This window comes from Spea bombifrons, chromosome 1 (genome assembly GCF_027358695.1).
Source record: "Spea bombifrons isolate aSpeBom1 chromosome 1, aSpeBom1.2.pri, whole genome shotgun sequence".
NCBI lineage: Eukaryota > Metazoa > Chordata > Amphibia > Anura > Pelobatidae > Spea > Spea bombifrons.
This window is the reverse complement of record NC_071087.1, coordinates 98,887,935-99,169,699: the sequence shown is the minus strand read 5'-3', so window position 1 is coordinate 99,169,699 and position 281,765 is coordinate 98,887,935. Positions and strand designations below refer to the sequence as shown.

The 281,765-nt window shown below is 37.7% G+C and overlaps 2 protein-coding genes across 2 annotated transcripts; one reads left to right on the top strand and one right to left on the bottom strand.

The window, feature by feature from the left end:
* Window positions 1-62,634: 62,634 nt before the first annotated feature.
* GLIS3 (GLIS family zinc finger 3) lies at window positions 62,635-197,259 on the bottom strand. The gene is made up of 11 exons (XM_053466174.1): window positions 196,990-197,259; window positions 183,771-184,233; window positions 159,413-159,614; window positions 153,479-154,595; window positions 106,737-106,898; window positions 105,344-105,454; window positions 92,765-92,906; window positions 81,126-81,294; window positions 75,886-76,052; window positions 63,497-63,679; window positions 62,635-62,898 (listed from the first exon to the last, which is right to left on the bottom strand). Exons 2-11 carry the CDS (start codon window positions 184,135-184,137, stop codon window positions 62,762-62,764), a joined length of 2,757 nt encoding a protein of 918 aa, XP_053322149.1. The 5' UTR covers window positions 184,138-184,233; window positions 196,990-197,259; the 3' UTR covers window positions 62,635-62,761.
* A 46,251-nt stretch (window positions 197,260-243,510) lies between these two features.
* SLC1A1 (solute carrier family 1 member 1) lies at window positions 243,511-267,536 on the top strand. Its single transcript, XM_053466163.1, has 12 exons — window positions 243,511-243,707; window positions 256,881-257,021; window positions 258,310-258,402; window positions 259,068-259,182; window positions 261,799-261,841; window positions 262,119-262,223; window positions 262,930-263,114; window positions 264,193-264,300; window positions 264,565-264,687; window positions 264,973-265,167; window positions 265,779-265,913; window positions 266,875-267,536. Exons 1-12 carry the CDS (start codon window positions 243,617-243,619, stop codon window positions 267,122-267,124), a joined length of 1,584 nt encoding a protein of 527 aa, XP_053322138.1. The 5' UTR covers window positions 243,511-243,616; the 3' UTR covers window positions 267,125-267,536.
* The last annotated feature ends 14,229 nt before the right edge of the window (window positions 267,537-281,765 follow it).

Sequence of the window (281,765 nt, the reverse complement as noted above, 5' to 3'; positions counted from 1 at the left end):
TAACTAAACCCCAGTGACATCATCATCCCATCAGAGTTACCCTCTAGTTACAAGATAGATCTATAAAGAGTATGCAAAGAGAATGCAAAAATGCACAGTTTTATTTGTTTTATCACATGCCTTATAAGCATACCTGGGAACTCTCCAGTTCTCCAGGTCAACATCCGAATCCTCTGGGTCGCGGAAGCATTGTCTTGACATGCCCCACTTCCTGACCATTTTCCCTTTAACCCCTTCAGTCCCCTATGGACGTACCGGTACGTCCTGCCTTTCTTGCAGCGACAGGGACACATCCCTGCCGCTACACGGGAGATCGCATCTCTGGCTTTCTGCCGCCCGATCTCATGTAACAGCTTCCGGCACGAACGCCGGAAAACTGTTAAATATTTTTAAATGCCTGATCGCGCGATCGGGCATTCCCTTCCGGATCGCATCACTGCTGACGTCACCCTGAATCACAGGCTGTTTGTACCAACAGTGTGGTGTATGAGTTGACTACTTTGTATTATACTCTGATTTAATGATATCAAAGTTTCCAAACTGATTCTTTTCTTACTGGTTTATCACAGATGAAATCCCTGCTTGAAAACAGTTGACTTAATTTACAATATTAACTCCTTACAAGTCATGGTTTTTATAAAGACCATTATCAGAACCATTTGTTTGCAATCATTGGCGATTCACCATTTTGATAGACTATTAAAAGTTTAGGAAAGTCTCAGGATCTGCCACCATGAGAGTATCCACACTGTGTTCTGGAATTGCACCGTACAATACAATAGCAGTGAGGATATGACCTTGATATAGTTTGGTATAATAATTATGTCTTATTAGAGTGAATTGGTCTTAAGAATTATTAATGACATACTCTCCAAAGACGTGGATTTTGCTTTCTTCTTTATAGAAAGAAAGCTATTCAAAGTATTCTATAATTGGTATTGTTAATGAATGACAGAAATGCTCAGTTATAATAGCATACAATGCTATCACTTGGTGATAATTTACTTGCTACGTATACCATGCAAATCGTTTTTTTAGGTGACAAAAATACATATTTCATGGTTTGTGTGTACAAATCAAAGACAGTAGTTTTTCCTGCTGTTGCAGCTTTTCTTCTTTCATAAAAATTCAACCTCACACAGCTAAACCTTTATTTGTCTTTGATATTATTATTATTATTTGCAAAAGTAATACACAGTTTTAATTGGGGGAAAAAACAAAAACAGAAAAAAAACAAGACATAACCTTAAAAATGAACTCAACGCTTTATCCAAGGGATGGATGGCATTTCATATTCATATACGGTAGAACCGTGTTTACATTTAACCAATTCCAGCTCTAGCTTTTAACTGCCATTAATCAGAGTTGTTTTTTGGCTAAATAGCATGGCTGATATGAGGGCCGCAGTACCTGGTGGAAACCCTACTGTGAAGACCATTATTACAACCATTTGTTTGTCATCATTAGCTTAGTTGGGTATTGATACTATTTGATTAATTGATTCAATCAAAATCTCCCAAAACACAACATTTTTTTAAATGATATACATTTCTAATGCAACTCATCATTCTTGCTTCTTAATTGGTCAAAGTCTCTAATGTTTTATCAACTGAAAATGTGTGTCCCAAGACTTTCTATGAGACGTTTGTCTGCCTCCTTTGAAAGATGTACAGATCTTTTTTTTAAGTGTTTACATTTAACCGATTCTCAAGGAGGCATCTAACATGTACTGCAGCCCTCAAGATGCTCAGCAGGATATTTAAAAGGTACTGCGGTCCCCGCAATTCTCAGTGAGGCCTCCAACAAATACTGCAGTACTACCTGAGAGGAAGCCATGTTTTTGTAATGGGATCATTTCTGTTGATTGCTCTAGGAATAAGAAATTTGAACCAGAATTGCTCAAAGTTTGCTTTAAAAAAATGGTTTTGTAAGTAGACTACAAAAGTTTTATATTCATGCTCTCTGATAATGACCCCCCGCTGTGTTGTCACATTTGGCTCATGTATACAAGTCAAAGGATCCCATATTGCGAGTGGACACATAGCATATTGCTACCCAGCATTTTCTAGGCTTTCTTGCTGATTTGCCATGTGCTGGGATCATGGACACTAATATTTATAGCAGCTATATCGCCATGGCAACACCAGCACTACACTACCGCATGTGTTTGGTATCATCCTTGATCAAATAGTGGGTAATAATTAAACCTGCCGATTGCAACTGACTCCCTTACACGTGGCATTATATTTATACATACACACACCATCGCTCAAAAATTTGGGGTCACTTAGCGGTTTTTATGGAAAACAGGGACATTTCTAGCAGTGCTAACATAATTGCAAAAGTGTTTTCTAATGATCATTTAGCCTTTTAAATTTAAACTCGGATCTCTAACACAATGTGTCACTGATGGTTGCTGATAAATGACCTCTGTACGCCTATGAAGATTTTCCATTAAAAGTCAGCCATTTCCAGCTACAATAGTCATTTACCACATTAACAATCTCTATACTGTATTTCAGATCAATTTCATCTCATTTCAATGGTCAAAATATGCTTTTATTTCAAAAACAAGGATATTTTGAAGTGACTGCAAATTTTTGAACGGTAGTGTATATGTAGACATAACTTAATATATAATAGGTAGTTGCATGTACATAAAGAGATCTTGAAGTGTGAACATAATACCTAGGACCATATGACATTGCTTTCAGATTTGAAACAACATGCAATTTTTTTGTATTTTTTGTATTTACCCTAGTTGCTCAATTATAAGACGAGGTTTTTTTGAAAGTTTAGTATGAAACTAAGATCCAGATCCCCGCAGGGCTGCAGGGGACCTGGATCCACCTGTTTTATGCCCCCCCCCCAAAAAAAATATATATATAGCTTATATTCAGGCTTTTTCTTTTTTTCCTAAATTAATATTCAGATTTTGGGGGGTCGTCTTATAATCAAGCAAATACGGTATTAAGAGCTACTATTATTTTGACTTCCTGACTTTACCTTCCACTACTTGCCACTCTCTAAAACTGGACGCTGAAAAAGAGTGGAAGCACATTGAATTCAATTAATGATTGCTGTTTATATAGTTTTGCATATAATTTTAGCATTTCTATATCATTATTTGGTCTATGTGCCTCTAAGGTGCACGGTCACTATTCTTGGATTCACTGGCCAAGATAATTGTGGAGATGTATCTGAGGTGTACCTGCTGCACTATTAACACATTGATCAATTTGTATTTGTTGCATTTTGGTGGAGTATTTCATTTGTTTATCTTGGCGCTTTTATCACCCGACTTTGCTGTTTTCTTATACATTTTGAGTTTGCTATTCTCAAGAAGCATCTGCTGATGTGGAACATGCCTCACAAAAAGAAATCTCAGAAGACCTACAAACAAGAATTGTTGATTTGCATAAAGCTATAAAGAGTTACAAAGTGATATTAAAGAGTTTAAATATTCATCAGTCCACAGGACATCTCAAGTTTGGCTTTATCAGCCCATGGAATATTATGTTTACTTTCTATGTTCTTGTTCTTCATGTTTGTATTGCATTTTGTTAACACTGACATTTATAAATGTTTTACATTTACATTTTACACTGAAATTCTAGGTTTTACAAGGATTAAAGAAGAAATTATTCTTAGTTACTAAAAGCAACTTAATCAGTATTGTCTTTAATACCTTAGGTCAAAGTCGTATTACATTTTATTAAGTCAATTGTATAAAATATTACTGTAGAGATTCTTAAATTTAATGAGACAGAAAATCAATTGAGTTGATTTTTAATTTCTTTTTATAAAAAAACCATTTTTAAATTATGTGCCGCTTAAAAAAATGTTTTTTCTATTGTATAAGCCAAAAGTTTGCATATCTTAATGACTTATTGTACGCTGCGTAATCGTTTCAACATGTATGGTTTACTGCATGTAATAAAATAATGAATTTGAAAATGCTGGATATTAAATTGAAATTGTGCTAAAAAATATGTTTAATTGACATTAAATATTGTCTAGGCAGTAGTGTAACTTGTTTTTTATTATGTGCATTGTTGTAATTTGTTTGCTAATTATGCTGTAAATCATCTAAAATAATGCCTTCTTTGGAGTAGCAATTTACTTAATTGAAGCTGTAAAGCTAATTGTTTAATTATTTGTGATGTACTCTATATAAACTATTGATGAGTTTATAAAATACATATATATATATATATATATATATATACACACACATATACAGTATATATAGAGACCGCCCAACTTAAAAAGCATAAAAGACATAAAATTCTAATTCCCTGGTTGCTGCCACAATAATAATAATGACCAATAATGACACAAAACAAAGCAAGGAAAAATTGTTGGGCATTCTGTCACTCTATAGGGCCATATATTGCTTAACCCGCCACTACTTCAAAGTACCCCAGGTTTGGCTAGTCCTGTTTAATTTTCCATGGCTATATTGCTTACCAAGCAACTGAATCAGTGGGACTGCTTTGCATTTTGTTCAAGCCTTCTGTGGACACCATTAATGAGGGACGCGTGTGGCAGGTGGGGCTGCTCAACCCCAAGGTTTGGTCAGAACCTCCAAATAGGCAAAGCATAAAATATACAGAACGGCGAGCACACAACCTAAAAAGCATAAAAGGCATACACATTCAGATTCTTGTGTTGCTGCTAGAATCATAATGACACAAAACAACGGATGCCTCATTATCAGTGACCAGAGAAGGCTTTAAGTTACATGAGAGACTGTTTGGGTTAAAATGCAATGCAGTGCCAATGAGTCAGCTCCTTGGTTAGAAATAAAGCCATGAAAAAGTAGATAGAACTCACCAAACTTGGAGTATTCAGACGTAGTGTTATATATGCCCATATAGTGTGACAGAATCTCCAATACTTATTATGCCTTAGATAGATGCTTTTTTGAGTGTTATTTGCTGGGTATGCACTAAATTGCTAAATATCTGCAATGATCACCTTGTTTAGTGACATATGCTGTAGTTACTGTATAAAATAAAATGTGAAGCTATAGATTTGGAGATAAGTGAAAAAGAACATTTTTGGATCATTCTGTGTAGATGTATAGCATTGGCTAAGAAGTACATCGTTAAGGTCTTTCAAATGCCACACACTGAATTGATGGAGATATGCTCTTCGGGGTTTAACAAAGAAGCAAGTTCCAAATGAAATTAGGATATTTTCCAGGCTCTGACTGTAACATTTCATGAAATATGTGCATTTTTTTGTAATCCCACCGTTATTTTTATATATATAAATCGATACTTTTAGCATTGCATTTCAAACAGGAAGGAGCCCTTCTGTGGTGGGATAGGTTTTTATAAATCTGACATTAGCCATAGAGTAATGATACAGGTTAGAGTGGCTCGAGACCCTAAAAACGCCAAAAATGTTTCCAAGTACGCTGATATAGTAGTATTAGTAAGTAAATCCATGTCTATTTAAAGCAATCTCAGCTTTGAGAGCTATAACTGTTTATGAATGTATTGATGTATGGTACGCTTGTGTGTACTATGTGTAAACATGTTGGGTCCCTTACTCTATGTAGTAACACTTAAATAGTAACTCTGTCATCCACATCAGGAACCTGCCACTGAATTAAAACATAGCATTAGTCAACAGAGCAAGAAACTGCATGTGTGATGAAAATGGTGTATCGTAACATATAATGAACGCTTTACTTACTACAAGACTGTTCATTAAGCAGCTTTTTTAAAGCTGTGAAACAAACAAACTGAAAAATCAGTAAAGAGTACATAAAACATTCATGTTACCAAAGGCACAGTGGTAGACATAACAGGCTTTTGTTGAGGATTGTACACTAAATGCTCAATTGGGATACCTGGGAACCTCATCTAGCTGGTATAAGGAACCCCATTTCTGTTATTTATAAGTGCCTAGAGGAGGCTTCCAATAGGCAAGAAAAATGGCAAGCATCTGATAGAATGCACAAGTGCACTTCATTGGTTGATGGCAGAGGAAGCCCCTGCCAGCGACCAATAAATTTGCTCGTACGGACATTTAAAATCATGGCGCCAAAGCTGCTGCGTAGTACGTACCACGTTAACCCCGAATTACAAAAAAAACCCTTCTACAGAAAAACAGCAAAAAAACGAACACGAAGAATGTACACGAATATTCGCCCAAACCGAACACAGGAACTGGCGAATATTCGTGGAATACGAAGATTTTTTCCCCAACAAAGGCAAACACGAAGAGTTGGCCGGCACCCAAGTCTAGTAATTACCTCTGATTACCCTCTGGCTGTTCCCAAATATGCCCATAGGTGCCAGTGCTTTCCACACATCTTGGTACAGAGATGTTGCCTATACCTGCAAAGGAAACTTGAGGTTCACCACAGGAAGGTTGAAATCTTACATTACAAGATTCTTAGAACCTGCCATATTGTATGCTAGTTTGTTATATTCTCTTTCAATTAATGGCAGGTTTGGTTTTGGTGACAGGTCTGCTTTAATGCTGCTATACTGTATAGTGGAGCATTGCATGTGTTGCACCATTTGCATTTCTACCTCTGGATGGAATATGATGTCACAGGAGGACATACTCATTACTTATACATTTTCCAAAGCAGCATGTCCACAAATCTTAAATATTAGTTATGATTTTAATATCAGTGATACTTTTGTTGTTTTTTTTCTATCTAACACGAAACAGCTGGTAATGCAGAGTTAAGATGTAAACACATTTAATGGATATTCTTTATTTTAGCTTTGCATTGATATTCTGTTTTCACCTTTCCCACATAAACTCAAATCACACTGATAATATCACACACCATCTGTTCGCTCTTTTAAATTCAGACACTGGTCACAGTTTAAAATATTATTAAATATTCAATATACTGTTGATTCAGTTCAGTGATTAGTGATCATTGTTACTTAATTACTTTTTCATCCTTATTGTCAATTTATAAAATAAGCAGCTTAATGTATGAAACAGTGAGGTGGGATAAACTCTCAGAGGCTTTTCATTAATAATAGTAATCATTATTGTGAAATCACTAGTTTGGTTCTAAATAAAATTTTAGAACAGTATGAAGGTCACCTATGGGACCAGATGTTACACAATGCATGAGTACATGTAATTTCCTTTAACTCCAGCAGTGATATTTAGACCTCCTGCTGAAAACCTCAAACATTTATGGACGTCATCGTTACCCTCTTATTGACCCAAAATTATCTTTATAATTAATTTCACCTCATCCCATCCGTTATTTAATTCTCCCTAATCCACTTCTCGTTTTATTTAAGCTTTCTTCATTTTGAACCATGCTCTTTTCCACTTTAGTTCACCAGGTAGATATAATTGCAATGAGGTCAAGTGTCCACTCCTTGACCCTTCCAGATTTATTTTTTGCCGAAGATCAGGACTAGCTGGTGAGTTAAGCTCAAATGTTTCATCTTTCAGATTTAAAAATAAATATATTATAAGACCCCCAAATCAGTGAGTTCCTCCTGCAAGATGACACCCTGTAATGCATATTTCTTGAAGTTTTTACATCACCAAGATAAACCATTGTTTGCTAAACCAGTCATGAGTTCATATTAGGTTTATTTCCGACCACAAAGGAACTGTAGCTTAAGAGTATGTGTTTTTGTATGTGAGGCTTATTAAGTGCGCTTGTTTTGGTTACTTTGTTCCTGATTATATTTTAAATGTATTTCTGCACATAAATACATTTTTCTAATTAGGGACTAACACAAATCTAAGGAAAATATTCACAATGATACATGGATTTTTTATAGAAACAAATCTTTTTTCCCTTTAGAATCTGCCACCTATTGAAACCTAGAGAAAAAAAAAATAGTTAATGTTCGCCGGTCATTAATAATGCAAGATGTGATATAGTCTAAATCAGTCTGATTATTCCTCCATCACAAATGCATTTAATATAATAAACACATTCTTTGTTTGGTATTAGTTGAGTGTTCCCATACAACTACAGAGGATCTTTCAGGTTTACAGTAAGGTAAAAAAAAAGATAATAAAATTGTTTAATGTAATATCAGAATATGATGCCGCTATTTTAAAAAAATGACAATAGGGAGTGTATGTCACAATAAAAACACACAATGTGTGAATTTATTATTCTTTAATATACAATTAATTTTTGGATGTTAAAAAAAAAAAATACAAAGTAAACATATAAAAATAGACTATAACTGCAGAAAAGCACCATCCGTCTCATCTGCTCTAGTCTGCCCGTTTTTCCTGATATAAAGACCATAATCAACCTTTTTTGCTTCAGGATAGTTTAATGTCTCTTGTATGCATGTCGTTTAAATCTCTTCACTGTATGAGCCTCTTCCACTTCTGCTGGAAAGTTGTTCTACTTATCTAACACCCCCTCAGTAAAGTATAACTTTCTATTATTACATCTAAGCCTCTTACAGTCTTGTTTTAGATGATGACCTCTTGAAAAAATGCATTTGAGACATAGAAGCTAATCCTATTTTAGCTTTTTTATTTGTTTAAATATTTTTCAGTTCTTTTTAATTATGTGTCATGAAGTGGCCCTTGTTAACTTAGTGTCTCACCACCTGTGTGTGCATCAGTTGGGGGTGCTTTTGTAGAGGGCAAACTTTTGTCCCTCTTTCTTTGGACAACATGAGGCCCTGGAATCATGCCAACAATTTTTTGGAGATATTACACCATAATCCGCACATCTGACATTTAAATATAGTCATAGTCTGTCTCTTCAGACCGCTTTCCCACATTAGTAATAAGGCTTGCTCATCTTTGATGCTTTCTTGAAGTGCATAAAAATAGATGTTAAAATACCCACGTTGTGCCATTATTGCATATCTATAGTTTCTCTATCTTTTTGTGTATGGGAGCTGGCATACTGTTTCATGTGCAATTTGCCTATGCTCATAACTCAAGAGAAGTCCTATTTTGCTCTTTGCTTCCTACAGTTTACATACAATTACAAACCAGGTATGTATAAATGTAATATGACAATTTATACATGAAGGTTGAGGGAGACCAGGCTAGAGAAATATCAAGAAGAAGAATCCAAGACATTGGTTTAAGGCAATTAGATTCCAATCCATTCGGTTGGGCGAGATGGGGGGCACATGCTTCGTACCCACTAGAAAGTTTGACCACAAGAATTGTGCAATTCTTACTCCTATAGATATTTAGCAGATGGCTGTTGGTTTGAAGATGGCCAGTGGTAGGGTGGCTCCAATATTATTTTTATCTAATTGGTCTGGTTTTATCATTTTGAATACATCTGTAAGAAAAAAAAACTTCCCAAATTATAAGTGAATGGCACTCTGGATACCTGACCACCTAAAGCACACACAAACCCCTATTATCACATATATCAGTTGTCATACTGCCTGCAAATAGTATGTGGAGCTGCAAGCAATTAGCTGCAGTAAATTCTCTGTTGAGTGGGCACTTCAAGAAGATGAAATGTTAAAGTGCAGAGGAAAACATGGTCTGATAAATCTTATTGTATCTCCCTCTCTTAATTAAAACTACAAAATCGACTTGTGAAACAAAACAGCTGTCAAGAAGCTTTCTGCTGGTAAAGTTTGCAACAGGGTCACTACCTTGGCGATGTTCTCCTTTGGTGTATATTTTTGTTATTCTGTTTATTTCAATATTTTTAATTCATTTGTACTGCAGTGCTGTTGCTGTATATCTTGAACAAAATACGTGTTTTGTATGAAACCTCTCCAGTAGACTCTTATCATTACATAAACTTTAACCACTAGTTTAAAGGCCATGGTGATTGGTGTCCCAATGTCCCCTTGCTATCATAAGTACCAATGCTTATGCCAATGTGTCATAACTCTGAAAAATAACTTTGTTGTCTCTAAATCCAGATTATAACCTTATAATTTTATTTATTCTTATTCATCTCATCACCAGCATCATTTACATATAGATTGGTTCCACTTTACGTATTTCCGTTACAGAATCCATCAACCTCAAACTTGCTGTTGATTCCAAAAAAAAAAGATGAAATGATTTTCAGTTGTGCCACTAAAAAGTCAAGTTTTTCTTGACTTTAAAATGTCCCACTGGATCAACAAGTTATAAGTAATCCTGTCCTTATAATCAATTATATTCCTGTATTCTCTTCTTTGCTAAAAAGTGGTCAATCCCATATTAAAAGGAATCACATTTGATAGCACAACATCTGTGGGTAGTGAATTAGCATACCTGGGAACTCTCTGGGTTTGACCCGAATATTGCAGGGTGAGCGCTGCTCCTTTTTCGCGGCAGCAGTCCTCTACTTGCTACAGTTCCCCTGTTCTCGCTACAGTTCCTCTGTCCTCGCTGCAGTTCCCCTTTATTCTTTGATTCCAGTCCTGCTTTTCTGTCTGTTGTCTGCCTGTCTGTACCTACCTACCTACCCATCATGATGCATCAAGGGGTACAGACAGAGCCCCCCTTTTTTTACATTTTGCTGGAACTGGATGGTTCTCCTGATGGTGACATCACTGCATAATCGTTTTTAAATATTAGCACATTTTTTAGCTATTTTTATTTGTTTCATTTTTTTTTCATTATTCTCTTAATATTTTACTAATCACATTGTGATTAGAAAGCTGGGTTCCATTGACTTGCATGGTTGAATGCAGTACCTGTACTCAATTATTAATCAGTCCTTGGTCTGGTCTTAGGTTCAGTATTGCAACATTACAAACTTTGTTCTTATTACTGTTGAATGCGAAACCCATATTGGAGATAACTCTTTAATAATAAAAAATGTTACCTCACTCATATTTTTTGCTAAAAATACTTGCCATATGACACAAAACATAAGCACTGCTAGGCAGTTACCATAGAAACTTGAAAAGCTTCTTACAAATTTCTGTGTTATTTTTATGTGATTAAATCTTCAGAGAAAACACGGCAATGGGTTTCTTAGGTTAGCATACTAGACAGTACGATTAATGTTTCACATGGGCGGAACAGCATCTCTCAAAAATAAAAATGGTCCCTCTGACATTTAATAGCGCAGTTTCCACTTGTAGGAAGATTGCATAAATATCCTCATTTCAGAGACCGGTACAAAATATGGATTATAAAAACATTAAAGGGAAACACCACAGTATCTTTGTTGGTGGTATAGATATGTGGTCACTAGGGTATCAGATGTTTTGTGTGCTTAGTTTGTAGGTGTTAGGTCATGCAGTGTGTTGATAACGTACCTAAAATTTTTCATGGGTGTCTTTTTTTCCTGATTCAGAAGCTATTGTGTCTTATTTCTTCAAGGTACTCCAGTGTCCTCTCCCAGCCATACTTTTAACAAACAGGGAAAAGAAAAAATGTCGGAGCGCTAAGCTAGACTCAGGCTCAAATAATACAAATGTATGATATGAGGCCTACCAAACAGGTGTAAGCATGCTGCAAAAACAGTGTATTGGCTGTACAATGTATACAAAAAACAAAATACTGTATGCGCTTCTCACCCTAATAAAGTTGGCAACAAATATATAAACATAATATAAATGAGAGGTTTTGTTTATATGAATTGGCCAAAGCATAATTAAGCTCACCCGCCATGTCATACTTTTAACAAAACAAGGAGGTGATATCCTCTTTTGACATCAGATGCCCCTTGTGTGCAGACACGTATTGCAGAAAACAAGGCATTACACGTCTTTGTGTAAGGGGCATTTGATGCCATTGGCACCGTGCCCAAGCTCCAGTACAGATAAGATGTTCCAGCGGATCATGGATAGGTGAATATGCACGTTAAAGAGAAAGGTAAGTCAAATGAATGATTTAAATGTATTTAAGGTAAAGCATTACGTATGTATTACTTACTGTACATATCTAACACTTTATTTTTTAAAGAATGGGCAGGTTGGTAGTGTGTCCCCTTTAATCTTGAGGGAGGGGTAGTAGATCTTCTGCTACTGTAAAAGCAACTAAAAACTTTAGCACTTCATATAGTACAGCATATAAAACAGTTGAAACATGATTGAGATAGGATATCTGATTTGTTACATCATTGTCAATTTGGCACCTCTCTGCGTAACTACTTACTCCTTATTTTCAGTAATAATAATTTTAATACATTTTCTGACATCATTTCTAAAGAAACAATCATTGTTCTGTTCATTTACATGTAATCCGACGTCTTAAAATTATGTAATATTCCTACTCCTGGCAGTAAGACATGAGAGCCTATTAAAAATTGAGGTCTGTGGATGGAAGGGAAATTATCCATAGTTCCTGTCTTTAAATGGTATCTTTCTCCCACATTGCATTTTATTTCTTTGGCGTTAGAGGCTATTTTTCCCTAAGCCAGACAGCATAGTCATTTTTTTCTACATAAACTAGAACTGCAGTGTTTAAAAAGTCCAAATGTCTGTGATATGAAGATGCTATAATTAGACCATCTTTATTTTCTCTGTTCGTTTATCTGAAGGATAAAGAGCATTTAAGTTGGCATCATATCCTGAAGCAAATCACGGTCACACAAGATAATTTCTCTTGGACTGTCAGTTTCCAGAGAGCAACTCTTTTTCTAAATTGGGAGGTTAGCATTTACCACCCGAGGCAAGGGAGCATTTTTAGATTTAAAGGGGTCATGATTATGATCCTTAAATAATGTACGATTATGTGTCAAAAATATATTTCCTTGCAAAAATTAGGGCTCGAGACATTTATGCGTCAAACAGGAAACAAAAAAATGTGATTCAAGAAATTGCTGTGCAGTAGAAATGGGCATAGCTAAATACAAGCCCGACCTAGTTCTACACTCACCGTTTTTAGCTATATGAATGCCCCATCCACGTATTGCCCATGGCTAACTATTCCTTATTACTTCTGGTGGTAAATGGGAAAACTCATCATGATTGCAAAAAGCGGTCTGAACTCAAACATAAGGTGTTTCACAGAATTACGGTGCACTGATTTGTACCGACAGGTGAGGGGAAAATGCGATATGATTTATATTGGAGTGCAATACAACAGGGGATAGAAATTATTGATATTATATAAACCATAAACACACTTTTACCCACAAAATAATTTATATTTGTAATGACAACTTCTTCTCCACAACCAGATATTTTAAGAAAATAAATGTCTTTTTATTAATGACAAATAAACAATGCTCAAATATAATAATTTAGACGGATAGAAATCAATATAACATTTTAACAATTACTATATAACTGGATATGTTGATGCCTTCAATGAGATCCATGAAGCTTGCGGGGTTATGACATCCATTTCTGATTTAATTATCTTACATCATTTTTGTGTCGTCTGCTTATATCAAGGTATTGATTTCTTTTCTAATTGAAGAACAAATAAATTAAAAAGGACTAAGATCAGATGAATCAGTACTCTACCCAAAACATTTTACCAACTAGACTTTCTTTTGCATGAACAGTAGTAACATGTAACAATTCTGAGGCAACAATTCTGTATGCAAACCCCTAAATATAGTGAGCTATTTTAGAAAATGGGGGGCATGTACTTTCTTTTAATTTTTAATAGGTGTTTATATCACTTCAAAGTACATTATTCCATGTCATTCTTGTAGTGTTTTCTTTTTTTGTTTAATATCTGTTTATTTCAAGATTTTTACAATTGTTGGAAAGCACAAATGCACTCTTTGGAATGAACATTACAATAAAAGGTTGTGTCCATGCTGTTGTTGCCTATACACAGTGAAACCAACCAACAATTTCAATGGGGTAGGGTTATCATCAAAATATTGGGATTTTTTTTATAATTGGGATTATATCAAAATATATGGGATTTTGAGAATAAACAGGAAAATGATCTTGTAGCATTTTCTGATACATTATAAGATTTATAAATTTCCTCAGGTGAAGTCATTAACATTAACAGCAGATTCTGGATCCTTGGACACGTTGAATGTCTGCTCGTAGATCATTGTCGACAGGCGATTTTTGTATACAGTCAATTTTAATGTTTTTGTTAATTTTAGCTCTGCTTTATTACACTACAAAATGTGCTGGAGCGTATAGATAAACATAATATAAGCATTCACAAATAATTCTTATTTTTTATTTAGATACTAATTTACGGACTATACAACCATATTAAGTATTCACTTAATGTCAGTGTTCTGCAAATACAGATACATAGAACTGCAAGCATGATGAGTTTGGGGTCATAATACCTGAGTTTCCATGGACCTTCCGAGGTAATTGTATAATTTTGTTTGGTTAGGATTCTTGCTCATTAAATTGTCTTGCTATATCTTTGGGTATATGACTATGAAGAGTCAAACATGTTTCTCTGTAATGATATCAACTGTGTATGCCAAAGAGCACGCACAACTCGCATACCGTGATAAAGATCCTTGGTGAGTGTTTTAATAGCTCAGTACATTATTCAGAACAAGGAACTTCTATCTTAAGCAATACAATATCTTTATGTACAAGCTACAAACATGGCGCTGATATCATAACGCTTATTCTGTGGTACAATAAGATTTAAAGGCCCTAGGCCAAAAAAAATGCAAAACTATTATGCCAACGGAAGTTTTCTGTATCATAATGGTCAGCGGGCAAGTTCCAGTAATACCTGGCCATTTTTCAGGAGCTCTGAATAACCAATGAGCATAAACTAGAGCACACTTTTGGCGTTTGTCCCTGTTTAATGGGAAACAAGGAAGGGTGTGTAGGTAAATATAGGTAACAAGTGAATGCATAGATCCATTTTTAGCCAACATTTTATCACATGCCCCAATGCGACTAATACTAATGATACTATTTACCTAGTTTGGTTACCTAGTAACCAAGGTGTAATTTGCTCATGATGTTACAGTATGTGGCTAGAGATAACTCATTAGATACCCCTCATTAGATCTGATAGGCCAAATAGTGTAAAGCCATCTACATTCCTTTACTTTACAACACTGCCGTATCTATTGAAAACTCTGCAAATCCACTATACTTATGCCGAGAGACGATGTAATGGACCCAGGAAAGAAGTGCTTCACCCTGAGACTCCAGGTCAAACTTGGAGATTTCCCTGGTATGATGGTATCTCACATATTTCATTATTTAGATTTATTGTCGATCTAGACACTTGTAATACATAACTTGAAATATGAATTTGAACAAAATACAGTCACTGGCTTCTAGAGTTGTGCTGGGTATCTCCCATCATTCACAGTGAACAATCATTTCACAAAGAATTATTGGTGTCCTGAAATAAAACATCTGGAATGGTAAATATTGCATACCATTGTAAAAGTATTATACTATTTTTGATAAATGTATCTGTTCTTGAATATTGAACAATTCCTGGCATACCCAATCTAGAGAGTCAACACAGGTATAGTTTTCACTACAAATAGAACAAACCCCATATGTTACAAATGTGCAGTTTAATTATATGCATATGTGTGTTTTTCTTTGGAAATCCCCACTACTGACCAGTCACTATCATCCTGCAGATCTATCGCTAAAATGTGTTTTCAAATCAGGATTCCATAATATGTTAGGAGGCATGCTTATTCATCATGAAGGACACGTTATTAGAACAAAGCTAAATTAAAGGTAAAAAAAACATACAAGTCACCGTAGCACAATGAATTAATTTTTACATTAGGCAAGGCAGGCAAAAATGTTTTTCAATTTCTGTTTAGTTAAGGCAAAAACATCAATTAGTTTTGAAGTAAGCAGAGAACATTTCTAATTATGGACAAAGAGCAGTTTTGGTGTAAATGGAATATTACCGCTAATCGCATCATTTTTACAACTTTGTATCTGAAATGTTCTTTATATATAAACCCTTGTTACCCACTAGCATGAGCTATAAAGAAATGTGTAGGTTAAAGGAAAACCATCAGAACAGTACTTAAGTGCTGCCATTGTGAACATTGTGAAGACCATAATGTATATTACTAATATGTGTACTGGTATGCCATTGCCTAAAAACACTTCTTGTATTCCATCATGGTAGTAGCATTTGACTTCTTCTCGATGGTCCTCTCTTGGACCAAACAAGGTACACCTGTCTAAAGCAGTATGGCTTTAGTGGAGGGGATATTTCTGGTCCTCGGTCGTATCAAACAAGGTGGACATCTACAAAGCAGAATGGCTTTGGTGGGGGATCAAAGGAGAGACAAAAGAGGTTCACTCTATTTTGGTGCCTGATTTTAATTTCAGTGATCCAAGCAAGACTTGAATTGTCAAAGCAACGCTTTATATATCAGACTCCATTTTATCTCCGCATATTCCGTTCTTCAGCTAGTAACTATATCTAGGTATGTGGTTTTCTCTTGTTCATAATTATCCAACATCAATGAATCCAGATGAATCCTGGGAAGCAACCCACGAAGGCAGACTTCATAAAAAAAATTTTATATAGCTAAATTTCTATAGATTCTAAATCATTCCCAGCATTCTCCCTCAACATTTAGATGATCCTCTAAGACTTATGGTAATAACAATTCCACTGTGCCAATTAAGACATATATTTTGATTCTGTGGACACGCCATTTGACCTATTATCATTTATTCCATGTGCTATGATTAAATAGGATGACCGTGTATTGAAAGTGTTTTTTTTTATTTAAAAAAATAGTCCTTCTTACATATTGAAAAAGCTGTACTGCTTAGGGCTAATAGGTAGAAGAATAAATGGTATATCGTCTAAAATCTAAATCACCGAGAAGCATTTCAATGTTGTGCATGCATGTATAGTGCAATGTAAATATATGTTACATAACTTGATATAGAAATCCAAATTGTGTATTTACATACAAAATATATTTTTGAATAAACACTGTTACACAACATGCAATTCATCATTTAAAGACCATACATATTGTTAAATAATCGGCATTAATCTGCAGTTATCTGCATCGATAACATACATAAAACAGTGGCGCATTCTAAAAGCAGTCGCTTTAATTGTCATAGAAATATGAAGCACACTGGAGTTTGATCTTTTCAGCATATTTATATTTAATAAGATCTGTTTTCTCTAAGACAAGTGTAACAATTATCGGTCCTTCTGTCTTTATGCAGTAGTATAGGCCAATGAAATATAAATTAGTAGAAATCTAAAATCTGTATAGTTTGGCTTTACATGAATTGGGAAAACTCATTTCCTTTCCAAAACCCTGAATTTAAAAAAAAATGCTTTAACTTTTAAGGTTTAACAAAAAACAGAATTTTTTTTTTCTGCTCACAAGTTTGAGACTTTTCTGTTTTCATAGATACAATTAATATTAAAACACAAGGAGCAAGATAAAATTGGTGTTATATCATAATGTGCATACAGAGTAGAGAAACATCCATCAGAATCATTAAGCCCAGTTCAATTGTCACTTTTATATTCTCTTATTGTGCAGATGGTGGCAATCCAACCTGCTGGTGGGTGGGAAATGGCTGGAGATCTGGTCCCATTGTAATGTGACATCCACTTTTGGAAGTTGCAAGGGGTGTAGGGTCATTGCCACCAGGCAGCTCAAGTGCGCCCCTCACCTTTCAGCATCTTCCCCTCCACTGAGCAAATCTCCCTGCAAAAATACTTAATTGTAATATATAATATATATATATATATATATATATATATATATATATATATATATATATATAATGAAGAAGAGACCTCACAGAGGTTCAAATGCTTATGTGATTGCATCTTTTCCTATAATGGCTGAGAAAATGCTGTAAAATATGAAGTATTAAATAATAGATATCAAATAATGTAGCTGTTTTAGAATATATATTTTTATGATAATTAACCCCTTAATGACAATTGCCGGTTCTGGCACGGCACGGAAAAACAAGTCGATTATGACAAATGACGTGCCAGAACCGGCACGTCTTTAAACGGGTGCAGAAAGCGATCTACGTTCGCTTTCTGCACCCAAACGGCGTTGCTGTAATGCCTCGACCTCGAGGCATCCAGCAACGCCACAATCGGCACCATGGACGCCCGTTTTAAAAGCGTTTAGGAGGCGATCAACGATCACCTCCTAAACTTAAATGATGTTTAAAACACCAAACACTTACCTTTGGATGGACTGTGACCACTCCGGAGAGCGGTCACAGCCGCCGGTGATCTTCGCCATCAGCAAGATGGCGGCGGCCCGGGGAAAAAAACAATAAAGGTGAAAAAGTTTGCTAGACGGTCTCCAGACCCTCTAGAGAACTCTGGCTCCACTTGCATGTTGAATACAGGTACTGCATTCAACCATGCAAGTCAAAGGAGCCCAGCTTTCTAATCACAGTGTGATTAGTAAAAAAATAAATTAAAAAATAAAATAAAATTAATAAAAATTAGAAAAAAATAGTAAAAAAAACAGTAAAATGTAAAAATAATTTCCCACTGATGTCACTATCAGGGGAACCTTCAAGTTGAAATTTTGTTTTATTTTTTTTTAAAAAAGGCAAAAAAAAAAAAAAATGTATATAAAAAATATATTTTTGTGAGCAAGTCCTAAAATTAGCACATTAACTTAAAACAATTCTCGCATGGAAAGAGTTAAAATACTGGCATATTAAATGCCCATGGGTTGTCTACTTTTAAAAAATGTATGATTTGATGGGGTAAATTGAATTGGCCGGGTTCAACAATGTCCCAAATAACACGGGGGGAAGGATGGCCACACATCTAATTTCCAATTAGAAAAATGCACACGTACCAAATGTGGCCTTTTAGTTCCCCCCACAAATGACAAACCCATGCATATGGGGTATCACTGTACTCAGGAGATGTTGCTGAACACATATTGGGGTGTTGTGTGACAGCATGTCCCAAATGTGGCCCTTTTGCCCCCAAACAGCCAGGCAAAATCATTCATGTGAGGTATCGCTGTACTCAGGAGATGTTGCTAAACACATATTGGGGTGTTTTATGATAGTGACATATACCAGAACCTGTTTATTCATACCTGAAGTAAAATGTGTGTGAAAAAACAAATGCAAAAAAAATTACTACCATAAAGTTTGACAAAGGCTGATGGAAGAATTAGTGCTTGGAAAGGGTTAAAATACTAGCATTTGGAATACCGTGGGCTGTCTAGTTTTCAAAAATATATGACTTGATGGGGTAAATTGCATTGGCCGGCTTCAAATATACCCGAAATGGCACATGGGGGGGAAGAATTACCAGATTTGGAAAAAATGGCTTTGAAATAGCAAAACGCTACCTGTACTTATTGCCCCATAATGTGTAGAAAAAAGCAAAAAAACATTAAAACATTGGGTATTTCTAAACTCAGGACAAATAGTAGAATCTATTTAGCAGGTTTTTTCATTACCTTTTATAGATGAGTAAAAGATTTTTCAACTAAAAGTTAGAAACAGTCATTTTTTTCTAAATTTTTCGCCAGATTTTATACTTTTTTTAATAGTAAATAATACGATACAATCAAAACAATGTCATCTAAAGAAAACCCTTCTTGTCCTGAAAAAAAAACAATATATAATGTGTGTGGGTTCAGTAAACGGGAAAGAAGAAAATTACAGCTAAACACGAGCAGCGCAGAAATGTTAAAACGGCCATTGTCACGAAGGGTACTAAAAGTAAAATCAGCCTTTGTCACGAAGGGGTTAAATATTTTTTGTACAATGATCCGCTGGTAACTCTACTTCAGTAAAAATGCAAAGCATTATGAACAAATTGTTCTACTGTGTTGTTACAACTAATGTGCAATGCCCACTTTATTCACAAGGGGTCATCAAAGGTCTGATTTTCACTAAATGGATTTTAAATGTAACATTTTCCCCCAAACCAGATCTTCTCTCAGTACTTCATATTCATGTATAAATGATGTGTTGGCAAACATTTTTACATTTTTCTCATTATATAACAAATGTTTTAAGCCAATATTTGCAGGCTTGTCATTTTTTTTTTTTTACATATTATCATATATTTTATATTCCTTATGGTTGCTTGTCTGTTTAAAAGTCACTTTTGTAATATAAAACTGAAATCTGTCAAACAGGTATAAGTGGGAGAAATATCAACTGAAATATTCTACAATGCTAATATCTAAATGTACATAAATGTATCTATACACATACATGAATATGCCCCTGGTTTTCTGTTTGCACACATATAACAGTGGGGACAAGGAAAACATTATTTAGTGTCTGCAAATATTGAAAATGTGAAACGTTGTACGGTAGTGGAAATGTCCAGGACAATTTTAACCGCTAGCTTTTGTTCCACGCCAAACACAATAAAGAATGACTACGGTAACATACGGGAGTTGACTGTCAAAAAGGATACATAATTAACATCTCTTTTCCACCACCATGGTTATTGGTTCATGTCTTCAGGGAGAGGTATTATTCCCAGTTCAGATTCTAGATGCTAACAGGATGCTCCTAGTATTTTTTTTTTAGTTTCTTTTTTTTATAAACAGTCCTTTTGTATATAATTGGTGGTCCATACATAATAAAGGACATGATGCCAGAAGAATCTGATGTAACTATGAGCTAATATATCAGTTATAAGATATACATTTAGAGTGCAGTTACATTAATACAGTTCTTGTGCTCCAATGTTATATTGCTGAGCCTTTCTTTGCTGCTTATGCGATAATTTACGCATTTTAATACATAGCTTGTGTTAAAACAGGTAGCTGGCAAGCCTTGGGGTGATATCACTCACTAGAGAAAAGCTCTCCAGCGTTTCACACCTTAACATATGTTTCACATGTAGGCTCCTTTCCCTGCCCCTAAGCTAAATGCCATGCAGGAGATTTTTGGGGTAAAAGCATCTCTCTACATCTAAAATTGTCACCTCCAGTCAGCTCCACTGTTGGCTCAGGGAACGCTGTACTCCCATTGATTTTCCTGTCGCTTATTAGCTTCTTCAAGCAGCCAACCACTGGCAAAAAATTTCGGTCATGAAGGAGAAAGGAAGCTCCTTCAGCAACACAGCTTTAGTTGTGTCAGGTAGCTTTATTTTTATTATTTTTTGTTTTGGAAGAATGCAAATTAAAGTACAGAGTATTTTAATATGCATTCTTCTATAGTGAGGCTGTGAGGGACACTAAGAGGGGACGGTAAGGGCGAAGAGGAAGAAGAGCTTTGTCAACTGCACCGGTGATGGGAGAAATCAAGTTTGTGCAGTGTGTGGTGTTAGAGTGTGTGTATGGTGGGAGAGTGAGTGTGAATGTATTGTGTTAGCATGGGCGTGTGTAACTTTATGGAGGTGGAATGTGCATGTGTTTTGTATATGGTGTTAGCATGTGTGTGAGCATATTGTGTTAGCATGTGTGAGTGTATGCTGTAAGCAGTTGTGTGTGTTAATGTTTGGTGTTAACACAAGTGTGTGTAAAAATATGGTGTTAGAGTGTGTGTATGTGTTTTAGGGTGTATTTACCTTTTCTGAGTTTTTGTAAAAGGATTCCAACATAATAACACATGTGGCAAATATATTGAAGGGTGATATGGAGTCAGTGGAGCTTTACTCAGTATGGTGACAGATTATGCAAAGCCTTAACCAGCATTTTTTTTCTCGTTCCCCCCTCTCCCCTTCTCTCATTGATTGAATATATTATACACAGAAATATATACATGCGCATTTTCCCACTATAACAATCTGCGTGATCCTTGAGGAGCGCTATACTCTCTAAGTTTATACTTCATATAAAAGTGAAAATAAGAAGGAGAGGAGTGTTGGCACATAGGACGAACATATTACAGGAACTTTCCACATATACATTAATATCACAGGGGACGCTCATTCACTTCTGCTTTCTGGCTTTGGCTATCTACCTTGCTTCTTACTCAAGGCCCTTCAGGTTCCAGGAGAAGAAAGAGGCTTAATGGCTCATTGCCATGTTGTTTCTTTGAGTGTTATTATCCAATCATCCCACATCTGGGTATTCCCCATTGTTGAATTATAAACATATAGTCCCTTCTCCATCTGGAGCTGGCCTATCAGCTGATGTCTGAGATGCAGCCCAGAAAAATCTAGATTACACTTCCAATTTCTTGTCATAATAATCTTAGCAGCCAACAAGCAATGGGTGGCCAAAGTGTATTGTTTTTTACTTAAGACTGGCCAATTGGGATGTAATAATACTACTTCAGGTCTTGTGGGTAATTTAATATTTTCTATTTTTTTCAAAAAAAATTTAAGGCTCATATCCCGTAAGGGTTTAGTGTTCTTACACTGCCACCAAATATGTGTGTAGCTGCCCTTCTCTGTGCTACATCTCCAACACCTGTCGTCAGTCTGTTGGTATATCTTGGTCATCCTTTACGGAATCGTATACCACTTATTTATTAATTTATACAGTTTCAATCAGAGAAAGATCTTTATTGATTTTACCAAAGGAATTGAGCCAAGCGGCTTCTTCTATTGGAAGCAATTCCTTCCATGCTTTAATAGCCGTCGATATCACCCTAGGCAGAACACTCTCTATTAATCTTAAAAATCTTGCCCAAAGTTTTTTGTTCTAATAGGCTGAAAGATAGACTCTAGCAGGTCATAGGTAACTCATCTCTTGAGAAATACTCTCTTCATCAGATAATTATTTACTCTTAAATAGTTAAAGATCTCTCAAGAGGGCAGATCGTAAGAGGTTACCAATGACTCGTGCTCCAACAAATCTCCAATAGTCATAATACCATTGGATCTCCACTTACTCAGGGACAGATTTTCTACTTCATTTTATATTATTCCAAACTTCAAAAAGTTCATAATGTTAAACTTCATTTTTTTTCTTTAGTTTAGTTGGTACAATCTGACAGAGTATGAATCTGGACTCTCTAGATTCCATATAACATTATCCAAGTCCATCTTTCCACAACTCTGCTTTAGTCTGTACCATTCCTCCCTTTGAGACTCCTCCAACTGTATCACTGAGATATGGAATATTACTCCTGCCTCATACTGGTACTTAATGTTCGGTAGTCCTAGTCCACCTCTATCCAGCCTATTTGGAATTGTTGTATAGTATTGTAGTATAGTATAGAATAGTAGGTTGAAAAAAGACTTCAATCCATCAAGTTCTACCTTTCACACATACCTAGTTCTAAAGTTGATCAAAAAGAAGGCAAAAAAAACCCTACTTGGGGCAATTACCAATTATGCCACAACAGGGGAAGAAAATTCCTTCTTGATTCCATAGAGGCAATCCGATTACTCCCTGTATCAACTTTCTAATATGACTGTCCTTTTAGCAGTTCTCCAGCTCTATAGCATCCTTCCTTAAAACTGGTGCCCAAAATTGCACTGCATATTCAAGGTGAGGCCTCACCATTGCTTTATAAAGAGGTAAAATTATATTTTCATGATGTAATACTCCTCTTTATGCATGCCAATACCTTACTGGCTTTTGCAACCACTAACTGACACTGCACTGTGTCTACAATTATATCTAAGTCCTTCTCATTTTCTGCTTTTCTCAATGCAATGCCCTTAAGAGTGTAAGTTGCATGCTTATTTCTGGTACCAAAGTGCATTACCTTACACTTATCTATATTGAATCTCATTTTGATTCTTGGCTTTTTGCCTTTCCAGACAAAGTTTTTGAAGGAGGTCTGTCCAACAAGGCCCCAGGACTGATAGGGGAAGCATACACAACATATAGGTCCACTTGGGGAGGATGTAAGATTTTAGAACATTAACCCTTCCCCACCAGGATATCTCAAGCGGACATCTTTCCTTTAAATCTTTGTTTGTTTCAACAACCAGCATAGATAAATTTAAAAAAATCATTTTTCCTATTTTGTTGCATTACAACCTGGAAGTAAAATTGATTTTTTTTGGATTTCATGTAATTTACATACACAAAGTAGTCCAAATTGGTGAGGTAAAATGAAGAAAATCATTTTTTTTAAACTGATGCGTACAAAAAGTATCATCCATTTAGATTTTCTTTTGCTGTATTGGTGTTTTTGAATAATGTAATCGATTTTTTTTAAATATCTCCAAAGAAATGCAGCAAACACAAATTATATTTTCAAAATCTAACAGCCAATGATCTTTATACAGAACTTGTTCAGGACATGGTTTTAAAGTAACTCTAGTAAACATTTTTATACGTAAGACCAAGACTGACTGCGCTGCGTATTAGTCTGCTGTTTCTCGTAAAACTCACACAGGATGTGTGTTGGCAGCTTTTATACAGAGACGAGGCTAGCAGGCACTGCCATATATATATGCTGGCACTGGGTATAGCATGGAGTCACTTTCCCCTGTTCCTGCATTCATATATCGAGAGAACTATAGCTGGTGGAAGGGATTAACACAATGAGTACCAGAAGTGTAGCAACACATTACACAGCCCTCTCTGTCACCCAGAGGGTTAAAATGTGAATGCATCAAGCCTCAAGAGTGAATAGAAATAAATTAGGAGACATTAAAAAACTCTGTCAAATTTATCAAGTAAAAACAGTAACCATGGAAATATAAAATAAATTAAAAAAATGGTATAGAGAAAATGGTATAGAGAAATGCACCAAAAAGTAAGTTACAGTTGTAATAAATAATAAAATATGACTATTGTTTGTTCATAATAAATATTCCTTTATTAAGTTCTGGCTTTGCCTGGTAAAGACTCACATTACCTGATAAGATTGATTTATTGGTAATTTGAAATCACACAGATATTGTGTTATCTTGTGGGTTTTTTTTTAGTCTAATTTGACTGGGAGACCAAGGCACTCCATTTCTAAATTGTGGTGGCAGTGTTATAATATTGTAAAAATTAAGTGTGGGTGGTAGTAAGGGGGGATTTTTTATCACTATTTGCAGTCTAGGGCAGACAGATTGTGAATTTTAACCCTTTTACCACCAGAACCAAGAGTAGGGTGCGCACTTGACAGGCATTCCCAATGATGTGTGTGGCTGGTCTTGTTGACATAACAGGGGACACCATTTCTTCATGCGGGGGGGGGGGGTTAAAACGCCACTCCCGCAACCTGGCGTTTTCCTGTGGCGACCCGGAGAAGGGATGCTTGTCCCTGAGTCTCCTTAAGGGAAAAAACCTAGACAGTTCCCAGGTATGCAAATGTAGACTTAGATAATAGTTTTTACAGTTTTTATTTTTTGCTTAATGTTTACTTTTTCAATGTGTATTGTTCCGCTTTCATGGTTGTAGTATTTCCTGAAAATACCCTGACATTGTTATGGGTGATCCAACCATTTTCACTGTAAAATATTTGCTTGAGGGCACTGAATATAAAGCAAGGAAGAAAGGAACATGAGGCCAGGGGTTAAGTTTTAACATTTGTTATGCATTGAGCAGTATGAATGTTTTGGTAACATTCGAGCTCTTGAGTGAGACAATATTCAGTAAAAGCACCAAACTATAGTCATGTATGATAGTGTGATAATGTGCATTTGCACATTTTCTGCACTCTTTTATCACATTCCCATTTCTGGTCATTGCACTGGATACAATGTCACTTACTATTATGGGTGTTCGAAATTTTATATATACACTATCATTCAAAAGTTAGGGGGTCACTTAGCAAATGTCCACTAAAATAACATGAAATGGATCAGAAATACAGTGTAGACCTTGTTACTGTTGTAAATGACTGTTGTAGCTGTTTTTTCTCTAATGGAACGGGCGTACAGAAGCCCTTTATCAGCAACCATCACTCCTGTGTTCCAATAGCACATTGTGTTACTAATCCACGCTTAAGTTTAAAAGGCTGATTGATCATTAGAAAGCACCTTTGCAATGATGTTGGCACAGGTAGACATGTTATTGTTTTCCACAAGAACAGCAAGTGACCCCAGTGTTATGAACATACATACACTTGCAATAACATGCAATAGTCCTTCATCTCGGAGCATCCACAGCTAGAGCTTTGAAGAACTATCAGTTTCAGCTTATTCTCATGAATGGAAAACATAACAACATTGTGAGTCGTTATAGGCCTGGGATGACTAACGAATGTTGGAGATGTGGGGAGTCCCCGGGCTCTCTTTTGCACATATGGTGGCACTGCCCCCGAATAGTCCCCTTTTGGTCTTCTATACACACATGCATACAATCCTTTACAGACTAGGCTATGCCCTTTACTCCTGATTTTTACCTTCTCCAGCACATTAAATTTTCCATCTCTTTGTATAAAAATCAGTTGTCCGACACTTGATAACGGCGGCAAAGGCCCTGGTACCTTGGTTTCTTCGGGTGGAACGTAAATGAGTACTGGAGGAGTTGGCTCTGTCGGCAGCTAGCGCTGTTGACAGATATCAGGGGACTTGGTATCACTGGCTTACATTCGCCTCTGGCTGTGAGGTTCGACCTTTATTGTCCGATGCGCCTGCCTGATTCACTTAGGATTGATGGATCCTGCGTTCTCCTTTGCAATACCCATCTTCCCCCTTTTTTTGATCCTCGTTCCTCTTCTGGACCCCTCCCTTCTTTCCAATAACCCTTTCTAACCCACCTTTCCTCTTGTGTGATCCGTGTCCCAACCTTGTCTTAACCTGACCAAAATGTTGTGTTGCTGAAGTGGTCCCTGCTACTGTGGATGGTGCTTTGAGTCTATTATTATATATGCTGCGAGACCACTGCTGTGTCTTTTTGATATGTCAAATTGTTTTACCCTTTTGTATCCCTTGCTGTGTGAAAAACCAATAAATGCTTGATTTACCCTTAAAAAAATTGCATGGTACAAATGAGCTTTATTTGCTCCCATCAGGGCCGGCCCTACCATACAGCAGAGTGGGGTAATTGCCCCAGGCGGCACTTTTGAAGAGGCGGCACTTTGCCACCCCAATCGCTGAGCGCCGAGTGCCGGCTTGTAATGCTGAGCACCGGAATATGACGTAATTTCCGGCGCTCAGTGGTAAAGCAGCGCGCACTGCGGCAGAGTAGGGAGACTGCTGAAAGGTAAGTGAAGTGTAGGGGGGTAGAGAAGGTAGGGAGAGGAAGGGTAGATAATGAGCGGGGGGGGGCGGCATTTCAAACTTTGCCCCAGGCGGCATTATGTCTTGGGCCGGCCCTGGCTCCCATGCTATCTTTGGAACCAATCCCACAGGTGGTCATATTTTTCAGACATGCATTGATATAATTGTAAGGTAGGGAGCGCAACAGCTGCCCAGCAAGTAAAACCCCATGATGTTTACTAGTCTGTAATTGACTGAGCATCATGAGAGTTTTATTTCCACTTCAGCTACATACCAGTTTCCCTTGTTTAATTTGTTCTTCCTTATTTTTGCTGTTACTGTGAAAAACATTATCTTTCTATTGAAATGTTTTAACCCATATTTACATTAAGCCCATGCCATCATTGATGATGCTGACTTAGACAACATATTTTCTTGTTCTGTCCATAATTTGTTATTTAACAAAATATAGCAACCTATAAGTGCTTCCAAATGGTATTTCGCGTCCTTAACCCCTTCAATCCCAGGGGTTTTTGGTACCTCAAAGCCCAGAGCAATTTTGCCATTTTTGGGGTATGTCGGTTTAGCGATGATTCTCTTTTCCTGTGAATAGTGTACCCATGTAAACTATATATTGTTTTTTCAAGGAGAGATAGAGCTTTCGTTTGATACCATAGTTGGATGATTAGCTGAAAATTTAGAATGAGAAATTTAGTAAAAACTAGCGAAGATTAGAAAAATAAACTAATTTTTTTTTACATTTTCCCTCTGAATCCTCACAAAATTAGGTAAAGTGATGGAAAATCCCCTCCAAGTTTATCAGTTCAGGTGTCCTGATTTCAGAAATACCTAATTTATATAGATTTTCTAGACTTTCCCAGCACCAGGGAGCATACTATAAGGTGTACAATTTTGTATAATTTTTATGCCTATGGCTTAACGGGTTTGGGGGTTGTGAACGGGGGCAGGAGGGTTATACTGGCTAGATGTTATGCTAGGGCAATGGGATGTAAGGTTTTTTTAAGAATTTTTTTTATTATCTTTTTTTATATATTTTTTTTAAATATTTTTTTTATTTTAATTTTTTTTAAATTTTTTGTATTTTTTATATTTTTTTTTTACACATTAATGGTTAGAGGTCCTCCTAGGGACCTCCTGAACATACCAGTGATGTCACAGTGACATCACAGCTCACATTATAATTTTTTCTTTGTATTATTTATATTATTATTTTAATGATTTATTTAATATTATTTTTTAAATGCCTAACGTTTTTTTTTTTTTCTGCTTTTCTCTTACAGGACGGGAGGGGGAGTGAGAGAGATGGTCTCTCACTCCCCTCCCCGCGATCCCCCTGCACCGATCACACTGTGATCTCTATGCAGGTCCTCACTGACCTGCATAGAGATCGTAGCGTCTCTGTGCCTCATCGGAGGGCAGGATATCCCCGCAGGGGATATCCTGTCTTCCGATGACCTTCCGGGTTACGTCAGCAGTGACGTAACCCGGAAGGGAATGCCCGATCGCGCGTTTGCAACTGCGCGATCGCGCGATCGAGCAGTTTACCGGTAACAGCTTACCGGCTTTCATGCCGGAAGCTGTTACGGGCGATCGGACAGCAGAAAGCCGGCAAAGCCGGCTTCTGCTGTCAGTGGGGAGTCCAGGCTGTCAAACGAAGGGCTGGACGTACCGGGACGTCCATAGGGGTTTCTTTGTGGGCGTTTTTTGGACGTCCCGGTACGTCTATAGGGGATTGAAGGGGTTAAAAAAGAAGAAATTTTATTTTACTAAAGCTAAACAAAGCGTGAAAACTGAAAACATTAACCAATGGGCATCCAATCTTCCCTTTTCCTTATTCATGATGTTGAAAAATCCCAGCTGCACCAACACCATTCCCTCTCCAGATAGGCTGTTTTTGTAACCCCTGTCTAAAATGAGATAAAGTTCAAATATGTTTAATTGATGGTGTTTGATATTCATGTAGTTACACTTACTGCAGGAATTATATGCATATCAGAGCTGAGAAATCTATTTACATGTCTGTAATTTATCCTTACAAATACATGAGAGAGATTCTGCAGAATGCATTTGCCCTTTTTGTCTGTCCCTTCCCAGTTACTCTCCTCCGTTACCATATGTAAAAACTAAACCCAATGATGCCAATGGGAACACTTTTCTGACACTGATTGGCTGCGTGCATGCAGTGCCAATAATTGTTGGACCATGGACGAGGCATTAAAGTACCCAAAAAATACTTCAACATGCATTATTCTTTAGTGAGGCTGTCAGGGATGGTAAACTAACCTTAAAAAGTCCAATAGATTCTTTGGGTTCCCAGTTGGCTGATTCGTATTACTGATAACAAAAATTAAGTCAGCTCTGTTTTACAAACACTAAATGAATAGCACTGAGCTACAGTACTTTAAGACAATTGTTCCTTTTCCCTTGGGATATATTTTTTACAAGACCTGCAACAACCTTAAGGTAGTCATTAAGGGATTTAAAAAGGGTATTGCTGTACTCGTAAAGAAGCTGCATCAGGAGCTCATTGGTATGGGACACCTTCGCCATATTTTCCCCTATGAAACCAAGTAGATAGGGAGCACCAACAACCTGGTTGACCTAGTGTGTTAGAAACCCTAGAGCCGAGTCCCCAATCTTCGTCTTCTGGGGCATACACTCCCCGAAAGGAGTGGGTGGGCTGAATCTTGTAGGATCTCCCTGAGAGGAGATCCACTGAAGTCCTCACGTACGAGAAAACTTTCTTAGGGGGAGTGGGGATCAGAAGGCACACACCACTGCCCTCACAAATACTGGACTGAGCCTTCGGGGCCTCAACTTCACTGTAGCTTCAGGCGACCCAATGGTGCTTAACTCACTTCCGAAACATGAATCAAAACTGAAAAGTGTCGGTGCCAAAATATGTCACTAATGGTGAAAATCAGTGTGGTTTTGCAGCAGGCCCTAGTCCCTGCCCACTTCCCAATTTCAAAATAGCGTTGGTGGGCTGTCCAGCTGACATTGCGGGGCTGCCTACTTTTCAGCCCACTGACAATCAGGGGGATCGACTACTGATGTCAGTGGGACCTCTTACCCACATTCCACAAGGGGTACTCCAGTTACCCAAAGCACTGTTGGATTAGACATTGTGATTCATCAACCTGGCTTCCAGGACTTGGAATACGCTTATGGAAAACAAATATCTTCTCGCACCTAATGAATTTAGAGGTGTAACATGAAACCTTGCCCTTGTTGTACAGAGCCTAGGATCATTTGATGTTGCTGCTAATGAATTATGTAATTATTTACCACCAGCCGTGTACAGAGATCTTATCACTGGTGTATTTATGTGCAAAATCTAGGGGATTATCAGAAATACAATAAACCGAATGTAATTCTGACATGTGGAATGACATACTCAGAGACACAAACATTCAGATCCACAATAGATACATGGAGAGGTGGACCCTCAACACAACTTGCAAGAGGCCTGCAAATATTTTGTGTTTCAGGTCTGGATGGACAACTCCAATCATTGAGTCCAAGGATAATGCAAATTGTACTCCACTACATAGAATCAGCTCTAAGGATTGCCAGATAGGATTCTAAGAACTGCAAGATATATTGTGAATATTGTTTACTGCCGTTCTGTATTAACTGGTATGACCACTTTGTACATAAAAGCATAATGCAAACCAGGCTTTGGTCGAAAGATGTGATTTTTAATAGCATTTAGGAAAGACAGCAGGGCACGGTTTAATGTTAGGCCAGCCAAAATATTTATGCTCTCATGAGACCTAATAACCCAACTGTATCTTCATGTGTTACTAGCCACTCTGGTATGCAAAAGACTGCAGCTTGGGTCATAGAAGAAAATTCATAACTTTTAACCTAGTGAGTTACAAGCTGTGGCATGAAAACGCAGCATATTTACACGAAATGTTCAATAGAAGTTTTGTGTCACACTTGGCAATGTCCTAGGTTCCCAAGAATGTCCTAGAAGGTATTATGTATGTGTACATAGTTCATTAAAGGAGCACAGAATGGATCCACTAAATGTTTAAATGTTTTAAGCTGTAGCACTCCTTGTGGCTTAAAGGAGAATACAACATTAAAAAAAAAATTACAATGGTGGCCATGTAATTACATCATAGTTATATGAGCGTGCTTTTCAAAGTATCCTGCTGTGGCTGATTGCTTGGTATATGTTGCACTGACACTAGGGCATTAGAATGTGATTTTTTTTCAAAGGCGGCCTATAAATAGTAGGTACCTCTTTAATCTCTTTGTTTAATCTCAATTTGGTCATTCTTTTTATTTTTTCATTGTTCTTATTTTACTGTAGCTATTTTTAGGATAATGAATTCACACAAATCAAACCTGTTTCCCCCTGATTTATTTACAACATAATTGTTACTATAATATGGCATTAGGATATCTGGATATTATTTAGATTGATGATCATGGTGAGACATTTTGACTCGCATTTCCTTTTCTAGTGACTTTAGATAAATGCAAACAAGTTACTGTCCCTTCTTTTGATCTTGCACATGTTTGCAATCACATAATTGAAATAGATTTTTCTTGTTTAGCTAAATCCCCCCATGCTATTTAAACATCTTTTATGTGGTATTTGTAGCTTTGGTTAGGGTATTTATATTTATGACGATAAATGTGACCTTAGTGCTGTCCACCTTTTTTAATAACATGCTCAGAATAAAATGTGTAAGGACAGGTCATCTGGCAACCCGGGCTAATACCTGGTGGGCTTGCTAGATGGAGCTGGTCACTTACCCTTACCATCATAGCAGATCAGCGTACCTGGGAGCTTCTGGGCTCCAGCTACCTGGAGCCTTCCCTTGCGGGACGCGGCCAGGACTGCACACTGATGTCAATGGGAGGTCCCGCTGACGTCAGTGGAAGTTCACATGACATCGGGGGGGCGTTCCTGATGATGTCGGGAGGCGTTCCCGATGATATCATATGGAGGGATTCTGCAAATCTTTGCATTTGCAAAAGGGGCACCACAAAAATTTAGAGGGGGCTTTCAGCCGTCATATGCATTAAAGTGTCCCTGATGATTGATTTCTCATCCATCTTTTTAAAGATACCATATTTACCTTATTGCTGTACTAATAAAGATATATGTAGGATACACATTCCTAAAAACACTATAAAAACTGTCAAAAAAATCAGTTTAGTATTTCTTTATGACTTGTAGCTATTGGTTAGAAAATGCCACTAGACATTTAACCTATCACCCCCTCCTAAATTAATGGAATTCATTGAAAAATCAAAAGAGGTGGTTTACAAAGCATTTATAATTATTTAGAGCCATTCGTCACCTCATGTTTTTATCACCCTTCAAGAAAGAAATGAAATATTTGAGTTAATATAGATTAGGAATTGGTGGAACACTGAATAGAATGTGAGGCTGTATACTGGCTTCCTTAACCCATACTACTATAGGTAAGACAGACCAGATAAAGACATGTCTGTGACTCAAATCAATAAATCAAGTTGAAGATGTTTAACCTGCTCAAGAGCCTCATAGAAAATAATATTTTAAATGTAACCTGTTTTTCCAAGGCCTTTGTAACCTCTGTTTGATTGCTTCTTCCTCTCTGAGTCCTGAGACAAAAGTGTTTTTGAAAAAGTTGAAAGTGTATTTTTACATCTTTTGTTCTACGTAATTATCTGCATTAGTAAATGAATAGAGCTACAGTTCTATGCGATCTCAATAACATATTGCCCTTCAGGTTAAACATCAAGTCCCCCTTTAGAATTTGATTTTTTTGGCATCAGTTTGTAGTGTTGAGTGTCTTTAATATTTAAACTATGCTAACTTTGCCTTTGGGTTCATTGCAGTAGGTCCAAGCCATAGCTATGCAATATATATGAACGTGTGATCAGTCAAGTTTCCTCTGCTAAAGACAAAACCACTCAGTGATCATTTTTTGTCATTATTATTTATTGTTTTATATAGCACCATCAAATTCCATAGCGCTGTACAATGGGTAGACAGGACATAACAAGTAGTATGTAACATAACAATTCGACTTACAGAGACAACAGGTGAGGAGAGCCCTGCTCAAACGAGCTTACAGTCTACAGTTGAGATATTTGAGTTTAACACTCGCTTTTTAAGTGTGAAATTAGATATATTGTAAATAAACACCCATACCTTGATAATTTCTTCTTTAAGATAATAATGACAGATAATATTGCTTTGACACATTTTACAAAATGTAAGCAACATAGCTTAGAAATTTCCATTGCTAGAAGGCTTTCCCACACCTGCAACAGGTTTAAAAGAGCAGCAACTCAAATCCTGTTGTCCGTACCTTCAGAGTCCACTCAACATTTTACAACAGAGAGTTAAACATGAGGATGATGAGTTAAGAAAGATGAATGAAGAACAGAAATTGTAAAGACACAAATTTAAGGATCCACTTAAACATCTGCTGTGATAATCAGTGCAGCGGAAATCAGGATTTCCCTATACACAATGGGAAGTCAGTCCTCTCACCTAGCTTGGTTTTCTTTTAGCAATCATAGAAAACGGTTACATTTTGATGACCGTATTGCAAGCATATAAGAGGACACATTTTATGTTTTAACTTTTGTGTTATGATGCTGTCAAACACAGATAATTACCTAGCCGTTTAGTTCATCCCACGAAGAATTTTATTGTTTCAATTATAGTACGTGACTGTATGCAAATAACTGTAAGTTTAGTCCCTGTCAATTTAAGGGAACTTGTTAATTGCAGTATCTGAGATGCAGTAAGATTCAATTGAATCTTTCAACTCAGGATAACATTTAATTAATTTCTATGAAAGTCTCTGGGGTCTGAGGTAGTGAGAGGCTCGTAAAGTGGCCCCTGAGTCACCCATTAAATCTATTAGCGAACATCCCATGATGAAGAGTTTCCTTTACTACTGTTATTAAAGTTCTTTTTTATTTATTAAATGGTAAATTCAATATGGGCTGGTTAATATATATACAAAACAAAGATACACTTAGACATAGTGATCAATCAGGCATTAGCTTACCATCTAGCCTTATGGTAGTTTATACACAGTTACTGGCAAGTAGGGTGGGATCTAAGTCATTAAAAAAGGACGCAGAAAAGTCAGGCTTGCACTGACACAGACAAGGAACTGCATTTGATTTCCAAGTCAGTTTATTCTGTTCTTAGTTTTTTTTCTGTCAATGTTTATGCACTTAAATTACATAATAACACATCCTGTCTTGACAACCAAAAGACATTCAAATTATAGAAATGTACTCAGGATCTCATGCCAAGCAGGGTGGGTTTATTTCCCGAGCAGCATTCATGAATATCCATATTCCTTTCATAGAGACCCAATAGAGATCTGCCAGTTTTTTTTTGGAAGGTAAGATAAGATACTGAACTCTGAGCTGACTGGCAGCAGCTCAATGTGTGTTTTGACAATTAAGTCTATTCAGAAAGTGCTTAGCACAAGAATAGCCAGATAAGATAACACTTTTATGATAGTTTACATTAAATCTCAGATGTGTTCATAAAATAAATGCTCCATGTTTGAATATTTTCGGCCACAACAGATTGCTTAGTATGTGTTACTGAGTCCAGACTTGGACCTAAGGGATAGTCAAAGCACCCACAGGGGCATCACTAGAGGGCTACTGGGGCTAACGCCCCAAATGTCAACTTAATAGCACTGAATGAAGACTCTGGGGCTTAAGCATACTTTAGTCGCAGAGTCTCCATTCAGGGCTATTAGCCAGCTGGGGAGATCATAGATCTACCTCTAGCCAGCACCAAACTAATGACAAGCACTGGGTTATGACATCATATCCCGGCGCTCAGCACCAGTGGCGTGCTATGGGTTCTAGCCCAGGAGACTAAGCAATGACCCTGATACACCCATCTGTCTTATGTAGATAGACTGTGGATGTAGGAAAGAAATGTATGTTTTAAGCATGTATGACATGCACAGACCCCTAGTGTCCTAAAATATAAAAGTATGTCAGTGAGTACTGTTTTTTATTTTATACTGATGGATGAAAACTATTCATGAGCTATGAAAATTAAGTTTAGTTTGAAACTGCAAAACCATATAATAGTTAAAACATATTAAAATGTATCTCAGCCACATAAATACATGGCCTTCATTATGAAATGTTTAATGCCCAAAGGGGTAAAAGAACCCCACCCCCTTCTTGAAGTCTAGTGTATAGAAGTTTGAATTTATTGAGAGGATGCCTTCCAGCAGCAGTGATATATGTTTTATTGTCAGGAAATGTAAACATCTATGGGAGTAAGACTATCCTGAATATACAGTCGGGTAAAAAAGCAAGTACACCCTCTTTGGATTCTATGGTTTTACATACCAGGACAAAATAACAATGATCTGTTCCTTAGCAGGGCTAACAATTAGGCAAAAACAACATCAGATGAATAACAACACATGACATACTACACAGTGTCAGGATTTATTCAACAAAAATAAAGCCAAAATGGAGACGCCATGTGTGAAAAACTAAGTCCACTCTCACTGCTTCCATTAAAATCAGGATGTTAAGTAGCAGACAGGTGATGCTAATCAAATGCCCTTGATCATCAGCAAGTGTGACCACCTCTATAAAAGCCAAAGTTTTAGCAGTTTGCTGGTCTGGAACATTCAGATGTGTGTTAACACACTACCAAGGAGGAAAGACATCAGCAATGATCTTACAGAAGCAAATGTTGCTGCCCATCAATCTGGGAAGGGTTATAATGCAATTTCCGAACAATTTAAAGTCCAACATTCTACAGTGAGAAAGATTATTCAAAAGTGGAAAACATTCAAGACCATCGCCAATCTTCAGAAAATTCACCTCAAGGTCAGACCCTCCAATGCTCAGAGAAATTGCAAAAACTCTAAAGGCCTCAGTGACAATTCAAGTTCATGACAGTACAATTAGACTGAAGGTGTTCTGGCGCCCTGTGCGGACTACTCCTCTGGCGCCCCCCCATCACAAAAAAAGAAAGGAATAAAAACTTGTAACAAAACTTGTAACAAAACCCCAATCACTATATACTACACCAAACATTGATGTGGTGTAGGCCTACCACTTCATTGTCTGGCTTAGTAGTAGGGATGCACCGAAACGAATTCTGGACTGAAACCGAAAGTGTAGCATTTACCTGGCCAAAACCGAATATGACCCCCCCACACCATTAAAAAATCTAACACTTTTATTTAAAGTAAGTAACACACCAAAATAGGACAAAACAATTAAATAACAATATTATATATATATATATATATATATATATATATATATATATATATATATATATATATATATATAACAGCAATCACATTCCTATCATGCCCAGGCATACCCAGATTCCAGGATGTACTCGCAGACTTGGCATGATAGGAGTATGATTGCCCTATCTACCCCTTCTCACTCTCTTCTGCCCTATCTACCCCTTCTCACTCCCTTCTCCCTATCTACCCCCTTTCCCCTGTCTCACTCCCTTCTCCCTATCTACCCCCTCCTAACTATCTACCCTTTCCCTCTTTGAAGTTCACTTACCTTTCAGGAGTCCTGCGGTGGGGGTGCAAGGCCTCTGCCTCCCAGCTCTGCCACTGTATGGAACAGTATAGAGTGATGGGAGTTATGATGTACTTTTAGAGCATAATTAGATCATGAAAAAGACATTGGAAATGGTACAGCATAACACCCATCACTCTCACACACTTACCAATCCAGACATATACTAATCCACACATATACCAATACACACATACCAATACACACATACCAATACACACACATACCAATCCACACATATACCAATTCACACATATACCAATCCACACGTATACACTAATCCACACATATATACCAATCCACACTTACCAATCCACACACATACCAATCCACACACATACAAATCCACACATATACTAATCCACACACATACCAATCCACACACATACACCAATCCACACATATACCAATCCACACATACACCAATCCACACATATACCAATCCACTCTCACTCTCACTGAATGCTGTCCTACCTTTCCTCTTTTCTCCTTACAGCTCCTTTTCCTTCTCTTCGCTCCTCTTCTTCAGTTCTTCTGTCTTCTTCCGGGTCAGAGGGCACGGACAGCGGTGGGCGCGGCTTCAGTGTTGTGCGCTGGGATATGACAACAAACCCCGGCGCACAGCAGCTGTTGCCGTGCGGATCACAAGGGAGCGGTATCGGAGGTCTTTAACAGACCTCCGGCTCCCTTGAGTGATTTTAAGCCGGGTTCAAGGGAGATCCTTGAACTGGCTTAAAATCACTCAAGGGAGCCGGAGGTCTGTTAAAGACCTCCGATACCGCTCCCTTGCGAGCCTGCTCCTCCAGCGGCGGACATTACTGTCCGTCTCTGGAGGGGTGCCGGGTGCCCCCTGATGAGCGGCATGCAGCGGTACGCTACGGTGGCGTCAGACCCCGTGGCGGCGGCGGCGGACCCAGCGGCGGCGCCCCCTGGAGCACGGCAGCACATCTTAGGTTTGCAAAGTTGCATTTAAACAAACCAGAAGACTTATGGAACAATGTGCTTTGGACAGACAAGACCAGACAAGAAGTGTTTGGCCATAATGCACAGCGACACTGTTAAGGTTAGCTATCGGATAACTGGACGCATAAAGTGTGGGTGTGCAAGGGTTAACGATACCAGCCCTTTGGTCACACCCTTAAACACACCACAAATACCACAACAGAGTGGTAATACTCTGGAACCATCAAGTTATGTTTTAAGCTGACTACAGCCTATGGACGCTTCAGTAATACCCAGTACCACACTATAAGGATCAAAAATGCATAAATCCCAATTTAAGTAAAAAATTATTCCATCTTACTCGAAATGTAGAGTTTGGTTAGAGCACAGAGACGGAAACTGGATTAATACGTAATATGACAAATGTCACAGTGTTTATGTACAAAAATTATATAAACAAAGGTTATAAAAATGTTGACAGAGTATAGGATACAGTTTGTTAAAAATAAACAAGGAGAAACACAGAAAAACCCTTATAGGTTATCTGGGGGAACCTCACTGTCCGTTTGGAGATGTTCAAAATGCATAGAAAGTTCCAGGAGAGGTCCTCTGATTTTCAGAAAAAGGCCTAACCCTTAGTATCACGCACATATCAAACTACATCTTACCATACATTTGTTAAGATTGTCAGATCCCCTTGTGTCGTCAAGATGCCCCAAACATAGCATTGAAGACCATCACCCTAAATTCCATATCATAGGGGAGCTACCACTAATGGTCACTGAGGCTGAACCTATGGGTGATGATTTGGGCTTATGTTGCAGCCACAGGACCTGGGAACCTTGCGGTCATTGAGCCTACTATGAATTCCTCTATATACCAAAGTATTTTAGAGTCAAGTGTGAGACCAACTATCCAACGGGACCTGATTTTACTGATTATTTTAAGTTATTGCTGCTAAAGATGGCTCTACAAGCTATTGAATCATAAGGTGTACTTTGTTTTTCACACATGGCTTCTCCATTTTGGCTTTATTTTTATTGAATAAATAAAGGCATTTGTGTTGTTGTTTATCTGAGGTTGTATTTACCTAATGTTTAGACCTGCTTAGGAACAGATGATTGTTATTATCTCCTAATACATAAAATATAGCATGAAACCATAGAATTCAAAGAGGGAGTTCTTTCTTTTTCACACGACTGTAAGGCAAGAACAAAGAGGAAGAAAGTTTTGAGATTTTTACAGCAGAAAAAATTGGCAGATTAGGTGAGTTAGAAGGTTTTTATATGCTGTCAAATTCCATGTTTCTATGCTTCAAGTACTGAAATTGTTATGTAGGGGACTACAGTATACCTATATTTGAATGTTAAAATACTTTACATATAAATTGTTATTTGACCAATTAGTATGCTATGTATAAAAATAAGACCATTAATTAAAATTTGCAACTAATCGTTTTTTCCTTGCAGTTTATGGGGAAAATTATGCAGTGTTCCTTTAACATCTGAAAGCCAAATCATTGCCTCAATTTTGTGGAATACAATATCTGAAAGTCATCACATCAGAACTGTAAAAGTTTGCGAACTCAGTATACATTACTGTCAAACTCCTCCTTGACACAAAACGGTATTTTGGCATGTATGAAGAATATTTTATTTTTCCTAGAAACAGACTTTTGTCTTTCAGATCAGTTTTTGTTATCAAAACGTATTCATGGCAGAAAATAGTCATGTTCCGCAGCAGTTTTAGTTGACAAGTCAAAAAGTCAACACTTAAGATCCTAAATGAAATGTAATATGAAATATCAGTTTTCTAAAAACATTATTTAATCTAATAGAAATGGTGGATTGTTGTCCTGAAAACCTAATATACGCTGACATCTGAAAGCTATTAAGAAAGCCATTTTTGACCAAGTAGACATAAGGCATTTGTAACACAACAATTCAAGGATGTAGAAAGATTATGTTAGTTGGAGAAATAACAGATACTAGGAGGTTTATTCCTGTTTGAAAGCATGATGGCATAGTGTATGTTGCAGGTAATATGTTGTACTGCTTAACAAATTGCTTAAGGCAGAAGAAAGCTTTTCCTTGTTTTACATTTTTTTTTTAAATTATATATAAAAAAAAATACTTTGCTGGCCTCAGTGTAATAGATGAGGTGAAGGGCCAAATTTAAAACAGTGCCTTTGGGACGTTTCTGCTGAAATCGCTTCAAGTGAAATCGAGGAACAGTTGATTAACCTAAGCCTTGAAAGTCAAAATTATATATTGTGTCATATCTTGTTGTGTTTAATGCTTGACAATGCATCCGGTACAAAGTCTCCTGGATAAAGTTAATTATAAAGTCTTATTAGTACCCAAATAAGTATTCAACAGCTGTAGCTTTTTCATCGTTTCATATGATATTCCTGGTAGTTGCATGACTAATTTTAAAAAGTTTCTTCAGTTGTTACTGTTCCTGACTTAGCTTGTTCTTGACCACAGATTTTCCTGCTAATTTCACTTTTCCTGACCACGTTGATATTCATGCTTACCAGGCTTTCCATATTGACCCTGAGTTTCGATCTTGATTTAGCTATTTCCAATAGATCTCCACTGTTCCTGATTTGGCTTTGTTCCTGCTCTTATGCTTGCTTGGTGGTCACAGCTTTCCAATCTCCGCTTCTGAGTTCCTGTATTATACGCTGAGCATGACAACCAGCTTCTAAACTCACGCTAGCGCGCGGCCCTGGTATCAGTATTCCGATCTCCTTGGTCCTGCACAGAGGCCCCAGAAGGTGAAGACCAACTAGACCCTTTAGACTACCCCCCAACAACTCAAATGATTCCTCTGCTTATTCCATTATATCTTTACTAATAGCACTCTAGGCAATTGTATTGAGCACAGAGAATAACTGTTCTCTGGTGATCATTTCACAAGACTTTGAACATATATTCACTATATGCCAGAATGGTGACATGTGTGCTGACATCAGAAGTCAGGACACCTTCCATTCTCTGTGATAATTATGTTGTAATCTTTGAGGACAGATCTAGTAGTATGCTACCTTTGGCCTGCAGTCTTAAGTACGTGTGCCTGTTGACTGCCAAATGCCTGATAGAGAGAGTTCTCACTCTCTGTGTATGCCAACAATTAATAAATTATCCCATACAATAGCAGCACTCATAGTACCAGTGAGAAGACCAGTTTTATTTTGTGCAGAGGCGCCAGTTAGCTTACAGTGACCCTGAACTCATGGGCTTCTAGAGAATTTAAATATTTTCTGCCATTTTATGAGTCATGTTTTCAGGGCTGAAGTGTAATGAGAATGGCACTCAATTGAAAGAGTGACAGAACAGCAAATAGGTGAGATTTAATGGAACATGCAATCCAAAAAGCATTACAGCTCTACAAATGTGACAATGACAGAGAACAAATTCTCATGTTACCCTGGCGGTTTTGGCTGACTGTTTGCTTAATCCATCTACCATTATATTCTCTGACATGTTTTTCATAAAAACGACAAATATAAAAATGAGTAATTAAAGAGAACTATAATTTAGTAGTTCATTAATGTTGTTTTGTTTAATTTAAATTCCCTGATTTTGTTTCTGTCTGCCCACGAATCCTTGCCATAACTTTGATTTTAAAACCCTATTTTTGCTATAGTGATTTTTATATCCCATTGGTATCAGAAATGTTCTTACTTTTGAATGTACTTCTTTGTATACTCCTTTCATTTAAATTTTCCTTAAAAACTATAAAGATCCCAATCCAAATAACCACTATGTTGCCATTTAAATGACATCATTTCATGTGGATATGAGTTACCTGGGACATAAGTGGTTCTAAGGAGCCATGCAACACCTTTGGTATTAAGTAGAGGGTTCTGCAACCATGGGGCTCAGGTTTTATAAAAAGATTGGGTAGTTTCACAAAGATTTATTTTATTTTTAATTTTTATGTTTTTAACTACAGCTTTGATATTTCGTTGACATAAATTTAACAGACTTCACCATTGTAGTTATTCCAGAAATATATGCTTGAGGAAATAGTAAGGTAAAAAGAGACCGAGGGAATAAGAGTGACAACAACTTGGAAGGAAGGAGAAACCAAACAGCAAGGGTAACAAATTCAACCTTCAAAGGGTGTTTCAGAGTTTCAGGATAATACCTTTTCCCCTTTGGTGTATTTACTTTTTTTACTACAATTTTCATAACCCTCTTCATTATTCTGGTTGAGATTCATGTGAGTTATAGACCACAAACGCTTATTTTCCCTTTTTTTATTATTATAGTGGGCAGAATACCAGCTCATCTGGCAGCTTAGTCTCCTGTGTGCCAGGGGAAACGTTGCCACAGGTGCAAAAGCCTTAGTGCGTACCATCACATCCTGAGGTTGTTTTTGGACAAATTCATTAGGATATGTATTATGTCCAAAAGTTATTTAGTAGTTAACATACAAAAGAGGGAAATTAATGTATTATCTAAGTGGAACAGCACCATTAATGTAGTGAAATATTGTAAAAACTTGTACTTAAATCACTACTATATTCAAATGAAACTGAAGCTACAAGGTCCCAGCAAATTATAAGGTAACACTGTAGTTTTCCACTTTGATCACAACAGATCTTTATTTAATATCCATATAGGGCTCATCTTGTAAAAAGAGGAGACACCAACAAGCTTTTAACTGCAGACCTTTTCAGGCTGTTCCTCAAAGGGACTGGGTTCAGACTGTGAGCCTGGTGGGACTCAGCTGCAAACTGGCCATACATTGTATTTCTGTGGCTAATCTAAGATGTTATTGTCATATTTTGTATCTATTACTAACAGTACTAAATAGAAAGGTTGATGACTAGTAAACACCAGTAAAAAGAAAGGTATTTTGGACATTGGGTATTCTGATTTGGATTGGGTATTCTGAGTTGCACAATTATGATAGATGATAGATAGATAGATAGATAGATAGATAGATAGATAGATAGATAGATGTTTATGATGCTGATCAAATCCATGTAAAGTAATGTTGTATGCTTGTGTCCACTTGATTTAACTGGCCTTGAAGATAAATAAATGTCACAATCTAAGTTTCATTCTTGGGATTCTTGAGAGCAATTGTACTGATTAATTGTAGCATGTCAAGGTGAGCTTACTAAACATAAATGGCTTGTGAATTGCCTGTTTCTTTATAGATGTATGCCACCTCATTGCACTGAACAGAAATGTTTCACTTGTCATTTAACTGTAGACTACAGTATGTCTCCATACTATAAATTACCGTACATTTATATACCATTTAAAAATACAATTCGCACAGGCTCACCAAAATTACCAAAAAAAAAGACTAGACGAGCGTTGCCTGGTCTGATGAGTCTCGATTCCAGCTGGGACATTCAGATGGCGGGGTCAGACTTTGGTGGAAACAGCATGAAAGCACGGATCCATCCTGCCTTGTATCAACGGTTCAGACTGGTAGTGGTGGTGTAATGGTGTAAGGGACACTAAGTACCAACTGAGCATTGTTTAAACATGACAGACTACCTGAGTATTGTTGCTGACTGAAAGATTCATCACAGTATGCCACAAAGAATGAAGGCAGTTCTGAAGGCAAAAGGGGGTCCAACCCAGTACTAGCAAGATGTACCTAATAAAGTGGCCAATGAGTGTATATATATATGTATAGTGTTAGTGTATGTTGTTGGATAGTGTGTATATGTATAAAAAATAGTGGTGTAAGCGTGTGTATGCGTATGGTGTTGTGGGTGTTACTGTATGGCATTAGCATGGGTGTGTACATCCGCATGTAATCTTACAGTGTGTGTGTGTTGGTTTACGGGGTTATCGTGCCTGTGCATGAATGTATGTTTTTACCATGTCTGTGTGTGTGTTACCCTAAGTTGTTAATGTTTGTGAACATATGATGTTAGCATGGGTGTGTCTCTTACGGTATGGTGTTATAGGGTGTGTAAGTATATGGTGTTTGTGATTATATGTGTGTTAATATTTGGTGTTAGCATGTGTGTGTGGGTGTCCGCTTATGATATGTTGTTATTGTGAGTTTCTGTGTTGGGGTATCAAGGTTGATTTCATTGTATTCCATGTTCAGCTACTCCAATGTCCAACAGTGTACTCTTTTTTTAAATTGTAATTTAATTATTTATATTCATAGATGCATATTAGTTACTACTCATTATTATTTTATTATTATTATTATTATTATTCATTGATTTATCTAGCCTCATCATATTCTGCAGCACTGTACAACGTCTAAACAGGACATAACACTTTGTGCATTGTATAACAATCTGCACAGAAACACGCCGAATCTGAAGCAAAATTGCAACACTGGGCATTTGGGTGATGTCACTTCTGGGACTGGTATGCAAATCAAATGGTAGTTTGAGCTAGTGTTTTCTTAATTACCAATTCTGCTAGCACACAACATATACGTCATTCTGTATGTTCTATTCACCACATTCAGTAAAAGGGGTGGAATAACTTACTGGTAGCTGGTTAAATGGAAGTGAAATTCACTGCTCCTACTGGTATACAGTACATAAAAGTCGTGGTTCTATTACATATATAGTGGCTTGTATCCATACAAACCATTACACATCATATTGTACTTAAACTATATTTTGTGAGTAAGACATATTAAAGATATTTTTGTAAGCAGACAGAAATTGTTTATTCAAATCTTGCATAAACTACGCATGTACATATACTTATCAAAGGTATCTGGGTCAATAATTAACCATTTGTTTTGTCCTGCGTCCTCTGTTCTTTTGTTTTCTGTTTTTTCAACAGAAACTAGAATTGGCTGTTACCGGATAATGCCACTTTTCTTAGATGCTTTAAGAATGAGGTAAGTTTGTAGGACAGAGGCCAACATTTTTCTTTCTTTGCAACCTCACACACCACAGCCAAGCAGGCAGCCCTTTAACCTTGGAAGTTTTATTGCACTCTTAAAATAAACAAAAGTGCAATGGATGCCCAACAAAGGCTTAGCCAAAGGTCTTAACACAGAGAAAGGCTTAATACATATTTTCCACTGTAATTAGTTAAGGTTGCATGCATTTTGTGTTACTTATGTTTATTTTATCAGATATAACAGAACTACAAAAAACAGATTTATCTATCTCTGTCATAGAAACAAATTAAACCTGCAGTCAATGTACCAAAATCAATAATATAAATAGGTGCAAACCTCAGCCATATAAACATGCTAGCAAAAAGGAAAGGAGAACTAAAATTATATTATGTCACAACCAGGGCCGCTGATACCTATAGGCAAGGAAGACACCGGCAGTGAAAAAGTGGTTCCTGACAAAGAGGAGGAGAGATAAAGAGAACAAACCGGAGATATAATTAGAAAGAGGATGAGAGATAAACCGAAAGAGGAAAGATAGGGGAAAAAGGGTAAGATAGAGAGAAAGATGAGGAAGAATACCGAGAAAGAGGAGAGATAGAAAGAAGAAATAAGGAGAGATAGGAAAGATCATGAGAAGGTAGATCAAAGAGAAAGAGGAAAGACAGAGAAAAGGGAGAAATGCAGAAATAAAAGGGCAGAGAGAGGAATAAAAATAAGAGGATAGATAAAGAGAAAAGGGGGAGATGGGATAGAAAGATAAGATAAATAATTAACAAATGAGGATTTAAGAGAAGGGGAGAAATTATGAGAATGGGGAGAGATAATGTGCTTTTGTTTTGAAATTGTATGTTAGGGCAAGTATGTCTAAGGTCAAACAAGTTTAATGGCTAATATGAATGTGAGTGTGTATGTATGTATGTATGTATGTATGTATGTATGTATGGGCAGGCATGTGTTTTTTGGGGGGCAGGCATTTGTAAGGGTAGAGTGTGTGTATCCATTAGTGTTACTGTTTTGGGCCTAAAGGGTATACAATGAATAAAGCTTGCACCTCAGACAGACAGAGAGGAGCCCTGACTGAGAGGAAGCCAAGACTCTGATAGGAGGCCACTGGGGTGCAATCTGGGTGCTGGGTAAGTCCTGTGTCTTTGTGTAATTAAGGTGTCGGGGCAAGTCCTGTGGATACAACCTGGGTGCTGGGAAACTCCTTTTGTTACAACCTGGGTGCTGTGCAGGTCCTATGTGTGCGATCTGGGTGCTGGGGCCAGACCTATGTTTGCGATATGGGTGCTGGGAAAGTCCTATTTGAGCAATCTTGGTGCTGGACAAGTCCAATATGTGCAATATGGGTGCCAGGGCTGGCATTTGTTGTGTGTGACCTGTGATCTATGCCTGCAATGTAGGTCCTGTTAAAATGGGGAGGGGGGGCAGTCATGTGTATGATGCACTCATGTGACTCCACCTCGAAAGGTAGTATACAAGGGGCGGCACAATGAGGTGTCTAACATGACAAAAATCCTTACACCGGTCCTGGTCATGAGATCATAGGAAGTTAAACAGAAACACTGGTGTTTCAGTCCTTACCCAGGACTTTTATCAAGCCAGATATAAGATGTAACAGAACATTACCAGACATAGCCGATAGTAGTATGTATAACAACTACAGCTGGTGGGTTTAAAAATATTGTTCAAATTAGCTTCACAGTAGTTTAGTATATGAGAAGCCAGGTCTACAAAATCTGCTGATGAAATGTGAGAATGGGTTAGCATTAAATATGGTGAATGTTTTTGGAAAGTGCAAATGAGCATGATCATGTAGTAATTATAGCGATGCAGGCATTGTGAAGATTTTCTTCACTGATGAGGTGTGTTAGAATTGACATCATAGCCACCTCATCAAGCAGTTTGATCAGACTATTATTCGAGGGTTATGTCCATACAGTATCTCACAAAAGTAAGTACACCCCTCACATATTTGTAAATATTTTGTTATATCTTTTCATGTGACAACACTGAAGAAATGACACTCTGCTATAATGTAAAGTAGTGGGTGTACAGCCTGTATAACAGTGTAAATTTGCTGTCCCCTCACAATAACCCAACACACACTCATTAATGTCTAAACCTTGGCAACAAAAGTGAGTACACCCCTAAGTGGAAATGTCCAAATTGGGCCCAAAGTGTCAACATTTTGTGGGGCCACCATTATTTTCCCAGTACTGCCTTAACTCTCTTGGGCATGGAGTTCACCATTGCTTCACAGGTTGCCACTGGAGCCCTCTTCCATGACGACATCACAGAGCTGGTGGATGTAAGAAACTTTGTGCTCCCCCACCTTCCTTTTGAGGATGCCCCACAGATGTTGAATAGGGTGTAAGTCTGGAGACATGCTTGGCCAGTCCATCACCTTTACCTTCGGCTTCTTTAGCAAGGCAGTGGTAGTCTTAGAGGTGTATTTGGGGTCGTTATCATGTTGGAATACTGCCCTACGGCCCAGTCTCCGAAGGGAGGGGATCATGCTCTGCTTCAGTATGTCACGGTACATGTTGGCATTCATGGTTCCTTCAATGAACTGTAGCTTCCCAGTGCTGGCAACACTTATACAGGCCCATACCATGACATTCCCATCACCATGCTTGACTGTAAGCAAGACACACTTGTCTTTGTACTCCTCACCTGGTTGCCACCACACACGCTTGAAACCATCTGAACCAAATAAGCTTATCTTGGTCTCATCGGACCACAGGACAGGGTTCCAGTAATCCATGCCCTTAGTCTGATTGTCTTCAGCAAACTGTTTGCGGGCTTTCTTGTGCATCATCTTTAGAAAAGCCTTCATTCTGGGACGACAGCCATGCAGACCAATTTGATGCAGTGTGTGGTGTATGGTCTGAGCACTGACAGGCTGACCCCCTACCCCTTCAACCTCTGCAGCAATGCTGGCAGCGCTCATACGTCTATTTCCCAAGGGGTAGTTCAACTTGGACTGGACCACTTGAGGTGGCAGAAATGCAGTAACTTGATGTTATGCGACAACACAGTAAATGTGAGGTGAGAGTGCATCGTATGTGCGAGATGTGTATGTGTGCCAGAGGCTGGGCCACATTAATAAGTTGGGAAAGTGGGCACATGCCCAGGGCCCACCAGCAACAGGGTGTCCACCAGAACCAGCACTTACGTGGGTCCTGGTGGGTCCATGGGACCTAGGTGGCACTTTGACAGACATGTTCTTTCAGGATATCTTTGTGGAGAAAGAGAAGCATTTCCAAATTTCTCTTTCCCCATGTATCTATCTGCACTAGTTTGGCTTTTCATTGAAATTCCGCTCTCCTCCGTTCCTCCAATATATACTTCACATGCTGCCATGTGATCTAGGGAAGCACTTACCAATAATAGACTTTACAGCACTTTACAATCTCAGACAATTATTGCAAAAGCAAGCAGGTTCTTATCCGGTATTATATGAATGTAATATTTTCCTTTTATATATCATTGATAAGCAGAGGCGTATCTACTGAAAATAGCACCTATGGCAAGCACTGAAATTGCGCCCCTGTCCAAATATCTAAAACCCATTTACTAGCCCCTTCTGCCCATATATATATAAATATTAGTCCCTGCTGACGATAGCAGGTATAGATCAACACACAAACCCAGATCAATTGAAATTCACTTGTGATCTCAGCACTGAAGGTATATATCAAATAAACGGAATCAGACATACAAATCCTTTATGTGCAGGTATACAATAATATATGAAACGTAGCATCGCAGGTATAGATCAAATAAATACATGGAAACAGCATTGCAGGTATTAATGTATGGAAACATAGCATAGCAGATATGGATCTACAGAATAACACAAAAACCCAGCTTTGCAGGTATAGATCAATTGGAATTCACATAAAAACACGGCATTAAAAGGTATATTTAAAACCCCCTAAATTACAGGCATAGATCACAGGTTGCATACCCCGAAGCCAGCCCTGGCGTCCTCACTGCCCTCATAGAACCTGACCAACACACATAAGATTTGCCATCTTTGTCCCCAAATAGCCCAGCACAAGTCAACTTTGTCCCCAAACAGTCCGGCCTGTGCCATCTTTGTCCCATATACACCTTGCCTGTGCTATCTTGGTCCCCAAGGCTCAAACCTCCTGCTAGTGCCATCTTTGCCCTTCCACAATTATACATCTATGATACACACAAACACTTTTACAGTCACTCACTAATTCACACTTTCATTCAGACAATTCATCCACATATTAACTCATGCTCTCTCTCATTCAGACAATTCATCCACACATTAACTCATGCTCTCCCTCATTCAGACAATTCATCCACATAATAACTCATGTTCTCCCTCATTCAGACAACTCATGCTCTCCCTCATTCAGACAATTCATCCACATATTAACTCATGTTCTCCCTCATTCAGACAACTCATGCTCTCCCTCATTCAGACAATTCATCCACATATTAACTCATGCTCTCCCTCATTCAGACAACTCATCCACATATTAACTCATGCTCTCTCTCATTCAGACAATTCATCCACACATTAACTCATGCTCTCCCTCATTCAGACAATTCATCCACATATTAACTCATGCTCTCCCTCATTCAGACAACTCATCCCCATATTAACTCATGCTCTCCCTCATTCAGACAACTCATGCTCTCCCTCATTCAGACAATTCATCTACACATTAACACATGCTCTCCCTCATTCAGACAACTCATCCCCATATTAACTCATGTTCTCCCTCATTCAGACAACTCATGCTCTCCCTCATTCAGACAATTCATCCACATATTAACTCATGTTCTCCCTCATTCAGACAACTCATGCTCTCCCTCATTCAGACAATTCATCCACATATTAACTCATGCTCTCTCTCATTCAGACAACTCAGGCTCTCCCTCATACAGACAACTCATCCACATATTAGCTCATGTTCTCCCTCATTCAGACAATACATTCACATATTAACTCATGCTCTCCCTCATTCAGACAATACATTCACATATTAACTCATGCTCTCCCTCATTCACTCAATGCATCCACACATTAATTCACACTCTTTACTTATATGTACCCCCTCTCATTCCCTTATCACTTTCTACCCCCTCTCCTTCCCTTATCACTTTCTACCCCCTCTCCTTCCCTTATCACTTTCTAACCCCTCTCCCTCCCTTATCACTTTCTAACCCCCTCTCCCCCTTTGTAGTTCTCTCACCTTGAGGTCCAGCGACGGGAGCACGAGGCTTCTGTCTTCCTGCACTGCTGCGGTGCCCGCTGCTTTACTGCTGAGCGCCGTGATATGACGTCATATTTCGGCGCTCAGCAGTGAAGCAGCGGGCACCAGCGAGCGGCTTTTAAACACTGTCTTTTTTTTTTTTTTGATGCGGGGGAGAACGAGGGGTGCTGAGCGGTTGCTAGGCGCCCCTCTCTCTCCTCTGCATCAGAAAAAGACAGCGTTTAGAAGCCGCTCGCTGGTGCCCGCTGCTTCACTGCTGAGCGCCGAAATATAACGTCATGAAATGCCGGCACCGGCGTTTGAAAGCCGCTCACTGGCGCCCCATTCAAATGGCGCCTATGGCACGAGCCATAGGTGCCATATCCTAGATACGCCTCTGTACACAGAGTGTACACAGTGCATTTTTGGCTGTCAGTTTACAAAGAAAAGACATCATGGAACTGAAAAGGGTTCAGCGACATGCAACAAGACTAACTAAATCAATGGAAAATGTCATCTAGTTTAGAGAAAAGACACCTATGTGGGTATATGATAACCATACATGGACAATACAAAGACCTGTCATTTACCTTTAAATTAGTCCTTGTCCTTTCCTATGGGTCTTATTCTAATCCTTGACATTACGTTGCTTCAAATCAGAATGTGTCTTAGATGAAAGGATGGGAAGGTTCTTGGGCTGATTAAGCCGTTATGTCTCATTTCTTAATGTCCCATTAAAAATAAAAATGCCTGTGGGCTTCATTAGCGTCTTCTAAACCATTGTTGCTCATTGTGTTTACAAAAAGAATGTCGCCCTGGACCTTATGAACACAAAAAGTCAGTCAGTCGGTGCTATTATTGCCATCAGAGATTTTGGCCATGTTTGGGAACATCACACAATCATGTTGGAGTCTAAAGGATAGCTAGAGGCTGTCGCATGGCAGTTGAAAAGGGCAGAAATTACCTTTAATGCAGAATCCATTGTTAAAATATAAAAGAATACCTTAGCTTCCTTTCAGTATCGCTTGGACACCAAAGACAACACTTCAAAAGACCATATGCTTGTAAGCTTTTCCTCCTTGCTATCTATTAGAAACCAGCCTGGCCTATGGAACATAGAAATGTTAACTACATTATTAATCAGGCGTTTCCACTTCATAGTAATCACTTACAGTTGTAAACTGTATTTGGCTGCAGTTCTCCCAAAGCTCTGTTTGAAACATGTTTTCCTATGTAGCAAAGAAAGAGCTTGCTATCTGTGTCATATGGAAGACAGATATGTACTATAAGTGCATCGGAGAATTGAAGCTAATTGATTAAGTAGCCATTCTCTGTGTCTTTCCTTTAATGATACAACAAAGGGTCGGAGAGTAATTTACGGTATGTTTTGAGTTTCCAAAACTATTCTTTAACTGTTGACATGACAATAAACTGGCTTTGAACTGCCAGCACCAACAAAATGATTTGTAACTTGCTATAGGAATTTAATTTAAACAATTTTTATAACATGATTCTATCCGATATGGCATTTGAAATGAAGCTAATATGGCTCTTAATTTATCTTGATTATAGCATCCGTGTCTGATAAGAGGTTGTTTCTGGATTAAAATCTTGGAGGCAGAATAATCGAGCTAGAAAAAGAAAATTAGTTTAACCCTTTCAGACACGTCTCCTGACTAGTGCCATTATTAACAAAGTAAACCTGACATGTGGTATCTTAAAACCAAAAAATGCACTTTATTCTTTTTAAATTCAAACATACTGTATATTATGTAGTGTCTGCTATCTTTTGTCTATTCCCAAAAAACTGAGACGGTAGTGTATGGGAGTTTGCAGCAGCAGGTTTGCAGCAGCTGGACTAAAACCCAACTTGCATGTTTACTACTGAAAACATTAAATAAGGGTCATCACACATCTGCTTGATTACAGCAGACTTGAAATGATGCAAGTTGAAATATAACAGCAATTCAGGAATTATTAATCCTTAAATTGTTTCCACATAGCGAATGTATGTTGGGGCAAAGGGCACAGGATGGGGTGCAAGAGGGCAGGGATAGGTGGGCTCTGTGTCTCCCATAGGTTATTTTTATTCTTTTTCGTAATGCCCCATCACACTGGACACAGAAAGGGGGTGAATAGGGAGGTGCATCTCTCGAGGGTTTATTGAATCACCTTCCAATGCACATGTGTGAGGGAGACCCCTGTGTTCAAAAGACAAATCTCGAGTCTACCTGTAGGCAATTTGCGCATTAGTGAATAGGCGAGTTGCTTTGATAATGTTAGCATGGAAAGGCATGCTATCACAGTAGAGTTACTAACCACTGACACACCAATTCCAAACATTAATGTACTTCCACAGTTACCCCTGCCAGAATGTCTCTAAAATAAACTGGCTCGTTGGACTGTGGAGATTATGCTCAAAACTGAAAACAGTATAGTTATTGGCTTTCCTTTTAAAACAAAAAACACCAATTTATGTTATCGTAAACCACGTGAGGAATTACCAAATTACCAATTTTAGGCATATAAAATTACAAGCGCCAAGGCAACAAATTGTCCTGTCCTTGGCTAACTTGCTTGCGCATCCTATGAAGCATGCAGAAACCCATACCTGCGTGGCCTGGTGCTGCTCATCAGTTTTAGACCTTTTACCCTCTAAATAGATTTCCATTTCATGAATTATGTGGTAGACCAAGGAATCCACAAATCTATTCAATGAGTCACACATACTACATAAAAATTCCATTTGGAATGAGGAGATTTGCCCCGTGGGAATGTGTCATATTACCTCACAACTACATATACATTTTCCATTTTCCTGCATGGCGAATCTACAGGAAACTAGTGAAAAGGATTATGGGACATTGATATGCGTTGCTCAGTAATATTAGAGTATTAATTATGACCCCTAGAGAGCCAAATGCTAGGTTGGTGACCTAATGAAGAGTTAACAAGGGGGATGGAGAAATTATGAAGAAAACATGTTAGCTCTATGGTAATTGATGTAAAGGAAAGTCCATGGAAATATACATTACATCATTAGGAGAGTCTGTGTTAAATTAGTAGTTTAATTATTAAGCCATGAGAAATAGAAGAATTTACTTTGTCACCATATGAGGTCATGGCTCCTGAGCTATGCAGGCAGTCGCAGTCACACAAGAGCTCGGTATTGGTCAGTTGCATGAGAGGTATGCCAGACTGTTCTAAAAGAACACAAACTTGCATTCTTTGTCACAGTTCAGTAACCTGGCCATCTCTTGTGTTAAATCATTAATGGCATACACTGGCAGGTAAATTTACTCAGCCCGCAAATCTATAAATGGCATGGGAAAGTTGCGGTACAATGATTTTCATATCTAACTAGGAAAACACTGTAAGAAGTATCAGACATATTGATAAAATCAGAACTGGTTAACTTTTGCCCTGTTAGCCACGTAATGAAAGAAAAAAAAGCTTTGTGTGTTGGTGACTTTTCTTTATTTTTTCCATTTTCTTTTCAGAACCCGCTGCAATGTAATCATAAAAGGATCACAGATTTTTTTTTGTACATTCCTTTGTGACGAACTCTTTGTATTATACTTTTCAGTTTTTTTTATCTGTCACTTATAGTTAACTTATTATATAACTTCTCCATTATGTTAGAAGCTCTAGAATTGGCAGACTAACACAAACCGATACATAAGGTAGCCTCGCTGTGCTTGCAATCTTCAATTGTGGTTATTTTCTTAGTTCAGCTTCCATCTCCTCATTTATTTTTTCCTTTCTTAACTTTCCTTCTGCCATTCATTGTAACATAGAAACATAGAATGTGTCAGCAGATAACAACCACTTGGATCATCTAGTCTGCCCAATTTCTGAATACTTTCATTAGTCCCTGGCATTATCTTATATCTAGGATCGCCTTAAACTCCTTCACTGCATTAACCTCTACCATTTCTGCTTGAAGGCTATTCCGTGCATCTACTACCATATCATTAAAATATTAATATTAATTTGAAGCTTTCCCCTCTAAATTAAAACTATGTCCTCTTGTGGTATTTTTTCTTCTTTTAAATATACTGTCGTCCTGTATTCATTCTGCATATGTTCCTTTTCTTCCCTGTCTGTCTTTATTGTTTTTCTTCCACTCCTCTTCCAATCGTCACATTTGACCTGATCATTTCCCTTTATCCCAGTCCTCCTTTATTTTGTTTGTTGTTTTTCATTCTTTGTAGCTCTGTTTTTCTCGCCCTATTTAAGTCTGGTGTTCTCTATCTCCTCTTTACTCCATGTGCTTTTAACTCATTATTCAATTAATGTGAAATGGAAAGAAAGGCATGCTAAATATCTGAGATAATATACAAAAAGAAATAGTTAAATATGCACTGACGAAGAAAACATGGAAGGGCAATAAAAAGGGTCTTGCCGCTTAAGTAAGTTTCATTCAAGTGGTTAGGCCCTAGGTGGACATAAATTGCTCAACTGAACGTTTCTAACATCCAATACTGATTTTACAATAAATACTCAGCAGGAATATTCCAAAAAACACATTGGAAAATTGGTATTTTAATAAAAAAAATGGAAAGCACATGCCTAGCCTCACGAGCCAGATGAAAAGAGAATCTGCCATGTAAAAAAGATTTATTTCAAAAAATGAAATGCAGAAATGGAAAACACAGCTTCATATTTCAAGGGTTGTTATGTAAAAATGTATTTCATTTTCATCTAGCTCTATTCACTAAATATTCAAATGTGCATGAAATACTAATCTGTAAAACCTGTGTGCAGGCAGATTCTGTCACACCTTAATGGAAGTACAGCTGTTTAGTGCATTCTGGCTAAATCTCCATCACAAATTAATACTTTTGAAATCAATAGGATAAAGATTTTAAAACGCATTGAGCTTCGGATATACTGAAACGCCTAGTATGTTTGACTATACTAAAAACCTGTCCAAAGATAAACCTTCCTTTCTGTATCAGTAATTAAAATGATAATAGTAAAAGTAATATCAAAACGTTGGTATTCAGAGATCTAGCACACAGCACCTCATTTAGTTGGATCGCTCAGTATCTGGCCTGCAACACCCTCTATATGGAAGCTGAAAATGGGATCTTTAGTGCAGATCTGTAAAATTCTTAGGTACATCAATGGGGTTTATTCACTAAGAAGTCAAGCGGTCAGTCAAGTTAATTTGACTGACCAGACTTGACCGAGATTGCCTACCCTCACATGCTAACACTTGCGAATTTCAGTATGGCACATTGTTAGTGGAGACGTAATGACTTCATGTTGAGTTACACGAAAAATACTGCACCTAGGCACCTCTAAATATAGGCTCATTCCCTATAAACCATATATAAAATAACACAGGGCTGCACACCATCAAATACAGTCAAATATCCGCAAAGATTTTAAGTGAAATACAAATGTACCGTATTTGCTTGATTATAAGACGACCCTGATTATAAGACGACCCCACAAAATCTGAATATTAATTTATGAAAAAAAGAAATATGCCTGAATATAAGACGACCCTATAGGAAAAAAGTTTTACCAGTAAATGTTAATTCATGTAAACTATGTAAACAATGTTTTTTTAATAAAAGCTATGATTGAGAAAAAATATTTTGTTTTTATTTCAATCTGCCCCCTCAGTTATGCACATCTTACCCCTGGCTTGCCACTCTACCCCAGAAATGCCTTATACCCCCTATATGCCACTGTGCCCCATGATATGCCTTTTAACCCTCTAAATGCCACTGTGCCCCATGATATGCCTTTTGACCCCCTATGTACCACTCTGCCTCCAGAATTGCCTTATACCCCTATATGCCACTCTGGCATTTAGGGGGTTAAAAGGCATATTATGGGGCAGAGTGGGATATAGGGAGGTATAAGGCATTTCAGGAGGCAGAGTGGCGTATAGAGGGTTAAAAGGCATTTCTGGAGGCAGAGTGGCATTAAGGGGGTTAAAAGGCATTTCTGGAGGCATTCTCCTCCAAACTTACCGGTACTTCTGAGTCCCGGGTGCGTAGTACGGGCAGCGTTTAGAGCTCTACACGTAGACAACTTCCGATGCAGCCGGGAGGAGGTGCAGTTAGCGGCGGGGGTTGTCTGCGTCCATCGCGCAGACCTTCCTCGGCTGTCAGAGATCATGGGGAACCCCCGCCGCTAACCGCACCTCCTCCAGGCTGCAGCGGAAGTTGTGTACGCAAATCACGTAGAGCTCTACACGCTGCCCGGACTAAGCACCGGGGACTCAGAAGTACCGGTAAGTTGGGTGGGGGGGCAGGAGGATCCAGGTCCCCTGCATCGCTGCGGGGGATCTGGATCTTAGTCTCATAGTCAGACCTAGTTCAGGTCTGATTATAAGACGCATTTGCTCTGGAAAAAACCTACTCTTATAATCGAGCAAATACAGTATTATCCAAAGTGCCTTTGTAGAGCAATAAATGGACCCATCTCTTGAGAAAGTTAGTGAGGTGCTACTGAAACATTGAGGGATCTCAACCAAATGCACTTGTTTAATACTTAAAATATTTGCGAATATTTAGGGGCTTGTATAGTGATTGGGAGACATTGTTTGAGCATTGCACTCCAGCATTTTTTTATATAGTTCATTGTAATAACTCTTACAAATAGTATTGATATTAACCTTAGTGTTTTGTTTTATTAGCACTTAATGTTAAAGAATCCTCGCAGTGTGAAATGAAACGTTTGAGTCACAATGATATGAAATGTTTCCAGTTTTATTATGTAGCATGTGCGCAAAACCTTCATTTTTTAAAAAAAATTTGCAATATAAAGAGCTTCGAAGAACAAGACAAAATAACTTACGATTATGCAAAACATACGTGTGACAAATCATAAAATTATACATATTAATAGAATATGTTAAAACATTGGATGACTTGAAATAAACAAGAAGTGTATAACAATAATAATAATAATAATAATAAAAAATCATCCAGATATACAGTATGATATACGCTGTTTAAATTTGTATGTGATTACATGTAACTATTTACAAACAATATTTATGATATAATGGAAGACTTTTCCACATTTTCCTGTCCAAAAGTGCTTTTTAAAAACTACATTACACAAGATATTCTGGTGTATGTACAGTACAACATATTTTATTTTTTTTTTTAGTTATTTGACATTTTCATTTATACACACACATATAACCCATTTTCCTCCAGGTGTCTGCTGCACAATTGTATTTCACCCTGGTTCCAAATGGCTTCATTATTTTAATATAATGTTTATTTTATTAATATCCATTAAGATACAAAAAGTGCTCAGTAAAAAATGCTATTAAGGCAACAAACAAGATAAAATTATATACACATACATATTGATTACAGTCAACTGATGTTTAAACAGCATCACACAAAACGTGCAAATGGATGTACAATATAATGTTTAGTTGTTAGCTCCTTACAGGTAAACGTCTTAGGCCAATGCGTTATGGTGTGCTAGACTATATAAGTTTCACTTCAGCGAGAGAAATGTCTCCAGTAGTAGTTATACCACACAGACTAGGTGCTCACGTTGACGGCTTAAACCTGATTTTGTTTATTGATTGATAAGTTAAAAAAGGAAACAATAACATACATTCTCCATAAAAATGTGTTTAGCAGAATAATAACCAAAACGTATTCTTCCCTTGCCATGGAACTTTGTCATGAGGTCAACAACTGTAAACTAACACAAATGATGACTTGTGAAGAGCAACTCTCAGGGTTATATGGAATTACCATCATACCTCTTTGGGGGTGTAGCTTCATTGACGGATGGTGCTAGCTTGATATAGGGGTAGGGCTAGCAGCAGTTGGCGGGTGGGAAGTAGGTGGTAGTGGGTGGTAAATACGTGGGAAGTGGGCAGAGCCAAACTCAACAAGGTTACTTATTACTGCCATAATTACCGCATGAAATATATGTATTTGGTCTTCTGCCAGCCACAGAGCCTAACAAAAACAGGGTATAACTCTTGTGAGCATGGGAGTTGTACTAAATTAAAAGCTGGTTGGTTATACTGGCTCTCAAACATGTGAGGCATAAATGCATCTGCAACACTATGTTCTAGATGTTAGGTTACAGAGCCATCAGATAATACATAGAAAACATTTTTAATTGCATTTTCATCTTGTGATGACTCCTACAGAAAAACAGGTATTTTAGAGTCCCACCTGACACACCTGACATCATTGTACTGTATTTATAAGTTAAAATATTGTATTCTTATCTTATGAATAGTACACATGCCATTGTAGCAGCACTCTTAATTACGTAAATATAATCCCTATAGATGGCATGAATGTGACAGTTTGGGTCTACCAAAAGAAGGTTTGATGCAAATAGTACTGACATTTCTGAATGGGCATTACTACCAACTGCCTTCACGTAGGGTATATTAACTTTTAGGTAAACAGCATTCGAACTGACACACATACAACCCACCGATCACACAATTGCAGAAATGGTCTGGACCACAATCTATATTGAATAAAAAATAAAATAAGGATGCTACACAGTGTTTTTCTTAGCTTATCAAAATTGGAAACAGATGGTCTGTGTTGATAGCAAAAGTATACAGATGTATATCATTTAGCTTAAACTGCTACTACAAAACAACAAAAACTACTCGGCATGCATGATATCCCTTGTGGCAGGCATAAAGGTACAAAAATGCAAAGTAGTTTAGTTGGTTAATCTTTTGTGTTCGTGAAATGTCTTATGGTCATAGAGGTGTTGCTGCCAGCATAAAGTGATGGAAGTGTCTAAGAGGTCATATCTAATAGAAAGCGATAGACACTATCCTGTCATAATTACAAAACAGTGGGGCACTCAGCATTATCTATGTTATTATATTAACATGGATGGATAATTAGCAAATTCCCAATTATTTTTGTCGGTCTCAATAATATATACTGTTGGATTCTTCCTTCTATGATACTATGTGATACTTGGTTGATGTAACTGAGAATGTGTATCCAACCCTGGGATTGTTGGGTATCTATATATAAAAAAATCACCTAATGTTACCCATTGAACATCCACCAATGAAGATGATGCAATTTAAAGTTGACCTCCCATCTGAAAATGTTTAATTCATCCGTACAGGATAACAACTGCCTTTTATAAGGTGAAATTTTATAAAGTGAAATTTGCGTAGTTTTTAAAGTAGTGGTAATAATGGGTTTGTATGTGTCGTGGGACCCATTTATGCTACAGTTATCTTGGGTTCCCACCTAACTCAACTTTCATGTTTTTTCGCATTGACTATAAACATGTTATACAGATGTTAAAAAGAAATAGCAGCCAATCAGGAAGGGGAGGTCAGATGCATGCCCATATGTATTTATCTCAAAACTGCTCAAATGCTAAAAGAAACATACAGATTTATTAGCGCTAGTGATTACTATTTGCAGGACATATTACGGTGAATGAAATAAAAGGTTATTATAGAGTCCAAGTTAGAATCCGTTTACCTTTTATTAAAAGGTATTTTTTACAATGTACATTTGAAGCACTTCTACAATCCTTAGCCTGGAAAGAACAATAACAATGTCATGTAAGATTTAACCATCTCTGATTAGGGTAACATATGTTTCACAAATAACCGCAAAACTATTTTTACGTAAGCAGATGGAAAGATAAAATTTAGTTGGATCGGGTGGGATAAATTAATTATTTCTCCTAGTCTATAGGTCATTAAAATAGTGTTACATTAAGCCTGACCAAAGGTACAGCCTATCCCATATTGGGGTACATTTTAAATGTAGTGCACGCATTATTTAGTTGTTATTCATGCTTCTTCATATTACATAGTGCTATGGAAGCTGGAAATTATTGGGGTAAAAAAATTAGCCTTCTGTTTCATTTTCCCTCTTCTTGCTTGTTTCTAACAAAGCAGGAAAGGTAGTTAAGTAAGGCCCGTAGAGCTCCTGAAATCAATGAGAGCTGAGCTACCCTTGAAACGAATTCAACTCACATGCGTGCTGGCTAAATGCTTAGATAAGTTCCCATATAAGCTTCCCACATCAATTTGTATGAGTTAAAATGCATTGACGTCCATGCAGTATGGATGACAATATGTAGTTTACATCTAAATATGGCTGGAGTGTTCATATCATTTCTTTTTGGAAACACATAGCTTCATACAGTACAATCGTACTACCTGTTTCAATACAATTCTCACGGAAGATACAGATGACATAAATAAAAAGTAATAGCCAAAAGACATAAGCTGCACTAGAAACAAGGAATCTAAGCAGGTTGTGTCATAGTTTCTAGGGCATGTCGACAGACCTGAATTTTATGAACGCTTTACATAAATGGACTTGTTTTTATTTGACTCTCTTATGCTGTCTAACCCCTAAAGCATCTACAACTCTAAAGTACAAGGTGGCTCTCTCTGGTTCCTTTTGACATAATTGATTCATTTTTAATTTCCGTATTCTATCTTATCTAAATATACCATTGAAATGCTGAGTGCAGCATAATAAAAAGTGGGTAGTGAATTTGGAATAACCGAAAAAAGATGTTTTTATGATTTGAACAAGTAGGAGAACTCATTCAAATTCGGAATACATTGAATAAATCACGTTGGAAATAACTGTTGGCCAAACAATGAAATTATAAGTGTTACCCTGATATTATGTATAATGTGGTCTTATCACTGGTGGAATCAGAGCAACCTTCTATCGGTTTCCACTGAGATAAGACCATTTTGTACAATTTTGCAGTAGGATCGCTTTTGATCATCAAGTCATATCATGAACAACAATGAGCAATGTATTTACTCTGAAGTGTGAAAAAAGGTATTTATTTCCATCTTTGTACAACAAAACAAAATGTTGCAATGTTCTCTAGCCATTCATGGCAGGGTTATATAACAGGTTTCCAGAATTTAATACTGACACTTCTGCGTTACACTGTATTATTATTATTATTATTATTATTATTACTGTAGGCCTAAATGGCAAGGAAATTACTATATTTGATTTACTTCAATTGCCGACAACACGCATTTGTGAAGAATGTCTAATTTACTATTTAGACACATCAGTCTGTGTTAACATAGGGTAGCCCCAGGCAATTTCTCTCTGACCATGTGTCCGACAGAAGGAAGTCCTTCACGTTCACAGCGGGCTTACAAACTAGAGATCAAAATAATCATTTTTTTTCCACTGAGGGATTCTTACAATTTGTTGAGTGTCTATGCTATAAAACGTATTTTTTTTATTTTAGGTCTAAATGATTTACTTTGCAAATATATTAAGAGGGACTGAGGCTTTCAAATAGGAGCTTTGTCGCTCCCCATAGCCAAAATCACATTGTTAATAAAGGTCATGTTTCAGGCTTATGACATGTTTCGTATTGTCTGCTAAAGTTACAGTTCTAAATTACTTTAGCTTCATCAGTTGGGCAGTTTTAGTGTCATTCTTTAAAACAAAATGAGCGAAGGTTATAGAAAATATATATAATATATAAGATAATCTCAAAGATTTTTTTATAATTTAAAGTACATTTTCAAAAACCCAGGGTTTTGGGAAGCCATAGATGAACAACGATTTTGGTGTCTGCACTACCAACTACCAGGGCTGGCCCTACAATGGAGCCGACTGGGGCAATTGCCCCAGGCGGCACTTTAGAAGGGGAGCGGCACTTTGCCGCCCCAAGCGTTTTTTTTTTTGAAGCGGAGGAGAGAGAGAGAGGGGCGCGAGTGGTTATCGCTTACCCGCTCGCCGCCCCTCTCTCTCTCCTCTGCGGCGAGTCTCCCTGTTCGGTCCTGGTGCCGGCTTGTAATGCTGAGTGCCGGAAGTGACGTGAATTTCCGGCGCTCAGCATTACAAGCCGGAACCGTGGCAGAGCAGGGAGACTCGCCGCAGGACTGTTTAAAGGTAAGTCCCGGGGGGAGGGGGGTTAGGGTAGATAATGGCGTCGGCGAAGTTTAAAATGTCGCCCCCCCCGGCGTCGGCGGGCGGCGGCATTTTAAACTTCGCCCCAGGCGGCGTTAAGTCTTCGGCCGGCCCTGCCTACTACCCACCAGTGACCTCTCTCTCAGGTTATGCTAAATATCCACAACCTTTATTACCCTACAATGCTATCACTCCAGCTTATCTTCTCAATCGTTATCATTGCATTAGCAGTGCTGGCCTCAACATCGTGCCTTTCAAGGAGTTCTCGGAAGCCCTGCAACTTTCTTATATAGAAACAGAGTTATTTCACAGGCATGGGGGATGTGGTACAGCTCTCAACTGTCCCTTCAAAATATAACATAAAGCAACCCTCTTTCTCTAAAAGATACTTTTTAATGGGGCAATCATTGTATCCACACAATATCATCATGCGGGCTAACAAGTGATGTGGAAAGCTGCACAAATGTAACACATGCAAAACATGACTATGACAGAGCTGGGCAAGAAGGGTAGAAGCTGAGCCGAGGCAGACACAGACCTTGACCTGGCTCACTGAAGAGGCAGACCCTGGATCATAGTCTCATAATTACACCATGTGGATGGAGGACAAGAGAATCCTCACAGTAATTACCACAAAGGAAAAGGTCTTCTACCACATGCCAGTTTGGAGATGCACGCCCCTCCCCCACAGCAATAAACAAAAGTGGATAAGAACCTGGATGCAGTTTACCATGCTACATTACTGCATGTGAAATAGTTGTAGTGTTGTGTTACCAACTGCCATTGACTACGTTTGCCTGTTTGTTTAGTCTATTAGATTCATACTTCCAAGGAATGACGCGTGTTCACAATAAATCATACAGTATGTTCGTAGATAAAACGAGGGAACCATTCACAGTAGAGTACATTAAATTCCGCTCATTCTTTCTTACTGAAGTCCAGTTGTTCTCCGGCTTGAATCCATGTGTGCATTTCACATACTCATAGCGTGAGCATGATTCTTTCCTGGATGCCATCTTCTCATATCCACACCACGGCATTAAGACGCATAACAAAATATTAAGCCATTGGATTTGAGGTGACATAGTTGTACATTATTGCCACGTTTCCTATAGTTTCACGTATGTTTTTAGACAAGATTCAGTGACTTTAAATATTTGAAAACTATGTTCGTGTAAGCACTAGAACTTCCAGTTTCTTTTATTCATTCCCTTTACATAGAATACAACTTGGAATCCAGTAGGCACAAAAATTAAATAAAAGTTAAGTTGTCTTTTTCAGTATTGTGTAGTTTCTTTTATTTCACTTGGGAACCCGACATATGTCTTGCACTGTGAAAGTGGCAAATAATGCCCAAGCTGGATTGGATCTAAAAGACAAGATTTTTATCTGTCCTCATCCTTCGGTGTAAACTGAAGAAAGTTGACTAGGGCATCGGTCCACTGCATTGATCTGAAGAAAACTTGTATCTTCAGAGCAATTCCTCTGTGAATCCCCAAACAGGCCATTGGTTCCACCTGGGAAATCGTAAACTGAAAGACAAACCAGATGATTTATTATATAAGTCAGACTGATGAGCAGCAGTTCCCCCAGTAGCAATCCAGAAGTATACAAAACATATGCACATAATATTCATATCTGCAAAGGGAGGCTGTTCCCCCGTGAGCTACAGTGTACCAGATGCTGCCAATGTTTTTAGGAGCCTAAATATTTGTTTCTGTAAATCCAAATTCTGCACGTTATGTCTCGTTTGCCCATTGTACATCGCTGTGGAATATGATGGTGCTTTATAACAAATTATAATAGCTATTTCTCTCCTAGGTCTATGCATGGTTGTAAAGGTACTTTAGATTGTACTATTTTTGCATTAGACCTTACTATCCAGTAACATTTGTAGCATATTAAGTGTTTTGGACAACTGTATTCCTGGTCTACTTACTAGGGATGCTTCACCATCCCAGCGTAATTTAATTTGCCTAGGTGGATGGCAGTGATACGAGAAGGGTAACACCACTATGGATAAAGATCAAAGTGAGACAGAGAGAGACTTGAGAGAGAGAGAGAGAGAGAGAGAGAACATGAATTTGGAGTTACATTTTGTATGCCATGGTGAAATAAAATAGTGATTACCTGTAATGCCAGAGTGAGAGTTGAAAGCTCTGTGGAACGCATCAAAGTCTGTTTTATTCCCGCAAGCCTGAACCAAACAGTCTTCAAATGGAGGCACCATATTGCAGGCACTGCTGTGATGCATGTTTCTCTGAGGATCGTTGTAATGTGGGGGGCAAAAGGTCTGCAGCTGTCCATAAAACCCTGCATAAGATATAGACAGTTATTACTAGGGGAATAATAAAACATACTCACATGCACGAGCATGGCGTGCAATGCAATCCCCGTTCCAAATATATATTTCTTTATAATGTAAATCATCACTATAATTTTCTCCAGTGGTGATCAACATTAAAAGAATCCCTGTAAGTCAGTTGTTATCAGTAAAAGAAGTATATGATCATGTTTTTAATATAATGATAGAGTATTATATTAATCTATTTTGAAATTCCCGCCTTATTCCCCCATTCCATTTTTTTTTGGAATATATGAGGGTAAGCACATAAAAGAAGGGGTTCAGTTCTGTAAACTTTCAGGCATTTTGTGCACTCACTTTTTATGGAGCTTTTTATGCCTTTTTGTGTTTTTATATTGGTTATTCAGGGGGGGGGGTTAGGGTGGAGGATGCGCCTATCCTAATCACTGATCCCTGAATGTTAGCATGGATCAGCATGCTTGGCTGCATATCTCACAGTAAATTAGCTGGCAATGATCAGATTTTATTTTTACTTTCTTATAGTTGGATATATCCATTGCTTTAATGCATTTCAGCATTAAAGCAATGGACAGACTAGATTGGCTAAATGATGCTTATCTAATGTCAAACTATATGTTTATTTCCTTATGTTTTTTGTGTCATCGAAATATCTATTAGCCCTTTATTATAAGTATTTTGCAAAATTCTGCTATTATTGCACAGAAAGAAATCAAAGCATATATGAAACAACACTCTCTTAAAACTCTTTGGCCGTACCCCATACTGTGCACCCATAATGTGTGATTAAATAGTTGGTTTAAATAATATGCTGACATACTGTACATGTCCTATACATTGCTATATATGTGAAGGCTGATGTATATTAGCCTGTAGTTGTGGGAGGGGCTATGGTTATTTAACCAACGCCTCTCCCTTCCACAGCTACGTTACAGCTCCTAATGTTGCCCTCCCTGCCCCCCCTATTCATTTCCTTCCTTTTATTTCCTCTTTTCTCCTCTATCCTTTCTTTCATTTTCTATTTACGGAGTGGCCCTCTATAGGCCTACCTGGTACGTTGGTCATGGCACACCTCAGACTGAATGGACCCTCTCTGGGTCTTTGGTTCTCCGTTCCACTAATCCTATTCGTTTGCCCCTAACACAACTTTTAGCTTGCGTCCTTGAGAGCATTCCTAACATATATAAGTTTAGTATTGCATTCTAGAAGCATCCTGACACTCAAAGGGTGAAATCAGAAAAAATAAGGCACTGTATGTTTCACAAAACATCTGTATTGGACTAAGTCAGCGTTTCAGCGAGAGCTGCCGGATGTGAGTGTTCATGATTTTGCACATGAATTCCTTAAATCTCTGTGCCAATATGTTTATCGTGGTTTCCAAAAAATATTTTATCACATTCTCAGTTTCCCCAAACTCAACTTTAAACTTGATATGTGAATTTTGATTCAACAAGAGTCTGACATGCATTAAATGCTTACAAATTTATACAGAACAGGTTGACTGAAGTAGACATGTAGACATGAGCATGAATTGGAAATGAGTATGATGAGTATGTATATTCGGCATTTTGGGTTATTACAGTATGTTGCCTTTACAATGACATTTTATTGAATACAAAAAAGATTGTTAATGCTTCAAAACCATGCAATTTAGTGAGCATATGAATGAATGGAAGAAACTGCTAACTAAAGAGGAGCCACCAACTGCCCCCTCTTCATCCACCTCCTGTGCATTGGGGGTAATAAAGAGATAGCTGGTGAGGAGCATACAGTAGTGTTAATGTGGGTTAATGATGAAGACTAAGGAAGTGGGAAAAAAACAATAAATATATCTATATCTGCATCTTTAGGTTACAATTATCAACTTACAGACAAAATGAATAAATGAGGGGTTTAGGATTTGCATGTATATGAACCTTTTGACTTGTACATTAACACAGACAGGTTTCTGAGAAACGAAACAGTTCAGTAAACTTCTCACCACATATATTAGCCTATTGTGAAGATGTCCTTCCTCATTTTTTAAGAAATTCAATTGTTATTCATTATTTAAATGTGTGAATTGCGATCTACAACAATATACCCAATCACTGTATTCTTACTAAAGATATTCAAATTCATACTCTGTTTCAAACCACCCCTCATACATTTTCTATTCGGACTCACTAACTTTCCTTTAAGGAGCAAATTAAACGTTCAAAATAACATGGATTCTTTAATTTTGGCTCCTACTTCACTTAAAAAAGAGAGAAACGTTTTTGGCTACAAATGAGTGGAAGGGATATGTGATCTTATGGAGACCTGATCCAGCATAGTCATTTCTAAAGTTGAAGCTGCGATATGTTTTTTTTTATCGAACAAGAAATGTGTCTACTTTGTTCATTCTAAATTTTGGTGGAACTTTAATAGCACATTTAGTTATACCAAAGGGAGTCCGCCATGAAATTTGCACAGATGACCTTTTCAGAAAAAAAGGAAAATCCCTGTAAGTAGTGTCCTTTTTCATAATGACATTTTTTAAAAGAGCAAAGCATCTGATAAAATAAACATTATGTCAAAAAGAATGTTACAGGGAACACATAAATAAATAAAAAGGATGGATATGGTATGTTTTATTCAGATGTAAGTAGTCATATACATATATCCTGCTTTATTTTAAAAGACCTTATCGTTTTGCTTTCAATAAACTTTCTCTTAATCGTGTTTGAGTCAGGATTTGCTAGTTAATTATCAATATTGTATTCAAATTAGTTTTTTCTGTAATCAGGATCTCATATACCATGAAATCCAAATATCTTCCTTCTGTTTTTGTGATCACAATAGTATCACATTAGGATCATTATTTTAATATGTTTAATATGTAACATGTACATATGTAGGTCACTCGCTAACATTTTAAGCATTGGATTTGGGATTTACATTTACAATAATTCATAAGTCATTCTCGTTAATTCTGGGTGCTACATTATTTTACAGGTTAGTTAATTATTTTAGTGCAATACATTTTTAGTGGTGGAGAATAAATCCCCATAAGCATAATGCATAATATTTAAGACCATAACATGTGAGTATTATTTATTATTATTATTTGTGAGCATAGTAGTTTTGGCTTCTTTGTGAAATATCATACTATGAGTTATTGGCCACAATGCAGATCACGGCCTCCTTTTTAGATTTTTCTACAAAAGAAGCATGCAGCTGCGCAATACAAGTAGTTCTAGAGTTATTTGATAGTTGTCTTTTAAGTATTACCACGTGTGGATTCCTATTAGATAGTAAGACCTTCAGCCTTTGAAGATGCACTTACAACTCTATGTTGTCCATTAAGCATGTTGAATAAAATTAAGCAAGTGAATAAGATCATTACTCATTCTCAGTACACCAAATCCAAAATGGATCATGACATCACCCTTTTCCTTCTGTCCTGCCCACTCCTTCTCAATAAGTTGAAAGTCATCATCTGTCTGCCACCTGCCACCAAATACAACCCCATGATCTGGGATACCTGCTATGTCACTGGATAGAAAACCGGGCATTGTTTGCAACCCTCTGGTCCCGAAGAAGGATAAGTTGCTTCTGTTCAGCTTTGAGCAATGTTTGGCCTGGATGCTACCCATATCAGATAATATGCTGTGGTGCTGATATTGACCAGGGAGGCCGCGGTGCATGTCAGGGTGACAGTGGAGGACCTCTCGTCTGCCAGAGTTCCACTGACAAGACCTGGTACCAGGTTTGTATCATTGGCTGGGGCAAAGGTTGTGAAAAGCCTAAGAAACCAGGAGTCTATACTGTGGTGTCCAATTACATCTACTGGATTTACAAAGTCATAGCTAAGGAAGGAAAATACCCCGGGCACATCCACCCAGCACCTGCTCCACAAGACATTCATTGTATGACAAATGAGAGCACTTCTGACTTGACACCAAAGTCTGCTATGCATCTCAAGATGTGAACACTGTTTTTTGCCCTCTTTACTCCTGTCTTGCTCACCATTTACTTTCTTGAATGAACTGTAACCATTGTACAACATTGCGTAATATGATGGTGGTTTATAAACAAACAATAATAATCCTTAAAAAATCCTTGCCATGTCATAACAAAGTTGTTTCTTTGCTCTTTACTTAACTTTATTAGAATAGTTCAATTGATGTTACTTTTCAGTTTTTAAGAATATGTTGGTTCAAGTGCTTTTTCTATGAATGTGTACAATTTTCAGACAATGACAAAAACATGTTATGGTGTGTCCATACAAGGTACGATTGAGTAACATACAAGCGCTGCTTGGTTTAATCCCCCCTCAAATGCTTTTTCTTTTATTGATTTATTAGTTGTGCACTTTGCACAATGTATCACTTCTTTAGTAGAGCATCTCACCTTGAAGCTATGTTTTGTTTTTAGTTGACGAAAAAGCAGAAATGTGTGCATTAACTTAAACAATCATTATTGTTATTTATTTTTTAAATTATTCTAAAATTACTTCTTTCCCAATAACAATTTCTAACAGCGGGAAACACTTCAATTTACACGAAAATTAAACTGCAATATTGCTCACATTAGTCTAGAATTCTCCAAGGACATCCCACCAACACATGCATGAGAATATTATTGATTAAGTCTCTTGGCCAGCACCACATAATGTACAGCGTAATAACCCACAACACATTCGTAGTGACTTTTCTGCTTACTACCTTAACTTTAATTTTCCCAGTGCATAGATCTGTCATTTAGGTCACTATAATACCAGTTGGGCATTAGAGGAACACCATGAGTAAAAACCATAATCTAAGTAGTCTAACTATTGTTTTTGTAAACCATTTACTGTCTCCAATTGTATCATACATCTTAATTGAAGTTGATTCAGGCTATGGAAAAATCATCTTGTGGGATATAGATTTACAACTGGGCAACAAGGCTACTTCTGTGAAATGCCATACCTTTATGTGGACATAAGTTTTGTAACATACATGTATGTTTTTTAAGGGTGATATTATTTTGTGCGTTTACGACGATTTATTGTGCTTAATATGTTTTTTTTGGCAACAAAGCCATCAATGGACAATGTTATGGAAGACTCTAGGCAACTATTAAATTATGGCTATTATAGCTATTATTTAAAAACATTTAAAAGTGATGTTCTACATAGATAATACACTGCACTCTCTAGAATGGCAAATTGATAAATCTTAATAGATCTGCCATTATATTTTTCCTCTGAAGGGTTAATCACATAGAAACCAACACAAAACATGTATGACTAGGGCAACAGTCTATATTATTAAACCCTTGTTTAACAGTACTAACACTGGTGTTTCTAATGATATATGTAGTCATATAAACGTTAAACTGGTGGAACGGAGCCTTTAAATAGTAAGGGATGGGAGCGTTGGGTTTGTTTCGGCAATTGTTCCTTTATTTAACAGATGACTACAGAAGAAAATAACTGAAATCATGTAAAAATAAGTTAGCTGCAGAAATCCCAGCCAGCTTTCTACATCCTAAAAATGTGAGTAGAAGCCCTGACCGAAAGGCGGTGCTTTATGAGGTTAATAGACACAGCTTCGTTATTATGATTAGTCACTGTGATGGCTGCAGCAGAATGAGCTCATAAAATTGGAATGGGCTAAACTTGCTCAATCTTACTTATTTGGAAGCCTGCAGACAAATAAAACGGAAAATAGCCATTACATTTAAAAAAATTAAAGTCTTACATAATAAAGTTTGATTGAATTATAGGGAACTACAGAACAAGCGAATGAATTGTCTGTATAAGGAAAAACCAAATATTAACATATTAATATTATAGTGTTTTCAAATCTGTTCCTTGTGTTATAACCTAAAAGGTGACTTATGTAAAAAAAAAAAATGTAAAGACATGTCCAGCAGTTATTGTATATAGGCATTATCTTCTTGTAAAAACCAATGGAATTGTCCAATCGGAACTTACATATCATTGGTTGTCATGGTTATGTTTTTAATATATATGTAACTACTATTATTGTCTGTACACAGATTTTATTCTATCTCTCCATCCCCCTCTCCACATATATATATATATATATATATATATATACATTTATATAAAGAAACAAGATGATTTCTTTACATGTTTCCTTACATAAACACTTAAAAATTCCTAAATAGTGTTTGAATTATTTCCAAGTCTCAGAGTTCCCGTCAACCTCCGTTTTCAATTACAGTAACTGTTTAAACTTCGCAAGACTTAAAACCAAAAAATAATCTTTAATTATTTTCTGCCATACGTGCTGTCAAATCATGACATTTAAAATGCAATTCACATTTTGGCAAGGATGACATTGCCAAGTTCAACAGTTTTTACAATTCTGTGAACGCAGAACATGATGAAATAACTTGCATAAATAATGATGATTGCAAAGTTCACGCTACACTGAGAACACTGGTACTTAAATTGCAATTGAAAACAATGTCACGCTTATTATTTAATTCGTATTAGTACTATTTTTAAAGAATGTTAATATACACTAGATAGTTACATTTACTTTAACATCATTGATGCAACTTACTTTTCAAGTTTTATGAAGCAATAAAGAATGAAGCCTTATTAAGACAAAAAAATAATTGCAGCACTATTTAAAGAGCTTACGATATAATCGTTTTCACTTTCTGTATATTTTTCTGTATTTTTCTAGAGCCTCTAGACAATATAAGTGAATTATACAATTTCTGCAGACTTTTACGACAGTGTGTGCATGGTTGATGACTTGGAATGTTAGTATAGACTGCCTTATCACTGGTAAAGCATACAAAACAGTCACAAATTGCTTTATGTCTGGATAAGGAAATATTTTCACAGCAGTAGTGTTTTTTGTTTTTTTTTCAAATAAACTGTGCCATTATAGTAATTAAATAAGTAATTTTGTAAAATAATGTCTGTTCATAATGTACATGCATTTGCTATCACTATTAATAAAGGCATTAGTAAAGCAGCAGCATGCTCTGGATACACAGGCGTAAAACGTTTTATTATTCAAAGTATTGTGTTAGAATGTTCGTGGTTCAAAAAAGTCACTTTTATATTTGGTACTTTGAAAGCATGTCCTTGTAATTATATTAAAGTCAACTTTTACTTTCATTGGTATTGCATCTTAATAGATCCTTTTCATCATCATTATTATTATTATTATTATTATAATATTTTATTTGCAATTTCTGATGCAGTGAAGTTTTAGATTTTAACATTTACAGAGAGTTTCTGTACATGTCATAAAACATTATAAATAATATTAATAATATTTTTTTTTCCAATATCACAATTTTCCCCCCAAACAATTTTAGTTTTCATATATTACAATGATTAGACCACTACAGTTTATGTTTGCCATGTGTTTGAGTCCTAGCTGTGTTATTTTAGCCCAATCTACTAGATTAATGGGCTTGATTAGTCGATAGACATAGAGACCTAAGTCATTGAGCCCCTAAACTTAACACTTCTGAGTAACAGTTTTGCTTAAAATAATGATTTAGGTATTTAGAAGGGTGACAATAATTTACAGCCCAAAGTAAATGATACCCCACTTGCTGGGACAGGACCAAGTTTGTAGAACTTTAATACCCAATACACTCAGAATTTTCATACAAAGAGCCAAACACAGACACTGGGCTTAAGGATAGTAGTTCTTAGACCAAAATCATGTAACGCACCGCAGTTAAATGCAATGCTTTCTTTAGCTTATAATAGCTGGTGAACTTACAATGTTTAAGATAAGTGTGTAGAACACAAAAACAGCAGTGCGTCGCGTCGTGGCATTGTTGCTGCCTAATTCCCAAATAACTACCTGAAGAACACAGAACAGAGCCAGTGCAGGGGAAAACTTGGTGTGTTTTATTTTTATTTGACTTACAGTTTCATGCTGTGTCGTAAGACTTTTTTCATGTCATTTAGTAAATCTTATAATGGAAAACTGAGCTACAATTAATACACTCACCCATTTTATATACTACCTACTAATCGGTTGATGTCAACAATATAGAATATTTTTATTCATTGGACAACAGTGTTATATGAAACGTAAAGGTATATTTCGCGAGAAACAATTACTAAAAATCATTAAATCAGTTAGAAAAATGAAAATATAATAAGTGGCAATAAAGAAAAAGCATGGGAGAAACATACCATAAAGTAAATGTGATTCTTGCTTTGTTAAGCCGAGATACTGTATTGTTAAGGAATCAGGTCAGTAAATTAGTGTATTTTGGATACTCTGTCTACATCATGTTGATGCCTGGAGCAGAATTCGGCAGAGTTGGGAGTTGAAACCTTCTGGGGCACACATATGACGGAATTCAAAGAGATAGGTGAAGTGAACCCTCCAGATCAGACTCACTCCTGATTATTACAGGGAGAAATATGTTGGCAATTACACTGCAAAAGACGTTCTGCTTTTTTTTTTTTTTTTTTTTTTTACTGCTGGCATCCATTACCTGTAAACTCCTTTAAATCATTTTATCACCTTAATTAAAAAGATAAGAACACCAAGTGAAAATGGAACTTGTAAAGAATCACAAGCTGATTTATAATTATATATATATATATATCTTACTCCTGATATATTTGCCTTCCATATGAGAACAGACCTGGTGCTTCTGTGTTGCTTAGTTTTAGGAGGCAGATAGCCCATCTTACTTCAATAAAGGAACATAAACTAGAAGTCATGCTCCTTTCTTCTATTTCTTCCCAAGTGCTTCCGTTCTATATACACTAGCAAATGGTATGAAAACTATCTATAGCTTGTAGTCTTTGTTTATCCATTAGCATTACTGTTTTGAAGGGCGAAAGTTCCAAAAGTTAAAAGAGTTGAAAAGTTAGCTTCATGAAGGCTGAGATCAGTGTATCAGTGACAGAGCCAGCATTATCTAATCACTTCCCTGCCCCAAAGTTTTTTTTTGCCCACCCTGACTAATGCTGCTTGAACTGCAATCGGCAGCTTAACAATATGGCAGACATGATGAAAGGAAAAATTATTTCAGATGGATGGAACTGTAAAATAAAGATTTTTGCAGAAAACGAAAGGTCTGTTTTAAGTATTTGAAGGTTCACTACACTCTAAAACTAAAAACCTTAGGGACCATTTATGTGCACACCTGGGAACTGCTGGGTGAGCACTGCTTCTCCGGTTCTCCGGTTCAAGACCCAGATGCTCCGGGTCGCGGTCCCACTCCCCGCCCATTTTTCCTTAAAATGGGGTGTTTCCTGCTGCCGTCAGTGGGAACTCCCCAGGTGTCAGTGGGAACACCTCCGGCGTCAGTGGGAACTCCCACCGGTGTCAGCAGGAACGCCCCCGACGTCAGCAGGACCGCCCACTGACGTCAGTGTGCAGTCCTGGCCGCGTCCCGCAAGGGAAGGCTCCGGGTAGCCAGAGCCCAGAAGTTCCCAGGTATGTTAATCAGTCTAGGTAGCTGATGCAGGCTGAATCACTTGAGGGTACTGTTCTGTCAGCAACAATGCAAGAGAGGTACTCAGGCCCAAAACACTGCCCTTAACATATTTGTGTTGTCCACCTTAATTGTTCCTATACTGTAATACATTAAACAACCATTTCCTACCAGGACACTGTGCAACAAACTACATGTACAAGTAATAATAAAAAAAATGCATATTTTTGATGCATGCAGTCCACATATTGTATTTTTTAACTTGACATACATCACAGATTCACAGTTTGATCTTTAAAATTGATTTTAATACGTTTTTCAATGAACATTGTCTAATGCAGAAATACAGGATAGCAAACCAGTGTTTTCGAAAATGCATTAGGAGGCCATATTATTATGGGTCAAATTGAGGGGAACTTTGGTATAAGCATCAACAGATTTCCCAGTAACTCCAATACACGGGAAAGGGATTTGGTCGCTGTAATAAATCTGATGCTCTTTTGTTGTGATGAAACATTGATTCACTGTTGGTATGAAAATATACCTTTCAAAGGGATTTTTTTCCTTAATAAATCGGAGATTTCCCATACACAACTCCAAAGTGAGGGATATTTATCTAGCTCTCAAGAAATATCAACACTTTTGAAATATATAATGTGGCCTGCATGGCACATGGTGATTCTTGGGCCTGATTCACATCTGCTAGTAATGAAAGCTGACATGAACACAGAGATCAGCAAACGGAGGGGAATGCAAAAGGGTTGAGGACAGAGCAAGTATTTAGGAACATCCCATTCATAACACGCGGCTCGGGATAGCACAGCCAACTCACTGCATTCATTCATCGGCTGAATTTTCATTACAATATTTTATTTATAAATATATCCTTATCAGGTGGATTACAATGTATTTTGTTATTTTACAAAAGCACACTTTGCACACGTATGAAACTGGTCATTTTTTAAAGATAAAGTATAGTGTAGATCATGTGAACAGGGCCCTTACTCCGAGGTTTCAAGTTTGCTTGTCCATTTGTATTACATGAATTGTTCATATGAAACAAATAAATGAGGATGATTATAATAGAAACATAGAATTTGGCAGCAGACAAGAACCACTCGGGCCGTCTGGTCTGCCTATTTGCCCTACTGTAAAGAGTCCAATCTTAATCAGTCCCTAGTCCCGTGTTAGATCCAGAATAGCTTTATGCCTATGCCATGCATGTTTAAATGTCATTACTGCATTAATAATAATAGTAATAATAATAATAATAATAGCAACTCCAATAGGGATGAAATGAGCCTCAAACTGTTTTCAGCTCACATGTAGCAATGCCATGGAGGAACTATGACTTGGTGTGTATACACAGCCAAAACATCTCACTTTTGTTATTAATATGTTAATTACTAGGAAATGGCTAGCGATGATGCTTGAATCCAGATATTCAGTTATTTATTAATTATATGATCCATTGTGACAAGTCTGCAACTTGCTTGCATGAAATTTATATTCCGAGGGACATGAATTAAGTGGAGACAAATGGTGTGAGGCTTTAGCAAATTGTAAACATCAATCATTTAATGGACCTGGCCCTAATTGTGTCACACTCTCACAGGAATACCACACAAAGGTATAAAAAAGTTAACTCATTCTTGAGGGTGGATGTATTTATCGTGGTGGGTGTACTGCAGTAAGCCGCAAAAGCTTATTAATAAATATGAAGGATTATTTTAAAACACATATATCTTTAGGAAAAATTTGTATATCCTTATGGACTGGGCTACTTGTCATGGAAATTAAGAGTTTTCAACTGTTTCCATGCCAAAAGTCCTGCATGCTATTATGAAAATTACACTGGTAAAGGTAAGGGTAAAGGATGAAGTATACTATAGAGGGGTGAGTGTTTTCACTCCACTGCAGGTCCCACAAATCATCCTAAGTGGGGCTATGACCTTCTCTCAAAGTTGTCAGGACAGCAGTACTACTGCTCTATGGGGAAGCCTTATGCAAACATGAACATAGGTTACTGTTACATCACAGGGGAAAACACAGCAAATGTTACAAAGTGAAGTCATGTAAGTAAAAGGAGGTAAGCCAATACAGGAGTTTGGAAAAACAGGTAAACCCACTTTTGTTTCAACTTAACTATTTGTATCCGGGACTGAGACTGGACAGTGTGGAGTATGCCACTTTTATGAATGCTCCATATTTCTAAATAGACCTTTCTGAAATCTTCGACTGGCAACCTTAAGTACACAGGCTAATACTTTCTAATGATGCACAGGTCATGCTATATTTATCATTTATTGTATATTGATAACTCCAACGCACATACATTTTGAAGGAGAGTAGCACATTCAGAAATGGTTAGCTCTGACTGATTTTCCTGTTTGAATTACGATGTCGAGGGTATAAGGCAAGGAATTACTGTAATCTACCAGATTTGAGAAATCATCAATGACGCAGACAGAATCTAGAATTATTATTTATAAATGATTATAGCTACATTGTCATCAAAATAATGCAGTGTTTGATATAGTAAGGTAGTAGTATAGTAATATCACAAACCTGAAACAAAATTATACATAAGGTCAAGAGCGACATGTTTATAAATTCTTAGTAAACCAAGGCATACTAAGGCAGTTGGAAACAGAAAACAGGTCAAACTATGACTTACCTGGCCAAAAATAGGGTATATACAGCATCACAATTCAAACACTGATTATTAATTTTACTGATGGCTAGGAAATAAATACACTGAGTTTACCCTCAGACATTACCTTACCTTGAACATGAAGGCTGTTTGGTTGAACTGAGGAGTTTGCAATTGAAGGGTATATCTTCATATAGTTCCCTCCACCTGGCTGTACCGTTGGAGGCTGTGGAGTGCGTCTCTGCATCATACCCGGTGGAGCAGTAATTCTCCTTGGACTCAAGTGATGAGGAGAAAACCTGAAATGCATCGGCAACTAAATTAAATAAGATATCTTAAAATTAAATCATAAATTATTCTGTGAGTGTAAGTGCTACAAATCCTAAGCCTACAATATCTTCGCCAAGCCCTTAAGGCAGGGTTGTAATTCTATGAAAGCAGCACAACAGGCCTTATTTTAAAAAGGTAGCTCTGAAGAACAAGGTACAGGAAGGTTTAAAAATTGAGCATTACAAATATGAAAAGTTCATCAAGAATGTCTTAAGTAAAACGAACAGGCTATGGAGTCTTTCATAACTCTCAGGGTTATTAGCCCAATGTCAGGGTCTCATGGTGAAGGGGTAAAATGTCAAGGTCACTTAGTCTGAAGATGATGCATTCATACTCTAGAGTGACCTGATGATATCTAAATGCCTAAATAGTGCTTTTACTAGCAGAATGGATGATATCACTGTTTGAATGCATGTTACTCAATTAAGTGTATCTTTAAACAATGACACCCCAAGGTTTACATGAGAACAGGTATTAGAGTCATTAAGGTAACACACTTGATGCGTCACTATGTAGAATCTGCATGATGGGCCATTAACGGGTTAATATTTAAAGAGTCTCAGAGTCAGTTCATATAGAAACAGGAGGAGGGGGCTACACAAGAGCTTGTGGTGGGGATGCTTGAAATGCTCCAGAAAAGAACCCTCACATCCCTTAGTCCCGACACTGGCAAATAAACAAAATAGGCATAAATTGGGATAATATTGTAGAAAATGCTAGGATTTCATGGAGGTTCAGATGCCAAGATAAAATGTTACAAGGTATTTCTTTTAATGAGCAGGTTGCGGATAAGTGGAGCAGCCTTTTAGCATAAGAGGTAGAAAGGAATCTACATAAGGACTACATTAGTTAGTGCTGTATACTGTAATATAGTTGGGCATTTAAGAACAATTTATTTTCTTCCAAAAATATTTTATTTGCAAACCTGGAGGCAGTGTTGCCAGTCGTGTGATATTCTGGGGAGACTTTCTCTGCTCAAACACCACACTGATCTGACTTTTTTTTTGCAAAACTAAAGAAACCCTGTCTGTCAAATTAGACCCTTTTCCCACAGACTTTCATTTGTTATAGTGTCAGTGTCTGGATGATTATGATTCAACCTGTCTGTTGTTTACCACGAGGCAGGACGATAAGGTGTCGGGGTGTTTGTTTACTAGTTTGGGCTAAGGTGACAGAGCTAGAGCACATAAGCATGGCTAAAATACCGCTATCTGGAGCTCTACATGCTCTGCGAGTGGGGAGAACTCAACTAAACAGCGCACTCCTGTCCAGAGAAATGTGAGACTCCGGGAAGAGGAGACTGACCTGGACTCCAATGTAATGCTAAAATGCAAAAAAAATATTTGGTAGGGGTTCCCCTTTATGGTAAGCCAGGCACACATAAAACATGATTTACTGCTTCACTAAAAAAGTTTCATTTAACTTTTTTTTTAATTTACAAATGATTTGTGTAAGAAAACGTTGATATTGCATGACATAAACTATGCATTAGGACTACATTCCTGTTTTAGTGATACGCAAGATTAGAATTAGCCATAGAAAGCCTCTTCAAAATTCACATAAGAGTTGATGTCTTGAAACAGACCGAAAAAAAATGGGCATATTAAATGGGCCAAAGAGTTCTTATCTCTGATCAAATTGTATACTTCTGTTATTTGTGATTTTCAGGTTTTTTTAGTCTGCCGTTCCTGGTTTATTTAACAGCTCAATAAATTAAACAAAAGCAGCAGGCAGCTGGCAGACCCAGTTCTAAAGCAGAACACAGGCCAAGTGGAACACTTAATATGAGTAAACTCAACACACTGCTTCCGGCCACTTCTTAAGTGTTTTCCAAGCCCAAATACATAAATGATTATGAATGATGGAATAGATGCAATCCAGCTACCCACAGATGATGTGCATATATGTGCAATATATATATATATATATATATATATATATATATATATATAGGGAGAGGGAGAAGCATGCTCCTCCACACCAAAAATCATCAATGAAAGAAAAGGAAAAAAAGTAAAATACTTAAAAGGTTCTTTCCTTTACATTGTAGGCCACCTTTTCATATGGCTGAGTAACGTGATATATTTTCATGATACAAACAACAGCTATTTTGTGTCTTGATTATGTTTCCATGTCTCGCTTAGCTACTAATTGAATATTTTGGATGGATCTCATACATTCCAATGCCATTTCATAGCACGAGCCTACATTTCACATTTTTTTCTATTTAATATTCCTCTCCCTCAGCACACGTATGAGTAAGTTTAAAATCACATAGGATGATAAAAACAGCTCATTGCCAGACAAACCTCTGTGAACAGACATTTGTAGACTTTATCATGATTAGTGAATCATGTTTTTGAATTCCAAGCTTACTCACATATGTGACTATGGTACTCTAAGGCCTCAGAAAAGAGAACCTGGATATGTCTCAATCCAGATTTGTCTCTGAATGAATCAGCATGTGTTTTCAGAGAACACTGAATATTTATTTTCTTCTGTGCCTGAGAAAAAAACCCCTACTATTTGATTTCACAGATCATTACATAAATGTACTTTGCTGAAAACTAGTGAATTTAGATCAAACAGTAGCGGTTTACAAATAAATATCTGAATCAGGTAGCCCAGATGTGACCAGGGCTCTCCCTTGGTTTTAAGGGTCCCAGGTTCACATATTGGATTGTCCTCCACTTCGATATGGCAGAATGCAAAAGATGTTTTGAATCTACAAGTCAAAGAATTGGAGAATTGTATACAGGTAAAATGTGTTCTTCCCTTCATTCCTGGTGTCTGGAATCTTGGTAGCAAGCCATATCAAACACAATTTTGACATTGTACATAAAAAAACCGAAGTAAAAAAAGAAAAATGCAGATGATTTGATCTAATTTAATATATCTGTGGATTACTGTTCAACAGCCACTTGAATACAGTATGCAACATGTTTTAGGAATTACACATGCATTGCATTGTATTTTGCCATGCTGACTATTATCACATGCTGATTCATAATGTGTTAAGAGGTAATGGAAGCCTCCTGTTCTCTTATCTCTGTTTGATGCTTTCACAGCAACTCTGTATAAACCCAGCATCTGGTATGAGCCCAGGCCTTTCACCAGCCCCCTATCAATAATTTAGGCATTCACTTATATATATATATATATATATATATATATATATATATATATATATATATATATACAATTTAAAGCCATTTTACCTAATGAACACAAAGTATACATGGTTCTGATAATTTGGGGTAACTTTTTAATAGACTCTAAACTTGCAAGAGCAGGGCTTTCTTCTTAAAATTAAATGTCTCAAAGAAAAAAGTTCCTGGCTTCCCAAATGCATCACAGAACTGTTTTCTACATGGTCAATCATTTTAACATTAGTCTTTGTGTAATTTCTTTTTATATGTTACCAGGAGGCTAAGCTATTTTGAAAAACACAATGAATTTGGCCATGAACCATGCCAACGTCAATAGTATGTCGCAGATGTTATTAAATCCTCTTGGTTTGGCCCTCCTGAGACTTCAGATGCTTAAGCTTCACAAGAGGGGTAGCTGTTTATGCCCCATCAAAAGATAAACGGTTCTGAACAGTTTAATATAAATCTTCTCCATCTGGCACTTCAACACCTAATGCTGAAACCAAAATGTAACATCATGAAAATGTGTATGTGATTCACTGGAAACATTTTGCATTACAGTTATATTCTCCTTACAGCCAAAGCTACTCATGGCTCCAAACTTAATGCTTTCCAGTACATTTTGGCATTGTCTCCTGCAGGCTTTTCTATCTATCTATCTATCTATCTATCTATCTATCTATCTATCTATCTATCTATCTATCTATCTATCTATCTATCTCTCTCTCTCTCTTTCGCTCTCTACCTATGTGTGTGCATGTATATATACAGAGCCGGCCTTAGGCGTTGTGGCGCCCTGTGCGGACTACTCCTCTGGTGCCCCCCCTCACTACCCCCCCCTCTCTGCCCCTTCAAACTACCCGCCCTCTTTGCCCCTTTAAACTACCCCTCCCCTCTACCCCTTCAAACTACCCCTCCCCTCTGCCCCTTCAAACTACCCCCCCTCTGCCTCTTCAAACTACCCCCCCCTCTGCCCCTTCAAACTACCCCCCCCTCTGCCCCTTCAAACTACCCCCCCTCTGCCCCTTCAAACTACCCCCCCTTCTGCCCCTTCAAACTACCCCCCCCCACTTACCTTGTTGCCGGAGTCCTGCGGTAAGAGCGGGAGGCATCCGTCTTCTCGCTCTGCCGGCATTTCATGTTGAGCGCCGGTATAGTCCGATGCTGGCACCGAGAACTTCAGGAGCAACCGCTCGGCGCCCCTGACCGGGACTTAGATTAAAGCATCGTTTTTTGTTTTTAAACTTTATTTAACATCAATGATGTTAAATAAAGTTTAAAAAAAAAGCAAAAAAAAAAAAAACGCTGCTTTAATCTAAGTCCCGGTCAGGCGCCCCTGCAACCATGGCGCCCTGTGCGGTCGCACAGGTCGCACACCCCTAAGGCCGGCCCTGTATATATATATATATATATATATATATATATATATATATATATATATATATATACACATAGATACAATAGCTAAATTGAAACAGTGTACATATGAATATCCAGCTCCACTGTGCAAAAAAATGAGGCTTGGACTATTTTTTTATTTTTTTATTAAAGAAACACTTAAAATTCTCTTACTATGTCCTATTACCAAACCAATTCTCCTAACAACATAATCCCCATCAAACTACTGGCAGTGATATGTTCTTGGCACCAGAATCTTGCCTTCCAAAGAAAGGCTTGTTACACTTCAATAAAACAAGCAAAAACTGAATGTAACAAAAAAAATAACATTCTGTCCTTGTAATTAATATAAAGACCAGATTACACAAGCACAATTTACACTCCCTTAGGATATGCGTACTTCAGTCAAAATGCGCACTATTGAGGGACTTCTGATTGAAACAATATGTACTGCATCTATTTAATGCTTTTTGAGTATACAGTCATTGGTCCTACCTTTCTGAGCCTGGTTCCATTGGTGTAATAGGAGGTAGCTGGGATGGTGGATTATGTGGACTACTCTGTATATTACTCCCTGGGGATGGATGGTTAGGTGGTAGAGCTTGCGGCACATTTCCACCAGCAGTTCCACTTCTGCTTGAGTGGGAACTGGAGAACATGTTTCCTGAAATACAGAGGTAAAGGAAATATTGTTATAAATCGTTGAAGCTATGGGTTTGGATAAAATATATTACGTTGAATTTTTACATCTATTTATTTCTTTATTATGGGCAGCATAAAAAACAGTTAAACTGCTAATGAAGAACATATTGTATACTGTAGAATTAAAATGAGAATAACAAAAGCAATGCAAGCACATTTTGCTTAATACTGTTTGTCTATGGCAAAAATAATTAAGTAATTAAATAATTAATATAACACCCAAGGAATGTGATATTCTTCTTGTATAATAAAAAAAAGCATATTTACTTGCTTTTTTTTCTAAATGTAGCGAGAAAGAATAAATCCACAAGTCAACTTTCCTTCAATATATAATTGGAAATAAATCAAGCATACTGTACATTAGTGCTAGATTAGACCATTGTTGGTCACTACTAGAAATCCAAAAATCAAGGGAGATAATCCATGTAGCACATATTTACTATAAGGAGTGTCTGTTTATAGTCACAGGTTCAGCTGTGTAGTTGCTCCCCCAAAACCTTATTTTTAGGGAGATTTTAACACTTTCATACTTTAATAATTTAATACTTCTGAATGTGTTACCCTTTGCCAATGGGCACAGATTATTAGTGGGGAAAAAGAAAAAGTACATTGAAAAGGTTTCTGTGTTGCTTTTATGGGATTGAACCTTCATATGAAAGAATAAAATGACAGATCTGCTGTAGACTGGTTGCTTGACATACTAGAGAGTACAGTTAAAGTTTTGTCTAAGCTCCAATGCCGTTATATATATATATATATATATATATATATGAGATAACTTTTCAAATTAATAGCACATCCAGGCTGAAAACACCCCATAAGTTCTACTGCATTACAAAATGTACTTAGAGGTGACACTCTCACCTCAGCCTAAGCTTCCAAATATCATGCAGCCCTGCATTAATAAGTTGGATAAGTCACCAAACTCTATGGTTTGCTAAAGCAATCTGTGACGTGGACATGAAAATCTCAGAAGATGTATGTCAGGAAGAAGGAAGGAGAATTTGATGTATTGGACATCAAATATAATGAAATTAGTATATCTGCTCTTGGACAATGAAATGTTAACAGCTATCGATTCCTGGTTTATATCGTTCTTCATGTGGGAATAATAGACTTCCACATCTGGCTTAATATGTTACTCATCCTGATGAAAATGCCTCATCCCAACTTCCTGGCACTGAAGACTGGAGACCTTCTACAGACATATGAACTACGTCAGTACCTATGGAAATAATATGGGGAACACAGTAAAATGTCCTCTTCATTTTCATTACTACGAATTACAAAAATTGGCAAATCCAAATGCACAAGTCTAATGTGGAGTAAGCATTCCCATTGATTTCAAATGGGCCACTTTCATGCCAAACTTTTCCTTGTTTTTCATTTTGGAAAAGTGCATATGACAGAGTGACATGCATTCTTCTGTAGAGGGGGTGTAAGGGACATGCAACTGTTCCTTTTACGACCAAACATTAGGATAGTGGATCCCCCAAGACACAAATACACAAAAAGAGCAGAAACTTCTGTTTCCATGCTAACCATTACAACTAGCACAGCCAAACCCCACAGGTTAGCCCACCCCTCCTATTTTCGACCTTTCATTAAAAAGGATTGCATAGCCATGTTACGAAGCCACCTTATTCATCAGTAGGGTTAAGCATTCTATACGATTATTAGACTTGCCCTTAGACCCAGTTAAGCTCCCCTACCACAGGTTAAATTACCTCTCTAATTGCTTCTTCATTGTCTTCTACTTTTAAATTGAGAATGTTACAAATTACTTCAAGCAGATGTTTCCAATTTAAGAAAAATCTTGCTGATACAAAAGTGAAGCATTTCTCTACAGATCAAACATTTTTACAATTCCCACTTTAACTGCTAACACATTGAAAACCCCTCAATTATAATAGAAAGCAGAGTGAAAACTGAAATGAGTATGCACTGATCAGTAGCCTCTTGCAGCCGCCTCTTGAACTGAGTAACAGGGGGTGACTAGGATCGTCTCATCTTCCTTTTATTATGAAAACTAGCATTCGTTTGTGAACATGTAGTGAGAGTAATGAAAAACGTTTCTGACTAAACCATAAGATGATTAATGTGCAAAATCTTTACCTAAGCCTATTTTTCCTTCCAAGCTGAGCAATAAGCTTTAACTATATCTTTAGCGTATCAAAGTGTAATGATAAAAAGAATGTTTGACCTAAAGTTCTTTCAGACTCACATGTACTGATTGTATGGTAGCTTACTATGTATATATATATACATATATATATGTGTGTGTATATATATCTATATCTATATATCTATATCTATATATATATATATATATATATATATATATATATATATATGTATATATGTGTATATAGATATAGATATATATAAATGAAAGATTTACTTGCCCCGGTGCTGATCCGGGACCACAACTAGATATCCATGAAGAAAATAGGAGTATGGGCGACACGTATAAGGTTTAACCCATTTTCAATATTAGCAGCTTAAGAGAGTTAACTTCAAGGCATTTTGTTTACCAGCAGAATAATGTCATTTACAATAGAGATGTCCTTAGGAATTCTTGGAAGAATTGCAAAATTCAGTCACATGAAGAACCTGATTCATACACTACATCAAACCAAATCTTAGAACAGAATGACTCGTGGCAAACGAATAAGGAGCTCAAAAACTCAAACATTTTAACGATGGGTTCCGTTAAATTTTTAGCTCAAGATAAAAAAAAAATCTTTAGAAAACAATCAGGTCACATTTACATGTACACAACGAGAGATTGTTAATGGAAACAAGAAGATTTTTTTTATAAAAAAAATAGAAAATGGTGATTGTTTCTGTTCTCATGGACATATAGGATATCCACTCATCAAAATGTCCACTCTGATCAGGTATAAAACAAGAATGAAACAAAGGTTGGCGTTCATTTCAATCTTGTTTTGTCCAGTATTAAAATGGTCATGCTTTGCGTTGATTATAGTTTGTAAATGTATCATACAGAAATAATTGACCTTGTATGTTATATGATTCCCATGTGCATGACACTATATAAAATGCTGAGGGGTATGTTGATTGGTAATCACATAATTTGTATGTAAGACTGCGCTTATACAGGTGCTATCAGGTCAAGCACTATTTAATAAACTGTGCTTTTACATACATGTATTTACTACCTGATACGTCCTATTGAATCAAAAATTTGGGTGCATTGATTAATTCAGCTCAGTTAAATAATGATTTATTTACTTACACTATACAGGCAAAAAAGTTTATTCCGTGGGTAAAAATAGTTGGATAAATCCTTCATAATGCATACTTAATGCAGACAGATTATGTCTCGTAAGAATTCACCTACAAGTCACGTTTTAGTGAATTGATTCTATTCCACTAAATTATTGGGCTGCATTTAATAACTAGCGACACACATATCTCTGGTAGCTGAATATGAATACATATTATTTTATGGGTTACATAAAGAGATGAGCTAAAAACACCGATATATTTAATCTTAGTCTCTGGACATACGTCTGTTTTTTATCCCAGACTACCCCATTACAGTCTACGAGAGGATGAGACAAAGACTGAGATACATTAACTGAGATAAAAGATATCTCTGGTTTTTTTACCTGATTACCCAACATACTCTATATATATCAAGTGTGTTTTTGATGTATATTTTTTATGTATAACTTGGTTGCTATTTATGTTCTAAACGTAACTCTAATTACATTAAAGCAGATTTTGATTGACTAATGCCTTCAATTGAAATAAAAATTGAAGTTTGGTTTTCCAAATCCTATATGTTACAGTTCTTTAAACTAAGTAGTTGTATGTTATGGTGTATATAAATGAAAATATTAAATTTATACCTATTATAGCCAACCATATATATGTATACTATGGGGAAAGGTTCTATAGTCAGTTGCAGTAAATTAATTTATGGAATTTATGCTAAATCTGTATTGATTACTTTTGTTAAGAACCTTAAATTTAGTTATGCGCTACTTAATATGTCCTATTTACCCATTGCACCACTCTGCAGAATATTATTATTTATTTGTTGTTTTATATAGGACCATCTTATTCTGTAGCGCTGTACAATGGGTAGACAGGACATAACAAGTAGTAGATAAAATAACAATTTAATTTACAGAAACAATAGGTGAGGAGGGCCCTACCCAAACAAGTTTATAATCTAGAGGGGTATATGATATCATATGAGGAATATGATGGCACTTTATAAGTCAATTAATATTATTATTATTATTAATAATAATAATAATAATTTATACATCTTTATCTTGTCAGACTTTTTAAAGCATTCTAAAAGATTATAAAAAACCTAGCCATAACAAATCTTTATACCCTGGGGATATCTGATACAGTTTGTTAACCTTCCCGTAGTAAAACTTCAGCTGATTTACATTGTTTATTTAAATTGATTTCTTTCCATCAAAGGCACATCTGAAAACATAGTAGAACAGTTTCTAACCCTAGTGCACTTTGCTAGGAACCCACTAACAGAAGGTATGTGAGCAGCAAAATGGAATAGTTACTGTCTGCAAGTGGACAATGCTGTGATGGCCCACCTGCTGTGATCTAATAGAGAACATGCCACTGGGACTGAGGAATGGAAGTTCATTGTCTGGACATCTCTGTGTTATTACAGGGTCACAGCTGTTTATGTACGGCTCGAAGGTGTCTTTTAGTTAGGATGCTTAGGTTGAAAGGCAGCTGAGGGGATTGATTAGACATGGCAGATGAACACATCGGAAACTCTTATTACTTTTCAGTTTGAGAGGTTTGAGAAATCTCAATTGAGATTGTGATCTTAATTAAAAAAAAAAAAAAACAAGGTCAAAGCATTACATCATACTTCTGTTCCTTGGACACAAATAAGTTCTGAAAAAGCTTATAAAATATTTTAATGAACATCTACTAAGCTAGAGTTACACAAGTGTAGTTCTGTAACAGCGAGTTGTAGGGTAGAAGAATGAATGGAAGCATGCAAAAATACTACTTTACAGAAATATAGATATGTGAAATAGCCTTACACATACGCCATCTGTACATACAGTATAATGGAGCCAATACATGCACCATAAGATTTATCAACATAATATATCCCTCTTATTCCTGGCCAACGAGCCACAAGGCTCTCCAAAGCAGACTTAAACCTTTAGCCTACCCATAGAGGCAACTGTTTGTCTGCTGCAATGTTTCTAGGGACTTGCATACATTTTCCATGTTGCTGACCAGCACGTGTTGTCCTGCAGTATGTGGGATGCACAGGAAATTTGTTGCTCAGTTAAATTATATTAAGATGATTAAAGTTACGTTTATGTTTCTATTTAAGAAGATTTCAAGGAACACTTCCAGGGCACATTTCATTCTGGGAACTGTCCAATGAAAATTGAGAAATTAGCCTGTAATATGCCTCCCAAGATTTGAAATGTCTAAAGCGGGGTATGGTTAGGGTTGTGGCTAGGGGCAGGGCTCTACTGAGACTACTGAGATTTTTTTTGGAGTTTGTGTCCTTCTAATACCTACAGTTGTGTGAAAAAGAAAGTACACCCTCTTTGAGTTTTATGGTTTTACATATCAGGGCATAATAACAATCATCTGTTCCATAGCAGGCCTAAACATTAGATAAATACAATGTCAGATGAACAACAGCACATGACATATTACACCATGTCATGGTTTATTCAACAACAATAAAGCCAAAATGGAGAAGCCATGTGTACAAAACTAAGTACACCTTATGATTCAATTGCTTGTAGAACCACCTTTAGCAGCAATAACTTGAAGTCATCATTTTCTGTATGACTTTATCAGTCTCTCACATCCCTGTGGAGGAAATTTTGTGCACTCTTCTTCACAAAGTTGCTTCAGTTCATTGAGGTTTTCGGCCATTTGTTTATGAACAGCTCTCTTAGGGTCTCGACAAAGCATTTCAATCGGGTTGAGATCTGGGCTATTGCAACATCTTGATTCTTTTAATTTTCAGCCATTCTGTTGTAGATTTGCTGGTGTGCTTGGGATCATTGTCCTGTTGCACGACCCAACTTCCGCCAAGCTTTAGCTGCCGGACAGATGGCCTCACATTTGAATCTAGAATACTTTGGTATAAAGAGGATTTCATGGTCGACTCAATGACTGCAAGGTTCCTAGGTCCTTCGGCTGCAAAACAAGCCCAAATCATTACCCCTCCACCATTGTGCTTAACAGTTGGTTAAACATCACCACTTTGGTCTCATGTCTCCAAAGAACATTGTTCCAGAAGTCTTCTGGTTTGTTTAGATGCAACTTTGCAAACCTAAGTCATGCTGCCATGTTCTTTTTAGAGAGAATAGGTTTTCTCCTGGCAACCAGTCCAAGCAAAACATACTTGTTCAGTCTTTTTCTAGTACTGTCATGAACTTTAAAATTTAGCATGCTAACTGAGGCCTGTGGAGTCCGAGATGTAACTCTTGTTGTTTTTGCAATTTCGCTGAGCATTGCACGGTCTGACCTTGGGGTGAATTTGCTGGGACGTCCACTCCTGGGAAGATTGGCAACTTGAATGTTTTTTAAATTGTTTGGAAATGGCCTTAAAACCCTTCCCAGATTGATGGACAGCAACAATTGCTTCTCTAAGATCATTGCTGATGTGTTTCCTCCTTGGCATTGTGTTAACACACACCTGGATGCTCCAAGCTGCTAAAACTTTGGCCTTTATAAAGGTGATTAATTAATCATGAGCATTTGATTAGTAGCACCTGCCGGCTACTAAGCATTATATGGAGGCAGTAAGGGTGTACTTATTTTTTCACACATGGCTTCTCCATTTTGTAAATCATGACATGGTGTTGTTCATCTGAGGTTGTAGTTACCTATTTTTTAGACCTGCTAAGGAACAGATGATTGTTATTATGTCCTGATATGTAAAACATTTAAAGAGGGTGTACTTTTTTCACAAGTATTTGTAACTGACTAAGGCTTTTAGAAGAACAATATTGTGTTTTATTTACACAATTACATTTATATAAAATAATATTCTATACATAGGAATGATGCCTACGGGGGCCAGAATGGGCCATGACTGGGATGCAGAGTAGGGCCAGGCCTGATGGCATTTTTTAGTTTGGGGTTGGAGTTTATTGGGGGTTTATTTAAGGGCAGGTGTCACTAGGCCAGGGGCCATTTTGTGTGTCACCATACCTCGTGTAGCTTGTCCTACCCTCCCTCCCTATTATTTGTGGTGTTGGTTGGGCGGTTACTTTTGTCACAGTCGGGGGTGGAAGCTTACCAGGCATCTAGGGGGTGAATGCTCTGGGGGAGAGCATTTTGGTGGCATTTCAGTGGGAGGTTCCTTGCTGGTGGTGTTCGCAGCCTCGGGTCTGGGGTTGGGCATCCGGGTTAGTCCTCCCCTGTGTTGGTGGTACCTGGATAGCCTAGTAAGCTTAGAAGTATTCTCGTTTTTTGTTATTTATTCATGTTAATTATTTATGTTATTTATTGTGTTCAGTTTGATAGTCATTGCCCTGTTAACTCACCTAGTTTTTGGTTTAGGTTACGTGGCAATGGCTAGGTTAAATAAATAAATAAATCGCCTGAGACCACTTTTTGGTGTCGTGTTAATTATTGGGTAGTTAAATTGGTTGGGTGGGCCTGGCCTGGACATCGAGGGTTTCAGAATGTTCACATCCAGCAAACATTTTTAGCACCAAGAAATGAAGGATATTGGGGAAGTAAAGCGTCATCTCTGTCTCACCAATGTAGAAGTAGGTATTTTAAAATCAAATAGTCCTTCTCCAAATCAGAAATGATGTTGGTGCTTTCATGTCCATGCATTTTACAAATGCCGGCCACAGTTAATGTATTTCATTATAATTATACTTTGTATGTTTGAAACAGTGTTATGGTACTAATAAGTTTTGCGTTTCCAGCTGAGAAGGGTTAAAGCCTCATCTTTTTTTACGGAAAATGATACCCAATTACAATTCATCAAATTTGACACTGATAACCAATGTAAAAGAGGTTTTAGCAGACATTATTTTTCCTTATAATCAATCTGGTTCTCCTTAAAATAATAAGGGTTTCCCTTGAAGTACAGAATTGTAATTTAATCTAAATACTGCAGGGTGTTTCAGCAGGCTCAGTTTGTTAAGACTTTTAAATTCTAATTTAATATGAATAATCTATTACATATGTTAAGATATCTGATTATTGAAGTCTAATTTAACCTTAATATAAATACATTTTGTATGGAATAAGATTATTAATTTTTTTTTAATTCATATTTAACCCTTTTCAAGATATTCAGCACTAATAATTATCAATGTTCTTTTGTGCAGAAATATCATCCACACAAAATTCATATACAGTGGATATAAAAAGTCTACACACCCCTGTTAAAATGCCAGGTTCTTGTGCTGGTAAAGAAGAACTTTTTCCACCTTTAATGTGACCTATAACGTGAACAATTCAATTACACACCTGCCACCATTTAAAGAGACTATGATTAATCACAAATAAAGTTCAGCTGTTCTAGTAGAATGTAAAAGGTAAGACTTTCGAAAAGTAACAAATTCACTTTAAAAGAAGTAACTCAGTGGGGATACCCTCTAGTGATTATCTGATATACTTCTGGGAGAGGCTAGCACGGCTGATGGTTTGATAATTCTGGTGAAAACGTAGTAGCTCAAGCAATTTCCAATCTATTACTGCTCAAAATATTTATTCAGGTGAATTCTTAAACTTATCGAGACAATTATTTTATTCTTAGACACTGGGTATTATTATCCTAGAGGCCTCCAACTCCTACAGGATGTCTGCTCTATTGTGACACTGTGTGACATATTCTTCGCTAAATATGTTTCTTCAGACATTGTTTTAAATCACATTTTTCTTATTTCCGAAGCAGTTAAATTCTGTTAGGCCAATGGCAAACTGATCTATATCATTAACACCATAGTACTGCTAATACTTAAGGGGTCTTCAATTATGCATTGGTTGAAAGAGCAAATTAGAAGGCTGTCAGTATGACATGCCAAACCAAACCTCAAGGGCAGATTTGTACTTTGCCTGATTTTTACTTGAAACAGGTACACAAAAAGCATCAGAGGCTGCTATATTTTCTATTCTGAAGGTCACATGGAGTGATAAGTCGAATCTTTAAATTAAGTATGGTTCACAGTATATACCTATTCATAACTTGTTATGCAATTTATTTTATTTTTATTGTAGAATACAAACTCGTTTTATTCCAAATGGTGACTGCTTTGCTACACAGCCCCCCACTAAAATGTTGCATACACGTTGCTATGCTGTAATAATCATAAAAACCTATATCCCTCCCATTTGATGGCTAATTGATGAAAAGCTTTAGCCACTCGTAAATTGTTATTGCTGACTTGTTCATAGTTTTGCTTGTTTCATAGTCTCCTTTTATGGCTATAATGCACGTATGAATTCCAGATCACTCTGGAGCAAAGATTTACTTCTGCTGGGTGATTTATAGTTTTCCTGCAGGGCAAAATTTCTTAATAAATGAAACCTTTGTCCAGGTTTGTGTCTCTGATTACAAAACAAATATGCAGCACATGGCCCCTGCTGAACGCAAGCCGTCCGCATAACATAACATAACTGAACAACTGCCCAGGAGCTGCGAAGAAAACCCCCTATTGCATATAGTCAAGAAACGGGCCCCATCTTCACCGTTCATCCATTTCCACCACACTATACATGATTCCAATTACTACACACATGGTTACAATTGGTAAAACCTGTTTTTCGTAACAAACTCCGTCAAATGTAGTTTCCCAACATATAATTGGAAACCAGCTTTAACTCCCTTTTTCATTGTTTACTCTGTATTATAAATAGGTTGTATTAATAATATTTTAATGCATTTTGTATTGATCACATTTAGAAGCTTGTGTTCCATATTAATATAAATAAGGGAAAATTACTGATTGAATCTTTATAGATGGAAGAAGTCACATAAGAAGACATGTTAAAGGGCAGCCAGGGCCGGCCGGGTGTGCAACCTGTGCGACCGCACAGGGCGCCATGGTAGCAGGGGCGCCTGCCCGGGACTTAACTTAAAACATCGTTTTTTTTTTTTTTAACTTTATTTAACATCATTCATGTTAAATAAAGTTTAAAAAAAAGCAATGCTTTAATCTAAGTCCCGGGCGCCGGGTGGTTGCTCGTGAAGTTCTCAGCAACCGCTCTGCGCTCCTTACTCTCCGTGACCCCGTCGCGGTTCCGGCATCTCATGTTGAGCGCCGGACTATTCTGGCGCTCAACACGAAATGCCGGCACCGCAGCAGAGCGAGAAGACGGATGCCTCCCGCTCTCACCGCAGGACTTCGGCAACAAGGTAAGTGGTGGGGGGGGGTAGTTTGAAGGGGCAGAGGGAGGGTGTAGTTTGAAGGGGCGGGGGGTGTAGTTTGAAGGGGCAGAGGGGGGGTGTAGGTTGAAGGGGCAGAGGGGGGTGTAGTTTGAGGGGGGGCAGTTTGAAGGGGCAGAGAGGGGGGGCGCCAGAGGAGTAGTCCGCACAGGGCGCCACAACGCCTAAGGCCGGCTCTGGGGACAGCCACCCCAATGAAAGGTTATATTGCAAAATTAAGCAATCAAATGGAAACAGTGATAATCTAGGATAAATTATATAAAACTTTCCATTTATTTTCATTGGTATCAAAATGTGTTAAATACTATAGGTATGATTACAATTGCAAGCCATTGTTCTCCTCCAATAAAAGGAGGCTAGTTGCAAGCCATTGTTCTCCTCCAGTAAAAAATTAGTAAATAGTCTGTAATACACTTGAGAAAACAAGGAGAAAAGGTAAAAGGTAAATCTGTGATTACTGGATTTTTCTACACTTTTTATAGATTTTATATATGTTCTCTTTCTGTTAATGTATTCTGGACAGGGCCAATATACTGTCTACTAGAATGTTTGGGACACTTTATTAGTGTCCCAAACATTCTAGTAGACAGTATATTGGCCCTGGACTCCCTTGGCTCCCTTGCCCTGGACTCCCTTGGCTGGACTTCATCCTGGACCTAGCTGCCATCCCTCCTGGGTATCCTGTAATTTCTTTAAATGCTTAATGGTAAATTTTGTCCCCTTTACAGATTCGGTACTGACCACCAAAATGACTGTCTGAAAGCAGGAATGGTTCACTGACTTTGAGTTGTATCTCTTGCAGGGCTATTCTGAGAGGTAGGGATCCTTAAGAAACAAGAAGAGATGAAGTAAAAGTAGGAGGGATGCACGGAACATACAGAACAAGGGAGCAGGATGAATTAAAGGATGAAAGCAAACATTTACCATTTAGATTTGGATTTTTACCTCCCCATTTCTCCAACCCACTAGAAAAATGATCTACAGACACCCTTAGTCAACAATACTTATCTGTTTGACAATTTACCTTGATATACATCATGCACAGGGCCAGGAGACCTTCCCAGGGTACTCTCTGTAGGATCCTGCGGTGAAGTTGCTGGTTGTAGAGGCTGAATAGTGAGGCAGTCACTGAGGATCTCTTGGTCAAGTTCTGTCCGTGATCGTAACTGGAAGATTGAAAAAGGGACACAAGCACCTGTTAATATGGTTATCGCTTTGTATCATCTGCATGTAAAATGTATTTGGAAATCACTTGCGAGAGATACTTTAAAAAGAAAAAAAATCGAGATGGTAATGCGAAAAGAACTGAGCATAAGTAAGGGCTAGCATGAGTTTTGGTAATTAGTGATAATTTATTTTCCACGGTAAAGATGTTTCTAAGTAGTTCTATGAAGTCCACATGTTTTCCCTTTGCGCAGCTAAAGACGTCTGCTTCCGATTACCTGCTAGGCTTTACGTTTTACTGCTATCAGCTGTAATGGGTATTCATCATGAAATTAAGTGCATGTGTACTTCCATGTTGTGAAAGATTTGCATACTTTTAAGAAGTAGGCCCTGTAGCTAGAGGAGTACCAGGCTCTTCATGTTTGATTTCAAATTAAAATGCAGTCACAGGCCTAAGTTAAAACTACGTTAAACCTTTTCAGAGGGGATAATGCCTGCAAACTGCATTTACCAGAACACTTAAATATTGCCTACCAGGAGCGTCACAGGGTGTGGCAAATGGAGCCTGAATATCAAGTGTTTCAGGGGACAAGCCTGAGTGAAGACCCAGGGGCTGTATCTCAGAAAGTTAAACTTGGTTTCAGGCATAAGTTCTAAGATTCCTTTAATAAACAGCAGTCTGTGACTGGCGTAAAATGAAAAATCCTTTTTTTTTTTTTATCATAACTGTGCCTTTAATATACATTTAATTTCCCCACCTCTCCATATTGCTTATGGGCTCTTCAGAACCTAGCAACTTCCGTGTCCCAGACACCAGAGAATGCCATCAGGAGTGAGATTGTGGTCTTGAATCCAAAAAGCAGGACAGAGGTAGAGCTCGGTGGGACAGCGGGATAGAGGGGGAAATTGGAGCTGTCCGGTGGGACAGTTGGGAGGCATGTGATCTTATTATCACACATTTAATCATAGACATTTCATAATATAGGTTATCTCATAAGGCTGTAAAGGGGACATAGACACTATGATGATGGATGTATTTTTGGCTGTGGCTGCCTGTGATTCTCCTTGCATTACTTTCTTGGCACATGGCCATAGTGTGACAGGCATAGTACTGTCCATTTAGATAAGGATATCCCGTCACCTGTTCTGAGAGTAATAAAAGTTCTGTTGTGCAGTTATTGGTTAGAAGTTCTGCTGGAACATGGAACTAAGTCACTGTCTCCAGCTCTTGTGTAGTGTACTTACGCTTCCCATGCATTGCTCCAGTGTATTTATTATGCAAGAGTATTATCCTAATTAACCAATAAACTTGTTAAGTCGGGAGTAAAAAGGGACTATTTTTCAGAGATGACATACCGGTATCTATGCAATATTTCATTCATAACATTATTGCAATCATTTGATTAGAGCAAGGGCTACTGACAAACTTGATTGACCAACCTGATTGTATGTGAAGAATTTAAATTGCATACCTCAATGTGCACATCAAAAACACGATCTGCTACCATGACAATGTTATCAAGTGGCCAGGATACCAAAACAAATTAATGTTAACCATTATCCATGCTGAAAAGTGATCATGAGGATCAGCCTGTTAATCTTCACCAAGAAACAAGAAGCCAGTACCATCATGATTGGAATGGAATCTGTTATAGGGTGATTGAGAGGAATTCAGGACCAACATGCAATTTATAAGCCAATCACTCACAAAGTTGATTTTTAAAGAGAAAATCCTTTTTTAATGTTGAAGAAAAAACATTGATAGAAGTTAATTACAGAGTGTTCTTAGGTAGAGTTATTGAAAGTGCCAAGGCCAGCTATCAACAACTATGGATGTGAATAGCTGAGGGATATCCAATTATAATACACAACAACTGAGGGTCAAATGTTCCCATTTGAATAGTTGAACAAACAGATATTGACCAAAATAACACTCCAATATATCGGTATATACTATTGTGATGTCATTATTATATGGTACACATACGCATGTTCTGGAGTGCAATAATGGTGCTGTTTCATCTACTCTTTTGAATAAACCCTACTGTGACTAGGAACGTCATTCATTCTACTGTTGACTATCCAAACCATAAAGAACTCAATTAAGCGGAACTTTGCCTCATTTAAGGTTTTGTCTAGAAATACTTAACTTATCATGTGATGCAAAAGCAGGCACCAATAGGTTGCTGCTACAGAAACTGATAAGGCTTATTTGTATGTGATAAAACTTCTAGAGAATACCTGCTAATGATTATTTACTTAATTGCTTATTACTAGAGTGTGCAAATAAGGGTTAGTGGGACAGCACCTTTAAGAGGTCTAAGAAAGATTTCAAGACTCTAGTAAACTGATGTTCCATCAACTGCAAATCTGCATACACTGGCATACAATTCTTTACCACATAAGAGGTGCTGGCAGTGGGCACTTTCAATAGCTTTCTCTACATAGAAGTAGGTATTCTCAGTGCAGTTAAGAAAATATAATTACATGAAACATTATTTCACATATCAAGTTGGTACTTTTGCTCCTGCAAAAAAAAATATTATTCTTTGATATGAAATAAAATATATGTTTTATCGGTTTAATAATGCAATATTTCCTCTCGCCCTTTACAGTTTCCTATTTTGCTCTATACCTTCCTTAACAACAACACTGGTCCTAATTCCCACTGAAGATACTCCACTGAAGATATCATGTTTGCAAAGAACATCAATTTTTTTTCATGGTTCATGTGGAAAAACTCCATCCATCTGTAATGTAATGTTATTGGCAAGTAATGCATGATAAAGTTTTGGGGTGGGGACCTGGGATTCCTATTAGCTAAATCCAGTTTAACAATTAACTGACAACAGTAAGGAGGGGATGGTTTTTATTCCCCAAAGACTTTATAATCAAAGGGGTTAATCCTGACTTTTTTGTACTTTATTTGCCGATCCCTCTGGCACTAAGGGGATTAGGTTGCACATCTGTTGCCTGGCACGCTGCATAAATCACTGAGTTTATGTTTTTAAGAGATAATTGGGAGCATCCACGCCATTAAATTGCCAATATCCTGAGGACCGTAGCCACATATTGTTCAGTACAGTACTGTGTATACATGGAGAAAGCATGTAAAATCAAGCAACGGTATTTTGCATTATACCATTGTTTTAAAATGGTTAATAGCTTTAAAATGCATCTCATGTAATGAAAATTTTGAGCCAATGATTCAAATAAATGAAGTTTGAATAATGAAGAAATGTTCTCCAGCTTTTAAGCTCAGTATTTAGTTATATTCGGTTTTAGCTTATTTTTTGGCCAGTATTTTCATCCACGATCTACTTGGCTCAATTCTGCTATTTATATAATATTACAATAATGCAGACCATGGATTTCCATCCAATGTGTAAAGAATCTTAACCCTTTCAGACCAGCTCCTCACATACTTAAACCAAACTTACAAATAAGCCATTTTAGAGAAAACAAAAAGCTGAAAATTCTTGTAAATGCTAATTCATTTAGATTCTAGCTAACAAATATACGATTATACAGCTACACATTAACCTAATAAATAAGCTATAAGTATTCTCTATTTTTGATTAATCATCTATAACAATATAGGAACACAACGTGCTAAAAGATATTTTTAAAATCCCCGCATTGAACATTGAGTAGTCGGTGGAATTTGACTGGATATGAATTGAAAAATTTAAAGTCATCAACGCTGTGAAATTATAATTCTGGAAATACTGAGATGGTATCAAAATTGTGAAATTATAAATCTGGAAATACTGATATATATATAGATATATATATATATATATATATATATATATATATATATATATATATATATATATATATATATATATATATATAGTTAGGGCTACATATGAAGAGAACACAACATAGAGGATTATACCATGGAAATACTAAAAAGAACGATTGACACAATTACATTTTGTTTCAAATACTGGCTTCAAGCTTTCCCGAGTTACACTCAGCCCGCGGGATCCATGTCTAGTACGTAAAATAACCTACAAAAGCATCACCTTGCAGCCATGTTTTTTACGACCAATATCTCGCTCTGTTTATTCTTGTAAGATTTTATTTTCATGCTGCTTACTTTCCAAGCAAGGAAAACATTACAGGTCATACTTTCCACAGCAAACTCCTTTACACGTAAACTTTTTTTTTTTTTATTTCATTTTTTTTTTTCTCTCTCTCTCTCTCTCTCTACGGCAGCTGCCTTGCAATTAATTTGCTTTACCGGTTTCCCAATTTGTAAGTAGCTTACACGGGATGTTTGTGTTTTCCCTACAGCAACCAGACAAAAAAGAAAACAGGCCTTAGCTCAAAAAAAAAGAAAAAAAACCTCAAGCTCCGTCTCTTAGCTATTGAATAGATGTCTTATGTGGCAGGCCTTCTTTCATCTTTCTAGCATAGCCTCTGAATATGGTAATGAATGAGTAATGCTAAAGCGATCTGGTACGGAACCAAGTGTGAGGCAATTATTCCTATGTTAATTAAATATATTCATAGTCTCTGGTTGTTTGGTAACAGCCAGTTTGCTTTTTTTTTTTTTCCAAAAGAGACATTTTATTGCAGGTAAGCATGAAATGTATGATTGACGTGCTTAACCCATTTGAATTATCCTAAGGCTTTCATAAATCCCCAGACCACTGAATCGTTAATAGCAGAATAACCCATTCATTGGCTAATACTGCAATACAAGGCAACATGAGATTAGCCGTATTTTCCCTGATCACATTAGCCATGGGTCAGTAGTAATCAAAAAAAATCTGGGTTTGTTTCGAAAGCCGCTTTAGTCGAATTTTTAGTGGTTCGGCTGTATACAAGATAGAATAAAATAGAGCACAATATATTTATTTTAATATTTTTTTTTATTTTTTATTTTTAATCCAATAAAATTGCTGCGCAAACAAATTTAGTTTAAAACTAGCTTGTAGTCATTGTTGTGTATTCTGAAAAGGAACTAGCATTTCTCTGCCATAGATGTGAACGGTGCAGGCAGGTATAAGCTTATGGAATAAATATAAATACACCAGTTAACTGGTTTTCAATTTGCATTTCAGATGAGAACCCGAGTAAAAGTAGCAGTAAACTCTTGCTCGGGTGTACATTAAAGAAGGAAATCAGATGTCAATTCAGCCTTTAGGAATAATCCATACTGCGGAATAGAATAACATTCCACTTTAATATATAGAATAACATGCTACAAAAAGCATTTAGAAAAAAAGTGAAGTATTTTATTAACACAGTTAATACAGTTAACACAATTTGTAAGCCAATTTCATGCTGTTTCCATACACATTATTGTTATTTTTAGGGTTGTAGAGCACCGAGATACATTTATATCCAGAAAACGAAACAGGGACACCTGGGAGATATCCTAAAAACTAACACTTATAATTAAAGTACAGTAATAAAATGACAATAAGACTTAACAGGAAAATAACCCAAACAAGACTGGTTCAGGTTAAACTAGGAACCCAAATTGTTGCACATTCCATTTGAATAAAGTGAATAAAAATATTTCAATATGAAAAATAAGAAGAAAATAAAGCGAAGAGAAAAAAAATGTGCACAGTGTAATTTCTAATGTTGATATTACATTAGAAGGTTAATACATAACCTTGCAACGAAGGGTGCCTATTAATGTCAAGTTCTATCATTTATAATCATAAACAGAGTTTAGTACATCAAACATGTAATGTATAATTTCCACAAAAAATCAGCCCATTACCAGTGTAATTTATAATCTCGAGCTAAATGCAGAACTTTCAAAGTGCTATTTAATCTCTCTCACAGAAGGGAGTATATTAATAGTATGATATATGAATGTTGAGAGACAACGCTATAAAAAGCATAACCTATAAATGTGAGCAATAGTTCCATAAAAGTGTCACTTACCCCCATGGCCAGACGTACACACTTGCGGTGTAATTTTAAACTGCACAATAGTACATGAGATTATCTCACTAATCTGATTGAAAACCCAATAAAGTATATGGCTAGCATAATAAATGATTAAAAAGGGGGGTAGATTAATGATCCTTTCTAATCATGAACACTACAATGTATATTCAAGGGTTAGCCTATATTGTGATCAATACAGTCTATTGATTATTAGTATTACTAGTAGCTATTTATATTTGTGAACGACTGGGAGAGCATTGCCATGTCTTTATAACACTTGTACCAAACGATGGAAATTAATAGATTGCAGACTAAAACTGCCAATAATATGTACCAACAAAAGATAGCATCGTAACAGTGTGATTAATATAAAAAGGCAGCATATGAATTGTACAGGGAACACTTAAATGCCACGTGACACAAGAGCAGGATCTGATAGGTGTTGCCATAGAAACTGACATTTTTAATTTTTTTTAATGAATTTGTATCTACAAACAGCAAATAGTATGTTATATACAGAAGATACTGCACAGTTGCGTGATCTCCTTTTTTCTGTTCAATAGTTAATGTTTCATGAGACCCTGACTACGGCACTAACTGCAAGCATGTCAATTTATCATTATACTAATGAGACGTAAAAGCTGAAATGGCAAAGGATAGACCTTAACTTGAAATATCTCAATTAATTACATAATTACACATGAATAATGATGCACATTACTTGAAACCTCATTATTACTCTGCTTTTTACAGTTAACTGCTTCCATTACACACTTCTTATGTTTCTGTAAAACTAGTGCATGATGTGACTAAAGAGAATTATTTCTTATTCTATGTGATTTTATACTCTAATTAGTGTTGTTTAATATTTCCTGAATGCAAATCACAGTTGGTTCCTTTTGCGGGGACATCTGCATGCTTTGGAATCGAGACAGAGATATTTTACCGATAACTTGCCTACCTTTTTAGCCCTTCATGTTCGTTAATGTAAGCCTATGCCGTATGTGGCTGCAGGGCCATCTTTAATACAGGGCAAAAGCAATAGCTGCCCAGGGCCCAGACATCCTTTCAATGACACGGGGCATCCCTATGTGTCAGGGTCTAATTAGAGGTGGAAAAACTGGAGGAAAGTTTGGTAAAACTTTGAATGATTCAACCAGTTAAACCAATCAAATACCTAAATATGTACCATCAACTACGTCTAACGAAGAAAAGTTACCTGTCCAAGTGACGTACTCCCTTCTGTACATAACACGGAGAAAATGAACAATGCTTCGTTAAACATCTACAGTAGTATGTATCATGTGCATGTTTAACGATCTTACTTACTACATGTCATTTTAAATGATAAGTGGTGCGCCAATGTTCTCAGTACCCCTCCAGCTATACGGTAATATTTAACACATTTCAAAAATTAAGCACAAAATGGACCAATTTGGTTTTACACAAATCTGTGATGCCGCCTGAGGCTTATTGGCCATGATTTATTTGGGAAGTCTCAAAAAAAAAAACCCTGTCTATTAAACCATAAGACCTACACGAGCAAATGGTTATTTAGTACTTAAGTACAAAATTATCGTAAGTAGTGTCATTTTAAGTTAACAGGGGAAGATTTTGGATGGCATGACTGTATGACGTCTTAGCAAATCGAAGTAGAGCATGTTAATGTCATTAGCTGCTAAAACATCCATGCACCCCGCTATCTGTCACAGCTATGAGTTTGATGAGTTATTTTACTATTTGTTGCTTTGGGGTGAGCACAGCCAGTTCTGCAATGGACAAAAGACAACTTGAACTGCTCAGTATTCAGAGATCTAATCATTCTGCAAAAGATATGTTCTTGTTTGGTTCTCACCTGGCTTTAGAGCGTTAGTTCATCTCCACTGGGTTTATTGGTCATTAGTATTTTAGCAGCAACCCAGGAATCTGAATCGGTATGCTTTTTAGGGTGTGCCCCCCCTTTCTATATATTATTTTTGCTTTGCATATTTGCAGGTCTCTCCAAACCTTGTATTTTAGGTGGAAAACACACTCTCATTAGACCTGGAAGGCCTTTTCTTAAATTAATAGATCTATAGAAGAAGAACATGTTGGTCAATGATCTTTGAGTGCCTTCTTACTACACAGTAAATCAAAGTCACGTGTGTCGATATAGACGAATTAATCGTGGTTATAAAAGTTACAATAAATTGGTTTGTTATTTCTTCAAAGGGACAACAATATTATTTATGAAAAATGTTTTTTTTTTGGACAGTTACTTTCCCCAGGTCTGTTCCAAATATTTGAAAGCAAATATTATAAAGCGATAGTTGGCACATTTTATGAAATGTGAGCAAGGAGGGTGTATTTGATTTGTGGCAAGGAAAAAGGGCACATATTACAGCACATTTAGATTTAAAAAATTTTGATTGCTTGTCTTCCTGTTCAGGTAATATAAAACATAACTAAAAGACAACCTAATATTCCAGTTATGTGACGACCATGCCAAAAATGGGCCGGATGAGGAGATCATAGATGTCCCTCTAACCAGCCCGCAAATGAATGCTGAGCGCTGGGATTTGACACCATATCATTTATAAATATCACTCATTGCTGGAAATAAAGAAATCAGAAGTTTGTTAATTTATAAATGTTTATATTTGTGTGTGTGTAACTATATATATATATATATATATATATATATATATGTGCAGTGTGACAGCCACCACTCCTAAAGTCGACTCCGTTGCTATCAAATCTACTGTGGGTAGAGCAATGCACCTGGACACAAAGAAACATAGAACTCAACAGTAAATAAGTGCCATGTGGCTGATTAAGTCAGTCCTCTTTTTTTATGAACGCAATAAGACCTCAAACCTTAATTGGTCCATGGCCTTGTCTTATTTTCATGATAGCGAAATGCCTATCCCATGCATGCTTATTTGCCAGACAGGCTCCACATTCTGTAACAGTTTCCCCTTCACAGTTGCCAAGCTTTTCTCATTTTCAGAGGCAAGATTCCTATTTTGTAAATACTACAACATATAAAATGTGCATTACAATTTACAAGTGCTTTCTGTGCCTATTAGCTTGTGGTGAGCGCTAGGTCCTGGGAGAGAAGAGATTCATAAGCAAACACCAACACAATGTATTAATACTTTTGATGGTATAAAAGTAGAATGTCAGAGGCTTGAAATAAGAAGTTGTACCGTCAGAGGATAGTAGGTAAGATCAGCCTCTTAGCTAATGTGCTAGAGAAAGGGAATTTAGGCATAAGACTATCCTAAATATAAGGTTTGAGGTTTTTAAAGCACAAAAATAGGCAGACAAGATGGACCAAATAGTCCTTATCTACTGTAAGATTCTTTATTTCTTTGTAATAGTGGCTTTGTTCAGTAATGGAACATGTCCATTTTCTTTTTCCTCAAATGTTCCATCTATACTCATGTGATAACATCATTGTTGTGAGTTGGTATTTAGTAATGCACAAGTCCAAGTGCTGCATTTTTAGACGTGGCTAACCACATCATATAAATTCCTCCGCAGAGTAGGATGTAACGTATATATATATATATAAAAGCTTCCAGTGTCTTTAAGGAACGCAACAAACTGTAGCTTTCTTGTAAATGATCATACCAAACCACTAAACACTTGAGATGAAGCCTATTCCTGTAATGCATACATCATGCAAAAATAATATTGTGGTTGATGTAACCGAGCTTGGACTACAGCATTCTTATTAGATCAAAGCAGAGCTCCGTCTTAGAAACCGTCTTTACAGCCCGGCTTTTTTGTTAACCCGACGTGTTTAGTACATTTACGGAGTAATTCTGTCATATAAAACAAGTCTTCTAACAAAAGATCAGAGGGTGCCAGATTTGTTATTCTTTATTAGGCTACTGGTTGCCCTCATCCTCAGAAAGTTAAATAGCGAACTATATGATTAAATTCCTCAGACACTCCTAACCATTACTAATCTTCTACTGTCAGAGTCCTTTTGAACCGGAGGGGAAGAAAATTGCAGAACGCCATGGTGCCTGATTTATTTAATTTCGAGAAATGGAAATAAAGGGATTGGAGATTGGATTTAGAAAAACTTACACCTTCCTGCGTGCTTTCATTTTATTTTTCTAGCTGCTAGAAATCCAAAGTCTTCTAATGTACTCTTATTTCTAATATCTGAACCAGATTCACTCATAATAAAGCTACAACGCCATCTGTTTTACATACAGTATGTAAGTAAATATTCCTTTTATTGGCAACTTTCTGAAGCTACAGCAAAGGCAAGTAAAACAGGAGGCTCTAAGTCGCCATTTGCATTGGAAGCGCCTGTCAGTTTCGTTGTCAGTGCTTTTTATAACACCCTGCGTCTCTGCCTTCAAGAGGCAATAACGGTCAAAGAAATCTCATTAAATGGTACTACAGAATCTTAGTCCTCTATTACCCACACATGGATTCTTTTTACATCTATACAGATAAAGTGAGTCTAAATAGCTAAACTGAATGCCAGCATATTTATGTTAAAAAGATAGATTTAGGAGATATTGTTTTTGGAAGTACCGGTTTCCAGAAGCTACTGATATTTATTATTATACGTGCAGTTGTAATGTACTAAGCTGTATCATTGGCAAAAGTATCTCAACGAAAATATATTCATCATGGGGAAATTTGTGCAAACAATCAAAAAGTTAAGGAAAATCCACAGGCTGCCCCCAAAAATGCTGTGAAGGGTCAAAATGAATCCTCACTTTATGACCTGATTCCTCTTCAAAGCAGGGCTGAATCGCAGATTAGATATCTACCAAACACCAGTATACTGCTAATAAATTTGAGGACTGCCTGTCACAAAGATATCACCTAATAGTACAAAAGCTTCATACTAGACAGGCCATTCTGACTTAAAGGGTATAGGGATGGAATCAATGTTCTAAATGTTCTGGGAAATATATATTTAATAGGGACAGTATAACATCCCAGTCAGCCTAACCTTTAATGTGCATTCTCTTAAAATGAGAAAGCACTTACTTTAAGGAGAAGCTGCAGCTACAAAGCTCCAGCTACCCTCTTCCCCCATAGGCTGACAGTTTTCGCCACTGATTGACTGGAACGGAAGACCCCAGTGAGATTGACCAAGCCCGTGCCAGAGCTGACCGGCACTACGTTTATCACATGTTTTTGCATGGAAAATAGTGGGGTTTGGGAAAGGGTCAAAATCTGCACAATCCTCCATGCATGCAAGGGGGGAGGACATTATCATATGCATTCTACACATGATTTCTGGAGAGTCCCTTTCATAAAAATAAAGAAATTTGTACAAGTTGATTGGATTTTTCCTACTTTAGCATAAATCATTCCATATCCTACAATTCAACAATACACAGTACTTATTTTCTGAGTATTCTAATACATTCCACCCCCATCAGGACCCACTGAAATATAGCAGCACAATTTACTGCAGTTTACATGGCTTTAAAATCTAGAAATATCATTTATCCACTTTTTTGGGGAACTTTTACAAAGGATTATACGTAGGACATATTAAATGAATCCATGACTAACAGGCTGTGACAGCCACAGGGTTCAATCCTTTCAACATAGCAGTTCCCTAGGGCTGGAGCTATTTATTTCAATGTGGCTTTATCACCTTGGAATTTTTATGGTTATTTTTTTTTTTTTTTTTTTTTAAGAATTCACATTTTGTTGGGTAAAACTCCCTTGTGACCTTATGCCAATTTTCAATTTAATTAAAGTCATAAATAATCTTTATTCTGTCCTAAAAGGTTTAATGTTTCTTACGTTTTTATTATTATTGCCCGGAAATATTTCAAATTCCAAAGCTTGACGTTAACTAACATTCAGGTATAAGTCCAGTAAATGAGATTATATGGAACAACATTGTGTGTTTCTGGACAGCGGGCTATATTTTAAAGATCTGATCTCTCTGCTGAAATGCTGCGGATTAGGTGAAATAGAATGGTCTTTTTATATTTTACAGAATATTGTACAATCCTAGCCTACTATAAATAAATGCAAATCACTATAAACAGTAAGATGCAGTTTTTTGAGAAGATCATTCTAGAGACGACAGTAAAATTAAATTTCTTATTTTTAATTTTTTTAATTTTTTTTTATACGTTTGTGAATTAATTTGTCTTACAAGCCACATAGTAGCGTTGCTTTATTATATTTTCCATTAAGTTAACTATGGCTGTATCAAGACCTAACACTACTATAGGGGTTATTTACAGAGATCGCAGCTAATTCTTAATTCAAGAACTTTAATTTTTGGTAAGCCTTAAAAGTGTCTCAGGCACAGTTAGGGGATCTTTTTGGCATCTTATATGGCTTTTAGTATTTACTTAGTGAATAAATCGCAGGAGATTCATAGAGATTTAAATAGATAAAAAAGGCAAAAAAATAGTTTCTGCACTGGAAAATGCATCGTTGCCAGGTTTGATATACCTTTACGCTTTTGCATGTTATTCACTTTTTAAGGTACATCTTTCATTTTTTACAAACATGAGCCTCTTAGCCAAATTACCTTTTTCCTGGCCTGTTGGTCTTTAGAGGAATGGGCTTTTACGTGCTTTCTTAACGAGCTCGGATCAGTGTACCGTTTACTGCATCCTGGAATCTGACACGCATAAGGTTTCTAGACATGAAAAAAAAAAGCCAAGGGAAAATAATCACATTGCTTGACTCGTAACTTCTTTTTCACATTTGTTATCAATGAACATTACCAGTAGTACTTACAAGGATAGGAATCGTTTGCTCAAGGAAGGATTAGCAAAATCAGATACAGCAGATTTAGTGTGCTCTAAACAAGCCGTATTCACTATCCAGAAAACATTGCTTAGGGTTAGAGAAGAATTCTGCTACAAAAGACAGAAAAAAAGCAGAAGAAAAGATTACGCTATAAAGAACTGAAGGAAGTAATCAAAATATTAGTGGAAAGAAGAACAAAAAAACATTTTAAGACATATGTTTCAGTTCTAAAATGTAACTTATTACAGATGGATCTGTACTCTAAGGTTAACATTTATTCTAACCCCCCCCCCAAATAGGCATGGCATCAGATCATAGGGAGGCTCTATGCCCCTAACTGGGCAAATTATTATTCCCCCATTCCAGCAGGGTGGGGAAAGACAGGGCACTTACCCCCCCCCCCCGTACTTAATATGGTGTCCAAGGGACCATGATTTATTTGTTTAATTCTTCTTCTTATTTGTCTTTTTAGAGTTTTTTCTTTTAATATATTAGGGATGAATTTTGTGAGTTGCATTCCCGAATTTAACTCTACTTCATCTTGCATGAACTGCAACTCACACGTTTTAAAGTTGCAAACACTCAATAGGCAAGTTTCTATTATGGTGCAATCAATAACCAAAATTAGTAATATTTTCTAAATCATTTCAATTCTAGTCTAAATTAATATCTTTAGTTAAAGTAATTATTAGACTAATTCTTTTTTCAAAGGTTCTGTTCTGTCCTTCAAAAAAAAACAACTTAATCAATCACAATTTCGAGCAGGATCACTTAATTGTCATGTGACACAATAACAAGTGTTGACAGGTTTCTGTGTTGTTTTTATATGATTAAACCTTTAGAGGGAATGATACAAAGACAGATCTGATGAAGGTTATTCGCTTAACCCTATCAGGGAGTGCATTTAATCTTCTGTCTAGCTAACGTTCCTGGGGCTGGAAATACAAGGTTTTAGGGGTATTTGTTGAACAGTTAGTTGATAGATGGGGTACTTGCTTGCAAAATCTATCGCAGGTGGGATCTGGCTCGTAAAAAGATCGAGAAAGGCCGTTGTAAACAACATGTATCATTATACAGGTGAGGTGTTAACAGAATTCTACGTGCAGTGAATTAAGAACTGGCAGCCATGCAGCAGAGCAACTTTTATTATTTTCCACGTCTTTCCTTACAGTATCCAGGTGTGTCCTTTGATGCTTGGCACGGTCACTTGAGTTACTGAAGGCTTTTTGACAGCCAGGATGTTGGCACAGGTAGGGCTTCTCTCCTGTGTGACTCCGTAAGTGAATCTTTAAATTTTCCAACCTTGAAAATGCCTTTTTGCAGCCTTCAAACTATAAAGAAATAAAAAAGATTTTACAGGGTTGGTTTCTTTTTTTTTTTTATTTTTTTTTCTTTGTAGACATCAGCTTCTTCTTGAAACGCAGTTCATCTGATACTGGAAATATTAGGCTAAGGTTTGGTAGTTAAGATTTCGTCACATGTATAAAACACATTTCCAGTTGCCTGTTTCCTTAGACACAAGTATGGAATCTTTCTGAAATTTGGCAAAACTAACAACCTGCCTCGCCAGATTTCATCAAAGAAGGGGGGGGGGCTTAAAATGTACTGGTTTTCGAGAAACGCGCTAATTAAGATTTTGCAATATCTGTAGCTAAAAATGCTATTACAAGAACGTTTGTTGTGTTATAACTCTAAATCATCTGTCCTCCACATTGGTCTCCATGGAAATGAGAAATGCTGTAAACTTTCTAAACAAACCAGAATTACTACACTAGGTGTATTATATCAATATAACATTAAACTGTCATTTGCCACCGATCATCTCAAGTAAAGAGGAGATAGAATAAAAGTGAAAGCAGGAGATGATGGTGTCTCTTAAACCTAATGAACAGATACTGTTTAAGAGAATGTGGTGATCGCTTTCATAAAAACATTCACAAGGAAATCAAAGAGGAGCATGTGCCCCATGAGGTAGAAGAGAACCAAAAGTTTACCTAACCCTGATCCATACATTTACTTCTATGAAAGTTGGAGTTGCAATGACCAGCTTCACCAGCTTTTGTAGATGAACCTTCCCCTACAAAAACCTGAAATCAATCTTGAAAGCATAACTCGTGTTATGTTAACAGGTACTTAAACTAACAACTGGATTTAAGACCATTTTCATAAACTATTTGAATGTAACTGTTTAAGAAACACATTTAAACTGCTTTCTCATTCATTCACCATTGAAGGAATTAACTCCTCTTTTCCGGTTAAATATATTTTTTTCAGTCATCTCTGAAAAAGTAAACTAGGAATTTGGGCGCCATTAATCAAAGTCTTATCAAAAAAAGTATCAGGGCTGAACTTAGTACTAGCTTTCTTAAGCAACTGTCTGGGTCACCTCAACCAGTGGGCACAGAATTGACATTGATGGAGAGCCCTAGAATGTTTTTTTTTATTATTATGCACCAGACATGCACATTATTCCTTAAGACAGGGGCTCAGTGGTGGTAGCATACAGTAATATGACATGATATAATCACTATTATCACCACCCCCACCATATGCAAGGAAGACTTGCGCATATGACAAGTAGAGAAGACTCATCTGGGGTTCCATCTGGTCTAGGACCAGCCTTAACCATTACTACTTTGTATAGATTGTTCTAAGTCTGTACATTTACTCTACAACATTCTGTAACATGTATTATGTACATACGGAAATAACGGTTTTAATCAGTGTTCGATGGAAACTATTAATTCCATTCAATTAAAATTTTAATGGGATCTGGTATTACTTTATTATACATTTCCATCAAAATAGGCTTTTCTATTGTTGTAATGCAGTTGTTAATGAGTAACCAATTACTTCTTGTGTTACTTTATCAAGCGCTCCATTATATGACTGTACACTAAACAGCAACGTTTATATTAGTCGTTACCTAGTCAAAGAAAACAGATGTATAATAAATGTGTCATGTGTAGTCTAGCGATTCGTTTCTTGTATAGCTTTCACTTATTGATTAATAGCTTTTTCACTATTTGACATAAAACATGCCTATAACATGATGTCACAGAGGAAGTGTGTTCAGTAAGCGGTAAATGTCTAACAGGGTTGTAATGGACTAATCTTAATACATTTTTGCATACTATAAGGGAGTCTTGCCAACCCCACTTTAAGACAAGATCTTACTCGTTATAATCCTTTACTTGGAATTTTTTTCTCTCTCTAAGATATCTTTTCTTGATTAAATTATAAAACCCAGGTTTTATGTCAAAGGGCCGATCAGACAACAAGCATGTTTACTAGTTAAATAACAAAATGCTTATAATGTCACTTTAGGGAATTCCACACAGAGATCACACCGAGTCTACTGATGAACATCACGATTGATAATATATGACAATGGAAAGTAATATGAAATGGCGACAATAGGTTTTGTTTCAAACTACATTTGCCAAATCAGTTGTGGCACATATGTGTAACGTTAATGGAATGCACAAATTTAACAAGACAATGTTGCTATGGAAAACACAATAACAACATTTCTGAGGCATGCATCTTAAGGGGAAATACTGAAATTTAATGGTTCAGGAAAAACAGGCTTTCCGGAACCACTATAAATTCACAAATTGTGGTTTTTATTTATTGGCTGATCCAAATTAAACCTATTAACTCAAACAATGTACTGTATATGATTTCCTGGTTTGCCTAAATTCCTGCTACTTATTATATAGTTATAGGGCAACAAAACTGCTGTTTTTGTGAAGGATTTGAATTTACTAAAAACATCAACATGTGCACACTTGCATTTATCTATTAAGGCATATATGAAAAATATAATTAGACATACATTTATTATTGCCACTTGAGAATATTTGAGTTTCATATTCATCATATGCCAAAGCAGGAAAGGATGAGCCCTTTTTTGCCAAAGACAAAAATGGCTGAAACGGTCAAGTTAAAATGAGAGTTATAGTAATAAACGTTCAGCCACATAATATTTACTGTTAGCTGATCACCAATGAATGTTTTTAGCTGTTCAATACACTGTTTTAAGATGCAACCTAAAACAAAATTTAACTCATCAATGTGATCAGGAATTCTATCTGAAGGCACAGTATTTTGGATATATGTCTACCTTATATAACACCGAATTATTGGCATGAATAAAAACACTGGTTTGTAAAACAGAAGAATGCTGATATTACATTGTCTCTCCTGCCATCAGGAGATATTCTGCATTAACGAGGTTAATGTTTTTAGATTAAATAGGATTTTTTTGAACTTTTGTTATGGAACTAGATTCAACTATGCATTGAATTAAATTCAAAAACTGTGACGTTATTAATTACTGTTACTTATTATGTATTACTGATTACAGTTACATAATTTTAAAGGCCATTAAGAAAAATGTTTTAGTTTAATGGGAAACATTGAGTCCACATATTGCACATAAAGAGGAACATATAACGAGCCTTTAGTGACAACTGAATTACTCTCACTTGGCGGCCCCGGAGGAAACACAACAGGGCACGCCATTTGCATAGTGTATTTCAATACGGTGTGGTACAGAAACTCTTAACAATATGAGAATGAGTATCTGTGAATGATTAGTATCTGTGAATGAGGGAATGAATGAGTATCTGTGAATGAGGGAATGAATGAATGTTTGTGAATGATGTTTGTGGGAGCGGGTGGGATTGGACACATATGTTGCAGGAGTGGGCGGGATTGGACACATATGTTGCGGAAGCGGTGGTAGAACACACACAATGCAGTGCCAGGGCTGCCTTATTATCTCCAGTTTGGCTCTTCCTACTAAACACAAAACATTAGGTGCACTACTGACTAGACAGCTATACCACCAGCTAAAAAAAACCCTGTGCGAGTTAAACTAAATGAATATATTATTTAGTTTTAATGTTCTTACAAATAGGACACTAATAAACAAGTGCAAAAACTAAGCATAATGCTTGATAATTGCAGAATCATAAAAGCTTTTTTTTCATGACATGCTTTTTGAAACAGATAAGATAATTAAATCTCCATAATAAAAACTGAGTTTTTATTATAATTTATTGATTTTTATAGCACCAACATACTCCATAGTGGTGAACAATGGGTAAACAGGACATGAGAAGTTGTGCATCACATAACAAATTGGGCTTAGAGAAACAAAAGGTAACGAGGGCCTTGCAAGTTGACTTTCAAAGGAGTATTTTGCAGTAATCCCTAACCAAAAAATAATCTGGACGCCTTCACGGCAATGGTGGGGTAAAAAAAAAACCTTGAAATGAAAGATATTAAATGTAGTCATTCAGCCATGACTTGTTTTCTCATAAATTGATCAAAAACTAGAACACATACACTTTCACTTAAGCATTCATTCAGTTGGATATCAAATCCATGTGGGAGCATAAAACTTGCACATTATGGATACATTGTTTGTGTTATAACAGTGTTTGGCAAAGTATCTTGTTAAGAATGCATTGTTTTGATAAAATGCATTATATATGCCATTCAAAGAACCGCAAACTTTTATAACTCATAGGTTTTAAAAAAAAATCGTGTCATGGGTTAAGAAATCTAATGAAATCAATGTGAATTCTTTTTGTGGTTCATAAATCTGGTTATTGTCACGTGAAGTGATGACTAAAATAGAATACAACGTAAATTAATAAAACTTATCGCTGGCTCTGAAACAAAACTACATTAAAAATAGAACATTGTGCATTTTTTAAACCAGTGTTCCATGTTAAATGCATATAGGGGCTCGTTTTACATGGGCACCATAGGTGCAAGTATTTTTTCGTTCTTGGTTTTCCATTCTGTTATTTAATATCTCTTATTAGCAATTTTTCCTGGCTTAGACGTCCTATATAGCTTTCTAGATCTCTAAATAGCCCTGTCCAGATCTAATTCTGGATGTGCAGGTGTTTGAATGATACGAACCAGGAATCATTTCTCTGATATTCTCTTTTTTATATTTTGTTGGGCTACTTTTCAATTTGGCTTTCTGACCATGAAGAAGGATGTGCCGTTGATTAATATGACTTGGATCATGTTAGACATTATCAGTGTCTGCTAAATAAGAGACTGCATTTCTCTAAATTCAGCCATCAAAGTGCACCATGGACTAACCCATAACATCCAAAAAAAGAATGTAATCCAAATTTTTTTATGTTTCTGCTTAATAATTACACAGATTAGTGATTTTGACAGCCAGCATGCAGTCATAGATTATTACAAAAGCATAATGTGATTGTACAGTGAAACAAAGGACAATCTGGCGTATGAATCTCCCCAGTTACTATCAAATATCTTCTTATACTCTTCTCTTGTTCGGTCATTCTGCATTATCAGCTAGAATCCATCTTTCAAATGCAAATCTTTTCAATCTACCATCAAGTAAATACACCATGCTCTAAAGACATTATGAAATCCATCAATACGAACTCTATGGGCTAATTCAATATGTCAGTGTGTCACACAAATCCCCACGAGTATTCCCTATATGAGATATCTGAGATAGTTTCTTAATCATGAATGAATCATCTGTAGCCAGATGTAAGAAGCCAACACATTCTGGAAGAATATTTTATTTTATGAGATCCTCTTAAATCAGATAAAAATAGATGAACAGACAGCAAAAGTAGATAAGAACAGGAGTGCACACAAACCCTAGACACTGTATATAAAAGGTTCATTTTATACAATCCATGCAAAGGCAAAATACTTTGTACCAAATTACACAGTATGTTTCTTATATAGTGTATTCAGTTAATTTATTTTGTTTTATAATGGGATATTGAAAGGATGGGACGTTGATTAATATGACTTATTATGTATTCATAATGTATTCAGTTAATTGATTTTGTTTTATAATGGGATATTGAATCTGCAAGCCACTTGCTTTTTACAACTTGCAACCAACTCAACTCTCATACAGTCTAGTATTTGCAAGAAGTGACTTTTCCCAAGGCAAATAAAAGTTGGGTCTAGTGAATTTGAGTTGGACTTTTACAATTTATTCCAACCTTAGTGAATAAAGCCTGGTTAGAAGCTCTTTCATGAGATGTTTGAAGTGAATTTGTATCAGTGTGATTCGCTGTAATGTTGCTTCTCTGGCCCAGACTTCCAAAAGCATTAAGAAAAACAGGGTACAGCTGGACAGCAGAGGGAGAAGCTGGAAAGCAACCATCAACAGGTCGTGGTTACTGGGCAGGGGAGTTTTTGAATCGTTAGGCAAGAGAAACAGAAACACAAGATCCACAAATTCTGTAAAACATCCGTTTTCGTAAGTATGTCACTCACTAAATGCCTCTCTCAGAACTTCATGTTTTTTCTTAATAAGATCAACAGAACATCAACAAGTTTCACTGGGAAACTCAAACTACAATACAACTACAGATGATTTTTCCATGCACATCTCCTGGTCTATAAGGGAGCACAAAAACAATCCCTATAGTGGAGTATTGTTGCAAAATACTTCTCTGCCAAGCCTGGGTTATTAGCATTTTTTTTCCCTCAAAGTGTCTATTGTTTCTTTCAAAGTCTCATAGCCCCGCCAAAGATGTGTCTATTTAAATACATGACACTGACGCTTTTGTAAACTAAAAAAACTATGGCAGTCTTCCACCCTATTCTGAATGGGGTAATTGGACAGCTAGATAGGTTCTGGTGGGTTTAACACTTTGCCTGTTTGGCTGAGCCAACCAATTATACTGTAGTTGTTATCAAAGTTGCAACCGTTTCTTTTTCCCTCCTTGGGGTCATTAAGCCTGTCAAGACAGATTTGTCTCCACAAGCACTGACCCTCATTGCTTCTGACAGCAGCACAAGGATCACACCAAACGGGGCCCTGTATTACAAGAAAGCAAGTGACTGATCCCAGCCTTCTGTGTGTTGCGACCGTATGGCTGGAAGAAATACTTTGACCCCAGCAGAGATGGGAACTTGTCCAACAACTTGGCCCAGTAAAGGTCTGCAAACCATGGTCTGAGAAAAGGAAAAAATGGTAACTATAGCCGTGTCTGTGCCTGCAAAACCCTTTAGTGGCTACATTAGTTGGATACAGTTTAAATTGCTCTGTTATAAGCATATGGGCTTTGGCCGGGAGTCTCTGAGTGATCACCTTCTTCCCTGGGTCTCCGGGTCACTTCTCTCTCTACAGTTACAGAAGCAATGTGTGACCCTGACCATTCCCCCCTCCCATATCGGGGGCAGCTAACCCTTCCCACACACCGGTATCTCTGTCTTTATGTACAACTAGTGTTGCTTCCATGCATGGCAAGACTTGACCCCCTCGAGAAGCCAATTCTGCCTAAAAAAAGAGAGCTTTATGTATCCTACCCTTAGAGTTTAGGAAATGTTCTTGAGCCAGGTATTAGGAAGCCATTTTCCCTTTTTATTTGTTATAGTTATTAAGTTTCCTCTACGGTCTTGCTTGGAAAGTTACTTTAAGTCACTGGTATACCCCAATTTATGTGAGTAAGATCCTTCTGTTTGGGTTGCAGTAACCCTTTTGATTTAATGTCTTAATACTCTCCCTTCTCTTTTGGCTTACCAGTGAACTAGTAGATACCGTAGCATTCAACTGTTTGTTATAGCATGTAGAGTCAATTCTGCAAGGATAAAAGCAAGTACCTTTCAAAGCAGAAATGAATGACAGTACAACAGTTTTCTGATGACTCCTGAACTGTTTGCTTTTGTAGCGTCCACAGTGTCTTAAAAACACTCTGCAAAATGAAATGGATTCATATGATTCTTTAATATTCTGTAGTATCCATTATCATCCATACAGTGTGGGGTTGAAGCAAAACATTCAGTTTTTTAATATTATACCGTTGGACCAAAAACTGCTTTAAGGGTTAACGGGACACTACACTGTCTCAGGGAGCCCCCTAAACAAACAATGCATATGAAAGTACTCTGTAAGTTTGTATGTGTGAAGATTTATGAACAGTAAAGAAACATTCTGGGTTATGTCGGTGCCTATTAAATTCTACATTGATTACTTGTATTCCCGTGATAAAATGTTTCAGGGTTGAGGACCAATACATTTTCATCCTTATCTGCTGATTGTGAGGCAACTCTATCATTTCATTACAATCTAATGAACTGCTGCAACTTTACTTTTCTCATCACACGCCACACCAAACTATACACCTTTTAACACCATACGCATTGCCAATTTCTGATTATAACCACTTCTCTCCACCTCATCTTATAAACAGGTATTCAAGTTTTTAACAGGGTGAAATGTGAATTTGGTTTCTGCAATTTCAAAATATGACCTTAAAAAGAAGACTTTCAACGTTTTACACATTCATAAAATAATAGCTATGAAATAAAAATAAACACGCATTTGTTATTCTTAACACATTTTTTACACAATAATGGCAACAAAAATGTTTTGATTAAAAAATATCTTTATCTTCGGCACTTGTGGATTGCCAGTAACACTCTGGCAATATAATTCATTTGCTTTTGGCAGTTATTCGCAAAAGCCTGTAAGAAAGCCAAACATCCGAACAAAGAAAATGATCTTACTAGGATGAGACCGACTGTTAAAAAAACCAAAACATTAAATCACAACATATCAGGCCTAACATTTCTGGGACACCTGATATGGCAAGACATCATCATAATTAAACTCATTGTTATAACATTAAAAAAAAAATATCTACTACTTCAGTTGTGGCTAGAAGTGAGAGTAGGTGAGGCCATCCCTTACGAAAAAATTGCTGCAGTTTTTCTGAAGTAATACTGCAGTTTTTTGGACATGAAAAAACTGCAATACTGCACTTTTACTGCACTTTTACTGCACTTTTACTGCATTTGTACTTCACTGTACTGCAGTTTTACTGCAGTTATTTTTGTAACTAAGTACAAATGCAATAAAGCTACAGTACATTGAAGTACAACTGTAGGTTTGCAATATAAAAAAAAGTGCAGTAAATGTGCAGTAAAACTGCAGTACAGTGAAGTACAAATGCAGTAAAACTGCAGAAAATGTGCAGTAATACTGCAGTAAAAGTGTCCAAAAAACTGCAGTATTACTTCAGAAAAACTGCAGTAATTTTTTCGTAAGGGATATGCATAGGCCAGGGCATATTCATGACCACCTGCCTACTTTACCTGGTGAGCCACCTGCTTGGTGGCCATGTGGAAACTCCAATGGAGTCTGTGCTCCATTTATTCTAAAGCTCCTTGGGTCGGTCATGGGAGATCAGAGGGTCTCCCCAACCTACCCTTGATCCCCACTGCCTGCAAAAGCCGGACAACGGGGCAGCTACGTGACACAGTACTCAAGAACCAGGACTGTCCCATTAAAACCAGGTCTGTTGGGATGTAGGTTTCTAGGTTGGTTTCTAATGAGAGACATAATAATTAAGGTTTATGGCTAAACTTAGTTTTAAAAAATAGAAATTGCTATTGAAATATACAAATATACATTTCTTATTAACAAAAAAATGTCATGAGACCTGAACAATACCATGTTAAGAGAGATGAAAATATTTAATATTATCCTAGTAAGGATGAGAGAAAATTCTGTGATTCACAAGATTTGTTAAAACAATGTTTTGGGGGTTTTCACGTATTCTGGTTCGCTGGACCGAATCAATGGCTCAGAGAGCCAGTGGTGGAGCTGTTACAAAGTACGAGGAAGAGATTTGGGAAAACGAAATTTAAGTAATACATTTGGCAACAAATGTAAAATCAGGTCTCAGAAAACCAAACTGTGGGCTAGTCACGTACGTAGGTCACTGGAAAAGAACAAAACAAGAGAAATCAAAAGGCTAACAGTGAGACCTAAAGTACTTTTAGTTCCCTTATATGCATTCTTTCTCCTTCTGCACAAATGGCCACAGAAATCTGGCTGCCTCCCAATTCCAACTTGTGAAGTAACAGCGTGGATGTGAATTTCAAGTTACTTTCGCTAAACCTATGCAAATATGTGACCCATGTAAAACCAAGCTTGATTTTTTTTTAAGTATCAAAACACAAAAAACAACAGGCTACACATTTTGTTCTTGTTTTTCTGAAAATATCCTGGATTTAAAGTCCTCTACTTTTAAGACTAAACACAGTTCTCTAGTTTTATGCTTCAACGTGGATCATGTACCTTTTACCCAAAACATAGGAAAAACACTGAGCTCCCTGGTTGTATGGAAGGCGTGGATTTCTTGTTACAAAAAATTAAGACTCGTATACAAAGGAAAAGACACACAAAGTAGACTTAATATCCAAAACATGGTTTAGGTTTAGCAACTTTGTAGGTTCTGGGAATAAATAAAAAAATGAAGGTGTTGTGAGCAGATGACATAATAATTGCAGGGTCCTTGCAAGTTAAATGTCACTGCTGTTTGAGATGATATATTACAGGATATCAAAGTCATCCGGAAAATATTCTCATATTCTTTCAAAATGAACAGGTCACTCCTATATATATCATATGTATATAAATATATACCATAAATTTAGCTTCACTTCATTGGGACAGAGGTTTGTGATGATGATGATAAAATGTAGGGTAGCATGTAGGCAATGACGTATCCTGGCATATGCCAACTAGGGTTAGGGCTGCAGGTCTAGGGGGGTGGCTGCCCAATGGGGAGATGATCAATGGGCTGAAATGGGCCTCAGCACAGCCTCCATAGACAGCATTAGAAGGCACTGTGTTTACCGTTAAGACATGGCACGTCTTTTTAATGAAGTGAAGACACAGACTGCGGAGGGGGCTGTTGGGTTGCTGCCTTAGATCAGGCCTAGGGCAACCCAAAAGAGAAATACATTGATGTACGCAGGCATTCTCCCATAGAGTACAATGCAAAAGTCTTGCTTCATGCTGACAAATACTTTGGCCTCTACGGCTGCATACACGGTATAGCTTTTAAAAAACGTGTTACTTGCCCGCTTGTCAGTTTTATAAAAGAAAGCGAGACAAGAAGATTGTTTCCAGTTGCCACATTTGCAGCTGACTTAATTTGACACATTACATAGAAATACAGAATTTGACAGCAGATAAGAACCATTTGGCCCATTTAATATGTCCGTTAGTTCTGCTGCGTTTACTCACACCTTAATCAGTCCTTGACCTTGTTTTAGATTAAGGATACTCATATGAATATTCCATGCATGCTTACATTCCTTCACTGTATTAGCCTCTACCACATCTGCTGGGAGGCTATTTCACTTATCTACCAGCCTCTTAGTTAAGTAAAACGTGCGTATTGGGTTATTATTGATGCAAGGCGCCATGGAGATTTATGTTCATTCCACAGAGCAGATTCCGTACCCATTAGCGTTCTCAGTAGAGCACGGTACATAGAACTGGACTCTCAGCTATTGATGTCCTGAACAGTTAATGCAGAAAGCTGCATTATATTATCTATTGTAGGATGGGATCAAGGAGATAACATTCTTTGGAAATGCAATAACAACCTTCAGGTTTTTAGAAATATAATACTGCACACTTTTCCATTAAAGTGGAGCATCCAGCTGGTTGGTATGAGGAATCCATTGCCTGATTACCTGAGATATCCAATGACATTTACGTGCTGCAGCATAGTTCTTAACGTCTACGATAAGAAGTAGGGGAACGGCATAAGACGAGATGTTACACTTTCCATAAACTGGCAAAACAGACGGGAAATTTGACAGTCAAAAACAGAAAATATATCCCCTATAGTTTAATAAACCAAATGCAACTTCCTACAATCGCAGGTACTAGGAGACTTATGCAGTTAGGGCATAGCTTTCAACGCCACTTGAAGAACAAGAATAAGTGGTCAATGATTACTATAAAGATGATTTGGTCGTAATTTTGAATCTTATTTACACATGTCATCAGGAGATCAAAGGGATTTCCCTAAGGATCTGTTAACCACTTACCATAGCTGGTAAAACTGATACATAAATAAGAAAAAAAAACAAGGTATAGGTAGTGGTTACATTTAATTTTACACATACACAAAGCATTTCTAGTAAAGAGAAACCCTTTGTCCCGCTTGTAGGTCATAACAGTAAAAATATGAGTTAAGAGGGTATACGCCATGAACATTGAATGGTCTTCAAAAAATAGATCTACAATTGGATCATAAGTCATAAGGTATGGAACAGAAATGATCGTTCCACCTTTTTTTGTTTAGGGATAAATACAGGCTTCCCTGCTAACCTTTTTCTATGTGACCTCCCTAGATATAATCTCTTATTTGGTAGGTATTTATAGACGTATGACTGAGATCCTAGGTTAAAATAACTTGTTCTGTTGATAAATGATTTGCTTGGTGGAAAGGCAGAAACAGCCGCAATTAAAATAAACGATGCCAGGAAAGTAAGCCAAAGCCTACATATGAACAGCAGTAATCTGCCGTGCACACAGTAGCATGATAGGCATGCGCTTATCTGATTGGCACTGCTTGCGCACTTTATTTGGACTATTTACATTTAGGCTTGTAACAGAAGTGCTTTCAAAGGGTTTGTCTCATGTGTCCCCTAGATTATTCTGCTTCAGTACATGAACCCATTATGTTGTAGATTTCTGAGATTGTTACAGTATTATAAAAAAAAAACCATAACACCGTTTGGCCTTCACCATAAAACTTAGTTAAATAGTATTGTTTTCTGAGTTGTGTACAATGTTAATTTTTACTGTACGCTGTTTGGACATTCAGCACTCCGTAGCACTTTAAGTTCTTAGGAGGTGATCATGGACGTATCTTTAAAAAAAATCAAGCCCCTCATTGGTTCATCTTCTGTTTTCCAATGAGTGACTCAGGACTGGACTTAAAATGGGCCATAGTAATTTAAGGCCACCGGCACACAGACTAAAGCTAGACACAAGCAGTGGCAGGGTATACTTTCACATCAGCTGCCTTTATATACCGTATTGGCTCGGATATAGGCCGCCCCCGTATATAGGCCGCACCCTAAAAGTTTGGTGCTTTTTTAAAGAAAAAGTTTTTTTTCTTTAAAAAAGCACCAAAAAAAACATGCTGCCACTGTCCTCCCTCCCCGAGATACGCTGCCGCTGTCCTCCCTCCCCGAGATACGCTGCCGCTGTCCTCCCTCCCCGAGATACGCTGCCGCTGTCCTCCCTCCCCGCGATACGCTGCCGCTGCCCTCCCTCCCCGCGATCCGCTGCCCTCCCTCCCCGCGATCCGCTGCCCTCCCTCCACGCGATCCGCTGCCCTCCCTCCACGCGATCCGCTGCCCTCCCTCCCCGAGATCCGCTGCCCTCCCTCCCCGAGATCCGCTGCCCTCCCTCCCCGAGATCCGCTGCCCTCCCTCCCCGAGATCCGCTGCCCTCCCTCCCCGAGATCCGCTGCCCTCCCTCCCCGAGATCCGCTGCCGCTGTCCTCCCTCCCCGCGATACGCTGCCGCTGTCCTCCTCTGCCCCCCCTCCTCGACTTACCGGAGCAGACTCCCGGGTGTCTTCAGGGCCGGCGAGGGACATCTACGCAATACGCGTATGCAACTTCCGGTACCGTTACCGGAAGTTGCATTTGCGTATTGCGTAAATGTCTCCCGCCGGCCCCGCAAGACACCCGGGAGTCTGCTCCGGTAAGTCGGGGGTGGGCAGAGGTAAAACGCTTAGATAACCTCCCGTGCCGGCACCCCCCCCCCCGTGGGAAGTGCTGGCAGGGGAGGCTGTCTGAGCGTATCGGGGAGAAGGATGCAGGTCCCCTGCACCGCTGCGGGGGATCTGTATCTTAACCCCGCTGCCTGCCCGGCGCCCGGGACTGCATGTCCCGGGCGTCGGGCGCTAGACCCCGAATATAGGCCGCACCCCCACTTTAAAAACTTAAAGTGGGGGAAAAAAGTGCGGCCTATATTCGAGCCAATACGGTATATACGCACTATATTATTAAGCAGCCTTGATGGTAAGTGAGAAAGAGGACGTAACAAGTAGTATATAACATAACAATTTGACTTATAGAAACAACAGGTGAGAAGGCGCTCAAACGAGCTTACACCAATAGGTTGTGAAGCATAAATACCATGGAGGTTTTCTAATGGGCCTGTGTCCATCACAATACTTTCCATAATAAATATATTGCCTGCCTAATCTTATGCTTAACTTCCATGAGAGGATGTGTCCACTACCTTTAGATTTAGCTCACTGAACTGGTTTAATTTTTATAATACAAAATGATTGGCAGCCTGTTTTAGGTGGCTTGAAACTCAATATGCTGAAATCACACATTTTTGACGTTTCAGATAAAATACCTCGCAAACTAAACTGAGGGAATCTGCCTCCTATCTAGTCCCTTGCAGCATAATTTGTGACACAATGCAGTGTACTTGCAAGGGTCTGACTTCAAGCTGCATGAAGTAATCCAGGCCCACCTGAATTGGCTGGGAACAAGCCAGTAGTCCCTTTACTAAACTGAACTCAGCTACCACCAAAATTACCTTCAAAGTCTACTTACATTGACTGAATTAGCAGTAAGCTACTATAAAAAGCAATTCACTTATTCACAGAAATTCAACTTGAGTTGAGTTAAACACCATTATTCTTGATAGTGTGACCCAACATGTCTACCAGCTTGGTTACTGATGTACTGGTTTTAAAGATTCACATTCAGTGGCATATTCTGGCCTAGAGTGTCTAAGACTAAGCCTAGGGTGACCGGTCCAGAGGTGCCATATAACATGGAACTCCCTGTTGAGCCACTGCTCAATGTACTGGTTTTAAAGATTCACATTCAGTGGCATAATCTGGCCTAGAGTGTCTAAGACTAGGCCTAGGGTGACCAGTCCAGAGGTGCCATATAACATGGAACTCCCTGTTGAGCCACTGCACAATGGGCTGGTTAAAAAGGGGAAAACACTGATGTCTCTTTCCTTGTCAGCACTGCAATATAACCACAGGGTCACGTAACACCAAGTTAGGGACCCCACTGTGCACCCTCCTGCCTCCGAGTGGGCTGATCCAAAAACTTTTCTAAAAAAAAGGGAATACGTTAAAGTCCAGAGCGCCCATAAACCTCTGCTCCCAGTAATCGGCTATTACACATTATAATGGATTCTCATTTCAGTGAATTGAATGAACTGATCAGAGGGTATTCCATAACACTTCACATTGAATTAACCTTTTTATTTTTATGTTACAATTTTAGATTCTGCAAATTTACAAGAAAACAGAAAAAAAAAATATTCCACGAATGACAATTGTTTTTTAGAATAACTGGAAAATGAGGTTACAAGTATTTTAATGATATCTGATCTTGTAGCTGCATATATTTCATCTCTTTTGCCCCAAATTAATACTAATGCAATTAGTAAAGCCAGCATTGGTACGCATAGCCCAGAATACACATTTGATCTTCCAAAAACACAAATCTCCATAATTCACAACACTTTCCAGTTTTTCCCTTAAACATTTTGCCTCATTAGTGTTGTAGTTTAGACAATACCTGACAACAATACCAGAAAATAAAATCACACATGGGGAAAAAAATGTTGATGCTAATTCCTTACGGCTCCTATAATAATACAACATGGTATATAATAAATTCCATGCAGCAAGCAGGTCACAACCATTACAGATTATGTTTTATCACTGCAGCTGTGACTATCAGATAAATCGTGCCCGCGGATGTCTTAAAGGAGAATATAACCCAAAATTCTGTCATCGGTACAATCACCAAGGTTAAAAATGGACTCGACAAACAACCCTACATAGCTTGTAATAAAATGCATACCAATACTGCACCCCACTGAATTCTTTATAAGCACAGCCGTATGTTAGCAGCACATAAAAAAGACCCTTTCCCCTTTTATTCTGTCTACAAAGCAGTATAAATAATGCTAAACATATGGTGCGATGCATAATTCAGTATCTCATGAAACAAAAACTTCAAATCGATAAAACGTCCTCATTGGAATCCATTACTGTCTGTCTTACGCTTGGTTACAAAGTTTAGAAAGACCACAAAATGTCATTGGGAAGCGTCAAGTCTTAAAAAAAAGGTTAATAGCTTCAAATAGGCTTTCCTGAACTTGGAGACATAAGGAAACCTTTTTTTTTTCAGGGGAAATAGAGAAATATTGGCTCTGATAAACACTTTGCCACTGTTGTAAGCCTGGGATTTTTAGGACACATCTGCTTCGTATTTTCTTCTCCGTTTACCTGGTTTCATGCACAGCATTTAGGGGGCCTTTTTAACGTAGCTCACAAATCAAAGGCATTTAAAGAATAGAAGAAAAAAAGAAAAAAAAGAAAAGAAAGATGAATGGGCTTACGACTCTAAACGTGAAAAGCGGGATATCAATCACTAGTTATCATTTATATGTCTCCTGAGAGAGAGAGAAAAGCGAACGTTCAAAGACATTTTATTCCAACTATGGATGTTATCAATACAACCTGTTTAGCCCAGAGGGGACTACAAAACCTTACAAAGCAATCTCTGATACTGCTTTAGAACAGCTTCTCCTATAGGATTAACAGTCTTCTCTGTGTTATAGGTCAGTAGTAATATTTCTTTTACAATACTTGGCATTTTAAACAGTTTTAGATTTTCACAATCCCAAATAAAGTTGTTGTTTTTTTAGCTATTTATTAAATGAAATGTACAGCATAGGAGGGCTTAACCTCACTTACGGTTACAAAAAATAAGAGATTGGCCAACCGGTTGAGAAAAGTGCCAGGGCCATCTCATAACTGACCGTCCGGCACTGGTTAGCAGCATGCGGTTATTGGAGCTGAACCGCAAATAAAGGATAAAAGGCTGTTTATCTTATTTATTTCTATATTTTATATCCAAATAAAAAATGGAGCCATGTTTTTGTAACATACTCCTATCATAAAACCCTTAGGATTAGAAGCCATGGCTTATATACGAAAACTCTGCCCAACCTTATAAAAGCAAATTCTAAGATGTTTATTTATAAACCCTAACATTTTACAGGGCTACAATTTTGAGGGTAACTCAAGTGAAAACACAACTCCAGTCATAGTCAGTTTACGGAAACAAACCAGGAATAATGGAGCGCATACACATAGGGAAGAAACAAAAACAAATACAATAGTGTAATATTTCGGAAAAAATTGTATTATTAAATGTGTAAGTTCCACTCACACTTCTCTTCCTTTGAAGTAAACGTCCCTCCTGTAATATGGTCCTTATTTTAGCAAATACCTTGGGACTAAACGGACTGCTTATAATTAACGCCTGTTAACACATGACCTATCATGTTTTTAAAACCAAAAGCAACTAGAATGAAAAAAAAAACTTTTGATTCCACAACAACATCATAGAACTGTGAATTAAACTCCAGGGTTATCTGGCTGCATTTCATGCTTCATTTGGACTGATCCCTGATTATTATTTCTGCTCTGGATAAAGCTATATAGAATTCGTCAGCCAGCTATTTTTTTTTTTTTTTAAGAAGAGGAGTTTCTGTAAAAACTTCTAAAAAAAAAAAAAAAAAAACAGTACAAAAGTATTGGTGAGAAAGGACAGGTAGGAAAATTTTAGGAATCGTGACAAGTGAATAGTTAACTGTCTCTCGAAACTAATTACTACTGATGTAAGTGATCTCATTTTCACTAATGTGTTAAAAAGCTTACAAATAGTAGATTATGTCACATTTAGAAGTAGGATAAGTAAGTTCTTAGGAGAATTCCAAATGTCCTCTACTTTTTCTGAAAACAAAGGACCTTTTATTCTTTTTGCACCTTGACCTCTTAGGATAAATGATCATTAGGAAAAAGTGACTAGTTAATTAAAATATTTAGTAAAATGAACATTCATATAGATTGTAAGCTTGTGACCGTCTTTGCCTAACAAATTGTTAGTGCTATCTAAATACACATAGTAACTGTATCACAAGTTTACATCCCAATGACTGTATAAACCAGCCAACTGATCATATGGTTCTGACCACTACAAGAAGCTTTATTCTATCGTGTGTACGTTTACCTGCAATACATAAAGTCATTTGGGCACCAAGGGCTTTATACAGCATTTACACCACCACTGGATTCTTTTCTTGCTTTGAACAATGTACTTCGGCATCGTGTTGCCCAAATTGCCGCCCAAGTGTTGTTCATATTTCTGAGCCATTTGGTTTTAGCACCAGGCATATTAAATAATATTGTTTGTATAAATCCTTCAGTATTTACAAAAAGTTTACAAAAAAAGTTCTACCCTTACGAAAAATTACTGCAGTTTTTTCTGAAGTAATACTGCTATTTTTTGGACATGAAAAAACTGCAATACTGCACTTTTACTGCAGTATTACTGCACATTTACTGCACTTTTTTTTTATATTGCAAACCTAGTTTTACTTCAATGTGCTGTAGCTTTATTGCATTTGTACTTCCGTACAAAAATAACTGCAGTAAAACTGCAGTACAGTGAAGTACAAATGCAGTAAAACTGCAGTAAACGTGCAGTATTGCAGTTTTTTCATGTCCAAAAAATAGCAGTATTACTTCAGAAAAACTGCAGTAATTTTTTGTAAGGGTATACTCTTGTCAGTATTCTGTATATGACTTATTTTTCTTTTACTTTATTTTTCTGATTATGAAGTGTTTATGACCTTTCTGCTAAGGTCCTTTTTAATTTTTGTTCTCCCTTGTTTGGTCTAGGAATATATAAAAAAAAAAATCAGAAATATATTATTGTCATTTTTCTGCATTAGTTAAACAACCAGACATCATTAAACAAATCATGGGAACCAATCATGGGAAAGTAGACATTTTGGAATGTAATGTTCCCTCCATTCTTTGCATTAGTCGGCGAATACAATGGTGTGGAATAAAACACTACCAGAGAATTAAACTTGGCATTCTCCACAGGCGCAGTTGGTAGCTAAGCCAGTCGCTGGTGCTTTATTGTATTCTACAACTGCAAAGCAAATGTGCTAGGAGCACTATTATGTCTCCAATAAGATAAGTGGAAACATTTGAGCTTCGGATTGCCGTGAAATGCCTTGACTTTATTCATCAAAAAAGCACTGATGATTTCAAACACATAAATCATTTTTTAGATAGCAGAATCATTAGGTACATTGTTTTCATGCCAAAAGGCTACATGTTGGGGATAACAAAATAACAATCTCATCTCTGTGTGTTGTAGTGTGAAATAATCAAATTCCACTGACGCCAATTTCCCTAACTTTACCTAAATGGAATAGAAAATAAATTGTGTAATGTTCTTGCAAGTAATTAAGGACAGAATATTGTCCCTGACAGCCCCACTATATAATAATGCGCATAAAAGTACTCTGAGTACTTTAATATGTATTCTTCAAAAGCGAAGCAGCCAATCGGTGGCCAGAAAAGTCAATGGAAGCACTTTCTGTGCATGCTCTCTGGAGTCCGAATACGCCCGCACCGTTCGCCAAGCCAGCACTGGATTGATTGTAAGTAAGTTTATCACATGTAGGGAGATTAGTTCAATTCACGGAAATAGCTGGGGGGTGGGGGAAGGGAGCAAAAGGGGATTCTTGTATTCACAAAACGGATACCATGTACATTTAAAACGAAAGTGTGACGCTTAGTATCATACTAATTAAAGTGCATATGACGGCAGTGTAGTCCCTTAAAAGAATCCACTTTCATTCCTTCAACAAGCAGTGTTGTTAGCAAGTTGCCACCAATGCCACCAAACCCATGATCTGCAGACATTGCTATAACATAAAACCCAGCTTAACCATTTACACTTAAGTAAAGGCCACCTACTACTTACACTTTAGTATAAAGTCCTGTATGAAAGACTTTTTTTACAGACATGGCAAGAGAGATTTCATTTATAAGAAATACATCCGAATAATTACAATTCCCTTGAAACCAATGACATTGTTTCATTATAGCTACAGAATTTTCAAGCAACTCAAGTGGCTCACCTCAGGGCTCTGCCATGCGGTCATATTTAATTAGTTGATGAATCATTAGTTCCATTTCTGTTCCATCACAGATCATCATTAAGTCCCCCTTTACTTAACAAAAGCACATATTATTTTTGTGGGCTCATTGCGCTGGTGTCAGTCCTTCAAAGTGTTGGAATAAGTTCCACCATCGTCTCATGACCAATGATTTTCCCAAACGGTCACCAACACAGAGTGAGTGCTTCACTTCCCAATGACTTCAGTTGCTTGGAATTCACTGGTAAAGCATAAGCTTTCATTTGGTCAACTGGGAGAGATGTGGTCATCTAATGTATGTGAAAACCCTTCGTTTGCCAATGTTTGTGTCTAAGAAAAAAACGTTGGCAGTAGATTTTAAAAATGCCAACTTACATTTCTTCATATTAATTGCATTTAAAAAAAACTTTTCCTTTGTTTTTGCCAAACCCCGACACTTTTTTGTTTTAAAATGAAAGACTATCCATAAATTGTCTTAGCAATACAAGCTACGTTGCAAATCACTTGGTCTTTAATGAAAGCTTTTAAAACTAAGCAGATGCTGCATATATTTTAAGATAAAAATATATTTTTTAATGTGTTAGTAAATCTTCTCTTTGTATATTTATGTGCAATGGTACAAATGCCACTTTTTTTAAAAAAAATGAACAAATAATTTTGACTGTAGCCAGTATATTCTGAAAGCCCAGCGTCCGTGATATTTAAAGCAATGAAATATGATAATCTTATTTTGCATTTTTTATTCTGGATCACCCAATCTTAACACTGCAATGGTAAGCATTTCCCTTTAATATTGTATTTCTTTTGTTTTTGATATACATAGAAACATTTATATTGATGGAAGCTAAAAAAGTAAGAAATAAATCACATACGTTTAATGCAAAAAGAGACAGTAGATTCACAGTGTTGCTTTATATTAAAGCCCACCTTGGCAAAAAAAGTTAAAACGCTTAGTTTGTGGTTATTAAAAGTAAGCATGAACATGGATTTTCAGAGTTTTGTTTCAGGGAATGCATTAAATTAAAGTATTCTTTGAGCTAAATGGCTTGACCTCAGCGGTAGAAAGAATGCAGGGAACGTTAATATCTCAGAGCAGCCGAATCCACAGAGATCCCTTTTTGCCTTTGAATTTCCTTAGCAATTAAGTGGTGATCTTTATACAATATTATCAATGGTTTTCCCAAAATGACCATAAACAACAAGGTTTTCACGCCTGGTATGTTCTCTACCGATAAGAATGTGCAAGACATTGATAGAATGTATTGGATATATTTCTTCATACATTAATATTAATATTCTGATAATTTATTGAATAATGTAGCGCAATCATAGACTGAATATGCATTTTGTCACACTTTTTAAAACTTACTGTCATAGTCAGAATTGTATTGGCAATGCTAAGTTCTCAATGCTTTACCTTCGTGCTTAAAAACTCTGTTAATGATCTATATGGCGATAAACCATATATGTATTTTTTGTATAAACATAAATTGAAAATTATAAGATTGGGGAAGCGGTTTTTGCCAGCGGTGAACGGGCAAACAAACCTGATGGTTCTGCCGCCATCATGTTAAGCTGTAACTTAACAACCACACTGCGTAACAACAATTACACATTGAAAACAATGGCTAATGGCCCAGTGTGTGCCAGTAAACTGAATGCTTTGTTGTTAATTGATCTGCAGACAGTTACCAAAGCCAGAAAAACAAGCACATCAACTACATGTGTTTCAACAAACTGGCCTTATCGGTTATTAAATCATATGCTGTTGGCGCTTTATAAATAAAAGATAATAAAAAGATAATAAAAGATAATAAATAATCTATTTCTTTCATTCAGTAACAGTCCCTCGACATGAAATGTGAAAAGAAACCTGCTTGCAAGAGATAAAGATGGGTAGACAGTGGGTGCAATCGCCAGGGCTCACCAGACCGCCTTCTCTGCTTGTTTGGAAGCTACAGGCGGTAGTGGCGTTGTCACTGAACAACACACACTCACGTCACACACAGTGCACATAAATGTAGCATGACCCCAGGGTGTTTTATGACGAACTGGAAATCACTGTCCCTGTGAAATGTTTATTCAATATACATTGATTCCTGGCACAACATAAACCTTTCACTTGCCAGTTAAAAATACTACATGAGTCTCAGTAACCGTATAAATCCTGATCATTGGTAAACATTTATTTGTTATACGCTGATTTATTGACACTTAAACCTCCTGTATAGTATTGAGATGTCGGCAAGCCAGCCAAGTAAGGAATCAATGCATGGGATCTACGGGACAGTTTTTTTAAGGTTTAATATTTTGAAGTGGTTTATTCAGCCCTTTTCAAGAATAGCAAAGTAATGCTGAATATCAGTCTCCCTCAGATTTTTGTATTACCCTTTTTTTAGCACTATGGTGACTTGATACTATGTTCATCCCTTTGTCTTCAAAATGGGGTTCAATGTAACTAGAGGATGCATACCCTGTTACCAGGGCTTAGAAATCCCACTCCTTGACACACAGAAATGTTAATTATGTGACTCCTGATAGTTTTACAATTGACTAAACCATTCACTAAAGTGGAAAACTTGTCGCTGAAAAGAGGCCGCGTGACTAGTTTGCGCCTCAAACTGGACGGGTCCTGTGAAGAAAATGTGAACGCTTGAAGGATAAATGGTGTAATACGATATTGCGTTTAAAGCAGGCTGACAAGCGTAGATGAAAAGTAATGACTTGATCTTGTCCCTTCAAAATGACATAGATCTTTTTGTGCAATTAAACAAGATGACGTGAAAGCCCTAAAGCACCATGTTCAGCCAACTATTACAGATTGATGGCTTTGCCCGGTTTCTACTAACAGCTAGTAAAAAGCAGAAGGGCTAAGCAAGCAACATACAGCAAAAGAAAACTGTTAAAAAGGCAAATAAGGGAAAATGTAGAATTAATGACTTGCAAGCAGAATAATTCACTTTACTGTCTGCACATCCTGCCCATTTGGGTACATAGGACTTCTGCCTTTGAGTAATGCCAGCCAAATGCATCAATACCACCTAATGTATCCGTTTGTCTTAGTCTGTCAATTCTCATCTTGTCATACCCCTTGAATATATGTATTGTATGTAAGCGCTGTGAAAATTGTTGGTGCTATATAAATAAAAGATAATAATAATAAAAATAATGTAGAATACACAAATATTTCTCAGAAGTGCCTTTTCCCAACCTAACTCTATCACATAACCTTTTCTTGTATGTAATTTCTTTTGAAATGCACATCACATATTCATTTCAACGTTTTTGTTCTAGCCCCTTTTCTTTTATATTATGTCCGAGGTCATTCTGAAGCACCTTAATCACTCTAAGATGTTCTTCAAATGTGTCATGCTCGGAGAGGTCAATACGTTGCTTTTGTGAATGTACTTTTGCGAGACGGCATGAGCACACATTCCATAGCATCTTGTACAAAGCTTTTGATTGCCCAAAGTCAGTAATCTCTATGTAAGTCAGTACCACTGACAGAGGGTAACGCAGTAATTGATACCAAACACTCTCCCTCCTTATACAAACTCTCTCGCCCCCCCCATCCCTCTCTCTCATAGGTGATTACTGGTTCTCTGGGGCACTTGTTCTACCGAGATAGAGTGGTGTTCTTCTTTGCCCACAACCCTACCTCACTCTGCCAGCTTCTTACCCTCCTTGTCTAGCTAGGTCTGTCTCAACCCATTTGTCTGACTAACCCTACCTCCCCACCTGGCTCCAGCCTACTCCTCTCCTATACGGAGAAGTAAGGGGGGGACCTCTGGGTCAGCATATCTAGCCCTTAACTAGAATTCCCAAGACTGTGTGCTGTTCTTATTATGTTAAATAATAATTCAGCTATGCCACCACGAATCTGGCACACAATCTGTCACCCACTAAAAAGTCCACACTACATGGCAACACATTATTCATATTGTAAATCACACTCAGTAAAAATACTTTTTATTGTCGAATCCCTCTGGAACCAATGTATAGGCACCAAGTACATAGCCACTGCGTAGGGATAAAGAAATGTTCAAACTGGCAGTGTACATATTTGACATTCTTAAAATAATAGTAATTTTTATTAGCCTGTTACTCTAAGCAACCTGTGCCTGAGAGGAACCAGGTCATCAACCTGAAACGACCCCTAAATAGCATCACAGCTTGGGCATTATTATTATTATTATTATTATTATTATACAACTTTATCTAAACTACGAAGTAGTACTTTTTACACATTTTTTGGTTCTAAATATTCTACACTCAATGTGTATGGAAAATAAAAATCATTTTTAAACATCATTTTGTGCTTTTACAGTAATTTTGCATTTCTTGAACTCTTTCTCATCTGATAATTTATTTTTATAACAGCTATGAGGAATGTGTTATATCACTGATTGGATAAGTAAGAACACATGTTTCTTAAACTCATTACTATCAAAAGTAATATATCAATGGATTCAAATAATTCTATCATATTGTTTAATATATATATATATATATATATATATATTTTTTTTTTTGGTCCCAACATTGTTTGTTTAATTTTTGATTCCTTACTTTCAATGAAAATCCCTATTTGAAAACAGTTATAATAGTATATATGTCATTCTGAAATCAATTTAAAAAGATGGCTTAAATGCTTTAATGAACTGCAGGCATGGGCGTAGGAACCCCTAAAAATCTGGGGGGGATAGCATTTTTACTGGTAGGGTATATTCTTGTTCAGTAAACTGGGAATTGTTCATGGCAAATTTTATATAAATGTATGTGTGGTGTGTGTGTACAATTTCCGCACAAAAAAAGTATCATGTTCAGTTTTCACAGACAAGCTCTTTTTTAAACAAACAGGTCAAAGAAAATTAACCAAAAGTTTGGCCTATATTTCAGTTATTTCACTTAGAACAACCGGTAATAATACTTTAAGTAATGCACAATTGCCAAAATTTTAACAAAAGATCCTACAGAAATACAATGATGCAATTAACCCTTTCCGCATTTGTGGTCTGGGAGCAGACAACACTTAAATACTCTTATAGAAATATTTTATTAACTGCAGGCAGAGTAAGACCCTACAACCAACGCACTGTAGTGGTTATGGTGCAAAGTAGCTGTTTTGCACACTGGGGCACAGTCATGATCCCCAAAACTGTTTCCACAAAGTTAGAAGCATAGTGTTGTCCAAAATGTCTTGGTTTATCGCCTTCAGCTCATAAAACGTTCTACTGGATGAATGGGAGAAAATTCCCACAGAAACTCACAAAAAAGACAAATCTTACAACCACAGATGGACCCCACTGGACACGGCCACAGAGACTACTATGATGTATTGAAGGAACCATCTAAGACTCCTAACACGTCATACACACAGGAACATATCCACACGCTTAAACACTTGAATAACATACACACGCATGCACACACTTACGTACACACACACAATGGGTTAAACATGTGTTACAGGGAATCATAATCTTCCCTTTAAGTACGACATGCCTGCTCATACCCACATATGCACTGCTCTTACGCATGCCTGCCCACAAAAACACACACATACGCTGCAATTGCCTGCAGATACACACTTGCCAGTACTCACACTTATGCACTACCCTTATACACGCCTGCCCAAACATACATAATCTGCTCACACACACACACGCCTCCCCATAAATATACACTGCCCTTGCACATACTTACACAGACATATACACTATAAGACAAATACACTCCTTATATACACACATATACACTGCCCATACAGACGTACACGTATACAATGCCCATACACACGTACACATATACACTGCCCATACACACATACACATATACACTGCCCATACAGATACACACATATACACTGCCCATACACACATACACATATACACTGCCCATACAGATACACACATATACACTGCCCATACACACATACACATATACACTGCCCATACACACATACACATATACACTGCCTATACACACGTACACATATACACTGCCCATACACACATACACATGTACACTGCCCATACAGACGTACACATATACACTGCCTATGCAGACATACACATATACACTGCCTATGCAGACATACACATATACACTGCCCATACAGACGTACACGTATACACAGCCCATACACACATACACATATACACTGCCCATACAGACATACACATATACACTGCCCATACAGACGTACACATATACACTGCCCATACACACGTACACATATACACTGCCCATACACACGTACACATATACACTGCCCATACACACGTACACATATACACTGCCCATACACACGTACACATATACACTGCCCATACACACGTACACATATACACTGCCCATACAGACATACACATTTACACTGCCTATACAGACGTACACATATACACTGCCCATACACACATACACATATACACTGCCCATACAGACATACACATATACACTGCCCATACAGACGTACACATATACACTGCCCATACACACGTACACATATACACTGCCCATACACACGTACACATATACACTGCCCATACACACGTACACATATACACTGCCCATACAGACATACACATATACACTGCCTATACAGACGTACACATATACACTGCCCATACAGACATACACATATACACTGCCTATACACACGTATACATATACATATACACTGCCCATACACACACATATACACTGCCCATACAGACATACACATATACACTGCCCATACACACATACACTGTCTATACAGACATACACATATACACTGCCCATACAGACATACACATATACACTGCCCATACAGACGTACACGTTGTGACAGTGTGAACCCCAGGGAGATGATTAGCATGGCATCTGGGTACAGCTGCTATGCAGATTATACATATGGGTCCCTGGGGTGGAGCAATTGGAGAGCAGGGTGGGCCAATGCTCCATTTCCCCATTTTGTGGAAACTCCATGCCGGGTTTTCCATGAGGCAAGAAGTCCACAGGATCCGGTCCGGGATTTCTATGAGGCTGACATCAGGCACAGGTGCTGGACATTAAAAACCCCTGGAGCCTGATACTCAGGGAGACTGTTGGGGGAAGAGGAAGCTCCCTGCGCTCCCAGGGCAAGGAGAGGCCCTGAACAAGATCATCCCTGAGCCAAGTGAGGCAACACCTGCCTGGACATTGTGTGTGCTGTCTGGGGGAGGTTTTCCAGAGCCTGGCGTAGCTGGGTCTGGCTGGGAGGTTGAGATAGTGGGTGATTAGGCTGGTCAGTCTGCACCAGCGTAGTTTAGTTAGAGAGGGCTCCAATTGGGAGCTAGGTTTTTGTTTTATGATTTGGTTTTGGTGTTTAAGCGGTTAAAATAAAGCGCTGTTTTATTAAACACTGGTGTTCCTGACTCTGATTGCCCTAGAGGACTGTGCTTAAGACCCTTAAAAGTGACATGTATGGCCCTCATGCTATAGGGTTTGTCACATATGGTGGAGAATGCGGGCAAAGCACTGCTATGGTCTGTGGGCAGAAAGCAGGAACCAAGTGAACAGCTGAGTGGATGCTGGTGACGAGTGCTACACTGGATCCAGGAACCCCAAGTGTTGTGCGGCCTGAAGCTACCAAGCTGCAGTGGATGTGCCAGAAGTTATTACAGCTTAACCCAGAGGATTGAGTGGAAACTCTGCAAAGACTGTTGCATGGTACGTGCCCTTGTGTATTGCTGGCTGAAATACATATGCTTATGGAGGATGATCCGGATGTGAAGTTTCTACTTGTGGGATCAAAGTATTGCATATCTGTGAAACCTGCAAAACAAAAGCATTTTGTCTCTATGGCCTGCTGGTAATTACTTGATTACATACTGCAGAGGGAGCGATTTAAAGACTCTGGGATTTGTGTATTGCACTGACTGTTGGTCTAATGCAAGATGGGAAAAGGACAGCAAAGCGGAAATAAAATGTCCTTTCCATGTTTCACTCGCCAGCCAACCTGCAGTGGATATGTGGAACCACTGAAACTGGCACAAAAGGCATATATAAACTGTGCAGGGTCCTGTGTTGAGGCTCAGGAGTTAAAGGAGGAAATTGAATCCTTAAAGTGGCTGCACCAGGGTGAAGTCTCTGATTTGAACTTGCAGCTGAAAGAAGTAACCGATAAACTAGATGCTATCAAACAGAGAGACTATGAAATTAAGAGACTGACAGCGTTAAATGTTTCCTATGACAAACAGAGTCGTGGTGAAGGTAACAATGTGGCATGGACTACCAAGCTCAGGAAAGTGGAAGCTATGCCAAGAGATGAGCTGAATCAGTATGTGATTGAGCAGTCAGAGTATGTTGGGAAACAGATCTGCAAGAACAAAAAGCTGACTGATGAGTGTATGCTAAAAGAACATGAGTTAAAAGAGGTTAAAAAACAAGCAGCACACTTACAGGAGGAATTGCACCGAACTATTGGCCAGCTTGAGGGAGAAAACCTCACTTTGCAAAATGAAATGGCTGCTTCTAGAGAAAAGCATTGTGTTGACCTGTCAACAAAACTGCAAGAGATGCAACAGTTGCAGGAACAAAAGCTGGTGGTTGAAAAACGTCTCGCGGAGGTGTCCCAGAAAGGTAAAGAGGATGCAGAGCGTGTATTCGAGCTCCTGTCTCAGAATAGCAGTGTGAATTTAACACTTGCAGTTGAGCGTCTAGAAAAAGTAAAGCTGCAGGAGACCGTAAAAACACTACAAGATGAAACCCAGGTCTTATCTAAAGCCAGTAAAGAGAACACTGAACTTCATAAGGCCAACGTAGCACTAAAAGACAAGTATTCCCAAGAAAAGGCGGAACTGGAATCTTGCAAGGAACAGCTACAAGCCACAGAAGCCCAGCTAAAGCAAATGGAGGCAGTTATGCTTCTAAAAGAGGAGGAGTTAGCATCGGCTATCAGCTCCAGAGATCAAGCTTTAAGGGAAAGAGATACGGTCCAATGTAAGCTGGAAGCAATACTGACTAACACAGAGCGGGACAAGCAAACTTTATTGAGGCAGGTTGCTGATATCCAGGCTGAGAGAGACAAAATGGCAGAGAGTCTGGAGAATGCCAAGACTTCGAATGTAAAGCTTCAACAAGTTGGGCTTGAACTGGATAAAGACAATAAATCCCTCAGGCATCAACTGGCAATATCAACCTTAGAGCTGAGAGAGGTGAAAGCAACCCTTGAGGAACAAAGGGTTACTGCAGTAGAAAAACACAGACTACTACAACTCCAGTTAGATGAACTGGGTCTACAGCTAGCTGAAGAGAGGGAGGCCAAGCTAGCTCTGCAGCAACAGATTAAGGTCCAGGAGGAAGAGGACACCGTATCTGAAACGTTAAATATTGTACAAGCAGCAGATGAGCGGCCACAGTACAATACAAGATGTCTGGAGAAAAAGACTGTGATTAAGAATGCCATTAAATGTAAGCTTTATGGGTTAAGTGAAGGAGGGTCCATGCATGGTGCTAGGAGTACTGGCCAACTAGAATATCAACATGGCAGTAAGCTACTCCAGGAAGCAGCTGGTCCCAGGTCCAGCAGAAGCCATACTTCAAAGGAGGAACCTTCTACAGGTGACAGTAAGGTCCGTCCATTACACGCATCTGGGGTAAGAGGACATAAAAATGGGCTTGGTATTAAAAGGAGTGATGATGAACAAGCTACTGGGAAACAGCTGGAAGATGGTGTGCACTTGGCTGTATCGCGTAGACCACGCAGGGTAAAACTTTTGGATGAGCAAGCTACAATGGTGTTCATTTGTACAGAGAAGAGACATGGCTGTGCAGTGTGTTTCCCATCCACTGATGGTTGCAGAAACCCAGAAGGGCAGATGGATACAAGGAGAAAGTATCCACTACCGGGCCACATTTATGGTGTGTGGAAAGGAAAGCCCCCTGACCAAATCCTAAGAGGGACGTCATCAGCAGAGCTGCTTAGTCCCATGGTCGCTCAGCCCCATGGTTCTGAGCTGGTGGGGAGGATATGTGACAGTGTGAACCCCAGGGAGATGATTAGCATGGCATCTGGGTACAGCTGCTATGCAGATTATACATATGGGTCCCTGGGGTGGAGCAATTGGAGAGCAGGGTGGGCCAATGCTCCATTTCCCCATTTTGTGGAAACTCCATGCCGGGTTTTCCATGAGGCAAGAAGTCCACAGGATCCGGTCCGGGATTTCTATGAGGCTGACATCAGGCACAGGTGCTGGACATTAAAAACCCCTGGAGCCTGATACTCAGGGAGACTGTTGGGGGAAGAGGAAGCTCCCTGCGCTCCCAGGGCAAGGAGAGGCCCTGAACAAGATCATCCCTGAGCCAAGTGAGGCAACACCTGCCTGGACATTGTGTGTGCTGTCTGGGGGAGGTTTTCCAGAGCCTGGCGTAGCTGGGTCTGGCTGGGAGGTTGAGATAGTGGGTGATTAGGCTGGTCAGTCTGCACCAGCGTAGTTTAGTTAGAGAGGGCTCCAATTGGGAGCTAGGTTTTTGTTTTATGATTTGGTTTTGGTGTTTAAGCGGTTAAAATAAAGCGCTGTTTTATTAAACACTGGTGTTCCTGACTCTGATTGCCCTAGAGGACTGTGCTTAAGACCCTTAAAAGTGACATGTATGGCCCTCATGCTATAGGGTTTGTCACAACGTATACACAGCCCATACACATATACACATATACACTGCCCATACAGACATACACATATACACTGCCCATACAGACATACACATATACACTGCCCATACAGATACACACATATACACTGCCCATACAGATACACACATATACACTGCCCATACACACACATATACACTGCCCATACAGATACACACATATACACTGCCCATATAGACATACACATATACACTGCCCATACAGACGTATGCACATACACGCACATATACACAGCTGCCCTATACACATATGCCTGCCCAAGTCCCCATACACATGCCTTATCATATGTATATACACACACAAATCTACCATCAGACCCCCCCACCTTCGTTCTCCACATCAGACCCCCTCCCACCTTCATTCTCCACATCAGACCCCCCAACCCACCTTTGTTCTCCACATCACACCCCCCCACAACCTTTGTTCTCCACATCAGACCCCCTCCCACCCACCTTCATTCTCCACATCAGACCCCCCTAACCCACCTTTGTTTTCCACATCAGACCCCCCACAACCTTCGTTTTCTACATCAGACCCCCCACAACCTTTGTTCTCCACATCAGACCCCCCAATAATCAACCACCCACCCACCTTGGTTCTTCACAAATCTTACCTTTTCTTCCTTCTTCCTCCTTTCTGCTTTCTCTTCCTTCTTCCTCCTTCCTGCTTTCTGCTTCCTCCTTCCTCCTTTCTCCTTTCTGATTTCTGTTCTAACTTTCCTTCTGTTTGCCGCTCGCAGTCTGTGCAGTGCGGCTGCGCACAGCTGTTTCTGCTGAGCGCCGGGGCTGGATATAATCGTCATATCCCGTCGCCCCGGCGCTCAGTTACAGACAGCTGGTGAGTGTGACCTTAATGCAGCTGCAGGACTGGTTGGGGAGATCACGGATTTCCCTAACCAGTCCTGCAGGCTGCAGCTGCCGATTGGGCAGCTGTGAGCACCCTCACAGCTGCACCCGAGTGCACTCACCCTGGGGGGGATTTCTATATTATCGGTCCCCCCCGCATGATTTCCTGGGGGGGATCCGTCCCCCCCGTCCCCCCCGGTTCCTACGCCCGTGACTGCAGGACAAACAATTCTCATGAGAATCTACTCTAATGGAAATAATCTAATTTATTATTATTAATATTCACAAAAGAATGCCATAAACATCTGAGTGTCAAAAAGATGTGCAATAAGTACTTCCAACTATTACATTACACTGTATAACTTCCTTAAATATAACTTTCTCATATGACCCCAGTTCAAAGAGTCTGTTGAGATGCCTACATATACTCCAAATATAGGATTTCAGTATTCATTGTGACAATATATTTGTTTGCAAATTAAAAGTCATTCACTATTCTGACTTAAAAGTGTATTTTAAAAGCAGATCTCGCCTTTAAAAAAATGCGCGCATCAATACATTTGAATAGCAGTGAACAGCAGTGACAGTTTTTGCTGATGCAAACAAATATTAGATCATTATTGTACTAAGGTGGAGATTGGCCTTACATTGTTCGGGACGTAAAATCATGCATGTTGTGGTGTTTAAAATACTTTAATAATGCATTTTCACTTTGACGCTTTCTTACACATTGAACAGAACTTTCATCATGATTGCCTAATCAGTATTTTAATATCCATAGAACTTGTTGACATAGAGATGAAAAATTAGTTAAAATGAGTAAAAATAGTAGGCTAATATATTCAAAATATCCCATAAATATCCCTGCTTTAAAGAAACTAATTATAACCATTTAAAAGAAGTGAACACATTTTGACATTTTGTAAGGATCTCTTTATGTGTGCTATTTTTTTTTTTTTTTAGGGGGATGTGACCAATCTAGAAACAATCTCAATATAAAATTGGGATATCTGGACATTAGTATGACATGTATATTGTCTATATATATAATTTAAGGATAATAATTATAATACTGGGTGATCCCATTTGCAACCCAATAGGCATCAGAAATCCAGCTATGTATAGATATATTCCAAAATGATGGGTATTTTTGCTAGTGAACGGTTACCCTACTATGCAGAAGATAGGCTTTGCCAATCACGAGGGAAGATTGCGAACTTCCAAAAGCTGAGTTAACAACCAACAACCAAAGCCAAAGTGGATAAGTTACAAAGGACACAGTTCAGATCAAACAAACGGTCAGGATGTTGTTTTAACATTTCTGAATACTTCCTTCAGCGGACGTTCATAGGTAGTAAAAAATGTAACCACTTCAGAAAGGCAAGCTTATAAAAAGGTGAATCACAAATTTCTGAATTCATAAACAGGAATGCGATGAACCAAATGAAAGTGTTATTTTTATTTTCGGTGTATACATTGGTAAATGAAAAGAGGTTTTGATATTCCAGTAAATCTATTATTACAGTTTTAATTTGTCAAGTATTTTGACAATGTTTCACTACACCCCAAGCATATTTCTTTCCATTTAAAGTGCACTCGTGATCATACATTTGACAAGGTGCTAGATAATGTTATTAAACCTATATAGGGTGAAAGCCAGTTTCCTAACAAACCCGTAAGATCCCAGCTGCGTAGCGATAAAGACTACTAAGATGGCAACCTGGCGGACTACACACACAGCATTATGACTGTGCTTGAGTTTGTTAATGTCATCAATAAAAAATCGAAAATCAAGGACGGAAAGAGCATACAACCCATAAACTGCAGGGGTTTCTAATAGACTGTTATCTGTCTATCTATCTATCTATCTATCTATCTATCTATCTATCTTTCTACTGATGTAAAAATAGGTTTACGGTTTTGACATTGTATTTGTCGTGTTGATTCTGGGTATCTTGAAATGATTTAATTCATTTTTTTGTTAATTCAACTTTATTAATTTTGAGACTATCCATAACAGCCAATGACAGCAATAGAAGGAAAAGAAAGAAGGGCCAAGCCGATTGAGTTTCTCCTTAATGATGGGTCAATCGCACCATCCAATGCATAGCTAAAGAATGCCCCAAAAGCTAACTAAACAGAATGAGATGTTTAATTGAAGATTGAAGATGTTTTATTTTTTTTATCCAGACCAACAGTGACATAAGGGCTATATTTTATTTATCCCGTTTTAATCATATAAATCTTTTTGGTATTTGAATATTATACAACAATGTATATCAGTTATGGGGCTTACGTGAGAGTGCTTCATCTGCTCTGGGTTCTGCACAAACAATATATCATCAAAATGTCATATGTTTTGTTACCTTTAAACACAGCCTTGTATAAGCTTGTGTAATCATATGTTTCAAATTGGTATCAATTGGGATAATGGTCCTCATTTTGTATTTTTTTATTCTAGGAATAGCATTTTCCTTTGAGTTGAATTGGAAATCTCCTTTTAACATGTCATTCTAAGGGTTTGCTTTAAGGTTCAGACTGACTCTGATTATAAAATAGTGTTATGATACCTTATTCTATTGATTTCTGGGAGTCAAGTAAATATATATATATATATATATATATATATATATAGATGAAGAAGACATATTACCAAATCAGTGGCCGAAATATTGTTTTATAGGTAAAAAAGATTTGTTTAATTTACTTTTGTCTTTTTTTACATTATAAAACATGATTATCAATCACAAGAACATGATTTTAGCACAATATAAAGATGTTATTATAAATACCTTATGGAAAAGCAATGATTTGGAACATATCATGCGGAACCAAGAGGGCTGCGTACAAGTACAGCTCAACAGAAAAATAAGGTGTATTACTCGAACAGAAAAACAACCATGACACTTATGTTGTACATAGGTGTAAAAGTTGGACATAATCTTGAATGTGAGCATTACACTTAAAGCAGTCAATCAATGGCAGAAAAGTACTCCCAATGGAGCATTTTTTGTGCAAGCGAGCAGGGGGTCTCATTAGCCACTCTTGAACGCTTGCACAAGCCATCGCTTGAGCTGGCTAGCAGTGAGTGTAGCATGCATGCGCTCTGGCAAGCAAATGATGTCTGCAAGCCTAGGAACTTTGGGAGGGGGTAGAAAAGGGCAAATGCATGGGGAGGGGGTTCTGCAGAATATATGCATTTCCAAGGGGATGAAAATGTAAAGAGGACCTTAAAGTGTGCATTAAAGGGTATGGTTGGAGTGTCCCTTTAATAAACTTATGAAACCAATTTGGTAAGCAAATTGCCTTCAATATTATGGAATAAAGGGACTTTCCACTTTCAGTTTCCACTGTGGGAAAACAGCTTTAGAAGTTTTCCCACCTCTATTATGCTATTGACTTGTTGCAAGGATATACACTAACTGACAAATAAATAGCACAAAAAGTGTCAGCGGGCTTGACGGACTTCTTACTAATGTCATTCTTGCAGAGTCACGGTCAGGTAACTTGGAAAAGCAGGCGAAAATCTGAGATCTTTGCGAGTAAATATGACATTATATTTTTTTTCAATAGCTGCTTTCTTTCACACATTTTATACCATAGAAGCCATGCAAACAGAGACGAGTACATTTTCTGATGACGTTAATAATTCTAGATATAACATGCAAATTGTTTTTCAAAATAAAGTCATCTTAGATTGGAGGGCAAGGAAAGTCATTTTCTGATCTAGTAAATAATTATGAGATTTTATAATTCTATAAAAGTAAAAAGGGGTTCACTGAAAAGGTCATGCTCACTTGTAATGTCTGGTGGTCTTCCGTTGTGATAACCATACCCCGTATACCACCAAATTTCCAGGTACTGACCAGGCATAACTAAGGTCCTAACATTGTCCCAAAGATATTGTGAATTATAGAAATCATTAGGTATGGAAGTGTCTGCTCTTTTTTTATGTAGATTGTAGCAGGAAATATGTATTATTGTATAGGGATGCTACAAAGTATTTAGGCTCAATACATATGAAAAATGTCCACTTCCAATCACTACTATCACATACATTTTGAAGAAAAAATGGTAATAGATCTTTAAAGTCTGTATTAACTTAATGTAACTGTTATATAAAATATGTTATGTTTAAAAAAAGGTCAAGATCAAGGGAGCTTGAAACGACCAAAGGTTTCTTCTACACTCTCTCCCTGAATAATCAAATATTTCCAACAGTAATATATATATATATCCCCTAATTATGGGCTGACACATGTCTACTAAATATTCCCTAAATCTTCTAAAATATACTATTAAAGGTACACATTATTGCATATGATGGCTGGTACTTCATGCATAACATGTTTTTTTGGGGGGTGGGGGGGTAACTTTTGTAAGCTTGTGAGCAGGGCCCTTTTTCCTATTGTATCAGTTCGTCTTAGATTGTCAATCGCAGTTTTGTCATATCCTTTGAATGTATATAAGCGCAGGGTAAATTGTTGGCGCTATAAAAATAAAAGATAATAATAACAATAAATGTGTTTCATCTATTTTTGCAGTTGGCGGAACGCATCTCATGCTCACCAATGTGAATACACGAATACTCACCTCCGCCCGAACTCCACCTGGTACGCACAACATTTCCAGGAGGGGTCTAATGAGACCCCATGTGCATGCGCATTTGTTGCTCTCTTTAATTTCAGAGGGATTGTTTTCCTACTAAAGATGAGCTGCTTCAGGCAGCCAAAACCTTCTGGAACTGTGAAAAAAGGGAGGGTGTGGTGTTTTTAGCATGGTAAGTATTTTTTCTCTCCAAGTAATACTAATGTGTGTATCTATATATATATATATATATATATATAATTCCCATATTGTTTTATGCTATCGTTGACACAGTACAAATGTTAACATGGGAATAAATAAAGTTTGAAAGACTGCAGAATGAATTCTACATTATATTACTGTTTGCATTCTCTAAATTCTGCCATTAATGGTAAAGTAGAACAAATATAAACGTCAGCAAGGGCTGAGTTGGCCCAATATAACGGATAATTCAATGGATAATGAGACTTTTAAGAAATCTCACTGATTTAACTATACATTATACAGGACCAGCCAAGCTCTTCCTGCAGCAGAAGCTCATTAGGGATGGCCGTTCATAATGTAAAGTGGAGTCAAGGAGTGGAAACCATAACTCTCCTGTCAGCTATCCCTTTTGTGAATAAACCCAATTGATATAAATAAAAGGATAGCCCAACTCTGGGCTGTTTAAAAAGTCTGTCTAACTTTATATAAAGTTTAGACCACACAAAAAAATCAAGCTTTTATTGGTCAACTCAGATTTCAGAAGTAATGCCATAAATGTCAACAAGAACTTGGTTTACCTAAAAATAGTACTTACTGTAGAGACGCTTATACATACAAGCAAGACCACAATGACAATAAAATGTGAATATATGATATAAGACTCTGTAAAAGCCATTATATTACAGACAGTGCTGTGTGCAGGCTGTTAATCAATGGCCTACTCTAACATTCCCTCTATAAAGTGCCAGTATTTATTTTAGATTACTCATGCGCCAGATTAGCATAAAAGGCATTTCTCAGAGACACTGACTAATCCAGACGTTGACTAACATATTAAACCAGCTGAAAAAGCACATGCATTCATTGATCGGTTTTCAAAGGATGCATCCCTGTGACTAACACGTGAACTGAGATAAACACACGGCATGTATTTATTTTATCCAAATACCACAACATCATAAAACAAAATTGTTAACAGAAGAGGGATATTTCACTTGAATAGTGTGTTGACAAAAGCAATGTGTTTTTGGCAGGGTGTACTACAAAAGAGCACGTTCAGTTTTGACACAAATGATTTCCAGAAAGACAGACAGAAGATTAACAGAAGCGAAGAGTGCACTATCATGATAATTATTAGGGAACCGTATAAATAATCGCTCATGCCCAGGTCGATATATAGTGGTTTATAAAGCTGCTTTATTGTGTTTTTTGCATGAGAACAAAATGATGCTCAGCTATGGCTTTTTATTCTCCCAGGGGTCTAAACACTAAAAAGCCAAATGGTCAGCTGTGTTAAGGGTTAAGTCCACTGAGCAACTTCAACTAAAGTTGCATGCCCTCACCAACACTCGTAAAGAAACAGATAGGACATGCATAGTGGGGTTCAAAAGGCAAGACCCTCTACCTACCAAAGTGGCCGGCCACCTTGTGATGTACTAAATCAGAACAATATGACATCATATCATGGAGATCTTGTTCGATACATCACAGTGTGACCATGTGGGAGCTGTGATTGAGGTCTGTCTGGCAAACATACAGGCCTCATCTGATTTCACAACAATAAGAGGTTTAGATTCAATTGAAGGACGTTTTACTTTACAGTACAATATTTCAACTGCTTTATTTGTATTTATTGTACATTTGATGTCGTAGGTGCAGTTGGTATGCATCATAACTAAAATACTTTTTACAACCCATAGGCAAGGAGGAAATTCTGATCTGTTGGATACTTGTGCCCCTGTAGAGCAAAGGCACAATATTTTGAATATTCACCTGGCACGATTGCCACATTCATGTTTCTTAAGTATATATAAATTATATTATGACACTATAACATTATTAAAATAACATTATTATTTATATGGCCCTACTGACTATATTTTATACTTAGTTTTGATAAGTTGATGCCAAAAAAATCACAATTACATTTACCACAGGAACTAACAGCAGATCCGGTTACATTCAGATTAGAAACAGAAGCATGCCAGTAGATTATTCTTAAAATAGGAGATCTCAATGTATAATAAATTAGAGAATGTCTCTAAGAAGCATTCAATCAAAATTAAATTGTTTCACAATGAACAATGTTTTAAATATCACCCCTGTTAATAAATCGTTATTCTGTAAAGTATCTGTAATTATTCCATTCACATCCTTCGTAGTGAACCTATTGGAAATGTTTGCAATTATTGCTCATTTTATATAATCTGATTTTTCTTCCCTCTATTACTGAAAATAATCCGTAAGCGCAGGGAAACTTCTATAACAATTCTCGTCTGTTCTTGTTGGTCTCTCGTGTATGAAAATAACTTTTTTTTTTTAACACAAGAGCAGTGCCTTGGCTTGACATATCTCTTCTTATTGCCAAACTCTGAAACAGAGAAAGCAAAGTAGAGCCTGTGACCTGCATTAATTCTAATGTTCCGTCAAACTCATGCCAACTGTCGACGGGAGGCTTTTCTTGGCCAAAGATGAGGTAGGACAATAGTAAAGTGCCACAGCAATGTGCCAGTCCCAGCCACCATTACATATGTAAGGACCTCAATTAGTCTCGGTACATGGATACTGTTGTTTAGCGTAAAGTCTTACATGTGAGCCAACAAGTAAGGACAGGCTTTATACAAGAGGCAAAATTACATATATATATATATATATATATATATATATATATATATATATATATATGGCCATACTTCTTAATTATTCAAATCAGGGTTTGGGCAATCCACAGATCAATAATAGAGAGAAACCAAACTGTGTGAAACTGAACAATAGTTCAACTGCTTTATTTGTATTTATTATACATATGATGTCATAGGTACAGGTGGAATGCATCATAACTAAATTAAGTTTTACAACCCATAGGTAAGCAAGGAGAAAATTCGGATCTGTTGCTTTTAAAATACTGAAAACTCTCAGGTTTTCTGCCCATTTATGTATAACATGCATGCTAAGTTTAGAATTAAAGTTGGCGAGAAGATTTTCTGCACAAGTTATTTTGTACCTATAATATGCACCCACTATGTAAGAGCCCCAAAAAGATGGAAAGCTTATTTCTGAATGTTAGGCATTGGATTTTCGAGCATATCCGGCCAATTTAACTGTAAACAACTAACCCATGTAGGAAAAAGTCATTTTAAATAGCAGAGGCCCTTTATTAAAATATTTCTTCATACAGTAATATTTTTTAGGCATTGGTCAAACATACATAGCAATAGAGCTTGTAATTATGCAACGGTTTAAAATGGATACATTCTCGGCATTACCCAAGTTAAAGTATGCATGACACAGAAGAGGAATTTCACAGCGTGTGGCTGTGCTTTTAATGTAACCAAACAATTCCTCCATAATTCATTGATGCGCATTAACCCGTTCATTACACATGAATATTTGAGTGTCAACACTTAAGTCACGCTGATATTTAATGCTTAACAAACATTAGTCATCCAATATACATATTTTATATATTATATATATTAAAAAATGGAGATGTTTCATTTACATGTTTTTTTGTTTTTTTTAAGAAATGTTTTCATTGATTTTATTCCCAGAATTGCTAATCTGTATCTTTTGAAAACCTGCTGTCATGGTAATGTCCCAGCCGTCATCCCAGGTCTGTAGATGGCTTGTTGGGGTCATTCCTGGTATAGGACTTAAACCAGGGACTTCACAAGTTCACAAGTAGACTTTTCAGTCCTACTGATTTACTTACTACAGTTACCTACCTGCTCTCCAGTATTGATGACAGAGTATTTCCACATGTAGTCAATGAATACTGATTACCTGCACCCATTACCTGTTGAAGCCTGCCTTTACCCTGTGTTCCTTGCTCAGTGAAACTGTTTTGTATCTGATTTATTGCCTGTTTACCCAACTATGAATCTGTGCTCTCTGCCCCTGAATCTGAAACATCTAACTACGCTTCTAATGGTCCTGATTTCATTCTTGCATACTGCGTAAGTGCAGGATTGTGCACATGCACATCAGCGCTACCAGTTTGAGTGACACTCTTCCTCCAAGCTCTGCCCTCAGCATCCCGAGGGGATGTGTGGGATTCTGACACCTCTTTGGACCGACCTTAAATATAATGCTTATAAAAATATCATGGATATGTGTCATTGAATTTCCGACGCAAAATCTTCCAATTTTTATATTATTATTAACTTTTATTTGTAAGGTGCCAACAATTTATGCATTGCTTCTTACAGTATATACATTCAAAGGCTATGGTGAATCATTAATTCATGCTCATAATCTAGCAAACTAGAGTATTACACTCTAAATCATCCTTAAACAACTTGTTATATTACTAAACCATGGGTTTAAAGTTTCAGTCTTGAACACCAATCCACAAATAAGTTGAACAGTTCTTTTGGATTTGAATGAAGCTGTGGACAGCGTTATCATAGGGAACTGGCTGTACAGCATTGCAGTATATGATGGCGCTGTATACAGTATATCAAAAAATAGACAATCCTGTACTTTAGCAAATTATTAACCAGAATTGTCTAATACAAGCAGTAGGGAAAGTGGTTCAAATATATTAGATATATTAAGCTCGTTTATATAATATATTATATATATATATATATATATATATATATAATAAATTAAGCTCGTTTGAGCAGGGTCCTCCTCACCTGTTGTTTCTGTAAGTCAAATTGTTAGGTTATATATTACTTGTTATGTCCTGTCTACCCATTGTACGGTGCTATGGAATATGATGGCGCTATTTAATATAAAACAACAATTAATAATAATTAAAGTCAAATCATGGTTAATCTGCAATCTCATATAATAGTTGCAGGTTCCCCAGTATTATTGATCTATATAGTGACATTATATTCTTCAGCTCTGTAGATGCGTTTAACATAAATTTTAGAAATATATTTGTCATGGTTCCAGTCAATAAGCTCACACATAAACTGTGTTTGGGACCGGACTCAAAAGCAATTGCGTGCATTATGTGTTAGCTGAACGATAGACGGCAGGGAGCCAAAGTCACTGGAGAGCATTTATAATAAAGATGGATTATTGCCGAGACCCCTCAGGGGCCTGTTCTACACAGAACATCTAATAGCAGTGGAAGAATCTGCAATGTTATTTGATTGGTTGCTTTGGTGATTGCTTCACTTTTACCGCAATAGGGATACTCCTCTACCTTTTCTATTATTTGCAAAAATCAAATGAAACCTGATCTTTATTTTCAGAAGGGAAAAGAATTCACCAGCTGTGAGCATCAAAGGAGAAAAAATAGCCTCCGAAAAGTTATAATTTCATAAACTATATTGTTAATCTATAAATTCCTATTTAGCAGGGCCACTGATAAATATGCACACACTCGCACACATATTTCTGTTTATGGTCATTATTTTTTTTACAAAAATCCAGAAAAACACATGGTGCAGACACAAAAAAAACACAATACTTCTGTCGATCTGGAAAATGTAAGCTCAATAAAAAAAAAGAAAAAAAAGAAAAGAGAGAATTTACACCAAACATGGAACAGATAAGAGATCGGGAAATTGTTGAGCTATAAAAAATAAAATGATAGAGAACAATTAAGTTGGATTAAGTGTAAAAATTGGTTCTAGTGCAAATTTGGTTTTATCACTATGGCTAACAAAGAAATGTTCTATTTCCAGCTACTACTTTTCAGACTTTGAACAAGAATCACTTTTACTGCGTAACTCCCAATATATATTGCAAATATATGAAACGGCTGAGCGCTTTAGAAAATGTTATCATAAGTTAAAGCTTTTCACGCTCCGCAGATTTAAGTTATTTCCGATGAAATAAATAACATTTTGGTTTATATTTGGCTCTGACCAAGGAAAACAAAAATACGAATGTTCTAACAGATTTCTCTGCAGGCTAACAAGTAACTAAATTAAAATAACCATCACGACACGACTGGCAGATATGTCTCTAGACTGAAGATAATAAGCTAACTAATACTGTAAAAGACATAAAGTACATAATGTACACCGTATAGTATCAAGAGTAAGTGTTTCATATCAATTCACTGCTTAGTAATTAGACAACACAGCATGTTTTGTATTCACTATTGGTTATCATAAGTGAGAGCTTTTCAGAAGGACACATTTCTTGATTTTTTTGACACAGAATGATATGTTGATGATAAAACATTTGCCTTTGCGCGCCAAATGTCTTATTCAAAGACTCACAGTATCTTTATAGGTCACTTGTTACAAAGCTAAGTCATGACTGATGCATTTGAGGCAGTCGTATCATAATCAGTTTGTTATTACACATGCTGGCATGAAGTATTGTCTGCATTCATAATTCCTATTTAATTGAACTGCGCGAGTCACCTCATGTTGCCTTGACTAATGTATTTGATAACGCATCAAAGTAATTCCATTATTAATTTCTGTGTTAGATAATTACCCTCGCCAGAGTCCACCGTGAGTACCAAAATGAAGTCAAGTAGCTTCCTCATACCACCCAACGCTCTGTTTTAGAGGAACACTCCAGCCATAATATGCACTTACGATTTTTTTTTGGTCCCTTTAAATTTTTATGGTGTTCCTTTTGGAAATTTTAACTACAGAAAAAAACTCAATTCCATTTATAAACACATTTGCTGCTGTTTTATACAAATTATTAGCTGTAGAACACCTCTACCCAGTAAGCATCACAAAAGCCATGACTCCCCAAATTTTACAGACGGCATCTACCGTTTTTTGTAATAGTATATCGATCTCTATTTGAATGACTCGTTGAATATGCTGTAACCTCTATGCTTTAAATACATTTGTCTAACCGTATGGACGGATATGGCAGCTGAGGGTTATATTGGGTTGCACTGTGCAACAACATTGACAGTCAGTGACAAATGGAACTGACACTCACTTATCACATAATGCTAGAGCGTTGCGGTACTGTTTGGTGATCCAAGAGAAGCACTTGAACTGTAAACAGGTACAACCTTACAATTCTTCATTACTGATGCAATATTTTTCCATTGGCATAAGCAAGGATGACAGGAAATATTATATAGGCATATTTTGTTGACAGTCCATAAAACCAGCCACATAATTAGCACATTATTTTTCCAGCTCACATGCTGTAAGCAGATCATAGTGGCCTAGACAATAAAAGTACCAATAGTTCTTGCCAACTCAAGTTCAATGTGTGTGATAAGGACATGCGAGAGAGTCACCATAGGTAAAGTTGATAAACACCTTAGTGTACAAAACACGGAGACACTGAATAGCTCGGTTCATACCTAAGTCTTCTGTAAACAGACGGTGAAAAACTCATTGTTACACCATGTAACCACTTTTGTTCTTAATTGCCATCGAACAAATACGTCAAACAAGTTCCAACAAGTGCGGCTGAGTCACTTGAAAAGAGCTATCAGGTCACAGGACTGAAATTTTGTCACACTGATTACCTAAAGCCACGGTAAAGAAAATCCTTACATGTTAGTGGTTGGGCCAAGCAGGCTTTTACACTGAACAATAGAAGCCTTGTCTTGTAAGAAGGTGACGATTCGTAATTAAAATCAATGATTTTTTATTGTGGTTCTGATAAGCTTGTTTGCATAGCTGCGCTCTCAGTAAAAACGGTTAGACGTTACCAGGAACACAAACCCATCATGTAGCCTCTTAGGCCTTGAACTAAGTTTGTGCTGTTGCACCATATTTATTCTTTATCATCCTTGGGGGTAATGTTGAAAGTTTAGAACACTAAATGATATATTACAAACAGAGCCAAACTATTTCATTATGTTTGAATACATTTATGGAAATGTACTCAAAGTGCCCAAACTGTCATTTTTTCCTCATGTTCCTGCCAGTACATGGCCAGAGAACGGCATCCAATGAAAAGGGAGCTGTTAAAACAATTGTTTGAATTGAGTTTACTTATTTACGAACAGATGGGGAATATTAAGGTATTACGGGCTGCAAAACAGTCCTATGAAAGGAAATTCTTCTTTTTTTAAGAAGTCTATTAACTCTTCTCTGAATTAGAAGACATTCAGTCTTTGTGGTCTAAAAAATCTCTCTCTCTCTCTCTTTCTCTCTCTTTTCATTTCTTTGAGAAGCTGAATAAAACAGGTAATTGAAAAATTTGTGTTAAAATTTAGGATCTTTTCTGCCTCTTTTTTGTCTCTCTGTTTTTTGTTTCTCCCTTCTTATAACATTCAACTTTCTTGCCTATAACCATAAGGCTTCATGGCAAATGCCTATATGGCTAAAGTATCAAATCTCTCTTTTGGAAGTGACTAAGTTATTGGTCTGCAGGGTTCATGTGAAAATGAATTAAGTAGAAAACTAAACTCAAGAGCCTTAGTCTGTCTTAACTGTTTAGAATGCTGAAATATAGGGTGAATTTCAGAGATACGGCAGCCCTCTATTTTGTAGCATTGGATACTTTATTATATGTTTACCAAGCATGTATAGTAGTACAGTTGTACTACATTATCAAACAGCCAATCAAGTAATTCAATAAAGGTTCTTAATTTTCCCATTTTTAACTCCAGCTTTTAATGTTCTAATACCATCGGAAACTATGATCAGTGCAAGGGATCATTCTAAGTCACTAGCCACACCATGGCTAACAATAAAATAATCTATTTATATGAAGCAAAGGTAGTGTTAAATAATAAACAAAACTCACTATTAACATTAATTTATGATGAGCTGGAGATATGTAACTTGATTTTAACAATGTTTCTGCAAAAGTTGTTGTGGCAGATCTATGTACCAGCAAATCTGGAAACATGGTCTACTTGTCAGTGGTGAAGATGGATGGAGGTTTGGTGAAAAAGCTCAAATAATGTCCTATCCTATCTTTTAATCACTAAATGTCACTTTGTAGAATCTATCAAACAGCATTATCATGTTCAGATGGTAACAATGTAAGGGAAAATTGTGTTGCACTGTAGAGCAATAATTTTGTTAATAAAGTTTGTTTTCATTATTTAGTTCGTTAACACTAGCAGCACCTGACTCAACTCTTCTAACCTGCCCCTGAATACTAGAAAGCAGGGTTTTGAGTTTTTCTTTTTCTTATCACCGTGACTGCTTCTTCATAGCAGAATACTTAAACTGTGACATAGTTCCAACTATGCATTTTATCTTGAAATATTTAAACTATTCTTGGAAACTTGAAAATTAGACCTATAGTACCTTAGCATTGTTTACCCTAGACCCCAATACCTCATAAAAAAGACAGAAATTGCACAACAATCTGCTACTAATTTAAATTGTTCACGCTGCTAGCACAGCAAGCTCCTTCACACACACACACATAGGTCGATATGTTCTCCTGGACATTGAAAGTAAAAACACTACCGTGGAGAAGATTGCTAAAATTGATTTTGAGGTCCACATTCAAATTTTGGCAGGTATCGTTCTCCAAGGCCACTGCAGTCACATCTGGAGAGGATTTCTGAGCTTTTCATAAGCCTGTCTTCTTGATTCTTGGGTGCCTGTCAATCATACCCATGTCTTTGTGTTTCATCCTCTCTCTGTTTTTGTCATGTGTGTTCTGAATTTGATGGACCCTCATGTCTTATGAGTTGAGATGTATTTGATGTCTAACAGATGTTTAAGCAGTATAATTTGGACTCCCAACAGACAGGGATGATATTATGTGGAACTGTATTTATTTAATCATACAAGAGCACATCAGATGAAAGAAAGCAATAGTTTTTGATATACCTATATTTTGAAGGAGAAACAACACCACCAGTAACTAGAAAATATCTGCAGAAAGGGCAGGTATTATTGAAACCAGAGAGGTATTTCCATTGTTAATCACTGAAAAATGCACTGAACCTAACCTTTATGGTGCACTAATGTAAAACTGGTCAAATCGAGTTCTTGAAGGTCTGAGACAAAATCATGAAACTGCTACTTTCTCTATGTAATGGTGTGAGCAACTTTTTCAAACATTAGATCAAAATTATATCACTTTTCAATTTTGGCTGAACAGACACAAAGCTGTTTTTTTTTCAAATGGTTATGGTTTTATACATAGGCACATACAAAAACATTATGTAAGGAATATTTAGATATTTAGTCAGCAGGACAGCTTTAGTACTGGAAAAACAAAGGAAAACTGAAAAAAAAAACACTTAGGACCGCCCAATGAAAGATGGCATATAGTCACAGTAATGCTAATGTGTGTTACAATTTCAATATTACCACTGAAGTTTACATGATGGCTTCTTACCATACCTGGGAACTCTCCAGGTTTGACCCAGGATCCCCTGGTAGGCCCCATCTTCCCCGGGTGAAAGAAGTGCCCATTTAAGCATGCCCACTCCCACCCATTTCCCTCCACCAAGTAAAGGCCACATGGGACTAGCCTCATCCCTACATGTGTGGTTAGCCACACACCTTCATAAAGCCACTTACACAGAAGAAGAACTCCAGGTAGACTATCCTGGAACGTTTCCAGCCATCCTTGTTACTTATTATACTGATTCCATAATAGGCAACTTATTTTTGCAATACTGTATGTCACCCAGCTTTGACATACATAAAGTATAAAGTCAGTTTTATTAAATGTACTAAAGCTGTTATACTTAAAAAGTGAGCCACTTTGAAACATTTTGTTATCCTGAAACTAAAACAAGTTATTTTATGTTATACTGTCGGTCTTTGAAAACATTTATGTTATTATCAAAACATAGCTAAATTCTAAAAGACGGGTTAAAAACAACAAAATGCGCAAAATTAGAGCAACTTACCGTACACTTGTTTGGCTTCTCCCCTGAGTGTACCCTCATATGAATGAGCAGTTTATAACGTGCATTAAAAGGCTTATATCTTCGGGGGCAACCAGCCCAAAAACAAGCAAAGTCCTCTCCTTTCCTCTGATCTATGTGAACTTTCTCTATGTGCCGTACAAGTTCCTCTTGCTGGTCGTACAGAGCACTGCAGTCAATCCAACGGCAACAGTGTTTTCCATTGAAATCATCAATCTCCCCCTCCTCTTCAAGCAAAGGCACCTGGCCAGAAGGTGGGAGAGAAAGTCGATGAGACTGGCTTAACATGTCATGTTGGTGAATGTGCTGATGGGCATGGTAAGGTGGTGGAGGTCCTTGATGAGAAGGAGGTGCTGGTAGAGGAAGAGGAGGCTGAGAACCAATGCCAATTGAGCCATCTGTAAAGTCATCCACCCTTTCACTTTTTAGGACACCCATTGTCTGGCCATCAGTTAGACCAACACCTTGTCGAACCACCATGTTGTTCATGGCATCTGACTGGAGGTTGTTTTGCTCTAGCTGCTGCATGCGCTGGTATTCTGCAGTCATGCTCTCAGGAATCGAAATGCTATCATTAATTGCAAGGAGGCTTCTCTGTGAGTTGGAACCAGCATAAGATGGAGGAATACAGCTTCCTCTAACACCAAGAAAGTGCCCATACACTTCAGGCTGAGGGGACATGTTGCACGGGGAGGCTCTTGATCCATTGATGTAGGCCACTAATGAGGTTGGTGAGGTACGAATCATTGTGTTAAAGTCTATTCCAATACCATCAGATAATGGAGACAAGGACAGAGCTCTTTTCTTGGAACGTGCAGAATGCGATCTTGTGGAAGAGTGTCGGGGACTAGGATATGGTGAAGAGTTGTTCTCCATACCAAATAGGTATGAGGGCAATGAATTTGTAACACTATTATTGGACATGGAAGTTCCTGGTGGAATGCTAAGGACATCTCCTGGCTCACTACTGTTCTGTGAACCATGATTAGATGGAACTATACGGTACCCATGAGACCATTCTTGCTTAACACTCATTGTTGAGTGGCTCTCCGTCAAGCTCAAAGTGGTAGAGGCAAGAGACTCCCTTGACATAAGGGACCTAGAAGGAATGTACAGAAGAAATTGGTTATGTATTCAAGAGGTTAATTTGTTAGCCACAATAAATTTACTAAAGTTAGTTCAACAAAAGTTTGTTTGCCAAATTGTATATTGTTTGAGTTCTCTTTAAATGGCCAAGTGTGAGTTTCTCATGAGTTACAATACCCATTAAATTAGAACAAATGGCAGGAAGAACATTTCTAGACAATGTGTGCTTTTGGAACTAAATTATATCAATAAATCTTGTGGTACAAATCTCCAGACTGTATAAACGGCTTAGAAAGCATTGATTCAACTCTTCCATATTAATAAAACATTCTTATTCTAGCATTCTTTTTCAGATGTGAATATGACAGCTGGGTAACACAAAATTTAGGTTTAAAACTCCTAGCTCACCAGTGTTTCATCTCTTAAAATATATGAAAGTAAAAGTGATGGACCCTTAACCACTATAAGCACTCTAAGGACAGAGCAGACTAAGCATGGGATACATTTTGATTTGAATATTAATTATGCCTAAAGTTATTTTGCATTAAGCCTGTCCTGCTAAAGTTGAGGTACATTGGATATTATTTTCAAAACTGAAATTGAGATATTTGTTAGGTTTTATGGAATAATTGTGAACTGTGAGTTCACTGAAATCTGGCAGAACCTTTTTACTCAATTTTATGGCAGTTATTATTATTGTTTTACAGTTCATGAAAATAAGTAATAAATAAGTAATTAGATATCTCCTGTCAATAGCTATACAGGTATCCTTGCTAGTATCATTCAAAAACTGCAACTTTGTACATGAAACGAGAACAGTTGCAAGAATCAGGAAGTGGTTATTGAGGGTTTTTATAATGATACTAGCTAATTAAATGACTATTATCATTAAAATGATGGTACATGTCCCCTGACCTTCATAGCATAGCCATGTGGGTGGTCGGGCTAGCCCAAGCTGAGGAAGTTCACAGTTAGATGAAGGTATGCAGTTCATCACAAAACAAATCACTATCTTGTGTCTGTGAGAAGGGCTGGGGCAGTCCGGGAGAACCGGGGTAAAATCTGGTGCATAGTTTAAATAGGGGTCTTATTAGCCAATTAAACATTACTGCTGGTGGAATCCTTCAAATGGATGCTATTGTGAGAAGACCACTTTTCAAACTTTGCACCACAATCAACGTTTACACATAACTCCCATTGTGTCTGTACGTGTCTCTGCTCATTAACATCAAACCAAGTAACAACAACTAGATATGAACTGATATGAACAACTGACCTACATTTCGTGTATTTTTCCAATGTTTCACAGAGGAAGAACCCAATAGACAGCAACTACACCAATCCTTTATTTTGCAAACAAATATAGAATACGTGTTGGATCCAAGACAAATTTAGCTGACAACTGAAACAACACAATTATGTGGGCGCAAATTGGCAATTTTCAACTTGTAAAAGTAAAAACTATTTAGAATAGGTTAAAATAGATACAAACGGAATTCATTTAATGGGTGGACAGAGAAATGTTTTGGAGGAAAAATGTGGTAATTTCTGTTCTAAAATTATTGAAATGATCTCAACATGGGTGTGCATGTGTAGAAATTGTTACTTTCTGCAAATTAATGGATAGTAACATAAACTGTGAGTATATGTGTGTGTGTGTATCTTTCTTGCTGTCTCCCGCTCGAATATAGAATGTATATGTTCCGTTCAATGGTAAAAAAAATAATCTGATATAAAGCATATGTTGGTGGGTATGCATGACTGTCTCTTTAAATTCAATTTTCCTTCTGCACTTTAACAACATGATCATAAAAAACATATACAACATTCTTAAGTAATTTATTTTTCTACAACATTGTTTTTTATCTTTGGCTAGCGGTTTTACTTATGGGCTACGGTACGTTTCAATGCACTAATGTTTTTATACCACAGTTTTCAGTCTTTCTTACATGGAATGTGACTCTCTAATCTAGCTATAACTGTTTTACATCATGGTGGATGACTAGATTGTCCATCATTTCTTGGAACTTTCTGGGTCAGTAATCTCCATACAGGAGAGTGGCACCTCTTCTGTGCACAGGTGTATCTTGGCTGGGTGCTGCCCTGGGCCTAGGCTTGGCTGGGTGGTAACCATCCATGGTATGTTCCTAGGTTTAGCCATTTGTTCCAGACACATATACATTTCACATGTCCCTAACCAGCATATGTGAAGTGCAACCCTACATTGTGTAGGACGTATAACTAACTTGCCTGTAGGTTGATACATCCCACATGCTGTACTTTACATGTGCTAGTCAGTAACCTATAGAATCTTGGACAACTGACTGTTCTATGGATAGAACACAGTTATTGACACAGCAAAGCAAAAGCAATAGCCTATCTGGACTTCAATATTTCTTAAAAATTCCAGAGATATTATATAATAATATATAATAATATGGAAATATCTTCATGTTGTGCTAGCCAAAACCTACACAGGCTTTTATTAAAGTGTATTTATCCAAACATGAGCTGTTAGGTCACTTAGCTCACAGCGTCACGTCACATCAAACTGAATAATAAATCATGGCCAGGGCCACCAGCACTTTCAAACTGGCCAGGGTTGGTCAAGATGGAGCACTTCATCTCTTGTTGAACTACGGATCATGAGTGCTAAGTACTCTGTTATTAAAAAAAGAAAGTTTCTAGCTGCTGAGCACAAGATCCCCATAGCATTATGCTTAGCGTAAGACAAACACAGACCATGCCAATATCCTACACATTTCGATAATCCCCACACCTGCTGGGTGTTATACTTTGGCCATACTCCGTATTTTCAACAATGATAAACACGATCCTAAATAATCAGCTACTAAAACAATTAAAAGGCCAAATATCATCAGCATAATATACACTTCTAATATTCTTAATATTCTTTAAGCTACAACGTGCATGCTTTCTTCTTGTTATTAAGTCTGAAAGCATTTCAAAGAGTGCATAATTACACTGATTAACTGGCTCTAATTAGCTATAAAAGGAGCGGATGGTAGAATGGGATTGCTTCCAGTTGCATATACCTTTTATTTCAGGCTGGACTTTAAAAAATACCCCACTGACCAACATGACAGATGTTATTGTAATGTATCATCATTAAAATACGTTTTTACCTTGTCAGATATCATGGTTGCCAGTGAGGCGAGAAACAAATAATCCCCGATGATCCCTGTGTAACCGTGCAGAGAGATTATTAAGAAGTAATTCGCTGTTCTATAGTGACACTGTTATAAGGTTTTTATTTTAACCTCTTTCATTGACATCAAAAGAATAATCTTTGTTTAATGCGGAGAGATCTCTATTTTCTCGTTTTATATGCAGAAATGTAAACCGAGAACATTTGTGAAAGCTGACAGATTTATGCTCTCGGTATACAATGTTAGAACAGCATGAGAAAGTGCCTGTGATTTGTATCATGGAGACAGGCTGGCATCACAATGAGTAGACATACACAGCGACCCAAAAAATTGTATGCACTTGGCATACACAGTCAAACCCAAAATAATGTGACGTGTTCAGTGGAAACTAATGTATCCCACAGAAGGAGCACAGAAAAATATTCAGTTCAAGGAGAAACTCAGTTAAAGGTGCTGAACTTTTCGTCATTAGAAACAAAATTCCTAGCACTGTTTAACGTGTTGCTCAATGGTTGAGTGACAAGGGGCAGAAGGTCATTCTGTATTTATTGGTGTATATTCAGAGGAAGGTCTTGCCACTTGTGGGGTACCTCAAGGATCTGCAGTGGGACCAATGCTTTTTAAGATTTTTATTAGCAATATTATTAAAGATCTTAATTGTAACGTATGTCTTTTTGCAGATAATACAAGGATCTACAACAGGGTAGGAACGGGACTGAAGGGTAGTACAGGACTGAAGTTTATTTCAAAGCAGGGGAAATGTTAGAACACGTGGCCAACTGCTAGAACTAGATGGGCAGAGGTTTAGATGTAATGTTAAGAATTGACAGTTGTTTAAGAAGTTGTGTCTGCAATTCTGGTAGAATATTTTTATCCAACCTGATTGTTAAAGCACGTTAATGAAAGCTCATTCTCAATATTTAGTTGCTTGTTTGAAAAACAAGGGGTACACCTTTCATAGGCTTAAATACATGTGGCTGAATTATTTTAACTGTAATAAACATAACAGGGCATTTTGTATACAAACACCATTAATACATATAAAACATTTTAGATGAAAAACAGGGCTGTAGGTATCCCATCCTCTAGTGTGCAGTTCTCTTGTAATTTAGTATAAGGGCTGGGGTAAACTTTATGTAGCAATTGGTTGAATTTTATTTTACGTTAAGCTTAAATAGGACAGCACAAGTAAGAATGGTGTATGCATGCAGTTAAGTTTAAATAAATGAAACGAACAACACTTGTCAGTTGTTCACATTTAGTAACTGATACATTACTTTTAATATGGCAACATGCAAAAAAAAATAATTACAAAATTATACTTATATATATATATTGCACTAGAAAGTAACCCTATTTTTCTTAAAAATAATATTGACATTCTAGGCTCTTCTGGTTCATGTCGAGGTAAAAGTGAAAGGGCCGCTCTATACAGCAGAAAAAAAATCAATAATGATCTAATTATAAGGTATATAGGAAAATATTGCTAAATCTGGTTTGAATATGGGTCTTGTAAATCATTTCCACCTCCCACATGTAAATTTAAAGGCAAATATATCCTTGTAATTTTGTAAATATTAAAACTTGCACACATTGTGGATTGTAGATCCATCAAACAGTTAAATCAGACTCTTGCATTGAAATATAAAATGATATAGACCTGGAATCAGATGGAGGTATAGCTAAGTGATGCAGATTCCGCTGTATACTAGGGCTGATCTGGTTGCACGCTGTCGCAGCCTGGTTAGCTGGAGGTGAGATAGGTCCCAGTCGCTGTACCATCATGGGGCTGCTGGTCACCATAAGATTGTTGCAACTGCTTTTCCCTGCAGTCTTGGATTGTGGCCCAAAACCAAGGCTCCCTGAAAATATACAGAGAAGTAACCACATTACCCAGAGAAAAATAGCCTTTGAGACGTATACATTGACTGAAGTTTTAATGCCTCGAAATTTGACAAAATGGGCTGTACATCATCATAGCGTATTGTTTTTCCTTATTAATCACTATGTTAATATAACTGACTATATTCAGTCTAATTAAATACAGTACGTTTTTAAATAGACAGTCATTGTGACATTGCAAGTATGTAATGTATGTCTAATATCATGTATGTTCATTTTCTATTCTGCAAAGGGAGTGCTGGAGTACTACAAATACATTATCCATTCTTGGTGGTAAACACTGCCAAGCCATGGTTGAACAGTCACAATGAAATTGGAGTGTATCAGCCAGACCATACACAATGGATCATACCAAAATGGGAATACTTTACAGAGGAGAAAGATGTCAGGGGCAAAAAATCATTTACAGGTAGGCTTTTTGTGTTGATTTGTCAACAAATTTGTCAGGTGATGTAAGCACTCCTGTTTTGCACCATTTAAATACTATATATATCAGCCATAACATTATGTGAAGTGGATAACACTGATAATCTTTTTATCATGGCACCTGTTTGTCCGTGGGATATATTATGTAGCAAGTGAACCTTTCATCTTCAAAGTTGATGTGTTAGAAGCAGGAAAAATGGGCAAGCATAAGGATCTGAGCGACTTTGACAAGGGCCAAATTGTGATGGCTAGATGACTGGGTCTGGGCATCTCCAAAACGGCAGCTCTTGTGGGGAGTTCCTGGTCTGCAGTGGGCAGTATGAAAAGTGGTCCAGGAAGGAAAAGCAGTGAATGCTTCAGCACACCAAGTCATTTTGGACAATGCTATGCTTCCAACTTTGTGGGAACAGTTTGGAGAAGGCCAATACTTTTGTCCATATAGTGTATATATATAAGTAATAGTTACCTGAAGCTATTTCCCTAGATTGGAGAAATCTGATTGAATATGGCTGCCTCTAATAATTGGAGGGAGTAGAAGGTAAAGATAATTTTACCAAGCTTCACTGAGGAAAAATGACTTCTAAATTAAATTCCAAAATGGTTACACTGATTGAAAAATGCAAGGAACAAGTTATAGACAGTTTCCCTGTAAAATGTAAACTAGTGGTCACCAAAAATATTTTGTAAGTGTTGCACACAGGAAATCCCACAGAATATTCTAAATCCGTGATGGGGTAAATTAAGTTATTCTGGTCTTTTTTGAAGCGATGATCAGTAGCAAATGACTAACTGGAACTTCTAATTCATAAACGGTTCCCTCAGCTATAAGTAATATTCATAAGAACAGTCACTGACATTATGTTCCATTAACCATTGTAAGTCATCAGTCTTGTATGAATCTCATATTCACACGTGAATTTGATAATCTGTGAGTCACCTTGATAGATACAGGATGACAGGAAGTTGCCATTTATGGGATTACTTCACAATTTATTTCAACAGTCTTAAAAAAATCACCCATGTTTATTATATCCACAATGTTTTGTATTATGCTGTATTAAAGAGCTAAATTATTGCATTATTAAAGCTGGGGAAACATTTACATTACTTATATTATATTTTTCTTATTTTGTGGGGTAATGTATTTTTTACCAGAAAAATGTATTTACATTTTACTTGTAATATCATCTGAGCTACAATCATCCCTACAATACCTTTATTAAATGCATATATATATATATATATAGTTCTTTCTACCATACTTTTCTATAACTTTTTCATATATAACATGAAAGTGTACTTAACTTTTCCTAAGTAGAGGTTGTTTTCCTAAGAACTTCTCAATGTTAAAACAAAAAGGAAAAACTTTCCGGTCAGCTATTAAGTTGTTTAACAGAAAAATGGAACATATTGATTACTACTAAAATAACGCAGGAAGAAATGCACACTACAAATTACTCCCCCTCTCTAAGATGACACTTTATCCTTCTATGGCAACCGTGCAGGTAACAACAAAGAGCTTTCTCCAAAACACAACAAACTTTGTAAGGGATACTTAACATACAAGGGTCATTACACTTAAGTTAATATTTTACACGCCAATCACCACTTTTCTTGTGGAAGACACACACGTAATGTTCAATAGGCCCCCAACAAGTAGATGTGAAGTATTTCTTTTACTATAAGTACAGATGACTTCCACCAGCTGCCTCACCCTATCACAATAACAAACAGTCCATTAGGACAGATTCACCACACATTCTCGGCTCAGAGCTGTAAAGCTCCTGCAAATCATTCTTAACACAATACGTTTCTTGGTCTAAAAGGTCAAGCAGTCAATTGAGTTAAGGGTTAACTTGACTGACCAGACTTGGCAGCATTCCCTTGCATGCTCAACCTGTGTATTCACTAATGTACAAGTTGCTTGTGAGTGGCTGCGAGCGCATGCAACTTTAGATTTTTTTAGGTTGCGGGTGAGGGCATGGATGCTGAATGAAATCTTGCCTGTCCTGACCTGCATTACTCAAATTTTAGAAGAAATTAAGTAACTAAATAAACTGGGCCCCCCTGAACTGCCTGCTAACCAAGGGGGTGAGCTACGAGCGCCCCTTCTTCCTTCACCGCATGTGTTATACAGGGTTATTAAAACTTCCCCTCACCCCGATGCCATTACCAGTTGGATGAGAGATTAAGTTTAACCAAACACTCTCCTCCAGTGAGATGATGGGCTTAACTCATTAAAAATATTTCATACAAATTGAATATTACACATGTTAACTGTGTTTATACTGTATATATCAGTATTTAAAACCCTCTATCCCACAAGACTGGAGATGGACAGAGAGGGAGAGATACAGGTGGTGCAGGTGGGTAAAGGTGGGCTTCATCCCTCAACAAAGGTTTCATTTTATATTAAGGCTGTAACTAAATTCCAACTTCCACAAGCAACCCATTGGTTAAACAATCTGCAAGTTTATAGTGAGTATGCGAGTGGAACTTACGCTAGTTTGCTGTTGCACATATGCAATTTTTGCCAATTTGCATGCACTTACATTTTTTGCACAGCCTTACTTTATTTCTACATGGATAGTTCCCAAAAAATATTTATTGTTACGAAAACAAATATATTTTTGAACATTGCAAGCCTCCTGTCGAGCCATCAAGTATTTAAAGCCTTTCATGTGAGTATGCCAGTCCTACTGAGTTTGATGTAGTTCTGGGTCAACACGTCTCCAGATGAGTCAAGTAGACTTTGTCAAGCTGAAGCCCTTTTTACTGTAGTCTACTGCCAACTTGACTCAAGTTGGATTTCTGTGTATAGGCAAGTTTTTATGTGTTTCATATTAACTTACTGCAAACTGGCAGGTGAGTTGACCTAACTGTGGTCAAGTTGACAGTCAAGTCCCCTTCAATGAAAAGACAAATTTCAGCCAAATTGTGTTGGCGTCAAAAAATTCACTGTCAACTGATGCTTTGTGCACTGACCTAGTTGTCATATTTCCTCTATCAGTCAATCTATGTAATTTTGGTAGTACTAGTTAAGACTAGTAAAGACTAGCAAAAAAAATAAAAACAGAAGAAAAGGAAGAACACGGTTTACTTGCAGAAGAACCTGGTTTACTAGCGTGATGCAAATGAACAGTGCACTGTTCTGCTACGTTCCACATACAGAATTAATGCATTTTGGATAAGTCCCTAAATCTGGATTCAATTATATTCTACTTTCTATGTCGGATATGAGAATATGAGTTGGGATTTGAGCACCACTGGAGTTTGTAAGACATAGCACAAAGCACTAATGTTTAAATAGATCCCCTTGGCATTGGATTGGTTTATGTCAATAAAGATGTTACAACTGTTAACCAGGTGGTTTGTTTAATAGATGATAGTTCTCTACAGCAATAATAATAATAAATAGCAACGTATTAGTAGTATAAAAGCTGTACTAATGTTTAAACTCCTAAGGCTGAAATAGTCATAAAACATTCTAGCCCATCCTTTAAACAGGACCAAGTCTAGGTTAACTAATGATGTGATCAATAACTACTTTGGTGCCTCTTCCACCTAACAAAATAGTTGACAGGCTGCTTAATGCAAGCTCATTGTATGACACTATTTATGTTGCCATTATTATACCTGGGAACTCAATGAGGTAAACAATAGAATGACTTAGTCTTAATCACTCATACAGACACTCTTAACACAAGAATGGAGAAAAGTGTTTTATTGCACAAGTAGGACCTGCCATGAACAGTCAGGTCAGTGTGGTGTTTTGGTAATTCAAAATATCACTGATATGACTGACAACAATAGTAGCCAACTGGTCTGCTAATTTACAATACTAAATACAGCACTGTATTTTATGCTCAATGAAAAATATTATTATATTCCAGGGCTCCACAAACCCTGGGCAGCAGGTCGCCATGGCGTCTAGAAACCATTTCCTGACACCCATGGTTTTGCAGGGCTGCCATCAATCCGGCACCCTATACTATCCTGGCGAGCGCAACCAGTTTTATTTTATACATATTGGGAAGGAAGTACTACACCATTGGTCTCTGACTCTATTTGTTTTTCCATCCAGACACAAAAAGAAACTAAGAAACGCCCGAACACTTCAGCACTATTGTGAGTGCAACAAACTCCATACAATTACTTATTGGTTGTGACAATCTACCCTATTATTGTTGTTTTTTTTCCCTTTTCTCTTACATGAGCGCCCCTAAGTGGAACTGTTCTAATTTTTGGGGGCTGGCTCCTTGATCCAAACCAAATCTGTAATCCCCAGTTATATTCCATCGGAATTCCTATTTCATGTAATCTGCATTCTTAAACATCTGCTTTTTTTGCTCAGAATTGTTTGTATCGTACTTCTCTTTCCTTCACAGCACATTAGAATGACTTTCACAAATGAAGACAATCAAGATCACTAGAAAGAAAAAGTGTATTGTAATGGTCCCTATCAGGTAATAAATTATTTTTAATAAATAATCTTTTCCCAGGACATTGCTTAAAAATGTCACTGACCATTAGACTTAATAATTAACCGTTTTAAACTGAAAAATACATCATGGAAATGTTTCATGTTATTCATTTCCTCATTCCATGGTATCTTCTGTTTCTATGCTCAGCCCCATATTTTTGGTTAATAGCTAAACAGCCATCATTTTCAACATGCAACAATAGACAGCTGCAGTCTTCCACAGGAATGTCATACAAAGTGTGCAAATGCAGAAACAATAGTACATAAAACAAATTTACTGTATACCATTTGCAGTATTTTTACATGATATTAATAGCTGAATAGGTAGTCAAATCCTGTGAAAAGTTCTCGAGCGGTGTCTTGGCTGTTCTATTTTATCCATGGAACTCCTGTGTTAAGTGGACAGTTAATGCCAAAGGGTGGTGCATTCACAGGCTCTAACTAACAGCTTTTAAAAATACAACAAGTAATGATCATTTGAGACATAGCTCACTGTAAAATTGCACATGCAGTGCATCTATATGACAAACTATGCTTAGCTTCATAAATTAAATTAATAAATTATGTGCATGGCCTAGTTTTGTAGGTAAGCAAATAGCACACACCAGATAGATTCACGCGTAGAATAAATATATTTATGGGTTTGGTGTAAAATACCTCTCCAACAGTCCAGGTGTTCAAATCAGGGTGTGTGGTTAAATGTGGGGCGTGTATAGATATGGAGACATGGTGTACCACCTTAAGGTAGGCATGTTGACTAAATCCCACACACGTTTTTTAGAACTATGAATCTTATATACCTCCTTAATGACCTATTTTTCAAATACAGTGCCAAATAGTGTTTTCCCTAGAGGTTCAAATTCCTGTTCTTCTTCAGCATTTTGGTCCTTTCCTTATGTTGCAAGTGAATCCTGCTGGATGATCCAAGCCTGCAGTTAGATCCAGCACCAAAGGCCACCTTGACCAACTCTAAGCAGGTCTACAACCAGTGGTGTATTCTGTCCCAGGTGAACTAAGCCACATAACAGGGTGTAGTGGGTTATCAGTCTCTCTGTAGCATCGCTGCCGAAAGGGCCTGGTTAAAAGGGATCTCCCCAACCGCCCCATAAGCACTATGGTGGGTTGTGTTGAGATGGTATAGTCCTTCATAGATTTCTTTCTCTCTGCCCCAACGTTTCCAAAAGGCGGGGGTACCAGAGTATGATGCCCAGCAGTAAGGATGGTGGTGCAGAGGGAATGTTTGGTGGCACTGCCCTGGGTTAGGCCTAGGGCAGCACTGAAGATAAATATGCCACTGACTACAACTTGACATAGAACTAAACCTGAAGGAATTATTGATATTAGAAACATCCAAAAACTACCTTTTGTTAATTTTATGTAATTGCTAATTACAGTTTTACATTATATTTCAATGTATTTGTGGTCAAACTGAAAGGAAAAAGGGAGATTGAGTAATAGGCAATGTATGTTGAAGGATATCTCGAGAGTATTGACTGCTGTGACTCTAATAATTTTTTTTTTTGCTTGCGTGCATGATGATACGGAGGCAATGAGGATTAGGCACAAAAGCACAAAGCCGAGAAATAATAGTCCCTAAATTTTAACAATCAAACTATTGCTATTCTATTCGCCTTAGACCACGCACAATTCAAATAATCTCAGAACAGTTTTTTCCTTGTTATTAAGTAATCATGTTCGCATGCTTTCTGTTGTAAACAATGCAGGCATTAATTAATGTGACTTTGTAAAACAGACGTGGAAACCTATACTTCACCGAAAAGCTTATTGAAGTGGAATGTCTGCACATAAAAGACTTTAATTCCTATCAAGTTCAAGACTTATACAAGTCTGCCAGTTAATCGTATAGCAAGGTATTCCTTGTAGCTAGGTTTCTATTGTTCGAGTGGGTAAGGAAAACCTATAGCTACTATAGTCTGTATAAAGAATGTATTAGTAAATGTATTAGAGTCATTAACTCAGAAACATCTAAAGGTAAAAATGTTCATCCTATACCAAAGCATATATTTACTACCTTCCATTATATTTAAACGGTGCTTCTAGGTAATTACTCTGTACAAATTTAATAGGACTAACATCAATTTAAAACTGTTTAGAATGTTTGTATGTAATTTGGTCTTTTTCATGTGTTTGTGCTTATTAGTGGCTCACAAATAAAGTAGTTTCATAATAATTTAAAAAAAAAACGTAGAACCGCTGTGAATCATTGCAATAGTAATACAGAACATTAATACACCCTGGAACATAAAATGCAGTGTATAATGAACAAACCTCTATGGGCTACACGTATGCATGAAATCAGCCTATATAAAAAGGAAATACAATATATAGGATCCTATATGGAACCTTAGGACCAGTATATGGAAAAATGTTTTGGTATGTCTTGTCCATATAAATGTGCACAGTTAATTAGAATGGCTTATGATTTGTTAAATATCAATAATAATAATAATTATTATTATTATATATTCTAAGACAACATTTGTCTCTTTAGATATTAATCTGGTAAACTGGAGCAGTAAGTGTCCATCTCTTGCAAACTAGGGTGAGGAGATGCCCTGGGGACGCATAAAAAGGCATCATGCAGAATGGCAATAAACATTTATAGCATGCATGCTGTATTGCAAATCATATCCACATACAGGTACTGTTCCACAATTTAAAACTTTTCTAAATGCAGTATTAAAAACATAATTCCCAGTACTTTTGAATGTATAAACCCAATAGCTACCAAGTGTCCTGGTTTTCGTTGGACAGTCCTGTTTTTGGCCAGTATCCCAGTTTTTTTCTGTAGACCTGCCTCACTATTCTGCTTGTGCAGCCAGTGGGGATCATGGATCCGTTAGGGAGATCTTGTGATCTCCCCTGGCCTGCACAGGTAGTACATTCACAACACAGAGGTAAATCAATATTTTTTATTTAAGTATGTTAAAGTAAAAGATAAATTATTTGCCCTCTATTCTATTACACGGTTTTGTGAATACATCTTTGCTTTGCAAAAAGTATTATTATAATAACTGACCTTAAGTCAGAAATGGCATCAGGAAATAGTATAAAAATCTACATTCTATGCAGAACTCATTGTTGAGAGTAAGTGTGTTTTGGTCAAAATTGGTCAATGTGATTTTAACATCTTGGTATGTTTTCTTACGCAATTATGTTTTTAAGTGGTCAATTATCAAACGGAGCATACTCATAGTCCCCTGACCAGCCCGCTGACCTGTGAAATTGAATGAGGTCTGGGCTGTCACGTAGCCTCCTAGTAATGTAGTGAGACCACCAGAATATGACGTTTGCTTATACCCACACCCTCAACTAAGTTTTCCCAGTTTGAACACCTTAATTGTGGGGGGTGGGGGTTCAGGTTTTTGGCATATTGTCACGTGTACATAAGCAGCTGAATGCATGTTATTGGGTTATTGGTCTCCTTTTGGTCATAATTCATACATTTCTTTAACTTTGATATTTACTTCTATAGGTTCTTTAACTGTACACCAGTAATCATACCTTGGAACTCTTCTACCTTGGAACGTTTCGCCTGGAGAACCTGGGAGAAGCTTTGCTTCCTCGGGTCTCCGTGTTGTCACTGAATAAACTCCAGGTTGGAGCAGCAATCTAACCTGCCCCACTCCTTGCCCATTTCCCATTTAAACAGCAAAGTTCTGCACGCACCCTGAATAGCGGGAGCCACAAAGTTCCCAGGTTTGTAGATAACACAATAGAAAAATGATAGTAGATGATAGTACAAGAGCAGAATTCTCTCCTAGAGAAGCCAGCACAAACTGCACTCTATACAGAAGATGATATCAAGAAAGTATCACATTAACAAAGACACTCTGCTATGTCAGCTCAACACAGTTTGTAGACAGCATACCTTCTATGTTATGTGTTTTATATTAGGGTTAGGATTATTACATTATGGAGAACACATTTTACAACACTCCCTGCAGCACTGACTTAGGGTCTCAGCTCATTATGTGGTTTCACATGCATATGAAGGTCAAGTCGTACCTGGGAGGTTCTCAAGTTTGGCCAGCCAGAGCTCCCTGTCTCTGTGTGGTGTAACAAGGATGGGGCTAGCCACATGATGGGTTGGCTAGCTGTGCATGGGATGGTACTGGCCCCATATAGGCTGCTAGGGAGGCAGTGTAACTAAGATGGAACCTGGGTAGGTAGTGGATGCGACCAAACCATGTTCCCTTGCCTGGAGATTGACTCAGAGCCCTGGCAAAGCAGTGCTACACAAGGTAATATTGTCTTATAGCAGAGATGATCAATGTTGGTCCAAGTGTACCCAAAGGAAGGTGTACAATTCCTCCTTACCTATAGTAAGTATCTACTTGCATCACACACAGGTTTAATGTCAACTTTTAAAATGAGTCAAGTAGATAAGAGACAGGGTTAATATTTGACCATAGACTCTTGCCTCTCATGGCACCCTCCAAAAATGTAAATTATGAACAACTTCTTGCCTTGTATAAACAACAGTAATATTTATATAGACATTAAAAAAAATCCCATGTCCCCTAAACCACAACCAAAACACAGCTGTAACACACTGATGTAATCTTTTTGAGGATTCTTCAAATTTCATCTTATTCTGTCTGCAAAAGCACTGAACCCTAGTTACAATTACAATCCAATAATGCCATGTACTTGTTGTTTCTCGCTTTTTTTGCAGAGTCACGGGGAAACTAGTCATGGGAAAACCATACAAATATTTGAAAACTGCATTGTTCATGAAGTTTTACACTTATCACAAAGAGTAAGGCATTTCTCTTTTGAGTTTTCTCTTTTCATTAGTTCAAGGCATGCTAATTAATTGGAATTTTCTAGTGTCTTTTTAGTTTCCAGGAATAAAAAAGAGCCTGCATGTGTCATCCAGAAAGTAATACAAAGCCATGGAGAATAAGCGATGGGATTAAGAGTACTACATATGAACTAGGCTCTTTAAAGGGATTTATTTTAGCTGCTGACCATAGTCCCAATCCCAGCCAAATCCAAACTATATGTCAGAGGAGAACAACTACAGTCCTCAAGGACTGCAGGCCAGACATTCTGTGTACCCTTGTGGTTTTTTAAATGAATTGTTAATTTAAAGACCTGTGCTCAAGTGTTTTCTGCTTACAGATATATCAACTGAATCCACAAATGGATTTACCTTGCTGATATTTGCATTTTCAAATAGTGGCAAAACCTATGCCTTCAATTAGGGTTAAGGTCACGCAGAAATACACACATATGCATAAAACAATTTTAAGGGTAAACAATAGTTAATTTGTCTTTCATACTTAACTTAGCCAATACGACCTACCCACATGGAACATTTTAGGGATATTTGGAGAAGAATAGGTGTAAGATAACCTGAGATGAGTAACAATTAGTAAGGAAGGCTTGAATTCCTTGTACTGTTCCTCAAACGGTTCGCTGCTAAGGCAACTTTTCAATTTCTACGTATTTTCTGTTTATGAACAATAAAAATTAATCAGGCATAAACATCTGATTGGCAAACATCCAGTCTTCAGAAAAACAGGTTAGTCAAAAAAAAAACCCCTATAACACAAGTATTTAATACTAGCAGTGTATTTCCTATAACTTGCACAAAAAGTCTCTGGCCTAATTAAGATTCTGAATTTTACTCAAGATAACTCATGTCATTATCTTGCCCACCTATGAATCATTCATTCTTTGTCTTTAGGGATAGAGCTATCACCAATACTTAATCGCAATGAAGTCACAAAGTCCTAATTTAAAATCAGGAGGAGAGACTATTATTCTCCAAAATATACTCTAGATATCTAGATGTCCGATTCATGAAGTTCACAGATTGACATTGGCGACAAGTAGGCATTCTAAATATTAGACAAAGTTGCAGAACACATCCAATTTAGTGAACTAAGTTCAGCTAGAAATACTTAAAATCACATATTTTGTCAGAAATGGCTGTCACATCCCTTGCAACACTTCCTGAAATGTTTGGTGCATAGTGACATCATGACAGGTCACATAATAATAATAATAATAATAATAATTATAACAAGTACTGACACAATCAGTCAATGCAGAATGCACACTCTGCCCACTCACTGTTTGTCCTCACAACACACTACAGCTCTAGAACTCACAAGTATGTGTATATAAACAGCAAAAGATGTATATATATATATATATATATATATATATATATAAATATATATTACATTGTGTGCACAAATTATTTTCTTCTTCTAAACTTATCAGCATAATAGATGGATATAGATGGTCCAAGAAAAAATAACATCTTTAGTCAAGATTGATACTTTTTATTTGGCCAACGCTCAAACATTTCTAGACACATATACATTTTCAAGACCCCAACGGGCCATTTTCAGATCCAAAGTGCAAAAAAATCTGCACCTATTAACACCAGTACTGATGTCAGTTAAAGTTACAGAAAACAATATAAACCCATTTATTGCTATAATATAAGTTATGCATAAAAAAACATAATTCTTGCTCTAAGTTTGAAAAGGGGTTTTATTACCATGAACATTCTATTAGTTGGTGTAATGAGATTGTTTTTTCTTCTCATCTTTTTAATTCATAATGAATGCTTCATCAGCTATTATTAGCCAGTGCTGACTTGAAATAATGAATGTGGTCATTTACTCCAAATGAACATATTTTTCAGTAAACATGATAATTACTTCCACAGAAAAATACAGTGTAATATAAGTGTGTTCATAATTTTTGTGACTGCAAAAAAAATGATAAGGCTGGAGTAATTTGAGAAGTGATGAGAAATTTCTGTTCGGTGTAACTTGAGCAGCAATACCACACTGTCCCTGTCCTTATGTCTCATATAACTTCATATTTTATACGTAAAAATCAAAGTCTTCAGTTCTTCGGTGCGCCTGAATCATAGTACATTTTGTACTGAAGGTCCGTTCGTTATGGCTAATACTCAATATGATGTCATGTTATTTCAACAAGTAGTCATGTCAAGAGTCACTCATAAAATGGGGCTTCATTCTCTGTTATGAGGGGTAAGAAAACCTCCTTACTCTTTTGGATCAAGAACTCAAAGCGAAACAAATTTAAGATGTCAATCCCAGATGAGGAGAATGGATCTTTCAGAAAAGTATTTTTAAAAGGTTTTGCTTTATGTAGCTTCAACGCTTTGAGTGCCAGCCTTTGCTGGGCATATTTTTACCCATTTGAGTGTCAGTGCTCGGCAGTACTAAGCTCAACCCTCTGGCAATGACAGGGTTGGTTCACTTTAACTGTGGTAATGTGTCTTGCACTTCATTGTGGAAACTGAGTCACATCAATTTAAGGACAACATGATTAGCATCGTAATTTGGATTAAAAAAAAAATGACTGAAATGCCAAACTAAACAGTAGGCGAGGACACCTAAAATGATCTCTGTTTTGACAGGTGAAAAAAATCTCTCAAGAGTCTTCAAATGATTCTAGAGATGCCTGCAGACATCAAGGTGTGTGTGAAGTTAATATGCAAAAACAAATGTTCATAATACAAATGAAACATTTATAACCATTTATGAATGCAGTGCTTTAAAGTAAAAATGTTATTTTCTCGCTCGATTTGATTTTTAACACAATCCTGATGCCTCCATACAATTCATACTTGAAAGTATAATGTTTGTATAAGTAGAATGCTCTGGACTAAGACACTTCTCTATTTCATGTGTCAGTATTGGTGGTTAGAGGAAAAATGCAATGGGGGTGTCTTTTTCATTCTTCAACTCCTCTACAAAAGTCCATATACTTCATGCTGCAAGAAAAAAATATGATTTAAAAAGATATATATTATTATTAATATATATATATATATATATATATATATATATATAGTGATAACTTCACCTCTTTGCAGGATCTTTTCTGCCAAGGAAAGGCAGGAAACCATAGATAAAATGAATATGCTTTTTCACACAAATAAACCAAAACAGAATTCTAGCTCAGGTAAGACAGCTAGTTCCAAACCACAAAACAACAGATACATAAAACCGAAAATATTGTTTCTTTTAGCTCACAGAACCCCTTTATTCAATGTTGCAGCTTCACAGCCCAGGTAACTTCTGAGCTCTGCTGTTTACAACCGCCATAATAAGGCCTCAGTCCTTAATTAGTTGCTGCAGGTGAGGCTATTGGGTACAGCCCCAAAAACCATGCTGGGACCAAAGTACTTTACTTCCAGCACTCCACTTCCGCCTGCCTCCACCCTTTCTTGGTGTCATCCAGAGTTTTTCAATGCCTGATTTGGATATTTTAACTTAAATACAATTTCAGCAAACTCCAGAATGAAAAATTACAGTAAATAGGCCTGTTCCGCTATAGAATAGGATAATTACTCGGGATGTAAATGTTTCTCTCTGATCATGTCTCTGGTCATTAGGACTGCGGAATGTAAAATTGCCTTCAAGAGGAAAAAAGTATGCTGGTTAAAAAATGCTATTATTGCCTTTCTGCATTATTACACACGATTATGGCAAATAAGAGGATAGCGGCACCTACAGTAACACTTCATTCTATTATGAGAATGAAATAGGGTTTTGACTCTTTAACAAAATGACAACTATTTCTTTTTTCCTTCCTCTTTCTTTTCTTATCAGTCTCTTCTATCTTACTTTTCTTTATTTTCTATCTCCCTCTTTCTTCTTTCATTCCCTCTTTCATTTCTTTCCCTTCCCATTTCTTTCTTCTTTCTTCTGTCTTTCTTTCCTCCATTTCTTTCTCTCTTTTTTCCTCTCTACTCTTTATCCCTAATTTCATCTCAGGGCAGCAGAGGTAGTGAAAAGGGGTGGGTCAGAGCAGAGGGAATGGGAGAGGGCAGAGAGGAACAGAGGGGGCATGTGATAGCAGAGGAGAGCTGGGGGGGAGAGCAGAGCACATGGCATGGGAGGAGCGTGTCAAAACACTTCTCATGAGAATACACATGCTGTGAATTCACAGAATGACAATTCCCACTGTGACAAGGCTATGCAGAGACACAGTGAGTCTATTCTCTCTCATTTCAGAATGGTTACACAACATTTCTGAAAAAGAAAACCAATTTCAAATATTCTTACGCTGAGACAATAAAACATTCTAAAATATTCCTGTTGAAAATTATGGTGGCTTATGCAGAAAAATCAACAAACACACATGGATATGCTTTGATGGCTGATAGAACATTTTCCATGCGTCATGTGTACTTTGAGTCTCAAGCCAAAATCTTACTGAAGATGCTTAGTCCTAGTGAACATGGATCATTACATAGGCTTTCCCTGTACTTTATCTTAAATTCAACACGTATAATCAGATGGTGCTTTCCAAACAATTGTGTGCGATTAAAAACAAATAACTGAAATCACAGCTTTTATGCTGGTTCACTATTTAAGAGAAGATGGTCAAGAGAATGTATTGGTTCATAAAGAAGAATAAGCAAAGAGAATCTGTAATATATCTCCACTTTATCCTCCCTGATTAATGGCAAATATAAGTGAACATATGAGACATCGTGTTCTTAGCACAACTAGAACAGAATGCCTGTTACTGTGAAATGGACTCGAATATGCATTACACAATCGGGACACCAGTGTGCTGAAGCAGTCCTCCCGGCCTTCCCATGTTTCTGTGTTAAAAAAAATCCCAGGACCCTTATTCCTATGCTTCTACTTGTTAAGCCTCAGGACTATTGATAGCCTCCTGTGACATGAGGCATTTTCCCTAATAAGTTATAATTCTTTTGGCATTGTAGAGGGAGTTATCCTGTAACATTTATGGCTAGGGGTTATCTGTTATTCTACTAAATGAAAAAACACATTAACAAAATAACAAAAAGGTAACTTGCTTGTGAACATTTTGCTGTGCTAGACTTCAGTTGGTAAGTGGGTCGCCAGCTGGTGAATACTAATATAAGGTGACAACTGGAAAATAAGGTTGACTCAAGCTCTATGTGTGAGAAGGTCCCTGCATGCAAAGTATCCCTGGGTTCTCCCTCCTCCTTAAGTAAAGCGGCATGTAGAACAATTGGACTTAGCTGAGAAATGACTGTTGGGAACAGATTCTGGGTGTTTACTCATTGACACATTTGCAACAACACATTTCAGTCAAACCTGCACGTGTATTATACATAGTAGAGCAAGCTTTTGTTGACGAGAGACAAATGGGCCTGGCTGCCCAAGTTCATATTTCTCACACACAGCTTAACCACCAAGGTAGCCGCTCCTATTTTCCTCAGGACTCTACAACAATAAGTTTCATCAGTCTGATAATGAACGAGACAATTGACAGACACAAAGTTGTGTGTACTAATCTGTCTTTACAATCTCCAGACACCTGAATTTCATTATACCGGTTTTGTACACCATCATAGAAAAGATTACGGTTCTTTTGTAATATACACAATTAGGGATTTGGATCATCTATAATAGCTGTTGATACATTTATTTGTATCATTTTATCCTCACATTGACATGACACCGGACACAAGCCAATTATTTGTTGCCTTTCTACAGTTTATGAATGCAAAGCCAGCATGCAAGCACTTGCAACTTTAATATCACTGCTTCCCTGTACAGTATTTTGATTTCAAAGTCAACTGGCTGAATAGGATATTATTACCTGCAATACCAAAAGGTCATTAGTTTGCATTTTTAATCAAAAGTGTAATAGTTTCTAAAAAAACCCCAAACTCTTAGTAATCGGGTATAAGGCCACAAAAATACCAAGCATACCAGCAGCCTCCCCCGACTTCAAGGATTTTTTACATCACGCAAATATATCTATGTGAAGGGCCACTATCAGAAATCTTGGGGCCGAGAACTAACCTCAAGTGTTTCCCTAACCTGCTGTGTTTCCCTTATGCTTCTTTTACTGCCCCACTCCAAGCTCATAATGGGCTCACCAGGCCCCAATACCCAGAAAACATCCTCCAGACCCCAGCCTCAACCTGCCACCTCTGCTCTAAAGCCACACATGGGCAGACACGGGTAGCAGGCCATGGGGGCCTACTTCCAGGCACAAGGGCCAATGAGCAATGTATCCTAATGGTGGCCCTGTATGAGTACCCACAACAATAATAACTTACTAGTCATATGATCTAGTCAGAATCTATGTGTATCTGCTTGTATTGCTACCACCATGCCCATTTGTTCATCTAACCCAAATGCAAGCCTTAATCCAATACTGTCAAGATAAGAGTAATGCATGTATTGCCTAGTCATTAAGACATTAAGGGCTCTTTTCAATAATCTCTATAAAATCAAGATCCTTGCTGTAAATGAAGACAAAATGAAGTTAAAATTATACCCATACATAAGCAATTAAACTACAGGGTACAAATACATTTATTAAATAATTTCTCAAATCCACTTGCACATTTAGCAAGAGTATTGTCAGCTGATCCCATGTCTAAAGCACTTTCTGTTCAATTACGTCAAAAAGAAAATGTCCTCTTGATGTTAGCATAGCTCACTGCCACAACAGAAGCTGGTTACAGCCAATATTGTCCAGGCTTTTGGTTGTACAGTTTTTGTGTGAAATATGGGATAAAAAAATAAAATATGTGAATAAATCAGAAGCCATGCCTATGAAAGTGACTGTGAATATGGTGTGGTCACAAATAAGTCTATGTAACACTGCATGTAATACTCTGCGCACCCCACTGAATCTCTTGGAAGTAGAAGTTGTTTCCTTTTTTGTTTTACTGGTTGCGGTCTACAATGTACAGCTGTTATTTAATGTTTAGACACAATGGCAACTGTGCATTTTCAACCACCGTTAACACCAATTAAGGTTTAGAAGCATCATTAAATTGAGCCCCTGATGTAGTTTTTCAAGATCTCTCTGAAGGGATGTGGGTAATTAGAAATAACTACCTAACTAATGGAAGTATTACTTTTACATTATACCTTTTTTTCTTCCAAACCAGTACCCCACTGGAAAACCAGTGCGCATCCCCATCTGGTCACCAAAAAATACTAGATATCCCCAAAAAATAATCAGCTAGTTTACACAGCAACAGCGAAAGCCGGGTAACATTCAACTTCATACGAGGTGCACTATACAAACCGTAAATACATATTGCACAGGCCACATCATAAAACAAAACCTTTCAAAAGGAAGGACCATAAGATGTTAAATAACCAAATAGCGTAACTTATCAAACACAAAGTGTTAAGGGGATATGTTCAGGATCCCTAATTAAAAAAGAAAGAATCCACAGCAGGTTACATAAAATAAGGATGTCGCCCACTGATGTTAATCGTTTGCATTGGGAATCTTTACTACAAGCTTGCATGTATTTATTGAGGGATTTCAAAATATGGGATCATTTTTAAGTAAAAATACGTTATTATTTTTCGATCGTTGGTGATGGTGTGTAATGGTTGATGAGACATCTTTAGCAAAGTCACATGTACTGTATGTCTATTTATTTGTGGTTTTATCTCACCAACTTTTTTTTAAAGGTTGGTTCTAAACCCAATAGCACCCAAGACAAGAATATGATCTGCCCCCTGCCCCCCCCCCCCGATTTTTTAGATTAGCTATATGTATGCAATACACCCATAGCCAGCAGGCATCCTTTAAAGAAGGAAATTGGGGGAGACACAAAGGGATTTACTTTGCCTCTAGTAAAGCAGCCTATGAGCTTCCACTGCCTGGTGACTCCATGATTCAGATGCCCCAGGCAAAACTGTCTGTGACTTTACATTAAGATGAGCCAAAGTCCAAGTGAGCTTCTGCTGCGCAAATAGCTTGGCCGGTCCTGTATAAAGCATATTATTATCAGCGAGATTTCCCAAAAGTCAACTTACTGATTGAACTTCGTATTCTGAAGGGTAAATTTGCAAAGGATATCCATTTACAATACATGGGGTTGCTTTTCACTTTTTTTTATTAGTGCTACAGTACAGTATATCATACATCTATGTATCTATCTACCAGTGACATATCTGTATATCAATGGTTAACGATAAATGAATAAGCTATGAGCTTATATTTTTAGAACATCACTGAATTGAATGGGTTAAGCAGATAATCACTTCTGACAAACGCACATTGTTTATGCTGCTTGGAACACATTTTTGAACAAACCTTATTTACCAATGCTGGTAAAAGTACAATGCATTAATTTGATCAACACCAGTGCTAATTAATGTACCTAATGTACACTTTGCACAGCCAAGACCTTAACCTAATGTAAACATTGTTTTCCACCTTTTTGGCTGCTGTGAATGAAAAAGTGTTGCTGCACTAGCTGGAGCCCAGCCAGGAATGCTTAACAAATTAATTTGTTCTTTCTTTACCAGAGCCATATGTGTAATATTAATCCTTTCAGGACTGGAGGAACGCACCGCGGCCAGCATTACAGTTGACTTTTATTTGTTCTCTGAAATTAAAGAAGTAGAATGAACCCATTCACATCTAGTTCTCGCTTGAAGTGTGAGGATCATACTCAACGATGCATTTACCTTATGTGCTTCCCTAGCCCCGACCTAAGAAGTGCCCCCAGCCGCCCTCTCCTCGTCAGAGTCTGTACTGCCTTTAAAGGTGCCCTGTGACTAAGATACGGAGGGCTCAGATATGACATCATACCTCTGCGCTGTGTGTCATACCATTATTGTGGAAAATGCTATTAATTATACCACACAAATTAGTATGTTTCAGAGCAAAGAACGCTACAATATATCTTTGTACACATACCAAGATATTAATTCTCAATCAGGGCTTCCTAAGTTCCAGTACATGCTACTCTTTGAAAGCATCATGAATACCCCATTAAGTGGTTTTAATGTGGTTTGGTGACCAAATATTGAGGCTTAACATATCTCCTTTTTTTTCCAGACTTTTCCAATAGGCTTAGTAATCATCGATGTGATCTACATCCATCAAAATCAAATTAATAATCATCATTTGATAATTAATAAATTCAATAAAAAGACATCAAACAATTCTTATTATCAGATATTTCTAAAACGAAGAGATTATCAGTCCTTATAATAAATTTGTCACTTTGCGGCCACCTGTCTTTTGCTGAATAATGATTATAGACGGCTGATAGAGATATTTAACCCTTTTCACTAACAACCACACAAGTCGTACATGGTGCCACTTAAAAGTCTCCTCTTCATGATCTAAAAACAGCTGCATTTGTAGAGGCTGCCACCATTCTCCTTGTGTGTTTAACTGGACACGGAAGACTTCAGTTAGAGAGGAACGTAACAGGTTAAAAGTGAGACGAGATGGCAAAGAACAGTCCAAAGAATGCTGCTAATCAGTCAGCTTCTCCAACTAAGAAAAAGTGAAAGTGGAATCCATGGAACAGGTAGTCTTCTACAGCTACTTGATGCCATGGCGACATAAGCAGGAACAAAAGTAAAAAAAAATGCAGAATGCAGTCAGATGATCTTTTGCGTTCACAAACTGAATAACATGCTGAAAAACATGATTGATCACTGCTAACGTGCAAGGATCAGTGATTCTGATGTCACAAGTACCACCACTCTCTTCTCCCATAAACATGTATGTACAACCACATACATTGGACACATTTTCTAATGTACTAGTACTACAAACTTTAATTTGGAATTTATAGGGAAATAATGGAGTATAAATATGTTTTTTGGGAGAGTTATATTTTTACCTTAAACTAGGTATCTATTAATACTTCTCCTGAAAAGGTTAAAGTTCTCTCTAGGTAAAGTGTAAGCTGTTTAAAAGATTTTCCCCTATATGTAACTATAGCAAAACTAGAAAAATGGTCTCTGCCTCCCTGTCCTGGAAAAGTGTCCTGGCCGAAGGGTTAGGTGATTACACAGAACACAGCCTTGCAAAAGTATTACGCTATTATAACACATTTATAAGGTCAAATGGCTTAAAACTGAAAACATCTATCTGCTAGCAATAGACGCAGTACACAAAACATGCTCACTAGTGGCCCACACATTCCACTGTTCTGGAGAGGCCAAGGGTTTTGATTAAAATTTTTATTTAGAAACATTTGATTCGAAAATCTTGGTCAGAGCTTGAAAATATGTGTGATTTTGTTACGCTGTCACTAGGCCTCTAATCACCTGTTGCTTGTGACATGAATCAATAGTGATAAATCATCTACCAAGATGCTGGAGACGTCAAATCGAGGCATCAAGAAACCAAGAAAACAGTACATGTATCACATATAACTTTGTCAGGCTACTCTTTTACAGCTAATCGCTAGCCGTTGAGCACATCTTAGATAGCTTTTTTAAATTATAATCTAGTTTTCATTATATCGATGCGCGGCCCTGTCCACTGCTTGGAAAATATTTGTAAATATACATGTTTCATAGTACCCAAAAAAGAGACATGTTTGTTGGGGTGCGGTTAGAGGAAGGACAAGGGAATAGCCAGTGTCAGGTCTTTACATAATATAAAACTTTCCTGCACCATGCAATCTGTTGAAGCTGAATGCTTGTATATGACATCATATCCAGCGCTCCACTTCAGTAGATTGTGGATTGTTATTGTGCAAAATCCTTTGATGAAGATGGTGCCCAAAAATATATATCGTGCACGAAATGGGATATCAATCTGTTATTTTTCATGAAATCACCCTCTTAGCAGGGATAAATTTCTAGGTATGCATCGGTGATTTTATTATTTAACGAATGCAGTTGTTGCTATTTTGTTTACAATGTTTATGTGTAAATGGCAACCATATACACTAACATTTAAAAGTTTGGGGTCACTTAGAAATGTCCTTGTTTTTGCAAGAAAAGCTAAATTTGACCATTAAAATGAAATGAAATGAATCAGAAATACAGTGTAGACATTGTTAATGTTGTAAATGACTATTGTAGCTGGAAACGGATGATTTTTAATTTAATATCTCTATAGATGTACAGAGGTCATTTATCAGCAACCATCACTCCCGTGTTCCAATGACACATTATATTACTAATCCAAGTTTAAGTTTAATAGGATAATTGATCATTAGAAAACCATTTTGCAATTATGTTAGCACTACTAGAAATGTCCTTGTTTTCCATAAAAACAGCTAACTGAGCCCAAACTTTTGAACGATAGTGTACATCCACATAATACATTTAAATAGATAATCCAGCCAGCTGAGTACCCCCATTAAACTGACATCTCTGTGCTGTTCAGCTATCCAGACCAGTGGAATTATGTAAATCGATAAGTACAGTCCAATTTACTCATAAAATATATATAAAATAATGTCAAAGTCTTCAGATAGGTTTCAGTTAGTATTGCCCTTTAAAAGTTACTGAAGAATCTTCATTTATTTAACAAGTAGAACAAACCTTTACTAGCCAGTTAATAATTGGTACAAATGCCTTGTGGTCATAGAAGCAGAGTTTCCTCATGCTTCAGCAAATGAGGTATCTGGATCACTATGGAAACCAGGCTTTGTTGACAACGAAGGGCCTTTGTCCCCCCGCATAACAGATCAATGATGTCAGGTGTCAAATTATACCTTACGATGCCTGTCACCAAATGCTACAATATGAAAAGAAACACAATTCCATAAAAGTAGAAAACTAGAAATACTCGAAAATACCACATTTGTAGGAATTTATTTACTTTGTTTCAAAAATATAATAAAATGTTAATTACTCCAATCCCTGTGGAAATATTTAGACTTCTTGCATCGCATTTAAATTAATCAAGACTAGGTGAAATTAGGAAACCTAGCATTTAAAGTGTTGTCATTCAAGTAGTAATTTTTCGATAGGCTGGTATTTGGTAGCAATATATTTGTTCGTATTTTTCTACCAATATGATGACAGAAAAATCATAGTAAAAAAAAAAAACAATCACTTTGACCAGAATGTAAAAGTGTTCTTTGTATCTTTAAACATGTTCCTGTTCATAACATGAAAATTATTACTAATCCATTTACTGTTCCTTTAGGGCTTTCTGGAGCGGTATAATATTAAAGCAATATTTTCTTTTCCACGCCTTAAATCCTTCTTTGTAGACCATGAGTTCTCCAAAAAAAAAATTACAGTACAGCAAAAATGTTAGTGTAAAAGAAAAAATACATTCTATTCCAAAACAAGTCACCTAGAAACTGTACCTGTTCCAACAAAAGAAGCGCAAAGAACATTACAAAATATTACAAATTCTGTCAAGGTGTGGAAATGTTCTCATATATTGTACGATACAATGCTGCCACACAACACTTAAAATTGAATATAATGACATTTGATAGCCAAAAGTCTCAGTAAAACAAAGCATGGGTAGAATTTGGTAGAGAGACTTTCAAAAGTCGTGCAAAATCCCCTACTGAACATTATGGTGATTGGTACAACAAATTCCTACCGATTGTAGTAGCCTCAGACTTCACAACAAACATTCTGATGTCCAAGCTGCTACAATAATACCATTGTACTAGGTTTATTTCCCAAAATCAGGAGGGTCCGGTTCACTTTGATGACTGTTTAAGCAATACACACACTGTTGGTGTTCAGTTTTGGGACGGCTGGAATTCCCCATGGCAGCTCATTGTACACATGTGTCACAGTGACATCTCCTTAGTTAGAATTCCACTTGGACAACGTGCCTCCCAGGATACTCTATACTCATGTGTACCGTCATAGAATGTCAAATACTTACACTTAGCTCAGGAATAGTAATCTGGTAAATAATCTAGCGAGTAGGTCATTTTTCCACTCATCATTACCTTACGCACTATTGCAACTGGACAAATCGGGACACTTTACAAAGACAAAGTGTATGAAATATTGATAACTATGTAAGTAACATAGTATGGCATTTAGTGGATTTCTTTTACACAACAACATTTATAAACACGTTTTCTGTTACTTCTGTACACTTTATTGTGACTTTTATGGCTGTAGAACATTGTTTTTGTTATACACTCATACCTTGAGATTCTGAGTACCGAGAAAAGAGGGATATCAAGTCAATAAAGAATATGGGTACCAAAAAGGGACAGTAGGTAGTTTGTTTTATTCAAACTGAACAACATTTTCTCTTCTTAAACATTTGCCCCTCAACTTTAGCTTTTAACGCAAGTATTGCAAAAATCTGAGCTAATGCATATAAAGGCATCCAGTTATCTTGTTTTCTCTACTAACCTCTTAATAAATGTACCTTTTAATCTTCCATATGTAAGTATGACAAAGAAAAAGAACCTATGTGTTCCTTCTATCATAACACGTGAATTAGTTCCATTTGACATTGAAACATCTGCCCTAATCAAAGCATAATTTCAAAACAGCAATTTATTGGGTTAAATGTTCTGTAAAGTGCCAGGTCTCAACTTTACCAGCTTTACCCCTAAAAGAAGTAAAGCTATTCTCAATGAGACAGACGGAATAACATAACATGTACTGTATTTTTCCATTTCTGTCAAATGTGCTTTCGCTTACCACGACCTTGAAGTAAGATAATGGCAAACACCTGGAGGTAATTAGGAAAGCGTAATACATTCGGAATACTCCTAATTACATTTGTGTCACATACATATAATTTAGGGTTTTCTTTAGTAGAATTATCAATGTTTCATCTCCTGGAAATACTTCTGCTTAATTAAGAGTCTATTATGTAACGATAATCTAAAGTGGAAAGTATCGTAAGTCATTACAGAAAAAGTGCTTTGGGGACCCCGTTTTAAATGTAAATAGCTAAACAAATCTCTGTTTTGCAGAGATCTCAAAAATCTCTACTGAAGAAACTACTGTATATTTTGAAGTCTCTTTTTTTTAGGTAATCCAGAACTGAATCAGCCAGTCCAAAAACTAGATATTTCATAAATAAAATATGTTTTTACTTAAGTCAGTAGATAATAAATAAATGCTATTTCACTGATCCTCTGGGAAGAGTAAGAGAAGGATACTGTTTTAATTTAATGTGCAACCGGCCAGTGGCCGTACATTTCATGATAACATCCTCACACAGATCAAAAAAGGGTTTCAAATACATCAGATACAAGTGTTACCTTAATGACTGTTAGATTAGGTTCAAATGAGTTATGTCTACAAATTTTATTTCCAAATTGCTAGAAAATGTGGTAATAAAAAGATAACCCCCATATCAGCAAGTTGGATTCCTCATGGCATAGTAGAATTTGAAATTAGTTGGACATTAAAGAATAGACATTTGTTGTCTGATGAGCAGATAACATTAAGTTATCTATTGTTCAGTTTAGTTGCCACCTCTTTCAAGCACTAACCTTTCAAACAGCTTGCAGGAAAAGAAGGTCCAAATTCATGCTGCTTTGGTTTACACAATGATGATGGTTGCTGAGTTGGGGGCTGTGGAACTTGAAATAAAGGTTTCCCATTTGTAATGACTTGCCTTCTGGGGCTTAATGCTGGTAAGTGAATGGTGTTCTCATTGCTCTGAGGAGCTACACCACCTGCGATGGACATCTTAAGGAAAAAGTTTCCATTAGCTGGACTTGGGGTGGCGCTATTAGAGGATGGACATGGAGTTCCTGCATGTACTCTAATAGGAGGAATCTGTTGGCCACTTATCATTCCAGGTCCTTGCGGAGTGCCAGCTGCCCTGTGGTTCATGTTGCAAGTTCTTCCATTCATTGTTCTAGAAGTAATGATTCACTATTGAGATCTGATCAGCAAGCTCACAATTTCCAAATCAGTCTGCTGATGTCACTGGGTTGTCCATATCCAATTCTAGACAAAAGTAGAAATGTAAAAAAAAGATGATCATTATATCACAAAATATTACCCCCTCCAAATGATTAACACATTTTGTTTAAAAAAGTTATGTGGGAGCTCATTGTTAGCCAATGTATAGACTCTAATAAACCATATGTGTGCTTAGTGCATTGTGGGATATGCACAGGAGCCTACAAAAAAGTATTTTTATCTGTGTTAGTTGACAGTGCCTAAAAGAGTTTGTCTTTGTCAGCTTCCAGTCTGCCAGAATGAAATAACTTCTCTAAATACCAAATCAGTTATTATGTATCATCTTGAAAGATGTTTTTGGTTCTTGCACAAATATTGTGCACCTATGGCCTTACAGGACCAAGTCACACTCATATAGAAGATTGCCAGAGGTGGAGGAATATATACATAAGAGCTTTCATTAAGAAAAGGAATTATAAAATTCTGGAACATGTGCATGTTTTACATGTCTTAGCAACAAGGCCTTGACCTTCTCTTGTCCTGTGTTCTATGTTTGTTCTTCAAAACATAACCAACCTCATCCAGGGCCAGTGAGAGGGCCAGCAATATCTCATTAGTTTCCTGATCTGAGGTTCTCTCTCTCTCTTCTCCTGACTCTCAACCTATACAAGCCTGCATGAGTCGATCAATAACAACAGGGCAGATATTTGTTAACTGGAAATAATAATTATGCAGATCTTTAGTAAAGAAAGCTTAGATACCTATCCTATCACCCAGAGAACATAACAAGTGGAAAAGGGTAACAAAAGACAGAAACACAGACCAAAACTGTACTCATAAGATCCACCTGACATTCTTCACATCTCAAAAAGGGTATTTAATACCAAAAATCACTCTTCCCCTTTTAGTGTTTAAACTAATTACCATTTGTTATCTTTTGCCAGACGGTTGGTTAATCAATACCTAAGTACATGGATTTCAACTGCTTATAATGTGTAGCTTGATTCAAATTCGTTCAATCTGTTCAAATCTTTTCAAGGAGTGGGATTTCAACAATATTCTCAAAAACTTCATTCTAAACACTATGTTGTGTTCACTTTTACATCATTCTACACTTGTTACATTCAAGAAGTTTTGCTATTTGTCAGCAAACATTTTCAGGTGTCTTAACATGAAAGCACTTTTTCAAGAGTCCCCTGCAGACTGAAGAGCAAACAACTAATCTTTCCCTCCCATGTCTTAAAGTGCTTATTTCTTCATTCAGTCAAATACATCTCACTTCTTCTACAATATTAAATAGCATATAATAATTTTTAAAGAATCAGTCTGTTCCGTTTTACAATTTTCCCTGGCCTAGTGTATATTTACGTATGATAGAGCCTTAGCCTGTTAATGCTGAACCTTGCCACTAGGAGAGAATACACGAAGAGCATTTCGAGGCCTTTACATCTTTGGACACCAGGAAAAAGACCCAGCAATTCCGCCAAGAAAAGGAAACGTATAATGTAATAGCTGAAAAGAAAATCTACACTGATCCCAAGAAGAACAAAAAGTGCACGACGGCACTTTGTTGCCATTGTTTATGGCAAATCCTAGTAGGACAAAAAATGATCTTACTGTTATGCTTTCTTCTGAGTCAGGAAATCATTATTTTGGTAAAGTTATAGAATTTCTTTCGCAATAAAAAAAGCCGAAGCTTTTGGGCCAAAATGAAATGTCTTCATAAGAAGTTTTTTTTATTTTGGGAGGTTAGCACTCTTAAATTCCTTAATCTCCCCCGTGCAATATTAGTCACCAACGCTGTGCTTCCATTATCTGGTTTATACCGCGTTGAAGATGATTGGTAGTGTCACCGTTATTCAATATTTTCCTTACAACAAAAGTTTTTCCAGAGCAGAAAAATTGACCGTACTTTCAAAGAAACCTACAAAGCGCTTAACACATTAAGACATCTAAGAGGTGGAGTATGGTTAAGTGTTATACTTCATTTGGATCAGTAACAGTACAGTATAAGGCAGCAATGCGGAAACACAATCCCACCTTGCACTGTCTTAGCGAGAACTTTCCATTTCTGCTCAGCCACAGGGCATATCCAAAGCGGTTGTTTGCGTAAAATATTACATTTTGATATGGTGTATTTTAGATATAATCAAAACATTTCCTTATAGCCAAAGGCCTTCAGGCAACACATGGCATGTTGGATTTAAGCAATGGAAGCGTAACCTGCCTGTAGTGTCAGCTTTCTTTATTAGCACTTTTGGAATTAAAGGGGAACTGACGTTTTATCAACCAAACATTTTCGTACTTTTTCCTATAAAAAGGGGACTACAACATGTCAGTGGAAGGTACAATTGAAATATATATATTTTTAAATATACCATCACCGTTTGCTGACTGTTAAGACTTTTAAACGTGAGCTGCTGAATGTAACTAAATGCAAACATCATCCCTAGTATTGTTGAATGCCTAAAGTTTTCAAAAAATCATTTCAGTATTTTTCCCCTAAAATTGTCATGTGACACAAAGGCAGGCACTGATGCCAAAGCTTTTTCTTATGCCTTTAATTGTTTTTTTATTGTGATTTTATTGTGATTACGGTTCTGACCTCTCCGCAGTTGGCATCCGAAATGCATTAAAAGGATATAAGGCCAGCTATTGGACTGGATCCGTCATTAACTCTACCTTTCAAACCTTTCATTTGAAACAGAGAAGCCGCACTGCTCAGTTGTAAATTTAACCTAAGAAAACTGGAAAAGGCTTCCATGCATTTTTTGGTACTTGCTTCAAATCCAGCGACAAGTTGCAAACCCAGGCATTCTATATTTTTTTATGACTACTATGCTTTAACTATTCTGTACGCCAGAACAGATGAACTTATGAATGAATAACAGTGGATGCTAAAATATGTTTTTGATAAATACCCGTATATATCCCATAGATAAGTGGCCAAAGAGGGACAATTTTCTTTTAGGTAGCGTGATGTTTTTTCATGGCAATTTGTGATTTTGCGGCCTATTAAAGGTATTAAGACAAACAATATAATTGTATTTGTGCTACTTAATTTATAAATATATGTTTGCTGTTTCTATACACATTACTGGAACGTTTATGGCCGTAGAACATGTTATTAAACATACTTAAGGCCTGCAAAAGAGCGACTTCAAGGGGAGGAAAAGGGGGACAGAGATGTTTGATCCCAAAGAGGTATTGTCCCTCCTAATCAGGAACACTAGTACCAATATTTACACGTTAATATCGGACATTAATATGGATCGGATTAATCAGATCTCTTAACTCAATGTCCTGCAATCCTATTCAAACCGTTTACAAACCATTCTGTATGTAATGGTGTAATTTGTACAAACTAAGCAGTTTTGTTTATATTCATCAAATGCGATGTACGCAACATTTTCTGAGGAGGACTTGGTAGATTTTTGTTATTGTGCATTGAATACCTAATGCTTGTCAAAACAAATAGCACCACTTCTGATGACAGTTACTCAAACAGACACCCAGCTCTGGAGCTGCAGCTTCTCCTAAAGGTAAGTGCTTTATTTTATTTTTTGCAGGTTTAATAAAAGCATATTAATGCACCGTGCTTACAAAGTGCTTTAATACGCATTGTTTGTTCAGAATATGGTCTGTGTCACTGGGGTGCCCCTTTATCTCTTCCAGTGTTCAATCCAGCATTAGGGTTTCTATTATTACTATAAAGTCAAACCAAAGTATACTCGTCTCTTAAAGATGTTACGCCGTGAAAGACACTGACACATTTCCAGGATATTCTCTAGCGTTTAGAACATATTTAGCAGCAAGCCTCTCAATCTGCCCTTTTTGGCTCCTCATGATGAACTTTTGTTTTTGCAGTAGGTTTATATATATCCCAAAAATGTCATAACATTTTTTTTTACTATTTACACGTATAGACAGTTTTGGCCAAAACAACCATTAAACGTTATTAAAAAAAAAAACAAAACAATACAGCATTTGACTTCTTGACTCTTCCCAATACAAAACAATGTCAGGCTACATTATCCCTTCTCTGGAAAAAAAAGCTTATCGTGTGACGTAGCCTTTGTCTCTATGAAAGTAAACGCCACAGTGGTGATTTTAAGAAGTGATTATTTAACGTAATGCAATACTAATATCTGACGGGAAAACAAATAAGAAGGTATTCATTCTGGACATATCTAAGAAGCGGTTTTTAAATCTTTTTCCAGTGTTGGGTGTCATGAATGTAGGAATGTAGGCGATGTATGTTACACAATATCCACATTATGTTCTTCAGACTATACCTGAAGAAAACCAACTGACGATTTTAGTATTGATTATGAAAAATGTCACAGCAGTGGTACTGGGGCTAAAAAATAGAAGCCATGTAATAATATGAAGCAAAATTACCCACAAGAAATTACACATAGACTAAAGTTGAGGAAACAGTAAATAAATATCCCAACTTAGTCCATGTTGCCCCAGATTCTTTTAACTATATTTCTGATTGCCCCAACTGATTTCACTCATTTTATTTGACTCTATTTGGGCTATTTGCAATATTTTGAACGTGATTTTATCACCATAGCAACCAACAGAATGGTCCAACTGAGCATTTCACTTTGCACTAGAGTCAAAAACATTCATCACATCTGGCCTGCGTAAAGCAAAACGTTATAGGTGTTGTTTGCAGCATGCATATGCAGTGGCGTACTCATTTTGATGATCTCCCTTTAAACCAGGGTGCTACAGTAAAGTCAGATAGCCCATTAGGGTAACTGGTTACCTTTTATGCATCAGGTGAGATTTGGGTCCCCTGGACCTGCTACCCTAGGCCTAGTCTGTACGTATGCATTAATTAGCATTGCAGAACCAAGAGGAGTCACAATGATTAATAAAACGCTTGCAAACGGAAACAGTATAATTGTATTTTTGTCTGCCAAAGTCATGTTTTGTTTTTGTTTATCGTTATAACAAAAAAAATAACAGGCTAAGTATTTGTAGAAAAAAAGTGTTTATGTTTTGAGTGTTTTGACATGAGCAGAATCTGTTTACAGAAATTACAGAACTACACAAGGAAAAATAAACAGTTAAAGATGCCCGTTAAAAATAAAGGCAGCTGGTATTTGTGGTATGCTGCATGTTTGGGAAAACAGTCTACTTTCTTATTTCTTTGGGTTTCAGCAATAAACCTATACAAATCAGAGCTCGACGCTCAATGATCAGGATGTACTTAGTCTGAGGGGGGGGACAGGCATCGCTTAAACTATGGAGCTTGTGCTCCTTTTTTTTTCAATGACTGCATCTATTATGGGGTTCTGAAACCTGTGTCTGAATGTGGCACAACTACAGTAGCTTTCTAATGAATGTCCTGTCTTAAAGTTCACTCCCTTCTCCTCGCTCCCATTCTTGCAAAGTTTTCCTGAGACAATCAGCAACTAAATAACAGATCAGAGACAATATGATCGGGAGGAAGAATCATTCAGACCCTGAAGATGATTGGGCGAGATACCTTTCTCCCATGGTCTACCAATATATTGTTTCTTTTAAACTGTAAATGCCATTACATATGTTTATTTGGTATACAGACCTGTGAAATATAGGATTTTGGAAAAAGTGATATATGATCCTGCTTATCGTTGTGATATCCTTCCATAACTGCATTAGTCACTGAACTGAATAAGTAAACTGAGCCTGTGTTCGATGTTAGAGTAAAAATTCTTGCAGCTTGACCTAAGCTGTGAAGAATGAAGTCATCGAAGCTAATTACATCTCTCCAAACACCCATCTACAAGGCAACAAGATGCTGCCTATGACTGTTCCTTAATCATCAATCAAAGGAACATGGGGGTCTCATGTGTTACGGTGTAGCATCCTTCAATTACTACAGGTTTATCTCTCAAATTTCGATCCACATGTAAAAACCTAAACAATTATGCCCTCCGACCAAAATGCCAACAACATAGGCTGGAAGTGCAAAGGGCTCCGCTTTTTGGTCTCAGTTTTGATCTTTTTCATAGGCAAGTGCGTTTATGGGTAACGGATCAAAAATGACATACGCTGTGTCTTTGTGTCTACATGTCTTTATTGGCGTCTGTAAGTGTGTTGTTTCTTTTTACCCTCAAAATATAAGTGTAATTATTTTTGTAGATAAAAAATTTAATACTTTGCATTAATTTTAGTAATTATTAGAGGATATTTTTAATGTTGCACACAGACATAGGGAATATTACATTTTTAAATGGCCAAGCATTAGATAAGAAATAGGAAAAAAACTATAACACATCATAATACACATAATACATATGATGCTTATGTCATTTTATAATCACCAGTGTAGATCTTAAGACTGTGTTACATTAGTTGTGAGATATATATCACTGATGTTATCCTTATACTCCCCCCATACAATTTAATACGAGATTTGGTAACTAAAATGAGTGATAAAGGTTTTGACATGTAATAGAATATCATCCAAACGTCAGCTCTGCACGTGCCCTGAGGCTGCTTTCCACATGATTGCCATTTTACACACTGGAAACGCACTATACAAGCAACACATATATATATTCAGTGCTTACATATGCTGTCACTTTCACATGAGTGAAATTAAGTGTGTCTGTCTGTCTGTATATGATTTTATGGTTATTGCTCAATCTATGGAACTTCAAATAATCAACACTATATGTACCACTGGGGAAGAGTACCTTAACAGATGAATGTTTGATTTTGTCTTTGAATAGAATGATTTGCTAACTTGTGTCTATCCCTCCATACACAAACTATGAAGAGAAAGAAAAGACAAGTAATAGGCAATCAGAGCTAGAAGGTAAAGCATGTTGGATGCTGATGATATATTTTGCTCATAAAGGAGCTGCAGCCAAGACGTCACTCATTATTGTCTATCTATAATTTCAACTCTACATTCAAAAAGCTATAGTCAACTTCAGACAGAACATTTATTAGTTTCCACTTGTGTTATTGCTATATAATAATACAGATGTAACAGGCTATTTGTGGTATCTTCTCTTTTTATGGAAGCTATAAACTGCATTCAACATACATTATATCGTACTAATTGTAACACTGCAGATGAAAGGAAAAAACATAAAGCTGTTCATATATACAAGACAGGGCACATTTATTTTGGACCTATACGAACAAAACATAATAATAATAATAATAATAATAATAATAATAATAATAATAAATCGTATATTTACATTTTCAAATATAGCTCAATTTACTTAAGAAACCTCAGAAATCATGCATTAGATTAAAATCATTGATACGTGGATGTTAGGGAAATCCACTGCTAAACGATCCAGCAGCCTTAGAAGTTATAAGAGTGATGAGCACATACATTATTAGTTTTCTAGGCTCTACTCTACATCCCAAACATATAAGGGTGCTGTCTAATATCAAAACCTTGTCCCCAGGACAAAACAATTAATGAATTATATTTCCAGGGAAAACCCATAAGGAGGATAATTGAGAGAAACTAGTGATAAAGGATGCCATCTTGTATTTTATTTCTCATAAATATAGTTTAACCTAGAATATTATAAAACCAATATTCACAAAACAAAAAGGGGCTGCCATTTGGGATATAATTACTTTTATTTACCTTGTGCATCACTTCACAGATAGGGAGGAATATCACCGATTAATAAACTAGCTTGAAATGAGCTACATAGAAACTAGCTAGAAAGATAGACAGAAAAAAGTACAATGTAAAAAACATATCAAAGTGCTACGTTATATTCATCAGCGAAATATGTTTAGAAATAAGCCATTGATGCCACAAGGAACTTATCTAATCAAGGAACTAATTCGTCTGTGGAATTTTACTTAGTTCAGCACCAATGCTGTCTGCCAAATTCTGCTAAACATATACGTCCATCTTGACAGGCAACTTTATTTCGTTTTTATAGGTCCACCGGTGGATTCTGATATTCTACATATATATATATACATGTAGTATGTAGCATAACAATATGACTTACAGAAACAACAGGTGAGGAGGGCCCTGCTCAAACGACCTTACAATCTAGAAGGGATTATTTTTCATAATATCATTTAACGACATTAGGTAAGCATTACGCCTTCATTCGTGCGATAAATTACACCTTTGGTTTGAGCTATTACAAGATGCATGCCGGGACCGAGCTGCCCAGTGGGAATGAAGCTAAAAGTACTGTTAGGTATGTTTTTGGCACACCTAATGTGATTAGGAAATTGTCAAGACATGATAACTTAAAACCATGACAAGGGTACTGCCTCAGAACCAATAATGTCTTGACTATTTAAGTAATATTATAGATAATCCTAAAAAAAAAAAAAGAGCCAGGTCATACAAATGTTATATACACAAAAAGCTATCAGAGATTTGTGCAATTGTGTGAAGGGACAGTTTAACAGTGTTTGATGTTAATTTATCAAACAAATGGAAACGTGACTGCCAAGTGTCAATACAAAAGCCAGAACGCATTAGGAAATATTTGTTTAATCTGATTATGTACAATGGTGCCAATGATTGGCATTCTCTACCATATTCATTACCTTTTTTTAAATTCTGATGATATGGCATTAAAAATAATAACCTATGGATGACTTCAGCACTGATCAGTGTTTAGTTTACCCATTTACATGTCAGTGTGAGACAAAAGCGAAAGATTAGTGGTTAGTGTTCCCAAAGTGCCATTTTTTGGATTCACTGAGGTTTAAAAAGCTATTGTACACCATGCAAACATTACTTCAGTTGCTCGTTTGTGCTGAACCCAACGTGCTTTAGGCTAAAGAACACGTCATTTGCACCAGTAAGCATTAACTGTTCCAGGGCTGGAAGGGTGAGCAATGTCAACATAAATACCCCCAGCACCAATAATGTATAATGTAATAAAATATAACGATGGAGCAAAAAATGCGTATTTCTCGCTTACGGTCTCTATTACACATAAATATGCATTTCTATGTAGGATTGTGGGTTTGTAATAATTTTAGCCAAGCAACATTGGTCTTCTCCAGTGTCAGGTTTTCAATCACTTCGCATTACATACTACAATATGTGGGTCTAGGGTGAGGTTTAGGGTGATCGACAAAAATACATCCCTTTATGCAAATAATAGGACTAGTGCGCTTATCTCTAAAATGATTGGCTGTCCACAAAATCAACGGCGTTCTTTTGGAGAGGTAAGGCATTCTTCATGAACAGGACAGACCTCAACTACTACAGAACTATTCCTGCCGCTCTGTCAGTCACCATTTCTTCTTGTCAAGCCACATTATAGGCAATGGTTTCATGATCCAAATCGTTGAGTGACAGCTTTGTTTGTCAAGGGATTCCACAGAATCCAAGTGATTTGATTTACTTTTCCTCCCACAAATCACTTAACATACACAAATATTACCCTATGACCACCCAGATCAGAAAGCCAAAGGGCAACCTTTGCAAAATATTTCTTTTCAGATACTTTAATATGCTTCTGTTGACACTATTTGTTATTATTTGAATTTGCCCCTTTTTCTGGTGCTACAAACTTACACAGCTAGCATTTAAACATGTACACAGTGAATATTTTGTCCTGCCGTAGGTAAATGGTTTGAAATGTCACACAGTCTTCTAAAAACATTTATTCACGTAAGAGTGAGTGCGGCTTAATGGTATGCAGAATTGGTAAATTATTGCTTAGCGTTTAGTAAGGTGACCGGTCTATACTTTAAAGCAGTAAAGGTCTTGCGTGTGCCCTTTCATGTGTCTAAAGCAGCGTGCAGCACACCAACCCTTAAAGGATTAAAGAGGAGGTCAGGTCACCTTACAATTGCTATTCTAAACTTGACTTATGGCTTACACTCAGGCCATGTTGCCTAATGACTGTTGTCAACGATTTTTGGCATTATTATTAACTACGACTGTCTTAAAAGCCCAAATACAAAACTTCTGCCTATTAACGGCCAAAGCCATACGTGTAATGTCTCCCGTAACGTAGAGTGTCGTGTTTCGAACACAAAAGTCTTTATTAGCACTTCCTCCCTCCACATTAATCTTCTCTATTATTAATTAAAGAAAATATTCCGGCTAAGTCTGAACAGATTTGGAAAAGAAAAAATATATATTTTTTGAGCATAACTGACTTCTCCGTGGAAGCTAGATTTACCATTTTTTTGCCCCAAAAAAATTCATGTGTTTAAAAATAATAAAATCATTTAAATGGAGGCTTGTTTTAGCGCGACTGTAAAAAATGTATGTTTGTTTTTGTGCATCTAGTTCTATCTTCTAACAAACAGTCCATTTGTACAAGGTTTGGAAAAACTTTAAATATAACGTATGATTCTGAGATTCCTTTGACTTATTGTAAACATTCTCACCGCTTTTGTTTTCCTCTAGCAATATACAATGTTTGTATATGTCTAAAGTAATTATTACAGTAAATGAAAAGTGTAAGTTGAAGTCTCCATAGCAAACATTCACTTATTGTAAACTAGCAAAAGGGAAGATTAGGAGACAATGCTAGTCTAAAACCAGAGGGTCGGCGGTTAAGATGTAATGCAAGAAAGAGTTACTTTACTGTGAGGGTGGTAGATAAGTGGAACTGTCTCCCAGCAGAAGCAGTAGAAGCTAACACAGTAAGGGGATTTAAACATGGATAGGCATATGACTATTTTGAATCTAAGACAAGAGCAAGGACTAATTAATGTTTAAGTCCTTACATCAGGAAACACTAGCAGACTAGAAGCGGTGAATGGTTCTTATATGCCATTAAATTCTGTTTCTATAACAGCCAGAAATCATTTGAATTGTCAAATATATTTTAGGCAATTAAAAATATGACCTGCAATAGAACCCCGATTTGAAACAGTGAAGCTGTAACTAACAACAGACCTAGATTGGCTGAAGCTAGATGTATGGATCAATTATCTCTGTATGACACTGCTTTTAATGCAATAAAGTCACGGGATAGACCCATTAGTGGCTCTCGGGATTGTAACATATCTACCTTACTTGTGAAAAAAATTGTTGTGGAACCCCTGAAATAGTACATTCCAATTTAATATAAACTTCAGCATCAGGTAGAAAATGCCCCCATTGCTCTTCTACCCTTAGAGTAACTTTTTTTTACCCAACCCACTCTACGTGGCAGCAAATAACTAAGAAATGCTTATTTAGGGAAAAAAACTTATCTTGCTTGCCTAAATATGTCAAAGAAAAAAGAAAAGATCTGAGAAACCTTCAACATCATTTTACAATATCAGTTCCATCACTGACATGACAAATCGCACAAAATAAATAATAAAGTGAAACACAAGTACTAAGTGTCCACACAGTAATATAGTTATTTCTCCAACTCATCGGAGACTGTCAGTTAAGTGAGTAACTGAGACATAAACTGACCACAATTACTTTTGCCTGCGATCCCTCTGAGAGTGCGGATTCATGCTTTCCAAACCACGCTGGAATCGGTTCAAAAAGTCCATGTAATTTCTGGGACTGCTGAACAAGTACAGCACAAAGTCTCCTAAATCTAGCCATCTGGCACCAATAACAACTTGGTAAAGTTTTCATGGCTTGACGACAAAAATACATTTCTCAAATCTGGTATACAAATAAACTCTGCTCAAGATTAGCCTGGCAGATCATATCTTATCAGTGTTTGATACATCATTTGCATATTGTATAGATAGACAGATAGATTAATAGATAAATAATGTATTTTATTTATATAGTGCCAACAATTTACCCAGCACTTCTTACAATATTATAGTTATTTTTATTATTATGATTATTATTTATTGTTTTATATAGTGCCACCAGTTCTAACACTATTATAATTATTTTTATTATTATTAGTTAATGTTTTATATAGTGCCACCACTATCACATTGTAGAACTGAATTGACCTACTAAGACAAACCAATACTTTGAGTATTTATGGCGATATATATATATATATATATATATATATATATATATAGTTATCAAGACTACCAGATAAGATTATTACTGAGGTCAGGTAATAACTTGGTTGTTGTGGGTACAATATTTAAGTACATTGCTGTATGCCATAGAAATCAATAAATAATAATAATGGCTATAAATATAATTCAAATGTGAAGTTGATGGTTTCAGGTGGTTTCAGTCCAGTTAGTATTGCAGATGTACTCAGGACTCACCATATCTATTATTCTCTTACATACTAATTGGAAAAGTGGTCTTTTGTATCATGGGACATGAAAAGAATAAAAAAAAGAAAATAGCATTTCAGTTGAAATCCAGACCTTGTCTTCATCAGAATATGATGTCATATTTCTTTGATGTACAATAAAGTGACATGTGCAATTAAATGACACATTGCAAGGATAATCTCAGTATCTCAAACCCATGGAAAGTGTCCTTTAGAGGACAGTAAGTCCCGCAAGATCAGGCCAATTGTATTTATGAGTATGACAGGACTTGCTGGAGTGGCAGCAGATGCATATCCCGGGTTTAGGTGTTTAAAGACAAGAATGTTTTTAATTCGTAAGGAGCCTTGGAGGAAAGTCACGATGTAGATGAGGTCTAGATCTCTCAATCAAAATTCGGTGACTTTAAGGGACCCTGACATGATTCTGGGACTGCAGCTCTGGCACTGAGTTGGTTAAATATTAGGTAATTAATTAACAGGGAATAGGAATGTGGCTAATATATATATATATATATATATATATATACATATATATATATATATATATATAGTTATATATATATATATATATAGTTATATATAGTTATATGTATATATGGTTATATATTGATGCCATAGAAGCACTTACCAGGTAACGATTTGTATCCTATATTCCAAAGTGCATCTTCCAATCCACAGAGATGGTACTCGCCTGTTGGCTCTGCCTTTCTTTTGCCCACTTCCAAAATTCTCCCCAGCCCTCCCCAAGACGTAACAGCACAGAAAGTGAATAAAGAGCCCTTGTGTGCCCCTGTGCCCGCACGTGTCACTCCCCTCCGGTCCCCAGACAAGGTAGAAGATCGGTGGCAGCCGGTATGTGCCAGTTCATCAGGAGCCCCAGGAAGCCCCCCGGTGCCCTTCTCAGCCTGTCCATTGACGTGCTGGGGGGATCTGAGCTGCATGCAGCATGGTCACACTAAGGGGGGGCTCAGCTGGCCAGGCTAAGGACATGAGCCGCACAGCCTCCTACACAGCCTGCTCTGAGCTCTGCGCTGTGCCCGGTGCAGTGAACGCTATGCGATTAGGGACAGAACAGCACAGCTCCCTGGCTGTGCAGCGCAGAGCAGAGGGGCGGAGGGAGGTGAGCCTCAGGTCCTCTAAGCAGGGCAGCCTACCCCTATCAGGGGGAAGGGGGGGGCAGCGAAACTACCCAGCGGCACAGGTCACACACTCAGTGACAGGGACACTGCCTGATCATTTCATTACCAAGACCTGTCCGCTGCACTTATCGATCCATAGTGTTCGGTGATTCAGTGATACACTCTGTACATTCAGCTTGTTGATCAAATCACAAAATAAGACTAATGTGTGTTAACCCCCTGTGTGCTGGAGTTGACCTTTTTAGATAAAAAAAAATAATAATCCAGGGACACCTTGCCCCTGGGCAGGCACATCTCAGTATGCCACTTGGTGCCCACTGTTGGTACCTTTGTAATATGAAGATGGCAGATAACACCACCTGGCTGACCTAACAAAAAAAACATGGTCTTCTTTTGTTAGACACAAGAAATATTAACTCTTTATAGATGATAAGTTTGAGTATCGGGCAAATTGGAGGGCACAATACTGGAACAGAGAGGCGAAAAAAGGAACTGGCTGGAAATTCGGCACCTTTTGCATGTTTTTAAATGGGAAGTTGTCACAGTTGTTCCAAAATACTTCAGGTTAATTAGGATAAATTATAGTATTTATGTAAGTGGTCGGATATTTATTATATTTTATTTATTGTATAGTATTATTATCGTTGATTTATATTCATTTACACAACGCTTCTTACAATACATATATTCAAAGGGAATGACAACTAGACTTGACTGGCTAAGAAGAACCAATATATTAGGTAAAAATGGTCATGCTTGGAAACTTACAATATATATCTAAAAAAAAAATTGTCAGTGTGAAATTATGAATTCATTTGCTAATGTACTGTATATTTCATTTGAACTGAACTATAGTGGAACAGTCATATCTTTTTTTTAGAAATAAATATTTGTGCACAGGTGATATAGCTGCTCGGGGATGTACAGTGAGCCAGCTTAGTTTCTGAGACTAAAACTACTTGTCAACCGCCCCTTTAAGTAATTCAAAACCATCAAAACCTTTAGAAACTAAAGGGAAAAAACATGAATTTAAAGAAAAAAAATAAACTAAAACACGTAGCTAATCTTACACGGAATATAAAATGAGAACAATATCACAAAACTTGATTTTACCTTGTTTATTATTATAAGCTCATTTTAAATGAGTTACATAGAAGGAAAAGCAGAAGGGCCCCCAGGAGCCCCCTCTGTGGATACATTTGCAAACAAACAGCATCCATTTGTGATCTGTTGTTTAGTGTGTATTCAGCTTGGAAGTTTAAGGCTGTTTCCAGATTTGAGCATTTCTATTATATACTATTACTTCTTCTTCGTCTTATAAGAACCAGGCACAGTGATTTGTCACTGCTTTAAGGGATTGACACTGCATTATGCATAGTTATGTCAAGGAGTTAAAAGGAAATGTATTGCAGACTCCCGGGTTAGTGAATACACCTATAGTTATGTGCACACAAGGGTCTCCGCGTTATTCACTGATGATGCCCTCTGCTCGAAGGGCTGATGCATGCTGCGGAGTCTGGTGTACCGTTTAACTGGGATGCAGGAAGGACACTGGTAGATTTAAACTTGCCAACTTGTCTGTCAAAGAAAACAGTTGTCAATCTGGTGTAACCTTGCCCAAGGTGTCTTAGGGATCTTGTGATACATATATAGATAGATAGATAGATAGATAGATAGATAGATAGATAGATATATATATATATAACAGATGGAATAAGTAGAAATGTTTTAGACTTGAGAAAGGGAGAAGAGCTCCCGAAAGCTTGTCATTCCAAAATTCTGTTAGTCCAATAAAAAAGGTATTATTAGAAGATACTTATCCCATCTGTTATTTGATATTGAGACCACTGGACGAATACGGCCAAAACGTCTACTCTCATATATATTTTTATATATATATATATATATATATATATAAATATAGATAGATAGATAGATAGATAGATAGATAGATAGATATACTGACTGAGACCGAGTATGGTGTGCACGCACAGTATCAAGCAGCTGTGGGGGAGGTTCACACAAAGTGGGCAATGCCATCTATGCATTTACAAGAAGGTGAAAAGTGTTAATTTGAAGATGCATATCTTGGCCAGAATGAGGGATTTCAGAACATATTGAGTAATGTGGTATCGTCTAGCACTGGGGAAGCTAAAAGAACATTCCTACAAACTCATGTAAAATGCATATTGGTGTTACCCTTGGCAGAACCCTTGAGCAAAGATCAATATAAAGATATAACAAAACATAGAGACACTCTTAAAACCACCCTCCAACCAGTCCACGCACTTGGTTAAGCACTTGAGTTTGACAGTCATGGAATTTACTGACGATCCACCAAAAAACGAAAGTTGGATAATGGTAGGATTTTCGAAGAAGCCAAAAAGTCAGGGTATGAGAAATCGAGTTATCGAATGCCAAAGCCAAGGTCACCCTGCCAGAAATCAGACAATCAAATGCCAAAGCCAGGGTCAGCATGCCAGAAATCAGATAATCGAATGCCAGGGTCAGGAAGCCAGTAATCAGTAGCTGAAGAAAACAAGCAAGGTCACAACAGGCAATAACTCAACAACAATGCACTGACAGGCCCATGCAAGGGCAAAGGGTGTCGGTGTGTGCTGTTATTTAAAGGCCTAAAAGAAGGAGCAGCTGGAGCTGCTACCACAGGTATGAGGTCTCTCGCTGTACAGCAGGAAGCCTATCGATCTGACAACTATGCACAAGTCCCTCGTGGTGAGACAGCGGTGCTCTGGCATTACAACCAGAGGCTCTGAGGTTCAATTCTTACTAGGAATAATAACAATTGAATGGATATACAAACCAGTACAGGGATTCTTTATTAGCCAGAAAATGACTCATTTTGTCTCATATTTATCCATCCCTGACTGCCTCAATTGAAAGCAGGAAGCACACTTAAGTACACTTCCTGCAGATGCACCGTAGGGTTCCTATTGAAGTCAATAAACTCCACTAACATACCTGTACGTATGATTGGCTGCAAGCTGTACCTGATGTGTTTCCTGATGAGGTTATAAGCCAACAAATCTTGTGGTTTTTTTTAATTTAAAGACAAATAACACGGCTAGCAAGAGATTTATTGATATTTTTCTGGGCTGCTGGTGGAATCACTATAAATTTCATGGAGAAAAAAAATATCTTTTTAGAAGATACTCTACTCAAATATTTGTTCTGAGATTTGCAGTGTTTAAGACTATCTTGCTAGTGCTGTACGCAAAAGTCCACGACACAATAAACATGACATTTACAATTATGCTGCTTTTTAAATACAACCATAGAGGATATTATAATTGTATCCGTAATAAATGCAAAAATGTTACATATCACCTTGGTGCCCTAAAATGATGTTGTTCCCTGTATCATGTACAAAAAAATGATAGAGAGGAGAATTAATTTACCGGTGGGCTCTACTGAAGGTACCAAATTACTTTCCCCACCCCATTGATGTGATCTACGTATTAGACATTGTTTGACACTTTTGGACTGCGGATGAGATGGTACATGAAGGAAGCTGCTATTCTCGTCTCAGACTGCAGGTGGAGTGCCTGTATACAGTGTTTTCACACAGTCCAAAAGTTTGGATAAAATAGTAAGAAAGCTATAATGGAATTGGCGTATCATACCTTTGACAATACCCCTCCAATCATGCCTATAAGTACTCCAGTATCACACCTGTGACCAGTAAGCGCTATAGAGCTGCACAACAAACAAGTCAAAAGTTATATAGCACTGAAGGTATCCATCAAACAAGCTATAGAACTCATGCTTTTGTCCTAGTAGTTGCTAAAAAGTAAGGACTAATTTGGCTCTGCTCCATATTTTTCTAGACAAAGCAAACTCTAGGTAATTAAAATGTCAAGCTATATATTATTGGCAGCAAAGCAGGTAGTAGCTAACCACTGGAGAGCAGCTCACTCCCAAACCTAGCTGAAGTGGTGTTCAACGTTGACAAGATCTATATCATGGAGGAAGTGTCACATACTGTTTCTGACACATTACCCACATTTTAAAAACTTTGGAGAACGTGTAGAGAAGCGCATGTACAAGTGTACAGTACGTCCAGTATGGTATTACTCATTAACTGGTAGGAAAATAAAATGTGACTTTTTAAAATGATAATCCATATAGTAAGCTTTGAGTCTTCCTACCCACCTGGAAATTTACTTACACTGAATTTATAGGGAAGGCTTGTCCACAGAGTATGGTATTAATTATTATGCACGACACATTGAGTTGTAATGAATTTACTGATGCACCTCTATTCACTTATTGTTATCTGCCCTGTGTGTGAGTGGCTCTTCATATTATTAATATAAAATAAAAATACATAAAAAAAGTGAAAATAGTATGGAAATAGAATAAGCAGATTCCATTGACACCTTTTCTTTGCCTGTTCAGATATTCAGAATACACTTTGGTTTTATGTTTAGTTTCCTATCCATGTATCACTTTACAATGAATAAGCTTTATATTATAATATTTGTACCTTATTATTATTATTATGATTATTATTATTATGTCATGTTTAAACCATCTGTAAGGCTTTTACGTATTACCATTGGTTCAATAGTTCAAAGCTTCATTTAGTGCAGTATCGTGTGAATTTTATCAGTTATTATTTATGATATGTAGCAGTAATTTCAGGAAATTATCACACCATTCATAAGAAATACAGATGTCAACTGTCAAAAGTTTTCCTCCAATGATCTATTTCATCTGTTTTTTCATACTTACAAATCCAATGATGAAAACCACAATTTTTATTTTATATGACATATGTTTGACTCTAAGCCATCTAATGTCACTGATTTTATTTTCACTGCTTGACGTCTTAGTGGAAATACAATAAAGCTGGTTAGTGTTTCCAGGTAACTGAAATACATAAAACATTAAATATTTGGAATTATATGTTTGCTCTTGTAAATATAACAAAGTTAATCCTAATGTGTGGATGTGAATTTGGGGAGTTACTAACAATAGTAATGAATAGTAACAATATTCTGAAAATGAAAAAAAGGAAAGGAAATTCTGGAATTCTTGCACTGTAGACTTCATGTTTTCTTGCACTTGTAGACTTTTTTGTGCAATTAAGGGGAAGCTTAAACTCTCATAATGCATGAATTAGATGTAGAACATATATGAGGTCAGTGTCAAAGAACACCGTTTATCTGCATAGCACTTTTGCCCAGGAGGGGTGGAGCTCGGGAAGTAGAGTGTCAATCAAACGTGCAGCACTACTGGGAATGCGCACAATTCTGTGCATGTGCAGTATGCATTCTTCGGTGTCCCTAAAAGTGGGACAGAGGTAGAGCTCGGTGGGACAGTGGGATAGATTGACAAAATTGGAACTGTTCCAGTCGGAATAGTTGGGAGGCATGCTATAACCCTTTATATGCAAATCCACTTGCTCGCCACCATGAGCATTGTCGATTACAGTAAATTTAAGGTGAAGGTCCAATCATAATGAGTGGAGAATGAAAAAAATTATTGAATCTACGAACTGATGGAATTAACCTGAACTCCAAATAATTCAATTGAAGTAATTTCTATAGAACATTATTATTATTATTATTATCTTTTATTTAAATAGCGCCAACAGTTTACCCAGCGCTTAATACAATACATATATTCAAGGGATATGACAAGACAAGAATTGACAGACTAAGACAAACCGATACATTAGGTGGAGAGAGCCCTGCCCGCAAGCTTACAATCTTGAGGGAATGGGGTGACAAACATAAGGCACAGAGAAAGGGTGAGAGGTAGTGTGGTGGTTGTATAGGACATGTAGAAAACAAAGTGTAGTGTATTTTGTGCTTAGAATTCAATTACTGTAGACAATGGTAATCACCAGTGCAAGGTAAGGTGGGGAGTACCAGCAGACTAGTATTTCAAGACCAATGATTTGTGGCCCAAGAGATTACCCTGGATGTTCAGTGTCTCAGTTGTCTGCATGGCGGAGGTGAGGAGAGTTAATGGACTTATGCAAAAGGACCAAAAAGACTTCGTACAAATTTATTGCTTTGTTTTGATCCATTGGTTTTCAGACAAAAAATTTTGTTTTCTGCCCTATTGGGTTCAGACGAAATTCTAAGATTTTTTATTCGCAAACAAAATTCATCGTTACTCACCCTCATTCACTCTCTTATACTCTTTCATACGCTCTCAAACTCTCTTACTTTCTCATTCACTCTCGCAATGTCCAACAAGCCTTAAGCCTTAAGCCAATTTACCAGCAAGAATGGACTCAGCATCACTCTAATATAATATAATGTGCAAACCCCAAAAGTGGCACACCTTTGTAGTTGACTTTTAAGAAAACTATTCAGCACACCTTACTTAAAATTAAAGTGTAGAATCCTTTGCCTTGTTTTTGCTCTTCTCTGCAGAAGCTGGTAACTGACTGTTCTAGAGCCACCTGTGTCAAAAAGGTTTAATTAATGTGTTGGTGCTAAAAACACATGCAAGTAGTACACTTTTTAGCTTTTGTTATTTTTCTATACAAATATATAGAGAGTATCATTATTGTTATCTTATAGATGGTTTAGAGCCTAATTGTGTCTTGGAGAATTCTGTTGCTGTGGGAACATAACATTTCCACTTGGTTGCACTCTCCTGCTCTTGTTCCCGTAAGTATAAAACACTTGGATGAAAGCTTCCTATCACCATGTTAAAGATTAACTATAAGATTACCTTACACAGATCAGTCAAAGACAAAAAGTAATAACAACTCATTCCGAAATGGGAGATTCTTTACAATGTACTGTAACTAAGACTTCAGAACAAAGAAAAATCCTAAATATTATTTTAATATTTTAACATAAGTATTGGTCCAAGCAATAGTTTACAGCGTCATAAATGATGCAGTCCATGCCAAGATGAAAACATCTTTACAATCGTAGTTTCACCACAATCACCACAATCATCCGTCAAAATCATGTAAACAAATTATACAAAGGTAAATAAAATCATAAACAGACCATGTTTCTCTAGAATTCTACTTGCCACCTGTTCCAATACCAATCGATAATATATTTTAATACAGCTAGGGCTGTAAATCGATTGTCAACAAATTTCCACTACTGCCCTCCACTTCCGGCCAGCAGCAGTGGAGGTTGTCTGTGCGCATCGCGCAAGGTTCACCAGCTACCAGAGAGGAGGATCCCCTGCAGCGCTGCAGGAGACCTGGATCCTTCTCTCTGGCAGTTGGTGGACATCTGTGCAATGCGCACAGACATCCTTCATCGCATGACCTTCTGGTGCACAGTCATAGAACCATCAATTGTATGTGAAATACACATATTGCAAGGGCTATGTGGTTCTCTGTCTTTCTGACATCATGACATAAGAAACAAATTAACAAATGCATATTTTCATAAATACTATCACTAAAGGTACAGGGTAAATAAGAATTTAAGAGGTGAAAGAACATAAAAAGATGTATGAGAATATCTCATATTTCCATGGCTAGAGGACCTGTCATTACCCAATATGTTGGTTTTCACCTTGAAATTCTGCACTGGAAGTATTATTGTAAATAATATTCTATTATTGTATTGCAGTGTAATATGGGTGAGCAGTCCATTTGTTTGGTGTGATTGTGTGTTGGTGGCAGAAATATGTTAGATTTAATTCCCAGAATATTAACACACAACATCAAAAATGATAACAACACTAAATTATGGAAAAAGAAAACAAAACATGCTTATCTTCCTTTCATTGGTCCCAATGTCTCTGTCCCAATTACCAGTAACTTCTCATCAATACTGCCGACACACCACCATAAGGCAAGGATGGATCTTCTTTCTTGGTATACAAAAAGTAACTCATTTGCCGAGTGCCCATACGTTCCTTATATCTAGTATAGCCGAGTGCCCATACGTTCCTTATATCTAGTATAGCCTTATGCCTATCCAAAGCATGCTTAAACTCCCTCACCGTAATAATAACCGCTACTACTTCTGCTGGGAGACTATTCCATGCATTCACTACCCTCTCAGTAATGTAATATTTGTAGTAGTTTTTCTTCCTTTACATAAACTCTCTTCCTTTATCATGTTGATTCGCTTTACGTATTTAAATGTTTCTAATCTATTATATCCCCCTTTCACATCTTTCTTCCAAGCTATACAAGTTAAGATCCTTTATCCTTTCCTTGTAAGTTTTATCCTGCAATACAACAGCTTAGTAGCCCTTCTCTGCACTTTCTCCAACATATCTATATCCTTCTGGAGATATGGTCTCCAGTACTGTACACAATACTCCAAGTGAGGTCTCACCAGTGATCTGTACAACGGCATGAGCTCTTCCCTCTTTCTACTGCTAATACCTCTCCCTATACAACCAAGCATTCTGCTAGCATTACCTGCTGCTCTACTGCATTGTCTGCCTACCATTAAATCCTCAGAAATAATTACCCCTAAATCCCTTTCCTTGAGGTTAGGACAGTATCACTGACCATTTTTCCAATTTACCTAAATCATTTGCCCTTCGGCTTATCTCTCCAGAAACATTAACCCTGTTTCAAATCTTTGTGTCATCAGCAAAAAGACATACCGTACCATCAAGACCTTCTGCAATATTACTAATAACAATATTAATGCCTCATGTCACTAATAAAAATACATCATGCCTTCTAATTGATATAAATTGCTATCTTCAATTCAATCCCATTTGATCTGACGCATTTCGCTCCATAGGCTTTCTTAAAGACTTTTAACTTAAGGACTCCTTTCTTAAAGAATTTACCATTTACTCCTGTCATCCAGGTTTATCTGAAGAGTTAAATTCATGTTGAAGTCAATACAGATCGAACCTTGCTAACCCCAGCATGATTTCGACCAATTTTCCAAACTGTATATGTCAAGCTATATCTGCCACTTTTATTATAATTTGTTTTATCTTGTTTCTGTTGTATATAAACAAACATATTCGTCTTGCCAAAGACGTTTGGACTTTAACTAAATGTAAATGTCTGTTCCTGCTATAGATTATAACATTATTCAATTGCATTATGTGAATTACCGAAGATCACTGCTTTTAGTTACATCACTGTAATTACCGATGATCACTGAAAACAGCGATGTTGTGGAACCAATCAGCTAAGCTCATTTTTATGTAAGCAGAACAAACAATAAGGAAACTGCATTTCCTGTACCATTTGCTTTAATTAATAGGAGCCTTTTGGTTACATTGTACTTATTTCTATTATGCGCAGCTGTTTTTTCTTATAATCTTGAACATATAGTGACCTTAACTCTAGATATTCATATAATTAACCATTCAGCTGTCGTAAGTACTAGAAATTTTCTGCTTGTGCGCTCCCAAAATGCTATTTGGTGAGAGCAATCAAGCAGTGGGTATTTGATGATGTGCTGTATCTTGCTGTATTAGATGCTGAAATATAATGAGCTAAACATGGGCTGCATTCTTAGTGAACTGTAGCCAAACCTACTCTAATGCACCAGCCCGTATATCTGAATTTATAGGAGGCTTTAACTTGAAGTAATCATTTTCTGTGTGACTTTACAATGTTTCTTCGGTTTGATTGAGGTTTGCGGGCATTTGTTTATGCATAGCTCTCTCAAGGTCCCGCCACAGCATTTCAATTGGGTTGAGGTCTGGGCTTTGACTGGGCCATTGCAACACCTTGATTCTTTCTTTTTCACATGACTGTGTATCAGAGACAAGCTGTTTGGAAACAAAGATGGCACCGTTAAGCTGTTTGGGACAAATATATCAGAGACAAAGTGTTTCGACATAAAGATGGCACTGTTAAGCTGTTTGGGACAAATATATCAGAGACAAAGTGTTTCGACATAAAGATGGCACTGTTAAGCTGTTTGGACACAAAGATGCCACTGCTATGGTTTTTGGGCACAAAGAATGCACTATATGTATGGCGCAAATGATGTGTGAATGTACATTAACAGCAGTTGCTGTTACACACATCATGCTTACATCACCACGTGCTAATTCAACCCATTTGAGCACCTGTGATCTTTCTCGTATAGTTAACACGGATGACTGATCTTGGTGAAAATGGTTGAATTTACACTCTTTGTTATTTTAATTAAAGATCATCATCTCTTTAAATAATAGATAAAACATTTGAAATGGTGCACAGAGCCACAAAATATAAAAGTCAGTACCCAGTATCCATGGTTAATATACAGAGGGGATGAAGTGGAGCTTGACAAGGGAAAGGTGGAGCCTAAAGAAAATAAAAATCAACTAAATAAAAATCCACATTGATCTTAACTTTCTTAACAGCTTTTTAAAATCTACTTTCTAAAAATACACATATATGGACCGATAAAATTACATATTTATTGGTTTAACAGATAACATAAATCATTTTTCATTTCGGACATTAAACTTGTTGCGCATAATAATCTATATGATAAAGCAAGAAGATAAAGTCAACCAGTTTCTTAAATTTGTTATTGTTAATGTTTCTCTTGGAAACCATAATCAATATTTTAAAATCTTGGGAGTAGGGCGCTTTGACTTTATCATTGGCTGGTGTTTGTCCAGTTCTAATGGGCAGTTTCAATCGCCGTGTAAATTGTTAGTGCTGCAGAAACTGTTATATTAATCATCTTTGTTCCATAGTTAGTTGGCTCTAATGTCCTGATGGCCTAGTAGGTGGCTACGTAGGAAATTATTCATTTAGATTACTCCATGAGCTCAAGCTTTCACATTCAGACCTAACCTTGGCTTTTAACCCTTCTACTACCGTAGGGCTGGGAAACAAGTCACAATGTAATTTTAAGCCTCATTTGCCAGCAATGAAATTCTCAAAAAGGCATTCCTCATTCTTGTTTCTCAAAACGCATTCTTGTTATGCCACTTTACACGCTAAACTCAAGTAAAGATTCTTTTGGTATCAGATGACAAGATTAAATCAGAAGCTGTAGAAATAATAGAGAATAAAGGCCTGTGGATACCACAGCCCGCTCACTAAGGGGCTTTCAGACACTTTGCCCCAATCTGCTTTCAGGCAAGGCTCTTGTGCCAACTTCTGTCTGACATGAACAAAGGGGGACGTGAGTAGCAGCAGTGCTTACAGAGACTGCTTGCAATAAATAAGAACAAGAAGCATGCAGGATAAGCACTTTCCTTGTGTTGTTGATGATAAATTGCTTCTTTTGCATTGAAGATGTGCATAAAGAACCATGTTTAGTAAAGAGAATATTTATTAATTGCACGTCAAGAGACAGTGAAAAGGAATTGCTGTTCGTTAAGAAGGCATCTGAACCACTATATGGCGAAGATATAATACTAGAAACAAAGACAGCTATATCATAGACTCTCCCAGCCATATTTCCTGGGAAATGTCTGTGACATTTCTGTTTAACGTAGCATGACAGTCTTTAACCATTGAATGTCTGGAGAAAGAGGTGCTTTTTGATTGCTGCGCTGCCTTTTACAGTATACGATGATATGTATTATCTGTGTTATCATAACATTTTTTTTAGTATATTTGCAAAATTGTATATGTTTGTGAGCATGCTCTCTCTCTTGTTTAACGTGTTTAATCTCGGGACAGCGTGTCATGGTGTCCAACCACTTGAGATTACCAGAACTACTGTTGCCGTACTGGGTAGACAAGGCAGTGTCTGTGATACAATATGCAGGGGGGCTATCAGCTTAATTAGGGGGCACCTTTAGCCAACCAGAGAGGTTGCAAAATAGAGGTGCTATGGGGAGAGTGGTGTGATGGGCAATTGGTATTAGTGGAGAGTTGCTATGGGGAGGACAGTGTAGACAAGAGAATATATACATATTTAATGTATTAGGATTTAATGTAGTTAAATACATGGATTCCTCTGTAAGCAGGTTTTAAAACTTTTTTTTTCTGCCTGCATGTTTTGTAAATTAATACTTATTCCTTTTGAGGAAAAATCCTTTTATATGAGATTCCACAAATACAATAAATAGCAACGAACTAAAATCACAGACTATGTTAAAGTGTAACTTGTCTGCTTTTTTATTTTAAAGCCTTTTGGGAGCAACGTGCCTTTAATCCAGAATTTCTTGTCTGTTCACTTAACAGTTGTAATGTGTCTTCATAGGAATGTGTCCAAGAAAGCTTCTGTCTTTGACCATAAATTTCATGTAACATAAAGTGAGCAGAGCTGTCCGCTAGTATTACTAGTGAAGTATATAAAATAGTCACTGTGATATACATTGGTCTTTAGCATGACACTGCCGAGATAGAAAAAAGTAATAGAATAAGGGTTTCTAGACCCGCTTCTTAAAGTGTAGCCTTTGGATTCTATATATGCTACATGATTCTATATGTGCTAGAGGCTAGGTCCACCATTCAGTGTTTAGAGTTCACATATAAGTGGTCAGTCAAGTTAAGCGTTAACACAACTGAGTTTCTATGCCCTTACATGATAACACAACAGTTCACATATTCACTACCGGCATGTTTCTGTTACTTTAAATTTTGCGTGTTTCAGGTGAGGGACTGCAGGCTGAATGAAAATGTGTATGTCTTTACCGGAAGCTCACATGATTTAGTTCAAACATTACTGCCCAACAATAATTAATAATAACAATAATTAAATTTACTAAAGAAACAGGGGTCCCCAAAACCCTGGATTAACTGGGGATTGTCCTTGATAATGCATATAGTGAAAGTTGAAATGTTCATGGCTATACATGAATGAACACACGCAGACATGTAGTTACTTAAGAGACAAGCAAATGCTTTCATACAGAGACATCTCCAGAAATATACATCCACACATGCATACACAGTGACTTGAATGCACATGAATCCAAGCTCCCACGTGCACAAAGTATGTGTACTTTGGTTGCTGCACACTACTGGCTATGTGATCCTGATACTATGACGTTAAAAAAAAAGGGAAGACTCTCAGATGTGACCAACAGCAGAACCATTTCACTTTTTGATCAAATGTTTGCGTCTCTGCAAATATTGTTGCTGCAGGAGAGGGACCCCCATACACCTTACAAACGCTGTGTTCCTGCTGTTCAGGATGTTCAGGACAGGCAAATATATAAATGATGAAGTGGCCGGTAAGCAGCAAGTGAGGGCCCTTGCTACCTACAGCTAATGCCCCTTTTGGTCCACTTTTTTTAATCCATCCCTGATGATAACTGCTTCCTTTTCATGGAAAGATGACATACTACAGCATACATTAAAAAAAGGCTGCCTGAGGGTGAAAGACAAACAAGGCATACTTTAAAATATTTTGAAGCAATCAGAATACCCTTAGTATGCCTTAATCTGTATGTGCTTATTATTCTCAGACCACTGCTTATGTATTGTTTTCAAATCAAGAATCAACATTCACTATGTTAGTCTACTGTCTCATCTCAATGCAATTCTTTTGAGTATATGTGCACGAGAATCCTTATACTTTCTTTATATATTAAAAAGGACTTGGCACCTAATACTAAAGTCATATTAACCATTCTTCATAGTAGAAGTATTATTAAACAGCTTGTTTTTCCCTCAGAAATCTCATGGTGCTGCCACAACTACAAGGGATTCTGGGTAGGCACATGCAGATAAGGTTAACAATTATCACCTTTGCCTCTATATCCACTTTATACATGGATCCCTAGATCCAGTTTATCCTACATGGATAAAGTGGATTTAGAGGCAAAGGTGGTAATTGTTAACCTTATCTGCATGCGCCTACCCAGAATCCCTTGTGGTTGTGGAAGCACCATGAGATTTCTGAGGGAAAAGCAAGCCTTCTGCCTTGTCTGGTGTCTGTGGGTGAGTGTTTAATAATGCTTCTACTACCCCTTAAATTTAAGTGGAAGGGTTTCCATCACCTTTTACCCACCATAACTTATGTAATGGCCATTCTTCATACAAACAGTATGCTTGTTTTGTACATGTCTGGTGAATAATCATAAAGGAGGGATTTTCGATGCCCCTTCAATAAATTCCAGAGCAGGAGAGCTGTAAGTATATAGATTAACATTTTCCCTATTTAAATAAATATTAGTTTTTTTGTGTGCTTTTAAACATAATTTCATTTTAAGGAATAAATCCTTTATACAATGATAAAACACCAATGTGTTTACCGAACACCTGGCGAGCAAGGGGTTAAAGCAGACACATCACTAAAGGTAATACAGTCTTACAGCAGAATACATGGCATTTGAATTTGCTGTTAACATGCTGTTAAATATTCACCTTCTAATAAACCTTTTGTTCTCTGTACAGTAAACTAACTTTTCTGTTTTATGATGTAACATTCCCCAAACATCTGTTTGCAATGCTTAGAATTGAGGAGAAAAAAAAAACAGGCATCATATCCTCCAAAATATTTAATTTTTTTTTTTAGAAGATAACATGCAAAAAAGCTCTTTATTTATTTATTTACACAGCTTGACTTATGTGTTTTGAAGAAAACCATTTTTAGATGATGCACCCCTTTCGTAGATATTATCTGTCACACTATGGCTAAATAACAAAGAATACTGGAATAAAAGACCACATTTTCATTATGTTAATTCCATGTTAAAAGCTAATTGAATGAGATGCTCATTCTATATTTGTTTTGTTCAGATCCAGAGTGCAAGAACACATTAAAATATTTGGCTGTTAATTCACAAGGGAAAGGAATCTTCCCTGACTACAGTAATGATAACCAGATTTCCCTCTTGAGTAGTCCTGTTCCTAAATTTGAGTTGTTTAGAATCTCAGAACAGTTGTGTTTTCCAAAGTACTGGCTGTAAAGGCTGCACTTCATACATGCTGTCTTTCTTTACAGTAAAGGTGTTATTTTGTTAGTAGGGAAATGTTAGGTTGTTCAGAGCCGTTTCTTGAGGTGCTGACAGAGGCAGACACCTGGTGGCTCTCCGGTTGTGATTAAACTGGATACAAAGTGGGGCTGAGACTGAGGGTGGGTGGAATTGCTCATGGACTATCCCTATTCAGACATCAAAAGTACCTTAGGGGTCCAGCTATGAGCTGCCATAACAAAACTGAAAGGGCAAAGATCCCAGGCATTTTCCTGATCTTCGACCAGCATCTGGATAGGCATTATCTTGATTTAGTATTGTATTTAAATGAGAGTTGGTAGCTACAGATGGATTCTTCATACCTCTCAACATTTCAAATGACCAAGCTTAAAGATGATCATTTTTATTACTGTCAGATTCCTATATTGGGCATACTTGTCATATTCATATTGTGCTGTTTTCTTTTTTATAACTGTTTTGGTTATTGCATAATATAATGATTTCGTGCAACAACATATTAGCCATGTATATGTGTTCTAGCTCTGTGATCTTAGCCTAATCTACTAGACAAACCATGAATACTTATCATACTGTATATGGTAAACAAAATGGCTCAGTCTTAATCTACCAGCCAGACTAATGAAAGTTTATGAACAACAGACTTTTGCCATAAAGAATCAGCCCGTTATGGTGTTTGAGCAGGGAAAGTCATCCAAATTATAATGGCAGCCCCCAGGATAAAGGAAGCAATAAAACCATTTCTGTGCATTACTGTATACAACACTGTATTTTATACTCAATGAGATATATATATATTTTTTAAAACACATTTATTAGAAGTTTGTCATATTTTTCACCAGCCCTCCATCTATTGTTGAATTCTCTCCTACACACAGGATGGTACAGTGAGTGTGCAGTGTTCATACTCTGGGAACATTCCATTTAATTGAGTTATTAGTAAATGTGGAAGTGTTCCTAAGCAATTTATTATGTGTGGGTTTTTACTTCTTTCTAACTTTCGGTTATTGGACCAAATTGCAGAATACTGTCTGAAAGGCACAACATTTATAAGTATTCTAAGTAGTGTTTTTATCAATGCTTCTCAATGTTTCTTGGTTGTGGGTCACAAAATAATTGTAATAATTTATTACCTATTTTTTTCATTATTGTCTTAATTTAGGAACATATCTTGTATCTTGTATTACCTCACATCTTCTTGTGACTCTTGTTATTCTCTTATTCTACCTCAATGATCTACATTCTACAGCTGTGTATCAATGCCTTCTATCAAAATCAACTAATTCAAAAAACTCTTTAATTGAGAAACATAAAATATATGAACATCCACAATCATACAAAGTAGACATTCGTATTGAAACACTTTAAAACAAACCAATACACACATGTACCGGATCACATTGGGGCCAGGATAAGTTGTCAGCATACTTAGCCAATATGACAAGTATGGGTTATAGCCAGCCATTGCCCTTAGTAAATATGCATGAGTGTGTGTGGCTATATCAGCATGTGCCGAATCCAAATTGTTTCTCACTTCTTTTATCACTTTTTTATTATTGCATTCTTAGTTTTCACAGTAACAGTATAGACTACTTCAATAGACCATAAATGTTTTAAGGACCTCACTCATCGCGTCTCATCATTTGCTAAATGTTTTTTGTGTTGTCTGTTTTGCAAAACTGTATTTGCACTTTTACCCACCCCAGCTAAATGCCCTGCGGGAGATGCAGTCAGATCCAGTGCTGGCTCTGCTTAACGCTGCATGCAGAAGTCTCTTTAGAGTAGGGCTGCAACTAACGATTATTTTCATAATCGATCAGTTGGCCGATTATTTTGTCGATTAATCGGATAAAAAAAATGAATGTAAATTTTTCATTTATTTAAAATAATTTAATAAACAAATGATGTTAAATACAAACAGCAGAATAAAAAAAAACTTTGATAAAATGCATTTCTTGTCTTTATTTCCCAACTAGTCCCCCCAATTGATGCACATTTGAGCCCAGGCTTGCCACGCTGCCTCCCACATATGCCACTCCACGCTGCCTCCCACATATGCCACTCCACGCTGCCTCCCACATATGCCACTCCACTCTACTCCCCACATATACCACTCCACGCTGCCTCCCACATATACCACTCCACGCTGCCTCCAACATATACCACGCCACCTCCCACATATACCACTCCACGCTGCCTACCACATATACCACTCCACGTTGCCTCCCACATATGCCACTCCAGTCTACCCCCACATATACCACTCCACGCTGCCTCCCACATATACCACTCCACGCTGCCTCCCACATATACCACTCCACTCTACCCCCACATATGCCACTGTGCCTGATATGCCTTATACACCCTGATACACCACTCCATCCTCCCCAGACATGCCACACTGCCCTCCCCACATATGCCTTATATACCGTATATGCCTTATACCCCCAGATATGTCACTCCATCCTCCCCAGATATGCCTTATACTCCGCAGATATCTCATAGTGCCCTCATAGAGTCACAGACCTGTTCACAGCACACTGACACCATACTTTTATAAATAAGTACTGGGTTAATCTTCACTGCCCCCAGGATTTAGATTCCCCTTAGTCTGCCCCCCCCCTTTACCTCTGCGCCTTAAGTTAACTTTACTAAATTAATCAAATTAACCCTCAGTCCTCATCATTAAATTAACCCTAAACATCCCATTAACCATAACTACCCCTAAATTAACTCTAAATACCCCATCAAAACAACTACCCTAAATTAACCCTAAACACCCCATTAACAATAACTGCCCCTAAATTAACCCTAAACACCCCATTAACCACAGCATCCCCTAAATTAACCCTAAAGACCGTGTCAACCACAACAGCCCCTAAATTAACCCTAAACACACCATTAACCACAACTGCCTCAAATTAACCCCAAACACCCCATTAACCACAGCTGCTCCTAAATTAACCCTAAACACCCCATTAACCATAGCTGCCCCTAAATTAACCCTAAACACCCTATTAACTATAACTGCCCCTCAACACCCCATTAACCATAACTGCCCCTAAACAGCCCATTAACCATAGCTGCCCCTAAACACCCCATTAACCATAGCTGCCCCTTAATTAACCCTAAACACCCCATTAACCACAGCATCCCCTAAATTAACCATAAAGACCCTGTCAACCACAACAGCCCCTAAATTAACCCTTAACACACCATTAACCACAACTGCCTCAAATTAACCCCAAACACCCCATTAACCACAGCTGCTCCTAAATTAACCCTAAACACCCCATCAACCATAGCTGCCCCTAAACACCCCATTAACCATAGCTGCCCCTAAACACCCCATTAACCATAGCTGCCCCTAAACACCCCATTAACCATAACTGTCCCTAAATTAACCCTAAACACCCCATTAACCATAACTGTCCCTAAATTAACCCTAAACACCCCATTAACCATAACTGCCCCTAAATTAACCCCCACCTCCCCTAACTTTCAGTAGCCCAAATATTAATTTTATACTTACAGTTAGATGAGTGTCACAGCCATGTGGTTCTGGCCTTCTGGGAGAAGGAAGGGGCGGGGCCAGTTGTCACAGTGATTACAGGGAGGGACTGGTAAGTAGGAGCTGCTGCTGTGAGTCACTCAAACGGATTATATAATGAGGGGTATTTTTCAGACCGTTTGCTCTGAAAAAACCCTCATTTTATAATCGATAATAATCGATTCAACTAATCGATAATGAAATTCGTTGGCAACGAATTTCATTATCGATTATTATCGATTTTATCGATTAGTTGTTGCAGCCCTACTTTAGACCCTAGTGAGCAGGTGTAAAATCTTCCCAATTGATTTCAATGGCACCTTCCTGCCACTGATTGGCTGCTTAAGCAGCCAATCGGTGTCAGGAAATTTCAGAGCATGGAGGAAGAAAAAAGATTTTGCAGCATGGCTATAACTTCTCTATCAGGTAAGTGTTAATTTCATTTTTAATTTTTTTTTAATCTTGGTAGGTAGCTTATATTTCAACTTTTACACCCCTGAGGATTCCAGTTTGCAAGCAACAAAGTTCCTTATGAATCTGCAAGTTGCTTGCTTTTGTTGCATGTATGCGAGTCAAATACAAGTTACCAATAGCGAATTTGTGAAAAGACCTCCCCATGTGTATTTATACATGTTTATAGTCTGATTCTATTTTTCAAGATCAAGGATAGTGACAAACGTTGGATAAAGAAACACCATATTATAGAAAAAGTCAATATTGTTCCAAACATGTAAACTTCCATACATATTTTATCCATGTTGCTTAAATGCAACCCATCTGTCATTATCATCAGTAGATCACATCCAGATATTATTATAACAACGTTATAAAAAACGTGGGACTTTAACGTATGATAGATTAGCAAGTTATATTTAAAATAGTTTTGCGTTGTTACAAGTTCTAACAAATCTATTTGAAATTAAGGTAATTCAATTTAAATGCTTGGCTTGGGCTCAGATATACAACGTGTGGACAATGACTGTATGCAATGATTGAACATCTGCAATATTAGATACAGCTGCCCCAAAATGTTAATCCAGTAATAATAAGTGTTATCGAGTGCTGGTAGATAGTAAATACTTATAAACAAAGGCCAGATAACTTAAAATATGTAATTACTAAAGCACTACAGTATGGAGAAAATATAGTACTTTATCTTATAATGTGTGCCACATGTCAGATGTAAAAGGTTTAGAGAAGGTTACGGTGGACAAATTCTAGTATGACAATTAACATGAAGCTGTCTTTACTGAGTGAAGGAGAATAGACTGAGCCCTTTTTATAAGCACGCTGTCAGATCACCATTGTTCTGTTTGTCACTCACTGGTAAGAGAACCTCAACTGGTAGCCAAGTATCATATTACTTTTCAACCATGAACCAGATCTGATTAGAACCAGAGCACACTAGAAGAAAATGTTGAAAATATTGAGTTTGGGCTCTATTTTTCTATCTTGTTCACACTGACTAAATCCAGGAACGCCCAAAGATTTACTGTCTGCGAACACTGAATGGACAAAAGTATTGGGACACCTGACCATTACACCAGCAGGGACTTTCCCACAAAGTTGGAAGCATTGCGTTGTCCTAAATGTCTTGGGATGCTGAAGAGGACATACTATGCTTCCAACTTTGTGGGAAGAGTTTGGGAAAGGCCCTTTTTTTATTCCAGAATGGCTGTGCCCAAGCACACAAAACAAGGTCCATAAAGACATAGTTGCATGATTTTGGATGATTTTGGTGGGGAGGAACTTGACTGGCCCAAACAGAGCAATGACCTTAATCCCATCGAACACCTTTGGGAAGAACTGAAACGGAGATTGAGAGCCAGGCCTTCTCTTCAAGCATCAGTGCCTGACCTCACAAATGATCTACCAGATTAATGGGCAAACTTCCTACAGAGAAACTCCTTGTGGAAAGCCTTCCCAGGAGAGAAGATATATACCGTGTATATATATATACATACATAAGAGTTCCTAGCACCTGTAAATTGTCAAGCCTAGTTGGACAGTGCTGGTGTATGCTGCAGCTACAAGCTAACCCTCCCAACTTCAATATTATTAGGTTCTATGTACCTAGTGCTGAGAAGGAAAATGCCGAAACTGATAGGGAGCACATCTGAGAAGCTCCTTAATCAAGTCAAGGTAATATTACTATCAAGGATTGAGGATGTCACCCTTATGGTGGGAGATTTCAAGGTAAAGATAGAACAAGGAGTACCTAATGAAATAATTGGTGTCTTTGGTTTGAGAGGGAAGAACAAGAGATCGGATTGCCTCATCCAGTTCCATCAAAAATGTAAACTTGTAGTTCTTAGCACCTTTACCAGGGTGCTGACTATGTAGGTGTGCAGTCATTACAAGATAATGTTTTGTATTAGGGTTAGTCTGCACTATGGGTTAGTCTGTGTTTTCATCAGTGTCTTTTCCATTCAATGACCGTTATTAAAATTGGGACTACATGGATAACTCGATGCATTCAGAATGCTTGCTAGTTATTAGTGTATCGTAGTTTTTAGCACCCTAAGATCATAATAATATGTATAGAAACAGCAGAACCATGTTTATGAATAAATTCTTGCATTATTCTTTTTGTAAATGTATTGCTCAATTACTGTAGATCAACACATTTCAATAGGTAAGAAAGATGTCTAGTAAAGCCCCAATCCCCAAGATGGTCCCTCTTTGGACACTAGAAATGTATGCACGCATGGTAAAAGAAACAGTTAAAAGAGGAAGCAGTGTATAAATGTATTTTTCTATTTATTTTATTTAAAAAGAAATAATGTAAAGGCCATCTCTTAATTAACTTGAAAGAACTGCAGTACAAATCTGTTTTTCATTAGTTATGGTTGTAACGTGTATTAAAATAAAATTGGTTTCAATACACATCATGTGCATGCATTTGTGAGATAAAATAAATATTTGGATATTTTTTGTGTTTCTTTCACAGTAATTATTACTTGATCTGCGGCTCTGTCTCCTAAAAGGACATATGCTTTCTACATTTCCATTTTGTTAGTGAGGGCCTGTTAGTGGAGTAACAGACAGTTTCTATGCTATGTCTAAAAATGCTTAGAGAAAAGATGAGTAGTCATGCAGAAAGATTTTTGAAGCACTGTGACTGCACATTTGTACATGAACGATCCCCCACCTTTCTTGTCATAATTGAATCCCCCACCTTTCTTGTGATATTTGAGTATGTACAGTGAGGAAGAACATATCACGCATGTCCAAATGTCCACGTTTCAGTAACACTAGCCAGTACACTAGCTTCAAAAAGCTTAAAGCAACATGCTTCACGCTTTTCAAGGTATTAGATATATTTGGGAAGCTTGCAAGCGTTGCTTAGATGTTTTGCTGTAGTTTCAACTTAGTTTGATGTAGACAATTAAGAATTTGCAGTCACACTTTGCTAATATACAAAATGCATTTGTTCTAAAAAAAAATTAAGCATGTGATTTTTGGATTGAGGTGTTTTGTGAGACTGTTAAAGAGTTAATAGACTCTAGAAATGCTTTGTTATTATCTATTAGTTGGTTTTGGGTTTTCAGGCTTTGGCCAGCTGTATGTTTATTTTTGTGTTTTTATAATCCACAGTTTTGAAGAGCTCTACTCTAGCCAATATATAAACGCATATTTCATTTACTTTTACTGTTTATGTGGCTGTAGGTCATGTGAGACCAAACAAGACAATACTAACACATGCAGTGCATGATAAGACTGGGAGGTATTTGCTCATTTGCAATCTTTTGAGTTTTACAGTGGAAAGTTTGCATGCTTATGAACACCCTTTGGTAGGCTACCTGGAGGACTCCCTCTTTTGGGAAGAGGCTGTATAATGGGTGAGGCTAGCTGGTGGTAGTCATGCATGGGTCAGGGTAGACAGACTTAAGTAGGAAAGAGAGGACATGACAAAGCACCGCTTCCCTGCTCAGAGAAAGAGAAAAGTGACCTGGAGACCCTGGGAAGCATTACGTCATCCAGAGACTCTGGTTTAAACCTGGAGTACCCAGGAATAAACATGCAACGTTTGGCCAGATGGTGCACCCTGTGTTGTTATCATTTGCATTACAAGATGGACTGGGTGAAAAGAAACAAATCCTGTTAATATTCATGTTAACTGACTTGTGTGTGTGAGGGTACACAGTTCTCCCAATGCATTCTACTTTAGAGGCTTGGTTCATATATCTGTAAACAGTTTAAATGGACAGCCATTACCCATGTGTTTTTCAGATCTTTCTCTGCATTGTGCATTTGTGGGTTTCAGGACTGATCCACGCCATGACCTGCCCATGCCAATGGCATGCCATCTAGCTATTAAGGTGAAGGAGGCAGTCCTATGGTTTCTTGCTAAGAGTTTCCAACAAAAAGTGTGGAGGGACTTCAATAATTATGCAAATACAGAGTTATATCCTTTCTTTTAAAATTTTCTGGTGAGTGCCAACAACATTGTAGATACATTGGAAGTCTATTTAAGTACCTAACATTTTAAACTGCCAAAGAGGAAAATCTTGCTTGGAGATGTTGCTAGGAAAAAGGACTTTACGAGGACATGTTCCATGACTAATGATATATTTATTTATGTGACTTAGTAAGGTATTAAAATGACTGAATTTTATTTACACAATTTAATGTATGAAATATTTCATGGTTTCTGTATTCACATTATTGTGACTTTTGGGGTCGTAGTGACACTCATAACCAGCAAATGTTCTGAGCTCCTAGAAAAGGGGAACATTAGGGAAAGAAAGATAGACAGAAGCATTTAGAACCAAAACATAAAGATAAGCACATGAGTTTTGGGAAATCATATTTTGCATTTTACTTAAGCTCCCCCAAAAAGCTGAATTCTAGAAGCTACCCCCTTCAAATATTACCCAGAAAGCTTGAGCTATAAACAGCTGTCACTGTATATCTTATTGATATTTAAATTTAAGTAATTAACGGTATATCTTATTGATATTTTAATTTAAGTAATTAACTTAACAAGGTATTATCAAGGTATTCTGTCCGACATGTATTAGCCCCAGTTCTTCTAACCTTATTAATATAAACAATGTGTACTAGAAGTGCTCCGAATAAGTATTTTTTTTTTTTAAATAAAAGAACTGTACTCTTGAAATCTTTCATTGTTGCCGTATTATGAATACCTCAGTTAGGGGGACAGATTGAAACAGTTTGACAAGAGAAGAACTTACCAGATCCCTTTCCATTAAACATAGTTTAATTTATTACACTATTTCTATAGCACAGGCAGATTCAGATTCTGTAATGCAATTAAAATAAGGGAGTGAAAACAAACCGTAACATTAAGATTGACAATATACAAAATTGACAATAACATTAACACATGTTAAGACATACTGGTACAGAAGGAGAAGAGGAGCCAGCTTTATGCGTTCACAATGTATTAGGCAGTTCAAATGGGAGAAAACATAACGTCTCATTCCTTGCTAATCAACTATTGTAACTTAAATGTGTCAGTTACCAGTTCTCAAACAAACAATCTCAACAGGTTAAAGACAGCCTGTACATGTGTGTGAGGCTGCAGCAGCTGTTACATAGCAAAACAATACTTGACGTGCACCCCATCAGTAGTGATACCATAGAACTATGCGTCAGTCTGTTTAGTACTCTTGCCTGTAGCTAGGCCACTTAACACAATTAGTAAGTGGAATATGTTTCCTTGTTTGTACATAGGACTCAAAGCAGCAGCTCGTCTCATGAAGAAGCAACGGAGCAAATCTTAATTTGGACCTGTCACTCAGAAAACAAATTACACTGATCCACAGACCATACGAAATAGCCTTTTTGTTGTGTTGACATTTTTTGAAAATGACTCAGTCAATATATATTTATAGTAATGCTTTTCAGACAATGCTTGAAAGGGACCAAGGTATTTATTATCATAATGAAGTCAGTATGTTTAGGAGAAGATATCAACTGCAGATTGGCAATGGGATGGGAATCCCACAGAAGTGGTCAAAAGGTGGGAAAGGCTTAAGCAGAATTATTCCACACTATCTCATACCTCATTAGGGCTGCAGGTCTGGGGGCTCTCTGACAATAAACTGGGAGCAAATCATCTTGTAGTGTGGTCAGGCTCATCGGTGCACTGCTCTTCAAAGAGCCAGTTTGGAAGATCACAGATCTTTCTTGTAATTGTCGCATTTACACTATAAGATGCCACAGCCCCCATGGACCTTTCTAGCATCACACATAGGTTCTGAGTGGTGGCATTGCCCTGGGTCAATCCTAGGGTAAATATATGTAGATATCCACATTGTTTGAGATGGTGATATATTATTGTTGATTAGTTGAATATTTGCCTTACCTACTGTTTTATATTTGCATTCATTAAAAGCAAAACTGATTTACACATATGCATTCCAGAGTTGTTGGATACATTATCAACCACCAAGTAAGACATATCAAGAGTGTAATGCAGCAGCAGGCAACATGAAGTATGAGGAAAAAAAGACTACATTAAACAAAATAAGGGAGTAAGACCTTGCTTCCCTGCAATATTTATGTAATAATGTTAGGTTATGTCATAACATGAGCTATAACGCATCCACATGTTCGCTTGTCTGTGTACATGGATAATATTTTGTTATTTCTTGTCAAATTGTGTGTCATTAGATGCCTAGTAAATAAAATGAGTTGGCTAAAGGCAGCTAATCGGCTAAATGCAGCTAGATATACGCAATCACTATGTTCTGGCTATTTCATGGAACAGAGTGCCACCAAAGGGTGACAGATGAAATGAATGCAGCAAAGCAGAGTATCCAACATGCACAATGCCCCTGTACAATGTTGTGTGTTCATAATATTTGAAGTCAGATACATTAAAGGTGGTTAAATTCTCCTTTTTTACCTTTTCCTCTGATGTCAAAATACAGCATTTAGTGCTTTAGCAGATGTTCAGTAATATTGTTTTTTAGCAAGGTCATTCTGGCAAAAAATGACCACCTTGAGCTTTACATGTGCTCTCCACTCCAGCATGCATCTGAGCTTTGTGTGCATGGCACTTCAGTGAGTAGGAGTCAAACATAAGCCTACACAGCATAGAGTGATTCTTCAAAAAGCACCCGGATGTGTAAAAAAACTCTGGACCATTTGAACCTCCTAAATTATCATGTGATATATAAATGTATGTTCTGTGTAGTAAAAAAAAAAACCACAACACATGAATATTTTTTATCTTATTTTATTTTACTTTACTTTTTATAATTTATCAAAAAATCCCATTTCAATTCAAACCAATGGGTTTAACATTGAAGCCTCTGAGAAGCCAAGGCTGTCATATCTTCTTGTACAGGAAGGAGGTATTAAAAGATGGAACTCTTCTTTCATTTTCCTGGGTAATTCTAAAATGCTTGTGGTTTCTGAGTTTTATGTTGTGTTTAATGTAGTGTTTCCAGATTGCCCCTAAACAGCCTGCCCCTAAATAGTCTGCTTGTGCCTAATTCGACCCCTTAAACAGCCTGTTTGTGCCACATCTGCCCTTAAACAACATGTTTGTGTCACGTCTGCCCACTAAACAGTCTGCCACTGCCACTCCTGCCCCTAAACAGCCTGTCTGTGCCTCCTCCGGGCCCCTTACACAGCCAGCCTGTGCCACCTCTGCCCCTAAACAGCCTGCATGTGCAACCTCTGCCCCTAAACAGTCTGCCCATGCCTTATTTGACCACCTAAACAGCCTACATGTGCCACCTCTGCCCCTAAACAGTCTGCTTATGCCACATCTGTCCCTAAACTGCATGTCTGTGCCACCTCTGCTCCTAAACAGCCTGCCTGTGCTAACTCTGACCTAAATAGCCTGCCTGTGCCTCCTCCAACCCCTTAAACAGCCTACCAAGCCGTGTGCCCTGCTTGAGGGCTTCCAAGCCGTGTGCCCTGCCTGAAGGCTTCCTAGCCATGTGCCTTGTCACTCTGGTTTCCCCTGTCATCGCTACAGTTCCCCTGTCCTTGCTACAGTTCCCCTTTATTCTTTTATTCCAGTCCTGCTTTTTCTGTCTGTTGTGTGCCTGTCTGTACCTACCTACCCATCATGATGCATCAAGGGGAACAGACAGAGCCCCTAGCATCCCCTGCAACTGGGCTCCTACCTGACCTGATGGCCCGGGTCCTGACACAGCCTTCCTTCCACCTTTGCTCTTAAAAGCCTGTCTGTGCCTCTCCTGACCCCTATAACAGCTTATCTGAGCCATCTCTTCCTCTAAACAGCCTGCCTGTCCTTCCTTTGTCCCCTAAACAGCCTGACTGGGCCTCCTGTGCCCCTTTAACAACCTGTCTGTGCAACCCCTAAACAGCCTGTCTATGCCTCCTTTGCCCCTAAACAGCCTCTCTGTGTCACCTCTGACCACTTAAACAGGCTGGCTGAGCAGCACTGGGGCCACGCTGATGTCTATGAGCCCTTTTGGTCACCTAATGCGGTTCCTGCTTACCTTCGGCAGAAAAAGACAATGTGCAAGCTCCACAGAAGTAAGCTGCGGGCCCACGTTAGGCGGTTGCAGCACACCCCAAGTGCTGCTCTTTTGCCCTCTGGAATAGGGGATTCACTAGGAAATCCTGGTAGACATAGCCGGCCCTGCTGCCAGGCCCTTCAAGGCAAGAACAGAAGAGACAAGTGATACTGGAGGAATTAGGTAAAAGCAAAGGGGCGAGAAGGTGCTGGGAGGATAAAAGGGGAGCTGAAGGGGCCAATGAGAGGCTGCAGGGAGTGTGGCAAATGAAAACACCTATACTCGTGGTTATTGAAACACTCTGGGGGGACATGGACCAATCAGAGTGCAGCATGTGCAGTCTGATTGGTCCTTTATTTAAGCCCTGCCCTGTGTTACTGACAATATGGACAAGGCTTATACATACATATATATTATATATAAAAAACAATATATTTATTGTTCATATGTATAAACACTATTTACAGTATATGCCCAAACATATATCTCACATAGTACAAACACAAAACAAGAAGGCCAAGGTTCCACCGCTGAAGATCAAAAGGCTCCTTAAATTTCCCAAAAAATGAATGTAATCATTTTCTCTATGACAGGTCTGCTATCCAGAAAATCCAATACAGGGGAATCTGGTTCAAGATCCAATACTGGATTATGACAGACAATCCGAGTCATCCTTGGCCACTGGAACTCATGTGGGAAGGCCCAAGTGTCTTTTTAGCCTCTGCCCAGGGCTTTTCCTGTGTTGTCTCTGTGACATTAGTACACCAGATTAAGTCAGCTACAAGTTAACTGTGAAAACAGTTGAAATGTTGTAGTGATATATCCTGCCTTGCTAGAGTTTTCCTTCCCACTTGTTGATATTATAACCACGCTTCCCTCTTCCCTAGTTTTGTTATTTCATTTTTCAGCAGCAATAAGCAGAACTGCAATATAAACATTGCGCAGATTCTTATGTTGTATTTAATATTGCACTGATCCAGAGGAAGGCAAAGAAAACCCCAGTGAAACTTCAGCCAATCATGTTTCATTGGGGTAAAAATTTCCTTCCTGACCTCAAATATGGCGATCGGTTTTCTCCCTGGATCAGCCGTCTGATGAGTTTACCCGCATATTGCTGAACATGGATATAGGTCCCTCTCCGCAGAGCTTAAAGGTACCCTAAAAGTGCCCTATTAATCAATGCCAAGCTTACATTCTACAATGGATGAATAGATGAATTGGGGCCCCTGCCCGCAGAGCTTATAGATGCCTGCTCTATTAAGCTCTGCCAAGCATTCATTATATGATGGATGGTATATACAGACAAATCGCAGAGAGATAAAATTCTACCCACAGAATTTACAGTTGCTCTGTTGAGATTACACGCTAACATGAAAGATGCAGTACAACAAAGTGTCCAGCCCACAGAAATGCCTTTCCTTTCAGTATTTGCAACTAACAATTCAAATTTAAGAGGTATGGTCCAAAACATCTGGCTTCATTCTTTCCAAAAACATCACCACATTCAACCATCTGTCAGCTCTGCTCAGTTACACCAAGCAGTCAGTTTGTTTCATTATAAATTCCATATGTAAACTCAAATCCTTATTTCTATACCAACTACATACATAACCTTATAATGACTACAACCTTAACACTGAAAGAAATATAACCAGAACCACAATGTAGTCCAAAACTCAACAACAACATATAACCATAGCCTCAACCACAAACTCAACAACAACATATAACCATAGCCTCAACAACAACATATAACCATAGCCTCAACTACAAACTCAACAACAACATATAACCATAGCCTCAACTACAAACTCAACAACAACATATAACCATAGCCTCAACTACAAACTCAACAACAACATATAACCATAGCCTCAACCACAAGTCAAATGTCTGTAAGCAGCATGTTCTGTATTTAAAGCAGGAATGCACTGTGTAGTTTGTGCTGCCTGTCCTGGAAGAACTCTGCTCTTCTGATGTGATTTACTGTCATGCTTCTACTGTGATGTTACAATATTGCATGTCAGATTTAAAGTGACAATAACAATATACGGTATTATATTTTTGTAGACGTAATGTACATTATCACAGATCCAATAACTGTGTTTAAAACCACAAACTGCAGCAGGTTCTGTTAACCACGAGGTGGCGCTATGTTGCCACAGATTTAAATTTCGTACACAAATTAAAACACAATACAGTAATTCACTTTGCTTTCTCATATTGCAGGAATACCATAAACTGATTGCTTTTCTAGTAAATTATCCCTATTCCATACAAACCATAAATATTTTTAAATATATGAAATATTTATTTTTATTTAGTTTCATTTAAAAGTACATCTGTGATATTACATAAAGCAATACACTTAAAGCATGTTTTTACCATATTACATTATTGATGCTAAGAATTAGCCTTTAATTGTCCTATTTAATGCCAAAAAATACTTAAGATTAAGTTAAGCACTAAAGTAACATAAATATTAAAATAACATCCTTCAAATCCTGACGAAAAATTGTACGTGTACTCATATCATATTACTTGAACAATACCCTAAAGGGTTAATAAACTATAATTAAGCAGAATTTTAAAAAAAAAGATATTCTTAAAATAAAACAGCTTATTGCTGCAAAGGAGGAAATAAAACCCTTTTGCCATGGTATACAAACATTTGTTTTGGATTGAAGAGATGCATATAAAACACCTCAATTAGTGTATAAAGTTATTCAAACAGAAGACAACCTGGATTTCCTTTTCTGGGAAGGTGGCTTCATAAAGGGGCAGGGCTAGCATCTAGTTAAGCATAGGGATGGTGCTAGCCCCTGACAGTAATGAGTAGGGTAGAAATTGAGTAGGGAATGGGTGAAAGAGGGAAGTGAACCAGAGACCCGGGGAAGCAGTACTTCATCCAGAGACTCTGCTTCACACCCTGAAGGTCCCAAGTACGCAAATAAGCAGACCTGGCTTCCAATAGTGTAAGGCCTACCTCTGAGGATATGGGAGAGGTGAGAGTCCATCATTATAATGTGACATCACTTTGTTTCTTAGTGTATGTATAACTATTCCTCACTTGAAGTATTGCCAGGGTCTCCTTAAAACAATTTGCATAGACCCCTAAAAACAAAGAGCCGACCTTGCTAAGACATTTCAGTTGGCTGGGTGTAACTCACAAGAATTTATCTCGAGCACAGAGAGGGACAGGCTTCCTGTAAGAAACAGCACATGTTGGTGGTCATGTTTTGTCCATGCTTCACAAACCTGTTTTGTAAATTAAAGAAGCACCCATACCATTTTAATTAATTATAGAATCCCAGGTTTGGTGGGAGAAGGCTTCTAGGCCCTTGTCTCTGTCTTCTTCCTTCTTCGTCCACTTCTCCATGGACATCCACAAAAGGATGGAGCCTCTAGGCACACCCTGTTAGGCCTACCTGGTTCAGGAGAGAAGGAATCTTATGCAGGACAGCCAACCTTGCACTTCCCACTAAGTAGGAGATAGGATGTCAGACCGCTAGTAGTGAGCTGAGCAGGGAGTGGGTGATGGAGAATGTAGCAGGTGACAAGCAGAAAACTGGAATTCTGGTACAGATGATACGATGATCCTGGCAGAGGACACGGGTGGCAGAAGCAGACTTGCAGGGTACCCATTCCAGATACGTGAGCAGTAGGCACTGAGCAGGATGTCAGACGACAGGCACAGTGTAGCAGCAGACCAAGGGTTAAACAGAGGCACTGAGCAGGATGTCAGACAACAGGCAGACCAAGGGTTAAACGGAGGCCCCCTACCAGGATGTCAGACATCAAACACACCATAGCAGAGGACCAAGGGTTAAACGGGTATTGAGTAGATCATGGGTACACCTGAGCAGCAGACCAAGGGTTAAGCGGCAAAACGAACTCGAGATCCGAATCCAAGTCAGAAATCGTAGAGGCAATCCGGAGGGTACAAGGATGGGCAGCAAAGGGTCCAGGGTCAGCAAGGGCCAGGAACAGACAGGAAAGGGCTAATAACAAGGGAAGCAGGGAAACAAACTGCTTTTTAGATACTCCAAACAACTTGAAAAAGGTGTCAGTCGTTTAAGTAGTCTCAGGAAGCTCCCGGTTACCTGCCTAATTTCCGGGATCCGGTCCATTCAAGAGTGTTGCTTTTCGTGCATGCACAAAGCACTCGTCGGGACTGATGCAGACCCGCTGCACAGGTAAGTATCGTACATAACACACCCTCTCCACTGATTGGTGAAATGGGGGGGAAGCTCTCCCTGTGGCTCCACTCTTTTGCTCACATGTATCAAGAGGCCTGTCCATAGTGAAGCGTGATTCATCACTGTAGAGAAGACATTTCCACTGCTCCAGAGTCCAATGGCGATGTGCTTTACACCACTCCAGCCAACGCTTGGCATTGTGCATAGCGATCTTCAGCTTGTGTGCAACTGCCATGGGAATCAATTTCATGTAGTTCTCGATGCACAGTTCTTGTGCTGATGTTGCTTCTAGAAGTACCTTGGAGTGATGCTTTAGTACTCAGCAACCCTGCTCTGTAAGTGTGCATATTCTACTGGTTCATGGCTGAGCTGTTGTTACTTCTAGATGCTTCCACTTCACAATAAAAGCGCCTATAGTGGACCATGGCAGATCTAGCAGGGCAGAACATTTAAGAACTGACTTCTGGCAAAGTTGGTATCTTATGACAGTGCCACATTTAAAGTCACTGATCTCTTCAGGACAACCTATTCACCTATTAGCAATGGGTGTGGTTCAAACAGCTAAACGCAATACTTCGGAGAGGTGTCCAAATACTTTTGGTCATAAAGTGTATGAGGCACTGCACCATCGTATGAAAATTACAGTAAAGAAGTCACTTTCTTCTGTATTGCAATTTTCTCTAGTTTTATTAGTAATAAATCACTTTAATTCCTAATTATACATACAAATAAGATTTTCTTATATATATGTGATATATACTTAAATGAACTAGGGAAACAAAAAAGAAATATTACTGAAAAAAGCATGCACAAACAACCTCTATTTAAGAATGCACAAATCCATAAAAATACAATAAAGGATAAAAGTTACTTTTTATATATATATATACTCGTTATATAGTTAGTTATTCCGGCTGAAAAATCCAAAAGTTTACCCCTCAACAATTCCACATCTGTTGTTCCAGGAGAAAACCTGATCTTTTATAACCCCAAGTGTCTGCATTTGCCAAAAAAGCATCAAACTATACAAAACCCTATAATATTAGGTGAGCATCTTAAATTTATTTTGTATGGTATTTCACTCTTCATAGATTTCTTGGGGCCCACCCCAAGTGAAAAAAATAAGTCCTGACATGGACCTCCTTGCTCTACTGTGCCTAGAAGAATACCAACCAGACTCCACTGATGAAATGTTTGGGCCAAAATGTGTAAAAGGTTGTTGTTTTACACAAAATGTGTTAATCCAGAATACAAGGATTTCCTAATGAAAAGTATTTAATCACGATTCTCAAGTCATTCTATAGCATTTCTAATTCTTGTTAATATATTTTGTATAAGTATAAAGTAATCAATGACCAGTTAATACAAGTTCATGTATGCTAGTAATCACAAAAAGTTGTTTCCACCAAGGTTTATAGAGCCACAGTTTGAAGAAGGTGTTATCTAACACTTTAAAACATGTAAAAGCATTCTCAGGTCTCAATTGATTCCTCAATCTCGCACATGTCTAGTAATTTTGCAGAAGTACATCAACGGAGCCCAAACAGACCCCTTACTAAAGTAGCATATGTAGAAAGATGTTCAGCTGTGTCTGGCACAGGGATAAAGGAAGGCAGACGGGTATGAGCATTGGGGGGACAGAGGGCTAGTAGACTATCATCATTCTATAACCTTGATTGTTCAAGTGCACCCCAGCCATTTTACCTATGGATACATGGGTGGCAGGTCGGTATGAACACTGGAGAGGAGAAGCAGAGACTGGGAGAACAGGAAAAATGTAAATAGGGAACTTGTTAAGAGAGGAAGTTTCAGAGAACATGGGGAGTGGTTGCACCATTGATGGGGGTCCAGACACATACATCCACTGTAACGTTTCACCCTTCGCTGTCTGGACTTGTTCAAACTTTGTGCTGCTCATTTTCATTACCGACCACTACTGGCCACCCTTGTCACTCTGTACCAATCTGAGTGCTTATCATGTCCAGCTGCACCCAGGCCTGATTGCCATGTCCAGGTGCACCTTGTTTCCTGGTTATCAGAGCCTATATAAACCGGCCCAGCCCTTCAGTCTGGGCCTTGACATTGACGTTATAGGACTGCCTGCGTTGGTTCCTGCGTTGGTTCCTGCGTTGGTTCCTGATTTGGTTCCTGCGTTACGGCCAGTGCCCCACAAGTGGACTCCAAAGCTGAGTGCCCTGCAAGCGGGATATCTGCCGTGAGTGCCCCATCCAGAGGGCTTCCTGCCGTGTGTGCCCCATCCAGAGGGCTTCCTGCCAAGAGATTTTCTTTCATTTTATGTTGTTGTACCATCATTTGCAATACAACTCTTAGCATCTTCTGTCTGTGGTTTATTTCCTGCGCCTGTCTGTAACAACCCCAAGCCATCATGCATCGTGGGGTACAGACAGAGCCCCTCGTATTCCCTGCACCTGGGCTCCTATTAGACCTGCTCACCCGGTCCGTGACATCCACACTGGGCCCAAATATTCTTGATGGCGGTCCTGATTGTGTGTTATACACCTATTAAGGAAATATTACATTTGTATGCTTCAGCAGTGTTGTTTCTATAACTAATGCGTTAGTGAACCTAATTATACAAAATGTTACCTAGGGCCTGCAAAATATATATCAAAATCTTCCAAGCTGTTGCAAACCTGCAGTGCGAAGCACTTCTTTACTGGTGACTTATCTGCTATTTCTGAAGGACAATTAAGTTTTAGCTTGCTTAAGGTTCCAGAATTCCAATTCCATATATAGCTGTGAACAGAAGACTGTAGGTCAATTTAACTACTGTCTTGTATAGTGTAAGTAATGGCTAATGTTACTCGTACCTTTGAAATAAGCTGCTATAATTCCTTTGCAGTGCTGACACCGAAAGTCAATTGTTACTTTTCTAGAAAATGTCTTCTATTGATAGTGATTTAGCTTTGATATTGGTATATTACCGATTGATGACTTATACAGATTCTGATCCATATATTTATTCTGCAGCATCTCTTTAAAACTCACATGAATCTATATTATCATTATGTTATGTTTTTTTTATTATTAAAATGTGAGGATCATGGACTAATTGGGGAGGTACTATTAATCTCCCTTAACCACGTATAGGCATGTTTCACGGCGGACATTTTCAAAACCAACTGGATCATTTCCTTTGGTTAAAAAAAAAAAAAGGGAATAATTAACCATGTGTTAATTATAAAGAATCACTTTATGCCCTTTATAAAGGGCTAAAACAGAAATAGTAATGACCACACTGTAAAGCTAGGCATTTTGCAAATAATGAAATCAGATACACGATGACAGATAAGCAAACTCCCAAAATATGTGCTTAACATACCTTTACTTATTATAAAAGGGACAGATCTTTTAATAAAGGGAACTCCAATATTAAGTGTGCTGTCCCAGGGGTTTTTGGTACCTCAAGTCCCGGAGCAATTTTGCTATTTTTGCTGTATGACAGTTCAGCGATTATTCTCTTTTCCTGCGAATAGTTTACCCATGACAACTATATATTGTTTTTTTCAAGGAGAGAGAGGGCTTTCTTTTGAGACCATAGTTATGATGGAATTGCAACTCTAATTTTAAACAAATAAACCAAAGCTACCCACAAAAGTATATATTTCTGTAAAGCAGACAATCCAAACTATCCTGTCAGGGGTATTTGCGCATGCTTCATGCAGCTATTTGGCCACCAATCACTGTCAAAGGTGGCCTCAGAAATTATTTCCTGCGCTTTTTTCGCCAATACTATGTATGTGTTACGGCAGAGAAACTCGGCCAAAATTGTTGAACTGCATCTCCTGGTTTTGTGGGTTGTGAAAGGGGGGCAGGGGGTTATACCTTTTAGATGCTGTGCTAGGTCAATGGGATGTAATGGCTTTTTCTTTTTTATTATTATCTTTTTTGTAATTTATTTTATTTTTTGTATCTAAAGAAATGTTAAAGAAATTAAATAATTCCAGCATTTTGCCTGCATACTATAAAACTTTTTGTTTTTGCTGAACACAAGATAAATGTTCTTTGTGCGTGCAGAGAGAACTACACCCAACCAACTGGTCCATGAGATAAGAAGACTTGCTTCACAATATTCAAATTTGTGCTTACTGTGTGTGATGGGTGTTGACATGATTGAGACTATAAGAAGTCCCTGTTTATCTTGATGAGCGCACTGAGTGTATGCACATCGTACATCACTCCGTTGTAAGCTGTTTTAAATAAAATAATTATCTCTTAATTTGGACCAACTGTTTCATGTTGATTTTTCCACAACAAATTTTGGTGCCGAAACCCGGGAACTGAAAACGGCTGGAACGGAATCAGGACAAGAGCAGAGGACTGGAGACCGAACTGGCGCCATAAATAGGTGAGAAAATGTTCTTCTGAATTTCGCTCTCCCTCCTCTGATCCTAATCCCTCTGTTCTGTCACACAAGCATATCCAAAGGTGTTAGTAAACAATTTACAACTGTTTCAGGTTCTTGGGAACTGTTCCCAAGAACCTGAAACAGTTGTAAATTGTTTACTAACACCTTTGGATATGCTTGTGTGAGTGAATGGGAGTACCGGTGTCCAGATACACTTGGGTGAAACAGGTCCTTTATGGCTGAGTGATTGTACTGCCTCAAGACGCCCCTCCACCCAGTGGAGAACGCAAGTGGGGGTAGTTGGTATGCTAAGTAAGAGGGCCCTATCGCCCTCAGACACTAATGTTTTCTATCTTCTGAAATTGATAACGCTGTCACTAACTACTGCCTGGGCAGCTGAGGGACAAAGATTGAAGGTTAACAGTGATTTGGTGTGGTGACTTTACTGGCCTGTCTGAGCTTGTCAGCTCTGGGCCTTTGGGTACCCCCTTACTCGGCCTTTGGACATCGTTGGTCCAATGCTGCTATTGGGTGTAGGGGCCATTCCCTAAGAACAAGAGCGAACGATCTATGATCACCTCTTGGCATTTCATTTGACTGCTCTGTGCAACGCTGGTTTAGGATCCGCATCTTATCTTAAGGGTGTGTTCCAAAGCTGCAGCTGGTTTACTTCTCTATGACAAATACTACTAGCCTTGAGAATACCGTACTTTTGTGGTTTTGCCTAGATGCTATAGAGGACAAGTGCTTTTAGGAGTTCTCATTTTTTTATCTGTCATTTGGCTTTGTTGGAAGATTTGGAGAGATCAGAAGCGGGGATACGTAGTGTGGGAGTTTCCCTGACACCCACACGCCATAAATTTATGCCGTTAGAATTGAGAGAAGTGGGTAAGAGTCCCGTCCATCATAGCAGAACTATGGGAAACAGTTACGGCATACGGGTATCTGGCTGATCACCAGATAAGAGTAGTGGACGTCCCGTGACTCCTTCTACCCCACAGGAGGAGATGAATTTGAAGTATGGCAAGTGGGTCAGTAAACAGTTACCTAAGTGGTATAAGCTGACTAGGGGAATGGATTTGGGTATTCCTAAAGAGGGAACCTTTGAAGTAGCTTGTTGGGTTCACCTTTATAAAAATTACAAAACTAAACTCACAAAGCCAAGTGAAAAAGTCTGCCAGGTCAAGGTGGATAGTAGAGGCCCATAAGAGACAGCAAAAGGTCCTAGGCATTTTTACAGTGGGTACTAAGGCCCAGGGAATAAACCAGTCAGGAAATATTGGGCAGCTTGAGGAGGCGGAAAAACAAGCTGTAGATTGCTTGAAAGGTGCTATACTTAGCGCTCCTTTATTAGCACTCCCCAACTATAACAAATCTGTCATGAACAGGAGGGACAGGCGTCAGGAGTGCTTACTCAGAAATACGGGGGAAGACAGAAGCCAGTGGGGTACTTTAGTGCCAAGCTGGATTCTGTTATCTCAGCGGGAGCTGCATGTGTAAAATAGGTAGCCGCAGCAGCCTTGTTGGTGGAAAAAACAGCTGATATCGTTCTTGGAAATCAGCTGTTTCTTCTGGTTCCACATGCTGTACAAGAAGTTCTTCATAGTCTGACTACCAGGCATCTCTCTGCTGCCAGGTTAACTAAATATGAGATATCCTTGCTGGCACCATCTAACATCACTATACTCAGGTGTAGTGTGTTAAATTCAGCTACCCTTTTGCCACTCCAAACAGGTGAGGATAGGTGGGATATTGAACATGATTGTGAGCATGAAGTAGAGGTTTTCTACACCCCTCCCAATCCTGTGCTGGATGAACCCATCTCTAATGCTGAAATGACCCTCTATGTGGATGGGTCACGACAACAAAGACAGGGGGGGGGTTGCTGCTGGCTTTGCTATAGTGGATGACACCTCTGTTGTGTATTCTGAAACCCTTGACCCTAGTGTGCATTCTGCCCAAAGTGCAGAGTTACTTGCTTTGATTAAAGCCTGTGAGCTGGCAGAGGGGAAGATTGTGAACATCTACACAGACTCTCGTTATGCTTACGAGTCCTGCATGACTTTGGCTTTTTGTGGGAACACAGGGGGTTTCTAACCTCCAGTGGAAAGGTGGTAAAACACGCAGACCTCATACATGACCTACTAGACAAGGTGAAACTACCTAAATCTATAGCTGTTATTAAATGTCAGGCGCATCAGCGAGCAACAGATCCTATCACAATAACAGGGCATACGAAGCAGCCAAAAAGGCAGCCGTTTTGCTTCTCCGAGAGTCACCCAACAATAATGAGTATTTGACAATGGATACTCTCCTGAATCTACAGAAACAGGCAAGCACTCAGACTCAGCCTAGGAAAACCTAGGCTGTAAGCAAGAGAATGATGTTTGGAAACATGAGGATGGTAGATTATGTGAACCTCCAGCTTTGTACCCTGTTTTGGCAAACATATCTCATCTCCCCTCTCATATTTCCAAAGGGGGAATGATTGCCACTGTCAATAAGTTCTGGGTTGCACCAGGCTTCCCACAATTCGCAACAGATTGGTGTGCAAAATGTATGATCTGTGCAAAGTGACAGCTAAGAAACTAATAGCTGAGATTGTGTGTAGATATGGTCTACCTGAGACTGTGGAATCGGATAGAGTGACACACTTTACTGGGCAGGTCTTTGCAGAGATGCTGAAAGGGTTACAGATTAACCAACACCTACATACTCCATACCACCCACAAGCATCTGGGAAGGTTGAAAGAGCAAATGGTGTCTTGGAAAATAAAAAAAGCTAAGATCTGTGAGCAAACAAAACTTACTTGGGTACAAGCCTTACCTTTAGCTCTTTTTGCAATAAGGCACACTCCAAAGGGAACACATAGACTCTCACCATTTGAAATTCTGTTTGGCAGGCCACCTCTAACAGGCCTTTTCTTTCCACAAGAGCTACATGGACAGTACGCTTCTTTAACAGATTATGTTATACATCTGCATAAACAACTGACTAATTTGCATGGCAAAGTCTTCTCCTCTTTACCAGATCCACAAGAAACGACCGGAACTCACACCCTACAACCTGGAGACTGGGTAGTGATACGTGAGAAAACATCTGGAACCCCGATTTGATGGCCCATACCAGGTGATACTGACCACACCCACCTCAGTCAAGGTGGAAGGGAGGCTTAATTGGATCCACCCTATAAGAAAGACGACATAACAGCTACAAAATATTGGCTCAGCTCGACCGCCTGATCTTCCTGAACATTCCTCAGTTCCCTGGAAGTTGGGTGGTGGACAACCCCATTTAAAGGGGACCCCACAGGTGTACTACAGCAATTTGAGCACCGCTCTAGGAGGAAGATAATGCCCTAAGAGTGATTTCACAGGAGGGCCCAGAGCGATCCTTGAGTCGTGGTGCATCTTTGGCGAGCTGCTGCTGTCTTATTAGATAGATAAGAGTGTGTGAAGTGTGTGAATTCAATAAAGATGTGTGAACGCTTAGATGAAGTGACAGCTATAAGTCAGTCAGGAATAGATGCTTGCATCCCATAACTTATGCAGCTTAACTGTGTACTTTATGAAGTATGGGCTGTCCAAGGAGTCACTTCAAATAGGAAGGCTAGTTAGGAATATATATATATATATATATATATGTGTGTGTGATAATATTATCAAAAGGGTGAGAAATGTTAAAGAAATTAAATAATTCCAGCATTTTGCATGCATAATATAAAACTTTTTGTTTTTGCTGAACACAAGATAAATGTTCTTTGTGCGTGCAGAGAGAACTACACCCAACCAACTGGTCCATGAGATAAGAAGACTTGCTTCACGATATTCAAACTTGTGCTTACTGTGTGTGATGGGTGTTGACATGATTGAGGCTATAAGAAGTCCCTGTTTATCTTGATGAGCGCGCGTGCCCAGGTTACACTGAGTGTATGCACATCGTACATCACTCCGTTGTAAGCTGTTTTAAATAAAATAATTCTCTCTTAATTTGGACCAACTGTTTCACGTTGATTTTTCCACAACAGAAAATGCACTGTGCATCAGTGCAGTATGATTCGAGGTCCTCTTATGGACCTCTTAAACATGTTATTAATGCCAGTGATGTCACAATGACATAATTTAGCTAAATTTATTGTTTTTTTTTTATTGTATTATTTTAGTGATTTTTTTAACATGGTTTCTTACTCTCCTCCCTGCGATCCCCTAGCATGCTGATAAAAAAAATCCTGATCCCTGCTACAATGCAGGTATCAGTGATTGTGGAATGACAGCTACCTCACTCTAAACCCCTCCCTTAATTAAAAGGTTTTAAAAATAGACGTAAAGCAAACGAAAGCCAAAAGTCTCAATACAAACATTAATGACGTCTTGTGTACTATAACTCCTATCTCTCAGCTAGTATAATGTTGAGGGTAATAGTTGTACCTGGCAAAAGCCAGTGTAGGTCACTAAGGGTACCAAAACAGGCTTCATAAAACCAACTTGATCTTTTGGCCAGATGACCAAGCTTTCCCTCTCTCATAGGTACTCGCTTGACCTTAGCCAAAAGGCTGAGATGCAATCTAAAGTGCACACTCCCATTTGAGGCTATGATCACATGGGTGCAGGCCCGGACTGGCCATCGGGCACACCGGGCATTTGCCCGGTGGGCCGGGCCACGGCAGGGCCGCACTGACTTAGGGGCTGATGGAGCTGCAGCTCCAGGCCCCTACCCTACCTACGGCCGCATTAACGCAGGGCATAAGGGGCACCTGCCCCTTAAGCCCGCCGCAACTGCGACCGGGTCCGCCACTCTAAGGGGCCGGGAAGTCCCCACCAAGGCCGGCCTTACGGGTCTGCGGCCGCACAGGGTTTAAATTAAAACATCGGGGTTTTTTTTTAACTTTATTTAACATCCTCCATGTTAAATAAAGTTTTTTTAAGTTGAAAAAAAAAAACCCCGATGGTTTAATTTAAACCCTGTACGGCCGCAGACCCCTAAGGCCGGCCCTGGTGGGGGCTTCCCGGCCCCTTAGGGCAGGGCCGACCTTTGGGGTGTGCGACCACCCTCCAGGGGGCGGCGGCGGCGGCGGCGGCGGCGGCAGGGGGCGGTCCGCACTGGGTGCCGCCAACTTGCGGCACCCGGCACCCCTCCAGAGACGGACAGTAATGTCCGCCGCTGGAGGAGCAGGCTCGCAAGGGAGCGGTATCGGAGGTCTTTGAGAGACCTCCGGTTCCCTTGAGTGATTTTAAGCCGGGTTCAACCCGGCTTAAAATCACTCAAGGGAGCCGGAGGTCTGTTAAAGACCTCCGATACCGCTCCCTTGTGATCCGCGCGGCAACAGCTGCTGTGCGCACAGCACTGAAGCCGCGCCCTCTGACCCGGAAGAAGACAGGGAAGACAGAAGAACTGAAGAAGCTGAAAGAAGAAAGGAACTGAAGAAGCTGAAAGAAGAAAGGAAAGGTAGGAAAGCATTAAGTGAGAGTGGATTGGTGTATATGTGTGGATTGGTGTATATGTGTGGATTGGTGTATATGTGTGGATTGGTGTATATGTGTGGATTGGTGTATATGTGTGGATTGGTATATATGTGAGGATTGGTATATATGTGAGGATTGGTGTATATGTGTGGATTGGTATATATGTGTGGATTGATATACGTGTGGATTAGTGTGTGTGTGGATTGGTATATGTGTGTGGATTGGTGTATATGTGAGGATTGGTGTATATGTGTGGATTGGTATATATGTGTGGATTGGTATATATGTGTGGATTGGTATATATGTGTGGATTGGTATATATGTGTGGATTGGTATATATGTGAGGATTGGTGTATATGTGTGGATTGGTATATATGTGTGGATTGATATACGTGTGGATTAGTGTGTGTGTGGATTGGTATATGTGTGAGGATTGGTATATATGTGTGGATTGGTATATATGTGTGGATTGGTATGTGTGTGGATTGGTATATATGTGTGGATTGGGATTTATGTGTGGATTGGTATATATGTGTGGATTGGTATATATGTGTGGATTGGTGTATATATGTGTGGATTGGTGTATATATGTGTGTGGATTGGTATATGTGTGTGGATTGGTGTATATGTGTGTGGATTGGTATGTGTGTGGATTGGTAAATGCGTGAGAGTGATGGGTGTTATGCTGTACCATTTCCAATGTCTTTTTTCATGATCTAATTATGCTCTAAAAGTACATCATAACTCCCATCACTCTATACTGTTCCATACAGTGGCAGAGCTGGGAGACAGAGGCCTTGCACCCCCACCACAGGACTCCTGAAAGGTAAGTGAACTTCAAAGAGGGAGAGGGTAGATAGTTAGGAGGGGGTAGTTGCGGCGGGCTTAAGGGGCTCTGCGTTAATGCGGCCATATAGTACCAGTCAGTCCGGTCCTGAGTGGGCCTATTTTAAGGTGGGGGCCTGGAGCTGCAGCTCCATTAGCCCCTAAGTCAATCCTGCCCTGCCACAGGCGCGGTCGCAGTTGCTGCTTGCTTCGGCAACAAGGTAAGTAGGGTGAGGGGGGTGGGTGCAGTGAGAAGGGGCAGAGGGGGGTTAGATAGTGAGAAAGGGGGAGGGGATAGATAAAGGCGCTACATATTGAGAAGTGGGGAAGGGGGTTACATAGTGAAAAGGGGCAGATAAGATGAAGAGAGGGGGTAGTGTGAATGCGTATGAGAATGAATGAATGAATAAATGTGTGGATGAATTGTGTGAATGCGTATGACAATTAATGAATTCATGTGAGGATGAATTGCTTGAATGATTTGTGAGACTGCATTAATGAATGTGTTAATGATTTGTGTGAATGATTAAATGCAAAGGTGGTACATGAAGGGTGGGCTTTAACAATAAATAAATAAATAAATAAATATGGGCTGCTCAGGCTTAAATGCCCGGGCCTATTTTTTGTCCCAGTCCGGGCCTGCATGGGTGTTATTGCAACAAACACAACTGTATGGATCCTCAGCTCAGCTTCGGTGTATAGTCCCAATTAATATTTGTTTACCTTACTGCTGGTTCATTTCAACACAGCCACAAGATGACTCGATGGAAGACAATATATTACTCTCTATCACAGATTTAAAGTCTGGTTCACTTAAGCAAAAAACTTACTGGAGTCTAGCTGCAAAAGGAGAGTGACAATGAATTTTACATATTGCTGGGTAATGCTTGTCTAAGACCACCATGGAGTATACAGAATTCATAGATGTCCTGTTTGATGTGGCTGGTTTGTGTAACCTACTTATTGATTGCTATTATTCACAGGGTCATATCTAATCATGGTGTAAGAGGTTTCGGAGGAGATTAAGCTCTGAATGAAAGGGAATTTACATGTTTTTTCTTTGCGTTGGAAAATAGTTGCATAAGTAGAGGATTAAGAAATTCTGTAATCTCTGCCAAAACCGTTCGCTAGAAACGGCTGCTGCTTATTCATTGACCACTCCTATATTAAAAATACTTTTTTTGCGATGACGTGTATACCTGTAGAAAACATAATTGAATATATGAAATACAATTCAGACAGCTAAACACTACCTTAATTGTGCACTAAATTAACATTTTCATTGCCAGTTTACAAGAGACTTTCACCTGTTCAGGACCTCCCTATACTTCTCAGTGCTGTTGTAAATATCATTGATGTGTGATTCTGACAGATCTATCTGTGTTAATGACAATTACGAGCATCCATGTTGATAAAACATTTAAAAAATCTGTTTTCCTCACCTTTAAGATCTCTAGGCCACTAACTTTGCACTTGAGCCTTGCTATATCCATCAAAACATAGAATCTGACTGCAGATAAGGACCATTTGACCCACCTGGTCTGCCTATTCCCACTTCTGATGGGAGGTTGTTTATCTTCTATGCTCTCAGTAAAATAAAACTTCCTTACATTACAACTAATGATATCGCCACCACCCAAGCAATCCCTTATCTTCGGTCTCATTCCCTTTCAAACTCTCAATTAATTTTAATTTTGTAAGAGCAGGACCCTCTTCTCATCCTATACCAGTATGTGTCACATTTCTTCATGTTATTGTTCATCATGCATTTTCTCTAATTTAATGTTAATACTTTTTTTTGTTTCCCATGTTTCTAATAATAAATATGCTGGCGCTCTATAAGTAAAATCATCACATCAATACTGGTTTACCAAACAACAAGGAGTATAGTATACTACTTTTTCTAACATAAATGGTAGGCCATAATGTAAGAAGGTATGAGTAGGCCTTTCATAATGCATTGTGAATGACTGTATGTTTTGTATCATGGCATTTAAACCTTGTGTATTATGGAATAAAACACAGTTTTTTCCCTAAGGCCCTCCAAAGCTTAGTTATTCAAATCAAATAAGAATCAAATCCTTACTACAATCACCTTTTTTGCGCAGTCCATTAATCCATTGTTGGGAGGGGATCACCGTATTTGCTCGAATATAAGACGACCCCTCAAAATTTGTATATTAATTTAGAAAAAAAGCCTAAATATAAAACTATACTATAGGAAAAATGTTTTATTAGTAAATATTAATTCACATGTAAACTGATATGCCTTATACCCCCCTGTATGCCACTCTGCCTCCCTGATATGCCTTATACCCACCTATATATCCCCCTGACTTACCGATGTCTCCCTAGACTTATTCCCCCGTGCTCCAGACTCCCTGGTGTCAAGTTGGGGAAGCCGCCGCTGCGCGCAGACAACCTCTGCTGCTACCCGGGATGTCCGCCGCTGCACTGCTTCTAAGACTGAGCACCGGAAGGTCACGTCTCGCCGGTGCTGCGTCAAAGAAGGCCCAGCTAAAGCGTCGGGTAGGAGCGGAATTGGTCTGAGCGCGTTGCGCAGATGTTCACTGGCTGCCAGAGAGGAGGATCCAGGTCTCCTGCAGCGCTGTGGGGGATCCTCCTCTCTGGCAGCCGGTGAATGTCTACACAATGTGCATAGACAACCTCTGCTGCTGCTGCTGGCCGGTACTTCCGCTGGGGCTTCTATAATGGAGCACCGGAAGGTCATGTCATGCTGGCACTCCGTCATAGAAGCCCCGGCAGAAGTGCCGGCAGCAGTGGAGGTTGTCTGTGAGCATCGTGCAGACGTCTACCGGCTGCCAGAGAGGAGGATCCAGGTCTCCTGCAGCGCTGCGGGGGATCTGGATCTAAGTCTTGTAGTCAGACCTCTATTTGAATATAAGACAAGGGACATTTTTCAGAGCATTTTCTATGAAAAAAAAACTTTTTGCTTATAATCGAGCAAATACAGTATTTTTCTAAAGGTCTAATGGCTAATAATAACCCACAAACTATTCACTAATTTTCTGATTATATTTTGCATTCTAATTAATTACTTCTAAAACATTTGTATTTCTAATTGCCTGCTCAAATATTTAATTATTCAAGCACTTTTGATTTAGCTGTTAACTTCGCCTCTGTGTGCATGTTAGGTATAACATATGCTATACCTATCTTTTGGGCTATAAAACTGAAGATTTTTGTAAAGTAAACATGATAATTCTTTAGTAAACGGCCAGGGATCATTATTCCTAGTTGTATCAAATTAAATATACACTATATGGACAAAAGTATTGGGAGACCTGAACATTACACCAGCAGGGACTTTTATGACATCCTTTCCAGTTCATCCCAAAGGTGTTTGATGGGGTTGAGGTCAGGGCTCTGTGCAGGCCAGTCAAGTTCTTCCACACCAAACCTATCCAACCATGTCTTTATGGGCCTTGTTTTGTGCAGTGGGGCACAGTCATGCTGGACTACAAAAGGGCCTTTCCCAAACTGTTCACACACACAGTTGGAAGCATAGCATTGCCCAAAATGTCTCGGGATGGTCCCTTCAGCATACCAAGACATTTTGAACAATGCTATGCTTCCAACATATGGTGTATGTAAATATGACACGCTTGTATAAATACCATGTCTTCATTAAAACACTACTGTTAATGTATGTGAACAGGGTGACTCTAGGATTTATTAAACCTAAAAAATACAATGGAGGGGCTAAAAGAATTATATAAAACTAAACAATCTGACATATACATGCATGTATGTTTAAGAAGTACAAAATAGATAACACCTACATGTGCCCCCCCAGCCATTCTCCAATTGGGGGCCAAAAGTGTATGGAATAATAGATCTGGTAAAAGATGCCATAAATTTAGTGCTGAAATAATAATTAATTCAGTTTTCAAAACAAAGAGCTAGTGAATTAGTGCCCTGGTGAATCACCATGACTGTCAATGTAAACAAACAGTGAGGCGGGACAGGGCATAGTCCCCTTTTATCCAGAGTATGAATGACGGGGAGGACTGACACCTCAGGCAGGAGGCAGAGCGGCAGTGAGGGAGTCTGACAGCTTGATTTGCTTCTGGCAGCGCCATAACCGTGCCAGCCGAGGGATACCTGCGTGTATAAGGAGGTACATAAAGACAGCTATATATATATGTGTATATATATATAGATCGGTATATGATTCTGTGGGGTGCCATTAACGGGGGAGGGGGCACATGGTTGAACCCCACTCAGGCTGCGGCAGTGAGGCGGGGAAGGGATTAGACAGCGCCGGAGACCCGCACCTTGTGCTGGATGTCTGCAGCCTGACACACACACACACGTGATCACACGCATCGCACCGACACCATCACTTTCACTGTATTGTCTCCCACCTCGCAGAGCCTGCCCAGACCTTCTCCCGGGAGCCCCCGCAGCCATCTGCCTCCTCAGCCCCGTCCCCGGAGCTGCAACATGGGCAAGAAGATGAAGAAGGGATGCGACTGCAAACGGATACTGAAGAACAACTGGCTGCTCATCGCCACCGTGGTAGCCGTGGTTTTAGGTAAGTCGCCCTGCGATCGGGTCTCTTGTCTGTGCGTGATGTGTGTTGCATATGGCTGTGAATTTCTATCTAGACAAACGGCAGCTTCTACCAGTCTACGGGTATAAATCACGGCGTGCAGCTACTGATAATCCGGTGTATATGGGAAGGGGATCCGCGTCTGCTGGAACCATCATATAGAATCCTATGTTTAATGTGTATTCTCCCCTAGCAATCCTCATTTACCATGCTGCCTGCCTCCCAGCACAATACGGACATTGCAATATATAAATATATAGATAGATATATCTATATCTATATATATCATATATATCTATATATATATGTATATATATATAGATATATAGATATATAGATATATATATAGATATCCTTTTAATTGTTATGATATATATATATATATATATATATATTTAATACACATGCATGTCTGGCATCAAAGAGAAGCATGAGGAAGTATGTTTCTGACAATGATAATGCGGTTAACATAGATACAGATGAAGGCTATTTATATATGGATTGATCTTTAGAAAAATGTTTTTAGTATGCAGAAATCCTCCCAGATTAATGTATATGTTTAACATTTAATCCTCACTACCTCCGGGTACCTTACATTTCATAAATCTTAGTTCTAGGGCCACCAGGAAATCCTACTTGATTTCTGAAGATAAAAAGTCAAATTACTGTAAAGGCTAGGTAAATCATTTAAAAGAAGTCACAACCGAAGTTTTAAGTGTAATATATACCATTTATAACAGTAATGGAGTGCCAGAATGATTTACTCACTTACCCTATATATAAGTTACTGGTGGTGTTATCTTACACAGGTTACTATTGTAGATAGAAGTTGGGGCTTTAGCAAGAGAGTATGCGACCTGTCGATAGCTATTTACTGCATTTAGAATAAAAATCATTTATTTATATATATATATATTTATATATATTATTGTGACTATCCTTTCTGAGAAGGGACTATGAAATTGCGCACTATAAATGTGTTCGCATTTCTATTTTGCAATGTTATATTGTGCCACTGTTTTCCTTTTTATTTGTTTTATAAACAGCACATACACATTTGGCACGGCATTTCGTGTCATTGTCGTACACTAATGCTGTTTACGCGCTCCTCTGTTTAAAAAGAGTATATGAAGTTGCAGGAAGCCCATCTCCTTCTCATTGCCCCTCGACCGCCTAATAGATTGCAAGCTTGCAAGGTCGGGGCCCTCTTTGCCTTCTGCAACAATATGTATTATGTGTCTTTGTGCTATGGAAGGTGCGGGCGCTCTAAAAATAATACGTAACTTTCAGGAAACCTCCGCGATATAATGATGCATTATGCAGGGCTGTATCGGATTGGCCCTCTATAATGCATAGTGAAGTCATTAGGTTGGAACTGCAGTTCTCATTTAATTTTCCTGAACTCTTTTATTTGGCAACGCTTGTTTGAGCTGCAGGAAATACACAGAGATTTTAAAGAACGCTTCTATACTTATATCCTATACACATATCCTACACGTCTCATTTCATAAGTTTAATATATCCACATGTATTCACACATTCACAGTGAAATTGTTAAAATATTAATGGTCTCATGGTTATTAGGCAAACTATATATGCTTTTTTGCAATAGGAAGAGAGGATGACGATTCAAATTCAATATTCTGTTTTATATGTTATTATTGTTATTATTATTTATTGATTTATAACGTGCCGTCATATTCCTCGGCGCTTTACAATGGGTTGTATCACAAAGTGTATATTTACCTTTTTTATTTTGCGAAACTTTACATTTTACTTAAAAACTCGCAAAAGTAGTTTTTAAAAAAAAAAATTTGGTGGTCAGAGGTTTGCCGGCATTTTTGGTGATATATTAAAACATTTTGTCAGTTAATTTTACTTTTTTTGTTTTAATATGATTATCGTCTTAATTCTTTTGAACAAATCTCGCCTGTGTATCTCTTTTAAAGTAATGTAGTATTATATTTTATCTTATTAAAACATCTGCCCTGTACACCCAGTAGACAGGGCCAGGTAACTTTAAATGTATCGATGAATGTTTGCCATAGATCACAGAAATAAATGAGCATTGTTCGTATGGCTTGTTTATGTCTTAGAAGGCGCCTTGGAAACGGTAAAAAGGTAAACATACAATGAAATGTCTTCATTCAGTAGAACATTTGAATTGTACCAGGAACATGCGGGTCTGGCTATTAGTTTTCTTGTAACTGGAAACAATGGTATTAATCAGTAGGGTGACCCTACAGTGGTAGCGCAGCGGCTCTTGGCTCGTGCATCTTGTTATTGGCTCCGACATTGGCTCCGACATGCCCATTTGTCAAGCCCAGGCACAGTGTTTGTGAGCATTAGATGTTAGCGTATGTCTGTTACTGTACGGTGTTAGAGTGTGTAAATGTATGTTAGTGTGTAGCGAGGCTCGTCAAACCTTGGGTGCCAAATAAAAACATGATTGGAGAAGAAAAAAAAAAAAAAAAGCTGGCTCCTAACTTTTTTGGCTGGCTCTTCGATCCAAACCAAATTTCTCGACCCCTTATGAAATAACAAATATTAATAAATAAATTAGTAATTAATGGAGATATTAGTTGTGCCTACTTTAAAGGGCCTGCTATTGTACCATGTGCATCCTATGTTACACCCTCATTGCTGATAAACATAAGATTGTTGGCTAGTTAAACACTGTTTTTCCTGTAAATAAAATCATGTATTGGGGTCGTTTATTATCATCTGTGTATCCAGGTCTTCTCAGAGCATACTGTACAACAAATCTGTAGAGGGACTAATAGCTAATAATGAAACAGGGGTTTATTGTCTGTATAATGGACTGGTTTTCCTTCAAAAACCCCATGTCATATAATTGAGGAGATACAATAAACTGAAGAAATGACGTTTCCAGGAGATGCTGCGCTATGAAACAGCTATAAATAGTTTGATGAGGAGATTTATGTGTGATAATATATCTCTCACACTATTTTAGTAGTACATGTTCCAATCATTCTTGATCCATACCCAGGCATCACCAGACCGCGTTGGTTTTGGAATATATTACATCATAAATAATAGACTTTGGTCTTCTGGTGATTACAGGTTGAGATTAAAGTGAGGATGGTTATGCCACGTAATTTCCTTCCATTTCCAGAAGTTTCCCAGGGAAGTTGATGGAATCGAATTATTTATACAGTATGTGAATTGCTCCCACGTTATCTAAAGTATGCATCAAGTTATGCATCAAAGAAACATAGGTACTGCCAACTGTCCTGTGCCTGGCAGGAATGTTAGCAGGTGTGAACCTTAGATAAGTTTACTATAACTTTATTATTTCATAATGACTCACGTGAGCCCACTTTTACTGAAAGCATAGATATTGTTCAACCATTTAAAGAGAACAGGTAAGTATGACAATCGCATGCACAATCACAAGGATTTTTGTATACACCTGTCAGTATGCATTCTCCCAACAGTTACAATGTCCAACTTGTAGGAAATATGGTTAGGGTTAGAGATAATTTTAGGGCCAGTGTCACTAAGACCATGAAGGTAGAGAACAGGGGAAGAGGGATTTAAATGATCACTTGGGAAGTATGTATATATGTGACACAACTACCTTCTCTCTCATTCTACAACATTGTTATTAGTTAAGTCTGTGCCACTCTGTGTTACTTGTGTACTCTTGAGTGAGAGAAACACGTGCCCTTTTTAGTGCAGCACCCAGTGTCTGGGATCATAACCCCATCAGATCTTAACTTGTGTCTGACATTCCTAATTTCTTATTTATCCTTTTTTTTATTATAAAATATTTACTCGGTTGGCACCAGATGAGCTAGGTGTGTTTTTTAGTGAATGGGCTTTACAGTACTAGGTTTCATGTGTCGTGATTTTCCACTGAAGCAGTTGAACCAGGCAGTATTCTATGATATTAACATGATAGATCTAGCATATCTTACTCTGTTACAGGTGGAGAACTTAGTCAAGAGAGTAAACAATGTCCCCTGGGCCAGAGACCAATTTCCTCCAAGTACCACTCCAGTTACCATATGCGCATTAATGCATGTGATTCATTCATTTCTGAGGTTCCCATCGCAAATGCATGAGAGAGTTCTGCAGAATCCCCCCATATGCATCTCTAATATATATATATATATATATATATATATATATATATATATATATACACATATACACACATGCACATTCAGAATGCATATTAATGTACTGTGTTTCTTACAGTCCCATTAACTCAGTAAGTATACCCAAACTATAAAACGTCTTTAAAGTTTACTGATTTTCACTATTTGTGCACACTAATAAGTGTGGCTGTGGTTTTAACCACCGCTTAATCAATAAACAAATATATTACTGTGTGTGTTTATCTGATTAGAAGTTCCATAACCCCCCCACACTCACATTTTGTCCCCATTTCCTTCCTTAATTCTCATTTTGTTACATATTGTAAAACAACAAGATGCGCATTGGTGTGAATAGCGCTATAGAGTAATATAGATATGTTAAATAGTGAAGGTGACAGTACGGCTCTATAGGATATGAAATAACTGGATGTATACACAGTTGTGCTAAAGTATGCAATCAGCTGTCATGACACTTTATCATTTTTGCAATAAGGACCTTGGTGTCAAGTATTCTCTGGCCAAAGGTTAACTTGGCGCTAGCAATATTTTTGGTTTTTTTAAAAAAAGTAACATTTAGTGTTTGAATAACAATCATTAACCAGAACTTGTCACTTCCTAACACCTACTAAGATAAAATGTAACATAATGAAGTAATTAGTTATAGTCAGAGTCCTACAGGTTGCTTGTGGTTAGCAGGGAATGTGAAAAAATGTAATATAAACAAAAGGATAGTTATTGTTACGTGAGATGAGAATAAAAAATCTCATTGCGTACCCTGGGGATTTGTGCATAAGAGGCTAATGCATAGTATCCGACTATGGCTCACATTAAATATTGTATATCATATATTGTATGATGGGTCCCACCAATTTGTGTTATTAATGCTGACACAGAAAGCTGAGCAGGCATTGCCACCTTTTGCCATGATTGTAATGTTGATTGGTTATTTACATGATTCTTTGTCTAGTACACAGGGCCATATTTAACGCAGGGCTTAAGGGGCAGCTGCCCCGGGTCCAGTCATTCCTGGGAGGCCCAAACAAAACTGGCCCTTATATGGGTGACTCAGGCATGCACATTGACAGGGGCGACAATCAGGGAGCACTGGTGTCCACCACCACAATTTGTGGTGCCTGCCACCCTGCCAGCTTTCTCTAGAGGCAGACTTGACTGCCCACTGCTGGAGGAGCATCGGGGGAGATCAATGCTCCCTTGTGAAGTGTGCCGGCTATTAGTAGTGTGCTCTTCCTCTGCACTGCGCATGTAACATGAGGACTTCTCACGCGGAGTCACACTAGAGTCAGAAGGTTGGACAACTGCACAGACTCTGACAGTCTCCTCCTAATCTGCAGAGTCAGTACACGTGACCACTGCATTGAATGCCCCCAAGCCACATATACAGTGCCAATGGTTGTGGCCACAGTACAGGTGTTGTTTTGCTGTAATGTGCGCCTTATGGTCATATTTGGTTATGTTTCTACTGTGGACTGGAAAGTGAGATTCTTGTCCCATATTAGCACAAACTTGCTATTTTGAAATACTCATTTGTGTTTTATGAGAGGTCTGTATTTCTTGCCTAGACTCCAGTTTTGCTTATCCGTCAGGACATAAACTGAACACCGCGTGACATATAGCACTAACCAGTGGTGGAACTACCGGGGTCGCAGGGGTCGCGACTGCGACCGGGCCCTGGAGTTCTGCCAGTCAGGGGGGCCCAAGGGCTGCCGAGCGGTTGCTGAAAACGACCGCTCGGCAACTCTTGGGCCCCCCTGACTGACAGAAATCCAGGATGCCTCTGCTCGCCTCTGCTCCCCGCCACTGCTGCTGCTGCTGCCGTCGCCGCTGCTGCTGCTGCCGCCGTCATCGTCGCCGCCGTCGTCGCGCTGCCCAGAGTGCAGTGTTGGGAGCGTGAGGCGTTTGTCTCGGGTGCCGGCGCTTCACGCTGAACGCCGGCATATGACGTCATATGCCGGCACTCAGCAGTGAAGCGACGCCACCCGAGACAATCGCCTCACGCTCCCAACACAGGAGTTGACGGTAAGTGACCTACAAAGGCGGGGTAGGGAGTGAGTGGGTAGATCGTGAGAAGGGGGGGTAGATCGTGAGAAGGGGGGTAGGGAGGGTAGATCGTGGGGGGGTTAGGGAGGGAGAGGGTAGATCGTGGGGGGTAGGGAGGGATAGGGTAGATCATGAGAAGGGGGGTAGGGAGGGAGAGGGGAGATCGTGAGAAGGGGGGGTAGGGAGGGAGAGGGGAGATAGTGAGAAAGGGATAGATGGGTTGGGGGGGGCCCTTAACAGATTCTCGCACCGGGGCCCTGAGGTTTCTAGTTACGCCCCTGGCACTAAAGTTACAGAACTCAAGTGTAGCGATCAGGAGTAGAGTGTTTGTTCATTCAATTAAGTGGAACTAGCTAGTGGTCAGTGTATGGCAGCTGTTGTATCATTATCTAAACATGAACACCACAAAAAAAACTTGCTTACAGTTTTATCAAATGGCTCTGGATTAGGCATAAGTATTGTGATTTTGTCATACTATATATACATATATTGCTTAGCCCACCACTATGCCAAACTACCCCAAAATTGGTGAGTCCTATCTTATTTTTCATGGTTATACTGCTTACCAAGGAGCTGAATCAGTGGGACAGCATTGTATTTTAATCCAAACAAGACCCAATGCAATATAAAGCCTTCTCTGGACACCATTAATGAGGCACGCGTGGCAGGTGGGGTTGGTCAACCATAAACTTTGGTCAGAACCTCCAAATATGCACAGCACAAAGATTATACAAAGCTAGGGGAGTGCACAAAAAACATAAAAAAGGCCTACAGATTCCTGTGTTGCTAGAATAATAATGACCAATAAATACACAGTCAGTGCACTTGGTAATGGGCCACTTGAAAAGAGGACCTGTCACCGCCTCAAATGTTGCAACACAAAATACTTTAATCCGCAGTCTTTTGTTTGGTAAGAGTCCCAGCCCATAATCTGGTAGTGCCTACGACTTAGTTATAATAAAGAAATGTCATGCTTTAGTAAATCTTATTGATATGTTTTTTAATGTCCAGTTATTTCTACATGAGCTATTATTATGAATTATTGCTTATGGAAGAGACAGGGAATTGTCAGCAAATGTATAAAACAATAGAATAAAACAGTAAAAGAGAGAAAGTAGGTACTGTATGTGTCACCGAACGTGTCACTGCAAGCAGTCCTGCTGGGCCAAACCGGTCACCCATACTGATATTTTGTAGTTATGGTAATCAATTTGTGTTGCCTATACTCGTGTAGAGGAAATGTAGTCGAAATGGAGTCCATCATTACAGGGCCCTACCTGATGAATTCAGATGGTCATAGGAGATGAGTCCAGGACTGTACGATTGTTACAGTGGTGAAGAGTTCCTTTTCGTAACTCACTAGCCCCACAGAACCACCTCACCCATTTCAACCTTCGATCCATTTTTATGGTTTACACACAAATTAAGAGGATACAGAGCTCAATTTCATGGGGCTGATTCAAGTCAGAATATACTGTAGTGTACACAGGCATTTCAGAATGATACAATAACTGTACAATTAGGTTGTGGGAAGCAAACACTTCATAGGAATACCAGCCACTTTAATAAGCTAACTGTATAACTTTATCATCCTCTGGTTAGCTATGGTCCTCATTTCTCAAACTCCTAAAATTTCAGGCGTTGGCTTTCCAGTGTCTAGGGGTCTACTCACTTAAAAGTGAATACATTTCTTTGTTTTCTGTCATGCCCAGGAGGGCAACTGGCCTCTACTTTGGGGAAATTTGTTGACTTTGGAGAACACTTGCTTCTTCTTGCTGTGACTGTAGGTTAATATTTAAATTGACATTGTCATATTCTACTATACATTGGGATTTATATCTTATCCCATCATCAAGAGGTCATGATTTTTTCACTGGTAGGACTACAAAAGACAACACTTTATATATACTTCTACTGGCAAAATGTATTCTACTACATAAACTCCATCCAACAAACTGATTCCGTTCTGTAGTGATGAATGATGGTTAGTTACAGTGATGGTATCATAGACTCCACCAGTTTGCAGTGTCCCACCAGTCACCAGGAGACATTCTATTGTTTCAACTTTGGATGTGCATTTTGGCTTTGTAGGTTCATATGGTGTATTACTGTATGTGGTAATCCAGTGCAGTTTATCTTTAATTTAATCAGAAACAAATAAAACAAAGATATGTTTTACAAGGTGAATTATACCAATAAGGTTACATAGTTCAGAGTAGGATAAGATTGCCGGATACAATTATAGTATCTGTCAGGTGAAGGTAAAGTGCTTTATGAATTTATGGATGTTATCTAGTAGATGAAAATGCAATAAACTGAAAACACAATCCCAGTTTTATCAGTAAGGTCACAATGTTGGACATTTTGTATCACTGACACAATAATTATACATTATTAAGGGCCAGCCCCGTTGAGCTTCTCCTGCTCGAATGACTGATCAGGCTCTGTATGATACATAGTATAAATGGTGACATTTATTTCAAGGAATGTCTGTATTAACTATGCATTTTTGAAGTTGTGAAGCTCGCTTGGGTTATGAATCCGCCAAGATTACATTTTACACGCTCTTGCAAACTCTCAGGTTTCATATCACTGCAACTCATATTTGAGTAAATAATGAGCTGCAACAGTAATGGATTATTTTATTGTTATATTTCTTAGTACTGAGCACCTTGTTTGTCCGCACAAACACTAGATCATTGGCATTTCCATGGTTTTATGCACAAGTGCTTCTCGGACATTTAAATGTGTCAACAATGGCAAATGTCAAAGGATTTAGTTGCTGCTATAAAGCGGGTAACTATACAAGTATATAAAAATAAGCTACCTGTGACATCATCAGCAAAATAAAGCATAGGTACAACAGCATCCAAAAATGAAGACTTTTAAAGGATTTCTTAAATAAATGCCAACTATTTGTTCCCCATTCTCCTTTCAAATAATGGATCACAATGTGTCAGATTTGTTAATTATTATCCTCTTGCAAGTAATATATTACATGTTACTGGGAAGTGCAGACAATGACTAGGAACCGTGGAGCGGTTCGGGATTGTTTGCCATTCAAACACTACCTGCCATTCCAAACAATCATAGTTTTCAGAACATTACGGAAATAATTAGATGCCATTATAAGCTCACCAGCTCTCCTTCTGTAGCATTGTGTATTTGTATATTGTCAATTGTAATGTTATTGACAATGTTGTATTCTTCCCTTTGGTAATACAACTTCATAAACAAAATGTAATGTACATCAGGGGTTGCTTGGACGCTGTTGCGTAATTGTATGAATAAATAAGGGTTTTTCTTGTATTTATTGGGAAATTTGTTGTAATGTTGCATTGCTAGCATGCTATGTATATCAATGAACTCTTACATCACACATAACCTTACATGCAAGATTATGACAAGTTGCCTTGCAAGAAGCATTTTTAAGTAATCAACTAAATGTTCCCAGAAGCCTTTTCGTTATTCACATACTGTTAGTTATTAAAGGTATACCACCTTCAATGTTTGCAATGTTGGTCTTGTAGATATATTTAATTACTTTAAGTTGGAAAACTCGGTAAAATAAAATATATTCATTTGCACAGATTTTTATTATCTTACAGTTAATAAACTAAAGAAACTTGTTCTCTGCCAATGAAGCATGGTTATCCTTTGTGTGTTTTGCACATTCCTCAGCATGATCTATTCAAATGTAGATTACATGTAGCTTCACTAAGGCAGTAGCAATGAGTAAAACATTCACCTGCCGTGGCTAAAAATTTCCTAGGTTTTGCTACCCTTTTTTAATCAGTCTTAGGCTTATGCTCCATACATGACATGACTAGGACATCCGAGTATCAACAAATGATCCTGGTTCAAAGTTTTAAGAATGGTTTATATTTATGTATCAATCTTTTGGATGTTCCTTCTGAGCCATTCCGTTGGTGGCTGTGGTGATAAAACCAGAATCATTTTCATACATAAACTCAATTGATTGATCCGCTGTTCATCAGCTGCTAAATAAGCAATCAGGAAGCAGAGATGAGTATCATATGATGAGGAGTGCACTAATCCCAGCCATTTAAAGAGATCCAAGTCAACGTAAGAGGAAATATGTTCTATGTAAATATATTTATACTGTTAAAAAATAGAACACAAAGTATAAGCCTTTTCAAGTGCCATTTAAACTTAAAAGCTTACATGTTCTGATTCGTAATCCTAGCAATTACTAAAATCATTTTGAATTTTCACCTAAAAAGAATTCACAGCAGATGGTTTATATTTTATCATTCCATTGACATTGTGCAGTACTGGAGATAATCTTAATTAGCAAGTCTGTGATTAAGCATTTTTAGCATAAAGCACGTTAGGCAGGTTGTTTGTCTTCTGTCTCCCCCTGTATTGCAGTATGAATGAAATGATAACTGAATTGCCCTAGATGCAATCTTCAGTAGAATCTCTTCAATGGTTCAATGGTTTGGGTAAGATTTACACGTTCCACCAACAAGGAGTTCAGCTTTTGCTTATTATTTCCTAATATTTACACAATATTACTTTTACTGGTTGTGTACATGACCTGTAATAATTCTAGTTATATTGCTTTGAGTATGTTTTCCATGTTTTATTTCAGTTGCTAATATATTTTTGTATGTTCATCTAGTCGTTACAACTTTGTGCATACCCAATGACCGATTCCTTGTTCCCATAAGCTTCTGGTCTCTACTTGACCATCCTCAGGTCCCCTCTGTGCCCCACACCCCAAAGTGTTCCCATGAACCACTGGTGACTATGTGACAAGCTGCCGCTTGTCCTATGCAGGACAATGAACACTTTCCAAACCAAGTTCACACCTTCAAAGCCCTATTGGCCATAGATTTGTCCTTTGTCGCTTTACCCATAGTGACTTTTACTGTCATGCATGTAAACACTTTTTTTTTTCATTTTGCTCTGTGCCTGAGCTGGTGTCGTGTTGTTACTCTGGTGGTTCGTTGGTAACTTCTTTACGTGGGGTATTAATATGTTCCGCGGACTGGAGCAGCTACCCATCCTGTAGCCGGCCAGAGCTTGAGGAAGGAGACACTAGACCACCTGGTTCCCAATACACAAACTTTTTTTACAGTAGTCACAGTAAATACCAGAAACAAAATATATAACAAATAATCAGGCCTTTGATGGTTCTCTGCTTGCTTTTAATGAGTTTACTTTTTGTTAACTTCTTGCATGATTAACGGATTCCGTTGTCTGCAATACAAGAAGATAACTATTTTCACCATGGCTTATTATACTTCAGCCAACTGTTTCTTAGCTTAACTTTTAAAATGGTTTATCAGTAATAATGCTCTACACAGAATGTTCCAAAGGCCATGAAGATGTACAGCATGTCTGCAAATCTCCTGTAAAATCCAGTTGTTTGGTGCCTTGAAAAGATTTAGTTTTTTTAGAAAGTGAACTAAAACATTTTCCTTATATGAACGTTAATACAAAAATAAAGCATCCCTGTCACAAGATTAAAAAAACTCTGATAATGTAGAGATCCACCATGAAGGATGTACATCTTACTACTCTAAATATAGAGTCAGTGTCTACAGGGCTATCAAAATATTTACAAAAATAAGATTTGGTAAACCATGAAAGTTAAAGATTCTGTTTGCAATATTATGTTATGAATTTTAATAGTTGTATTCACTATTCAAATTCTTTGCAGTGAAATGAGTGGATGAGGGGTTTGATGGGTACTCTTGGCCTAGGTATAACTCTGGATGTGTGGATGGCAGGGATAAATAGACATGGCATTCTAAATTGGCATAAACGCAAAGGTGAGTTGAGTAGAGAAAGGACAGACAAAGGAACATATGCACTATTTGGACAAAATTATTGGGGCACCTGACCACTACACAACAGGGACAGCATACTCTATTTGTATGTGGAAAGACTGGTAGTTTAGGTATTGTGCCCATTTTGCAACACCTTTATACCCCTTGACGTACATGGAAATGGAACAAAAAAATGACAGCGGGAGATTTGGTAGGGCATTGGAGGATAGCTTTATGTCAGGGTCCTCATCTGAGACCCCAACGGAGCCGCTCACGTGAGTACCCGCTAACTGCGGGTGACGGGTCCAGTGCCACTTCTCCTGCTTCCTCCTCAGCTGCCTCTCGCATGGCTCCTTCTCGGCGCATGCGCACCCCCACTCAACTTTATTCGTCCCCGAATGGAGAAGCGTGGATGATGTCACACACAGGGGCAGGGCTTCCACGACCGGCAAGTTTAAAAACTGCATTATTGAGCTCCCCTCTAATTGGATTGATCTTGTTGCTGACCTCGGATTCCCTTTGGACTTTGCTGACTTCTATTATCCTGACCCCGGCTAATGTTATCTGGACTTTGCTGTCTTCTATGATCCTGACCCCGGCATTATTCCTGCATACCCGCCTCCTCATTCTCCCAAACCTAACCCTTTAGCAAGATTAAGCAAAAGGTAGAAAATACTGAAATTAGTATTTAGCAATAGGAGGTTTTGTCTGAGGTAAATGGAGACATTAAGATATAAATCCAACCATTGTAATTCTAAGTCACTATTATACTTAAATTCCATCTGCTCGTATATCAGATCAAAAACTTGTACGAATAAAAAAACCTATTGTGTTGTCATGACGCAGATAACCAGCTTAGGCAATCTAAGGTTAAAATAACTTTTCTTAAAAAACTAATAATAAGAAAAAAAAACATGGATGGTAATGGCTATTTAATACCTACTCTGTTTGTTAAGCTAAAAGAAACAAACACATGGAATATTCAGAAACCATATTGCTGCTGTTTTGTTTAACACGCGAATAGGCAATCTGCAAATATAGGCCTTATTTATAAAAAGGAATTCCGGGAACAAAGTGGCATCTGTGGGCCAACCTATGATGTAATCGTACTCATTGCAACAGATTTAGCCTCTTGAATCGTTCTTTGTTAATATTACCATTTGTTTTCATTACAGGTATTGGGCTTGGAGTTCTGGTTCGGGAATATGCTAATCTTTCTAACCTGGACAAGATCTACTTTGCCTTCCCTGGAGAAATTTTGATGCGGATGCTGAAGCTTATAATTTTACCATTAATTGTGTCCAGTATGATCACAGGTACAAAGTGGGCTTTAATTTCACCATAAATTATGTAGAATAAGATAATAGGTAAAAGTGAGCACATTTCTCATTCTTTGTATCCTGATTACAGAAACTCTTTTGGAATGTTTGTGTAAATTGTAAATATTTGTTATTTGGCCATTTTTTTTTATCTATTCCCCGAATAACATCTTTCATCATACTGATGTATTTCTTAGGATGTATTCATTAACCTGTGAGCTTTAACTGACTTCAACATACATTTTCAAGGGCCAATTCCATTGAGCTTTTCTTGAGAGTAGAGACCTTGCTGGTCATGTATAATCCATAGTTTAATTCTTGGTGTTAACCCCTCCACATTAACTAAGCATTATGCAGGGCCTGCGCAGCTTGTTTTTGCAGGAGAACCTTGCTGTAGTTGGCCTTCCATAATGAATAGGGAGTCAGTGAGAACAAATATTGAAATTTAAAGTATAGTGGACACATCCCCTAGCCTCGGGGTACGATCATTGGCTAAGATCACCTACAAAGTATGGCTTTTAGCTTCATTGTAGTCAATTCCACTGTGTATATCTTACATGTAGACTCCTACTGTCTAAAACCTCTTGGTGTTATTATTTGACTGTTAATATGCTTATGTTCAACATATCTATTTTTGCAGCATATTTATTTACTCGTTCGACATTTTGGTGTTAAAGGTCTAGTATAGCCCTATATTAATGTTACATTTTACTTCATGTAAATCAGTGCATCCTTTAGTATTGGAGGTAGAAGATGGGACTTTTGTCTCCTGTATCGCCTGCTCTGGCTGCCTCTGCTGAAAGCAGGGTGTATTCTTCAACATGAATCTTGCACATTGCTAATTATCACTCTCATTCTAGCGAAAGGGAGCTGAGCTAAACCATTGGTAGCAACAGCCAATACGATGTATTTGCTAGAATACATGTGATTGGCTGTGTGCAGGAACACTTCCTGTTTTTAGTAGAGGCAGCTGGGGGAGGAGTTAAAGTATACTTTTCTAACTCTTGTAGAAAGCCCACACTGATTTACTGCTATAAAATGTATTGGAGCTCAACATGCATTAAAAACTAACATACCATTTTGGGGACTAGACTATTTCTTCATGCAATAATGATATATCCTGTATTCTGGTAACTTTGTTCTACTTTCATGTGCTGTTAAAGGGATAAAATGCAGAACATTATGGATAGTCTCACATTTAACCTGTTAATCTTAAAAGTATATATAGTTATTGCTGTAATAACCAATGCGATTACATTTGTTTAATTTGATTTTTTTACTTTAGGTGTCGCTGCTTTGGATTCCAGTGTATCTGGGAAAATTGGCCTGCGCGCGGTTGTGTATTACTTCTGTACGACTGTAATAGCTGTCGTTCTAGGTAAGGAAATGATTTACTATCAGTTAGGCTTAGCATTTTAGCTTTCCGGTAGGGATCTTGCTATGTCCAGTGAAAATGTATTATAGGTTGGTGGGGCCGTACAGTTCTCTCTCCTCTTTGAAGCCTTCTCAGAATAACTGAGCAGGAACTGAATTTTTGATATTGTAAATGTACTACTACAATTTACTATTGTAAAACTGAGTAAATGGTAGCAGTGTAACTATACCGAGAGTATCTACAGCGTGTCTCCTCCTTATTGTAAGTTACATCAGCCCCACCTCAGTAACACTACCTTGGTCTTCTAATTGGTGAATCATAAGACCTATAGTAGGTCTACCTTTCACAAAACTAAATACAATGTGTATATGTGTACTAGTTTGCAACAAAAAACGAGAACTGGGTACATGTTAGGTTTCCTTTACAAAGCTAAATTTTCTATATAATCATGGCTTTGGTGGAGATTAATTGATTGATATCCAGTTATGTATTCACCAGGTGGACGGTATTGAAGCTAGGGGATAAGTTAAGGCTTGTGGGTTGAATTGCATTTGAACTCATCAGTTAGGATCTTGCCACATTCAGTGCAGAGTTCACTTTGCTATCCTGGGTGAGTTGCTGGAAGGTTCATTGTGAGATTCTGAGGTTTTTCCTTAATCTTGTAATAGGCATTGTCCTGGTGGTGACCATCAAACCTGGAGTGTCTCAAAATCCAGAAGACATTGACAGAACAGGCAGCACACCGGAGGTCACTACAGTAGATGCCCTGCTAGACCTCCTAAGGTGAGGACCCCAATATCTAGTAAATAGAATTTGCTCACACAAATTATTTTAGTGGTTCATCGATCTGGTCTTAAAGTTTCAAAATTTCCTCGAGTTTGTACTGTAACTTGTACAGATGGATCTGTCACTAAAACTGATTGATGCTAAACCTGTAAGAGCTCAATGACTTTAAACGTGTCATAGGATGCCACAAGCCAGTTAATGAAGTTTCTGCCCTGCTAGATCTGCCGCTGTAAGTGGTATTATTGACAAGCGGAAGCACCTAGGAGTAACAGCTCAGCCATGAAGCTGTAGACCAAGCATGCTGAAGAATTTAGCACTTAATAATCGCATCACTCAATACAGTGTTCCAAACTGCCTCTGGTAGCAATATCAGCACAAGCACTGTGTGTCGAGCGCTTTATGAAATGGGTTTGCATGGCCGATTTGGGACGATCACTATGCTCAATACCAAGCTTCAGCTGGGGAGCTGTAAAGCATGCCAACACTGGACTTTGGATCAGTGGAAACCTTCCCTGGAGCGATGAATCACGCTTCACTATCTGGAAGTCTGACGGATGAATCTGAGTTTGGCAGATGCCAGAAGAAGACTACCTATTCGAAGCCATAGTATCTACTGTAGAGTTTAATAATAGTCTAGAGGAAGAATAATAGTCTAGGGCTGTTTTCAGGGTTTGAGCTAGACCCCTTAGTTCCCTGTGAAGAGTAATGTTACTGCTACAGCATATAAAGACATTTTAAGCAATTGTATAGTTCCAACTTTGGGAAAGGGCCTTTTTTGTTTTAACATAACTGCCCTGTTGCACAAAGCAAGGTCTATAGAGACATGGTTTGGTGTGTACCTTAACCCCATTGCCAAATGTGAGGCAAGCCTTACCATCCAACATATAAACACAATTGCTGTAATGTCTAAATAGTTTAGGCTAGCAAAACTATCATTTGCTTTAGCAGTGGCCAGTGCTGAACTGCTTTCCTCAAAAGGAACAGGAAAGACATGTCTTGTCTTGGCAGAACCCACAAGGGAGAGCCAATTGCTAATTAAAAAATGAGCCCCTATCTAAAGCGGTTTCATTTGTTTTAGAGAAACTTCAGGCACCCTTAACGTGATGACTGCATAATTTCTGTGTTTCTATGCATTCCCTTTTGGTAAATGTGTTTGAAACAGAACTGAAACGTAGACATTAACCATGTTTTGGATTTTTTATTACGAGATCATATAGATTTTCCTGCTCTATATGCAACCCACCCTTGCCAATTCCTTCCCTAGGTTTTAGAACTTATTAGTACTCTAAAAGGAAACAAGAGTAAAATCCAGTATTTTTTCATCAGTTTCCCTATTTTTATTGATACCACACCCTCTTTTTTATAATAATTTTAATTACCCTTATGATGACTTGCTGTTTTAATTATTCAGTTACCAGCAGTTCAGTTAATTATCTAACAAGGCAATATTTCCTTGGACTGAATGCAGACGTTGTTCAACTTCAATTACCTTTACTGAGAAAATAAGGTACAGTATATCATAAAGGGTTTTCATTTACGATCAAGCTCAGCTGAAGCGGTGTAGCCTTACAGAACTGTTATCTTATGTGCCAAGTTTGTTACCACCACTTAGTGATAACATGTCATTTCATTGCTGTTATTGCTTGGGGTAACTGTTGATGAATTACAGGAACAAAAAAGATGGTATGTTGAACAAAACATGGTTTTATAGCTTCGCATTTGCCAGAGAACATGTGAACAACATTGAATGGATTGTGAACCAGCAAGTACAGATATACTGAAACCCTCATAATGCTAGCATTTGCCCATAGCTATTGGATTTGTTTTCAATAATTGATAAACAAAACCAATTTCTATACAATATTCTCCGGAAAGACTCTGTCATCCCCAAAACTAGACATACTTCCAAATATACCATAAAGTATGCTTTATAGCTGCTGACTGACATTGAGCTGCCCAGTGAGTTATGATAACTCTTAAACTAATGTTTACATCAACCATAGCATTAAATAAAGGGGAACCCCCACTATTTGTATTAAAATATTGCTGTTTTCTTATTTACACAGTTCCACCTTTTGCATTATATAATATTTCCATACAGCTGTATAACTCGTTATCATACTGCCTTGCGATAAACAACAGAATGGCTTATTCTTAATCACCCAAACACTGACATTTGACTAATGAAAGTTTATCAACAGAACAATTTCATTGGACAAACAAGACTTTATTAGAATTGCCATAAACAGTCAGTGTGGTGTCGGAAAGGTCACACAAATATCACATGACTGACAACAATGGCAGCCTCCAGGTCTGCAAATAAAAGGGTTTATTGGAACAACATTAAATCAAGCCATCTTTGCTTGAAGGCTAGATTGCATCGCTCTATACAACATTGTATTTAATGCTATATTATAAAAAAAAAAATTCATGTGGCTTCCCCTTGGAAAACAGTCTTCAGTTTATAAACAAAATGAACTAGACAACTATGACACTTCAGTATGTTAGCTTTTTTGTACGTGTATTAGTATCAAAAAATGTAACACATTAATTAACAATTTAGATAATAACAAAAAATCTGTTCTTCTGACAATATTTGCTGTTCTTCCTTAGAAATATGTTCCCCGAAAACTTGGTCCAGGCTTGCTTCCAACAGGTAACATGTTTTCCCCTTATTTAAGTTAAAAACATGTTTATTCAACTTGAATATATAATATGACAATAATTTATCCTCTGAATCACCCTCAACATAAACATATCTCTCATTCAAATTTGTATTTCATTTTGTGCTTGTTATGTGGATGTTTCAGGCTAATCCCTTATCAGTTAAGGGTTAAAGTGAGTTGTCATGTGTAGGAATATTTCAGGTTTTATAAGATTAATATGCTTGATGGTGCTTCAGTAGAGTGTTTAAACAAGCTTCTGTGTTGCAGTACAAAACCAAGCGTGAAGAGCTGAAACCATCAAAGGATCCTGACAAGAACAGCACAACAGAGAAAAACAGTACTGAGGATTTGATGCTGATGACAGATCAAGAGGTGGAGTGTTCTTTCTCTATTGATGTTTCCTCATTCGGAATATTATTTCACTGAAATGTAAATCACTCTGACTAAAGAGGAAAGGCTAAGAAAGTTAAGCAGTATAATATATCACATTTTGGGCAGTATACTTGTGCCATAGGCAGTACAGTTGCTGGAAATGTCTGAGGCAATATCCATTTCAAAATTTCTAAATAATCAGATAATGTGCAAAGTTAAGGCTGCTAGAAATACATTTAAGTCCGTATCCAGATATGTTGGGTGGGGTAAACACAAGGAATGTTTTGTATAAGGAGCTATTCTGGTTAAAGGTGGTAAAACTGGTACAGTAGCAACCAATAGAGCATTTCTCATTTGAGTCAGTCTTACTACGCCCAACTATAATGTCTTCATGCTTTACTTTGTTGTATTAACATATTTGAAGCAGCAAAACTGAAGGTGAAATCTCAAGAGGATGCCCAAGATGCGCACATCCACTTGGTCTTACATGGAGTACAATATTATATGTGCCCCATGTTCAAGATGGTTCAGCTGCACTCCATCCCCTGCAATGCTTATCTCTGGTGGTCCAGTGTCGAGCAGGAAGCTCTGTTGCCTTATGTGACTAGCACCATTATTTATTGTTTGGCCTAACTATAATTTGTAAGCAATAATAACACATATATTCCAGCAATAACGGTTTCTGGATATTTTTGTGTTCCTACAGAATCGTACAAAGGAATATAAGATCGTTGGCCTGTACACTGATGGGGTCAATGTTCTGGGCCTCATCGTCTTTTGCTTGGTCTTCGGTATCGTAATTGGGAAGATGGGAGAAAAAGGTCAAGTTTTGGTGGACTTTTTCAACGCACTGAATGATGCAACCATGCAGATAGTTCAGATCATTATGCTGTAAGTGGAAAACATTTAAACAGTCAAACAGTTAATAGATTGGCAGGTTTTTTTTCATCATCAATGTTGAAAATACATTTTGTTTTACAGAACATTGAATAATTGAATAAAAATAGAGAGCCAATTCTAAATTGTATTTTATTTTTTTACTGATACAGGATTACCATCTGCCTTGAACTGGTAATGTGTTAGATGATTTGTTAAATGGACACTCCAGCTATTACATGTACTTTAATGCATATGATTGCTGAGCTATGTGGCGTCACATTCGCAAAGGCATGGGGGGATTCTGCAGAATTTCCTCTTAAGCATTTGCCACACATACCCCAATATATATCAGACGTAGTGAAATTATTAAACTGAACTAAATAGTACTTTAATAATGCTTGTCTGAAGTTGTGTAACTACAGGCATAGGGCGCTGATGTTTAAAATATGTTGCCATAACAACAAAAAGTTAGTGCCGTTCTACATACATAAAAAGTGAGAAAAATAATAAAATCCTAGATTTTGCTGTGTTACCAAGCTGAAATTAAGCACAGTTAACAAATATTAATGCAAGTAATGCTGAGTATGCAATATAACATGCACTTGCTATGTGCAGACCCAACATAGTGTACATAACATGAACAGAGCTGGTAGGGGTGCCAAATTCCCTATGATTGAAAGAGGTCTGTACAATAATTAATAACGGGCCAAAACTTAAAACTACAATTCTAGATTTGTGGTAAACTGTATATTAAGGTTTATGACAGATTTTAAGTGATCCTTTCCTAGATTTCAACAATCAACAATACAGTACATTGTAATATTTTGCTGTATTTTACATCTTATAAAGGGCTTATGGTTTGCATTAAATTTAATTTAACCTCTGCTGCTGTTCTTGTTTTGCCAGCATAAAAATTAGCCTTTCCCGGTATCTGGGACGGGTACAAAAACATAACCATTAGCCTTTTCCTGTCTTATTGTAAATTGGCTTAGTGCAATCCAATGTTCTCTTTAAAATAAACTTGTGCATGTATTTTTGTATTTTTTTCTGCCAAACAAACATTTGAATTTGTCTTTTTTAAATGTTTTAGGTACATGCCCCTCGGTATTTTATTTTTGATTGCCGGAAAGATAATTGAAGTCAACGACTGGGAAATCTTCCGCAAGCTTGGCCTTTATATGGCAACCGTGCTCAGTGGGTAAGTTCCTTTCTACTACAGATATACATTTATGGCCAAACGAATTATTGATTTATAACTGTTGCATTACACTATATCGTTTTATATAAAGGGTAGTCTATAAACGAGAGATGATGTTGTTATAAATGATTTGAGGTTTCTATTGCAGGAAGACAAGATGGACCAAACGGCTTTTCTTGCTTTGTAAAATGGGAAAAAAATGTAATGATGTTATATAAAGATTGCATATTGTTGCCGTTAGTAATTCAATGATTTTTTTTGCAGACTTGCGATCCACTCCATTATCATCCTGCCTCTAATTTACTTTATAGTAGTGAGAAAAAATCCTTTCCGATTCGCAATGGGAATGGCACAAGCCCTACTTACTGCTCTTATGATATCATCAAGGTAAATGAGGAATGTATTGTATATATTGAGTATTTACTCTACTTTATAAATGACTTTCAGTCAATGCTCAGTTAAAAAAAAAACTCACCACAGACCGCTGGGTTTAGGTGGTTTTATTTTTATGTGCAAAAATTTAAAAAAATCAAGCATTACTAAAATAGATTTATTGGGAAAAAATCCCATTGAGAACTAAAACATGTAAAATATTCAGCATTGGATGAATGTTTAATATAAAATCACCACACATTGTTATCCATCAACTAATACTTGATATGTATTCACCAGCTCTGCAACCTTGCCAGTAACCTTCCGATGTGCTGAAGAGAAAAATCGCGTGGACAAAAGAATCACAAGATTTGTCTTACCAGTTGGCGCCACGATCAACATGGATGGAACGGCTCTGTATGAGGCTGTAGCAGCTGTCTTTATTGCACAGCTTAATGATCTGAATCTAGATGTGGGTCAGATCGTCACTATAAGGTACTGTTATTGGAAACATTCTGCATATTCCTACATTTTGTTGATTTCAACTATACAATATCAAAGGAAAGTGATAACCAAACTGCACAAAAGATAGACTTTTAAGTTTAAAAAAAAGTTGACGTTGTCCTTCCTATCATATTTGTTCTGATTATAGTAGTTGTCTCTTCACAACCCTTACTAATCTAGTGTTTCACCAGTCTGGCTTCTGAAAACGACTGTTGTAGTCCATTGTAGAATGTACCTTGGAATAGCTAGTACACCTCTAGGCTTCTCAGAAGAATATGTAAAGTCAGTGACTTAGTATTGCTTGTTGGTCCTCACTACAGAAAGCATAATCTCCAGTGTGAAGCTGTTATACGAGCGTCTACTGTTCCTTTTCAAAATACAGATAGTAGTCTTTGTAACTCTCAATTTATACAATAAGCCTAAGCATAATGAAATATGATATATAAACTGATTTCCCTATAGAGTTTTAAGGGAGGTTTTATTAGACTATGAAGAATAAAATAAGAAATCTCTACGTTTGACAAAATAAACGAGTAGCGACAATGTTCTTAAAGTTCTAACAGCGCTTTAATGTGCTCTTTGCGTGTATTTCTGAAATACAGCGTAACTGCTACGGCAGCCAGTGTTGGAGCTGCCGGGGTACCCCAAGCAGGCCTGGTTACTATGGTAATCGTTCTCAGTGCTGTGGGCCTTCCAGCCGAGGATGTCACTCTTATCATAGCAGTTGACTGGCTTCTGTAAGTATCCATGGATTACTTTGTCTATCTTACACTTTGGTATTTATAATTGCCTACATACATTCCCATTTGCACGCTTATTTCTGTATACGGAGGTCTCACCAACAAATAATGCATATTAAAGTACTCTTTAGTAATAAGTGCTATTAAGCACCACTATTATGCATTATTTAGCTTAAATTAAATAGGCATTCACCATTAGGACAAGCTGCAGTTAGGTACTGTGGTGTCTGGTGCTGAGGCAGGGCTCGGAATAATGACTTTGACATGGCACCATTATTAATAAATGTAACCCAAATTTTATATATTGCTCCAAATGGAGATTATATACTTCATGCTGAGTAGAGTAACTTTGCTTTATGGCTTGTTGCTATGAAACATACTCTATGTCTAACTGATATTTGCGTGTAGGGCTAATTACCCCACGTGCTGTCTCTGACCTTCGATTTACTCGGTTATATTGCTATGTAGGTTATTCACCTCCTTATCACAGGTTTTATTATTATTTTTGCGCAGGGACAATTTAGGAGCAGGTTATGCCATTGCCAACGCATCTATTTCACTTGAAGTCATCGTGGCTTACAATTCAAAGAAATGTTTTTCTTAAATGACGATAATTATGTTTATGTATTAGTCCAAAGAAGATACCTTCTTTGGCACTTTGTCATGCATGTGATCGGCCATATAGTTGGCTAACATCTAAACTGAGTAAGCGTTGGTCTATAAACTTTTAAGACGTCGGAGGTATATTTACATCTTCGGAAGGGGCCCCTGAGGTTGTAAAAGCTTGCCGACTTATGTTGGTGCACAAGTATCTGCGATCGGTACTGAAACTCTGATTCATTCATAATGTAACAATACAAAATACATGAAATTCAGAGTGAACTATTGGCCTGTACCTTTAACGTAGAATTGTCCTACAAAATTTCCACTTTCTTGATGAACTTCTCCTGTTCCTTAGTGACCGATTTAGAACAATGGTGAACGTCCTTGGAGATGCCTATGGGACAGGAATAGTGGAGAAGCTGTCCAAAAAGGAACTTGAACAAATGGATGTGGCATCGGAAGTGAACATCGCTAACCCATTTGCAATTGAGCCTACTACACTAGAGAACGAAGATGATGGCGAACTGAAAAAATCCTATGTGAATGGAGGCTTTGCTGTAGATAAGTCAGATGCTATATCCTTCACCCAGACATCGCAGTTCTAAGTGAATTTGGGTTGCTGGGTGCGCTAGATTCTTGAAGGAACATAGACTGTGGCATCAGTGCAACCAGGTGCAGTTACATCAAGGTATTATAGAAGACGCGATCACTGTGTATCGCACCAAAGGGATTTTTTTCTTTTCAGTATTTGGATTGAACGTTTTTGCTCCATGTGAGCATGATTAATGGAAATTACATTTGGAACAATGCGTTAAGCTTCTAATGCTGTGACATCTAACCACTAACTGAAAAAGCATGTCTATAATCGGGTTGGCAACATCCACAGTCAGTAAAAGGAAAACTTTGTAGTAGTTTTTCTCAAGCACAGAACAGCATTATTTGTCCTATCTGTATTCTCAATTGCATTTTTTTCTCGAAAATGCATTATTAAAATGCCCTATTGATACAGTGCCAAAACATTTTTCTTTGCGTATGAAGATGGTGAAAAGGATTCACTAGTAAGTCTTCCGGTTGTTTTCTTTATGGGAAGACAAGATACATGCTTGCTTACATGCAATACAGAACATACAGCAATAGGGGTCTTACCATGAGCTCACACATTGCATGCCTGCATACGGCTTCATGCACTGCATGCCTCCTGATGGTTAAAGAGGCACATTGATGCTCATACTGTATAGACAAGGGACTACATTAATGTGCATCATTGTTTGGTGCCAGTTAGTGCACATATGTGATTAGCTAATGCACCGTCATTGGAAACCTGGGCTCAGCTTTATTAAAACTGAAGTGCTCTTTCATCTCTCCCTTGAGCCTCAGATAAGTTCTCTCTCACTATCCTGACATTGATTGACACTTATATCTACTTATTATCTGTTCTGCGTCCTAGAGGTAAAAATGGGGCAGTCACCATAACAACCAACAGGCTGATCCTGCTGACTGCTCCACTTTTTCTGTACCTAATATGACAACTGATACACCTTAAATCAGTAAGGCAAAATATATTCTTAACAGCAGCCTATAAACCTCTATGAACTGCCCACTATGGCAAAACAATGACTATACGTAAGTGACAGTGTTGTTTTTGTTCTTTGAATATTTTGAATTATAAAAGAGAAATAGCTGGTCTATATCTTTCTTTTTAGTTTGTTTGCCATTATTAATCCCTACTGGTGTAATGGCACTTTGAAAGTGGCTGCAGCTTCCAAGCCTTTACCTATTGAGTTAGAAACTGAAACTGTCCACCTATTGCATGCAGTTCTCCCAGCTCAAAGTCTTTAGGCCTCAAATGTTATTTGGCATTTGTCCATCATAACATACTCACATATTCTAGTTTATTATGTGATTAATTTTATAACTAGCAATCGGAATGCAAGATGGCCATCATCTTTAACAAGAACAGTCCTTGCGTGAATGTTTCATAATTAATGCAGAAGCTACAAGTCTCCCTTTATGCTAAGTAAACAGTGTCTACGCTCTGTCTCAACCATAGTTCTCAGACCTGCATCATGGTTATAAAGTCATTGTCATGATGCTGTACATAAGTTAGTCCTATTATAACATATACTTCTAAATACAGAATAAGATGCATAGATGTCAAGGTCTGAATGAACTGCATTTAAAAGCATCAGGTCCTATTTATTCTAGGTTGGTTATCCAAAAGACTGGACTGTGTGCCCTCCCTTACATTTCTAATTTCATTTCTAAAAGCTACAGGTCAGCTGGTCGGACCCTATTTGATACTCACAATGTAATTGTACATTGCACAAAGTAGTTTTGGAACGGTTCGATTTAATTGTAATATGCCGCTAAAAAACATGTAAGATTGGAACCAAAGTAAACCAGTACCATTAGAACCTTGAGTCAAAGAGCACTTTTGGGATAAAGCACTTAAAATGTGTATTTAATACAATAAGAAAAAAAATCAGTTTAGAGGTATACCATTCTATAGCGATTTCTGCCAGTTTACAGAATTTCTATTTCACCTAAAGTAATTGTAGTGCACAACGTCAGAAGAGCAATTATAGCCAAAAAATAGAAGAACGTTTTGGGCTATAACTATGTGTGAATTTGTTGGCGCTCTTATATACTGTATATTATAACTGGCAGCAAGAATAAAAGAAAGTTGACTATGCAGATATAATAGGCTTTTAAATGATGGAATGGTCAAGTGACCTGCTCTGAAACTAAATTTTATACATTTTAAACACTTAACAAATGCAAATTTAGATTTGCATGTTTTTACTTTTTCTTTTGAACGATGTATACTAGTATTCTACTTCAGCTTTGTAATCAGTGGTTTTATAACATATTCTGCCTTATATGTCCATTACCTCAAACCAATGTTTTTTTAATAATACATAAACATGCGATTGCCCGAGTTCATTAGAAAAAAAGGCAAATTGAAAAGTTTCTGCTAATATTAAAAATGTGGTTTTTTTTCCAGGCCCAATAAATTAGTATGTATATTTGATTTTAATTCCATTTGGTTCTGGTCTGTTGAACCTTTGATTGCAATACTCAACAAATGCTTTCAATTAAAATAATTGTGTGCCAAAAAGATCTCTAAAGTTTCTTGCAGGTAATTAATTACATTGTTTGATATACTAAGTATTTAAAATGTATATGTGTAAAATATAAAAAAGACAGCAATGCAATGTAAATGTCCAGGCTTTACGTTCTGAAATACTATATTAAAACATGAACATAATAAAACTTTTAATTGTTGAAATCATTTATTTCTAGATTTTTTGGGACTTGTATATGTATATGAAAATAGCCGGTATTTAAATTCTTTTGTGTGGACAAATACAAACATGGAGGGAGAAATATGATGAAGCAACAAAGGGGTTTCAAACAGGTAGGGCAAAAACTAATTCTAAAAGGGAAACAATTTAATTGAAGTAAAAAATAGGAGATAGGTATAAAAAAAATGACAGAATGGTAAACAAGTAGCACATATAATTTAAGGTATAAAGCCACGCTCAAAATTAAATCCCCTAATGTCCTTGAATTCGAAAAACCAAATTAGGTCACCGTAGTCTACCTATAAATTTGATTCTTATTGTTCCAGAATATAAATAAAATGTTTTTTTAAACTCTGGAATATTACAGGCCCTTCTGTGTTCTTGCAAAGATAATTCACTGACAAATGTCTACGCCAGTTAAAAACAATTAATATAAAGTTTTTATGCCTATTTTTATCACTTTACTCCGTAGAGAGCACTATTCTAAAAAGGTAGGCCTTATTTTCATGTTATGTATGAATGCATAAATGGATTTTAAAAAACATCAGACATCATATTTAATTCCTCCCATGGCTGTAATGAAAGTAATAAGCATTCTTCTGCACATTTCCTGCACTTGTTCAGAAACACTCTCATCGTAAAAGATAGATGCAGATACACACTGGACTGTTCCTTTAACTACTTTGTTTCCACCACTAAAATTAAACCTCCTCTTCTACTTATTCACAGAACTCTCTCAGAGATGAAGGTGCAGGCGCGACACAAACATTGATATTGTGGTCCTAGACAAAATATAGGGATGTCTCCAGCAATCATATTTAGGCAAGCACATGGGGCAGGGACAAAAGTAGGAAGGCAATTCTAAAATGCTATATATGTTAAATTTGTGCATCTGGATTTGTACGCATTGCGATTTTAACTAAATTTGCATATTCTGTTAATTCATACAAATCCCAGAAAACGAGGAGGGACCCCAAATGAAAAGTGCTCTGATTTTTTGTTTGCATTTTGGTGGTTCTTTCACTCCCACTCACAAACTCACCCACTCTCTCATTCAAGCTCACCGACACTATCTCCTATGCTGTCTTGGAATGTCTCCCTACTTTCTCTGACGACCACTTCCGTGTCCCTGACGACCACTCCTGTGTCCCTGACTCTTCTTGTTCTTGTCTTCTTTCTCTGCTCCAAAAAGTATTTGTTCTTCAACCACCTCTTCATGGACAACGAGACAGGGACATGACCTTAGTTTCAATTGGGGGGCATATAATATGTAGGGAATCATGGCCCTCTCTAGCCCCACCAACCACTCTAGCAGTGCCACTGCCATTTGATGAACTGAAGTTTGTTCTAAGTAAGTATGTAGAGTTACAGAAACATTCAAGACCTTTTTTCATCACATAAAGAATCGAAAAGAAGATCTCTGAGGTCCTAGAAAGTTTGGTCCATTAATGTAAAACAACTTCCTTTGGACTGATATTCTAAGAGGGTAAAGAGGTATGTTCCTCCTTCATAATTATCTTTACACCTAAACTCAACCTTACGTAGTTTAAAGTGACTTAATGTAATAAAGATCTTACGGCTTTTTGAAATTGAACTCTTTCCAGGTATGATTATACTATCTGCAGGTTTATTCATTGTTCGGCCAAATAGACTGATGTCATAATTCCCATTGTATTACTAATTCTTCTGGGAAGTTATTAGGCGTATCAGGCTATTAAGTAACCCTACTCACTACATTGTGTAATTCATCTTCATGTTCTCTTATCCAAAATTCCCTTTACTCATTTCCAGCATCAGCAAACTTACTCAACCTGACTGAGACACGCTGTTTCCAAAGAAGAATATGGCATTTTGTTGTGTCAGCCTTGTTAAAGCGTTACTGGTCATGTGCATAAATGTACTGCGTTTATATTCATGTCACAGTTATGCATATCGTTCAATATCCTCTATATACCTCCACTAGTTTTGTATTCTGTGTAATGGAATGTGACTGAATCCCATCTCATTCACTATATATTATGTGTGTTATTTAATCTGTATTTAACTATGTATGATGACATGGGTTCATTCACCAGAGAAGATGTTCACAGGAGAGTTGGAACAATTTAGTACAGTATATGATAAGGAGCAAATCCTAGTGGACTTTTTCCCCTCCTGTAGCTTTCCTAAAACACCCCAAGCCCTCTACAATCCACCATCTGAAGCAAGAATCAAAATGTTTTCCTGAAACATTCCAAGCCCTTTGCAAAACTGAAACCAAGCACTAACCTACCTGTCCACCCCTCTGTTCATTTTATGTATACATTCTATTTTGCATCCTGAAAACACTTAGCCCTAATTACTGCTACATGAGCGCTACTATTCCTCTTTTTGGTTCAATTACCCATACTACTCCCTTAGATTGTAAGCTCAGAAGAGGGTCACTCAAAAGCCCACCATTTCTGCCAGGAACTTTGTGTAAAAGTACCATAAGGCTAGATGGTAAGCTCACGGGCTTTTTTATCTGTGTTAGCTACCCTAATTATATTGTAGGGTAGCTAATTTTATTGATGAAAATACAAGAAGAGCTATGCTGACCCTGTAAAATGCATAGCTAAATCGGGGTGGAGTGTTTTAAGAACCCCCCCCATATAACCTATACATTACAATGTGCCTATTCAGTCTTTTTAGGAGGTAAAACTGGATTTCAGGGAGCTGAAATGTCCAAAAGTTGTTATTAGCCTAAAATTGTAATGTAACCAACTTGGCAAGGGAAGGTCTACAGCCTTCAGAGTAAGTTATACAGTGGTCCAAATATCACTTGGCCCAAGCTATCTAGCCCTATCTACACACATTCCCCAAAAAGTCTGCATAAAAAAATCAATAAAAAGGGCTTATAAAGATTATAAAGGTTGCCTGAAGTTCTATTAACGCTAGACACCTAGTTGTTATATGAGGAACTGTAAGCAAAACACATGTGCCTTTAGTGGACCTTTTAATATCTCACTTTTCTATATTCCATTAAGATGCTTCCTACTTTGTTCTTAACGTTGATGGAACAATCATGTCAAAATATCTGGACTAAATGTATCTCTCCCCTTTGTCCTCATCATCACCTTTGGGATGAACTGGAATGAAGATTGCGAGCCAGGCCTTCTTGTCCAACATCAGCGTCTGACTTCACAAATGCTCTACTGGATGAATGGGCAAAAGTTCCCATATAAACACTCCAAAAGCATTCCCAGAAGAGTAGAAGCTGTTATAGCTGCAGGGGGGGGCAACTATATATTAATGTCTATGTATTTAGAATGTGATGTCATAAATGTCCCTGTTGGTTTACAGGTCCGGTGTCCCAATACTATTGTCCATAGTGTATATTTATTTCAATTAATATACAATATAATAGCACTACTCTGTAGAACACTGCCGCCTTCACCATTTCACAACTAAAAATACTTTTAATAAAGCTTGAACCAAAACCCATATAAATAAATAGAAGATTGAAAACATGATTAGAGAACTTTTTGGATGATACGAGGAATCTCCAGCAAAAATAGAAACAATGGAAAAACAATGATTGTTTAAGCATAAGCACTATGTAGGGTTTATATGGAAATAATGTTTCACACAGTCCATCATTGTTCACTTCTGTTTTCACAACAGGCTAACGTGTAAGGCCCAAATAAACGAGTAATAACGACTTGTGTATCCTATTGTGTAACTTCTTTTTTGCAAAGTATTAGCTAACAGAACCTTTTTCTTTCTGGGGGTAAAAAGACCAAGCTTCGAGCAGGTTCCTGGTTTTGAAAGAAATATTATTAATAACAAAGTTGCACTTTTTGGAGTCTGCAAATGACTGTAGGAAAAGCTTTTGGGGGGGATTATAGCCCCTGAAATCAGTTGATTTTTGGCACTTGAATGTCTATTTGTTTATGCTCAGTTATAAGCTGGTTATTTTATCTTCAGCCTCTCACACTGATCACAGTGATCTACAGCCCTGTAAGTCACATCATTAATACATAGGTCAATAGGTCACAAAGTCACAGAAGAAATGTTTTTAATGAAGTTTCATCCCCAGCCATACCTCTAGCCACACTCCTAAAAAATGTCTTCTTTGAGCATTCCAAATGTTGCAAGGCATGGAAGAGTAACAGAGGGGGTAATTTGGTCAGGATGATTTCATTGTATCATTCATTAGGTCAGCTGTGTAGGTCTTCAGTTGCCTTTCTACACAAATTGTGTCTGCTGTGTAAACCAAATGTCTTCCAACTTCTTGACTGCTTAACTTTTCTCTATGCATATTGAAATAATAAACATATTTCGTACAAGGTACTAGTGACCATTTACATTAGGTGAAAAACCAGGGACCATATTCTCAGGTAATGTTCTAAATGGGAAACATTATCAAAGAGTCCAAGGGTATGTTCCTGATGATTGCTTCCCAAGGTGTAAAGTAGCAGTTTAGTTGATATGTTGATTAGGACTAAATGTGCGCTTGACTGTTTCCCATTAGTACAACGACATTATGACTTTGAATCAGCAAACCATGACAGTGAAGACTCACCTAACCGTTCTAGAGGAAGGTCTGGTTCTAGAGGTAGAACACTATTAGACACTCACATTTCCACAAGGGGCCGGTGTTTTTAAAGGAAGCCTCAACCTATGATAGCTTGACATGATTCATGGCCTTTACTAAAGGTGGATGAACCAGTCTTTGTGAGCGAATATCAAAATACTCACCAAAAAGAGGAGTCTGAGGCAGCTTAGGTAAAGTTTCAACTTTTATCAAGCAGAGCTGGGCCAAAGGAGGTGTTGAGAAAACACTGGGTCACATAGCTATATTCTACTTTATTGAAGTTATGATTATGAAAACCCCTGTGAGATAAGAGGTGTGGATAAATGCAAAATCTGGGCTTGAACCCAAAGAAACCAGAAGCCACATACATCTCAAAAACAAAATAGCACATGTTGACCTGACGTATGTGTCTCCCAACGGTAATTTGTAATGTTCTTTTTGAATTAACCTACAGCAGCATTTCCTTAGTGAAAACTGGGGCGTAGTTTTTCAGTGTTCTTATTTAGTATCCAGATTTCTCCGATAGCAAGGGATTTTGCTTGATCATGTCTTTTAACGTTATCTTTGGACTCATCACCCTGATAGTTCTATCTATCACCGTTAGATAATTTTACAATGCAGGTAGTTTATTGAGTTGACCTTAAGAATCTTTAGAATATTAACTCTTTCATAGACCATCACAAACAAGTGATCCTTGTAGAAACCTTAATTTAATTTCTTTAAACTTATGAGCACCATTTCCTGGTGAGCGGAAGGGCTTGGTGCACTGGTAGTTTTAGCACCCAGAATATACATCTTTCATTCCTGTTAATAACCTTCTCCCTGTCATGAACATGATTAAAATGCTGAATACTGTAACAATGATATAAAAGCACAGAACAAATAGTGAAGAGTGTTAAGGCATGTTAAGTATCCACTTAGTTTTAGAAAAGATACTAGTAAATGACTATTTTGAAATACCGTGGCTATTTAGTGCCTTTAAAAGAATGTCTCTTCAGATAAGATAAGATGAAATATGATGGAAGAAGCTGCCAATGTGTTTAATTATTAGCTAAAAATATTCTATATTTAAAGGGGGGGTCCCATGGGCAAAAGTAATATTTTTCTTTGTTCATTAAACACAGTTCAGTACAGGGTAATGTTTTGTAGAAGGAGAGGAAAGGCTGTCTTATTACATAAGTCACTTTTATCTACTCACCTGGAAGAGGCTATCTAATGTCATTAAGTGCTATTTGGCAGCCACACCTTGTTTCAAATTACTAGACTATTACAGGTCCTTGTCAAGTTCACTTTCCAATAGGCCTTCATTAATTACCATCCTTCTTTTTATTACTACACTATGAAACAAAGATTAGGTATTCAAGGATTGAGCTTTATGTACAACTAATATGAAATCTGATGTCTACTATATTTACTTTTAATCCATATCTAAGCATACTTAAAAATTGGGTGGTACAAATAACCATACCTGGGAACTTTCTGGCTCCGGCTACCCAGAGCAACCCCCTTGCGGGATGCGAGTAGGAGATCTCGCTGTCATCACTGTGCAGTCCAAGTGATGTCAGTGGACGGTCTCGCTGACGTCTCGAGGCACACACTGTTGTTGGAGGGGAAGTGGGCGAGGAGTGGGACATGCAGCAATGCTGCTCCCGAGACCTGGGCTTTTCCAGTGGTGACCCGTAGACCTGTAGTGCTTTACCAGGGTTTCCAGGCAAAGCCCAAAGAGTTCCCAGGTATGTTACTTCTCTTGAAACCCTGCCCCAGACACCAAAATTCCTAGTTATGGGCTGGTTGAAGAGATCCTCCTATCTCCCATAACTGGCCCACTGAGCTGTGATATCAACTGAGGTTTGCGCTGTTGCAGCACACACTTTAATCACAGCTCCTACTTTGCTTTCTTTCAAGGTAGAAAGAATGCTGTGTTTCCATATACCAGCGTTCAGTCTCACTACATTGCGAGGGGTAAAGATAGTGCCCTTGCCATCCTGCCTGCCTATTAACCTGGACACCCAACAAAGTTAGACACCTGAAATATTTTTTGGCATGCTAGAGGGAACCATCTGGTGATTGAGTAGGGAATGTCACCAAAATGTCAGAAGACCCCATTCAATGTGACCTCCAGATCTGCATGTAAATGTGGTGTATTAAAGCAATATAAAAGAACCACTCCCCCTTCTTCAGTTCTATCTTGCTTTACTGTATATACCATTCTACTTAATACACAGAGTAAATATTTCTTTTTCCATGGGACTTTCCATTTTTTTAAAAACAACTTTAGCGTGCTAGGGATCCTTAGACATGTATTTTACTGGTTTCTGCAACACATTTGAAGACTTGTCAGGCTCCAAGGTTAATTAAAGTCTTATTTTAGAAATCCATGTCAACCACAGTCCAGTGGATGTTCAATGTAGTGCAATGAAGTGTAAACAAAGAAGACTGGTGCTTAGCGAGTCCTTTATCTCTATCTATCAGCTACTACAGTTTGGACTGGAGACAATCCGTCAAAGTAAATGCAATTTCCATAGATATTAATTTGATCGTCTTCCAAATACTTAAAAACAGAATTTAATATGTATATACTTCTTTTTGAAAGAAACAAAATGTTAAGATATTCCAAGGACATTATAGTGGCATAACAAGAAGTGGCTCGTCACAAAAGCAGTAAGGCCAGAAAATATAGCACATTTTATTTGATGGATATATTATAATCAGCAGAAAAATATAAATGTTTTATTTCTTCATTTCCATTCCCACAGGGAGTGCACTACAAACACATCCTTCATTTCTTTGTAATCTATTTATCTATTTCTTATTTAGGTTCTATGTTGTGCCTGGGGGTACTGAGATCCCAGGCACATACAGTTGTGCTCACAGGTTTGCATACCCTGGCAGAAATTGTGAAGGGTTGGCATTAGTTTTGAAAATATGACTGATCATGCACACAAAAAAAATATTTAAGGCTAGTGATCATATGGAGCCATTTATTATGACATAGTTGTTTGGCTCCTGTTGTAATCATAATGATAACAGATATCACCCAAATGGCCCCAAAAGTTTACATAACCTTGAATGTGTAGCTTTGTTACAGACACAGGTGACACACACAGGTTAAAATGACAATTAAAGGTTAATTTCCCACACCTGTGGCTTTTTAAATTCCCCGTGGCTTTGTATAAATAGTCAATGAGCTCTCACATGGAAGCACTGAGCAGGCTACATACGGAGCCATGGGGATAATGCATAACAAGGTAATGGAACTTTATAAAGATAGAAAGGGATATAAAAAGACATCCAAAGTCGTGAAAGGGCCAGTCAGTACTGTTCAATCACTTATTAAGAAGTGGAAATTTTGGGGATACCAAGCCAAGGTCAGATAGACCAAGAAAGATTTCGGCCACAACTACCAGAATAATTGTTCGGGATACAAGGAAAAACCCACAGGTAACCTCTGGAGAAATACAGGCTGCTCTGGAAAAATACGGTGTAGTGGTTTCAAGGAGAACAATACATCGATACTTGAACAAAAATGAGCTACATGGTTAAGTTGCCAGAAAGAAGCCTTTACTGTGCCAATGCTACAAAAAAAAGCCTGGTTACAATATGCCTCACAACACCTTGACACGCTTCACAGCTTCTGGCACACTGTAATTTGTAGTGATGAGACAAAAATAGAGCTTTATGGTTACAACCAAAAGCGCTGTGTTTGGAGAGGGGTCAACAAGGCCTATAGCGAAAAGAATACCATCCCCACTGTAAAGCATGGTGGTGGCTCACTGATGTTTTTTTGGGGGGTGAGCTCTAAAGGCACAGGGAATCTTGTAAAAAATGATGGCAAGTTGAATGCAGCATGTTATTAGAAAATACTGGCAGACAATTTGCATTCTTCCGCACAAAAGTTGCGCATGGGAAGCTCTTTCCAGCATGACAATGACCCTAAGCACAAGGCCAAGTTTACCCTCCAGTGGTTACAGCAGAATAAGATGTCTTACGCTGGGCTGTTTCAGGAAAAGATGGCTCAGGCTGAGCTGTAATTTGGGACACAAAGGCTGGCCTTTGTGGTGTGCAACCTGTGATCTATGCCTGTTTTTTTTTTCTATATCTTTAATGCTGAGTTTATGTGTGATTTCCTTTTGATCTATACCTGCAAAGACAGCTTTGTTTGTTATTCTGTTGATCTATATCTACTATGCTATGTTTCCATACATTATTTATTTATGTATACCTGCAAATACAGGGTTTGTAGATCTTATTTAGTTGATCTATACCTGCAGTGCTGTTTCCATGTGTTGTTTATTTGATCTTTACCTTCAGCACTGAGTTTACATGTGATCCCCAGTTGATCTATACCTGCAAAACTGGGTTTGTGTGTTATTCTGTTGGACTAGATCTGCAATACTATACACGAAAGTGTTTACATGTGTTGTTTATTTGTTCTAACTTGAACTACAGGGTGGCTGAATGAATAAGGGGACAAAGAGACTCTGGGGAAGAGTACAGGAGAGAGGACCTTTCAAAGTTACGGTAGGGTCAGAAGGTGTGGGAGCGGAGGGAGTGATTGCATGCTAAAGGAAATGTAAGGGTGTAAAGGAAATAATTGTCTAGGGTCCCATTCTTTCAATGTTTAAAAGAAAAATGTTTTTCCGCCCATATTTAATGTATTTAAGGTACATTATGGTTACCAGTGTTTCCAGTTATATATTATTGCACTTGCACATAAATAATGTCTAATTAAAACTAGTTGTTTGTTACAAGATTTTTTCCCTTTCTTTTTTGTCGAGGGGGGCGCCAGATAAGTAGTCCACACAGGTCGCCTGAACACTTAAGGCTGGCCCTGGTCAATGTCTTGAAGTGTTTCATTGAAGCCATTTTTAATCCACTTTTGTGATTCCTTGGTTATAATAGTAACTTGACTCCAGTCTGTTCTAATAGCTAAGACAGTACAATCATTTCCCTCTTTTTTTACTCATATCAGAACAGGCCTTTCTTGTTAATGCAAATACAAATGCAGTATATGCCACAATAAACATTATGCAACAGCAACTAAGGAAATTGGCACAGGGCTAAATGTCACACCTCGAAAATGTTGAAATCCAGATAAACGTGCTTAGAATACATCATACTAACTTTTTTCTAATCTGGCATTTATAGACTAATTAGCCAAAGCAGCAGGGTAGAGAGGCTACGTTCCTGTAACAAACCTGAGTGTGTGCTTTAATTGTCAAGGACTTGTAAATAAAACCATGGGAATTCTGGTTAAACCCAACATTCGGTCTTGGGACATGTTTAAGTTCTAAGAAAAAATTAAACCAATCATGGTTTAAAAAAAAAAAAAAAGATTTAAGTTACGCCTCTTATAAATCACAAAACAGTACCTGATTGTGCCACTTGTGGAGCAGCATGTCACAAATAATCACAAAAAATATTAACATACAATTTCAAATCCATATAAATAATTATCCAAAAATTGCGTCAAACATCTGATGTCTTCTGATGCCAAATACTGCCCATCCTGCTGGCAAAAACAGCACACAATTGTAATGAAATACGGAACATGTAAATCACACTTGGAAAATCATGAAATAAGAACACACGCAAAATTGTAATGTAGGTTTTCCTGGTCTTATGCTTCAAGTAACAAAAACTTAGCACACATAGCTTGGTACCCTACTGGTAATATATTATGATGACCTGGTCCTTGGTATTCTCAGCAGACAGTACTAACAGACTTGGGAAATAGCCCTCGGCACAAAGGAAAAGCACTGTGGGGTGTTCCACCACTGATTATGTAACGTCCTATAGTTAGATGTTACATAATAAGCTGTAAAGGGTACCAGTATGGAGCTTCCAAATCCCATAAACTGGTTAAAATTATTTCACTAACAGGAGCAGAACAGGAACAAAAGCCAGTAGTGGACAGGTCTCACCTACGATGAAGTCAATCAGCATGTGCAAAAAGATTTGGATCTCCCAGCTGGATGAATCAGTATTGTCTATCTACTGTATATCTATATGCCTATTATAGCTATGTTACAATCACTCAATACTGAACTACCTGCCCATGGCATCAACACAAGTTGCGGGCCTATGGATATAAGTACTGGAGAGCACCAGGTTGTAACCGCATATCTGCCTTAAGAGGAATGTCAGACATAATATATGTAAAATACAGTAAAAAGAGCTAGGAGACATTGGGTACTATAAAATTAAGAACTGTTATAACAATATTGTAGGACACTTTAGCTCTAAAACAGCATAGAGTTCTCGTGAGATAGTCAAACCATCTCCATGGAAACAAGAAAGTTAATAAGCACTTTACTACGCAACTCAAATAGATCTTTTTTTTTAAATCACATCTCTATTTTTTTTAACTTTGTTATTACTAAACTGTTTTTGAGAAAATAGCTTCTTCAAATAAATGGTGCTTCACCCTCTACATTACATAAGTAAAACTCCTTTTCAAATAAATAAATGTTGAGGTTAATAGAAGAGGACCGAATGGTTCACAAAATTATAGATTTTTGTATGGTTAAAAAGGGCATATACTTTAAAATATAACACACTGAAATGAATCAAATACCCAAATGGAAAATAACTCTTCCCTGTTTGATGGGACAAGCATTTGAGTTCATGGAAAGAAAAATTCCATGACTATGCTGTCTGCAGACATCTGCTGAAGCTCCAACACAAATGTATTCAGCAAGATGAGATTGTTTCATCTCCACAAATCCTAACTAAAAACAACAGGCATTGCTGTCTTTTCATAGACAAAAGGATTATCTATGAAAAGCTAATCTGTTAAAGAGTTAGATTTGGAAACTCACCAGTGAGCTGGGAACGGCATCACATGTTCAAAAGCCAATCGTTCCCTGCTCGTGGCATGAAGGTGACCATTTCTTTCATCAAGGTCATGGCTATCATGACTCATCATGATTGCCTCCAAAGCCAAAGACGATTTGGGACAATGGTTCCACTAACAAGTGTTACACTCAGCACCACCAGCTAATTTCCTTTGCGCTTCCTCCCTCTGGTCCATGTTTTCTCAGTTTGTCAAATTCTACATCTAACTTCTTACTCCCATTCCACTACTTATACATACCAAGATGTTTTTTTTTGTTTTATCCAATGTTCCTGGTGGCCTTGCAAATCCAGAACTGTCTCTAGACATTCAAAGTGGAACTCCCAACATTATTTTATTATTAGTATCCGATTAATAATAATATTATTATTTTTAATATTGTGCTGTTTTTTTTAGGAGTCCTACACTTTGCATAATATATATTTACTTAACTGCATATTAGGAATTTGTATATTCTAGCTCTGTTATCTGAGCCGACCAAGTGCTGATAAAAAAACACAATGTCTCAGTCTTAATCACCCAGCCAGACA

What these genes read in the sequence shown, in the direction of transcription:
- GLIS3 (XM_053466174.1), bottom strand. Translation starts at nt 184,137, where the DNA reads ATGAATGGAAGAACTTGCAACATGAACCACAGGGCAGCTGGCACTCCG. An exon ending in ACCAACAGGCCAGGAAAAAG is followed by an intron (nt 92,907 to 105,343) that starts GTAATTTGGCTA and finishes TCAATCTTCCAG; the next exon opens with TTACGATCACGGACAGAACT. An exon ending in TGTGCATGATGTATATCAAG is followed by an intron (nt 81,295 to 92,764) that starts GTAAATTGTCAA and finishes TCTGTATTTCAG; the next exon opens with GAAACATGTTCTCCAGTTCC.
- SLC1A1 (XM_053466163.1), top strand. Translation starts at nt 243,617, where the DNA reads ATGGGCAAGAAGATGAAGAAGGGATGCGACTGCAAACGGATACTGAAG. An exon ending in TGTGTCCAGTATGATCACAG is followed by an intron (nt 257,022 to 258,309) that starts GTACAAAGTGGG and finishes TTTTTACTTTAG; the next exon opens with GTGTCGCTGCTTTGGATTCC. An exon ending in GCCCTGCTAGACCTCCTAAG is followed by an intron (nt 259,183 to 261,798) that starts GTGAGGACCCCA and finishes GTTCTTCCTTAG; the next exon opens with AAATATGTTCCCCGAAAACT.